Source organism: Leptosomus discolor, chromosome 1 (genome assembly GCF_034619465.1).
Source record: "Leptosomus discolor isolate bLepDis1 chromosome 1, bLepDis1.hap2, whole genome shotgun sequence".
NCBI classification, from domain to species: Eukaryota; Metazoa; Chordata; class Aves; order Leptosomiformes; family Leptosomidae; genus Leptosomus; species Leptosomus discolor.
In genome coordinates, this window is record NC_141391.1 from 144,722,445 (window position 1) to 144,982,319 (window position 259,875).

At 39.9% G+C, this 259,875-nt stretch overlaps 2 protein-coding genes across 23 annotated transcripts; both read right to left on the reverse strand.

Moving 5' to 3' along the window:
- Window positions 1-43,857: 43,857 nt before the first annotated feature.
- ST8SIA1 (ST8 alpha-N-acetyl-neuraminide alpha-2,8-sialyltransferase 1) lies at window positions 43,858-164,716 on the reverse strand. Its single transcript, XM_086466643.1, has 5 exons — window positions 164,478-164,716; window positions 129,504-129,648; window positions 94,886-94,995; window positions 88,710-88,802; window positions 43,858-44,344 (listed from the first exon to the last, which is right to left on the reverse strand). The coding sequence occupies exons 1-5, from the start codon at window positions 164,714-164,716 to the stop codon at window positions 43,858-43,860; spliced, it is 1,074 nt and encodes a 357-aa protein (XP_086322769.1).
- A 21,320-nt stretch (window positions 164,717-186,036) lies between these two features.
- Window positions 186,037-254,091, reverse strand: C2CD5 (C2 calcium dependent domain containing 5). 22 transcript variants are annotated; one of them, XM_086479261.1, is made up of 29 exons: window positions 253,983-254,087; window positions 249,822-249,908; window positions 247,801-247,972; window positions 245,438-245,533; window positions 244,697-244,852; window positions 242,116-242,314; window positions 239,332-239,483; window positions 236,224-236,418; window positions 233,750-233,835; window positions 232,776-232,808; window positions 227,928-228,036; window positions 226,022-226,087; window positions 213,186-213,300; window positions 210,545-210,733; window positions 208,686-208,877; window positions 205,700-205,886; window positions 204,512-204,676; window positions 204,030-204,170; window positions 201,097-201,160; window positions 197,649-197,710; window positions 196,543-196,641; window positions 196,036-196,125; window positions 195,181-195,268; window positions 194,054-194,140; window positions 192,529-192,579; window positions 191,413-191,514; window positions 190,383-190,573; window positions 188,230-188,376; window positions 186,037-186,603 (listed from the first exon to the last, which is right to left on the reverse strand). In XM_086479261.1, the coding sequence occupies exons 1-29, from the start codon at window positions 254,070-254,072 to the stop codon at window positions 186,475-186,477; spliced, it is 3,540 nt and encodes a 1,179-aa protein (XP_086335387.1). In that variant the 5' UTR covers window positions 254,073-254,087; the 3' UTR covers window positions 186,037-186,474. The 22 variants fall into 22 exon arrangements, with proteins under 22 accessions (XP_086335387.1, XP_086335230.1, XP_086335370.1 ...); XM_086479104.1 differs by having other exon boundaries at window positions 210,605-210,733; window positions 253,983-254,072; XM_086479244.1 differs by lacking the exons at window positions 226,022-226,087; window positions 232,776-232,808 and adding an exon at window positions 191,701-191,754 and having other exon boundaries at window positions 253,983-254,091.
- Window positions 254,092-259,875: the final 5,784 nt, after the last annotated feature.

Genomic DNA, 259,875 nt, shown 5'->3' on the forward strand with positions numbered 1-259,875 from the left:
GACAATTGGTTTTCCAAGTCCAGACCTCATAAGGGTTAAGAAGCAATGAGCTTACATTATAACAAGGGAGATTTAAGGTAGTGACTATAAAAAAAACCTTCCTGATCATGAAAACAGTAAGCCACCAGAATAGATTTAGCAGAGGTAACTATGGAGGCTGCCTCCCTCAGCAGACTTTCTAAAGAAAAATTAATGAATAATTTTTTCATATGGTTTAGGTCAGACTTAATCTGACCTTGGCATAGCAGAAAGGACTAGATAGACTTTTCAGGTTCGCTTCCTAATACTAGCCATGTAGGCATGCTTTTTTTTTTTAAGCTTTTGAACTGTAATTCGTGCTATCAAGCACAAAGAAGATGATTTATAACCCTTGTGTATCCATCATCACACCCACAAAGGAACGAGCGAACCAACAACCAGCCCATGAACAAAACAAAGCACTGTATAAGCAACACATGCAAACACAGCAGCCCAGCTTGGCTAGCAGTGTGTTTGGAGGAAACCTACTGTTTATGCTGACCAGTGCTTCTTGAGTTACCTTGAGGATTAAGATGCACCTGTATAAGCTGTTCTCTTTGTGCTGGGTTCAAATGAGCACAGAATTGCCGAGGCAACTAGCAATAATAAGTGAACTTACACCACTGTCACTCTCAGCCACATTAGCGCATCTGTGATGATTTGTTTCCTACCTTGCACTCCTTCCTTGCTCATCTTCATTAGGGAAGTGCCTGGTGGTGAGTCATTAAAACATATTACTTTGATGCATGCTGCAAAGCAATGCCAAACGGCTGTGCTGCTCTAGCTGCATGAGTAGCCTGTTAGCTACATCCATCTTCGCTGGAGACTGCCACTCCAGCAAGGTTGGAAGACCTTCTTCAAGGTGGTAAAAGAATTATTGCAACTTTTCAAGGGGAGGGGGAGGCAATGCTGTTCCTAGCTTTGTTAGTCCGTAGTCATCACAGCCCTTGTCTCACATCCTTCTGCCTCCCTTCTGCTGCTGGCATTGCCACTTTCCCTCATCCAGCTGTTACGGCTTGTGACCCTCAGCAGGCTCCATGTGCATCCTTGTCAATGAACATCAGGGAAGCACGCTAAAAAGCCAGCAGGATAAAAGCCCATCATTAGGACTTAGGACAAAGTGTGATAACTGAAGAGGAAGCTTTATTAGCTGGAGTGTAGAAGTCAGTAAGCTGGGACTGCAGGCAGTCTGAGGAAGGTGTTGTAGCGTTTTGCCTCTTTAGTTGATGATACATCTGTAGTTCCTACTGCCTCCTGGAAAAATGGTGGAAATGGGAGTGGGTAAGGCTTGAAAGCAACACCAAGCAGAGAGTTATTGCTGGTATGGCCCTTGGGGGTCCTATAATTAGCAGAGCCAAGATCTCTGCTGTAAGAGTGTGTGGTAGTGCTTTCCCTGGGGCTGCTCCTGCTCTTGGGGAAGCACAGTGCCTTGGCTAGGAGCACACTGGAGCTCCTGGGGATTTGGAAAGAAGGAGGACACTATATGATGAATGTGTGTAATGACAGTAAAAACAGAGAGATGCTTTTACTGCTTAGTAATAGGAACTAAGGTACCCAAGTACTTCAGAGCTGATTAATATGCATGTGTGAGTAGCACCAGGTATATTATTTGAGGGTAAATAGGGCCAGCACAAGTTCAGCACAGTGACTAAACCTGGTTTTGGGTCTAGTCCAAAACATGTATGGGACAAATCTATTTTCTTCATCTGGAAGCATGTGTTTGCCATTCAGCTGTTAAAAGAATTTTTATCACAGGGGTGATACAGATGGAAGAAACGTTTTTTTTTTTTCCCAACACACCATTAATTTTCTTTTGATTTGTGATTCTCCGTCAATTTTATAGGTATAAAACCCATCTTATCTAGTGGGAAATGGGGACCACATTTTTATGGCTCTCTCCTCTTCTACAAAACCACTGTTCTTTCAGAGATAATGTAATTGACAGAACTCATAATCCCTAACATTTCTATCAATTTATTTTTTTTAATTAAAGAACTTGAGATCCAGTTTCAGAACTGCCTACAGATTTTTATACATCATATTCCTGGTAAGTGAGAGGCTGTTTCGTAATACGAAACCAACTGGATTTTCATTTTTGGTATTACATTCATATATAATGGAATTAAACCTTGAAGCAATCAGTGAATTTGTTTAGAACAGAATATTGGAAAAGGAGAGTGCTTTCTAGATATTGCGTTCATCTTTGACATTACCATATTTTTAGTCTCATTAATTCTGCTCAGAAAGGCACAATAAGAACTCATAGCTAGAAATAAGAGCCAGAAAACTTCAAATTAGAAAGAGGGAAAAACTTCACAAACATTTCCAATAAAGGTGACTACCGATTAGAAAGGAATCACTGCAGAAAGCAGGAAAGTCATTAAAACAAATAATTTCCAGAGAGTCCTGAATGCCTTGCTGCAGGGTGAAAGTTAGCTAAACATATTTTATTTAGCTCAACTTAGACCTCCACTGCACAAAATTTTGCCCTATGTTACTCATGAGATGAGATTAGGTGAAAAACATTGTAAGACCAGTATTACCATTTGCAGACCACAGCTTTTTTTCATCTAAGAAAAAGGAAAATTCAGCAACCAGAAGCTAGATCTTGGGGCTGCACTGGAGTGTGTGGTGGAGAGTGTGTATGAGTCAGACATATATGATTCCTGTTCATATTATCTGTTCCTTTGTTTGAAAAGAAACTTGCTTCTTAAATACTTACACATGCATTTGCTGTTCCTGCTTATTCCTGTGACTTTATTATTTTACCAGCTTTGTTTTGCTCTAGTTCTGACAATATCTGTCATGTCTAAATGAAATGCATCTTCTGTTTATTGTTACAATTGTCATCTGCTGAGACAGTTCCAGCAGCAGCGTGTCAAAAAACATGCCCCTTGGATATTCAATTATGTTCTCTTTCCTGGGGTCTTCAAATGCTGTATAACAAGCTGTCCAGGAAATGCCAGTGTTCATAGAAACTACTTTTTTTTTCTTTAAAAAAAAAATATTCTTTATAAATTTTGGATTAATAGTTCATGAACAAGAAGTAATAGCATTAGCATAAAGCTTCCTGTAATCGAACCAATGAGAATTATAGATCACCATTACACAGCTAAAAGATTATATTCTCCCATGCATTTAGAAAGGACTGTATTTACTACTTGTCTCTGGGCATTAAGATCCTCAGCCTTTTGACATGAAGAGGAACATCCTTGTTGATACACTCTGCTAGTTTTCTATTAATCACTTTTAATGGACACAATTTTAGTATTGATTTTATAATTCATTTAAATGGGACCGAAAATTCATACCACAGGTCTAATCCCCTGAGCTGTTAAGCTGTAAGAGACAAGGTAATGCTGAATGCTTTCCTGTTCTGGGCACAATTCTAAACTCGGGAAAAATTGCTTTTAAATGTGGGGGGTTGTCCTTTGGAAAAAGTGAAAGTTTTTGTCAAAATCACTTAGTCTGAGGGGAAAAAAATCAACGGGTGAAGACTACTGCAAGGAAAAACTGAAATGACGTTTTCTGAACTTCAATCTGATTTTCCTTATTTTGCTTTCATTCTCATTGTCTTAACTTTAAAAAATGAATTACGTAAGTAGCCATGCATAATAAAGTACTGATAAATCAAAATGGCATTGGGATGTGCTTTAACCAATTAATATCTTGGACCTGTGTAAGCACAAGAGAGACCCATCTGCCTAAATATCAGCAACCCACAGTGAAACATATGTTGAATTTTTTCCTCCCCTTCCAGAAACATAGTTTAAGGGTTAGTGTTTGCCATGCATCAGTTCAACCATTCTATTCTCATATCTTTAAACTTGTGAAGGCTGATAATTTGTGCTGACTGAAGTTTCTCTTCCTACATCAAAGCCTGCTGTTTGTATCTTAATTGAAATATTCTGCTCCTGTACAACACAGTGGTTTTGAACCATGCATCAAGTACTTTTGATTACAAAATAAAGGCAACATTTTGGTCCTCCAGGGATACGAAAGACTTTGTGCCCTGTTACATCCACATAAAACTCACTCCCGTGACAAGTTCTGTATGTACCACACGCATCTCTAGTGGCTCAGGTGTTTGAGACCTACAGAAACAAACCATTTACCCTTTGAGCTGTGAAATCATTTACAACATGATCACATTTTAAAGTAATCTGGCATAGTCAAAACACTACATTGTGTTTTAGGAAATTAAAAAACTAACAAATTTCTCACACTTCTGTGGTTTCCAATCACTGTTGCTTAAAAACTTGCATAAAATAGCATGGTATACTTATTTTTTTAGTCAAAGGAAAATAATTTAAAGTTATGATAAAGTGGAGAATGATTCATCTGCTCTGTATTTTTTTTTCTTTTAAGTAGTTTGTACTATCACTAAATTAGACTTACAGCTTACAGTCATTTGCACTTACAACTGATCTTCCAGATCTGGGCTGCTGAAAGCAAGCTTTATATGCATGATAATTGGATATCTCTCTCTCTTTCCTTGCTTTAATTTGGTTTAGTAGACAACTCATATTTTGGTGTTAGAGTAATTGAATCATTAACTGCTATTTTAGAAAAAATTGGTTGTTGCAAAGCAGCACAGTGATCACAAGGGTGGTGAAGTATCTAGGGTTTTATTTTTACTCACTAATTCAACATCACAGTGCAGTTCTGGCTTTACACCAAGGACTCTTTAGCAACACATGGATCCCACCTACTGTTATTTCATCTGTGGTTCATCATGCTTCATCTTGCCTGTTACTTCTCTTTTGCACCTTGGGCACCAGGACCAAGCAAGATGCCCAAGCAATACTGAAAATGCACAAACTCTCCTGTTACAAATGAATTTGTTGCACAGGTCATACCACTGCTCAGTTTCAGCTGTGGCCAAACAAATAAGGACATTGCCAAAAGAAAGCAATGTGGGGATATGGTGGCAATATGGAGCTGTTCCACCAGAAAAGCTTGCCAGGAAGACTCTGAATGAGGTCCATACAGATAGGAACAGAAGATGAGGGGAAATAAACCTGGCACTCTTATATTTCTAGCACAGTAAATGCCCTTCAGTTTCAAACAGAAGGAAGAAATTATCTCAGCACCTGTTGAATAACATTAATATAGAAGTACTATTGTGCTATAATTGTCTTTTACGAGCACAAAACCCCCCAGAAACAGTGATACCAAAGAGCATCAAATGTGTCGGAGGGGGAGGGAGGGGTGGTAACTTCTTGGAGGTTTTTTCCACAGGGAAGCGCTAAGGAGATGGTGCAAGATCTCACTGTGCAGAGAAAAGAGAAAAAAATGGGGAAGTGGTAGCACAAAAAATATTCAGGAGAAAAAAAACGGCACAATCACTCTATCATTATACTTTGACACTACAGCATCCTCTCAAGCCTTATTTCTGAACTAACCTAGGAATATTTTTTTTTCTTTATTACAACAGCCAAGGAAGATACCAGAAAACTCATGAATAAAAATGAGTCATGTAAATAAGCAGTGCTTAGTACAAATCATTTCAGGCTAAGGTTTTCAACTCAGTTTCAGGACATGTCTAGTTGGTGGAAAGCAGCACACCTTCTGTAATTCTCTTTTAAAACTGCAGGAAAATTAATATACTTAGTCAGAAGCAGACTTATTTTTCCTAAGTGTTTTTAATCTGAAAACATGTCACCAGACCGTGTTTCTATCCCCTGGCTTAGGTCCCCCTTCACTTGCCACTGGAAGCATCCTGGATTCCTTATGATTCCTTCACAAAATACTCAGCTACCAGAAATTTGAAGAAGACTTCTGAGAGTCAACTGTAATTTCCCACTGATTACCAGACTTCTTGTTTTGTTTTTAATTGTGAAGTCACTAGTGGTTAATTCTTTACAAACTTGTTCATGAAAACAAAAACAGATTGGCTGGAGATTGTCTTCTGAATCAGTAGAATTTCTGCACAACTACAATCATCTGAGTCAACAATTCTGTTTTTCTTCAGTCCTGTATGTGTTCCCCTGACATGTAAATTCACAAAATGTTGATGCTGTACTCTCACTAAAGGAGAGCTTTCATAAGGAACTTTCTAATTTGGAAAATTTCCTACTTCAATTAGAATTACTGCCGCAAAGATTAGATCCCATGCTTGCAACCATGATTAACAAGAAAAGGAAATTGGAAGCCTTATCATCCTACTGCCTGCTGTCATCTGTGGGGGATCAAAGCACGTTATCGTGGTTCAGGGTGGAAGCTGGAGGTTTCACCATCTGATTAGCTTGCCTTCTCTTGCAGGTCTGTTAAATGACCAGCTAATCAGAACATAAAACAATAAAAAAGCTATTATCTGGGAGAAGGCAGAAAGGTAATAACAGGATGAAGAAAATATAGCAACAATATTAAATTAGACCTAGGGCATATGCAGTAGGAATAATATTGGCATGAGGGATTTCATGCTTTGTTGAGTGGTATTAGTTAAATGTTTGATATGTTTCCCAAGTATATTTTTCACTTGAAATGACAATTAATTTGTGCCCATTGTTCCCATCTCCAAGCGTCTGCTTTTCACGACAGCGAAACATCTGCATTGCTCTAGGCCAGACTAATATGAATTACCAAAAGAATTGTAATTTACCCATTTAGACAATTGCTGTCAACTGTTTGACTGTTGAAAAAGTTTCCTATTTTTGATTATCCCAGTAGTCAGTCTTGCACAGCTGACTGCTTGCTCCATAAATGGTGAGTTTTACATGAAGGTTCACACTGCATGGAAAAGAAAGACCATTCAAGAGAGTTTGATTAGCCAAAAGTAATAGCCAAATGCCTACCATGGGAACAATCAAACAAGCCAAATCAAAATGTGTCTTTTTGCTTCCTTACTAACCCTGTATGAATATACCATGACTATGCGTGTGAATATGTGAGTTCTTGGACGGAATGTCCCGAACATACTAAAAGACTATAAAATTGCTTGTGCTGAAGCACAGGCTGCTTTCCAACCTATGATATTTGTCTATACTAGTGCATCTGCTGTGGCTGCACAGCACAAACCAAAGCGAACTTTAAATTGAAAATGAAACCTGCTCAGAGTAACTGCCAACATTTTTACTTAGTGTCTTGATCAGGTTTTGAAGTCCAGGCTTAGTCTATTGAACAATGCTGCAATCTAAACATATCCGTTACAGTTGACGTGACATATGAAATGTATAAGGATATTCAACTATCACTGTATAAAAAAAAATTATAAGCCATATGAAGAAGGAAGGAAATAAAAACTTCTTCATGAATTGATGTAATTAAAATGTAACCTTCTGTTAGGATAAAATCCAGACAATGATGGTTCATACTCTATCGAATCTGCAATTAGTACTAGTACAAATGCTTTTGGAATACTACAAGCTGCTCTGCTGCCCACATTTCAAGAAAGCTTTTGAAAAAGCAGAAGATTGAGGAAAGCAATCTGGGAGTTGTTAAAGTATTACAACACATTCTGCAGGCAGTCCTGAGGAGCTCACATTTAAATTTAGTGGGGCAGCAGCAGCATGATGATCATAGGTCCACAGATATTTCTGTGGAGGCAAATATGTGCAAATATAGCTTTCTTCAATCTAGCAGGCAGGCGTGAGAAGATCCAGTGGCCTTACCATGAAGTCAGATGACTTCAGAGTAGAAATGAGGTGCACACAGTTATCAATGAAGTTATATGTATATTGTATGAAGTATTTCCAAGAATTACTGTGGCTCTCACTGACAGATCATCTTAAAAAATAAACTTTCATGCTTCTGTGCCATCAGAGACACTAGCTGCTTGCTTTGGTTCCCTGCCAGCTTGTGAAAGTTTCCCTCTGTAACCATCCTTCACTGGGTCACTTCTGTTTAGATAGGCGCAAAGGGACTTTGCAAGCTGGACACACACAATCTCTGAGAGCAGAGCAACCACTTCTTGGCTGACAATCCCAATAGATAGCAAGGACTACATGCTGCTAGGGTAAGTGTAACTCATCTGCTGGCCAGTTAGCTGGACAAGCATAGATCTCTGTGGTTTCTTCAGAAAGTTGATCATTGAGTTGCTTCTGGTTCTGGTTTTCTTTTTTGCCTTAGGGTTTTGTACCATTTCGTGTCAGTATTCCTCTTTTGAATCCTGTAGTTGCTCATATCACTGATGCAACAAATTTTCTCCATCATTTCACTTTTCTCATCTTGCATGGCTTCAGCCCATGTGCTTTCTCACGACTCAAAACTAGTTTTCTCAGTAAAGGTGATCACGGCCACACAGCTCTGCTGAACAAAACTGGGCCTTGGCTCACCACCAGCTAGACCTCTAGGGGAGGGGTTATGGTGCTGCTGGGAGACCATCTTATTCTAGGTGGCTCCTGGGGAGGCAGGGGAAGAGTTCCACATGCTGAAGGCCATTACAGACCACGTTTAAGCAATGTGTCAAATGCAGGACCGCTCAGTGCTCATTACAAGAGTTTCCCTGGTAGAGGTCTCAGATATTCCTAGTACCTTAGGCGGGAGTCCTGGAGAGGCAGGGAACTGTCCTAGCACAGGGTGCTAAGAACATTCAAGAGGTTACAATGCAAGTGTTAAAAAAATCCTTAAACTCAGTTATCCCTTAGGTAGGCAGAAACACAAGAATTCAAGTGGGGTATAAACTGCCACTGAGGGAGCGAGAGCACTGACCTGTTCTGTAAAGCCTGCTACAAAAGCCTGGCCTGTCACTGAGAAATTTTAATTGATCTTTCCCCTCTAGCAGAGCTGCTGTGTCACCAGCAGAGCTGGGAGCACCGCTCGCAATACTTGCACACAACCTCCACCTCAGCCAACATCATTAAAAGCATTTGTCCTCTTACAATCACAGTTTCCCAAGACGAGATGTGAGGACCATTTCTGTGACCCTTGAGTAATTTTTTAGTGAAATTACTTACTGAGTCTTCCCTGCATCTACTTTACAGGGTAGCAATTTTGCATAGGAAAGTAGAAGAGTGCACGCCATAATGAGGTGATCATCTTGCTTTCAGCTGCTGAGGTCGCACAGGCTGTTTCACACTGATGAAGGTGGCATGTAAACTGATACTGAATTTTTATTCCAGCACTGACCTTGGTTCCTACAATGGCTCAGACAAATCAAGCACATAATTTTCCTGTGCTGTGTAATTGCCTCTTTAGTAGCATATTAGGAAGAGTCATCCTAATAAGGTTTATGGGGTTTAGTCAGAAGAATTCAGTCTTCTGCTTGGGAAAACTCTCGATGAGGTAGCATGGCTGACGCTGTGTTGTAGTTCCCCATGCTGTGTTTAGAGTTGCCCACCTAGTTAAGAAATGGCCATGGCTGGAGATAGAAGCACCCGTATGAAGCTCCTCTTCCATCACCTGTATGACACCAGGAGATCACTCACCCTTGCGTAAGGTATGGCATGCAGAGGACAAATAGGGGCACAACAAGCAGGGGTTGAGCACAGCATTTCTCTGTCAGGCTGCCTACACACACCATCCACCCCCAGGTGGGACTGTGGGTTAGGGTGCATGCTTGAGAGAGGGAAGGATCACGGCTGATGTAGGTGAGTGGTCAATGAGGACCATGCCAAAGACTGGTGTGGCCACCTTGTACACAAGGGCTTCTTGTGTTCCTCCTGATCTGGTTTCTCTCCTCCAGCTGCCTCCCCTCCCTCAAAGGGCTGTGGGAACCTGCCATAGTCTTGCTCTTTTCATCATGTCAGATATTGTAGGCTTTCAGGTCAGCACTTTTGGTACTTTTCTGTTAGCAATCACAAAAGGAAAATGATACAGATGATGTGTTAAATGAACACAGAGCCAGCACCCCATTGCTTTCGCGTATGGAGGAGGTGACCTCTAAAAGCAATTAGCTCAATACATTAAAATCAGTCAACCCTTTTCAAGACCTCTTAAAATACTTATTTCTCTATTATAGGGGGAGTACGGTGCCCAAATTCTTAACTTGTCAGTTGGTTCTCAAAAATGGGTTAGATTGACACACTGCTTGATTCATAGTTCTGGAGATAGAGCATCTAGAAGATTTTTTTTTTTTTTAAAGTAAACATCACTCCCAAGTCATCCTGTCACTACAGTTATAAAAGGTAAACATTTCTGCAAGCTTCTCCAATTAACCTACAGCCCCATATTTTGTACACAGGCCTCTGCTTATCAGATTTCTGATTTAATTGTAATATATTAGTTTCATCTATTTTTTGGTATTACCTGATACATACAGGCAGGATATACAACCTCAACTTCTATCATTTGAGCATTCAGAAGTCCTCAGAGAGGACAGAAATCTACTGCTTTTGCTATTTACAGCTACAGCAAAGAAACCCAAGAGATATAAATTTACCTGCTGACAGTTCAATTTCTTTGCACATTTCTGAGTCAGAAAAATTTTATACTTTACCAAATCAAAAATTACCTCTGTGCAGGGAGTGCAGAAGCAGGCAGGAAGACTGGGGGCTGGCTGGCCCTGCTTGCCTGCAAAGGGGCCTGCTGGTGTAGCCACACAGGAGCATGTAGGCTGAGAGCAAAGGTATTCAGCACCAGCGGTGGGAGAAGGGACTTGAAAATGTCACTTGACATGGCTAGAGTAACCATTTAATTGTGAATTGAGGTGAAAATCCTCTATGCCAACACCCGTATTTCAGGATGAGTGTCAGGGGACAATCTCACTTTACTTCAGACCTCTTTCCAAACAACACCCGATGAACCAGAAGATATTCAAGCACCTATGTGGGAGACTGTCTGTGTATACAAGATTAAATGTGTGTCAGCTTATTCTGGAAAGGAAACCAACAAAAACTCTCCATCTTAGGTAGGTCTTGAGACATAAAAAAAGGAGGGAGGAATGAGGCGGGAGAGGAGGGGTGGAGGGAGGCAGAAAAGACATGAAAGGCAAGACTCCAGGGAGCTGTAAAAATTTGTTCTGTTGAAAGTTCTCTCACTTGGCTACAGAACAGAGCATGTGATGGTAAGACATCTAGCCTGCAATATATATCACTGTTTGTTTGAAAGTAAGAACCAGACTCTTCTCATCCTACCGGCAATGCCTTGAAAACAATAATGACTTTCCTTTCTAAATCATTTCTACAGCCTCAAAATATTCTGTAGCCCTCAAAATACAGCATAGATGGGGTCCCACTGGGCCACCAGCCTTTCTGGAAGCAGTACTTTCTCCCACAGAGGTGCTAGTATGTATAAAGGCATGATTTTTCTGAGCAGGGGGTACCTGCAGAGGAAGAGCTAAGGGAGCATTTCAGTTTAAGACAAGATAGCTGCCTGCACTGGCAGGGGCTCATGCACAGGCAGACACAGCAAGCAGCAGCAGTTTTAGGGGTGGTTTCAGGCTGCCCTCCACAGCTCAGTGGACGCTCAGTTTTTCCTAATCCAGCCCAACTTGCTGCAAGTCACAGACAACATGGTGGTTGGCACCATCATCTTGCCTTGACCGAATCGAATATCACAGGGCTCAGCACGGTGATCGGGGCAGGGAGGGACTGTGCTGGGTTTCATGTAGGATCCAGACTGCTCCTGTGCCTCCACCCTCACTAAGGACAACTCTTGTTTGCCTGGATGTTATGCTTAGCACACATGTGCAACGTGAGGATGGCACTGAACATCTTCATGTTCAGAGAAAGCCAAGAAAACAGCCCTGGGATCCCTAATTGCCACTTTCCTCATGAGGCTGTTCTATAGCCACTTCACATATTCAGAACTACCTTTTAGAGGGGAGAGTAGAATAAGTGCTGCAGAAAGCCATTGCTGCCTGGATTCTGTTGCATTGCTCCTATGAGAGTGATAATGTTTCAGTCTCAGCAGAATAACCTTGCAACAGCCTACAGTAAAAGCAATTTGGACCTGGGGGTAGCTTTGATTTCACTAGGCTATACTGAGGTTACACCAAAATAACTTTTTTGCTACTGTTTTCTCCACTTCTCCCAGCCCAACCAAGGAAGAAAACACAAAGGTTTAATTGCCCTTTTAAAGAATGAGATCCCATCACTCACATGTCTGCATTTAAGAACTCTTTCAGAGCAGAGGCAGGTTGCGCAAATTCACCTCTTTCCACTCCTGCCACAGTCCCACGTAAGGTGCTTCTCACTGGCAGAAGATGCTGGTGTTGGCAAATGCTCCCCAGAAACCTGTGTTCTCACTGGTGAAGATGTCCACCACTCTGCATGGAAACAGAGCTCTGGCAAGGGTACGAGTGGCTGGCACACGGCAAGAGCCACAGCAGGGCTTACCAGCTTTGAACAATGTCTGGGCAGTTTTCACCAAGTCAAAGTCTGTGCTCTGAACCACTGAAAAATTATGACCTGCCTGAGCACGGCTGCTGAGTTTGGATTCAGACCAGCAAAACTCATCCCATCTGCAACACTGAAGGGCAGTGTTTCCTTGGGAGCATCACGGGGAGGAGAGAGGGTGCAAGGAAATCAAACTGCAGATAAACCAAAGGTGAGTAAATGTGCAGATATTTTATTTCTATGCTAAGAAACATTTGACTTTATTAAAGGTGGCAGCTAATTTAGGAACTGGAAGAAGGCAAATTGCAGTTCTGGTCACAAAATAAATCATTCCAGTACTACCCACAGCTGAATAGCCATGACATGCTGCAAATGGATGTTGCAAACAGGATAACAGGCTTAATGTAGATTGGGATACGTAAAACAAATATGAATGACCCCAAAAAAAATCCATACGCAAGTAAAATAAAACTGAAAAAGTACTTCATGTTGAAAAGCCTTAAATATGAGAAAACGAACCGAAACTCAGTAATAGTAAAAAGAAAGCATTCTAAAAGTGAAGTGAGAGCAACAATTGCACCAGATGCATTGGGACAAGTGTAGTATCAGAAATACCCATGAATCTGCAAATCAGACATGGTGGAAGCATTGCAGAAGGCAACCTATTAGTGTCAGAAACCATAGGATCTGCTGTTTCTAGTGCAAACCTGGATTGTGCCGATACATTGGTGGCCTCCTGCGCATCTGTGCACCTGTGGACCTTGACAGCCCCAGCTGCACACAGACATTGAGGCTGACTGCAGGGACAGCCTGCAAGACACTTCTAACCAAAAGCTATTGCTAGCAGATGGGGTTTCTGGGGAGCTGCTATGAACTGAACTGGAGGCTCCAGCAGAGTTCCCAGCAAGCAGCTGTCCACCCTGTTAAACGTCATGGGAGAAGCTGCCAACAGCACGAGTTTGCACTCTTGGCAGCAAAGCCAAGGACTGGCTGTGGTCCTGCCGAGCTAGTCAGGTTGTCAGAGCAGCGTACAGCCTCAGCTTTTCTGCTGCCTTCAGACCCGCTCTCCAGGGCTGCTGTTCTGGCATTTTTACAGAAAAGAGGGGAAAAACGGTTTCAAAATATAAGCCACACTTGGAAGTGTATTTAAAAAAAAAAAAAAAAAAAAAAAAAAAAGAAAAGAAAAAAGAGAAAAAAAGAAAATAGTAAACCAAAAATGAAAGTGACAGTATCTACATAAAAAAGAAACTGCAAAGTGTCAGACTAAATCAAAGATAGACCAAGATAGATCATCTTGGCTCCACCGGAGTGTGAACTTTGAGAGAGAAAATGAGTACAGGGAGTTTTCAGCTCCTCTTTCACTTCCTTCAAAGTTGTTTAAAATCAAGTAGAAAAAATTCTATTCCACTAATTTTCCCCTGAGCTTCTCATGAGAACAGAACATTCTGCTACACATTTTACCCTGTTTTGCAAAAAAAATATTTCAAAGGCACTCAAATTTATGTGTTGTTTTCAACAGTTCGACATTTCCAAACCATTCACTAGGAAACACTCTCTGTCATAACAATAGATCCCATGATGTCTGATACTGATAGGATGCCTTCAGTAATGCTTCCAACACACTCTCCCTTTGAGCCAGCCCCAAACTTCAGGTAGTGACCGAAACTCAAAGCTTGATCTGAGGTCCCAGCTAGCCACAGAGCGGGAAGTGGGAAAACGCTAAAGGTGAGTCCCTGCATTATTGCTTTGCTCCAGCTAGGATATCTTTGAACCTTTGCCCAAAGGCTTACCCTCCTGAGATTTCCAATCTGTTTTTCATTAAAATAATAATGCCGCTAATTAGCAAAAAAACCCCATGCCTTATTCCAAATCAACACAGCATGCTCATTCATTGCTCTTACTTCATAAATTTCACTAATGCTCTTCCTCCCCTTAGTCTAGTACACATCTGCCCCGGATAGAACAGGATTTACTGGTGGTGGTGTTCCTTTTAGACTTTTACCCATGTGCTTTCTCAGACATCTCTGACTGTAATTTCCATGTCTGCAAATACATGCATCGTAGGAGCTGCTTCCTGGCTGCTACTGTGAGCGTGAACAGCACGACTGCTGTAGGAAACCCACGGTATCCCCACTACATCAAAATAGACTACCAGTTGTAGTAACAACTACATGCTGCAAGAGATTGCCTTCATCTATCAGGATGCGTTAGGTGAATGCCTATGCAATCCTTGCATATCTAATTGCTCTGCGGAGGTCCTATTAATTGCTGCAGAAAGAACTTCCCTCTTGTGACAGCTCCTTTTTTAATGACTTGTTTACACACTAGAGTCAGTGACTAATGTGCATTTTGCAAATAGCTTTATGTCCTATGCTCTACTCTTGAACCCCCTTGGCAGGGTTGAGCAGGAAACTTAAAAGATGCTAAAATCTCTCATTCGCTAGCACAGGTAAGGCAGGGGGACGTAGATAAGCTCTGCACTGACCCAGTTCAAACCAGGAGAATAGGGGGCTGTGCTTCATGCCCCATCTTTTTGTCCACACGTCTGCCTGAGAGAGTAAGTATAGGAAGCACTTCCACCCCACGCTGGTGGATCTCATCACCTTGTCTCTAACTCCCCTAGATGTGCATGGGCAGGCAAAAGGGCTGTGCTTGCTGAAGTGCACCCAGGACTTAGAAAGGCACCTTTCTGCATTTTGTCAGCTCTAATATAGCTATCGTGATACCTGCCAATATATAGCAGAGACTATAGTGACAATGGGTTTTTAACTTGTGGTAGAAGGTATAACCATAGTTAGATACAGTATATATGGCTGCACAGCCTAATCTGCTCTCAAACTCCCAGCACTACCTGACTGTGTCTTAGGTCCATAAATAGAAAGCCCATGAGCCGTGAGAACACTGTGTTTCAGAGCCTGGGCTTCAGGCCTATGCAGATACCGAGTCAGCCCTCATGGCTGATATTGTAGCACTCCACATCGTATCATAAGGATGTCAAAATCAGGCTTAGAAACTGAAAATAAGCAAACCCAAATCAGTCTACAGCTCTTTCCTCCCACACAGACCCCAAACTACTTCACCTCATTTTATAAATGACCCAGTTCCCAAATCCAGATCCAGAAGAGTATGAGAGCTTTGCAGAAGCTTTTGGTTCACTTTTGTCTACCATAACTACTAGCAACAATTTTCTTCACACTTGCAAAGTAGAAACTAAAGGCATTATCCATTTCCAAAACCTTCTTTCAACAGATGGACTCAGAGACTACATCTATGCCAATGAATTATGCCCAGTAGTTTCCTTGGGCCCTGTGCCAATCTTGCCCACATTTGTAATTAATAAACTCCTGTATAAAACAAGAGACTGGCATACAAAGTGCTTTTGGGAATGATCTCTGGATTGTCCTAATTCCTACACTGTGCCTGGCAAACATTTGGGAGACCCCCCAGGTGGCAAAGGGGATCATGATGACAGCTTACTAGTATAAACGATTGTGCTCCTGTGCCTGGGAGCCAGCCAAGGCACCACAGAGTTTACTAGCAGAGATGCAGCCATAAAGTCTCCAGCAAAGAGAAATAGTGTATCATGACTCATCCTTATTTCTCCAGCATGGGAATCCACGGAGGACAACCAAAAACACCAGGACCCACTCTGTTATACTACGTTTAGACCCATCTCCCACTACTGAAATGAATGCTCTTACTCTGGCATTGACTGCTACAATCTAATCATTATTCAGCCACCAAATCGCCTCGCATGTGTTTAGACAAAAAGCTTTTTGCATGACCCTCTAAGTGTTCAGATGTCAGCCAGTGTCAATAGCTGAGGATAATGGTTACGTTAATCAGTTACATGGGATTTGCCCTCCTGGACCTCTGCGTTTGTTAATATATCTAGCTCTTGAAGAATGATAGGAGTGCTTTGTAAGGGATATTTACTTCTTTCAGGAAAACAAAACGAAAAATCATGCCCACAGCCATCTGTAATTTTAGTGAGTTTGGAAAGATCAATTTTTGCAAGTTTATGTGGAAGAGCATGTCCAAAAGCAGCACCCTTCTTAAAAAAATAAAGCAGACAGCTGCTGAAAACCAGGTCCCAGTAATGCCCCAGGCTGAATTTGGAAACTGTCCAGAATTTAGCTAAACCACCACTGGATCCTTTTGAAAATTCAAACCTTAATCTTTTGTTGTCATAACAAAAAGTTAAGATGAGGTATTTAGCATTCAGATACTCACATCTAAAAAAGGACATGGCGAGAGAATAATAATAACTTTGAATTCTAAACTGTCCTAATGATTTGTTTCATATGTGCTTCTCCAACGCTGCTCAGGTAACACTTGAGTACAGTTTAATCTTCCTCTGGAAATCTGTCTTTAATGAGTAAATATATATTAACCCTTTACAAAAAATAAACTGAGCCCGACAGCCATATTAAAGGCTTACAGGGTTGTTGATAATTCCCAACAATTTTAACAGAAATGTAAATTACTAGCAAGTTTTTCAATATATGTTTCTGAGGAGTTTCATTTCTGCTCTTTTCAAATCCATCTGAAGTAGAGTTTCTAATTCTTTTGCCTTCAGATTTTTGGTGAACTGAGCTTGAACTCAGCTTACATTTTTATTAATCCTGTGTAATTTTTCCAGAAATCCCACTACTCTTCTCTGCAAATCCAAAACATCTGTTCACAAGTTTCTTTAACACAGAAGTGAACTTTGCCCTTTAAGCATCAGATTTATATGGTTAACAATCAATCTGAAATCAGAAAAGTCTGGTTCATGTTCTGTTTCATTAATTGCATGGCAAAAGGCTTACAAACTATTGGAAATGGATTAAAATATGAACACATTCCTTCTAATTGCATTATATCTTGAAACAGACTTCAACAATCATATTTCTTAATCAGAAGCAGAAGCGAAGAAGAAAACATTGCTCTGGCAAGTTATGAAATAGTAAAGTCCCTGCTCTATTAGCAAGCTACAAAAAGAGGTCCACCTATTCATCCATGTGAGGAACATTTCCACTTTTTCCTCCAGAAGCTTTCTTTGCTGAAACTTTTATCTTTAACTAGACTCATACTCAACATTTTCAAGACAGAGACACATCTGGGAAGGTACACAAAAGGCATCTTGGGGACAGGAGTCAAGTGGGAGCCTTGAAAACCCAGTCCTTTCAACACAGTAGTGAGACTGAGGCAGAATGTCGTTCATCTTGTATTAGTCCATTAGTAAGGGTAAATAATGCACACACCCACACACAGATAGAGCAAATTGATAATCTATATATTAAAAAAAAAAAAAAAACCAAAACCACACAACTAAAAGAAACATCTAAAAATTTTGCCTGAATTGTTTCCATACTGCCAGAGCATTGCTGATGCAGTGTCAACTCTTGCTGTGTGGAGCGGGCCAGTGATGGGAAACTGCCCAAGCAATTGTCATCAGTTGGTGGTTACTCAGTATTTCAACAGCTGAAATAGAAATTATTATCTGGTTTGAACTTGAACCAAGTAAAGAGTATTTTAGGACAGCAAATCAGCTAGTTGAAACAAAGAATGGACACAAAAGTCAACCAATTTTAGTTACTGGACTTGCAGAACTCTTTTTATCTACATCCCCTCTGACTCAACTCTCTGCAGTGCAGATACCTTCCCAAACTTTGCCTGCTAATCAAATCTATTCCACTACTGATTTCATGCTGGAGATGATTGTTTATTTAACACCCTCCATAAACTTCATCTTCATTAGTCTCCAGGCATTGCCCTGCTGGCTCCAGAGACTATGAATTATTTCTGCTTTTTTGGAGAATGCCCTGTTACCCGAGGGCTTTGCAGCTTATTTAGCTAGATGGTGATCAAAATTATGAGGCTCTTCTTGCGGTACACAGGAAAAAAAGGAAGAGATCTAGTCTACTTCTTTTCAGGTGTCCAGCCTGTAACCCTGACCACTGAAGTTTTCCCAGTGTATTAAGACATATATGATTACTACATGCTCACACAGGACAATCCTGTGGCCAGGAAATCCCATCTCCCATGGGATTCCCCTTTTTCTTGACCCTTTCCAGCCCTTATGGACCTGCTGTCTCCTTGCTGGAGCAGTAGCAGTAGCACTAGTGAGAGTCAATAGCAACCTCCAATAGCAAAGACAAAACAGAGATCAATCATTCGAAGACTAATAAAAATATTACTGGTTCAACAAGGCCGGACTAAAAAACACACATTGAGACTGCTGGGTCTTATCCAAGGTGGCTTCCAAAACTATCCTTATGTATATAGCATCTACTTGAAATGCTAAGAGCACTGGCCTTGAAATGGGGAGAACAGCAAAGAAAGATCTTTAGCTTAGTGAAGGCAGCACTGTAACTCCTGTGCATACCACCTGCTATTAAAGCAATTTGCATTCATTCTCCAGGCTTCATACTGCAAACCTTGTGCCGTGTTTTGCTCTGCACAGCCTGGTCTGATCACATTACATATCTCCACTGGTCCCACCATGCCCTTGACCTTCCATCCCTCCTGGGTCTGCAGCAAAGCATTTGCAGAACTACGTGGTGAGCAAAGCTCAGGGCTGGGATATATCCTCGTTTTTCTCTCTACAGTTTATGGCACTCTTCCCTGTTAAGCCCAGAGAACTCCCTACTCATAAAAGGAAATTTTAATACCCTATCTGTATTAGGTTACTGCTGTGCCTTGTACTGCAGCACGGAGGGGCATGCCAATGGGACCCGCAAACCACTCCCTGAATTTTGACATGATTCCTAGAGCAGCTAGGCAGTGGCAAACAGTGCAGCTGTGCCAGCAAGGGCGCCTGTGACATCTCCGTCAGATACATTGCTTTAGGGGTGTCTGGCAGAGGACACACACCAGTTCACAGACATCACTTGTGATACCAAATAATAACAATTTTTATTTACAAGACTTCCTTCTGCTGCTTTGCATAGAGTATTTTAGATCAGCTAACCCACCCTGTTCAATGGGTTTGTGTTGCTGTCAGTAAATACTGGAGCTGGCCAGCCCATGCCAGGCATTTGTGAAAAAGGTTGCATAATATTTGTTTCCACTTTCTAAATACATCTGTTCTGAGCTCTGCCTGGTGCCAGCAGGATTTGCAGAATTAAGCCCAGGGGATCTGTGAACTCAGAATTGCACACGCTTTTATAAATGTTAAGTTTCATAACAGGCTTATGCAGTAGATAATACCCATCTGGATTATGGATGGGTACCAGTATTTGTCATAAGTGCAACATTGGCATCATCTACAAAAGCATCCTTTTAACAGTATTGGTTTTCTGTACTCCTTTTTCTCTCCCCACTGCACAGTACAGCGGTGTACATGACATATCCCTGACTTACTCAGGGCTGCTGATATTTGAAGATACAGAGGGCTAGGATAAAGTGGAGCAACACACAGTGCAGTATAGACATAGGGCCGTGGTAAACCAGAAATTGTACTGCTTTTCTTTTTTATGATGATTTCCTGCATACCTTATATGGAGGCATTAATTTGAAAGTATTTTGGCAGTTTTGCAATGAGGCATACAAATGCAGAAGAGCTCCACAAAGTCATCAAGGATCAGTACTTCTATGTCTGAATGTCTGGTTTGGCCATGCGTGAGAAAGAAGACACCTGAATCTTTGTGCAGGAGGCAAGGGATGGAGATCAGGTGCCAAGGTTTGAGAACACCAGGCCTCAAGCAGCAGCAGCTGCTTTTCCTCCCCATCTTCACACTGCTGAGAGGATTGAAGAAAAAGAGCAGCTTAAACACAAAGCTGCCTGGAGCAACACATGGGGAGTTTTCTGAGGATGAAACTGTTGGCTGAGGTTGTTTCCACTGTATTCAGAGAGGCAGGATTTCAGGCTCAGCCATTTAAAATAAGGAAGGTGACACTAAGAAAACAAAGTCCGCCCATTTTGTCATGATTTTGTCCTCCCAGGAAAATGGGGAGACATCTATCAGTTTCCTAAGGAAGCCCTATCTCCAGAAAGATAAAGGATGGACTAGCTGTTGTGTGGCAGGGGAGTACAGACTTGCCAATTCCTTTGACATGCACAGGACCCAATGTCACCCTACAAACATGCAATGCCACAGGGCTCAGTTTCCAAAAGTCTGTCTGGCACATCCATCAAAAGCTCAGAACAATAGTTCTCAGTATGCTAGGCCTCAGATGCCTAGGAAAGCATCACTAATAGAGAGAATAGACAAAGAAGATGGTTTTAGACATCCATTTGTCTTCAGTCACAAAGATCCGAACATGCCATTGGGGACCTACTCCACCCCAAAGTGTTTCGCAGTGTGATATAAGACTCTTGCCTTGGAAAGCAATAGAGTTTGTGACCAACAGTGGGAGAGTCCCTAGAACAGCAGGAGAACGGCGTTAGAAAAGATACTATCTTAGAAAGGCAACAAAACCCAAATCAAGAAGATGAAGTTGTGACGTGACTCCCAACCAAATGAATCTTACTACAAATGCTCAGGTGCAGCCTCCAGACGAGATCACACGCATATGCTCTCCTGTGCTCTAATAGTGACAGCCATGGACCCTCGGAGAGCTCCATCGGAAATCTCCAGACCCCCTGAGAAGTACAGCACGCTGACAAGGCAAATGGAGACAGCACCCTCACGTGACTTTCCATCCCACAGCTTGATAGCCTCAAAGTAGTCTACTCTAACGACTGTGATCAATAACACAACCTGTCAAATTAAAGTCAGTTCAACCAAGGGTTGGCTATCTGCTAACTTCACATTGGGGATAGCATCACAACAGCTAGCAGTGACACTTCCTGATCACTAATACTTCAATATATTTCATTTCTGCCAATAGAAATTGATTAGAAGAGATACAGCAGGACAGCAAAAATCAGATGGAATGCTGTTAGTCCCAGTTACATGCTATTAAGCCTAAACAATCACATTCCTGTGAATTAAATTCTGATTTTAAGCTCAGAATATACAGTGTCAGCCATTGTTACAGGGTAAAACTTAGAGCAATATATTCTGAAATATACAATACATAGATTTGGTTTCTTTTGGTGGCTAGATTTTATTTGGAGGAAGAAGAAAGCAGATTGACTCCCAAGATGTCATATTCAGTTTCTGCAATTTCTGGCAATTCCAGTGCTGCTTTTGATTGGACAAGCACTCATTTTGAATCATACAAATATGAGTCAAGTATTAGAAGATATGGCACTACTCTGTGCAACGGGAGCACCCTGAATGTTGATTTTGATGCACTATACTGTACAATGCTGAAAATTATTTCTATACTTTAAATGGATAAACTGCTTTAAGAAGCAGTGGAAGTGCGAAAGGAAGAAAATTAAAGGGACAAGATCAACAATTCTGTTATATTATGATCATGTCATGTTTGCATTATTACACAATGTTATCTGTATTGTGGTTTCACCTAAAAAATTCTGTTGTAACAGTCAGGCTAAATCTAAGGGAAGGGAAAAATTTTACAGGTAGGAAACAGAGGCACAAAGGGACCTCTTCAGTGCCAGAGGTAAGAATTCAGCATGGACCTCCTGAAGCCCAAAGAGATGCTCTGGTAATAAAGAAAGGAATAAGCAAGGGTGTAGTTCATCTGATCTAGTTTAGGACATTCACTGCACCCAAGAGTTGTCCATTTCTCCTCACTGACTCCAACTGGGCAATCTCAGGTATGAAGACCTGAATACAAACTGTGTCAGAGCAGAGCACATCCTGACAAAATGCTGTTAAGTTTTGATATTAACGCTTAGATTAGATTCAGGACCTGCCTACAGGTGAGTACCTGTAGAATTACCTGTGAAACTTTGTCTAGATACAGTCAGTGGATTACAGTAAGCTAAGGTTATGCATTTACTCCAGCTTTTTAGTTATTCTTCCCCCTTTGACAATAAGTATTCAAAATTACTAAACTAAATCTCTGAGGAGATATACATAAAATTGTATCCAAAAGAATTATATTCAAATCACAGTGAATCATGAGGTCAAACACTTCAGAATTAGAAAATACAAGAATTAAGTTTGTGCAATGTTCAGCTCCCAGCTCCTTCTACTTCCCTTGTGCACCTGCACTGAGTTACATACTTTCAAATTATTTTTTTTCCAAACAGGAATCTCCTCTTTGTACACTGAATAAACAGCTATTTATGCTTCTTTTTAATTCAGTGCAATTGCCTTGAGCTTTCTAGAGTTCATACCATCAAAATATGCACTGATGAAAAAGTATTTGTTTTCCCCAGGCTACTTTTGTGGCATTTTTCCCTACAGCATCTGCCTCAGTCTTTCAAATATCTTTAATGCAGAGCAGCAGTTTTAGCAATGCCTGTAGGGATCTGAGTGGAAACAAGTGGGGAGCTGAGAGGACATGAAGCCTGTGATCAGCGCAGGGGGAGCAGGCAGGGAGCACCGCAAACAGCAGGGCCCAGAAGGCAGGTGGAAGGTTGGAGGCCAGAAAGAAGTGGGAAGGAGCAAGAGGTAGGAGATGAAATGGAGAAAAAGAAGGTGAAACATGGCATACATCCAAAGATGAAAGGTCTGAGAAGGGTTGGCCAGAGCAGATGGGAGCAGGAAGAGATCTGGAAGGCAAAGGGAAAACCAGCCCTCAGCCACCAGGGCCCAAACTCCACAGAAATCTGAAGGGAAAAGCTCTAGCCCCATAGTCCCAGCCACCCTGACACTGTCCTGCCAGCCAGTACCATCTGCTGCCTGCAGAGGAAATGCACGCCTGTACACCGTGCAGTTGTCCTTCTCCATGTCAGGCTTGGGCAAAATAAAATTTGGACTTGCAAAAGGAAACAGTGAGATTCCTTAGGCTGTTGAATAGCCTCATTGAAGAAACAGCAGCAGTCTCATCAGGTAAATTTGTTTCCAAGTAGGTGGACCAATGATATCAAAGGAAGTGCTCTTACACTAAGCCATCCGGAATGGAAAAGATTTAGGAAGACATTCTGCCCTTTCTTGTAGTGCTACTGGTACGATGCTCTAGTCTCCTACAGCTCATGGAAAAGGAAATACAAGCTCTTCTCTTGGCAGTCCCATGTCACAGGGGTAAAGGAACAGAGCTTCACATCTTGTGGTAGCATCCTACATCCAGACAAGTTTTAGGATTGACCCTTTGGGACCACTTTGTCACACGGCGGTATTTTTGACATCCCTACTACTTACAGTATAATTCAGGTTGGAAGGGATGTCTGGAGGTCAGAGCTAACTGCAATGTTCAGGCAGATTGCTCTGGCCTTGTCCAGTCTCATTCTGGGTGGAGATCTCCAAGGCTGGAGACACCACAGCCTGCCTCTGTGCCTGGTCTAGCATCCGAGGACACTCAGAGCAAAATTTTTTTCCTTATACCTAACAGGAGGTTCCCTTTCTGCAACCTGTGGCTGTCGCCTCTCATCTTTTCACTGTTTAGCTTTGAGAGGAGCACAGCTCTGCTGTCTCTCACCCTCCCAGGAGGAAGACAAAGAGCACCATGAGCTGCCCCTACAGACTTCCTTTGTTCAAGTTGAAAAAAGGGGCAGCTTCCTCCATTCTCTTTGGGTGTCCTGTGCTCCCACCCCATGGGCATACCACCAGTCTCTGGAGCCACTCCAATTTTTCAGTATCTCTGTTGTACCAGGGCATCCAATGTCAGATGTAGTACTCCAGATGAAAACTCACAATTACCTCACATGGGAAAAATCCCCTACCTCAGCTTCCTGGCGACACTATGTTGGTGATTATCATTGCAAGTGCATGCTGTTGACTTAATGCTCAACTTGCTGTTCAGTGGAGCCAGGCCCTCCCGCTACAAAGACTGTACCCTAGCCTGCTGGAGTCTGACCCACATGAAAAACTTTGCACTTGTCTTTTTCTATCAGCCATGAACTTTGCTGACGGCTGATATCCCTAACAATTATTCATCCAGACAGTTAATAATTCCAAGAGCTAAACCACATTTGACAGGCCACATGCAATCTAAGACAAAAGTGCCACGTCACTCAATGAACCTAAGGCCATGCTCTGTCACTCACCATTTCCTTTCGTTGTCATGTTTTTACCACTCTTTCCCTGTCCTCAGACATATCTGGTATGTTGCCAAAGGTGGTTTCTTTCATTGAGCATTTGTCAGTAGCCAGCAAGTGTTCGAAATGGCAATGAATGGTAGAACAGAGACGCGGAGTTGTAAAAGTCGGCATTGTCGCAACCTTGTCATCAGGGATACGGAAGTAAGGTACCCCGAAAGTTAGGCTAACAATTTGACATGAGTCTGCAGCGGCCTGCCTGAGACGCAGTTGCTGATCCTGAGAATGGAATGCTAGGCTTGTAAGGTCATTGTGCCCTGGACAGAGCAAGGACAAGAGCTGAGCAACTTGTTCATCTGGCAGAAAACAGCAAAAGGATAAGAGTGCTGATATCTGCTTCTCACTTCTAGAAATCTTGTGAGGGGAGATAACAGCCAAAAGAGGGAGCCTTGCGGAGGCAAGATGGCTCTGTTTTGGCTAGAGAGTGCCGTACCGTTCTCCAGTACCAGGATGAGCCTGAGAACTGTTGTCAAGGAAGATCGATCAGCATCGATGGAGCCAAGAAGAGGTGGAGATATAGAGGAGGAGTAAGGTGTGTTACTTGGCACCTTACTTGATGGCTCCTCAGCAACCAAATTTTGGAAGCTTTCCCCACCAAGGATCACAACAATTGTTAGGACTGGCAGGACCCTGCCTGGACCTGGGACCATAGGAATGCCTTGGACCCGTGGTGGTAGCTATCAATTTCTTTCCTCATTTCACTTTACTTTTCCCTTTCCTTTCACCCTCTTTACCTATCGCACGCCTTTACAGGCAAACAACAACGTTTCACTGTTTGATTGAAGCAAACACCTTTGGCATGGTTGCCTTAATTTTGCATTTCAGGATCACAGCAAACAAACTATCACGAGTCCACTGAGTCGACCATGACAGGAGTGTGAGGAAAGCAAGTAGTTAACATTGAATAGTAAAGCGCCTGATCTATCACAGATGGGTTATCAGATTTTTTAAATTGCTTTTGCTAACAATACATGTTCAAACTATTGAAGCCTTCAAATTAAACCTTATTTTTAATAACTTGAATGAAACAATTTTTGAGAGATCTAGATTCTAAAAGGGACTCTGAAAAACACATTAACCCAAGATAAAAATGCTCCGTTATGGCATAGGGCTGTAAAAGAGAATGTGATAGAACTATTTTGAACTTCGTGTTGTCTCTCCCATGCATATTCTCACTCTCATCTCCTTACTGGAAAATGTTGCACTCACTTGATTTTCAAGTACTTTATTTTATTTTAAAATACTTCTTTTTAAATTCAAACACCACACACAGTCTGATGGTGATTTGGCATACACAGTTGTATTTTATTTTTAGTATCATGACAGATAATTTCTAAAACAGGGATTCTGAATAGCTACTCCTCATCATCTATAATGTTTTTCTTGTAGTAAGCCTGCATAACACAGTAAAAGAATGTTCCATTTCTTGGGAAAGTACTCTATGTCTTATGAAACATTTTTGTATAATAACATTGCTATATATTAATTTCAGCAAGTACATCTGTAAATATGACCAGGTTTAATTCCAAATAGTGAATACAAAGCTCCAAGAAATCTGTGTATATATCCTGCCTGAAATTATCTGAATCTTTTTTGCGGTACTGAATTTTTCTTTGACAGTACATACATGTGCTTGACTATTTTTAACCATTTTGCAAGTTGTCTGCATTGCTGGTACTGATTAAGAAAACCCTAGCTTTTCGCTCATTTATGGGTACATAATAAAGGGAACGTACAAAATGGATGAACTGACAGATCAAAATATTGAAAGTACTACCGTGATCTTTTCGAGAATTGGATCAAATTGGGTAGACAGGGACTAAACCACATTACAGTCTTATTCCTGTTAAATGCCTACAAAATAAAAGAAGTCTGTAGCAGAGTGGATCAGAGCCAATGATTCCATCTCACAGTATCTTTCAAGGTAATTAAATTAATTCTTTTTCTTCTTTAGAAAAGAAGCCCATGCAGATGTTTTCACAGAAAGCAATTATGTCTTAATATTCTTCCTAAAAAATATCCAAATGGATAGAGTTTCCATTTAAATCTCTCTTTAGTCAGAAGTCTACTTTAGGCATCTTAAGTCTTCTCATCAAAACTCAGGATGTATACAGAAATTAAACACAACATTTATATTAAAGAAAACACAAAGACAAAAATGTTCTAATTCTAAATTTTAGCTTCAGTTGCTAACTCCACCAGACTGGGATTAGCAGATCTTGAGGTTGTCAAGGAAGAGGTCAAAAGCTGGAGACAAGTAAGGTCTGATTTGACAACCACTGGAAATAGTGAAAAGAAATCTCACAATTTAACACTTATAGGATTCCAAACATCACCATCCCTGGAGGTGTTCAAAAGACATATAAATGTGGTGCTTAGGGACATGGTTTAGTGGTAGGCTTGGCAGTGTTAGGATAATGGTTGGACTTGATGATCTTAAAGCTCTTTCCCAACAAAATGATTCTATGATTCTATCTTAAAAAGAAAGAAGTAGGACCAGAAAGACTGCAGGGAAGAGCAACAGGGATAAACACAGTTACTGGATAGCTTTCATTAAAAACAATAACTAAATAGGGTAGGGAGTTGGTCTGGAGGAGAGAAGATTCAAGGACTTTAGTTTGATAGAGAAAAAGCTACACTACATGGGAAGTTAATTACCGCACTGAATGGGCAACATAGAAAGAAGCTTTATGAAGCATCATTTTAATCAAGATGGACATAATGCAACCTCTCATGGTTGTGGTACACTTAAAATATTCTCTAACCAGCTATGGCAAAGCAAAATGTCATGGTGACCTACGACTTGAATTCAAGTGGATTAACACCTATAGGCAAGGCAGCTCATTTCTTTCAAGACTCCAATCCTCTCTGCTAGCATTTTTCAAAAGACATTTAAAATATTTTATCTTAACATCTGTGAGACTGGGAAGGATTAGTCCTTGTTGACAGATAGCAGCAATTTGAAAGTAGTTAATCAGTTTGAGGGGCTAAGCAGGCAACCTGTAGCAAAAATCACAAGTGAACCCTTTTCTCCTAAGCCCTATGTGTCTTCTGAAAACCTCTACTTGAAGTTGGTACTCATGTACACATAAACCACTTTCGTAGTCATTAGGAAGACAGTGCATGCTGTACATCATCTGCTACTCAATGAAGGCTAAAATCTCTTTGCTGTCAAACAGGCTTAAGCAAACATGCCACAGCCAACCGGTAGATCCCTATGCAAAAGCTTAATGCAACAACTTTATAAATCTTCTGAACAGAGTTAGACACAATTGCACCAGACAGGAACATTTCCGTTAAACCATACTCATTAACACCACAATACTTACACTGCAGTTCTCACTGACAGCTGGTCTTTTCATTTAGGAGGGTATTTTCTACCAGACATCCAGATCAAACAATAGAGGGTGTCTAACACTTCTGCTAAAATGCCATGAAGAGGTGAACTGGGAAAGCATGTAAAGGAAAGATATACTCAGAAGCCAAAGTACTTAAGTAACACCCTCACCAAGCTGTCCAAGCTGAGTCTGTGACAGTGGGCTGGAAATCTGGGTAGAAGAGGATTTAAAGTGAGACACCAAGAGAGTTTCCTTAATTGGGTAGGTTTCTCTCGTCCCAGCAACGACCTTCCCTATGATATTCAAGCATCTTCTGTCAAAGCCAGATGGAGGGAGTCTGAGGCACTAATACTGTTGACATTTTGCCTTTCCACAGAACATTTTCATACAAGGTATTAATATTAGCTTATCAAGGTTAAAGGGCTAGGAAGAAGAGGCACAGGGCTAAAAAAAAATACCTGGGGTCCGTGGTATAGCTAAGGTGTGATTCCATTCTGGAGGGAAAAACCTAATAGTAGCTACAAGACATAGCTTTCAAGTAGCAGTTCACCAACTGAAAGGGAAATGTAGCTTTAAGGACTTGGGAGATTTGACCTAGGTTTCCCACTGTCCAAGGCAGTATTGCCAGTGTGCAGTATACAAGCAAGCACACAACAGAGAGACCCTGAGCAGAAGCTTCCACCCATTGACAACTCACCTGGCAGAAGTCCTAGAAGGCAGGCAGCTCTCATTTTGTGAGCCCCCATTGACATTTGTCCCTCCTTGCAACAGCAAGAAACCTACTGAGTGCCCTAGATGGAGATGGTATATTCTGAAAAATAAGAAATATTAAATGGGAAGAACAAGGGACTCTCATTTATTCACTGGGTAGGAAAATGCGTTTAGAGAAAGGAAATAAACATGCTAGAGAGCCAAGGAAAGTTAAGGCATCATCTAGGATTTCGAGCACAAACATAATCACTGGGACTTCATCCTCAGCTGGCTTCAGCAATTTGTACCTGCCCACACCTGAGTAAACTGGAAGTTAAATGGTCTCTCATTCATCTTCAATTGTCAGTTTTTTGAGAAAGAACAATCACGGCCAAAGGAAAGGGAGCTTCTCTCTTCCCCTCTTCCCTTACCAAAGATCATCTCTGCTATGGATAATTCTTGCAATAAAATTAAGATTGTCAGAGATGCTTGCTTTTTTGTATCTACCAGGCTGAGGAACCCTACTCCAACTGTCCCTGGAATGGCCAGGACCATTTCATCCTGTATCTTCCAGTGCTTTTAGAGGGGGTATGGGGAGGTTTAAAGTGAGAGAGGATGTTGTCATAATCTCAGAAGGAACTCAGTGTCAAACTCCAGCTGTCTTGAAGAGACTTCTGCACAGAAAATCTGCTCTTGGAAAATCTGGCTTGAAAATCTAAAGACATCTAAACTAGGTCAATCAGATGTTCAGACACTAGAATCATCATTTGCTTTAGAAAATGTATTCAAGGCCTCTCATGTACGTATTAGCCTGAGCACTGGAACCTCCAGTCCAAGCAAGTAGGATTCAGTTGCACTGATTCGAGCGCAGAATGGGAACCTCTGACAAAATGCCTGCGTCTCCTTGGGTTTCCTACATGCACCCAAAGTTGTGTTTCTGCGTTGTTCTGGGAAGGCAAAAATGTACAGGTTCAGCCCCAGGTTAATTCTCAGACTAACACTGTAGACAAATTTGTCTCACTGACCAAGCTACAAAGAAAAGCAGCTGAGTAAGCAGAATAACCAGAAATATCAGATGACAACGGATATAAATCTTGACATGACAACAGACTATACAGGACAACATAAAGAAGAGGAAATTACCTTGATTGTTTGGACATACTGAGTTAGAGAATGGGGAAAAGAGAAGAAAAAGGAGCCCCACAAATACTATTTTCATTTCTTAAAATGGAGAAATTTATTTGTTAAGATAATTAAATCCAAATTATAAATAACACAATTATTACCTTTGAAAAATTCCATCAAAATTAAACAAAACAATGAGCCTGTCTCTTCTGATCATGCTTATTAAGACTCTGCAGCTATGAAAAAAGGCATGAACTACTATAAAATTGAGATTTGTTTCCGTCCACTTGCACGAATATTATAAATAAGACTTTCCTTATAAAAAATCACATGAGATGCTTGAGGCGTGTTTTGTAAAATGCGACTAGAAAAAGACAACGAGATACTGTTAATAAATAATACATTCAATAACAAAGCAATTTTTGCTATTGAGAGACATCTAGACATTTTGGGGTACAGTCACCATGAAACCACCTGAAAAAGAGACATTCTTCAAAGGAGCACTGCACACTACTTGCAAATGAACAAATTCTACTGACATAATAGAAAATACATTCTTGCCGGGCAAAGAAAGATAAACCCTTAGTCCTTGTAACAGTGTTAGCTGACAGCAAACATTTGCTACATTGGAGAGAATTAGATCGAAGCCCTAATCACAAGACTCTAAACAACAACACGCTTTGTGATGCTTAACACACTCCACACAAGTACCTTTGCCCCTGAGCATGCCAAAATGATAGTGATTCAAGGAGATGTTTACCCAAGTGCTCACGTCATTTTGACACAACATCCAGCCTGTAAAGCTTACATACATCATAAATGATACAATAAATATTACATGCCAGTCACTGGAGGTAAGACAAATCCATGGAATTATGCAACCTCAGAGGCATAATGGTTTGCTTATCTACTTTAAAACCATCTCAAGACATTGAACTACCACATTACCATCACATTTTTCAATAAACTGGGCAAGATAAGAAGTAATGCAAATCAAAGTACTAGAATTACGCAAGGGCAAAATTCACCAGCTAACACTGACGTCCCACATCACATTGCTCCTTTGGAAATATCGTGTGAGAGAGCAAAAATGGCAACTATGCCCAGTACCTAGAGACAGGAGGCACCTTGCACCTGTCTTGCCTGGGCTGTTGTATACCAGCATTACTACAAACCACAAACTGTTCCCAAGTCAGTTTGTTTTAACCAAACACTGAGCTCCTTCCAAACTTACGTTTACAGTACGGTATGTTTCACCACTGATTCAAGCATCACCTGCTTGAACACTCCACCAGGAGGAAGGCTTGCCCTCTCTCATAGCCAGCCTTGCAGATAGGGTCAGCTACAAAGCAGGAGGTCTGAGATGGTGCAGATGGTATGACTGGGAAGGTGAGAGCAGGGGCCTTGCAGCTACACATGGAGGCAAGCAGAAGCCAACCATGGTCCTTAAAGTAACGCTTCCTGGGCTGCTTGCTTTCAAATAGCCTATTTTACTCTCAAAGCAAAACCACCAGGGAGTTGGTATAACCCCAGTAATGAGCCAGCTGTGGGTTCCCTGGGCTTCTGTGGCTGGGCAGGTATTCCAGGATCACTGCAACTCAGGGATAAGGGAACAAATGTCAGTCCCTCCTGAAATCACTGACTTCTCATGAATACTTCAGTCAGGTCAATGCAAAATTAATAATTTTGAAAAACCTTTGCCTGGCCCATTTCTGTTCCAGTCAAACTCAACTCTTTCCTTGAGTTGTGCGCATGTCTGTGCCTACAGAAGGGAGCTCACAGCATTTTAGTTTGCACTTTAGCTTCCAGCCTTCCAGAAGCAAGCAGAAAACCATACCAAATCACAGTCCCTTATTTCCTGGCACAGGAACAGACTATTGAGTTCCATGGGCAGTAAACACACAATGTGGCATCATCAGTGAGCCCAACTGATCTCCCAGCCAGTGCAGCCCTATAGGCCCACACCTGGCAAGAAGTCTGATCTGCAGGAAATGCAAATAGATTTTCCCTTACAAGGCTGGAAGGAAGCCTATTTAACTTTAGGAAGGGAGCAGCTTATTACCATCCTAATGGCAAAGCTCACGTTGCTGGAATCTGAGTCTGGTTGTGAAAAGGGAGAGACAAGAAAGAGGATGTGGTTCACTGCAAAAACTGCTAGAAATCTCTTCTTTCCATTTTGTTTCTCTTTGCTTTTCAGTGTTTTTACACTACAGAGCTCATACTAATAATTCAGTTCATGGACACGACATTCAAATAAAAACACATGCAGTCTTTCACATTCGTCATTATCCACATGCTACGTTTCATTATCAAAGTTCATTATCAAAGCAACCTACCACTCTATAAAAATATCACAGCGAGGCACCTTTAATTTCCTTCATATCTTTGTTTGTTTGCTTTTTCTCTTGAGTTTTCAGAAACAGCCAGATGGAACCAACACTGACACAGATTAAAGCACGGTGTCTGGTATGTGTAAAAACCAGAAAGGTTTAGAGGTCCTTAAAGGACTTCCACCATGAAGTCAGGATTGCTGTGTCACCTTGAACTGACAGAGCTGGAGAGGATGAAAACGATTCTACAAGATTTCAGTTGCTAACTTACGATACTCATAATTGTCCTTAAATACATCTTAAAAAAAAAAAAAAAAAAAATCCAAGTTTCTAAATAACAATAGGAGATATTTCTATCCTATGCTTGGGGTGAAAAATCAGAATTTACAGCAAACTACATATTCAAACTTCTTGCTCTTGACCTATAAGTGGCTAAAGCATGGCATGAAAATGCTTTACACTGTCTTCCCTTCCACAACAAAGGAGAAAGAGCCTTGTTGCTATTTGTTTGCTACAGCTTTTGCACTTGAAGCTTTCTCTGCTTTCAAGAGGGCCCAGACACTTGCTGGCTCATCCTCAGCAGGTGTCTCAGCTCCGCTGAGGCACTGGGAGGCTGCAGTGTGGAGCTACTCAGCCAAGGGGAGCTTCCAGCACCCAGCTCTGGTGATGAGCTGCTCGGGACCAAGAAAGGCGAGGCAGGGGATGTCATAACCATATTCCACGAGCTTCCAGCTGGGAGACTACTTCTCAGATTCAAAACTATCCTTCCCAGCAAGGGCGGTGAGCCTGGCTGTGTCCAAGCACCAGGCACCCCATGCCACATCCCAGGGAGGGAGCAGGCAGCAGGAAGCAGGTGGCAGCGGCTCCTGCTCAGCCTCCACCAAGCGAGAGCTGGGACCACGCAGCGCGTTTCATCCTGGGTCTCATATCGCCTTCCACTGCCCCACTGGCTCTTCTCTTGCCCAGTCGGACTGTGAGCAGCCATCAGCTCCGACTACCCCAAAGCCCTGTGCCAGCCTGGCCCCACCGCACAGCACAAGGTACAGCCCCGGCAGCACCTCTAAGCATCTCCCTAAGTCCCAAGAGGTTCAGGAGTCAGGGGCTGCCCTCCGCCCCCAGCACGGGTATTCAGCACATGCAAGACAAGACCCAGGCAGTGTATTTTACTGCCTTGCTTTCTCACCCAAACAGTTCTCCCTCAAGAAGAGGATAAAACCCCCTTCATTTAAAATGCAGACTGCTAGCAAACTCACCAGTGGAACAGAAACCTTAATAAGTGCAATTTTTGTCATTACACATAGTAATAATTTAGGTATTGGACAAGAATCTGAGAGGTGTTCAGTGAGATGCAACCAAAAGAAAAAAATGATAACTAACAAGGTCAACGGAAAGAATATATGTACCAAAACCAAGAGGACAACTAGACTCATACTGATTAGAGTTGTTTATATCCTTGTCTGAGCCTTTAACTTCCATGAGATAAAAATATTTTTTATTTTCATTTTGTATCACCATGGTATTTACAGGTCATTACTAAGAAGGTTTATTAAAGAATCCTTGTTTTTCACTGAGGTTGAAAGCAATTTCGGAAATGAATTTGTATTTTATCAATGCCTGATTGACTATGAGTACACTAAGATATTAAAAAATTCAACATTTGACTGCGTGCAATTTAGGCTAAAACCCAAAGACACTTACAGCCAGACTGGTTTTTATGAAAGCCAGAAGAATCTTCAGTTCTCAAAGACTTTTAATGGTTAAGACAAAGATAATTTGTTGAGACTGTTGTAGGTCATCATACGTAGTGAATATGAAAAGAAGATCCTATGCACAATACAGGAAAAAAGCGTAAGACCAATATTTTTCAGACAACCAGCACCTGAGACTAGAATGGAGCCTTAGATACAAATTGCCACTAAAAAAAAAAAAAATAGAACAAAGACAGATTTCTTCCCTGCAAAAACTATCAGAAAAGAAAAATTGCAGTTGAATAGTAGGGGGAAAAGATCATATCATTACATCAATAAAGTCTAACAAAATTATTTGACAATGAGTGGAATCATTAGCAGGCATCAGATCCATCATGGACAATAAATTATCTGAGGATGTCTAATTCCTAGATACAGCCAGTCAATGGTGAGGCTTCACACTGTAGAAAAATTCTTTTTTCTTTTTCACTTGGCTCATACAACACACTTGACAGATAGAGCAGCACATGGATCACTCTATGCCACTTGCTGAAACAAGGACATGACTTAGACCATGATTTGATTTCAGACTGTGACACCTTAGCACAGCAGATGTTTGAAATGCAGTAAGATATCCTGCCTTACAAAAACAACCAACAAATAGCATAAACTACTCATGACCTACACTTGTTGAAAAAAAATCAGTAGCTTACAGAAAAGGACCCTTTAACTAGGTAGTATAATGCGGCATTGCTTTAAAATACCTTAATTTAAAATTTTGATAGGATGAATTTCTTCAGGTTTGAGAACAGACAGCTAGTTAAAATCTAGGCAATCCTATCCATTTGACAGGAATCAGAACAGTAAAAGAGAGCAGAGAATTTGGCTTACAAATTGAATGGCAGGGCAGAGAGGAGAAAACCTTATTTTCTCATTAAAATGCATGGCTTTTCACTTTCCTACAATCTATGCGCTATTTGAAGGTAATGTCCTTATTGTACTTGCTAACAATGAGGGTGGATTTTAACACAGAAGCATAAATTCAGTCAGATAAAAAGGTTTGCTTGCTTGCTTGTTTTCACTGTTCAAAACAGATAAACCTTTATAAAATTTCTGGGTTTTCACTTTATTCCCCAAGCATGAGTTAACTAACTCTCAAAACATCTAAACTAAATATAATCTCCATTCACCTGACAGAGAAATCACTGCAGGAAGAAAAATTTCAAACATTCTGGGGTAAGTTGTATCAGGAATAAGAAAGCCTTCATTTTAATTCTGAGTTACTACAGTAATTAGTACCAGGAGGACATGAAATACTGCATACAAGCTCGCTTGCACTCAGTATTAATAAACGTAAAGTGGTTTATGTCTCTCTGTTATAAGGTTTAGAGGCCAGAAGAAACTTCAGAGAGTAGTGCAGAGAGATTTTAAACGACTTGTGAACGCAGCAGGTTTTACCCCAGTACAAGAAGTACTAAAGGGAAGAGAAGCGAAAGAATAAAGACCCAACATGTGTTAAGAACTTTAGGTCCTGATTCAGCCAAGCATTTAAATACATGCTTGCATCCCTTTATCTTTATGAGAAAGACTGTATCAGCTTGCATATTTATCTCCTTTCCGATCTTTGTCTAATTCTTTAGACACCACAACTACATGGCAGTACATAAACAGTATCAGACTTCAGAAGATCTGAACCTCTGTCCTGAGTTTGTTTTTCTTTCTCTTTTGACTACATTTGGAGTATAACTTTTAATTTTTTATCTAAAACCACCACACAGAGTAGTCTAAAATTGGAAGCTTTGCAGAAGTATGGATTTGAATACAACACTAGAAGTGCAGTATAACTTGAAAACTAGCAGAAACACTCACAGATCTCTAACATAGAGTTTGTTCAGTTATTAGTGTATTTTAGAAGAAAAAAAAAGAGATCTTTTTTCACATGCAAAATTTGTGCAATTTCTTTTTAAAGTAAATCAAGATACTAATCAGTGTTTAAGATATAAACTTCAGGCTAACAGCTACTTTGTTTAAATTTATATAATTGTGTGCCCATATATTATTTAGGTAGTCTACAGAGACCTCTAAGATGGGTAAATAAAGAGCTCTGATGGACACTTCATTCCATATTCAATGCAAGGTGAAGGGCACGAACAAAAGAAATATCTGCTGTTTCTGCCTGTGCATGGAACAATTCATGGAAATGCTTATGGGGTAGGAGTTTCAAGAGCACTGAATGCTGACCTAATCCATTACTGGCTCAATGGGGATTTCATTCTTGATATAAATAAAAACACAGTGTTTTTTGGAAGTCCTTGCCCTATGCAGCGTCAGGCATTCACCTTCCAGTGACCTCCTCATGTATGCAAGTCTCATACTCAGACAATGGCTTTCAGATATGAACAGGTCTGCTTTGTAACAGGCCAAACCATGCCGTGTGACCAAATGATACACTAAAGGACTTATTTCCAGTCATTTCAATGCTCATTTCAGTTTTCAGTACATTCAAATTCCAGTCCTTTAAAATTAGTCAACGTATGATCTTCAGGATCAAAGTTCACGCTTGAAGAGCCCTCGCAGAACTAAGAAATACCACTCAGCATATAGAAGACATCAAGCTGGCAGAGCTGTGGCTAAAATATCTTTTTCTATTGTCAGTGCAGCACACTCTGTATCATCTGCTGAAACTCTACAGCTCAAGAGGCAGCAATCAACTCACGTGTTTGCAGGAGCCCTGACAGGCTACTCCGAAAACAGCGGTCTCCTGAAAATTGGATGTCTTCTGTTAGTTTTGCTCCACGTACTAAAAGCTATGGGTATCCGAAAAGAAAACTTGTGCTCTTGAAAAAAGGGGTGTTTATTTTCAGTGCAGGTAGGGATTATAAAAAAAAATGTTCAAGCATTTTCTACAAAAATTAATATACAGAGAAGAAAAAGAAGTTGTGCTTATGGCACTCTCGCAGCACACAAAGATCCTGGTCAAAGCCATCCAAACAAGGACCCAAATTCAGGTCTCAGTGCTCCAGATTATTCCGTTCCAATTAAAATCTCTTTTCCTCTGTGCATCTATTTTCAGTGCAAATGTCTCCTTTACTACCAAGGTAATCACAAAGCTTCTCGCCAAATATGTAGATTCCCTAACTCCTTGGTAAGAATTTAGCTTAAAATACATTATGCATCTCTAATTGCTCCCTTCCAATAAACAGAAAACAATGCAACTCATCTTTGCTATGGGCCCCATCTGAGCAAAACAATTAATTGAATATACAATTAGAAATCAACAGGAACTATTCAAAAGGTATTTTCGTGTTTTATTGAACACCAGGTTATTCATACACCCAGAGAACAATTACTTGTGGTCTGGCTTTCTTATGCTCACTTGGTATTCACTCACAATAGCTAAATCCAGTCTAAAAGAAAATAGGGTTTAACTTGGAAGGTTGAGACAGCAAATAACACAGTAAATTCCAGCTGGTCTGAGTGCTAAAGGTTCACTTGCCTTAGAGGGACCCAAACAGGATAAATATTCAGCTCAACAGAAAGCTGACCAACTCAGTAGCAGCAGGGAGCACACGTAGATTATTTTAAGATGCAGTTTTAATAGGTCCTTCTGAGACTTGCCAGGGATCAAGTGTTTCAGGGCAAGAAGCAGGCTGGTCTCTGAAGGGATGAGCTGTCATCATTTCCAGTAAGCCCAGCACTTCTGCCTGTTAAGCAGGAGAGGGCTAAACTTGACACTGGTAATTATCTAGGGCCTGGTTTGCAACAGCACCCGTTGAATTGTACCCAAGGCAGATCTCAATAAAGCCACTCTGGTAACTGCCAAGTCCCAGCAGCAGTCAACAGCCTTATCCTTACATGCTACTGCCCTGAACGTGCCTGCTACCTTGACACAGGTGAGGACTACTTGCTGTCACCAAGTGCAAGCGGTACACCAGGGTTGGCTGAACTCAACACACAGCTGAACTCCTCAGACCAGGCTGGCATCATCCGCCTGGACTATTTGGGAGTAGGTCATTGAGCCGCATTCCCTGCCCCACGCAATGCCTGAGCACCGGTTAGGGAAGCATCAGTGGGCGCCTGGCAAAGCCACAGCAGTATGCTCATGAGCAAACTATACACCACTAGGGAAAATGCTTAAGGTTGCACTCTGCTATGCACAGCTTCACCTCACAGACACAGCTGGGGTGCTTCCACAGTCCTGCGGAGATCTCTGAATGCAGCCCATGCTCAGAAAAAGCATGAATCACCATCTGGAGGTGCCTGTCTCTCCTGATTGTAGAGAGAACCTACACAACCATTTTCAATTAACAACTTTTTCTTTTTTTTTACAGCTGAAAAGACAGAGTGAGAGTCATTTTTAAGTATATGCATTAAGCTAAGTACACTAGGGCTCAACCTGCTGTAATAAAAACTGAAGAAAATGAATAATCAGGGAGGAATAACTAGCTGTTTAAGTTCTCATTGCTGCCAAAGAAACACCAGCTAGGGAGAATAGGTTAAGCCTCCTGTTGGGTATTTGTGTTACACTTAGGAAAATCAGTTTGCTAATACTTAACAAAAAGGCCAGTAAGTTTTTCACTAATTGTTCTGTGCAAAAACTACCAAAAAGTCGAACATGTGATACATTCCAAGTGACAAAATCTGGGAATCCAAGGAAAGAGAAGTTATTTTATGACAATCGCTTTGAAAATCACAGCCTTAGAATCATAGAATCATAAGGTTGGAATAGACCTCTGAGATCATGAAGTCCAACTGCTGACCTAATACCACCACGCCCACTAAACCATGTCCCGAAAAGCCATATTACACATTTTTTTTAACACCTCCAGGCATGGTGATTCCACCACTTCCCTGGGCAGCCTGTTCCAATGTTTGACCACTCTTTCAGTAAATAATTTTTTCCTAATGTCCAATCTAAACCTCCCCTGGCGCAACTTGAGGCCATTTCCTCTTGTGCTGTGACTTGTTACTTGGGAGAAAAGACTGACCCCCACTCTTTCCATTCTTCAGTGATGGAATTATGAATACCTAACTGAGGTCGTATTTTCAATTTGGAGCTAACTCTTGTTGGATTTTTCAACACTTTAGAAAAAAAGATGGTTCAAAATGACATGTATTAGCTACCTTATGGCTGAGTTTTTAAATCACAACTCTAACATTGAGGAGAAGGGTAATCAGGAAGGAGAGAGCAGAGAGATCCTTTAGGATGAATTATTGGGGCACAAATACAAGTCCAGATGATCCTAGAGAGAGATTTGATGGAACCTCATGACATTAGAAGAAGGTCCCATTAGGGAGATCACAGCACACTGGGACAGCCACAGCCCCCAGAACATCCATCAAACAGCCATGGAGCCAGGGAACAGGCATTTTTGGACAAGGTCTGGTGAATTTTGTTTATTAGGAAGTATCGGCTAATGGAAATCCCACCATAGCATTTCCCAAAGCATATGGTGCTTCAGGATAATAGCTGGTTAGTCCATTCCATATATGTGTTTCGGGGTGGAGTGGGGTGGGGGTGGTGGCAGAAGAGAAGGGAAAGACATATTTTTCATCATCATTCTTTGTTCCATTGTATTTCCCCTTCTGTTTAATCAGTTTCCTCTCCTCACAGCATTTTGCTTTGCTGCCATCCTGCAGAAAACCATCTACAGGTCATAGGTAGACCATTTTTCACAGTCATTACCAAATGAAAATGTCCTACAGTTGCTTAGAGCTGGGGATCTTTATCAAGAATTGCTACACTCCAATTTTTCACACCACTGATGTGATCTTCCTTTCTTCCAGCATCATCCAACTCTTCAAGAACTGCCTGTCCTTCATATAACCTGGACTTCTTCCAGTACTTACTACTCTATTGAGCCAAAGAAAAGAATCAAAGAAGGCAGCAAAAGGTGAGACAGCATTCATCTCCATCAACCTCACTTCTAGGTCAAAAGTTTCCTCACTAGTGTTCTCCTTATTAATTACAGGCAAGGATAAGCCAGATATTAAACCAGTTCCCATGAAGATGTACAGAGGGTTTTACATAACTATCATAGTTCAGACATTCAGTTTAAAAAAGCAGATGCTTTGCTTAGTTTCAGCTCGCACAGAGGTGCAAACTCAGCAGTGTATGTTATGACACCATTTTGATGAAGCTAACAAAAAGGTGAAAGTCATCAAGTCAACAAAGTGGCCAATATTTCTATATTCTACAAAAGTTAAGCTGTGACAGAGGCTTGGACCTTTGACTTTTGTAGCTAGTTCACTCCAAACTTGGTATATTCACCGCAGCAAAATATAAATAACAACATTCATGAATAATAGTCCTTAGTATTATAGCAAGGTCTGTGCCAAAATCATAAATGCTTTTATTCTCATAAGCACAAGCACCCCTTCTCTATGATTTTAGTTGGCTGGCTTCTCTTCTGCTTGTCTGTTTTAGAAGAAGCTCCAAAGGCTTTGTTAACAACAGGAAGGAGAAGTTTTACACAGTTTTGGCACAAGTTCAAAAACTAGTCTTGATTTACTCAAAAGCATATACAACCCCCAAAAGATTATATCTAGAGTTATTTCAGTACTTCCATGAACAACTCTTGTAAAGGAATTTAGTTTCTTCTACTTACAAACATGGAGTAATGCTTCCTATGCAGGGCAATGATTCCAGTGCCTCTTTACTTTGTCACCTCTATGATAACTTGATGCGTACAATAATAGGAACATTAACAAATCATTCGGGCAGTCTGATCTATTTTTTATTGAAGACAAATTGCAGTAGCTTTCAACCTGGCAAAGACTTGTGCTACATTATCAGAGAAATTCAGGGACTGGCAGTGGAAATAGAGAAGCTAGAGTAGGGCATCTCACTAACAAAAGAAACATCAAAATTTCAATTCATTTCAAGGAAAATATAGCAACACAAGTAATGAGATTTGATTAAGGGCAGTGCAATCAACGGACTGGAATCAATCAATAGGTAAATGCTGGATGGATATAATCACCCTGACCAAGGTTTACCATGACCGCAAGATGCTGATTTTTCATGGTTAACACTTACAATTAGCCTCCTGGATTTGCTTGTGACTGTCTTTAAGCAGAAGTATGGTCCTATCCCACGGTGTGACCTCCCTCCTGAAGAAGGATACAACTTCAGTCCCTTGCATGCAATGCCATATTTCACATCAGTGATCCTATACATGGACATGCCCTCCCTCCCAGATTTAGACAAGGCAAGCCTCATGCTGAGCAGCAGCACGGATGGAGCATATTTTCTCCAACATTTCTGTCAGGCAGCTGCCACTCTCATGTTCCCAGCTGCTTTTCTTTTTCTTTTTTATTTTTTTGTGACTGCTTTTGCCACAAAACACTTGCAGTACTCTACTGTGTCCCTTTTTTACTTGCTGGGCAAAAGGCTGATCACTGGCCAGTGTTTGCATGGACTGACAAGTCAGCCAGCTAAAACAGATTTTTGCTCTCTCAAAAGGGGCATTTGTTTTCATTTCTTTGCTTTCCTCAGCTGCCAGTTTTCTGGAAGTTACAGAAAATTATTCATCCTTGAAGCCTTTACTTCCCCATCAAATGTAGTTGTCTTTGTAAGATAGTTATGTTCACTATACATAAATGTGAATAGAGCCAGAATAAACAATTTCTCCAACATCAGTCACACATCACACACAGCCTGAGTCCCTCCTACCCCCATAGTTTTTTGGAAGCTATCTCTTTGCAAACGTTAGGACGGCAGAAATAAGAAGGGACTCACAAAGACTACAGGCTACAGGTTCAGCCTGCCTCAGTCTTGCAGAGGTGGGGAATACAACATCTCCAGACACCCAGGTCACCAGTCTAACATGAACAAGCTAGACATTATGAAACACTGCAGACTTTTCCTACAAAAATACATGTTCTTCTGTTGTTCTTCTAATCCAAATTATTCTCCCAAAACATGGAAAAAAAGGATTACCAAAGGGCTGGAGAGCCATCAGAGAGGTTCAAAACTAAATTCCCAAGTGTTGGTAAAAATACAAAAAAATTACCAGCAAAGAGGCAGTTCCCGCCTACTCTCCTCGTTCCCTCTCACCCCCGAGAAAATGCTGGAATCCTGCTGAAGTGCCATTTTAGCACACCGTATTTTGACTGTTGTTCTCACAGATAATGTAATCTTTAAAGCACTAAAAAGTGCAAAACTTGATGAATACAATAAAAACCATACAGGCACCTCTTCTTCTCCAAGAAAGGCAGTAAAATTCTGCCATAACAAGCAGTAACGAAAACATTTTAGTTTCAAATCCTTCCTCACCAAGTACCCACATCATAGATAAAACAAACACAATGAAAGGGAACGAATTATTAAGTGATGTTCCATCAGTGTGTTGACCGTAATTTTAACAAAAATATGGACAAAGATAAAATGGATTACAGAAGCACATTTGGAGTTTATCAGAACAATCTCTAGAACGCTATTTAATCCAAATCTCCATGTTACAGTTTAGCACTGCCTTGTAATTCTATGAAACAGTGCCCATTTTATGCTTGGAATATCCATATTTAGAAAGAAGATTTTATTACGAAACATAGGTTTAAAAAGTAAAACATTATTTTTTTTCCCAGTGTCCTACACAGACAGTTGAATTAATCATATTTAAAGAAGAGCCACAGATTTTGCTTTTTTTTTTTTTTAATTATATCTATATAACTTGCAGCTGGTATTCTACAAAGAGAGATGTTGTCAACATATAATAGGACACATCTCCCAAAATACTAGCACTTTGGAGCTAAAACAGGTAGCACACAAAATTGTTGTGGAAACCTGACGACAGTTCTGTTTTAATACTTTGACTAGAATTTCACTACTAATGATGGAAGGATAACAAAGAACACTGATCTGGACTTTTAAAGTTAACGGTGGTTAACATCTTGCAGTTGAAATTGCACTGTGGACTGACCTGCTGTTGTCTTCTTGTCCTACAGTGCTAAACCAAAGCAAACAAACAAAAAGATTTCTCATTTACATGGCGTTAGGACCATCTGCTGCCCAAGTAATAACCCAAAATAAAACAATCCTTCGGGCGTTGTGCTGGCCGGAGCAGTGCATGCAATGCGCACGCTGACATAATTCACCCACTGAGAGGGAGAGGCTGCCTTACGTAAGGACCTGCCATTTTCTTTTTTTTTCTTTTTTCTTGCTGGCTATGCAGCTTTTCAGTGCTCCCAAAGGCTGTCTTATTTTTCAGACTATCTTTAACCAGAGACAATCTTGCGAGAAAAGTACAAGTCTTTAAGGCTAACGTTACAATCCAAGCAGAAGAGCTAGTCACACAAAGAGAAAGGATTTTCGAAGCTTCAACTCATTTTAAATGACACTTACATTCATTTCTGCAGTTTTTCTGCTATAAGCAAATGAAGAACCTCATTCTGCATTCCACTGAACACCTCAAATTCCCTTGACAGTCAATGGAACATCTGGAGTCCAAATGAATACAGAATTAATCCCTAAGGCTGGACAGCAAAACAGGTCATCCCTACTACAAAAGTCGCTGTGGAAACCAGGCTGCACTTCACTACTGGTTTTGTAACACACATTTTATTTTCAGACCAATTTCCCTTAACCAGCTCTTGCCCACGGTATAGCATCACCATACCTATAAGTGCAAAGACCTAAATATCCTGATAAAATCTACAACAGGTAGGTCCATCCATACTTAGTAGCAGGGCATTCCTAGGACATTCTTCTAACCAGATTCTTAGCACCCTTCACTCTCCCAAGAGTCTTCAGTGAAGTTGATGGTACTCAGCTCCTGGGGCTTTTAAGCCTTTCCTTTTCCTTCCATTGAGAAAAAAAAAAAAAAAAAAAAAAAAAGAGTAAAAGAAAAAAAAAAGGAAAAAAAAAGAAAAAGGAAAGAAGCAAAGAAAGTCAACAATGCACACTTGCTCTCTTACACACACACACACACACCCACACACACACCCCCGCCTCAAACAGAGAGGGGGAAAAAAAAAAAAAAAAAGGAAAAAGGAAAGTTGTATGAGGTGCCAATCTGGAATGAAATGGAGTTTTGAACAGACAGTCATATTTGGCACTGTCAGCAAAAGCTTGTGGGTGGCCCTGTGTACCTCCGAGCCTTAATGCCCTTTTTACATCAGTCATTTAAAAATGTCCCCCGGAAAGTTCAGCTGTGCTGCTTCTGCCATTGTTATCACAATGCTGCTGAATGGACTTGATGGAGAGATTTGCTTCCCCCACCCCAGTTCCATAAAGCACTATACATTAAGGACATATTCCATTTGTAGCTTCAGGTAGCATTTTTATGGTCCATGCAGATCCATGATTATCTTCCCTTTAAAAAGAATCAACAGAAAACAGAACTCTCTGTTGGAGAATATGGAAATTAAAAACTACTGGATCTCCCAAACCAACTCCTACAATCCTCAGGCAGAAGACTGGATTAAAGGGTCCTCACATGGTTCTAGCTGCATTCTCAGTACACCACTTTTATGAAGAAACCAGAGCTGCAGAAATTCCTCTGGCATGGCGTGGAATCCAGAATCGGGCAAGACATTGTCATAGTAATGATGGCTAATAAACTTCCCGTGCAGGTCCACCGAGAATGGCCAGAAGCCATAAATTGTTACTTCTTCACACAGACCAAGGGCGGCACTGACTAGGAAAAGTCCCGTGGAAAGCCGTTTGGCATGGATACCTTTGCTCTTCCAGAACTTGCCAATGTCACGCAGGAAATTGGGGTTGGCAAAAAGGACTGCCTGCTTGGCACCAAAGTCCTCCAGGGTGTAATAGACACGCAGAGAGGGTCCCGTCCCTGTCTTCATTGAGAAGGCTGGCATGTAGATGTAGCTCTGGTTGTACACCTTAACACTGTCCACAAATGCTTTTCGAGACCACAGCAGATTCTGGAACCTGTAAAACAACAGAGAAAAACAAGTTGGTCACACACAGGTTTTCCCAGTCATTTCAAAACCCAGCTAAAAGCTGCTCTTCATACACATATTTACAATTACCTGCACACCTTTCTTGAGCCCAGAGAAAGTCCAGACAAACTTCTGACTGTCTGACACTGCCTCTCTTCTAAAAACATAAACCTGAATAGACAGTTGAAAACTATCTGGTATGCTGCTAACTCCAAAACCCCAAACGTTTCTGATTTCATCTTTTCAAATGAACACTGACAGTTTTCCTGAAAATCAACAATTTTTAGCGACATTTTTCTTTCTGTCCAAAAACCAACATATATTTTCAGGCACAGGGATCTTTAAAAGGAATTTTAAAGCCCATGTTGTTCTTGTTTCTTAAAGGCATACAGAAAGGAATCCAAGTTACATGCTGAACATGCAATACCAAGAAATATTTAAATATAAACTTTGGACTTATAAAACTTGAAAGACTTGTAACAATTGTTTTTGTTATGCTTGTATAGTGGTTTAGGTTGCGCTACCATAGTAGTTAATTCTCATTCTGGAACTGAGAGAAATCTCAAAGAATATACTTTGTTACAAACAAGTAAAACACAAATCGATGAATTGTTTAGGATAAGTGGCACCACAAAAATTTAGCAACAGGCACCAAACAATATTCAGAGCTGGTGTTGAAGATGGCATGTTTTACACACTGAGTAGGTTTAAAAGCAACTGATATTTGGAGCATGCAAATTAAAGACTAGTTGGCAACTATGAAGAGGGCAATGTATACAGATTATTTCTCTAATACAGTCTTCTCATCTCTTGATATAAAAACTACATCAGGTTACAGGTTGTTAAATTGCCAATAGCTATTTGCTGATGTCTATTTTATCCCTGATATTAGACTTACATACTACTCCAAAACCAGTATTCTGTCAAGAGTATAACGTTTCCTTGCCATATGCTTCTGGATATGCCAAGATTAATGAGACATCTGGCAGAAAATCCTAGGCCGTTCACTCACACCAAAACCTGCACTGATGTTTGACCTGTCTTGATGTCCGACACTAAACAAATCACATCTCAGTAAAATATTAAAGTATCCCAAATACGTATCACTGGATCTAACTGATACGGAGGTCAGCCAGAGTCATGGTAAAATAAAATACCTAAAACACAAACTTGCTAAGTAACAGGAAGACTTGCTGTCCTGGGGTGTTGACTGCATTGGAGGGTACCTTTGCATGAGAAAGTCACTATGATTTACTCTCAATAATCTTCTTTCTTTGCAGAGTCCACGCAATCTTCAGAGCAAGCACTGTAAGCCCTCCCTGCCTTTACCACATAACATTATCTACAGCCTTCAGCATGCGGGCAAAGTTTACTACATTAAAAGCCCACTTCTGCACATGCCTCACACACCCTTCTTTCATTGCAGCTGGGTTGCTCTCCTGCATGCGATCCCTGATTTTCTTCTCAGCTCCTGAATGCCCGTCTTGCCCTTGTTGCTGCCCCCTCTTTCTCAGTTTCCTGCAGCTGAGGCAAATGTGTCATGACTGATTTCACAGTCACACAGCAGAGCAGTCAGAACAAGAAAGTTGAGACAGCAGCACTGGATTTTTTTTCCCTTCTCTGGTGCAGGCAGAGAGATAAGTATAAGAATATCTTTCTAAAGGGTTATGAAGAGATCAATTTTGCGTAGGGACCTCTGTGAAACAAGAGCAAGAATCACACACACAGCAAGATATACAGGTTTAAGCAGGATGCCAGGTGACCTCAAGAAGCATCAGAAAAAATTTCATCTGAAACAATTGCCAACAAAAAATACAGCTTCAACAGCACTGAAATGTCTCATGAACACATGCCAGGTTTTTTGAAGTCTTTGTTTTGGCAGAAAACTTGACATATTCCTAATAAGTTGAAAGGTTTTGTTGACATCTTCAACATGCAATATTTGGTCTCCTGATTTGCTCAAGTTTCTTTCAAAATTTCCTTCAAGTGGAATTAGAATAAAGCTGTTTTCAAGCAAACCCCTTGAAATTTGCCTGGGTCTTCATTACTATTTGTTCCGCAGATCTCCTCCTACTGCATGGTGCTATTTGCTAATGCAGACAAAGCTGCTGTCTTCCAAGCAAGACATAAATTCAACCTGAACATACAAAACAAAACAATAAAAACAATTTTGTAACTTCTTGCATTTAGCATAGCCAAGACACAGCTCAATATAGGAGGCCAGCCAAGACCAAGATGCCCTGGCAGAAATTCATTGTCTGGCTGTACTTTCTCATATGGGCCCTCTCATTCTGTTACTATTAGACCTTTAACTAAGTGTTCCCCCAAAGAGGCTTTACCATCCTCTCTTCCAAAGGAGTAGCAGGAAAACCTGTCAGATTATCAGGTGCAGGAGTCAGGTACATCCTATCAAACTTGTTCCATTTCCACTAGGACGCAGTCATTGAGGGTAAAAAAAAAAAAAAAAAACAAACAAACACCCTAGCTTAATACTTTTAAAAGTATTCACCTAGGTGCTCAGAGCCTTAGTATCCAAACCCTGTTCTAAGAACCCTAATTGCTCTTAAAAGGTAGAATAAGACCAGCAGCTTGCTTTCGGACTATTGGTCCCCCCATAATTTGGGACATTCACTGGGAGGTGGGTGATGCAGGTTCAAACTTCCTTTCACAGTAAAGGGAACTTGAGCACACAGCCTGATGTGATGGTGTCCTTGCACCTTGGCTGAGGGGAAGGCAGAGACGGGTCCTCTGTCACTCCTGGAAGACAGTTTCACCATGTCCTTTCCTCTTACAGCTATCTAACAAATTTCATTTCAGATGGCAAATAGATGTGGTTATTCTAAAACTGCATTTTTCTAAGAAATTTACCATTCACAGAAAAGCACTGTGCAGCTCAAAGATTAATACATTAAAATTGCTCAGATACAGTCACAGAGGGCCAGGGACTGTCTCTGAATATTCGTTATCATTGCCACACCATGTTCACATTTCTTCTACATGAATCTCCCCAAATGCCTTAAAGTAACAAGAAGTGAACGGCACTGCCCTAAGAGCGGTGCATGGGAAAGACTTCACACAGAAGGGACAGCATTTGTCATGCTACTGCAAACTGTCCTTCAGGAACATCATCACCTCCTGGAAATCCGTGCCTCGTTCAAATGATCTGGATTGCAATGTTGGTAGGCATCAGGCCCGATGCAACAGATGGACATTATACAGGTGGCCAGGAGCCCATGTAGAAACATAAAACATGCTGATTACGGCTGGTCTGATGGCCTAACACAGCCAAAAAGCTGCTGCCCATCTTGTGCTCCTCATGAGGGGAGATATTAGAAGCAAATTAAATTTTCTGTTCCCCATTTGTAAAATAGGAGCGCTGTCCAATTTTCTGACATTTCACAGGCTGGTTAGAAGCTGAGAAATCTGGGGACAAATGGTGTGTGTCAGCAAGTTTCTAGAAATGGTACTGGAAGCTCAAGCGTCTTTTCTTTTAACTCCCAAGACAGACAGGGAGTCCTGCAGGCAACCCCATTCCAGTGGTGGCTTTGGGTGTACCATACCACATTCATCCCTGCAGACAGCAAGGACGTTACTCCATGCCTGACAAAGAGACCAGGAGGGCTTTTCCTCCGCAGCTGACGTGTGAGCGTGACAATATGGGTTTTTCCCATTTGTCCTGGCATGGACACCACCAGCCTGGTGCAGTCCTCACATCCAGATGAGCACAAACCCCTTCCCTCATGCTGATCCTCACTCACACTTCTTTGAATGAGGAGCTGCTGGTTCCTAGCTCATGCTCACCTCTACCTGACGTGCTTTGAACATTCCATACTCTCAGTGGCACAGCCCAGAAGCTGTGCAGCTCCTCCCCATTCACCAGGCTTCAAAAGAAATGCATCAAATGATCCAGCTGCTCATGCAAGAGTGTATCTCAGGTGACATTATTCCCTCAGCTCAGGTCTGAGCAAGGAACAGCTAAACTGCTTCCAGGGTCATCCTCTGACCTTCTGCAGCCAAGCTCAAGCAAACACATGCAGGGTTGCCATCATTTAGGTAAAACTGGATCTGGAATCTCCTGAGCCCCGAGCAGCACCTACACGAGTTGCTCCGTAATTTGCAGTAATGCGTGCCGGCAGCTTGACGGCAGCCCAGAGAGGCGCCAGTGACTGTGAACGCTGGTGAAAGCAGATCACAGCACATTCAGCCCAGGCGCTTCACTTCCGCTATTCTCATTAATGGACAGTGAGCAAATAAAATCACAAGCAACACATTTTTGCTGCCAGGTCAATATGACAGATCAGCTTAAAAAGCACAGCTTTCAAGAGGCACGTGTAGGCACAGCTGCACAGATATCAGAGAAATAATTTCCCTGATACCAGCTGTAGAGTTCCCTCAAATGCTCTGCTCTTTTCCAGAGAGATGCATCCAAGAGAAAACTGCCACAGTACACTGTCATGACAGTACAATCAAAGACTTAAGAGCATTATGTGTTTTGGGGTTTGTTTTTAATCTGGTTTTAATGTTCTTATTGATATTCTTTAGCAGATATTCAGGGACAGGACTGCTCTCTGGTACTAAGAGATGACTTCCAGTAACCGCAAAGAATTTGCTGCAGTGACATTGAGCTAACCCACTTGCAGATAATAATGGCAGCATTTTCTTGCATCTTAGTTTCTTCTTGATCTCCCCAGAGAGTCCTTATCTCATGCCTGTGATGATATCCCAGTCACTTACTGTGTTGGCATCTGCAAAGTCAAAACAAGTTCAGCATTCTGGATTAATTGCAGGTTGACTTATCGGGGGGAAAAAAAAAAAATGAGTAATGAGGGGAACAGATCAGCTGCCAAAGAAATAGTATATTATTTTAAAATTAAGACAAATAGAGCTCAAGGGAATAGAGCAGAAGGCGTACAAAGACTTATCTATTTGTCCCTATGGCAAAGGACAACCTTACAAAAATTATTTAGATAATTTGATGTCAGCATTGGCCAAGAATGATTTAGCAATTTGCTGCAGCTGTTGGAATATGCTTACAGCTGTGGTCACAAGTCAGCTTGCAACCACACATCTGAACCTCCACTGTTGTGACAGAGGAGTTTTACTGCAGTCATTTCTCAGAGTGCTTTTATGCTTTCAAATACTGATGCCCTCCTTAATGCCCTGTGTTCCCATTCATACCATGCACTTCTTGATTATCTGCCCCTTTGGGCTTGTGTAGACAATCTTACTAAAACACAGACTGCATCTCAATTAACAGCACACTAGTTTCCGTGTGCTTATTCTCCACATAGGCTCTTTTAGCATGCATTAGGTGCAAGGTAGACTATTCTACTTGTCCTCACAAGGAGCCAGAAACGAGCACTTAAACTACTATAAATTGACCCCCTTTCTTGTTTTATTCCAGCTTCCCCAACTACATAAACTTCCTCACTGTTTATTTAGCCTCAGGATAGCTACCTGACTTTAAGATTCAATTATAATCCCATTAAAGTCAATAGCAAAACCAACTCTGATATCACTGGAAGTATGCTCAGAACGTCAGGCAAAAAAATTCAGGCCCACAACAAACTTGAGAGGGATTAGAAAAGGTATGAAGTAACACGATCAGTCATAAAGACTGATCATTAAACCAAAAAAATTACAGATGTTAAACATTCTCCATCAACGCAGGGGGATTTTATTTCTGTGGTAGATCCCCAGTGCTCTGCCTAATCTCATTTCAAACAGCTTCAGCACAAGGGATTCTCCCCTGTTCTCACTGCAGGTCCCTCCACAGGCACCATGGTCACCCACTCAAGACCTTGTGGCACAGATGGGGTGATGCTATTCCCATCTTTTCCTTCCCCTTTGCCCTCCTCCCTTCCCACCTGACTGCCCTTTATGGACCCAAAGACTCTCAGCAGAGATGCTAGCTCCTCTCAGGGTATGACTAAATCCCAAACTCACTTCAGCTCATCCCTTACGCACAGCCTGCTGAGACCTCATGCTGCCTCCTCTTTCTTATGGACACGGGATTCCAACCTTGAAGACCCTTTGCTTTCCTCTCATCTCTGGTCCCAAAGATTAAAGATAAATTAGCCTCGTGTTCCTTTTTATACACCTTTTCAACAGCTTTTTCCAGGTCAGGGATTCTGGTTACTCCCACCATCAGCTCCAAAGACCCAAAAGCAAGGAAACACACTCTTTCCACAGTGACTGCAGACTACATCTTTCTCCACCAGCCTTTCTTACTAACACTCTGTCCTTAGCACATGACCTTCAGAATAATCTGATGCACTCAGAAAGCCCAGTGAGACATTGCAGAGGGAGGCTCTAATCCCCATGAAGAGGTAGGCTCCTTTCATGACTGAATTCAGTATTAATTAGGGGTTTTTTTAAACCTCCACCCATTACTGCTCTTACACTGTCGCCCTGGGAATACTATATATAGTGCTGAGGGAAAGCTGACTCTCTGTTTTTCAATGGAACACAGAGCTATCCTATACACCAAAGTAATGAAACATTAAAATCAGTGTTCACTGGTATTTTGGGACTGTGTGTGATCCTTATTCTGCCAACTCAAATTAGAATGTGCTTTTAATAGCTACTCTTTCCAAAACCAGCAGAGCTAAACATCAATCCTTTCTGTTATCTGACAGCTTGAATCTTAGCTTTCGAAAGATGAGCTGTTCATCTTAGTTTGCTTCTTTGAAGACTGTGGCTGCTAAAGTCACACACAAGTGGAAATAATATGAAAGAATAGGCAGATCAGCATGGCTGTAAACTACTTGTATTGCCAAAATGAATTCGCTGAGTAGTATTTCTAAATCTTCTGAATACTTCACAGCTCTTACAGCTGAAAAGTCTGGAGGATGAGAAAACAGAGAACCAATGAAATCAGCTAGGGAAAAAAAAAAAAACAAAACAACAAACCAAGACGGAGCTAAGTCTGATACCTTTGGCATTTAATTTCACTGGACTGCATGCCAGAGCAAGCCTGTGAGAAGAAACATAACCAGATCACACATTTTCTCAGGTTTTAATGGGAAAAAGAACTGCAACAAAGCTCAGATATAGTCTTCAGGAGATTTACTTTTGATTAACACGGGCTCCCTAAGACAGTCTGCTGTGACTTTGGGACAGTAACCAAACAGAAACTGAACAGAACAGTGCAGTATTTCCTGCACATCTAGGTCTTTTACCCAACTGCTTTCCAGAAACAGGTCTCTAGATCACTGTCTGCAGTAGCACATAAAGCTAATAACATTATGCTTTCCTCTCTGTTCATGTTGGCCTTATATGCTTTGTAATTCAAATATAAAACATACCAAATTATTACAGCCATGAAAGACCTATTCGTGACTGAGAACACTTTTGCTAAGTCTTTTGAGTTTTCTGTTTAACATCATGACATCCTTCGCATTTTATTAATTTGCAAATGTCAGTGAAGATGACATTCAACTATATCCTGTCTTTGAGCTCTTTCCAAAGAGAACTCGATAGAGAGAGAAAACAGCAATGTTTGATTTCAATGTGTTTTCTTTTTAAAGATGCTCTGGACTGAAGAGAAATTATTTAAAGCAGTAGACACTTCAACGTGCATTACGGCAACAACTGTAACTAGGATAGGCTCTTTTTTTACATATATGAGCACCTTTTTAAAACTATAGTACATGTGGCACTGGTGATCTCTGAGATCATGCCACCTGGCGTGCAGCTGGAGTGCAGATCCCTACTAAACACCACTGTCAACTAAAAGCTTGATAATGAAAACAATTGTTCAGAGACGACAGGAATATGTGGTGAAGCTAAATATTTTAAATGGGGTAAAACAAATTCACACAACTATAAAATATGCAAAGGAAGATCTCTGTATTTCTTCTATTAGCCGCTTCCTCTGGGCAACCTCATCTGTTTTGCATCCCTAGGGCAATGAGCGTTGCAATTGAGCAATGAACTAGTGGCCACCTGAGTATAAGCAGAAGAGGTGATAAATTGCTCTAGAGCAGTTAGATTAGCAGAAGCCAAACACGAGGCTAAAAAGATAGAAAAGAGAGAGAAACAAACAGCAGTTCAACAGACAAGGAAGTCCCTCCAGCCCTTGGCACAAGAGCTCATGCCATTAGTAAAATCCCTGGAAATGAGCCAGGAGAATTCAAGGCAGCCCAAGGACTGCAGTTATAGACCTTGAAGTTACTACCTTCAGTTAGCTTTCAAAATGTCCCTTCTGAAGAAGTCTTTACTTTCATCTAATTCATCAATTTACCGCAATATTTCTCAGCAATTCTGGTGGTGTTCAGTTATGCCTAGAAGCATTCGTAGATGCTTCTCAAGGCTTCCAACAGTGTTTGAGATGTGTTGATTTGCTGCATATCAGATCTTTGAAAGAGCCCACCCTTCACTCTGCAACTTGTATGCAGACACCTAGGGAAAAGTAAGAACATGACCAGTGTGTTTTAAACTGAACATACAAGTATTTTCACCTCAGAAGATTTCCTGAGACTGGTGTAGTTTGTCAGTAACCCCAGTGAATCTTACTTCCAGATACTTGCCCAATCTCTTTTTCTCTGCATCCTTCTAACCAGTTATTTTACGAATGCCTTCCCTCTCACATCATGATTGCCCTGATCCCTTTGTCAAAAGCCTTTTAAAAATTCAAATAGACTTATCTACTGGATATAGATTACCTTTACCCACAAGCCACATAGATTTATCCAGGTGTTCACTAACATTATCTTATAATACAGTTTCTACCAGTTCAGCTAGTAGAGATGCCAGGCTTACAAATCTGCTTGAACTATTTTTAAACAGTGATCCTATTTTTAACACCTTCTAGTCTTCAAGTACCAAGGCAGTTTTAAGTGAGGAAGTACACACTACTGTTCTTCAGCACTCATGGGTGAGTCCAGTCCTGCCAATATGTTCACATCCATCCTGTACCTATATCATAAGTTCTCTAACAATTACCTGTTTCAGCCTGCTGAGTCTCCGCATGAACACAGGGAATGTCCTCAGTTTCTACCACAGTGAATGCAAATGCAAATAATTCATACAGCCTCCCTGTGTCTTCTCTGAGCACTTCTTTTATACCTGGTCATCAATTGACCATACACACACAGCAGGTGTGTGTGTCGGGGGTGAGTTTTGCTCTTTTTTGCTGGAAGGAGGATGAAGCACTAGGTTTTCATTCCTCCAGTTAGTTCTTTTTGGAAAATTTTTCTGCCTGCCACATAGATAAAATATTTAATCAGCCAGAGCTTATAACTAATTCTGTTTCCTTTGGAAACAACTTCAGCTTTTGGTAGGATGTTTCTCTGTTTCCATTAATCTCCCTTTTCTTTGCCCTTTAGTGATGTCAACTTCCTTTTACCTTTTCTTAAGGCTTGATAGATGCTCCTAGCACTGTCCTTCCAGTATGGTACCCTTAGGAGAGTTCACTGGCTTGAGCAGACCATCCAGATATATTTTCCAAGATGTATGGTGTTTAATGCTGGAGTATGCCACTTAAACTTCTTTTCAACGTGATTAAAACTGCCAAAGTTTCTCTTCAGCTGTTAGTACAGCCCGTACTCAATTTAAATCGCAAGAGCTAGAACACCCTTGGCAAAAAAAAAAAAAAAAAAAAAAAAATCGAAGTATGGATAGCTGAAACATGTTGGAGCTTCTGCTAATCTCTTCAACTCTTCTGTGAAAGTGCTAGAGTTCCTTCCACATTTTCTCCTCATTAAGCTCATTCAAAGCAGACATAGCGTAAGAGAAGCAAAAAAACAATACTTTATTTTTTTTCTTTTAAGGTAGCAGGAAATAAATTATATTTGCTAGGACAAAGTAATACTTTTGAAAGGCAGTGCATGTCACTGAGTACTTTACAGACCTTTATGCTGTAAAGATATGGAACAGTGAGGGTGAGTGTCCTCAGATGCTGACTGGAAGAAGCCTAAGAGTAAGAGATGCATATCTCTATGTCTTTAACTAGGCAGCTTTATTTGTGTTAAATTTTACAAAGATGTGAGATGACGAGAGGTTCCCATCTGATGGGAAGTGGAGCAAAACACTCAATTCCTTATTTCTCTTAGTTTCCAAGTGCCAGAGGAGGGTCAGTGGCATTGATACTATGTTATATAGGAGCAGCTTTGCAACTGTAGCTGGTGTTCTTCCCCTGTCACACATCTAGAGGTGCTATGCCTCTTGTTTTATATAACACACATTACCTCAGATGTGGTCCCACCTTCTCACATTCTGAAACACCAGGCAAGAAACCCTCTCTCTCTTTTGCTCCCTATCTCAGGGAACGGTCAATATCACTGAACCGGACGAAGCTTGACTCCAGAAGACAGTATCAGCAGGTTATTCACATGGGCGATGCAATCTCAGATATCAGTAATGCGTAAAGAAGTGTCTTTCAATCCCTCTTGTTAAAGCTAATTTTATTGGACATACAATACTCATTAAATCGGAGAGCAAGACAAGAAGACGGTGACCAACTAAACTGGTGGTGGAGTCACCCAGCCTTCAGGCCCTCCGTGTTTAGTCACACAAACTGGAACAATACCACCAGATGACACTGATGGCACCAGCCTAGCAAGACCCTTTGCTGATGGTTAGTTAGCACTGCCCCCTACTAGACGAAAGACAGCGGTTTAAGTCCACACACACAGAAAAGAAAACTGAACTTGGGCCTACCACACCCTCAGTGACCAAGGAGGCTATTCACCTCCCATAAAATATGGCATCTGGCTCAGCCAGTTTTCTGAACCAAGGTCTATGTTGTTCAGCTGAAACTACTCAGTCTGGTTTTGTAAATTTAAACTTAAACTATATTATCTGGAAGTTTTAGTCAGAAAAAAAAAAAAAATACATCTAGCCCTAGCTTAATTTCTTTTTATTTGACTTAGGTTTTTGCACCAATTCCCTTCATGAATGTGGCAAAACATTACTCCAACAGGAGTTAGACTGAGGTGACCCACTGATATCACATGGGTTGTGGAGGAGAAGGTAAGCACCTTACCAACAAGTGCTGTATGTGAAACTATGGTCAAACTATAAAGTCCTGGATGTGTGCCTTTTCTCATAGAAACTCAAAGAACATCAGCTCTTACAAATGTTTACATTCAGCTGATTAAGAAAGTTGCCATCTCCTGCAGAATCAAGAAGACTTCTTTCAGATTCAGGCAGCACAATAAAATAGTCTCCTTTTCTTTAATGCTCAGAGTAATTAATACTGAATTACAGTAGAAATTCTATCAAAGAACTTCTGACAATCACATTAATACAAATAACTTCCACATGCTTTATATGATTACAATAAATACCAAAGATGTGAACACAGACTAAGCCATTATTTTAAAGTATTACTGAATAATCAAATAGGAACAAAAGCTACCATTAGTGGCTTGTCTCCCAAAAGCAGCAGTAACACATTACCTGAAAAAAAACCTAGACTTGGACCTAACAACCAGGCTAAAGGGTATTTTGGAGTGAGGGGGAAGGTATGGTCTGGGGTCTACCGCACAACTTAGAAACAAGAAAACAGAATACCTTAAGGGCATCCATTTGATAAGGCCAAGGTATTTTTCAGATAAGGCCAAATTGTAGGTTTGAAAGTAGCTGTAAATGTCAAGTCTGTCAGCAGCTCTGAAGAACCTGAGGTTGGTCACGAATCACACAGGAAAAACAACAGCCACAGCCATAAACTCCCCCTTAAGGAAGTAGTTACACTCCCAGAAGGTTTCCAAATGCCAGGAGGATCATTCAGTGATCAGTTGCTTTGGCTGATAGACATTTACATCCCTAGCAGCTCAGTACACATATTTCCAAAGCAGCTAAACAGCACAAGCGGTGAAATTCAGCCTCTTGTTTTACAGACAGGGGCCAGAATGGTTTGTATGTTGATGTGCAACACTTGGGAGCTATTGCTGAGGTTTTTATCAAGGGGCTTTATCCAGATAATGATTTGAAAAACAAATACACTTTTTAACGAGCAACATATTTTTATCTGAATTTGCCTGAAGGCCAAAATTTCCCCTCCCTAATCTGCCACTCTAGTAAGCCACAGTGCACAGTGCTGCTTTGCTTTACCAAGCTAGACATAAGGAATTTACGTATTCCAGCAAATCTAGCACTTTGCTTGTAGTATCAAGTCCTCTTCAGACCAGTCCTGCTTGTAATAAAAATTAGACCACTTCTTCTACTTCCCACCATGTTTGCATGTTTTATGTTAAAAAGAACAACCTAAGGAATGTTGCATTTTAACAGATTCCTCTATTTTCAACACACCTTGAAATATGTAGTAGAAATATGACCATTAAGGTCCTGTCTTGATGCTTTAAATTGACAAAATTCCCCTGATCTCAATGGATTTACACTAACTTTCATCAAATCAGTATGTAGGTCAGTCTTTATGAGATCATATGCCATATAGTTAAAGTTTCAGAAACCACCAGTACACTGCATTATTCAAGAAGCACACTGTGAACATACAACTGAAGACAATGATATTATCTGGATGCACAAGGCTATGCAGATGATTCAGTCAGCATAATCATTTGCATTCCTGAACCTTGGATGTTTAATGCACCAGGAGAAATGAGGGATGTCAGCAACTGTGCTGCAGCATGAAGTGAGAAAAAAAAAAAAAAAACAACTAAGCACACTTCACCGATGCTCTGGCTGAAAACTCCTGTTGTGTTCTGTTCCAGCAGCCATTCCCAGCTTAATGGACCTAGGATTGTGGAGTCAAAAAGCATAAACAATTTGCATGAGGGCATACCAGTGTGCCCAATGAATTTCCTTTCAGAAAGCTAGTTGTCAAAAAAGTTCAACCAATACATGCCACCTACTTCTCTGGTTTATTTTTCTCAATGCCATTCTCTGCAGTCCAAAGTGCTAGAGCATTAGGCACACACAGGGCAGATGCATGACCCAGTTCAGCTACAGTTTACCAGCCACCAAGTCTCTTGGGATAGCCCAGCAGCAGGATCTTTTTCAGCACAATCTAACTTCAATTGTTCATGAACAACTCATTTGCATGTAGCAACACGTACAAATTTCCCCAATAGAAAGGGGAACAAAGGCGCAGGAACAAAGAACCAGAGGGATCACCTGGGTTTACAGTTTCTGCTGTGGCTGGGTCAGGGACACACTGCAGACATTCTGACAGAGCTGAGATGGCAGAAGGGAACCCAAGGAGGAATGGAGAAGATGCAGAAGAAAAAGCTTGTTGGAAATCCTGCAATGTCAGCACTGTAAGAGATGCCAGCTTCAGAAGGTTCTTTAGGAGCTTCCAGCAGCCCTGAAATGCTTTGTAATGTCCTGTAACTAACATAAAACCTGTGATAAAGAAAAGCTACAACTGTCAGAAGCTGAGGAAAAAAAAAAAAAAGGCAGAAGAAATCAGGGACATCACTAGCGTCCTCCTGCCTCTAAACTACAATGATATTTTCTATAAAAAAAGCTCATAAATTATCTTTAAAAGCCATCTGTGGCTTATATAGCAAAATCTATGAGCACACCCATAGTTCACGAGTGACATGGAGAAAACACCTCTTGCTCAGCCCAGCTGCAGAGATCGGTTTTCTCCCAACACTTTCTTAAAAATTATTTCTCCTTTCCAGCTCAGGATGCTCAAGCTCCAGCTCTCAAGCCCCACCCAACAAGGATCCAAACTCAGTGGTCTCAGTTGGTAAGACTGGATGGTTCAGACCTGCACAAATTGAGACATAGAAAGTCAAATGTACAGGCAAGTGAGTGCAGCTATACCATCCCCACTGTCTAAGCCTTGTTCTAAAAATTCTCCTACCCGAGATAACAGCAAGAACTTATGCAAGCATCCCTTTTCAGGACAACAGTTTTGTACAGGCATACCTTATAACTGCTGGGGACAAAGTGCTGTAATAGTGATGAGAAATTTATTGTTGCCATTAAATTAAAAAGGACCTCAAAGCCAGCAGAAGTGCTGGATTCCTGATTGCTCACATAGCTTAATGATGCTAGCTCACTCTTTGGCTCTCTTCCAGGTGCTCCAGCTAGTTCTCTCCAAGACAAATATGCTACAGGGACTCAATCAATGTCCTTGTAAGCCAGTCCATGCTGCTCGGCATTGGAGCCACGGATAGGTCCCTAGCCCTCTCTGTTTACCAGTGTAGCTACACCTCCACTGTACATCAGATAAGGCAAGTGCACCAGTGCAGTGCAAGAGAGATGAGAAACAAGCCCCACGTTGCCATTGTCACAAGCTGCCTCTGGGTCTACAACTGGGGCAGCACAGGAAGGCAGCCAGCAGACCTGTCTTTAGGCTGTGTAGTTTTTACTAGCCAGGAACAACCAATGTGGATCTTAGTGGTGACTGTACAAGTCAGTCTGGGATCCTACAAGGGAATAAAAGCAAAGCCCTGAACACTTTGCTGCTGCGAGTCCCCACACTGGTAAAAGGTTCATGATCATGCATGGGTACAGCACACACACAAGCTTACTGAGCTGAGCTGACCAAAGGCAGTGCTTTGCTTTCCTGCCAGGTTCACATCTGAAACTGGGAGTAAACTTCGTGCTTCAGATATTGCGTGCAGGAAAAAAAAACAGGGCAAGGGCACCAAAGGGTGGGGAAGGGGCAGAGCACTGGTCTCGTTTGGGCTGTACCAAGCTGTGATCTCAGGGAGGAAGGACTCGAGGAAGGACAGTAAGTAATTGGCTCCTTTTGAAGGATCACGGTGATGTATTCCCCAGTCTCACAGGAGGGGACGGAGTATTGTATAATAGCCATTACAGCACAATCTGTGCACTGTCAACAGTTTTTTATTTTATTTTTACATTTATGCTGAGTATGGTGCTATATGCTTTCAGATGCTTTCAACTTCCATATGCGTACAATCTCCCACTTAAAATACCCTACTTGTCAACTTCCCGAACTTAATTTCCTTTTGGAAAGTTCCTGCAAGATTCAAGTAGCCACCTTCTGATTTGCTGTCCTGAGTCATGAAAAAAACCCTCGACTTTCTCCCACAACAACATTCTGAAACTTCACAGCAAGATACATTTTCCAATATAAATATGATAGATTAGCAGCCCATACCTTCCACACAAAAACCTAATTAAAAAACCACCACACTCATAGCTGTTATTTTTAAATTTCTACTAAAATAAAATGCCCAGATTCAAATTCTACTATTAATTCATTCTGGGGCAATTGGGAAAACGATTGATGATAAAGAATAAAATTCTAGGATCACAATAATCAAACACAAACTCACAATTTAAAAAGTTATGTTACCAGTTTTACACTTCTAAATATACAACAGTATTTTAAATAAAGCTCAAAAATAACTTAATCTAATTTGTATTAGAAAGCTCCTTATATACATTTCTCTAACATTAGCCTTGAGCATTCACAGCTAAATCATAACTTCGCAAGAAATCTAGTACATAAGAATAGCTTATTACAACCATAATAGAAGTTACTTTCTCATTTTCCTTCCACAAGTCCTCATATTTCAGTGGCATAAAACTTTGAAGCATCTGCACTGCTATTTGTGTGTTTGATGGAAGATTAGTGACTGTCATTAGTGAAGCACACATTAGCTAAGAAATCAATTAAAGCTGAAAACAGAATTTTGCTAAGGAGTTTTCAGCTAGTATACTAGGAAAATTCTCTCTGTGACCTACATGCCAGGAATGGGCTACAGAGGAAGATAAAAAACTGTTCAGTCTATTTTTCCACTTCCCTCTATTCTCAAGGTCACTTGAAATTGCTATTACTTTTTTAATTGCTACTAAAATAAAATGCCTAGACTCAAATTCTACTTTTAATTCATTCTGGGGTAATTTTTCCTTCATGAGAACCTGCCCTGTTAAATTGCACTATGCATACTGACAGCTTGACTTTCTCCATCCTGCTTTATCTTTCAGAAGTACCATTTGGTTCCCTCTCAGCACAATGACAGCCTTTGGCAGGTTTCCGTTTCCTTTTCCAACAAACCAGCCATTGTGGAAAAATGGTGAAACAGAGATGAAAAATTCCAGCGGATCAGCTTTAACCTACCAAAGTGCTCCATGCATCTTGAAAATCACCATGCTTTCACTATTTACTCTTTCAAATCAGAAATTAAAAAAGCATCACTGCTAGAGGAACAAAAAACAGGAGGCAGGAATAGAAATGAAGTATTAGGGTGGCATATCTTTCATTTAACTAATTCTGTAGAAGTTCGTGCCTGTAACACATTCCAGACCAGATGGCAGAAAACTGCCATGAAAAGCTGATTAAAACAAACTTCCTCAAAAAGAGAGTGACCAAACTTAGTACAAAAGCAGTCTGTGCCATTTGCTATGTTATCCAAATAAGACAGTTGGAACTCATTGCAATCATTCAGCTTTTCTCCAAAAGCTACATATGATACAGAAACTCAATCTTTAAGTTTGAATGTGTCTAACTTAGCTGGGGAGATTCATGTGGGAAGGAATACTATTCCTTTCCTTTTACAGACAAGTGCGTTTGCTGGTATAAAATGTAAAGACAAAAATCCAGAGAGAATCTATCATCTTAAAAATAAAATTTTACCCAAAAAGCATGTTTAGAAATCACAATTTATTATTTTTGTAGTATAAGTATTCTCTTTAAGAATAAAAAAGCAACTTTTTCCTGCTTTTTCTTCCTGTTACTTTTGAGAAAGACAGGGAATAAGCTGACTCTTCTTATGTCTTACACATCAGCAGCTCAGTTTCTTAGTAAGGATTGCGCCCACCTCCCTTTTGGCTGTTTCTGGGCAATAGATCTGAGCTCAGATGAAATCTATGATACTTCTTGCAGAGTACCAGAAGAGGATAAAAACAAGATTGCCAACATTTTTAATCACTCTCCATGTGCTGGAGATTTCAGTATGCTTTCCTCAAAGGATTTTTCAATTTCCTACTGTGATGAAGCAGTGAAAGTACCTAACAGGCAAAGACAGGAGACATGATCTGAAAGACAGGATTAAGCACATATGAATGCCACCTGCACTTGGTAATAAATCTGGGTGAGCTCATCAAGGCAGAGAAAAAACTGAGCATCCTGGAGGCTAGCTTGAGTGGCAAATACAAAAGAAACAAGCCACCATGAGCTTTGTGTTTAGAGGTATGAAAAGGGATTTTCGTTCTTGGTAGAAAACACTGATTTCCGGCACATGCTTCCCCTAACATTCTTTCCCCTCGTGTCAGTCTTTAGGATGTTTCTGCCAGGACCTTTGGTTATCTTAGTCAGCATAAAATATTATTTCCTCTTTCTACTCCAATCTACTGTTTTCAGCTGCTATCTCTTTTTTTCCCTGGTTTGTCTGGAACAATTGCATAAATCTTTCTACCCTGCCCGTACTCCTCTCTCCCTTAACACATCTGGTTCTTACATACTCCTTCACTAAATACTTCAACAACTGATTTTATAAAAGCTTTTCCTTCTTTAATGTTTTTTAAATAAAAAATACTACACGGTTTTATTTCTTTTTAAAATAGTTTTTTAGTTCCTAGACAAATCAGGAGGAAAGTAGGAAATGTGAAGGTATGAGGAACGAGACTGTCTGCTTCCTTAAGGGTATGCAGTCAAGGACCTCTTCAATAAATAAAAAACAGTAATAATTTTTTTTTTTAAATAGTAAAATAAGAGGATAGGAAGAAAAGGAGAAATCCAAAAACAAGAGCATAAAAGGACACAACCCTGACCAACAAATGATAAGGGAGGCAGTGAGGGGAACCAAACCTGGTCAGTCAGACTAATTGATGAGGGTATGAGGGAGTGTGAGAACCTACAATTGCAAAAGCAGCAGCCATGTCCCTTCAGCCCAGGCAGAGACCCGGGACCCCTGGTGCCCAGGGCACTGGGCTGGGCTCCAGCAGCCAAGGCAGGAAGGCCCTGGCCGGGGCTGTGAGAGGAGGTGGTACTCCTAGCACCCTTTAACAGGAAAAATATTTTTCTTGCCTTGGAAAGATAATAATATAATGTTTCATTTCACTCTTTTATTTTTACTCAAGCCAATAGAAAACACTCTGTTTGCATTTGTTACCCTGCATGTCATGCTTATCTACAGATGTATCTTCAATACATCCCAGAGAGGGATCTTAGCACATTTTGCAATACAAAATCATTTCCTGACTGCCATCCTTTTTTGTGCTTATACCTGGACCTTTTTTTATGTTTGCTTCTGGACCTCTGGTTATCCTTATTGCAGACCATTTAGAAAATGTCAAAATGAACTATTTTTTTTCTTGAACAAACTACTACTGTCTTGAGAAGAACTTGTAAACAGCTTTGGAAGGCGCAAAAATGTAGTAAATTGTACTTCTCAATTAATAAATTATTCTTCCGGAAAATGTACCCCAGAGCTATCCAGAAGTTGCAGCCCCACCATCAAGGCATGGGATGGGTACTGTTTATAAGCAAAAAAGTCAGTTACGGATCCCAACACTACCTCCTGTACTGCGAAAGGCAGTAATAATCCAGGTTCTGGAAATCCTTTCAAGACAGCTACGTTCAAAATTATGCTCATGATATATTAATGCTTTATAACCACAAGCATCATAAAGACACAGATTCACACCTGAACGATGAACACAGCTTCAGAGCTCAGATCAAAAATCAAAACTGCATCTTTTGTCCTTTCCCACCCACCCTCTCCAAATCGCAAACATTATTTTAAAAGAAAACACAAAGAAAACATGTGGCTTAAATTCCAAGGACACTGGGCAGAGACAGCCCCCCCCAGAAGAGGACTGGGCTAAAAAAATCAGAGCAAGAAGGAGTCAAGACTGGTTAGTGAGCAGGGCACAGCTGTCCTACTCCATGCACAGACACACCAGGAGGAAAGCACGCTCTGAAACAAAACACTGCTGCCCTAAATAACAGACTGTGATAGCCAGGGACTCAGCATATGCATGGTGGCCGTTGCTGACAAAGGGTAATGACAAGGATGGTCAGCAAGACATGCTCAGATACTTTAGAGGTAACCGGGTTCCTTGCAGATTCTTGCAGTTCTCTGCGAACCAGAGGCAGAAACTGCGTCCAAACTTAAAACACCTTTAAAAGTGGATTCTGACAGACTAAGGCTCTCACTGGTGCAAATCATATGCACATTTTCTGATGAACAGGGCATAAACAGGGAATGTTGGTGAGCAAGAAGTCCTTGTAATCCTTGAATTGCTGATCTCAGATGCAAGTTCACCCATGCTGGCTGTATAGTGGGAAGCAGTCATCCTAAGTATGTTGCATCTTGTGACTGAGTGAAAAAGCACTGCATAAACCCCATGTCTCATCAGCTCAACGGGAAACAGAGAAAGCTATCATGAGACCAAAGGACAATGGCCAGAAGCAATAATTAAAATGTATGTAGAACTAAACAGCTCAGAGATGGTGAAATATGGAACCCCCACTGTCACGGTATAGAAACAGATGCCATCAAAGAAAAGAGACAACAACTTCTTTCAAACAAAAGGGTCTGATCCCACTCCTAGAGATCCCAAAAATAAACTGTTCCCTTCAGCATACAGGAATACACTGCATAAATCAAATGTGGTAAGAATTGTCTGGAAAGTGAAGCTGTCATCATTTGATGAAAGTGGACTTATTATCCAGCTGCATCATTGTCACACCACGAAATTCACTGGCATGAAGTTATTGAAACCTAACAAAGATTAATTCAATATCACCCTGATACATATCCCAAGTGAATGTACTTTTAAGATGATATATATCAGCTTAGCTTGAGAGATTACATTTATCCTTGTAAATTTAGGGGATGATGGATCGGTATATGATGCACCAGCAGTGCGCCCTGAATGTGTTATGACAAGTAATCTGCTTGCCAGCAAAGAATAATGCCTTATCTGACGCAGGGATCTTACATTGAATGCACTGGTTAGACAACAGAATTATTGAAAATGGCAAAAAGTCTGCCAGTGCAAACAGTGACCACATCCAAATCCCCGTCCTGTGCCTAAAGTGCTGAGGCTGCACCTACTATTGAAAGATGTTATGTATTTGACGTAGTTACACTGCCCTGATTTGGGACTACGGAAGTGTGCTGTGGGACAGGAACAATGGACCAAACGCCTGCTGCCTGAGCAACGCTGCTGATGTCATGTCTGACTTCAGTGGAGTCGCTCCAGGATTCTTCTCAATTAGGGCACAATTAGTCCAGCAGCGGCATTCTGAAACATGCACGCTTGCCAGAGGAAGGAGTAGAGGAAGGAGTAAAGGAAGAGAAGAGGAATCTCTGGGACCTTATCCAAGCCTTTTGGAGTCAACAACACTCTGTCAGCCTCACTAGACCCCGTGTAAAAAATGAGCCACAAACCCTGAAGGATGACCAGTTGAAAAACCTCCTTTGCCTTTAACTACTTAGACCCATAATTAAATATTGAAAGGACATGTGCAGAGATGCCTATCACACAAAAAACAACAGGAATGATGAAAACAAACAATTTCACCAGGAGCACAGCGAAAACACTGCAGCTGCAATCATGAATAAAAACAAAGCCCCATCAGCACAGCCTGAAAGCCTGCCCATACAGCACAAATGCAGGTGGTCAAAGATCAGGTATAATAGCATCATACTGGTTTTTAACTCCCCAAGGCAATGTCTTGCCCAGTAGATGGCCCATCCTCTGGCTTTTTCTTTGTTAACATGTTTCTTGGTCTCTTTAACACGCCGTCCTCACTCTGCAAAAAAATTGCACTGTGCAAAATTATCTCTGCCTTGAAGCATTTTGAGCATGTTATGAAAAGACGTAGCTACACAGACTAACACCAGTTAGCAGATGCAGACTAAGAGGCTAATCATGCCTTTGTTGCAAAGCTGGGGTTGTAATATAATGAAGCAAGCAAAAGGCAGAGACAAAAAAGATGCAAAGGTTACATAGACCACCAAGGAACAGGCCAAGGTCAGAGCCAGAGAAAAGATGCTTTGAGAGATGCAGCATAAAAGCAGAGCAAGTGAATTCCCAGTAAAACATCAAAAAAGCAGATGTGGAAATAAATTTTTAAAACTAGCAACGTGCAAACCACAAGGGAGTCACAGGTAGAGTCCAGCTTATGAAAGGTTGAGAAAGACCTAAAATGACACAGGTTTATATGTAAATATAAACACCTTTCAAAAATCTCTCCATTGCATTCCCTGGGCTATGGTTCATTTCCAAAGGCTCCAAACGTGATAGGGTTTCTCTGAACCTTTTCAAACTTTGGTAACATCTGTTAGCAAAATCTTTTCTCTCTCTTCTAGCACCAGTGAACATTAATCTAGCCCCCACCACCATCCCTACAAACTACATGCTGACCCACCACTGAACAGTTACAGTTTCATCATCCAGCTGCCTCCTATTTCATTGAGCAGAATCATAGGGCTAGTCAGATGACAGCTTAATTAAGAAAAGGATGTGCTGGTGCCTATAATTCTATAAATGTTCTTCATGATGAACTACGACATTTTCCCTCCTTTTTTTTTCTAGTTTTATCACTATTCTCATGCTCAGTAAGTGGTGTCTGAAATGCTTAGTACAGCATGTCCCCAACACAGGCTCTGCAATGAAAAGGTTACAGTTCAGGAAGGAAAACAAAGCAGACTTATAGACACTGTTGAGACACCAAATGATACAGAAGAAACATATCTCTCATGGCTATAACTAAAGCCTCAGAGAATATGAGGCACATTGGGTATTTTTATGCTCTTTTACAGACACTAAGCAAAAACAAAAGACAAAGCAGTGGCTACAGAAAGGAATTAAACCCTCCAATAGAGAGACGCATGAAAAATATGATTTTTAGGAGACTTTGCCAAGAGTTCTTCATACCAGAGTTTCTCCAGCAGCTCAAGTGTGCAGCATGACAATTTTACTCAGCTGTGGATCTGCTGTTTGTGCATGCATGTGTTTGTGTGCTGTGATAATGTGGCTTAATGATTACAAATGGGGACCTGGCCCAGCCTGTGTTGTTGCATGTTCTCTACTCCCATTAATCTCTTTGAAATTGTTGGGGGGATGGTGGGGAAAAGACAGATGAGGAGGAAGGAAATCTATGGCACGTTTCAGGATGTGCTCAGCTCCTCAGAGGAGAGGCCCATACGGTCACAAGGAAGAGAAGCCAAGAAAAATGCACTCAGGGAACAAACCCTCTCAAAGAAGGGCAGTGTATTTTAAACACTGCACAATAGGTGGAAAAGGGTAACCAGGCAAATTCCTCTGACAAGCTACTTAAAAATAGGAAGCCACGAGTGATTGACAGGTAATCACCAAAGACAAGGACAAGGCTAGTGGAATGGTAAACCAAAGCAGAAGGAGAGCTGACGGGCTTGTTGCATTGTTTTTAAATACTGATTTAAAGGGCAGAAACAAGGAAAAAAAGTAAAAAAAGTCAGACAGCATCCAACTGCTTCTGATGTGAAATGAATGGGACTCATTTGCAATTTTTAATTCATTCTGTCACCCAAGGAAAGCTGCTGTTTAGTGGAACCAGGTGATTCCTGCTAAAGGCAGAGTTTAGCAAGACGTAAAAACATGCATTGCAGCTGCTCCTGAAGATCCAGAAAGTCCCTTTGCCACGCCTGTAAGAGAAGCCACAGCTGCAAGTGCGAGGAGTGTTCTGCCTGACCTGTCTCTCACACCAGAGGGAAACCAATCAAACCAAAAACCAGAGAGAGAGAGAGAGAATCTGCCTCCTGGTCAGTACCACGGAGCTTTTCTGAACACGGTTTTAACTGCATAGTAACAATTAATAACCCCTTTGATCTAGACACTATTTCTCTATATCACAAAACCTCTCAATATCTTCATCATGACTGACTGTGAGGGCTTTTCCTCATCAAAGGCCAGGCAGACCAAGGACATCCTCTATCGTTAGGCTGATGATGAGATATCTATGCAAATTATTTTGTAGCTAGGCTGATGAGGACGGACTGATTTTTGGTGGTTTGTTAGAGGCTTCAGGTTTTGATGAGCAAACAGCAGTGAATCAGCTAGGGCTTTTCCTATTTCCCATTTCAAACCTACAAACAATCTTCTTCAGGGTTTCAGGTTAACCAGTGGGATCATGTCACGCGTAGTGCTGGAACTCACACCTGCATCTATTTTCAAACAAGTGCTCATGGAAGTTTAAGACTCTGGAATAACCATTTTTGACCGCTGCAAAGGGGAACTCTGGGGAAGAAAAAGCAAACCTAACTATCACCTCACATGCCTAATTCTGCAGGAATTTGATTTATAAATACATATATAAATACTCCAATTTTATTTCATTCAGTCAGAAATGGGAGTTGTAATTGCGACAGTAAAAGCATTTATTTTACTTATGGGAACACTAGCAAAGTAATAATTAAACTGAGACAGTTCAGTAACATTCTCCCTACCCCACAAACCTCTCTGGAGGACCCTTGTCAGTTGACTTATAGCACAAAGTAAAATTTCATAATGTTTCCTGACAAATTATTATGTAGCAAGTACCTACACTGCACAATATTTCTTGCTACCTCCCTCTCTCTTTCTCTCCTAAATCAGCCTTTCTTCCTTGCCTTCCAACAGCATCTCATGAACACTCAGATGTCACCACGAGCCCGTTTCCCAGTGCTTCCTCTTCCTATCCCTGTTCCTCATTTATGTTTGGACATCCTCCACAGTACAATAATGCACAGGTGGCTCTCACCACAAAAATAATACACAGCGCTTGTATTGACTGATTGTGTTGATTGCCTTGAAACAAGGTCTCCAAGAACAAGGAACTGCCTTATTAGCTGTGGATCAAGGGTATTTTTTGCCTCTGCTTCCCAGGAAGCGATGTCCAATAGGAACCAAAGCCTAATGTTGTAATTGAGTCAAAGATCAGTAAGGAAATAAGCTTCAATCATCTTAGGGATTTCAAACAACAGCTTTCACTCTCAGATCTCTTGAGCACACATTTACAGAACTTCTTTCATTTAATTTGTAGTGAGATGAAGGAGAAGTGAGTGCAGAACAACATGTGAAGGCCAAGTAGTTTTACCGCTTTCACCTTCATTATTGAACCGTTGGACAAAATATTTCTTTCCTGGGGGTAGATCTACCGCCAGAAGCAAGGCAGACACACCATCCCTTTCTCTGTGACTCTGCTAAAGGTGCCAGACATATTATGCTGGCCTAGGGCTGGGAGAAGAAAGGGCTGCTTGTAATAGAGAAGGAAATAATCAAGGACCTCTGCTCCTCTTTCAGTCCTGAAGCACTCTGGATCATGTGTTTGTCTCAGTTTATCAGTGCAACAACCAAAAAATATTTTCATTTTTGTGAAGAGAACATTTTTGGTTATCTGGGGAGAAAACCCTTGATATTGAAAACACCTGTTTCCTATCTATTTTTAGCTAGCACGGCTGTTGTGTAATTCAGGGATCAACTTCTCACTTTTGCTGATTTAAGAAAGCTTTACTGTAAGCTCCCCCTCTCATTCTGCGACAGGGAACTCTTAGCAAGAGCATCTAAGCTTTTGCAGTGCTGAGGCAAACAGGATGATGCCACTCACTGAAAAACAGATGCTCTCTGTGAAGCATTCAAAACTGTGGACTAAAATGTTCCCTCCAGATATCACAGCATGGCTTACTCCAACTGTCCTTCTATTATACACTGAACAACTATAAATTCCCTGTACCTCTCGTTTTTTTCCTAAGCAGTGTATACCCATCACAAATCACTTCTTATTTCTCACTTTTAAATGCACTTCGGGGGTGATTTTTCTTTAAATTATGTGGGTTAAGTTACAACATTAAGAGACACCGATGCTGGCAGATGTAAATGATTTGCAGCCACACAACAGCAATGCTCCCAGGTCTGATGTCTTATAGCAAGAACAAGAAAAAAAAGGATGCCTGTTTAAAAGGGGTTACAATACACAGTCGAAAGCTAAACAGAAACAGAAACAGTTGGATGAATTTGCAGAATTGCTTCAGGCTTTGACTCACATTCATTGTGATGATTTATAATGTAATGACCTGTTCTCCCAACTGTTCGTTCCTGCCTCCTGCTAGGGGCTATACCTCCAAGGAAAGTCAGTAGAAGGAAACTTGTGAGGGCTGCTTCAATGCAAAGCTCTGCAACTTTGCTAATGCTACACTCAGAGGTGAGTTGAGGTACAGCCACGGAACATGCAGTAAATTCCACAAATTCAGCCTCAAATCAGTAGCAAGCAGCTAAGGATGGGGCACAGGTAGCACTTAAATCCACCTTCAGTGTTGGCTAAGTAAATACACACCTAAGGCATAAGACCCTTGTGTCTAAGCCTATAAGTATACGGAAAGGGGCCAGAAATTTAAAGCTTACCTGAAGAATAACCTCTCTCAGGGATTTCACCAACTGATGCTTTTATCTGAAGGAATGATTCATCATACATAAATTAGTTGATTATCTTTTAATTGTCATTTTTTTGAAACATCAAAAGTTAAAGATATAACAGTTTACACTCATTAGGTTATTTTTAACTCATTAGAATAGTAAGTAAGCAGGGGAAAACTAATTTTCTTAGCTCACAGCAGAACTCAATAATCAGCTGGTGAAGATGAGGATATCCTAATCTCCTATGGGGAGGATAAAAGTTCATGTTTCACTTCTGCTAAAACTGGGTGAAGCAGCAGGCACTGCTGCCACATATAAACTGTCTGTCCCGCTCAGCCACCAGCTCTAGGGCTTCAGACACGTGCTTGGTCTGAGCCTATGATTGCCAAGTGTCACCTCCTGTTCTCCACGCTCAGCTAAAAGATTTGTATATTTTCCCTCACTTTATAATCCGTTAAATTTCTCACTACCAGTGAAGCTGTGAAACTACACCCATTCTGGCCATTTAAATACAAGGAAAGGTAAAGGAGCTTTTCCTCACGCTCAAGCTGCTCAAAGTGTTCCCTGGAAAAACCAAAATCAAGCAGTAGAACTGCACAAAAACACAGAGAAACCAGTCATGGAGCTGAGCTGCAGTGAGGTGCAGAAGAGATGGTACCTGTATCTATGCCAGAGACTAGCTTTGAAGGTAACAAATACATTAGCAATTAACTTCAGCTGCAGGAGAAATTCATAAACCATAATGGGCAACACCAACTATATTGTCACTAGAGTCACAGGGCAAGCATTTTTAGCGGTCCAACATTGTAACTGCCATGTGTACAACACTTAAAAATACTGGCCCAAAACAGGAGACACTCCTCTCTCTGGAAGACTGCAAAGTCATACCTAAAAACAAAGACTACTTTACTAGAGTCTGTCTCCTTAGTCATAGCATTAATCCATTAGAAGAATGTACACTGTGACTTAAGAGTTTTTATGGAAGTCTGTACATGCATTACAGTAAATTAAAAATGGGATAACATAGCCTTTTTTAACAAATAATACACTAGTGTTGCCACATGTATTACAGGCTGTCTGATTCCTAGAAAAATGAATGTTACTGTTCTGGTGGCCAAAAGCAGACTGCTGTTTTATGGGTAGTCATCAAAATGTCATTTTTCAAAATATTAGACAGCCTTCCCTGCTACACACAATAAAAATATCCAATTACACTTTCTAAAGAAATCATAGGAATTTAAAGTATCAGCACAAGAAAATATATAGGAACTAAGAGTGACAGCATTTTGGAAACAGTAAGACTTCTATCAATATTAATCATGGCTAGAAGGGCTCTTTTAGTCATTTTGTAGTTCATCATTGAATAAAAACAATGTGAAATTACAATTTCAGCTAACAATCAGTAACTTCTGGTTCTTAATCACTTTAAGCTTCCTAAACAACAAACACAAATTCTGCTTTTAATTATGTAATTCAATATCCAGAGTAACTGATTTAGGAGATAAAATGCTACTATGAGAACAAAGGGCTATTAGGAGTTTGATTCAGAATTTTTCTGCTTGCTGACCTTAACTGATCGGAATTAGGCAGCGTTTTTGACGGAGCCTTCTATCCAAAATGCTTAGATGCAAATAATCTCATAGTAAAGAGCTGGAGGGGAAAGCATCAAGACATTTCAATATATTCTAAGCAAAATACAGTCAGGTCTGGCTTTAAATTGTATTTCACATTTTGTTTTTCTCAAATACAAGTACTTTTAATGCTTCAAAACAAAATTAAATACTACAGTCTGATCCCTTGAAAACGTTTCCTACAACTCAAAATAATTATTTTACTTTCTTTAGACCTTCCAGCTAACAAAATAACTAGCTATTTGCACAGCTCTAAGATTCGACTGTCAGACTCTTGATATTTTATATATATATACATATATATATATATACACACACATGTATATGTACGTATGTAAGAGAGGGAGAGAGAGCTGGGTATATTTTACTGTTTCCTCAAATGGTATGTGCAGCCTGTTCCAGTCTCTTTGCAGTTAACACTCATTAGCAAACAAATTTTAGTTTGTGTGGTGTTAGCAAACAGATACATTTGCTATGTCAAGTCTACTGCACAATGTTAACAAATCAAAATTTGTTATGTGGAACAACCTTCTAAATCAAAAGTTATCAAAGATGTTTTTTAAAGCATGACCCAGCAGCTGCAAACATGGCTTACCAGGCAAGGTGGCCTCTCCTCTCTTTGAGAGACTGGAAAGGATTGGCTTTGGAGGAGGACTAAGACACATTTCAATCTAAGCAGCTCATTGTAATCACCCCTATCGCCAGCTCAGAGCAGTAAGCACCTTCAGAGGGCAGTTCATCTTCACAAGGCACTCCTCGCTCTCTCTCTTTCCATTAACTGCAAAAGCCTAGAGGAAACCCTGGACTTTGTGACACCCACAGCTAGGTGAGACGATTTGCAGTGTGGTTGGATCTGAAGCTGTCCCAACTGCACAACTGCACTTACAATAGCAAGTTCTGTATTTTGTCACATGGAAGTGCAACGTTATTAAATTTCATCCAAACCAGTGCTCCATTTGCCCACATTATTCCAATCCTACTCTTTTTAGTATATTTGGCCAAAAACACAAACAATGCTGGAGTGTTGTTTTCTGTATTGAAAATTTTCCCAAGGGCTAGCGAAAAACACCGTTCGAAAAATATTCAGAAATTATTGGCCTGTGTCTTTAAGAACTATAGACTTCTTTGTTACAGATTTCTGTAATAATTTGTATTTGTTTGTGTTTCATTGTGGACATCTGGAAAGTAGATAAGTAAGTGTAAATAATTAAAATGGTAAAGGAAATGGGGAATTTGCCTCTGATTAATTAAAGGTTACAATATGAAATGGTCCTACGAATTGCTAATTTAAATAACGAGCCTTAGTTCAGTGATACCTTCATTACAAATGAAAAGTATAGTAAAAATCACAAGCACCTCACAACTGACCTAGATCTAGTCCTCCAGAAATGCTGCATACACCTCAATTTCGAGGAAAGGCAAAAAGCACCTCCCAGCATTAGCATTCAGTCATTCACAAGAAAATCTATTGTTTACAGGCACTCTGGCCTATACAAGCACAAGGGATATCATTAAGTTCTGTTGGAGAAGCACAAAGGCCCAAACATAAGCTTTGGCAGCTGAGAGAAAGAGAGCAATTGCAGGAACTATAGCTGTTCAGATGGTGAGAATTAGTGTAGCTCCTTGGCACACTAGAATTAGACAGATATAATACACCAGCTGAGGATGTTATCCATTATCTGTAACTCCAGCTGTGCCTGCGTTGCTAATCCAGCCAGATCTTTGAGTCAAGACTTAAATGGCATGAAGCAGACTGCTTAATATAATTTAAAGACAAAGAAGAGACTCATAGATAATTTCTGCTTCAACTCACAGTGACTCAGAGCTAAGTGAATATGGCAGAGCAAATAAACCAACCCCACAATTTTTGAGAGGGCTACTAAACAGTCCACTAAGTGTTCCATGCACACACACACACAAAAGTAATTGAAAATTGTTTATTTGTTGAAATGACTTGTGTCGAGCAGTTTGTTGTGAGCACTCAACACTCCATATTCAAGCTGTTCTCACTTGGCATAAAGTCCAAAGTTGCTGCAAGATGGAAGATAGCCAAAGGTTTCCTACCTTATAAGCAGTTTGCTCTTAAAATTCTTTATTTAACCCCCTCTTTTTTCCCTACCCATAATAATCCTACAGAATTCAGGGCAAATTTATAGATTCAGCAAACATTTTAAGAAGCATGCTTATCTGCTGTGAGCAAACACAAACAGAGAAGAAAAAAAATCCAGGTTTGAGCAAATTTTCTCAGCAAGTTACAGGATATGCACAGAAAAATAGTGACAACATATGCCTGGCTCTATTAGCGAGCCACTATCCTGAAAGCAGTCAGTTCATCACATACTAGGGTGTCCTCTTTCTTCAGGCTGCTGCTGTCAGGGCTGCCTGAACAGCTTGCACTTCATGATTACAGCCTATGCACGCAACCGCTCAGTCACTTTGCACAACTCAAAACTTCTGGCAAACCGTGTAAAAGGAAGTTGCAAAGAACCTTCTAAGAAATTCACAGTGGAGTCCTCGCCAGGCAACCACTGAAGGACGTTCATGACTAGTCACCATGCAGTAAGAGGGAGCACATGCCTTGATAGGGACACATGTGGCACCTCCATTAACCAAATACACTATCATTGCCAATTCTCCTATGGCACTGACATAGTTTTGCTTCCAACCACACAGAGCTGGTGTCACGTGTTGAGTGCATTACATGTTTAGTGAGGAAAGGGGAATAACGTAAGAAAGATGAGAAGCTGACCTAGGGTTCAGATCCTTGTATCTGCCAGCCAACACCACACCACTCTCTTCCTCCACCTTGTCTGTACCATGTAGTAGCTGCCGTTCCCCCCCCCCAAACCTCCCTGGTTTCAGCAGCAGCAGAAATTTCCAGTTTGTCAGGCTGTGAGGAGGCTCTGAAGGAGTCACTTGGCTAGTCAGACTATGTTTGCTGCTTGATCAGCTATTACTCATCTCCTCCACAGAAACAGACTGGACAGAAACTTTCCAAAGGCCTAGATTCAGCCCACACAGACACAGTCAGACAACGCTGCTTTACATACAAAGACAGATCAAAGAGCAGAATAAAGCACAAAATAGAAATTGGGAATGAGATTACCTAATATCACAGCTCAGCTCACTTAAGAACTTCACCCTGCTACAAAGACAAAAGCAGTCTCACTCCAGTTTTAAGCAGAGGATGTTATTTGAGTTCTAACCAAGGTCACCAAACTCCACAAATATCTACTCTAAAAATCAACCCCTTCTTTGCCAGTATCATTATAGCCATTTTTTCAAACAAGTGATCTGAAGCGAAAAGGATCTTTCCTGACATCAGAAAGATAGCACAAAACAGAAATTTTGCTTCCCAGTTCCTGCCCTGACCACTGCAGTGTCCCTGCCACTATGAACAGTACGTGTCCTTCAGGGAATAAGAAGCCTTTCTGAATAGCGCAAAAGAAGCAAAATTCATACTAAAAACTCTGGGTCAGGGCTTCAGCTGCCATACCTCTGTTGTCTTAACATAGCCAGCAGATCCTTAGGAGAGCCACCTGAAGACAATGAAAAACAGTTTGAAGGCTGTCATGCATGCATGCCTTTCTCCATGTGAAGACGGAATCAGTCCCTTAAAGATAGTTCGCTCTATAGGACAGAATTAGCCCTTGCAACTAGTAAGCACACAAAGGAACCAAAAAAAAAAAAAGCATTAATATCTCACACTCACTTTATTTCAAGCAAGTAAATAACAGTCACCACCACCCAGGTTTTTTTTCCCTTGGGTTTCCAGAACCATTGCTAGTGGTGGTTATTTAAAGCTTCATTTCACAGAGACACGTTTTCAGGCATGGTTGCAAAGGGCAAAATGAGAGGAAGGGGAAATAGTACTGCAAAACTGAGCTGACCCAGCAACATCCAGGAACACTAACAAAAATAAGAGGAGGAAGTGGAAGGTCTTTCTGTGCTGTGGCTGCTCAGTGACAGTGAAAAACTAACAGGAAACAACACATCCCTGAACGACTGACAGATAGGATCCACTCTGTAGGAAAGCGGGATGCTCAGGGTCCTGCCAGTCTGTGCCAGATGAAAATTCCTTGGACAGTAAGTTTGCCATTTGATGAACACCTCTGTATCTGAGGAACAAGCATCACAGATGAAAACCAAACCCTGCAATATTCTGACAGTGTGTGAACAGCAATTAGCAACTCTGTAGATAGAACAGGTTCTCTGGCAAGTCCCATTAATCTCTTTATGCAGATTTAATACTCATTAAAGAGACTGCGTGAGCAGCCAAGAATGTAAATCTGCTCTTCACACCAGGTACCTCAACAAACACCTATGACTGAAGACTGGGCAAAGAGCCAGGAATACGCTGCTCTGGACTTCACTCTGACTCAGTGCTGGCCTGTGATGACTCCCTTGTGTTTCTGTTACCCTATCTGAAAATGAGGGACAATGATATTTCATGCTTCAGCTCCACAACAGTCTGTAAACAGCAGCTTGACTTAAACTTGTTCCTTTTATAATAAAACACCTTCTGAAGTGGGATGGCGATCAAATCTTTTATATCACGCCCCACAAACAAGCCTTTTGGTTCCTGCTCTCCATTACAGTTCACTATCAACAGTCAGAAACCCTTCTTCCTAAAGGCCAACTGTAAACCTTGCAGCTGGCTGTCAAACATGCTTTAGTACCACCCACACTCTGCAGCTTTTCTGAAGGCTCCTTCCTGCCTGGCACAGAATGACAAGAACAACTTAAGTCGTCATTCACTGGGAGACTGACTGGGACAAGGCATGAGAGAACTCCAGCCAACAGACAACCCGTGAAGGAACTGCAGTTCTGAACTGCCTCCCATTTTACTTGTTAGCAGTATCCAGACACCTTCGTGCCAATACAGACACTCATTTTTATTTTTGTTCTACCTCCAAGCAGCTTGCACTTGGTGATCCAAGCCTGTTCTGTACTTAGATTAACTTCTACCAGCCTACACCAGAGCACAGTGAAAATCAACACTACCAAGTGATGTACAGCTGGGCAGACCATGGAGCATGACCTGAGGACAGAGCATGACCAGGACTCCTGGGATATCCACCCATTAGGCACACCCCTGCTAAAGCCCCAGCCGGGTCACCTAAGAGCAAAGTGAACTTACCTGACCCTTTTAGGGCTGATGGGAAAGAGCACGAGCAGATGACAAGCTGCCCACCTCCATGAATCATTTAGAGAGTAGCGAGGTTTCCTGGCTCACACAGCTGTGGTTTACATCCATGGAAAGGCCTGGATCTGTACATGCAGTGTGACCATTTTCTGATCAGTAAACAAGCTCGGTATTACCCCGCTTTAGCCCCTAACCTGATTCAGATTTACAAGGCTATCCCCCAGCTATTCACCCTTCCACAAATAACAGGAGACTACAACAAAGCTGGCACTGATGCAGGTCTTCACTGTATTTTAGTTGGCAACCTCTGATGTATGTCTGACTAAATTTGTATCTTCTGTTTTAAGGCTCAGGTCTCATAAAATTGAACACTACAGCTTATATTAATGGTAGATTTGGTTGTGGGGTTTTTTTCCTTTTGTTTTGTAACTCATTTGCTTTCTTAAAAATGAGGCTTAACTCTCACTCTTCTTGCCCTGACTACTGCTCAAGCACTCTGCTGTCAGGATACAAATCTGGCTACTTCTTGGAGTGTTGTTTCCCCCAAAGATTACTCTGGCATAAACATAATGGAAGGTAGGATGTAGATTGGTCAGAAATAGCTGAAAAGCAGCTCTTCACCATATCAAGTGCAAGCCAAATAGTCTAATTAGTCTAATGAACCTAAGAAACATCCCCTTTTACCTTGTATAGTGTAAGTAGATCTTCCAGTTACTGACCTAACCTTTATAAAAAGAAAAAATAACTAAGTCATGTTGCATCTTTTTATTATGCTTATTACATTCTGTCTTTCACGCATTTTGGCAGTTTTTCTTTCTAGTTCGTTTTGATTTACCTCCAGTTAGGACACAGCAAAGAAGTGCCACTCAACTCACTGCTTCATGGGCCAGCTAGCTCAGTTCGGTCTTTAATAGTCATTGAGAGTGAGTGGAAGAAGTGCTATGAGTATTTCTACATGCTTTGACTAGATTTCCATTTAAAAAAAAAAAAAATATCTTTAAAAGAGTACATGACCTAAGGTATCAGTAACAAGGAGAACAACACCTTACTATGTGTTGGCATGTAAAATGGAAGAGCAAGTACAAAGAAAAAGCTGCTAAATAGGAATGGAGGAAGAGAAAAAAAAATAAGACTAAAATCTCATTATATCTGGTTATATCACAGAGCTTCAGCTGAGGCTTTAGGAACTACTGATAGCATTCTCAGCTACGCTAATCTAAGCAGATCTACCAGACACCCCAAGTGACACTAGTGTGTCAGGGACACCAAGTGACACCAGTGAAACCAGGAAATGCTGTTTAAACACAGGGAAAATCTTTTTTTCTGTCGGGGTAGTCAAACACTGGAACAGGTGGCCTGGAGAGACGGTGGTGTCTCCATTCTTGGAGATAATCAAAACCCAACTTGGACATGGTCCTGGGCCACCAGCTTTAGGTGGCCCTGCTTGAGCAGAGGGCTGGAGCAGATGACCTCCAGGGGTCCCTTGCAACCTGAACCATTCTGTGAATCTTGATCAAGCTTAGCTGTAAAAAACATTTCAGGTCAATCCTGCCAAGATGGTGGTTGTTTTGATTGTATATTTGCAGCATTGTAAAGACTTAAGCAAGTAACCTTAGCTATGAAAATCTGCATCCATTCAGTCTCTCAAGAGAGTAAGCAGAGTTTTACAAATTAGACTTGGGTATGTAAAAATCTACCCACAGGATTTAGCCAAGTCTCTGTCTGAAGTAAGGTTGGAAAAGTTAATATTGGATTAGTGTCTCTCTTAGCTCGATAGTAAATACAACCATCTGGTCTAAGTCTACATTACTGTATTACAGTACCACATACAGTACTTCATTACTAGACAGTGCAAGATAGCAGAGACTGAAGCTGATAGAGTTTGACTAGAATCAGGAGGGAAATTTTGATTTAAGTTATAAATGAGCCACAATCTTTTAAGCTGCAGGATGAACTTTTGCCATAGAAACAGTGACGCACACAGCTCCCTATTCTACACTGTGCTTCATATCAGTGTTACTCATGAATGCCAACCTGCTGTATGAAACAGGCATGGCACTGAAAAAGTGAGCCAAGAGTATTTCTGAGAACATCCCATATTCACCACTGGTATTGATTTGAAACATTGCTCTGGGCATAAACCCAGGCAGAAACACTGTCTTATTTGTAAGTCAACCCTGCCAACAGTTGCAGAACTAATAATTATCATACAAGAATCAACACAAGTCCCAGCATGTAATGAAATAAATGAATTAGAAGTTCAAGAATACATGTATTTTGCACATTGTTTGCTATCCTTATAGACTGAGTAAAGCCAAAAAGGTAGGAAAGTCACAGTGGAACATTCTACTCTGAAAAATGCATCTCCTTTTTGTTTTAAAGCACAAAGAATCCATACCCCTGTAAATAAGCCAATTAGAAGGGCTGGCACAGATGAAGTTAGAAAGAGTAAGATTTAATGTACAAAATTTCATAAAGTGGCTAAAATTTCTTCTTCCAAGACAGTTGAGAAACCTCTTGCATATTGTTTCAAAACTCATGTGAAATGAACAATTTTAGACTGTAATTTGCCTCAAACAGTCAGAACCTTAAGGGTCTGATTTTAGCAGCCTGCCTGCTTCAGTGAGAAGTATACAAGTTATTCAAATGCATTAACAGCATGCCAAAATCAGCAATGCCAAATCTTACAATTGTATATTCACATACTCAAAGGAGAGCATTAAAATTACTCTACTGGAGTTCTTTCACACTCACACTTTACAGCTCCATCTTTTATTAGGTGTTAATAATGCAGTTCAACTTTACAAGCTGTCTACACACTCTGATCTAGCCTTCTATTCTAATTGATCAAATTTAAACTCATGCAAGCCTGAGCTTTTTTATGATTACTCCCCAGGTATTCAAGCCCTAATTTTTTACTATGATGTCACAGACTTTTCTTTGGAGATCTCAGTGTAACTGGATGTTTGCTATTTAAGTGCAACCTCAAACAAGAAAAAAGTGAATGCAGCATGCAGACCAGCCAGATTGCAAGAAACCACGGTATCAATGGACTTTGGTGGCAGTTGCTCTGAAGCACTAAAGACAAGGCTTCTATTAATGTAAATACAGGCTTCTTGCTTTAGAAATGGCATCACATTCAAAGAGGCCTCTCTCATTTCTTGCCTTATGTCCAAAGAGAAGCAGGTTTTGTTCGTAATAACAAAATTTCCACTCTCTTTCCATGTACTAAACTAAGTCAGAATAACTAATTCCTTCTATCCTTCATTTTTTTCCCCCTCTTTTAATACAGGTACTACTCTTCCTTTTTTACCATTCGCTGAGAACATGTGAAAAAGTAGTCCCAAATATCCTTCCTTAGTGGTTCTGATACTGCTCTGACTGTTTACTTATAAACTCCTAAAAAAAATTTGTCCAGATCCCTCTAACTTCTGGTTTACTTAAAAATCCTTTAACCTGTTTGTTCTCCATTCTCACTTCTGTTCTGAACCCTTTGTTAAGACTAAATGTTTATATTTGCTGTATTGACTCCTTCACTATCATGCACTAGACTTGCTCTAGCCTATGTCCTCCTCTATCTTTCAGCGTGTTGCAGTCTCTCAAATGCTAGTTTCCTCAATGATATCAGAGTATTGCCCTGCAGGTGTTCTGACTCAAGCCAATTGTCCTTTTAACCAGCTCAGTTTTTTCTTATAAAAAACATTTCATAAGTCACAACGTCACACTCCTAGATTGTTAAACTGCACATCAAGTTTTAGGGGGAGCATAATAGTTTGAAAAACAACAAATATCAATAAATCTTTATATTTCCCAGAGATATAACAGTATTTTCTTTATGTGTGACTGTTTAGGAGTAATTCAGGGTTTCTGTGAGGCCATCTTCATGACTAGTGAAGTGCACTTTGGCCACTCGCTAAGTCTACACAGCAAATGTCAGTAAGTTGATGGTGCTGACATACCTACACATGCTGGTACTAACCCAGTTAGAGAAATAACCAATTTTGGGTCAAAAAGGTGTTCTTATTTCCACACTGGCTAGCATCTAGGGTACCAGCTGGCTAGAACAGAACTAGCACTGATATCTGGAACTGAAAACTCTCCAGTTAAAAACTACACCAAATGGCTTAGCTACGAAGCATCAGCTGCTGCCTTGGCTATACTAGCAGCCTCTCAGTAATGTGTGTAAAGTACTGCAGTGGGAGCTACAGTGATTTGCACCAGGAGAGAATCTGGATCCCTAAAGGACTCCACATTGGTGTTTCTCTCTCCATTTGTCGTTTCCTTCAGCACCTATTCTAAGTCCCACCAATTTAGTCTTCTCACTCAAATTCACATTGAGATATTGTTCTAAAATTTTTACTGAGAAAAACATTGCTTTTGGTAACAAACAAGCAAATCTGTCCAGACATTGTATCAGTGGAAATAGTGTCTATGAAAATCACAATGTGAGCAGAAGAACATTTCAAGTACTTATGCATTCATTATGACAAATCCTGTCTGAAAATGATTGGCCAGATCTTGTCCTCCCCAGTTAAGAATGCAAAAATAAAAACAGGGAGGAGGCTTCTAAGGTACATGCTCTTGCTGACCAACCTAACAACGGTTTCCCAACCTACTTTGCTGCCCAAACTCAAGACTGCTGAATAACCTACCACACAGCCCATCAGCCTCTGCCCAAGATCAGCAGCACTGGGATCTTGCAAGTCTGCATAAATCAGCAGAGATTAGCAGAGGAATAAGACCTACGAGTCTTCTCAGTTTATCTCATTGCCAGCAATAATCTCCACTGTTTAATGAGAAAATAGATACTAATTAACCTCTCTGCCTCTTTGACACCTATGCTTAACCTAAAGCTTTTGGCCTGTGGCTAAGCCCATAAGTATAATTCTTAACACTCCTGTGACAGTCTCCTGAATTTGGAGGCTTTCTTTGAAGTTTACAGCATCACAAGGCTGCAGATGCTGCTAACAGTGAAAGTTATTTTTTAGAGACTGGAGCAAAAGAAAAAGCAAGAATGTCACTGGCAGACTGCAGAGAAGTAGCAGTTCTCTGTGTTCTCACTATTTGCAGTTTTTCAGATTGCAGGATGACTTGTATCTTCATTTAAAAAAAAAAAAAAAAAAAAAAAAAAGATACATTTGCTTTCCAATCAGCATCTGAAAAAGTCCAGGAGGTGGGATAGTGGTAGAAAAACCTGGGTTAAAGCCAAAGACTGCAAAGAAAGATTAGTTACCTAAACTTTAAAATCTTTGGGGATGTCACCCTGAAAAAACTTGGGTTGCTCATACAAGACACTAAATTGCTTGCTCCAGCAAAACACATGTAAGTTATTCCACTGACTTTGAAGATATTACTCACATACTTAAACATGAGGTACTTGGCTATGGTATTCCACATACTGGCAGTAGGATTTAGAAGTCTCATATCAAGTCCTACTGCAGCAATATAAGGATGAAAAAAAATCACCTTAATTAAAAGCATTATTTGCTCAAGGACATATATAGCTTTCCCATTTCACAAACCTAATAATGGAAAATCAGACAGATGGTTGTCTTTCTGTTTGGTACTGCTGGCAGACTCTTCAATACAGTGGTCTTAAGAAGATACCAGGAGGTGGGGGGAGGGGGTCGGAAACAAACAAACAAAAAAACCAAACCAAAAAGCAAGAGACTTCCTGCAATGGCTTGCCAAGAAAACGAAAATGTGTGAGACAACGTGTTAATGAATATCAGCACGTATGGGCAAGCACTGGCAATCTTGGTAAGGCAAAGATTTGCAATTAAAATGCCATTCACAACAGAGATAATTGTGATTATCATCAAAATCCCAGTTTAAGGTAGGAGACATACAAATTCATGTGTAAGATGACACATCCTAATCCTCTCCAATTCTGCAATAAACACACATTAGAAGTGAAATTTGAAGACATTTCAAACAGAAATCCAAATGGATTATTTTAATCATAGTACCTTCTATCTCTGCTTTATGATAATTACTAATAAAACATTTATTTTTGTTTAAGAGAAAGCATCAAACTATGATCTCATGACATTTCATTTATAATTTCCCATTTCATCCCCTTAGCAATTAGCCCTTTAAATTACTGTAACATGGAGTCCCTTCTTCTCTGGGAAGTTCTTCCTAATATCTAGCAACTGCTTTTGCGGATGAGGTATTGTCCTCACATCCATCACTTTAGCTAACCGTACCCTTGGGAAACTGTTACAGCTCTCCTCAGTCTTTCCTTCTCCCTTCTTCTCTCCTACCAGATTAAACAACGTTTCCTCTCAGTTCTCATTTTCATAACCCAAAATTTCAGCCCATTGTTTCTCATCTCATCAACAGCAACTGACATTTCTCTTTGAAGCTGTCGGTATATTTTGAGACACTTCTAGATCCAACAGCCCTTTCCTTGGGGCTTAGGCTTCATAGATCTCTTTCCTCCTGCTCTCCTGCATTTTGCCGTTGACACTTGATGTTTGGGTTTTGGGACTTGTTTGAACACATGGTGCCAAAACAGAGTACAGTACCCCCGCTGAGCCCATAGTTGAGCTTAAATATATCTCTTCATGCATCACACTTATCTAGATAACCCAGTACAGCATTTGCTGCTATTTAAACAGTAGGACATTGCCTATTCATGCTCAGTTACTGACCTAAAGCCACATTCTTTTCAGCAGAAATGCCATCTAGCCAGTAACTCCCCCAATTTTTTACATATTCCTTCCCACGTGGACTCTACATTTGCTCTTTCTGAGTAGCATTCTGTTTAATTTAAATTTTCATTATACTTTTGAATTCTAACTCTAATGCTTGCAGTGCCACTTTAGTTCATATTGGATCTACATCTGTAGTGGGAAGATAGATGCTTTTCAGTGTGACTGATCTACTGCTACGGTTTCAAAAGCTGACTTTAAAATTGGAGCTGTACATATGGGGTTTAACTCAAATTAATTAAATTACTTGTGAATATTTGATTCGACTGCAAAAGACTGTTCCACATAATCTCCCTACATAGGTTAGGATTTCTAGATCACTGAAAAGTATGACTTTGCAGCCAAACTCTGCAAGATTTCAAAGGAAAACTCACCTAAATCTCATCTGTAAAAAGCAGAGGAAAGTACAAAATAGACTAGCATTTTTGACAAGTGTTCTATATACTTTCTTACTTTAAAATAGATTATATTCCTGTCCACATTGGAAATTAAGGAGAGAAGGGGGCAGATAAGAGAATAAAAGCCATTGATTTAAACGGGGTCAAAGTACGACTGTAAGAGCATCAAACTGTCCTAATCATGGCATGGCTTTGTTGCAACACCACATACTTCTGTTTATCAGCTAATAAATCACAAAAGCCAATCAGAAATTCTGGACTTTTTTGCAGGCTCTGCCTTTGGCCTGGTGGTGACACTGGCCAGTCCTCTCCATCACTGCATTTTCGCTTCCTTTTCTGTTCAAATGAGGACAAAAATAGGTGCTCCTCACACAGAAAAACTAAGGGTTCAGTTGTTAATAAATTTAAAGCTTTTAAAAGGAATTTTGTATTAGAGGAGAGAAAAGACTGATTACAAACAAATGGGGCTCCAAGCAACCTCCATATACAGAAAGGTTTATTATAGTCTTGCCTCTAAATAAGTGCTTCCCAGAAATTTTATCCCCTTGCTGTTGGCGTACACGTTCATCGACTATTGCAGAAGAACATAAAATGGCAGTTTTGCAATGTGAATGAAAACAATAATTCTTATCACTTTGGAGTACTTCTCAATTAAATAATCTGAGATATATTCAGATACCAGGAATGAAAGAAGAACCTCTATGTGAAATATTTCAAATCTGGTGAGTAAATGACTTTACGAGGAAACAGCTCATCACCTGACTCCTAAACAAAGGACAAGATGAGCAAGAGGGGTTTTCCTTCAATAATTATTTTATGGATAGATTTTTTCTTTCTTTTTCTGATCTTTTGCAATTACCAAATTAAAATGTAACTACCTAGGAATAGAATATATAGTTTTTACATGGAGACATAGTCAAGAGGAATTCTCATGTACCACTTTCATGAGTGTCAGCAACAGGCTGAATACTGTACACTTGTTTAATCAAAGATGAAGGAAGCTTTTATCAAATTAAATAATTGCCTCAGTTCCATCTTTTTATTCTTAACAGCTTAAGTCAATTGGATTCAAAGATGTGCTCAGGACTGAATCCAGGAAAGATTATTAGTTGGCTGTAAGATGCAGGGAGAACTGGAAAGCAAATTTAATCCCACTCAAATTTTGTGGGAACCTAATAAACACCAGCGATATTTAACTGACATTTCAAAGCTCAGAGGCAGAACCATTGCATTTATTAGCCTTTAGTCTCATCCCTTCATCTTGCTTTAGTGCAGGAAACTGGATGCAGCAAAAACGTGTCAAACATTGCAGAGACACAAAAAAGTGAATCAATTTACTGAAAAAAAACGTTCACATTCAGTGATGGAAGTTCATACTGAGCCGCAAAGTGTAATGGCTGATCCTAAATCTGGTTATCCAAGTTTCAATCAGACTATTTCCATTGGCAATGTTATACAGCTGTCAAGAGACTCCACTATAAAGACTTAAATAAAAATACCCACATTTTGAAGAATGAAGACTGATACCACCTCAACTAACCCTTTACTTATTTCTGTATTCAAAGCAACAAGGCATGCTCTAGTAGAAACTCCGTAGTAGCAGAAACACGGATAACCTACATCCTCAACCTGTCTCTCATAAACCAAGTATTTCACAGAAATTTTCATAATGAATCTAATTATGGTAACCTCCAAAGCCCTAAATGCATACAGGAGTGACCTGGTCCTCATCCAAGTGGATTTATCTGATGAGGAAGAGGATATCAAACAAGGTAGCAGAGCTCTGCCTCAGAGCCCGGCTCTGCAGCCTCTGTGCACACAAAGCTCCCACTGTCAGGGACCTGTGTGGCACCAAAGAGGAGGCAGAGGAGACCTCTTTCCTTGCAGGGACTTATAGTAGCTAGTCATGGAAAGAAAATAAAAACCAGGACAAATATAGAATAAACTTCTCCCTACAAAGTGGTTCCGTACAGATAAGGCCAAGCTGACTTGGGTGGTAGCGGAATGAATGGGAAACATCAGAGTTACCAAACTTTTTGCAGTCCCTCAACAGTACTGGGGGGCAGAGGGTGCGACAGGTCTCAGTGGCCCCAGGAGCAGCTTAATGCAGCATTTCAATCCCATTGCAACCTCAAACCAGGGTTTGACAGAGAAGTAAGTTTTGAATACAAAGTGGAAAAAGAAGTTTTACACAGGCTGGAAGGACTGCGAGTTCCAATATTAACTGAAGGGAGATCCCCATGAAATATTTTAGATATAAAAAGGAAACTGGGGCAGTCATCATGCGTCCTCTTAGTCAGCCAGGGAAATTTCTCTCATAATACGTCTATTGTCAGTACTCTCGTATTGTATGAAGCAAAGTTAGGGTAGGAAATTCCTCAACATTTTTCAAACCCAAATGAGAACTGAGCACAATATTTTAAAAGTGAAAACTGTACTACTGCACAGTCACATTTCCTGATCATAACAGAGTAGGAACTTGATCTCTAAGTTTCACAAAAGACAATGTTTAGAAGGTATCTCTAAAGTCAGTGTACTCCCAGATTAAAATCTTGACTCTCCCATCCTAAGGCTAAGTCTAGAGAGAACCAGTGATAGCTCAGATATCACTCTTCAATAATTACTGACAAAAATTTAATTTTCTAAAGGCGATAATTCTGTTTTTAGAACAACACAAGAAATTGCCTCCACATCCCTGGTATGAAAATTTTGCCTTATCCAGCATGCCTTATCATAAATTATCTTCTAAGGATAAACCTTTTAGAAGCCATGAATAGTGTTGCAGGAGCGATTCACTTAATCTGCCATAACACACTTGAGAGACAATTGAGATGTGAAGCCTCATCAGTATCAACTTACTTAAAGTAAGGACAAGAGGAGAAGGTAAGAATGATAATGAATAGTATCACTATGTGAAGCTAATCAACTTATAGCTTAGAAACAGATACATATCAGTCACCAAGCCGAACATCCTTAAACTTCATGAAAGTTTGGACTTATAAACAGTCTTAATTCCTTAAAAATCTTCTTTCCATATAAATTATTTGTTGACAGGAGGGTTTTTTTCTATTTTAACTTCCAAGATTTAACCTTTTTTTCCAACTCTAACTTAACACACTAGAGACAAAATAATAAGTTTGGACAGCATACAGGAAACATCAGTAAAATATTACTTTAAAAAAAAAATCTCTTCCTGAACAGGCAGAGGAAGCAAAGTGTCAGATCTCTCAGGAGTTCCAAGCCTCAGAGGAGATTTCTGCCAATTTTCAGCACTACGAATTTGTTCTTGGTGTCATTCTCAGTTACTGGCTGCATATCTCCTCCTAATCAATACACATGCATACATATCCTACATTACTTTCTCATCAAAGGTCTCATCGCAGTTATTGTCCACTCACTTTGAAAGCTGACATGGAACACAATCCTGTTTCCTGTTCCCCATCTATTCCTTCCTCCCATTTCCCTCCCCCTCCACTCCTCCTTGTGATATCCCCCTCTCACAAAGTAGTGTCTCACTCTCTCCATCTGCTTCTTCAACCATCTGCTCATTCCTTCCCTTCCTTCTTGCTGGATAACTTCACAGTCTCTCTAGTGTAGCTCTGTAGTCTTCCTGTTGCATCACTAAACTGTTTTTCCTTTTCCTCTTCTGTTCAAAAATATTAAGTACAGCGAGCTTTCCACTCTAGACCTTGATGGAGGGCAGGATGCAAAATAAATATCCACGAGTTTAATAATCCTCTGCCTTGACAACTGTAAAATCCTTTATAAGCTTCACGTTTCACACTGTTCTTCTTCATTTTAGCCAAAATGCCATGGTCAAACTGACCTTCTTTCCTTGAAGGGATGTTCTCGCCGTTTCATCCCACGTCTTAAATCAACCTCATTAGCCATCTATATCCCACAGGATTTTCACATTCTCTGTCTTCAGGTCCACTGCCCTGAGCAGCTCTCTCTTCTCGCCTGGCACCTGGTGCCATCCTCTGCCAATTCTGCTTGGTTTGCTTTGATCTCATCCCACAAGCACTTCTGTGCCATCTATTCAGACATTCTCTGCCTGGAATCAGCTCTTGAAGCTGATTACTACTCCATTTCTCTCTCACTCGCCCTCTCTTTTCTACTTTGTCAAAGAAAGACTGTCATCATTTCCGCACACAATGCTAAAGAACCCTTCAATTCCTGATAGAGAGGAAAAATATTACATTTAAATACCTTCAAACATCCATTTCCAAGTCTGTGCCTTTCTTCTTTCTAAAACACCTGGCTTTCTATTGTTCATTTATTTCCCTGCTTTGCTTCCTTTCACTATCCTTCACCTGCCAGTACCCACATTATACATTTCTTTATGCCTAATCATTTCCTGTTCTTCCCCTTAGTTTATGCCTCTTCTCTATGTTTTTCAGTGAACATGGCAGGTTACTACCAGATCTTGTTCTGCCTGAGAACAGCCTACCTCATTCTGGATGATAAACAAATAACATAGTAATTAAAATTCAGGAAGGCAAATTCAGAGAGATGGTGTTGACTTTTTCCCCCCTCCTTCCACTTCCCCTCTCTCATCAGCTACTGACATTTGGAAAATTTCAACCAACTCTAATAAACAACAAAAATTTGTCTCAGTTTCCTATGAAAGCGAGGCTTTTAGGGTCACAACCTGCCAATCAGTTCCATCCTAAGCACTTTCATACTTCATACCCATAAGTCAGTATCAAACAAACAATATGAAGACAGTAAGGACCCAGAGGTTATAAGTGGTAAAGAAAGAGAAACTCAAATTAGCATCTTCATTAACTGTGGGATGCAGCAGCCAGCTGGCCTGACCAGCAGAGTAGTCTGGGCCACTCATCAGTACATCCCTGGCTTGGCGGCAGCCAAAGCACCTCTGGCACGTACCTAGCGCATGGTAAAGGGAGGGAGCTGGAAGCACTGAGGGGAGTATGGTAGAAGAAATAACTCTGTAAAAGCCAGACTCCCTTAGTTTTCCTGCTTACAGTGAAAGGATTAGGGGTTTAGTCTTGAATTATTTCACCAAATACCAAACCATTGCCTATCTTGTCTTTTCCAGATTCTTCTCCAGGATTAGAAGATCATTAAGAACACAACTCTGATGCATTAATATCTATAACATGGATGAAGCATTTTTCTTTTTGTTACCCCCAGACTAGAGAAGGAACAATATGCTCTCTACCTTTTCTGAATTATACTGGGATTTGCAGTCACCAGCTGGGTTTTTGATCCAACATCCTTGCTGTATTCACTGGATAGAGGAGGAAGGTTGCACCTGTGCATAGAAAGACAGTAAAGATTTTAAATGACATTCAGGATTGACAGGCTTCAGCCTCAGTCTTTTTTAATCTGCGAGTTTGCAGGGTTTTAAAAAACAAAAAAAAAGCAAGCTGCAGAAAATGTAAGAGTGCTGCATAAATACCAGACCAATCTACAAACGTTCCCTACTGTACCACAACTGTAAGCACAATAGGACATTTTTGTACCAGATTGTGGGGAAATGTAAAAATAAAACCTTTTACAGAGATGATCTTATGTAACTACTAAGCAAAAACAAAGACACAGGTTTGGCATTTCTGACAGGCTGAAAGGCTGTGGAAAAGGCCATTATTATCTATAGCAAAGACATTTTTTTCCAAATTCTTTTAAAGTTCTGTTTTTCACTTTGTTCTGTCTTGTTTACCAGTATCAGGCTCCAGACTGTTACCACTCTGTGGTATTACAAGCATTACACATCTTGCAAACAATGGGCGACTGGCATTTGTAATATTACACTGCAGGGCATCTTCAGCATACAGAATTCGCCAAGAAAACAGAGAGAAAAATTTTATGTAGCTATTTAAATATGTGCATCTCAATTCTGCTCACAGTCTTGTTCTGGTGGACAGGGCGATAACATAATAAAAAGAGAAAGCAACTAAGCAAATTTACTTTGGAAAGCAGAGAGCCAAGACTCCAAAAAACAGAAGTAGAGAGAAACTTCCAGACAATGAACAGTCCTAAATGCTCCGTAGTAAAGACCAAGAGAAGAAGGAAGGCACAGTAGATAAAGATGAAAATACATTCACACAGTATCCAAGCCCATGCACTGCTCCAAAAATTAAAGTCATAAGAAATCTACCCAAAACAGAAATGACACAAAAATGGGTGTCAAAACATTTTTAATTTCAAATTTGTCCAACTTTTAAAATCAAAGACATGAACAGTATTTTTAATGCAAAAATGAAACCAGGATTCTCAGAGACAAGTGGAAGTTGGAATTTTTTCCAAAAAATACTTTTAGTTTTTTATGGTTTTTGAGGTTTTGTCAGGGTTTGAAAAAAGAAAAAAGAAGAAAAAAGAAGAAAGAAGAAAAAAGAAAAAATAAAATTTTGGGCTTTACCATAACCAAATTTGCCCTCCAGTTTTTAAGTTCAACCATCGAATCAAGACATCCCCATTTGCCCATGTTGGTTTCATTGTTTTTCTGTAGCACACTGGAAAAGCGCAGCACTGAGAAGGAGCACACAAGGTAAGGAAAGGTGAGGGGCACAGCTGAGTGCCAGCTCCTGCCTCCTCCTGCTCCCACCAAGAGTGCATGTGGAGCAAACACTGACCCTAAAGAAGGCAATCAAGTAGTCCCTGCTTGCTTTAAGCTCTGCAGGCACCCACCCCCATGGAAGATGAGGCCCCAGCACTGGAAGAGGGCAGGCAGTGGAGCAGAGAGGCATTGTTTCATGTTCATGACTTCTCCTCTCGGTACCAGGGAGACACATGTTCCTTTGCTGCAACATCTTACGTCTGTGAAGAGCTACGTAATTTTTTTCACCATCTTTTCCATCAAACTCTCTGTAGCACTCCACTTCTTCTGCTTGCATCCTCCAGGCAGCTGGCATCAGTCATGAAACCCTCGAGTCCAACAACAATGAGTTGCTTATCCAGATTTTTACTCTTAATAATTCAGAGGCCCATTTCCTACACTAGTGAGAGACGGGAGCTGAGGAAGTGAGCTCCGGCTCAGTTTTTACGGCAGTTTCCAGGGCCTACTGCAGAAACTCTTGGGCTGTTGCATTACAGGTTGCCATACGCTTCCGCCGCACTGGGAAAATCAGTCTCGTCACAAAAAAAGCCCTTGCTTCCACAGCAGTCGCTGCCTCCGTTAGCATTTTCACTGACCTCTGCAGTGTTTGGAGAAGGGATCCAGGCACTTGTGACAGCAGAGTGCAGCAAACAAGGCTGTACGAATTCCCAGCTGCACCTCCACGTGTTATGGTTTTCCGCAATGTCAGTGCCCGGAGAGGGCACTAGTGTGCACATTGTACATTCTACAATTTTCATTAATGTAAAACGTCCCCCATGCCCTAAGAAATAAACACAGTAGTGCTATATTTGCATGTGTTTGCACACAAATACCAGCTCTCAAACCCATGTTTTTAAACTCACATCATCAGGAAATGCCAAGGAGAAGGACAGCAAAGTCCCACCTATATGGAACACAGATTAATCCAACCATGTTCACCAAAAAAAAAAAAAAATTTTCCAGAAACCTTTCCTCCTTTTCATGACTACATTTGTTAAGATGCGCACAATGTATTGAGATTTCAGTTAGGAAACAGCTTCTAGTTTGGTCTACCACAATTTAAGAGACGACAAACAACTTAAAAAGAAGCCAGAAAAGAGGAATCAAAATCAGTGGTTTCACAAAATGCCATCACCGCCAAAAAAAAAAAAAAAAAAAAGATAGCCTAGAAGCATAGGGGAAGTTTAATTCCCAGACATAAAGAATGATAAAACCTTAAAAATCGAGAAAGATTTACATAAAATACAATTCAATACAATAAACTAATAGATAGATAGATAAATAGATAAATGTGACAATAAGTTGCTTCCTGCACCTGGGAAGGTAGGATACAAATTAATCAGATTAATACTATTTGGAGAGGTTGTAGAAACCCTCTCAGTAGCAGTTTTCAATGGCAGGTCATATAAATATTTGTGAAGGAAGACACAAAGGTGATTTGCCTCAGAGCAGAGAGATGGCATAAATGACCTCTGGCAGATTAGTTTAATGCTTTCTGATTTGAATAAACACAAACTCATAGAGCAAGCTTTTAAGAACGCATTTTTGGTTGAAGTTTATTTAGAAGCACTATGAAGGACGAAGATCTCTCCCTGGTTTTTATCATCTTAACATCTCAATAGTGACACTTCTTTCACAAGCCAGTCCCAGATGCATTATTTAAACATATCTAATTCTTTTTATCAGTAAGTCTCATTCCCACCTTGTTCTGCACAAAATACTAAGAAATGGCCTGTGTATTCAGAGGAAACTCTGCAAGAAATCAGTTGGTTGGCAGAAGCTTCTTCTCCTTATCAGATTGTTTTCTCGAACAGGTCAGCAAAGTACCTAGTGTTGTGCAGGTGAGGAACACACCAAGAAACAAAAGACTCATCCTAAGAAACTTCTTTTTAATTACCTTGCTCTTGCTCCTGGTACTGAGGAGTAAGTACGTGAATGTGCAGGAAAGAAGGAAATACCAGGACAGTGTTTCAGGCCAGCACTTTTAACATGAGCCTAACTAAAAGAGTAGAACATACTGGTCTTCCATATAGAACACCAATATGACTTAGACCCAGCCTTTAGGTGGGAAAAAACCCCATCAACAGGCACAGCAGTCCACGTGTGCCTTTCTCACATCTGAGACATTCCAATTCAATTGGTAGAAACAGCTGCAAGGGTAAAATGAGAGGGATCCTTCAACCCTCACCAGGCAGAAATCGGTCTTTGGGCTTTGGCCCAGACAGAAATTCATGTCTTGCAGATGCAGAGAATCCAGGCAACTTGACTGATGCATGTGCATTTGGTAGATGCTATGTGACTAGCTATTTTAGAATGTTATATATGCACATATACTAAACACTAAGGACTAAGATGAATTTAATAAGTAATTGCAAACATCCATATTATCCATCCAATGTCAAGACAATAATTGCATAAGGCAGATTAAAACCATGTTTCTCTGGACTTGTCTACAAACTCCAAAGGGCAACCATATTTAACCTCCTCAGCTCCACCTGGGCTGGTATGGCTAGATGGCACAGCACAGCGTGATTAAAAGATAACAGCTTGGCCTCCCGAAACCAGGACAGCCACTAGTCAACTTGAAATAGTGACAAGTTGCTTCACCAGCAAACAGCTTGGAGAAGTCCCTGAAATCCCTTGCTATTTTACAGAGAAAAACCCTCTCTCTGGGAGATGTACAAACCACAGCAGAGCCATGGAAAGTGGTTGGGGGAAAGGAAGAATTGTGAGACGTAGAAATATTTTTTTCAAAATCTAATGCCGAAAAAATGTGACTCCTGTTAAAACACTGACAAAAACATCGCTTAGGGTTTAGTACCCAACAATTCTCTCTTAAAATAAGTCTTAGTAGGAAGGGAGGGGGGCAAACCAAAATTTTTTTCTTAGAAATAAGGATTACAAACTTGAAAATCAGCCAGATATCAGAAGAACAGCCTATTATAACCACAGTACCTAAACATGTAGACCATATGCCATGCACCTTTCTCATTGTGGATGCAGTGTGCTACGCCTTAGGGGCTGAAAACTGCTGCTTTTTTAATTTCTGCATTGGTACAACTGTGTTTGTAGAAGGTGCTCAGCAACGAGATGAGTTTAAACACATTAATTAGTGATTACAATATATCAGAGCCACAGTCATATGACAGAGCTTATGGAAATACACATAATCAAAAACGACGTGAATGGAAGAAAAGAACAAGGGCAAAACCCGGCATGACATTTCACACTGCAGAAATACTTAAGATATCACACAAATGTCTTTTTAAAAAAATGAAAAATTATATGCAAGTCACTATTGTGCTCTTTCTCTCTCAGCTCTCAGATTATAGAAATCAGATTTACAAAAGAACAACTAAATCCTGTCTTCCACCTGCTACAAAAATATTTTCTCCCACTGGTGTATTAGTTTCTAACCCAAAAGAACTGAAACATTTTCCATAAATATGACCGCACATCACTAATACAATACAGCCTGTAAGTAGCTACTGAGATTTTTGCAGGATTCTCCCTATTACTTATTTTCAATTCGAAGTAAGTTCTGTACAGATAATGGTTGCTTTACCCTCCTCCCTGGAGAGAACAGGATTTTTCTGATCAAGCTACAACTGCTGGGTTTTTTTTTAAAAAAAGTTTCTATTGTTTTTGTAACTGATTGCTCCTACAGCATTTCAATTTCACATTGCATCTAGATAATATTACCACAGTATATACCATGCAGTTTCTTATATTTAGTCTGTGGAACACCTAAGGAGTTCTGCAGTAATGGCAGTCAGCACACTGCCTCTCTCCCCCTGTGCCTTACATCTTCTCTTCAGTGAATGCTCTAAGTATGCGTTTCCTTTTGCCCTTAGTTTGTTGTATTTCTTCGCTTTAACACTGAAGATATTTCTGGTCTTTGAGATGAAAACCAGAAATTGCAGTAATACTGTTTTGTTTACAGCAAATTTGTATGGCTTCATAATAAGCCATCAGGATCTAATAAGGAGACTTGCTAAAGTGGGTGTTCATTATGCATTCATCTCAAAACCCAAAGAAACTTAATTTCTCATCTCTTTGGGAGCATTCCTCCAGTTTCTCCCCCACAACATTCTTCTTGTTCGTGTTTAACAGGGAGGAACTAATTTCTGTCTTTCTTCCTTAAAGAATGCAGACCTAGAAAGTGCCAAATTCAATCATGAAAGCAGTAGCTGGTTCAACATCCCTCCTGACAGGTTCTTATAACTTCAGAAAGGCTGGAGGGAAAGGAAATGTGAGGAATCCCAAAAAACCTGCATCGAGGAAAGCAGTTTGGCCTTTCCTCAGACAGTCAGCCAGAAATTAATCTTGAGGGAAGGAAAACACAGGAACATTTTAGCTTGTTCCAACTTACTTCTTAAGCCTTGCCCCATAAATAAATACCTACTCGAGTTCAATGGGTTGCATATGACAGCATTTAGATTTGCAGAGAACTGAGCACATCGCAGGATGAGACCCTGCCTAAGACTGCGTAATTAAGGAGAAAAACAGCTCTTCTGTCCCTCTCTGTGACACTGCACAATCTGTCACAACCTTAACCCATCCAACTGCAGACTGCGCCCACACTACGCACCCATTTGCAGAAGCCAGTCAAAACTCTCTTTTTTGCCTCTTCTCACACATTTACGCAAATCACTTGTGTAAAGCATTCTGCAAAGGAGTGGGAGGTAGGGGGAATCAGGGCAAATTATAATTGATTCATGACCACTGAATAGCTTCGAGAAGTCCGAGACCTAGCAGGGGGAAGGGGAGACAATGTGTCATTGAGGCTTCTGTCTTACCGCATGACAAAATCTGCTTGATCTATTTGTTTGCCGCAGCCGCTCTTTTTCAGGATCCCACCGTTTCCCACCACGGAGCATTTCTTCAGTGGCAGCTGGAAGGGAGTAGCCTAGCAACACAAAACAAGGACCGGTTTTACAGAGGAGAACACACACATCTTTGTAGCAGCCGCTCCTGGAGAACTCGGGGAGCTGGCAGGGCTCAAAGTGATGAAAGAAAAGGGAGAATTAGGAGCTAGGGAAAAAAAAGCACAGAAATTAGCTGGTAAGTAGATGTAGGACAGGTCTCATCCCCAGTCCCCAAACCAGGACATAACAAAGGTGATACAGAAGATGATAATATTTCTGATGCAGATACTGACCAAGCCAGGCAGTCAGAGTGAGCCTTCTAGCCCAGCAAGGACACAACGGAAAAAGACAACCAGGGAAAAAAAAAAAAAAAAAATCCAGAAAGTGACCGTCCTGAGCTGATACACAAAAGACAACTCTGGGGAAGAAAGGAAGGAAGGAAGGAAGGAAGGAGGTGATGACAGAAGGGCACTGGGAATCAGGAGTCACCCTGGCTCCCTCCATGACTGTGTCGCTGGAACAGGTCACTCCGAAGCCTTAGGCAAAGATATTTAGAGCTTGACAGCAGCTCCTTAAACACTCAGCTGCCCAGACACAGCATAAATTAAAATTAGAAAGGAACCATTTTAACTAAGGAGCTCTTGTAGACACTTAGCAGGGCATTAAAGCACAAGGTCAAATTGTCATGCTACTCTATGCACCAAACACAGTAATTAATTAGATCTGTATAGTCTTCTTTGTTCCAGAGGATCTCAAAACCATGGGTGAGACATCTTCCTGTCAGCCCCAAGTCATTCACCTTTAGTGAGGTCGGGACAGTCATTTAAACAGCACACTGCATCATGTCAGCCCAGAAAATTAAAAGTTAGTGAAAAGGCATGTGAATTTAAAGCAGTGTGATTTAGTTATAGAACGGAATTTGCCTGCAATACAAGAGTTAATATTGTCCTCATGCCAAAAATTGTGCAGGGATTTTTTATTTATCAAACCTGTCAAAACCTGACTTTGCAGCAGAGACAGAAGTTGCTGCATGAGCCTCCAAGAATGCAAATGCCACGGCGACAGGATGCAGCATCACAAAACAATTCTCCTCTCCAGGAGGACAAGGCAGAAGGGCGGCAGCACTTGTCTCACCTACATGTACAGACCAATGTCTAACATTGCGTCATGTATTCACCAGCCATTGCGATGTTGTACATGGTCCAGGAAACAGACCCAGCATTACAGCACAAACTCTGTATTTGTTAGGACTTATTTCTAATGTCTTATTTCTTTACTTCCTGAGATTTATTGGCTTTATCTTCTTTTCTCAGCAAACTAGATTCCATTCAGCTAGGATAAAGCCACAACCTGCTTTCTAATCAAAAACATTAAAGCATTTTGCTTATCCTAGCGCTGGATTAAGATATGCTAATGCAGAAAAATAAATTTTAGTTTCTGGAGGCCTGGCCACCGTTAGGAACCAGCACAGCGGAGCAATACTAAGTATGCAACTGCATTCTTGTCCTGCATCTGCCTTCTCAAGAACATTTTTTAATTTACACAGTTATTGAACTAGGAGCATATCTTGAAATTCAAAGGACATCTCATCTCTGAGGTGACCCTGACCAAATGAGAGCTCACATACTCAGTAAAGGAGGAGTGGGGGGATGGGAATCAGAGGAAATGTAGAAGAGATACGTTTTATAAATAGCAGTACCTTTCTTATTCAAGATATACCACAGCTCCCTCCAAGACAGCAAGTTATACTATAAGGCAAAGCTGACAAATCACAGACAAAGGCAGCAGCCATTAACTCTTGTTTTTCCAGGTTGTGGACACTCTGTCATATAAATTCTGGGGCTTTAGCACATGTTGAGTGGCTTCAGACCCCCAAAATAAACATTTAGGAGCTACTAAATGCTTCAAAATTCTGTGAGTTGCAAACAGCCTTTGATATTACTTGAGATGACTTGCTGTCCTTCAAGGGAGGCTTATATCCTGTTACACTCAAAGACGATAATATTAGTTGTCATTTGCATACATGCTTTTGTTTCCAAAAAGCATGTGAAGCTTTGAAACTCTTGTCCTTCCGAGAGTCAAAGAAACAAAAGAACAAGATCAGGGCTGCCAGGGTGATTTGAAGGAGCCAAAGGAAAGTATAAAATCACCACCGTGTTGTCCCTCTGCCTAACCGGCGAAGAAATCCATTCACTCTATGGACATAGGAGGAAAACCAGGCTGAACACAGCTCTCTGTGAAAAGCCACCAGAAGAGCCCACAGAACCTTCTGCCTCCCCCATCAAACTACCAAAAATGCAGGACATGGCACAGATATCAGACAGAGTTTACATTCTACCATTTAGCTTAAAATGTTCAATGGATGCATTTTCCAGAAGACCATGTACAAACTCACTACAGACATTTTGCAAAAGACCTAGTTCCAGTACCGTAACGGGGTGGGGCAGGCGGTGGGGTGGGGGCAGTGTAAAGGCCTAAGGATTAAGTGTCCCTGCTGCTTAGCGAGATTTCAGCTGCTTTGAGCTTAATGAAGAGTGATTGCGTAGGATGACCTGGGAGAAACCTGCATTTGTTATCTTGCACATGACTTTTCTTCAGACATTTAAATCACTGATCTGTATTATCGCTGAGACTGCAGGGTCATTCCAGGAACTCTGCCCTGAGCTTCTTTGTCCAAACAAACTGCCTGGTCATACACAAATCATACAAGTCTTAATCACAAGTGTTGCCCATAAGCGACTATGAAACATATGGCTCCTTTTTCTCTCCACAGAAGGCATTTCTCTTTTCCCTCTTTCAAAGGAACAGGCTCCTGAGCTTTGAAGTTTGTTAGGAATTCACCGTCCTGTAATCTAGGCAGCAGCAGCACACCCAACCCGCTGCAGGACATTAGTGTGATGGCATCGTTAGTGGGATGGCTGAGGGATGTTCCCCTCCACATCCAAAGGATGCTCATGGGACAGGTAGCATGGATAAAGGCACTTAGAGGCTCTTCAAAGCTAAAATGCTGCAGGCTTCATTCTGTGACTCCCCATAAGCATTCACCTTACTCCTTCCTTTGGGATGACCAAAATAGGAGGCGCAAAAAGCTTAAGCAAAATTGCAACCCAATTAACCAAAAGGTAGTTCCAGCCCTAGCATGTAGCAGAATTACTTGGCTTGTTACTAGCTTTCCACGTAACTACTGGGCTTTCAAGACGTTTCCCTGCATCCTCTCTAGCTGTTCCTACTGCTAGCTTGTCAGGGTATGCACTGTGGATTTAAGGTGGAATTTAATATTTAATTAATTATCAAAACCTGGAGTTATTTTTTTCCTCTTAAGTGTAAAAAACTTTGAAGATGGAGTCCCAAAATGACTTGTTTCCTCATGCCAAGTGATCTTATGTGATCTTCATGGTGTGGGTGATCTGTTTCCATATTTTTCAAATGTTACATTGAGGTTGAAGGGTTAGAAGATCGCTACAACTTGCTCCAGAATTAAACCGGTTTTACTGTTTTTGTAAAATAGACTCAGGCATTACTTTTAACTTCAGTGAGAGGCAATTTTCAACCAAGAGTGTTATATTTTTGAGATGATGGTGCTATTTGGAGATAATACTATATAGTAAACCCAAGTTTGCTTCTAGGTTTCTATTACCAGCAAAATATGTTTCACAGGACTTACAAAAACCTTCTCATGCTTTCCTTCTCTACCTCCCACAGCATCATTCTTTGCTAGGCAAATTGTCAGTTCATAGTTAACAGCATTTAAATTCTCACATTGTGGGGACCCAGCTGTCATTTATGCTCAATGCTCACAACAAGCTCAGTTGGTTCTCTCCTTAGCATTGTAAGCTGGCCTAACAAATGCTGCTTTGGACTGTAAAGTTGTAATAAAAGCATTTCCATTAATATTAGCTTCCTGAAACCCTGTTATTTTCATTGTCAACAAATTTGTTATTTTCTTCATTCATAAAATTTTAATGAACAGCCGGAGTCTTGTGGGTGGACTAGAAAAAACAGTGCAGCATCAATTCATCTAGTGTAATAAAGTAAAAATAAATGACCAACTCATCCCCATTTTTAAGCAACCATTACCACAGAATTTGCAAATACTGTTAACTAAAAATGCCTTGCATACTGGAAATAAGTGGGATGAATTCCCTTTAAAAGCAAGTTTGAAATAATTTTTTAAAGTATTTTATAAGGTGGTTTTTAAAAGGCATCTCCAAACAAAACCAAAGATGGAAAGACTCCATTGTCTCATTTTCCCTGGTTTAAAACAATGAAACGCCACTGATAATCAGTGATGTTCTAGTTCACATTCATGTAAACGAAAGAAGAACCTGCACATCCCCCTGCGATTTCAATGACAAATAAGCACACAAAGCAATAAAGACTCCCAATTGAATATGGGACTAATTTAACAAAGCATCCATCCAGCAATTCACTGATTAGTTTCATCATTTATCTAAGTAGAAATAAATCATTGTCATCAGTTAAAAGAACATTATACAGTACTAACAAAATATAATTTATTTTAGATAATGCTACTCTAATTCACTTTGATTTCATTGTTAGGTTGTTAATGCATTAATTTTTGCCCACTCCCTGCCAAATACTTTAATCAGCAACCAAGTTCTTACTGGGAAAACAGGAAAAATTACAGTATTCAGCCTCTGATTTAATGCTGAAGGTGTCAAAAACATTGAAAACCCTGAGAACATAAATTAGAATAAAATAAAAATAGTTTTTTTAATCAGCATTTTGAATTCGCAAGAGATGCTGTGATTTTACTGTCCCTTTTGAGAAGGAAGCATCCTGACAAGAAGGGCGTTGTTCTACTGAATGTCCTAAGGAGCCAGCAAAACCCTGAGAGTTAACGAGAAGCCAAATCCAGCTCTCAATAAAACATTTTCTTGCACCTTTGCATAAAGATACAGCTGACACTTTAAAGGATAGCTGTGTGTCAACCACAGGAAACGTGGCCTTGGTTTTTTACACTGTCAGACATGGCAGGGTGGCAAATGCTCCTTCTTCATTGTTTACAAATCATCTTTGGTCTGATGGGCCTTTTGTTCCTCCTACAGAGCTGTCAAGACATGACAGCTTGATGGCAACAACCGGCTCCAAAAAATATCAATGTCAGGGATGGCATATTCTCTACAGGGAAATGTGGAGGGTGGCTGTGGTTCCCTGCATTTCACTCACTCTTCTCCACCAAACTGCTCCAATCCTGCCCTGAGCTGGTTACAGGAGCCCAGAGAAAGGACTAACTATTGCCAGCAAGGTAATGAACATCACAGAAGTCACGAGGAGCTGCTCCTCCTGAAAGAGAGAGGACTTTTCAGCCCACCTCCTACTCTATCCCACCCACTCTCCACAGGGAGACAACTGGCACTCTACTTTCTATCCTTTAGAAGTAATTGTTCTTTTCTTGGGAAAATAACTGTTTTTTCCAAAAAAATGCTTAGAGTTAGGGTTGGGGTTTTTTTAGTGACACTGAAAATTTTGAAAAATAAAAGATTGACTTCTTTTTCAGGAAGATTTCCTTTAAAATTAGGTGCACTGTTATCTAAAAGGTCTTGCATGTAGTAATTCATAACGTCAGACATTTTATGTTATATATCTATTTTCAGCCTGGCCTTTCTGTTTGTAGTTACTGATTGAAATAACTGTACAAAGTTTGAAATGCATCTAAAATTGTAACAATGACTTAGAACTCACTTTTGTACAAAGAAACAGAAGAAACATGGATTAGAATGAAAGTGTCTGAGACCTGGAAAGGGAGAAAATCTTTTCGGTATCATAAATCTTGAGCTAATGTGGTGGGCGGGAAGATCCATGCATTTTAACATATCAAGAAACCACCCTGATACTTTACTGGCAGATTTACTGAATGCCACGTAATGCCTAAATTGTTTTGTGTCCACGCAGAGCTGTATTACAGAAGCACATTAGTGCAACTGTTGAAAGCTATATTTCTCATGTGCAAAATCTGTCCGAATCACAATGTATGTTCCACTGAGACTTGCTAAATGTGTTAGCTCTAACTCATACAAAATTCTCTATATTCCACTAATATGTGAAATAATGTGTGAACTGTTAAGTAAAAAGCAAGGCAAAAACCTTGCCTCTATGGTAATGCCATCACAAAGCAGAAGCATGGGATAGGTATAAGCATACTTACAGTCATTTTATGGAACATCTCAGAACAGAGCCCCTGCCAGACTGATCCCACGTACACAGCGCGCCGCTTCTTTGTGTATGCTAATTATGAATATCAACAAATAAGCTGAGCATAGTTTTTCAAATTCTGGACTCAGGTACTACCTAACCCAAATATGTGATTACAAAGCAATTATTACAGGAAGAAGCAGTGACAATGACTGACTCTGAAATCCCTCTAGGAGACCTGAAAGGGTTCTTAAAATGAACCTCCAGCTACCTTCTTCAGTCTCTTTTTTTTTTTTTTTTTAATAGTTTCCTTGCTCCACAGAGGCACTGCCAGCTAACAAATTTTGACACCTGAAGCTCACTTCTTGCACAAAGAAGTGGCCCAAGTGGGGCAAGCTTCTCTGTAGTACCACACAAGCATGTCTCAGTCATGACAGCAGTGTCTTTATCAAGGACTGAAGTGGAATTAAACATTTATGCTCATGTAAATTTTGTGCTCTTCATAAATACGGACTTCAGGCAATATTGTTTTTCATGAGATTAATATCTCATGAAATATTTATGCAGGGTCACAGGACTGCAAAAGACCACTTAGGAGACTGAACGCATTGCTTTGCAGCTGCAGGAAGCCCTTTTCTATCCAAAAGGGTACATGGGATACCAACTGCAGAGCAACCACACACAAAAGAGAGAACACTTTCCAACGTACCTGCATATTCACAAAAAACATGGAGTTCCAGTAACCAGCTGGCAGTCACTTTTAGTTCAAGCTGTACTTTTAGTGGGAACTTCAAAACAGTGTGCTCTCTAATAGCTTTCCACCCAGCATGAAGCCACTGCAAGTGAGTACTTGCCGTGAATTAAAAGAACATTTCAAATTGCTACTGTGGCACTTAATATAATGGAATCAGCCTTCATACAGCCAGGACAACACAGTGTAGGGATTATAGAGGAGGGAATCACATTTGGAGATTGTAACAGTTTATTTCAGAAAACAGACTATGGATGGTATATCATAAACAGTATTTTAAACAATGAATGATCTGGGAATGTGAAGCGAATTCTCCTTTGTAAGACAAAGAGACATTAATGGGTGGCAAATGCCGAAGTTCTGAAAGATTTCTGGATCCAAATTTTATGACCTGCAATGCACTAGGACCCCAAACTTTGGATTAAAAATTGTAAAAATGAAATTTTTTTTCATGATTAATCAAAAAAAAAGAACTTGGCCTACTGGGGTTGGGGAGGGCATCTCTTATTCTGGAAGATGTTAAAGCTTCCAACATTTCCACAACTGGAAGGCCTCAAGAAGGACTTCTGCGTCCTTACAAGTAGCTGCATTTAGATGTTCCATGGAGCAACGCAGTCCCAGGTAAACTATACAAAATGGAAAAACAACGTACACGTTCCTTGATAAAGAGCTTGACCAGAATTTGTAAATAACCAACCTAACCACCTTCTCATATACCTGAATAACCCACTTGATTTTTTCTTTTTTAATCCTGTGTCATAAGAAGGATAAACTTTGATTCACAGATTAAATCACTGAACTTTGCCAACAAGCACAGAAACACTCAGCAAATCCTTCCTTTTACCTGACCACCTGACATCACTAGATGCCATGACGAGCTTAGAGGAAAACACCATCCATTGTGTGGGATTCTCAGCCCTGCTCTGCTTTGCCAGCACCTCCAGAGGTAGGTACACAACACCCTCCCATTTAGATTTCAACGGACTCAGACTTAAATGCTCCCATTGTACAGCATTACACACCAGGCAGCATTTCACCTCCCAGTTCACTGGCCCTTTACAGCAGACAGACAGGCAGACACACCAGGTACTCATTCCAGTGGTTATTTAATACTGCACTGCACTGAATGTTTAGCAGCAATCCTTACCTTTTAGGCTTAAAGTTCTAATTTTCAGATGCTGCTTTTGAACAGTTTGCCCATCCTCCACTTTTTCCGTGTTCCTTTCTTAATCTGCTCCAAGTCTGAGCAGAAGAGCTAAGTCTATCAAACCGTATACACCAGGGTTGCATTGATACAATGCTCTAAGTTTCAGCCAAAAAAGTGCATCAAAAGATTTTTGAGTTTTAACTAGATGTTTCATGGAAACAAGGGTAAACACAAATCATCATTTCAGGGGGAAAAACTAGGTTTTTAATGTCATGCATGTCCATTAAACAACAAGAGTAGTTACTATGTTATGAGTTTAATGAGTTATTCTGCAGGCCTGGGAATATAAAATTATCAATTCATCTCCTGCGTTGCAGTATACAATGTCCTAGCTGAGGAAGTTACTGTATGTAGGCAAACATTTTAACTTTCACGCACAAAAGTTTAAAGTAAAAAACTATTATATTCCAGTTACAGACAGAAAACAAATAATATGATTGCCCAGTGACAAAGTCCTCCAACTCTGACTGTACTTTCTCCTTCAGTGAATTCAGGATGGAAGAACAGCAACAAGCTGCAACCAAAATGAACAGTGAAAAATTGCAGGGTATCTGTTTACTTATGCCTGGTACAGGAATAAGTAGACAATGTAGGCTCATGTTCAATTATTCTCTTGGGACAACACAAAGTCAGCAAAGATAGGAAAATATTTGGAAATTTTGCAAAACAAACTATTGTTCAGTAAGGGGTACTACTCATTTTTCCAGCTTTACAAATGATTTCTTAACACAGTTTCATATATGTGCAAGGTTATTGCCATGACCAATCCACAATCGAACACACAGTTCCTAAGCATTTTAAGATCAATCCTAGTCCTGCAGAACTGATGCAGGATGGATGTTTCTACAATCACATGAGAAGAATACAAATAATTGTGAAATGCAACAAAAGCCTGCATTGATTGCGGGGGGGGGGGGGGGGGGGGGGGGCGGTGCAGGGACAGGGTAGGAAAGACAGCATGCAGGAGGACTCTGAAGAAAGTGTCAGGTCACCTATCTGCATCTATGTGGTTGATTTACTAAAAAGCTCATCCAGCTATAGAAACACAAAGTTCTCTAAAATCTTATTAGTAGCACACAGTATATGCAATAAATAAGGTTAGTTTCAGCTCATAAAAAACATAAAGGGCTTCCAGTTCTACTTGTATAACAGACAATAGCTCTTAAACAAAGGAATGGCTGTCTGAATTCCTGAGAGCCCTCTGACCCCACTGATACGAATAAGGAGCTGCAGCAAAGTAAATCAATCAACTCATACAGGCACCAGAACATGGATTTAGTTATTGTGTGATAGATACGGAAGTTTAAAGCTTTGGCTTTTTTAGTCTGTCTTAAAAACAACTTAACTAGTACATTAAACAATGAGCTTCTACAAGGAAAAGATCCACTAATCAAAAAAATGGTTCTTGCCTTCGCTTTACTTCTAAACGGTTCAGAGGAATCAATGACAACTATTGAAATTCACTAGTTAAAAAGACATCAAAGACAACTAGCAAGGATTGATCTCTCTAGGAAATTTGCAATTAGAGTTTGAGTGGAGCTTAAACACTGAGATTGGTTTCTGGCAGCATGGAAGCACTGTTGACTTTCTTTAATACTTGCAGATATATTTGTTTTCTTCTCTATTAATGAGAAAAATTAAGCCTCTTATTCAAGCTTTGTTTATAGATAAGGAGGAAATATCTAAGTATTTTAGGACAAATTTTAGACTTTGAAAATTCCAAATTTTACAATACAGATGCAGATTTATTTACTGATGTTGCTTATGGCAAAACCCAAACAATTCCCTCTGATTCAAATTAGGTCAACGTAGATAAACAGGAAAGGGTACCATAACAGAGAAGTGTTAGCTAAGAAACATTTTAGGGGCTCTGGTGTTTCTAGGCATTTAGTTTACCAGTAGTGTTTGGATGAAAAAGCCTTACAATATTGAGCTGCTCAGAAACATTTTTAAAAATCCAACATGTAATACCATCATGTGGTGGTTCATTTAAATGCACTACTGAATCAGATGAAACAATGGCATGAATCCAGAGAAGTGAGCAACCATTTTTTTCCCTTCCCATAGCACACAGTCAAACCAAATACATAAAATACAGTAAGAAACAAGAAACTGTTTGAGAAATCAATAAATGCACCCAGCTCCAAAGAGCCACTAAATGCAGGCAAGGTCAGAAGCCTGCACCAATCTATATCTTACGTCTTCAGCCTATCTTTCATCCACAAACCTAGACAGCACATGAGTTTGCTCATGTAACTAACACCACAAGAAATGTTGACCTATAGGAGTTGAAAATCAACTAATAGTATGCAAAGAAAACAATACAAAGAATTTTAAGGACTGCATGTGAAGGAAGGATATAGGTCTTCAATTAAAGTACCATCTTCCTTCAGGGCAGTCTTTCTGCAGAAGTGTAGAGTCAGCAAGACCTTGCTGAAAAGTAGAAAAGGTGGTTAGCAGCCAAACAGGATTTACATATAATGACTGACTATCAAATTATTTTAAAAGGAACGTTTACCAAACAAGGAAGCAATTAAGAGGAAAGTGCAGTGCCATGTAATGTCATGTCTAAAGGTTATGAAAACAGAAGTGTACAAGTCCAGGGCAGCAGAGGGGAAAAGCTATCACAATTACAGAATCAATGAAGTTTCCATATGCTATTTATTTTTTCTAGTAATGAAAACAAAACTCCTTAAAATGTATTTTCACATAGAGGCATGACAGTAATTCATGAACTTGTTTGAATAACTCAGCATAAACTGATTTGAATAAACAATGATTGTTTCTATATCAATAATAAAACAGTAATAGAAGATTAAAATGGGGGAAAGCATCACTTCATTATATAAGGGTGTATGTTCCCCAAAAAGCAAACAGAAAGTGGCATGTGTTGCAAGCCTACACAAAAATTTGCTTGGGGCTAGCTCCCCTACTGAGAGCACAGCGAAACAGGGAGGCTAGGCTTCAGGGACCAAATGCAGCCTATGACTGAAGTCTCAGTAGTGCAGTTGACACATCAGAATCTGAAAATTGGAAGTCCAGTTAAATCGTGCCGACAGAGGCAACTGCAAACCTACTGAAAGGCAATACAGAACACAATTAATTTCACATAAAGGCACGCCTTTTTTCACTGGGTTTTGGCATCATATAATTCAGGTAATTCAGTCCAAATTCCTGCTCCAGGTGGGCTCACCCGTGAAAATTACGTGAAATTACGTGAAATTACGTGAATTTACGTGAAATTACGTGCTTCTGTGTACCCGCACCGGTCAGGCGGTCTCTGCCTGTAACTGGCGGGACTGTTTCGCCACCCGCACCCGCAGCGCCGCAGCTGGGGGCCCGTCAGGGCAGGGACGGGCCCGCACCCGCCGCGGCCGCTCAGCACCCTGGTCAGCTCCGCGCCGCACCGATCAGAACCACGGCCAGCTCCGCGCCACCGCGCCTCCGGCCCCGGCCCCCCCCCGGCCCCCGCCACCCCGCAGGGCCGGCCCAAGGACTCGGGGGGTGTGTTTCGGTTTACCTAACGGGAAGCGCTAGCCTTTGGGTCCGGTATTCACGTGAAGAGTTAGAGTAATGACGAACTGCGCGCCTCTATGAGGCAGCACTGTGTACTTCTTCATACCTGGATGATCCTGTTGCTCTGAGCAAATACAACCCCTGTATTCTTGATGGCCCATTTTTGGCACCTCTTGTTCATGTCATTCACTTTGCATTTTGATCAGGAAAAAAAAAAAAAATCTTACTGGTATAATTACATTCACTGAGTTGAAGAGGTTAAAAAAATGATGTGTTGTCCTCTGTTAGAGGTTGCAATTTGGAGAACACAATGTCAAAAGTTTTAATAAACTGCAACTCTCTTCTGCCAGCTGAACAAAACATCATGGAAATCAGAGTTGCAACTAAGACATCATACTATTCCTTTTTTCCTTTTTTTTTTTTTTTTTTTTTTTTTTTTAAGATACTGTCAGACCCGACAAATAGTTTTTCAGCTTTCTATTAAACTGAAACTAATTTTATTTTTCACTAAAAGCTATTCCCACACCAAAAGCAAATCCAGCGCAAACTAATGAATGCCAAGATGACCCATTCAGCAGGAAGCTATCAACATAACAGGAATGCACTGGATTGATTACTCCCCAAGTGCTAAGCACTACAGACCAGCAAGCTACTCGAGGTGTGGAGAGCTTTCCCTCCACTCAGTTTTTGGGGGTGCTTCAGCCCCTTTCAAAGGCTAGGCTGGGGAGATAAGTTTCTTAACAGTAAACATTTGAGCCTTGTGACTTGGAAGAGGACAGCAGTAAAAGAGCAAAGGACTTGGAGTTTATCAGTGGAGAGCATCTAAGTCCCCAACAGGGATGACAGGTCATTAATTAGCCTCATGCTGAACTCACTCTCAGCACGTGCTAGCATGTAACATTAATGTTCACACATGACAGAGGACCGTAGCTTCCATACAGCATTTTTAAACACATATCCTTGCCAGACTTGTTTCTCTGGCTAAGAAAACTGCTCCATTCTGGCTCTTACACTCGTTGTACTGCTTTAGTTTTCATCCTTTTACAAAGACAGAAGCCACACAAGAACTGCCATGCTCTTCCACCCTTTGAAAACTGACTTGTCCAATTTCAATACTCCCCAAACTTAACCTTCCAACTTTTCCTTTAGCCTTCTTTATCCACAAGAGGAATCTCATGGAAAAAGACAGCATGGGTTCATTGTTGGCTTTTGATAACACATGTAACTGTGTCCTCTAGTTTCATCTTCCCACAGTATCTCTAAGTATATTTTTAGAGCTCTCTCAGACAGTCAATTAAAGAGAGATATTCAAGTGGTGTTGCCCTCCACTCATGTCTGGACAGCCTTTAAAGGGCAGACTTAGAAAAAAATAATTGTAAAAAGACATTGTGAATGTTGTACATTATATTCCTTCTCAATTATATGCAGCTAAAAAATATCACACTTACAATAAAAAAGATGTTTTTCCCCTAGGGATAGAATCTCTCAAAATATGACCTGTGATTAGAAAGTTAGATTAGTTTATTTTCTCTTTTTGGATTTGTACCATCACTAGTAAAGATTATGCACAAGTGGACCACTTAGATCTTCCACTTCTGTGCTGGTCTCCTGACAATGCGATTCATGACACCTGGAAACAAATGACTATCAGACCATTTCACTGTAACAACCAAGTTAACAACAATACTGTGCTTTTTCCAGTAAATAAGAGTGTAATGACTTCAGAATAAGCAGAGAACAAGTAGATTAAATAGATTCTTTTTAACAGCATCTCTCTTCTACTCCTAATTACATTTTCATGCCCCTCAACATAGATCTGTCCTCTTTTTGCCAGAAACAAAGGTGACTGTCTTGGATTGCCATAGCCTACATTTTCTCATCTTTTTTACTCAGCTTCTCCTCTGCTTTATCAAGGCATGGCACATTTGCTTCTACCAACACAGACAAGTTGGCCTCGTATACGTAAAACACCCATAATAAAGCGTATCCACCTGGCACATCTCCAAGGTACGCAGTCGAAAGCTACGGCTGGTTTAACTGTACCAGGAGTCCTTTGCATACCCACCTGCAGAAGGAAGCTGTTTGCCAAAACATAACAGACCAAAGCAGAAGAGCACCTGGGCATAGAAGCCATGGCATATGTGGTGGCACAAGCATCCTGCGACCACATACGGAACGATAGTTGTGATGGGCATAACCCAGTCCATAAGCCAGAGCTGGAAGCCACATTTCTGACCTGTCTCACACTGTTATACTGAGAAGAATACTTTCTGAGAAGTAGCTTTACCAAAGACAAATTGCACTTGTTTTGAGGGCAGGAGGCTAAGAGCAAGCAAAAGAGTAAGTGAAGAGAAGAGTTCCTGCACTATATCCTGTCAAAAACATCAGAGATACAAACAAACTTTACCTCTGTTATCAACTGTGCTTGTCCCTCAGATTAACACCAATTGTTTAGTGCAAAATAAGATCAGTCGGTCTGTCATCTTTGTTAAAGGCTAGGGTAGAGATAGCCTGGATGCCCGTAGTAAGTTTACTAAATCAGAGGTAATGGTCTTCCTTGAGCTGGTGTGAAAGGTGTGAGGGCTTTGATGACAGAAAAGGCAACCTGGAAATAAAAATAAGGGTCCAGCAGAAGATTGGTACTCCCTCAGCCCCTTACATGTCTAGCAGAGTAACAGCACTACATAAAACTGTCTAAATAATCTGATAATAGGGATCAGTCTTACTGTATAGAAGTTCATACCTGCAATAATCTTTTCCTTCCCTTCAAAATCACATTGGTTCATTGAGTTAAATCCCAAAGTGAAACCTTACCAGAGGTACTGAGTTTCATTGACTTCTCATATGAAAAACTTGGAAGCCTGTGACATTCATAATCTTTCATAAACTAAATCAAGATTCAGCAGAAAAGTTTATGGATATTAATGAATTAATGGCCTGCATTTTTTGTTCGCAACAAAGTCTAGTTGCAAAGCTTCCACTTAAGCAGTGAAAATTTTCACCAAGGTTTCATTAAGCCTGAAGAGGACACTTCTAGATAAAACTGTCTGGCAGACACTGCACTCCAAATATTGCAGTGAAGTGAAGAGGAGGTTGTTTTACAACACCGTGCTAAAGATAAATTAGCAATGATTCTACATCAGAATTCAAAATGGGCAAGTCTTTCACATGGAGTTTGGCAAAGCAGTGGGTCACAGGCTACAGTATTTTGTTTAAATCACTTCTCCCACTCCTACTTAAAATTCAGACATCCAGATTCACTACATCAAAGAAATGCTACAGCTTCACTGAACTCACAGTAATGGATACGTATTGGGACTCTACACAGAGGCACGAGCTCGCTATCTACCCAGGGATCTCATCCCACAACAGAACAAGAACAAAACCCACACACTTCAGGGTAGGAGCCATACTCTGTCAGATCATCCACAGGTTGAGATGAAACACTTCCCCGGACCTCTCAAGCCTCAGCTATTATGAATAAGACTGATCCCCATCATCACATTGCCCCACCACAGTGCCATCAATATACAAGTCAGTCATTTTCTCCTGCTTTATGACTTTTTATGCCAAGTGCACTTGCTTGATAAGCACACCAGTTGTTAAAGAGAGAGACAGAAGCTGCGGTGTGACTCCCACCATAGTCTCATGCCCAGAGAAACCCCATGAAATGCCATTCCACCCAGGGCTGCAGCCTCACCTCCCAGAAACCCCTCATGAATATCACACACAGTCACATCCACTATCTCACAGTACAGTTGATTCTCCACAAGCACCTCTCTGCTTCTTCCAACTGAGTGGCTCAGGGAATACCTCCATGGAGTTTCATGTATTAGGTCAGGAAAAGGTGAAGAGATACCCTTTCCAAGAGCATCACATAGCAGGATGCAAGATTTCAGGCAATCAGCATTTCTCCCTTTCTCTCTGCTGCCATGCACAAGAAAGAATTCCGAAATGAAGATGCACAGGCAGACAGACAGACAGAAAGGTTTTAGCTGAGGCCTGTAGATCTGGTCGATATGAAGGACAGACCTCTAATACAAAAGCTTGCACCTTAGTCAGATAAAAAAAATCTGTAATTTCTAACCAGAAGCACGTGTACACATGGAGAAATATCAAGCCGTAACATGGAGAGCTGTCAACAGAGATTTCACTTGTAGATACAATATTGTCAGTTACTTCCAAAGTGCTGAATGATGTAATTTTATATTCATATATATCACACACAGATACCTATAAAGTGAGAGTATAATGACAAAAATGCAATTATGGACTGTAATGGCTGGGAATAAGCATTAAATAGGGAAAATTACAACGAATCAAGCTGAAACAACGAGCTCCATAAATGAACAACAACAAAAAAATATTGCAATGATTTTTCAAGAAACATAACAGAAGAGCAAGTTCTCATTGTTGACCCAGCATATGAGGTAATATCCTACACCACTGATTGTACACCCAAGAGATCCCGACTTGCATTGTCTCTAAATGCCGATGTAATTTGTATCCATTTCCACAGCCAGAGTTTGCTTTAAAGAACCTAAAGAACAAAATTAAAGCTCAATCATTCAATTAACAGCCCAAGCAGCCATGGGGATAGAAATTAAAACATTTTCTCCATAAAAATCTGTATTTTCTACAGTGAATTTTAAATTTAGGATGACTAGCATTTCTCAGTATTCTGATTGCAATCAGGTTGTGTGTTATATTTAATTTCTGTTTTGATTGTTCATGTGTTTCAACGATTTGGTAAGGTAATATATTTTATGTCTTGTCTGCATTGTAGACCTAGGCAGCAAATTTTCTGAAAATCAACGTTTTAAGCTATAGTGATGTGTTTTGGTATTGCACAGTTTGATGGGCGAAGTCAGTGGTTCTATTCCCACATTCATACTTCTGGGGATGCTGGAAGTGGGATATATTTTGGATGCAACAATGAGTTACTGGAATTCATTACTGAAGTGTGATAAGTGCTCCATCATAAGGAGTCTTTTGCATCCAGAAGCAATAACTGTGCTGTAGCACAGTAACTGCAGCTTTGTAGCTCTAACATGCTGCAGCTGAAGCACCACTAGTGTACTAGACAGAGAAACCATCAGATGAAACCCTACAGCTTCAGTTACTCGGGAGGTCAGGTCGGGTCATAAGGGTTCCTGATGTCTTTAAGCCTACTGCACTGGAGATAATGACGCAGAGCACTTTGCACCTGCAGGTGTGAAACTATCTGAAGAAAGATTTAAAGTAAGTGTGGCTGACAGAATAGTAATCATCATCACATATACGCTTGGGATCTGATCTGCAAGCACTCTTTCCACGGCACTCCAAGCTCAGGCAAAGGGGATTCCAAACCCCAGAGAATCTATAGGCCACAATACAGCCTCTACCGTAACTGATTTACTTTCTGTTCCCTTCCTCAAATTAAAGTTCCTCTCCCCCATTCAAATGAAACTATCGAAAATGATTCCCAACAAGTCCCATAGGAGTGGGAAGAATATCAATGCACAGCGTAAATTGCTCTTAACACACCGCCAAAGTAAAAAATCATTTTTACTGAGCTCATCATTTTTGCAGAGACAGCTTTTTTCTCCCTTGGCTAAGTAGCTAGACATCTGTTGAAGGCAAAACATAAAGATATGGCAATCAAAAGACAAATTTTAAAGTACAAAACCATGTTTTTAAAATTTATTCCTTCTGACAGAAATTTGGAGTGCACCGCCAGTAAATGGTAGTTAGGCATATGTTAGTGAAATGAAAAAGACCCTGAAAGCATGATTTCAAAGAAAATGCTTTTTGAAAGAGAACTTCCATGAATTCCGGCAGAAAGGCTACTTATCAAAGCCACACACATACTTGTCACATTTTTGCAAGTTATACTGTATTTAGCTTCCTTGAAAGCACAACAGTAAATGGGTTGTCGACCTATTTGCCAGAAGATTGAAGAAACTTCTTAAATTTACAGGCAAAAGGGCTGTTAAGTGACTGATTTGGATTGCTGTCTAATTAGGAATGCTGTACATCTTCTATTTTCTATATTTACTCAAGTTTTAAGGAGATTTCAAAAATAAGCCATACCTGGCCTGCTAATGAGATATTTAACAAAATAATTTTATAGTTTCCAAAAATCTGATTTGTAGAGCATTAAAATAATACCAAATTCACTTTAAAATGCCACAGATAAATGTCATAACATGTTAATTGAGAACGGAATCAGAGTAGTTTTGTGATCTAAAAAGATCAAAAAAACACATAGAAACAAATGGAGAGAGCAAAAGAAAGAAATTGATAATGTGCCTATACTCTTAAATAATGGGTTGGGGACATGGCTAAAAAGAGGTGATACTGCATGTTCAGATATGCAAGAAAAACATTGTTACAAAGCCAGTGCAATGTCATAATGGAGAACTTCCCACTGCAGGAAAATTCAGAAAATAAGTAGGAGCAACAAGATTCTAATTATGGAGGAATAAAGAAAAGAAAAACATAATTCAGCTGAAGTTAGGTAAAACCCAACTAATCAAAACTGCTGACTGCATGTGTAGTCCTTCTGCAGAATCACCATTTCGCCTTACATTGCCTGTGATTAGTAAGCACCCTGCCTGTTTGACTTTACGTTTCCTGATGAAATTTAGCAACTAGCCAGTTAAATTTCAGAAGTTAGTGCATCAAGCATGGGATATGAGCTTAAAGTCCACCAATCTGAAAAGGAAAAAAAAAAAGACCTTTCCAGGCCAGTGAACCTTCTTAATTCCCCTCTCACCACTGAGTTATACTGGACAAGACTGGAAGCTCATTGGCTTAGATCAGGCAAATACAGAATGTACCAAAACCTCATATGAGCATTAGAAACCTCTAAGAATCGTGTACTGTTTCCTTTGGGCATTGCTAAGCAAAAATACAACCTATATCGTATCTGTTCATGCAACTGGAGTTCGGCCCTAGGTTCTGCTACTCACCTAATCGCCTTAGGTAACTGCTTATTTCCCCATCCATAGAACAGAGAACAACAGTAAAATCTGTACTGTGGGATCTGCAAAGAAAGAGCACCCTACGAGAACAAAGCTTATCTCATTTTAATCAAAAAATTACTGCTCCTTACAAAGTTTGTTTTATCTGTGGTCTTCTACCTTCAAAGCCACAACGAGGCTATCAGAATAAACAGGAGAACATTATTACACAGTATTACTACAGGGAAAAAAAGACGTCTAGACAGCAAAGGAATAGGCAACAGCAAAGCAACTGCAACTCCTATCTGACACCAATCATGAGCAAATCATTTTACAGTCGAAAAATTGACCATGAAAACCTGTAATTCATTTCTAGAACACTTTGAATTTCACTCCAGGTGTGCAAATTACCCCAGTATCAGACTAATAGAGTAGCACTTACATGGAAGGGGGCTGTCTCATCTTTATGCAGGATTCAAATCCCCACAGCAGGATAAAGCAGAGAAGCCAGAAGAGTTACACTGCTGGGAAACAGGTGCAAAATGAGATTCATGCTCCTCGTCTTTATCGCTGCAATGATTCTCAGTCTCTAAGGTCTACAAAAAGCTGCATGAACTCCATGCAACATGACAGGCAGCCCAGAAAGCATTAATGGGGGAGTCAATTGACCCCCTAACTGTGATTAAAAGGCCAACTAGAGACACAATAAAGCTTGAAGAATAGCAGCAGCAGGTGCAGAGGGCTAGAGACTATCTAGGAGAGATCTCAGAGCCACAGACAAAAATGTGGTGAGGAAAGCAGAATAAAGAACTGAAGCAGCAGACCGTGGAGCTGTCAGCGATGGCTTGGTAGAGGGTGCTTGGGCTGGAACCCAGGAGAAAGACAGGCTGAGCTACTCGGACATTAGGAAGTCATGAACTATGCTCCCTCTGATCAGAGTCAAACCTAAGGTTCAGGTATTAGGTGGTAAATTTCTGTGCTGTGCAGCAGGAAAGAAGACAAAGGTCTTCTCTATCAGAGAAAGGGACACTGATCCAAAGGGATGCTGTAGATAGCAGATGTCTTTGACGAGAGCCAACACAAAAGTACACTGGAATAAGTGAGTTTTGAAAAACGTTGATTTAGTCTCACCCTCTAACCTGTAACATAATTAACCAGAAATACATCTACAGTGTAGCGTACATACTAGTTCACCTTCTATATTATCAAAATTTCTGCTGCTATCAGACAAAAGGCATATTTACTGTGGTTTTACCCCTCTCAGTCAGACACCAGCTCGTATTTCAGCTTAGGCATGGAAAGATCCTGTCTTAGCTGACAAGCCAGAGTTTTGCTCTTACAGACTTAAAGTGAGTATTATAGGAATATATAATTTCTGAAATCAAGACCTCCGTTAGGTATCTTAGTAGATCAGGTTTGATTTTGATCTGCCTTGTACGTTGTCAGCTCCATGGAGAAGCAAGGGTAACAGAGTCATGTAAAATTTTAGCACTTGACAAACGTATGATAAAAACCCTGGCAATGCCAGTTAGGAGCAAGGCAACATACAATCTGACTTGCTTTCCTGTAGTTGAATGCGCTCTGAAGGAATGACAAGGATGAAAACTTGCTTTTGTCAGTGGGAAGATAAACCTTGGGGATATGAAAGAAGTGGCTCTGTTCAGTAAAAAGGTGCCATTTCTACAATCTCACAGTTCTGTAAATATGTGTGAGTTAAATGACTTGATAGAGCTACACTCACTGAGAGCCTGCTAGCTAAGTTCCCTTCACTCCAGCTCCCCTCAGCACTTCCACCAAACCTGAGTCGGTAACAGCCATTGCATTAAGGCCCCTGCCAGGTCAAGTTGGTCTTTCAGGTTACCTTACCCTAGACAAATATTACCCTCAACTAAAGCTGGCAAAGAGAATAAAGTGCAAAGTTATATAAAGTACAGACCCAGCAGTACTCACAAGTAGGGGAAAGAAAAGAGGAAGGATAACAGGGACATAGTTATTAGTGTGCATTTTACAAATCAAATCAGTGTGAAAATCAAGTTTACATGGTTAGCAAGAGTAATATTGGATGGAGGTAATTGGCATATCGGAGTGCCTGGAAAAATGGAAAGAAGGGCTGAAAGCTATATTTAAAAGAATAAAACCAAAGATTATCTCTTGTATACCTAATTACTGTGAATGAGGAGTTCTACAGCTATGCTCCTTGCAGGATCAAAACGCTAGCAATGAAGCTAGCAGGAAGAATCTGATTTACTTTGGAGCAGAACCACCCCAAACACTTTCTAACTTTGCCTCACATTTTTCATCTCTGATGAAAGAAGACTCTTTGAAATCACAAAAAACAAGTTTCTGATCTTCATTGGAAAAGTTATTTATTTTGTAGGCGTCACGCAACAGCAGCTTTGAGAAAAGTACTCAGCCTTACAAGTGTCCAGTGGGACCAGATATCGAACTTTAAAGAGAAACCACCGTCGCTAATTATCACTACATAGGTTTTCTCTACAACTTCCTCATCTCTCAGACTGTCTATTCTTGAGTAACCAGATACTCAGTTTGAAAATCCCAAAACATAGGGACTATCCAGGCATCCTGATGACAATTCAGGATAAATTCATACCTGAAGAGGATATTATCTGATCCTCTCTCAAGAAAAAGCTGCAGAAAATAACATTCTCAGTAAATTCTGCCAAGACCAGAGCCAGAAAAGCAGTGCTGGTGAGCTGAAAGGAGGTAATCCTACATCTCAAAGACCTTGCTTAATGCCACAGGGTGAAGAAGAGCTCCTGTCTGCTATATTTGTATACTGCCCAGAATATCACAGGGGCTCTCTAGGTCTCGTACAATGTTTTGACTGCAAAGCAAAAGGAATAGTGGTTTAGCATCTATATCTGTTTATTGTACAGAGGTTTTGCAGTATTTCTTCCCCACAGAGTCCCCACGCAGAAACCCTCATTTTAATTGTCTCCAGAGATTTCTAGGCATAGATTTAGCTGTGCAGTAACACCATAAATTGAATTTGAATGACTATAAAGTGCTTGAGGGAATTATTATAAAGAGCATTAGATTCATACCAAGGATTATTTATCTTTGGCTTTCTCATTTCTTCTTCTGGCACAATTGTGGATCACAGAATAGATCTGTGTGGCCTTTGCATTTATTGTCTCCTTTCACCTAAACCATCTCCTATTGAGCCTAGTCCCGTCACTGAAATTTGCAGCATTGCTCCTGAATAACAAGCTACACAGTGCAAATGCCAAGCCCTGCTGCAAGGGAAGGGAAGTGAGACAAGCCAGTGGGTTTTAGACTGGGGAAAAAGACGGAGATGGTCTGGATGGAGGAATGTCTGTTAATGAATTAGCTTACAAATAAGCCTAAAAAACACAATACAGTACACATTCCCATTCTACAATCTTGTCATACTCACAACCTTGTTAAAAATCATCAACAGAGAGGAAGTGTTGCTTGGTATTATTTCATGCCCGCAGGCAGGTCTAATTCAGCCTGGCTCTACACACTGAGAAATAAAGACACACAATAGTAGCTCCATGAGGTCTTCACTGTGCCCTCTGGAGAGGGGGCTGACTGCTGGCAACTGTCCGTCTGTCTGTCTCCAGCTACATAAAGTACTTTCAGTTCACTGAGGCAGGGAGATGGGTGAGATTAGCTGAAGCAGACTGTCAGAGCTCTGATTGCAGCACACAGAGATCGTACTCCAGAAAGGAGAATATACCTGAGCTCCATTCCCTGCTCAGTCTTCGGTGCACATTATCAGGGAGAAAAGATGAGCACATATGTTGGGACGCTAGGTTTGCCTCATTAGTGGCAACACCCAGTGATCTCTTGGCTACAGGAATAATCAGCAACGCTAAACACGAGCTTGTTCAAACAGAAAGGTGTCATTAAGCTCTGACTTTCAGAGGATATGGCATTGAAGTTTTGTACCGTCTCCAAAGGGAAAGCCTGAGGATACATTTCTGAGGGCACCACACGGTTAATTGTCACATATCTTCCTTACAGACTATGAGAAAAACAAAAAAATTCAGAGGTTTAGAAAAAACAATCTGCTCAAAAGAGTTGTGGTTGTTCAGCCTAGAGAAAAAGACTGTGGGGAGACTTGATAGCAGTCATATGTGGAAAAGATAAGAAAAAAAATTTCTTGAATTATAGCCAAGGGGAAAATTTAAGTTAGTCATCAGGGAATACATCCTGCACATAAGGACAGCAAAGTACTAGAAAGGACTGCCTAGTGGGCTGTGGAATTTCCACTACTGGAAGCTGTAAACAACTATTAGATAAATATGTCAGGTGCAGCCCAGGTAGAGAGTGTGCCATGGGGCAGAGGCAAGTAGAGAGTGACATCTGAGTATCCCCTCCAGACAATGACTTTACACAGATTTCACTATGATATCATCAGAATGAACTGATGATGCCCCTGTATTTTGGTGTAGCACTGCCTAGTGAATCCTCATGTGAAGGTACAAGGCTTCTTCCCCTATAAGCCTGGCTTTGTAAAAGTAAAATCATAAACAGTGGTGTACCTCTGGATTATGTGGTGTGGTTGAATGCATTTCTTTGTGCAGTCTTCTGAGTGCAAAGGGAACTGTGTGAAAATAGGTGTTGATTTTGTTAGCTATTGAGGGGCTACAACTGAAGCCCTTGTTCTCTTATAACTGGTGCCTCTTGCCCAAGTACAGCAGGTAGAGGATGGAGCTAACAAGCATACTCTCAACCACTGCATGTGGCTGCCAAGCATTCCCCAGCATACATTTGCAGCTAGCTATGTCATATACTTAGCTAGATACAACGAAGCCAGTAAGATGATACAGTAAAGGTGAGTAAGGAGGGATCTCCGAGGGAGCCACCTGCCTGTGCATACCACCACCAAAGACTGCAGTAATATTAGTATCACCGTTATAACCTTCACCACACTGACTTCTTTCCATCGGTCACTGTAGGAAAGCCTCATTACCATGGGTCTTAATAGGTTGCAAACACTTTGGTCACACCCCATAAAACTGTAAGTAAGGAGATGTTATGCATACACTTGAGAAATCAGTCTACCAGCATTACATAGTACCTTTATCCCTTTCTGACTGAATAGCTCACTACACAGCTCCATCAGCATGAGACAGCAACACACACGCATTTCAGTGTAATACATCTGTGCTTAAATTGTTCTATAAATCTAGACCTTGTCTTAAAACCCTAAGCCCACACCTTTCGAGCACAGAATGTGAGGAATTATACTCTTCATTCATTTACACTTAGTCATACAGCTCTTGTCCTAGGAAGACTAATTAGGGCAGCAGCAAGTGGACAAGGGTGCTACACTATTACTAAAACACAGTTGACTTCCAAGAGCTGTTCACATCAGGCTTTACTCCTTCACACTAAGACGGATAATTTACTCATAAAGAAAACTTCCCTGTCCCCCCCCTAATAAAGGCTTGTTTCCTGGGCAAAAGGAAAAGCCAGGTCCCCTCCTCATGCATAATTTTTATTCTTTGCCTATCATGCAATTCCCACGCCAAAGAATGAAGGTACCCAAATGCATCTGCGTGACTTGGGAGTTTCTAGGAAACATTTCAGATCTCACAGAGCTAGTATTTGGGATGTAATTCAGGTAATTTCCTCCTGATTCAATTAACTTCTGGAACCCAGTGTCTTTCATCTGAACCTTCTGAAATTGGAGACCATTAGTCCAGTACATTTTACACCAAGAAAAATACAGCTATTGCAGACTGAGATTCCATAAGGCAATGTCAAGCTAGCTCTACTGCAGCCACCATGCTGGCATGCAGGAACCTCAAACCTCCACCCTAACCCCACTCATAGGATTTTATAACTGGCTTTCAGCTTATTGACCAAGGGCTCACCTAGGAAAGTGTGCAGAATCACGCTGGCAATAATGTACCCTTCATGAAAATATCCTGCAAATGCCTGCAGCAGTGTTCCTGGGATCGATGGACTGGACTGAAGCCAGAGAGCCTAAGCCGTCGTTTTGGGCTTAAGTATTCCTCCTTCAAATCATCTGCAAAGCCAGGTATGCATATATACAAGTTGCTCATCTCCACAACATACCTAGACTAGCACTGCCAACTGTCACCAGCCCCAAATCCCCATGGTTCACAGAAGTGTCTACGTCTTTAAAAAAATAAATTAAAAAAGAAGAAGGAAAGAAAAAGACAGCAACCCCACACTGGGAAGAACTATTTCTTTCTGCATTTGGGATTCACAGTTATATTACACAAGTCCAAATTCACAAAGCTGTTAAATGTCATAGCCTGACTCATTTCAGCTGGAAAGACACCAGTGCTTTCAGTTACCTTGCCTTTGCCTGCCACTACGGTCTACCCCTTTAGCCACCACACACCAAACAGTCACCTCAGTTTGGTAGCTATTGGCCAGTAGACAATCTGCAATACAGATTTAATTGTCAAATTTCTCCTCAAAGACTGAAAAAGCATAAGCTCTGTTATTAAGAAGGAAAAAATGGCCCAGATTCTTGATCTGAGCAACAGCAAGGTAAACTATACTTCACCTGCACGTCCAACATCACAGGATTCATCCAGTGCATCTTGATACAAGAAAACCACTACCACTACTGTCTTATTTTTCCAATGTCCAAAACATCATTTGGAAGCCAATGCCTGCCTCATGGGAGCCGTTCAAATGACAAAAGTTGTTCCAGAAGAGAACCACAGCCCCTAACACCCATGCCATATCAGGTTATAAGGACTCTACATCAACCATGCCTGGCTACCTAAGTCAATTCCTGAACTGTAATGCAGCAGATTTCTCATTAAATGTAAAGCTGGGCTTACACTCCCCCCTAAGCAAGAACACATAAAGGATCTATTGAAAGTCACTATATAATCCTCCTACAAGATTTGTAACCTTCTTAATAGCTTCTGCAGTGGTGTAACCTTCCCTGACTTTCTTCCAGCCTGCAGACTCTGCTAAACCATGCTTCCACCTGTATTTAGGAATACCTGGGGAAAAAGGGGGTCTACATCTTTGCTGCAGGTGAAATACTTTCTGAATGTAATCAGATATCCTGCCACACTCCAGTAAAATTTACATGAGCCATAACAAAAAACCCCAAACAACTGTATGAAAAATAGAAGCATGTAATATTTCATCAATTCCTACTCATTATTCTGCCAGGTGGTAAGTACCAGGCATGAAATGGAACCAAGCCTAAGCCTCAAATAAGCCAGTATTGGTGTTAACCCTATTTTAGAAGTATCTCAACAAAAAAGCTAACTATTGACTACAGCAAATTAATGTAATGTAATCTGATCAGTGAATAACTCAAATATATAGTCACATATACAGTAAAAACTCTATAAACTGAACAAGATTGCTTTTAATAATAAAATTAATAAATAATAAGTAAGGCTAACAGGTGGCCAGGATATAACGGATAAGGCTTAGTTCAAGATTTAGACACTGACTTCCAAAGAAGCAAAGGTCTCATTGCACCTGTAGGTGGAAGTCTTAGTATATAAACGAGTTCACTGCCAGAAAACCCCTGCATAGAGAAAGAACCTCCTTTTAGCATCTTATCGGTTATATAAAGCTACAACAAAACAAACAAAACAAATCTGTGTTGCCTTTGAGCAGACTAGAACCCACTCTTCTCTTTTTATACCCTCAGCCAGGCAGGTCATATGCCCTGTAGTTACCTGTACCCATCAGAAGTTTGCTGTTCTTACAGCTTCTCAGCTGTGACCACTTCCTTTAACTATTCTGCTTACAACATTTCTTGCTGACAAAGCACCAAGTTTACATCCCCATAAAGCAGATGAACATTGACTAAAAAGCCCATAAAATTCCCAGGGCAGTAGTACAGCCTCTCTGGCTGTCTTTGCCCACACTGCCCACTTACTTCCTCTTCGGATTCAGCCTTTTTGATTTGTACTTTACAATCCCACAGCATAACATCTGTGGTTGTGACTTCAAGGTACCGTCAAAAATGTTACTTGAGGTAGAAAATTTAGATTGTGCAGCTAATAAGTAGAAACGTGCGCAAGCATGCAGTGCTTCGAGACACCCCCTCCACCTCTGTCAGCAGATGCCCTTACACCGTGTCCCCTCACTCCCTGGGACAGCACACCACTGCCATCACTCAGCCTTACCCCTGTTTCCAGCCCTGCCATGACCTCTTAATGCTCAGTGGCTGCTCCATTAGCAGGCTTGCATTTTACCAGTTAATAACTGTACAGCCCTGGGTACCAACCAAAATGAATAAATGTGCTCTTTGAAGCATTTCCCAAATATAAAATCACTCCAAGTTGCAACACCTTCATGGCTGAATTATTGTCTTGAAAATACCCCATGCTCCTTCTGTCTTAGGTGGCTCCACAACAATCCCACAGGGGTTTATACTACTTTTAGCACTGTTCAGTATCCATAACAATGCAGAGGCTGGACCACATTTGTTCTTCCACATCCTCCTGTCCCCAAAATCCCAAACAGAGGTGGGATTTGTCCATGCGGTTTTTTGAATGCCCAAAGGCATGAGGGTCTGTCCAGCAAAGGCACCGGTGTGTGTTTGGATCAGCCCCTCTGTTACCTAGAAAAGAGAATGACTGACGCTCAAGTCACTTTAGATTTGAAATAGAAAGGTTGAGTTAGGGCAGCCATTCCTCTTTCTCTGCCTGCGGGCCAAACTGACACTTTGCAGCCAGATCTAGTCCTTCCCTTCCTCTCTGTTACATTTGGAAAGGTCAGCATCTATTTATGTATTTGCACTGACTGAGATAAAGCCAATTTGGCATGTGCATTATTGCAGATAAACTCCAGAAAATCAGGCTCACTGAAGACAGCCTGGCTAAGCAGCTCTGCTGACAGAGGCGACCAAAACACATATCCAATGATCAACAGCGAAGAAAGCCACTCCTTGGTCTGTTTTAACACACTTCAACAAGAGCATGTTGCCCATCCTCTAGTTAACTACTTCAAACTAGACATACTGCATCTCAGTCTTTTTAGCATAAATTTGATTGTCACCATCAGGCATATTTGCATCTTGTTTACATGGAGTAGTTTCAGATGGACTATGGCTTTTGCTTAACTGACCAGACAGAACAGATGATGCCCTATTCCAGCTTTGTTAACAGGCTACACAAAATGGTCCAATTACACAGTCCTTAATTAGTCAGTAAGGAATCAAAGTGAGAGTAGGGGTTTCACTTAATTAAATATTAAGCCATATTTTTTATCTCAGTCACCCTGATGACAATAGCTAGAGATTATCCAGGGCCAAAGGGAAGACTCATGCTCCAAAAGAGCACAATTTGTCAGGTCTCTACAGATAGTATTTCATATCCCAGTTTATAAAAGGCACCATATGACACAATTACTTGAATAATTCAAAAGATCTCTTTTTAACTGCATTCCTAACATGAAGAGGTCATACCTCTTCACCTTTTAGTGTACAATGTTTTCCATGTTTGCAATAATTAACGTTTATCACATTTTCATTTTGAATAAATATATGTAGCCCCGTCCTGGTTTTGGCTGGGACAGTTAATTTTCTTCTTACTAGCTGGTACAGTGCTGTATTTTGGATTTGGTGTGAGAATAATGTTGATAACACACTGATGTTTTACTTGTTGCTAAGGAGTGCTTATCCTAAGTTAAGGATTTTTCAGTTTCCCATGTTCTGCCAGTGAGGAGGTGCACAAGAAGCTGGGAGGGAGTATGGCCAGGACAGCCAACCCGAAGTGGCCAAAGGAGTATTCCATACAATAGGACGTCATGTCCACCGGGAGGAGTTGGCTGGGAGGGGCCAATTGCTGCTCGGGGACTGGCTGGGCACCGTCAGTGGGTGGTGAGCAATTGCATTCTGCATCACTTGTCTTCTTGGGTTTTATTTCTCTCTCTCTTTGTTATCTTCCTTTTCATTACAATCATTGTTATTGTTACTATTATTATTATATTTCATTTTATTTCAATTATTAAATTGTTTTACCTCAACCCACAAGTGTGGGTTTTTTTCCCCGATTCTCCTCCTCATCTCACCAGGGTGGGGGCAGGAGGAGTGAGTGAGTGGCTGCGTAGTGCTTAGTTGCTAGCTGGAGTTAAACCACCACAAGCCCCAATCAAGAACATAGTTTGCATTACAGTATGCTTGGGGAGAGGGGAAAAAAAAAAAAAAAAGAGAGAGAGAGAAAAAAAGAAGGAGGAAAAGAAAAGGGACAGCTCCAAGAAATTCCCCCAAATCTTAATTAAGTATCACTCAAAAGAAGTCAGAGAGGTACTATTTAGACAGTAGAATTAATGGAAGTAAATATAAGAGTTGCTCAATAAATGTTAGGTTTGCAGGCACTTCATGCCTGAACCCAAGACATCAAGAAAAAAAATCACGACACATATGACATGCAATATTTCAACGTATTTCTCCAAGCAGCTATTAATTACAGAGCTCTACTGAGAACAGAGTACTTGGGTAACCTGGCAACACCGCAGTCCATCAAATACTAACCCCCTTCACTTCAGGTGCTTTCCCATTTTGTACACAATTTTTGGGTCACCTGGGTCTAAAAATCAGTCCAAACAATACATAGTGTTTGCCCTAAGCAAGTTAACATTGTCCTCTTAACGGGGCTCACACTCCTCATACAGCTGTAGCTCCACATTCCACCCCACCTCTGCACAGCAGCCATGCTCCCACCTAAACCCCTCCCAGTACTTGCTGTTCCTAGATCTCACCTTTTACTGGAATCAAACTACCATTTTCTTCCTCAGCATGAGTATGATTTCCTGTAATACTCATCATGCAAAAAATGAGAAAACCCTGCAGACTGTACACCAAACTCCCTTTCCAAATCTGAATTATTTCCCTGAGATAATTACGAATTATTCTACTAGCTGCAGGCTGTAGCAGTAAGACCAGGGAATTTGCTTTGACACAGCACAAGTACCAGCATCAGAGAAGGACATGATAAAATCTCTGGCCAAATAAGGAATATTGTGAGCAACCAAGAAAAATTAAATGAGCTCCCAGAATCTAACAGGTACCCTGAATAAAACCACAAAACACAGAGCACAAGCATAAAATCATTCACTGTTACCCAATACAATGTTCATCCCGACAACCCAGAAAATGTCAGATAACATCTCCATCTTATGCTTAGAAGTACAGTGATTAACTTTTCCCCTGCCTTTATATTAAGGGCAATAATATAAACTGTAATCAATAATTTGAAAAATATTGTCTTTCTCCTGATCACAAGGTACCCAGAAACAGCTGCCAGCTTTCCCAAATTTGTTTGTTGCTTGAAGCTATTTCCTTCGGATTTCACAAACATCATTTGTGATGACAATTCACGAGAAGCTCATTGCAAGTAGCCATTCTTCGAGCTGACAGCACTTTGTAGGTGAAAATTTAGAAGGGATTTGATCAGCTGGGGAATCATTTTATATGAAATCATTTACTGGTACCACATGTGTCTAACTGCTTCAGGTAAAATACAATAAAACCAGCAAATTTTTAAATGAGTTATATTATTTTGTCAAATTAAAAAGTTGAAGCTTAATATCTGAAACTTATTTTGAAATGTATTCACTCCTCTACCATCCAAAATAATACTTTACATGGCAGAGTGAAAGTTTCATTTATTTAACTATTTCTTTAACCTTTTGGGACAAGGGGAAAGGAGACCTCAGAAATTCACCTCAGCTCTTCCTTGCTATAAGCTTTTGCCAACAAGCAACCAAAATAAATTATTTGCATAAACAGCCAAATAGTGGGGTGAGGGGGTCTTTTCCTCTGATGCTAAAGATAGTCTGAATTTTGTTTCTGAAACTCTAAGGAAGAAAAAGACAGGAAGGAGTGCAAAATTATTTCAGAAAATGTTTGAAACTGGGTCTTGTTGTATTCTCTAACTCAAAAGCAGATGAGTGTTAGTTCACATTTCTCTCACATGGTTTTGAGTTACATACCAGCTGCTCCTGTGGTTATATCACATTTACTCATAGCATCTAAAAATTACTGCAGGAATATATGGAAGCCTGGTTTCTTCCATTCTAGTCAGACAGTAAAGGGTGGAAAATGCTAGCCATGGCTTCTGTCATGCCTCAATACAACACAACAGGACCAGAGTTGCATGGCTAAACTTCCAGGCTGAAGAGCAAGGAGGGTGTATGTCTCTGTCCTGTCAGGGACAGGACTCCTGAACACGCACCAACATATGGTTCCATTTTCTGTATAGCAGTTGGACTACAATGGGGATGAAATATGTTTACATGGCCTTTAGCAGCCAACCCAAGACATGGCAGCCTGGCTATTCAGAGGTTTATCCAACCATGCCACTGATCTCAACTGTAGCAGGGTCACCTGCATCTCTGAACTCTCAGTGCCCCCAGATACGTATCAAAATCACTGGCTAATATTGAAACTTCAAGTCTACATAAAAAGCTTTAGAAACATGGTAGAAACATGGTAGGTATGCAGTAGCAATAACCTCTCATTGCTAATATTATACTATACCTACAGTAATATATGCAGACTCTACACTTTCTGTCTCCTAAGAGTGGGAAATAATGCTGTAGATCACAGCAAGTAATACAACAAGAAACATCTGATTTTAATTGCAGTGAAACTCCACTATCCAACAGCTCCAGGCACTGCCACAGTAGCACATGTTGGGAGATGAGATGCAGGTGGGATGTCTGCCCTCGCTGCACACTAGGCCATCTTCTGTGATAAGCCACGTCCTGCCTCATGTCTTCTCCTGACTGTTAGGTACTGACAATAAGACATTAGCAGTTTCTGCCCAGGATGGCAAAGACAGTGCAGTCTGTGTAATATTTCATTTCTGTTTCAAAAAAATTTAATTCTAGAAATCAGGGGGGAAATGACCCTGAGAGAGAGGGAGAGTAAGAGGAGCCACTTCCAACAGCTGGAATTGTTGGTTCATGCAAAACTCTGCAATGTGAAATTTTGGTCTCATAAACTGAAATGAAACACCGAATGACTCTTTCCACATAAAAGCTTTTTTCTTTCGTGAATTTCTCCCTTGGCCAATCAAAAATTTAAGAAAAATAAAAGGAGGAGGAATATAATCCAGCAAAGTCTGAGGGAAAAAAAAAAGCTAGCAATGCAGCTAATAAAAAAAAAAAAAGTTGAACTATTACATTCGAAAAATGGTAAAATGAAATGTCATAACACCACCAAAACCTTTTAACCTTTTCACTTCAAAGAAAAATTGAAAACCCAATGAACTGATACTAAATCTATATTTTAATGAAACAGGATTTTTACTGGAAAAGCACTCCATCAGAAAATGTCGAACCAGCTGTAAGAACTTTATCTACTGACTACTCAGAAGAAAAATCATTCTATTTTGTATTGTTCACATTCAAAAATAAATGATACTTTTCATATTAAGTTCTGACATACATTGATGCATAGCCAGCTTATTCTATGCCATAAAATATAGCAAGTTTCCTATTTAGTTTTGAGTTACTTTATCCTATAAGTTAATAACTGGTTCAGGAACTGAGGTATCTTCTGCAAGCACAAAACGGCTTAAACCCAGCAGATTGATGTAGACGGCGCCTTTTTTATTTACTCCAGAGGAAATATTTTTTCGATTATATCAACATAGCTGCGGCCCTTTACATTCCTGTTACATCCTCTGAGCATTTCAGAGTATTACCCGTATTTTATGAGCAGTGTTAAGCTTCTGGATACTTTTGAAAGGAATATTCATCTTCACAAAAATTGCTTGCCGGTTGCTAGCAAACTAATAGACACCATTCTTCAAAGTAGAAGCCTGAAAAATTTAGGCGAGTATTTTTCTTGAAACAAAGAGAGAGGTAGAAAAATACTTTGTTTAAGAATTTACTTCAAATAAATCTCCTAAGCTTTTAAGCCTAGCACAATTTCATCTGATAAAGGTCTACAAAATTCCTCTGGGCAAAATACATAGGAACAACACATCAAGTTAGAGGCAGTGGTGCTTGCTAGAAGAGGGAGTAGTAGTGAGTAGCACTTGTCAGAAAGGAACTGCCCAACAATTCATTAAAGGAACTGCATTTCTGGCACCATTCCTAGAGCTGCTTTCCAGCATTGTTCTAGGGTTGGAACATTTTAAAAATTCACCTTTTCCACCACCACCCCTACAATATCATCTAGCCATCCTCTTCACAGCCTGCTTGGCAAGCCTAAGAAACACTAAAGCCCCAACTCCTTAGCTCATATTGTCTCTCAGCAGTTTGTCTCTCCAGGGCTTCCCAGATCCTCACTCTTGATCTGGCCAACTGATAAACTGATAGGGCTTGGGAACCTGGGAACCACTGGAGTTCCCAAGACTGTGATTCCTCTCTAACCAGCATTTACCTCTGTGAAGGAACCTGCCCAGTACTCTGCTCTTTTCTGTGAGAGGAGGTAGGATGCCACTGAGGCCAGGCAGAATGCTAGGTTTTAATCTAAAGAAAACCACATCTGAAATCCCAAATCCATCACAAAATAGTGACCTCCCTGTGTCAGCCCAGGTGGGGCTCTTCCAAAATGTTGGAAAGGATGTACACATTTTGAACAGCCGCTGCCAATATCTTTGTGTGGTACGAAGTTCACAGCTCTGCCAAGGATTTCATTTTTCTCCAATAAAGGGTGCAATGTTGTAGCAACAAATCATACTAATCGTCATAAAAAAGATTTACAGCTGCTACTCCGCGACACACCATAAACTTTCTACCAGTCTCAAAGACAGGGAGAGAAATTCACTCCAGCCAGGCAGCTCCTTTCCAGCTGTACTGCAGGAAAAAAACACTCGCCATACACATTTCAGCATCTACTTCGTTGAGCTTGCAGGGACACAGCAGCTGGGGAGCAGCTTGAGAGAGACAGAGGTCCATTAACCGGTTCATTGCAACAGGCACAGCCGAGTGACAAGACAGCAGACTGGCAGCCTAAACAAGACACATCTGTAACACTGCTCCTCCAGATGATGTCTTAACACAGAAAGTGGCTGTTCCCATCTCCTTTTCCCTACACTGCAGTTTCCCCTCACTCTTTCTCCACTAAAAGAAACACATTCAAAATTTAACTCTTGTTGAGTTCTGGAAAGTACTTTTTTAAAAAAATAAATAACCTTTTTGATGTTTTATTTGCAGGATGAGTTTAACAGGTGAGAACTCTGCTACATGTTTAACTGAAACTGCAACAAATGAAAAGCTCAGTGTGAATGACTCAACACTGACTGGGAGGCTTAATAAATACCTATGCCTTTAATTTGAGAAATTAAAGTAACATGTAAATCAATTAATACATCCAGATGTTTGGCTTTCTTTAAATGTGTAGCCACATAAAACACCTCTCCTTCCACATACAAGATTAAATATAATAAACACATTATTTAACATCAGTTCATGTATTAATTAAAAATACAAGAAGCCTAGATCAGTATTACAGATTCCTAGCGCTCAAAAACCCTGCACTTAACCCAAAACACCTTTGCTGGACAACAACAAACCACTTCTAATACTTGAAACACAGCAAGAATCAACAAAGTCATGTTGTCAGCTTCTGTTATTGGGCTCACGTTGCTTGCCATCAATAAACTTCATTAACTTGGACACCTTCACGCAAAGCACTGTCACATATTAGCTAAACGGATCTGAACTGAAGCGATTGTGCTCCCAGTGAGCACGATCACCAACTGAAATGCAGAAATAACCTTCTTAAAATAGCCAGATCTTAGCATTTTAAAAATTAAGACAGGTGGCCCAATCTCATCCCTTCTGTACACCTGCACACCTGAAAAGTGGCCAGGGAAATATTAACATGCATACAGACATTTTATAATTTTCAGAATATAAAAGTAAAAAAAGCAGAGGAGACTGTTTTGTATTAAGAAATTAAGATACAATTTTTTGACGAGCGTTTACCCTATTTACACTCATTTGTACCACATTACCATTTAGTATATTAATACTTAAAGTGAAAAGAAAAATAAGGTTACTAACCTGTGGGAAGAGAGAGTAAGTTGCATTGTCAATAGTGACAGAATATAAAAATTCCCCATCAAACCAGAGGTTCTTTCCCATCGGGGAGTTCAGCTTTGTCATAGCAAAGAGCTGCCCAGGGTCGCAGCATTCTTGCAGCAGCTTCCTAGTGAAGGCAACAAAAAGAGAAAGAGCCGTATTAATCAGAGCCTTGGCATGCCTTCTCTAACAACCACCCCTCACACCTGACATCCTGCCACTCGGAGACGCTCCAGAGCAAGCCATTCATCTTCTCAGCCAGTGGATGAACCATGAGTGACTTTTTTTTACTTACAGAAGGGCCAGAAAATCTGATTTTTTTTCAGGAAATCTTAGAAATAGATTAGAGAGAAAAAAAATTTAAACCTCCATTCACATTTGCGTGGCATAGAAATAGAACCAGCAGAAGAAACTCCATCCTTTACAGCCCATTCTAACGAACAAAAAACTGGTCTCCAACACATACAGAAATCAGAGAAGCTTCTTTGAAAATTAAATCCAAGGTATACGAAAATTCAGTACCAAATCTTATTCATTATAAGAGCAGGCCTCCTAAAAATCCCAGTTACGTAACCTAAGTATGGAACAATTTGGCATCTCTCTCCGGTTACTAAATAACCTTGTGCTACATTGACAGCAGCATTAGAGCCTGCCTTCTGACTGAAGTCCAATTTTGAGTCATCTCAGCATGATTTAGAGAGAGAGGGATATATATAGCACATATATTACACTTCTTGTTTCCTTGCCGAAACCGCATATCCTCTTACACATTCATTTCCGCAAAATACTTATTACTTAGTTTGAGTAGAAATTTGAGAGCTGGTGAGGTGTTTGAAGGTTGTATTGAGCAAAAATTCTGTATCACAGCAAACTCAGCAATTAATATCCTGAAATACAGAATAATGAAAAGCTCTAGACATCTGCAGGGCAGGAATATCATATCTTTCCAAAGCCTGCACGGGAGTAGCTCTCTGTAGGAAGAGTGACAGTCATACTTGTTTTTAGATGTAATAGATGTATCTAAAATATACATTGCAGAACTAGGCCACTACAGTATATTAATATATTATTATATATATTTCTTATTTGTTTTAAAGGGAATCCTAAAGAACTGATCCCATTTCCAGTGGCTGCACAAGAGCTGCAAGTGGCAGGCAGAAAAACATGGGTTATTAGTGACCACTAAAATGCTTGATATAGCTGTTCTCCTCTGTGAAAGAGATTTTATTCAAACCGTGAAGTCATTCAGAGAAATATTTAAATCTTTTTAGCATTTTTTAAAGTTTTACAGCTACCTTTCTTCTCTAGAAGTTGATATATGTTTTTAAAAACCACTATTTTTCCCTATCAAAAATTGATTTTGCCATAAGTTAATATTTCTCTGCAACCATGTGAATGCTATTTTCCGTACATACTTCAACTGAAAATTTGACGAAAACTGCAGAGTGGATTTGTTGTAATCTTAGGAGAAGAGGAAACAGCTTGAAAATGTTGCATGGCAAAACAGAAAACCTAGGACTGTGAATGCTATTCGTTAGCTTTCCCTGCTGGGGAAGTTCAGCGATTTGCTCTGGTTCAGCTCCAGGGCAGCACTGCCCCCACCGATAACCCAGGGCCCCTGGGACACTTCATTGCGTGGAGGAAGGTTCTCAAGTGACAGCAAGGATGCAAGCGTGGGGAAGCTGGATTGAGAGCAAGAGGTCCACTCCTCTTCTAAAACAAGTACCAGAGAGCAGCCTTTGCACATGACATGCAGACAGATTAAACTATTAAAAGGAAGAAAATTTTACCAGGTAACTGGACATCACATTTTGTGGTAAGTCAAGAGCCAGTTTCTACGAAGAGCCACAAGGTAAACTCTCTCCCTGTAACAGGCTGAGCAGCCTCTCTGTCCCCACAGGCAGTCAAAGAGGTGAGTGATTTTTACAAAGACTCAATCAGAAGCTTATGACTGGGTGCTTCATGGCTCAAAATTTCAGTATTTTGTCCATTTGACTCCACAGCGCTGCACTGCAGAGCATGAGGCTCCACCACACACCCAGACCTTAGGTTGTGAGGGTACAGGGCTCATGACCACAGAGCATGCTGCTGCTCAGACTGGAGTGCTATGAGCACTAACTTGTTTCCATGTGTTTTCTCCATATGCACCTGAACTCCTTCATCTGTACAAAGAAGTATTTAAGAAAAGATGTAAGTCACTGTGCTCAGGTGCATAAGTCAACCCCAAATTAATGAAGTCTAGGACAAAACTGTGTCTAGTTCTAGACCCCACAATTCAAGAAAGATGCAGACAGACTGGAGAGGGTCCAAAGGAGGGCCACGATGATGATCAAAGGGCTGGAAAACCTGACCTATGAGGAAGAACTTAAGGAGTTATGTCTTTTCTCCCTGGAGAAGATAAGACTCAGGGGGAACCTCATCACAGTTTTCCAGTACTTGAAGGGCAGTTACAAAGAAGATGGAGGCTCTCTCTTCACAAGGAGCCACACAGAGCAAACAAGCAGCAATAGGTACAAATTGCACTGGGAGAGGTTTCATCTTGCTACAAGAAAGAAATTTTTTACAGTGAGAACAATCATTCCTTGGATTAACTTCCCCAGGGATGTGGTGGAGTCCCCATCACTGGAAGTTTTCAAGACAGAATTGGACAAGGTGTGGGTAATCTCATCTCGGCTCCATTTCCCATGAAAGTTAAGACCAGGTGATCATTCGAGGTTCCTTCCCACCTTGGTGGTTTTGTGATTCTGGAACTGTTTTCCCTTACACTGCCCATCGCAGAGCTGGTATGTCTCCCTCTGAGCAGAACAGAGCAATGTGTTAGCCAGAGCAGCAATTTCCATTCCTAGAAACACCAATGGGTCTACCTATACCCACCACAGAAAGGCTTCACACCATCCTCCTGCTGATGCCTTCATCACAGAACAGTGAAAATCAAACTAGAGGAAATTTGAAATCTCTCACCAAATCACCTCTGCAAAACAGTTTAAGACAGACATGGTATACTGTTCCAAATAAAAGATTTGAGAGTGGAGATTCTTCTTGTTGCCAAAAACTCCAGTTTGAAGGCTTTGGAAAATTATTTCTGTCTCTCAAGTGGAAAGAAAATAATTTTTGCCTATCTTTCCCCTCCTTTTCTCTGAATTTTCTATCCCCACAACAACTTTTTCAAGAAAGCATAATGTAAACCAAGATCAGCTGGACCCTCAACTCTACATATAGTTGTTTGTTATACAACTGTATAACAAAATAAAAATTTGCAAGCAAAACCCTGCAACTCATACCTTCTCTAGAAGTCTGGTCTGCGCAAGAAGCACAAAAATAACAGGTAACTCAGTAGAAAAGTATCTAGGGAATGTTTTATATTAATGAATCTTTCCTTAGCCAGGGTAAACTGATGAGCTAAGGAACTGCTCTTTGCACCATTCCCCCCCTCCGCTCCCCATCTATTAGACTAGAGATATACGTAACTACTCTTTCACCTCCCAAAAAATGCATTCTTCGAGTTCTCATTGAAGCCTTCATTAATAAACCTATTATGCAAGTAGGTGCCTCCTGGAAGGTCCAGGGATAGGCAGGTCACTAGTTCAAGTGTGCATCTGTACATATCAGCACAAAAATCTTGTGCACTCACATGTGTTTTCTGTCAGAAAAGAATAATTATTCTCACATTATTGAGTCTCTCTTTCTGATCCAAATCCCAAAATCACAAGGTGAGAAAAGCTCCATAGAAAAACATGCATTAAAAAGCAGAACAGATTCAAAGGCAAACCTAAAGCAGAGTCCTTTGCAGGATCAGGGAGTCTGAACTGATTCGCTGAGCTTGATTAAAACGTACTTCTAAAACGTTATGATAGAATTTGCAAAACTGAAGCAGCTTTTAGTCAAGGATTTCAATTCACTGCAAGCATTCCTTCACTTGCAGGACATAATAAATATACCTTTTACTCAAAGTTATCTTCAAGTCAGAGGAGACCTGTGTCCTCTGAGGATGAGGAAATGAGAGGAATTAAACCACATAAATATTGGTATTGAAAAGGCACTGGGGGCTCTCAGATCTCAGAGCACTTAAGGGACATATCCCTACATGTGAAAGAAGCAGCAGCAAAGTTTCTTTGAGAACCTCACTTCAGGCCTCTCAGATTTCAGACAGAATTGGGCACCAAGCAGGTCATTAACTACAAGGCAGCATTAGCACTGAAGTGGCTCTGCACATCAACACAAGCAGCAACCTGTGCACAAGGCAGGAGCTGAGCAGCAGTTTTATGATGTTAGCTGTATCCCTGCAGTATACTTTGCTGAGGTTATACCAGCAGACACTGAACATCTAAAGAAGCAGAGTGAAATAGCTGGTGCCAAGGATCCTACATCCACATTACCTTATTTTCATGGGATTTACTGCAGACCAACTCTGGTCTGATTCCACAAAGAGCCTGTGAGTGGTTGTAGCACATTGAGTGTGTTACTGAAGTGCAATACCTAGGAACAATTGGAAGATTTGCCTCAAAAGCCCACTTCTGACCAAAGGGTTAATACAGGTGCACCCTCCTCCACCTAAAAGCAGAGAGGAGGCCAGATCTCCTTGCAAAGTCTAAACCTAAATTCATACATAAAGTCAGAGAAAGAGCTTGTAGGAAAATCCCAAACTACTTATTCTTCATCTTAAATTAATGAACTTTTCAGTTTGATTTCAGTTTGCAGCCAGTTAACACTCAATCTCACCCTGGTTTGACGCAAGTCCCAGCCAATAATGACCCAGTAGCTAGTTCAATTTATCACAAATGGCTTAAAACTGGCAAATATAACATCTAAAAGCAGAAATGGGTAATTCCATAGGTTGTCAGCAAGGAAGTTACAGCCCTTTAGCTATCTCTTCTCTACAAGTGGAGCAGGTCCTGCCTCCCCAGCACACCACCACTTCTCCAGCTCTCTGCCATGCCTGCCTTGTGAAGCTGTGCTACATGAAGCACGTAAGTGCTGCCAGCAATGTACAACTGAGGGGGAGCAAAATCCTTCCTCTCAAATTTTTCCTTTTAAACCCACGCAAGGGGGATTGTAGTACATCAGTAAGGAAAAGATTGAGTTGATGGGGGGACACTTGACAGGCAGCAGCAACAGGAGGGCAGCTTCATGAAGTAGGACTGAAGGCTTAAGCCTGATTTTAAATGGAGCAATGGGCAGAGGTTGTGTGGTGTAGCACGGCATATGGGGTGCAGGTGTAAGGCTCCCAGGTGAGGCTTGTCAGGGCTATTAAGGCCTACTGATGCCCTGACACTGATAACAGTACCAACTCCCCTTTTTCTGCCCCAAGGTGAGCACTTTTATAGCAAATCCCACATACACACTTGCTGAACGTTGCACTGAACAGGACCCTATCCAGGCTGCAGAGCAGTGACCCATGAAGGATGATGCTGCACGCGTGGGAGGGGGAGAGGACAGAAGAGGCTACAGCTTGATGCTGCTCTGCAGGTCTCACCAAGTGTCAGCAGTCCCCAAGGGCATTGATTCAACCATTGCTCAAAAATGGTAAGCTGAAACTTACTGTTTCATTACAGTTTGGCTTTAATGGCAGCGTTACAACAATGACTGAGGTTCAGGTTCAAGCTTGAAATAAAAATAATTGGTCAAACCAATTGCTTTAGTCTGACTCTGCTCAGCTGCCTGGATTTAGCAGGTATCACGTTAGCCTGTGTCCAGTGACTACAAAATGGAGCCAGGAGCTGACAGCACAAGACTGCAGCACTTGGTCTGACATAAACCTCCTTTTCTTTCCTTTGCAGCTCACATTCGCTTCAACTTCCCATGTTTTGCTTTGGGATCAAATGAATCTGAACACCCATAGAAAAAAATGAATCTGCCTTTGGATTTTCAGCTGGTGTCAAGCCAAAACCATCAGGCCTTTGCTCACAACCAGGGATTTGTGGTGCTGCTGAAATCCAGAGTACAGGTGGTCACTTGGATTCATTAGGGAAGATTTGCATAGCTCCATTTCAGTGCAATTGCTTAATTGCTTTCATCTACTTATCCCCCAGTAGAGGCAGGAAGACCTACCCACAGCCTCATAGACTCCTCAACTAAATCAACATCTATTTCCCAGCACATGCACACTTAAGAGATCCTGGGCTAATGTCCCTATTGGAAATACTTTAGGGATTAATATCAATAGTGGCTCTGAAACACAACTGGTCTGACCACCTCCAAAGCTATGAGTCTCAAAATCTAATCCTGAAATTCTCTAAATGAGGTCTTCAGCATAATGTTTCCCTAAGAATAATACATACACATGTTCTTGCAAGAAGTTTTGGTTGCAGGGGAGAAAGCACAATTGTTGCTTAATGGTTAAAATCTTGCCTTTGACAAAGTTGTACCCAGTTTAGAGTGTAAATTTTTGGTGCTTCAGGTTTTTGGACGATTTTCTATAATCATTCCCCCCCCCCCCCCCCGCCCCCCTCCCTTAAGCGATACCTTGCTTCTCAAATTTCAACCTCCCCTCTGACAAGTGGAAAAGCCAGAGATTCCTGAACTTCTTTCTTTGAACAAGGTTTTTTACTCCTTCCATCATTCCTGTGGCTATTCTCTTTTTCAAAATCCACCTATAAATATTCCAAGCCTGGAAATAATATTTCTAGGGTAGTCATCCCCTGTCAGCTACAGCGACAAAATGACCTCTCTGTTCTTACCCATGCATCCCATGTCCAAGGCCAAAGCACATTTAACTGTTAACTATTTAGCACTCTTTTCACTGCCAATGCTTCCCAGGATGGGGACATCCATCTGTAACTGCAACCTGCGCTCCAGTTTGCTGAATGTGAGATTTCACATATGGCTCTATTGAAAATTAGGAAGCTTAGCAGGAAACCCAGGCTGCTCTGCCTCCTGGGCCTGTCCCATGGATCAGTTGCTGCCCTGCTCCTTTTCCAGTCTGTTGTCTTGCAGATCACTGATTAAAAGAAGTGCAGAGGGTCAAGAATTAATCTGAGCAAGTTCACACCTGGACACATCCTACATTCATCTATCCAATGACCATCCCCATCCAAGAACATAATAACAATCTAGTCCCATATCCCATCTCCAACAGTAGGCAGTAGCTAATGCTTACAGCTATAAAAGAGTCCTCTCATACAGCCACATAATGGCTATATTTGTGGCCATTTTTTTGCTCCAAGCTGGCAGCCTGAGAATTTTATGACTCCACAGAAGGCTACAGAAGCCGTTCAGTAACAGTAAAATCACTGATTCAATTACAATCAGTGTGGTCGTATGAGCTTGTAGCTGCAGTTGGCATTTGGATTCTGAATAATCTGTGAAAACATCGTTAGTTGGATTTGGTCACACACGTTGAATTGCTCTTTCCCAAAGAGCTCAATATAATACTTGTCACTGGGGGTTCACTTGTAGAAGTCACTGAGGCTTTGAGGGTTTCACGGTGTTTCAAGGGGTTCAAGGCATGCTAGCCTGCACCTTAGGCAGGGCAGAAGACAGCAAGTACAAGGAAATTGAAAGTGGAATGTCATGTTCTTCTCTTATCAGACACAGATATCACACATCAAATTTGCTTCAAACACCTAACTGCCCCTGTACCAAGGCTGTGGGTAGAACACGAGTAACTGCTATGAACTTACTACAGAGAAGGAGGGAAGAGGCTGTCACCTTTCTGCTACCGCTAGATGCTAAGGAACGCACAGAATGAACTCCAAGTCACACAACACAGAACCACGTGGTCTTTCTCCCTCCCATCAAAAACAAAACTGGCTTCAGCCTTGCCAAGAACTTTGGCACCACTCCTCTCTATAGCAGACTCCACCCCACCTGAGATCAAATTTAAAACTACCCTCAGCACAACTATTCAGGAATATGATCTTAAAATTGCCCTCCTAAGAACATCATGGACAAGTACCAAAGGAATAAGAGAACAGCCAATGCAAATGCTCTTGATATTCACAAAAGCATAGCAAATTGTTTTTTTGGGAAAGCAGTACTAGTTTAAACTCTAACTAAAATTAAGACCTTTGCCAAAACCAACATCTAAATCAAGAATACATTGCTCTGCACAGGTTCATTTCTGAAAATCCCCAGTTACCTAAGCTTGAAGAATATGTCTAAACGCAATGAAAAAGAAATATGAAAAAGAGTGGACACCACAGAGCAGAACTGAGAGATAATCTGATCTACTTCCCAGCCCAAGGTTTCTGCAATATGATAAGATTTTATGAAGACTAAAGTCATGACAGTATTTCTCCTCACATTTATTATTATATTGTTTCTTGTTATGAAACTTTCAGCCTATTTCAATGCCCACTGCAGCAATTCCTGGTGTCTGGACTTTACAACGTAAAGTAATCATGTAATATTTCCCCTATGTTCCTCAAGAGAGGAAAGATATCAGGACAATAAAAAGGTCACAGGCAGAAGCAAATCATATACTGAACTGCCTGGCACAGCAACCTGCATGAAAGGAAAGATGTTGCAGAGACCATAGATACTTCTCAGAATAAGGACAGTTCATGAAAACCACCTCCATTAGCTTGGCAGTAGAGCTGTATGTGACTTTTTAAAGTGAGTAAGAAATTTTAACTACAAATCATTGGATAATTTGCTACATTGATAAATTGCCAGATTAATACGGGGGGGGGGGGGGGGTGGAAATTATGAAATAAAGCACTCCCATTTTTTCTGCATCCTCTGTATCTTTTCCTTTAGAACTTTCTTCCAGGTCTCTTTGAGTAGCCCAAAAGGGAAATAAAGTATTTTTAACCTAAGAATATTGTATCTTTGGATTTTCAGTATTTATTTTAAAATCACTGAACAAAACATTTGGTGCCACCCACATAGTATAGTTAGCAGTTCTGTTTTCCAGACTGCATAACAAATAGAAAACTGTTTTTTTTCTCCTGCATGTTGGGCTACCCTACCCTTGCTACCCTGGCCCAGTACAAGTAAACCCTGCTGCCTTGTGAAATCTGAGCAGTCAGTCATTGCAGCATATCATCCTAATCTGTGACTGATTTTGTCCAACTCGGGTTTTGGTTTGTTTTTTTTTTTTTTAAATGTACAAGTCTTATCTTTTTCCAGAGATGTTCAGAGTATCAGGGAGAGTGTGTTTTTTTCCTCTTCCAAACAAACAAAGATAGTGCTTAAGGATCTTAAGTCTTTTACCCATTTTCAGAAAACAGCAGTAGCAACAGTATTAGACGGCGCACCTTGGAATTCTCCAAACCAGCCTAAATACTGTTCTCTCAAAATTGAACTGTGGTTCAGCTCAGTCTCTGAACCTTCAGATGATTTTGGATTATTCAATCTCTATCAGATTCTCCCTTGAATTTAAACTCAAATTTCAAACTGTGTGATACAGATAGAGTTACTTTAGTTGATTATGCATTCTCCTTTGATCAAACCCCTGCATTTTAAGAAAAGTAATTGAAAGGATATGCTTTCCTACTGCTATAAACAGATATGATTCTTTTAATAGCATCACATCAATTTATCCCATAACTTCATTAATATTGCAAGTGCAAAGGAGGACTGAACTGTGCAACATTTAGATTGCAGAAGTACAGATGAATCCAAAATTTGCCAGGGATTACCTCTGTTATTGAACAATGTTCATGAACTAGAAGAAACCAGGGTATTTCTCAGTGAATAGAAGTCTACCTGAACATCTGACAAGCATTACATTTACCTTTCCTCCTGCCAATTCTTTTACTTACAAACTGAACAAATTTGACCTGGAATGCTATTGAAACACAGAATTGTTAGCCTCTTTTCAGAGAAAATAGATTTGATTCATGCAAACTTACCTCAAACTGCCATGCACAAAGCCTGCTCATAAGCTTTGAAACACAAATTATACTGTATGAATTATAATGTATGAATTATAGAGTATGAATTGTAGTATTCAGTCAGATGAAGTTTTTCTAAGACTCTCATACCAGATGTGTAAAGAGCTATATATAAGGAAACCACCACAAGTTGTGACTTGCAATAACAAAAACAGCACTGTAGCACTGATTTATTACTCATGAAGTAAAATCTATGGGAATGTAGCATGCCTTCGAGTTGTCTGTATTGTTCCCAATGAAACCCCAACCACATCCAAGACAGACAGCAGCAGTGACTTGTCATCTCACCTAGGAACTGCAATGAACAGCCATATTCCCTTGAGAAGTGATGAATTTGAGCATCAGCTGACAGTTCCTGGGCAGTGGCCAGCAAGCTCAAGAAAAATGACCTCGCATGATGCTGGAATTCACTGGCACTGCACCAGATCTCCTTTGCTTTGCTAATGCCACCACCACCAGCCCCTAAATAAAATAACTGTGTTTGAGGGCACATCCCAGAGAAGATACAGGGTTCACCTCGCTTCATTTACAGTCTTTGAAATGTAAACACCACTATCCAAGTCACTCCAAGGCCTCTTCATAGCAGAGACAGCTTCTTTTAGGGTGTGATCCATCTCAAACTAGACAGACACCTATTTCCTCTCCAATGACCATAAAGAGACCTACTACCTTAGATGGAGACATCTACGTTTGGTAGTTTAATTACAACCCACAAAGCCAGACCTGCCGCTCCAGAACCTAGAAAGCCTATCAAGGCTTCTGCAGTTAACATGAGCTGGAAGGGAGGGAATGTAAGTCTTCTGCCTGTCTACAGTATCTCACAGAAGGATGCTATGTGCCAGCAGCCTCATCTGATGGTCTTCCAGCTCTGTTCATACAGCCCTCACAGTGGGCTGTCAGAAAGATGAGACGACACAACTGCATAAACTGGTAGTTTTGTCAAAGCGAATTCAGAGGCAAAGGGGAGTGGGGCAGGGGGAATAGATTAATTGCTTCAGGCGCTGGTCTTTTTTTTTTAATCTTATAAACCTGGCAGGAGGAGAGTAGCTTTCACAGAGATGAGGTGAAATTAATGAATCACTGTCTTGCAAAATAGCAGAACCATCAGCTGAGATAGAAAGTTACAATACATGACAGCGCTGCTGCAGGGGGGAAGAATGAGTTGTTCTCACCACTTCCCTTGTTCCTTTCAGCAAAATTGCTGCTTGCTTTGCACCGCTACAAGCACAAAGAAATATTCGGCTTCAACAAGGGCACAGGATGGCTATATTCTTCCAGGAGGAGGTTCACTAAAAATAAATCGAGCAGCTCTAAACTTACATTTGAGCTTGTAATATTTAGAGTGATGATGCATACCACCTAGATCTAAGCAGTCAATTATCACACTAGAGTGACTTCTCCACCTGCTTCTGCAACCCAGATAAAAGCCGTGCAAGTATTATATAAGACTCCTTACAAAAGTGCCCCCACGCTCCAATCCAAGAAAGTCCATAGGGAGCTTTTTACTGATTTGATCAGTCATGCCCCTCCATAGAAGGTGAGCTGGCCAGAAAAAAAAATTAAAAAAAATAAAAATAAATTCCTCCATTATGTAGATTTAAACACCTTGAAATGCCTGAAAACTGAGACCACAGAAATGAAGAGGAGAGGAATAATCCTCCATTGGTCAGTCTGAGTGCTTTTTCAGGCAAAAACTTTAAGTAACCAGGCAGCCTGCCATTGCCTGTACATGTGCTAGAGACAACAACATGTAAAAGTATCATATGAACAGGCATGAAAGAGCAATGTATTTTCAAAGCCATATGAAGCTGCACATTTAGGAGGAAGCTTTAACCCATCAAAGACATATGAATAGATCTACAACTGAAGGAAGCCCTGTTTTGAAGAGAAACTTGTCCCTCTCACTTTGAAGAAACTGCTTCCCACATCTCATAACTATCAATTGTTTAGGAGACAGAGCGAGTTTTCCCTTGTTGAGAAGTACCCATCTGATGCCCTGCCAGCTAGCAGGAGGAGCTGATCGGCCAAACAGGAGGCCAAACAAAACAGGAAACCTTGGTTTTGATCTCTCTTCTATCCAGCTGCTGTTTTTCATGAAACTTGTAGGAACTGACTACCTTTAATGCCTCTATTATTCTGTCTAATTTGGATTAAATTAGCCAGGGAGAAAAATTTCATAAAGAAAGTGGATTATCATTGAGATTCCAGTCATATCTATCACATTTTCTACTGGCTGAGACGGGAAAAAAATAAATCCAATAAATGCCAAATAATGCCTTGGTTTAGCTTTCTTGAAAAGGACATTGACAAAACTGTGTGTTCTTTGTTGCCCCTGTATACTCAGAATTATACACCAGCTAAGATGTAATAGCCCAATTTTGAATGAAAGCCATGATTTAATGCACCGTCAAGCACTGACACTGAACTTACAGCCCAAGTTGCTGCAACCATCAACATCATTTTTGAAAACAGCTGATGATCACTTGGCCAAGTACCCAGAGATATTTCTGAACTGAGTTCACTGACCCTTCTGTGTGCTGACAGATGGCTTCTAACAGATATAAATGAATGGTAAAATTATCACAGATTAAACCAGAGCCATTTACCTGAAACATACCTTGAACTTGCATTTCCACTGTTTGCAGTTACAAGCTCCATTTTTGAAGCAGTTTTGCTAATGTGTTTTAAATCTTGCCTGAGTATTAGGTGCTATAAAGTCAGTTTCATTGATGCAAATACTTTGCTAAATGCAGTAAGTGGACTAAAAGAAAAGCAATAATAAGGCACATCCAATGTCTTTTCATTAGAAGCTCCAATTCCAAACCTTTTAAGTCTCTTTTCATCTGGTGAAGCCACAGAAAAAAGTTAAATGGCAATCATCTTGCACTCATCTTTAACTCCATCATATCCGAATTCTGGTTTTTGCCTGTTTTACAGACTTACTGAAACCAGAAAGGATCTCACCAGCTCTCAGTTAAAATAAGTCTGTTCTTACAGGGAAGGTCAGGTGAGGATGCTTCCACTAGTCATCTCCAAACACCTGTCCCAAGAACAAGAGGCAACATACCCTCTCTGTCTTCGCAGCTTGCGCTCCTGTAGGCCCACCAAAAAAGAATCAATTTTATTGATGATCATCGGGGTATACTGAAGAACTGGGACTCCGGTATGATAAAGCAAAAGCAGAAGCAAATGTTAAGCCTCTTGCTGGACCACAGGATTTGTTTTTGCAACTCTCCTTCTTCCATTCTCGGTGGATGACTGACAGCTATGTGTTCTATTAACTGATTCACGATGCAGGAGCACTTAATGGTTGAAGCCCCATTCTGCGCTCATGTAACAGTCTATTGGCATGCTTCAAGTCTCAGTGTTCTTCCTAAGATGTCAAGGGCACCAAAGCCCAGCCACCACACAGTTAGGCATCTATTTTATGCTGGTCATCTAGACTTTCCGCAGTCAACAGAAGGGCGCTTACCCTACGCTAAAACAGGTATCTAAGGCAGAAAAGAGCTGTCTGCAAGTACCTTTGCATGTTCATTACTTAAAGCAGGAGGAAAGTATAGTAGGAGTCCTAACAGAGAATTTTAACTTTTAGATAGTTGAGGTAAGCATGATGAACCTCAACCTGCTATAGGTCATCCATAGATGACTATACATCATTAAAATCTGTTGCTTATACCCTGGCCTAGTTAATAAAAACACAACCACAGGGAAGAGGGTTAGTTTTTCTTTCTGAATATATCCCAGTAACAAAACCTGCCATATACTTACTCCCTCTGGCACCTCATTAGAAAGGATAAAACGCCGATGCAGAAGTATAGTTTTGCCATTTGCTCTCAACAGTGCTGCCAACTTACTGACAACTCTACGTAAAACATCTCTTGCAATTACTTAAAATGTGCTCAGACCTCCACTCTCACCAATGCTTACTACTGCAAACTAGCCTAGCTAGTACCTAACAGGAGGTATGGAAGAGTCCAACAGACATCTTCTCACCTTCCACCCACATCATCTCATTTCTGAATCATGCCACTCCTTCACTGGCAACCTAACCTGAGCCAAGTCCCTTTGGCAAGAGTCACAGCACCAATTCACTACTCACCACCGCAACTATACACTTTGATTCCAGGGTGTGTAAAACATTGGGAATTCCCTGGGTCAAACTTAAGTAGCTGGGACCTAAGCACTCCATGTTTCCTCTAAACATGCATTCTGCATTGCTATTAGTCAGCTGCTGCTTTCAAAGGACATGCACAGGCTTATCATCTGAGCTATTCCAGACCGTAAGAGGAGCTGGCAGGATTCCCCTGAACACTTTCCCCAACCAGCGAGAAAGAATTTGCCAGTGTAATCAGGGAACATAAACCTGGCCTTTCACAACAAATATTCACATGGTGCTGAAAGCACGGTTTCCAAAACTCACATTTCCAAAGCTCTCAGAATTTCACATGCACATCACTAAATCTTGTCAGGGCTCTGAAACAGTCCTTAGTACAATCCAAAAATCTTTTGCCATCAAGGTCATCCCATATTTACAACTCTAGCTTCCAACTCCTTGCACGCTATTTCACCATTACCATTAAACAACCGATATTTGGCAGCACTCACTGCAAACATGGAGTTTCACAACACACCACAATGTTTAGTGGTTTGGTTTGGGGGCTTGCGGGTGGGGAGGTTGCCTGAACAGGCACAGAAGCAGCAGCAGAAGTAGAAACCAGGCAGTTGCTTCGCAGTCCATTCTAATCTAACTAGTTTGCTGTGCTATGCTCTGTGCTGCTGGGAATAAGTCAGGAATGCACAAACCCTATTACCTGGAGCAATCAAACAGCTTCCCTGGAGATAAACATGATTTATGTACTAAGCTCTTTTAGGCCTGAAGCCCTGACAAAAAAAGCAACGTATCCAACCTCACCCCTCTGTCTAATCTGGTGGCCCTTAACAAGTTAACACTAAACGCAAGAGAAGAATTCCTAAAAGCCTGTCAAAACACAAAACCACAGAGATTACTACATGCTATGACTCGTTCCTAACTTTGCCAAGATGTTTATTTTCCATGTACCTCTCCTGCCTCTGCCATCTGCTGGACCTGCCCCCAGCTATACAATCACACCTCCTCTGCACAGGCACGCACACAGGGCGGTCGGTTTTGGGAAACCCTAGGGTTCTAGTGCTGCAAAATAGCTTCCCTACAGCTACAGGAAGTGTTCCTGTCAGAATTCAAGCCTGGGAGTTTATTTTCCCTCCCCTTTCTGCTCCGCTGGTTGAGAGTTTTCCATCTTTCTTAGACTTCTTTATTCCCAAAAACCCAGTTACAGGATTCATTAGAGTTAAGGTAGTAAATAGGTGAACTGTTGCTGTTTAGACAGCTGTCTGGCCTACTACAGCAATGCAAAACATGCTACCTTGTAATGCCTGCAAGAATTACACATAGTGCAACATTATGAAATTCCAAATAAAAGCAAAACCTGAAGTGTTTGTACATAGCCACACATACCACAGAAAACTATTTTTGCTTGAAGGACTGTTGAAATCCTACATTTAATTAGCTGCCACACTCTAGTTTTCACAGACTACCCATAATCCAAAGAAATCTAAATAATAAAAAATACTGGAATCAGGTTCTGAAGAGAGCTGACAGGGGAATTTATAACCCAACAAACTGTTTATAAAACTGTTTATAAAACTCTCAGCCATGCAAAGTCTCTCAGGCTAGCACACCCAAGTGAATCCACTGAACAGGAAAAGGGATTAGGAGCTGTCCTGCTCCTAAAGCATTATGCAAACCCTGCACAGCTGGAGCTCCAACAACCAGGGCCAGGGCCATTCTCCATAGCGAACAGGCGGAAAGCTGAAGTGTAGTGCATCTGCTCAGACCTTCTACCTTCATCTCATGCTAATCAATCACCGTGAGGAATAAACTATCTCAAGACAGCAGAGACATCTTTTAACCACTGTCAAGTAGCACTCTTCTGCCCAAGGGAGGAACCAACTTCTTGTTTCCCATCCACCTTGTGCCTCTCATATTCTATTGCTTCACCCCCAGCTCCAATTGGTCTTGTACAACTCCCTGTCTCTTCTACAACAGATCGGTAACCTGAGTTTACTTTTACCCAGGCATCCACATGGTCAGTTCCAGAAGAGTGAGGCATAGGGCTGATAACAGAAACCTCCTTTAAACACTCAAATAAGTCTCCGCATCCCAAACCCTGGGTCCACTAGGAGACCTGCATCTCCCTGATATCTATAAGAATCACAGAATGGTAGGAGTTGGAAGGGACCTCTGGAGATCACCTAGTCCAACTCCCCTGCCAAAGCAGGTTCTCCTACAGCAGGTTGCACAGGATCATGTCCAGGCGGGTTTTGAAGATCTCCAGGGAAGGGAGACTCCACAACCTCCCTGGGCAGCCCGTTCCAGTGCTCTGTCACCCTTAATGTAAAGAAGTTCCTCCTTATGTTGAGGCGGAACTTCCTGTGCTTCACTTTGTGCCCATTGCCCCTTGTCCCGTCACTGGGCACCACTGAAAAGAGTCTGGCTCCATCCTCTTGACACCCACCCTTTAGATATTGATAAGTGTTGATAAGGTCCCCTCCATCTTCTATTCTCCAGGCTAAACAGCCCCAGGTCTCTCAGCCTTTCCTCATAGGAGAGATGCTCCAGCCCCCTAATCATCTTAGTAGCCCTCCGCTAGGCTCTCTCCAGTAGTTCCCTGTCCCTCTCGAACTGGGGGGCCCAGAACTGGACACAGTACTCTAGATGCGGCCTCAAAGTGCAACACAGAGCCATGCAAGCAACCTGGGATAATTTTTCATAGAGGTATTGATGGGTCAACTTACAACCAGATCAACTGTTCACTAACAAGGAAGCACTGTTTGGGGGTGTGATAATCGATAGAAACCTCAGCCCATGAAACAGTGGCATTCCAGATACTGAGGGGAGTGAGGAAGGAAAGTAGCAGATTCTGTAATTTGTTGATTGATCTTGAACTCATCAGCTTGGACTGGAAGTATCTCATAATCATTTATGAGTATTATGGAAACTACATATCAAGTACAAAGGTCCCATAGCAAAGACACAGAGTAGGGGCAGTCCCTGGCCCAAAGAGATGGTCACCCAGGATGCTCTCTCTTTCTGACCCCTTCCTCCTCAGCTTGCCAGGGCAGCACCAGACTGATGTCATGATGAACTGACAACAGACTCCAATAAGGCTGCTGGGTTTGGTTTTTTTCTTCCTGCTACTGAGTGAACATGAGAAATGTGTCCTGTCAGGCAGACAAATATTAGTCTCTGTGGCCAGCGTGAGAAGACTTTCACGTTCACGCCCACAGGATGTGTACTGCACAAAAGTTAATCCAGCATTTGCTTTCTAGGAACGCTTTTGACTGAGCCTTTCATTACATTCGGAGCTCCCAGGCCTGTAACTAGCTGCTGAAAATTCACGCAGCATTTGAGAGCATCCAGCAACTGGGCAGTCCAATTGACAGCTTTTTTAGGTCTCAAACTCATCTTGAAAATTCACGTTGCAGATCAAGAATGCAGGACAAGTTCTAGAGCTATATTTAATCATGGGAATGTTCTTCAGTTGGTCTATGCTATTAATCTCAAGAAATTCAAGCAGTTAATTATTTAGAAAGAATCATATTTCAGAAGTAGTAACTGAACAATTTTAAATTCTGTTTCCACAGTAATTAAACTGTTTACTAGAGGGCTGAAGATGAGTTATTTAGTTTCCAACAGCAAGATGACATTTTGTTTTCTGGTACAATGTTACAGTCTAAAAATAAATCAGATAAATAAGCAAATTAGTACAAAAAGAGTATACCAGCCAAAGAGGAAATCTATTTTTTAACGTGATTAAGCAGCAATCTAAGAATGAGACATATATATTTAAGAACTAACCATTCTGAGAACACCTGCATTTCCTAAATTAAACATAATGAAGGTTAAGAAGTGATTGATTGTTTATGTATGCACTAAGAATATGAAAGGTTGTTATAATTAACAACAGTAATTTTGAATGAGGTATTAAACTAAGTTACTGAAGGGTAAGCCTCAAAACTATAAGAATCTGAGAAATTGATTTATTTGGGAGATTATACTACATATCCCTACCTGTTGCATGACTTTCTCTACCACATTTGATGCCAGCCCTTGACAGAGACAGGAAGCTAAATTAAATGGACCTGATCTAGTAATCTGTCCTACTAAAGACATTTCTGTGTTCTTATGCACTGTAATAAAAGTCTGTTATCAATTGATTAATGCTGCACACTTGTCACAAATCTGCCTGCAGATCCCCAAAGGGTCTATTTTCACAGCCATTGGAAAGCAGGTATATTTGGGGCAGAAGCTAGATGATGAATATATTGCAAAACAAGAAAGAGAGAGAGCAAGAGAGAGAGAACCTGAGACACCAGGAAAGAATTTCACTGCTTTCCACTCTGCCTCCTGCCCTGTGAGATCAGCCTGGAGAAGGTGCTGGCATTTGACAACCAGAAGTGTAGAAGCTCCATGTCTGCCCCAACAAATCCCCCACCTTCCCAGAGCTGTTCCACAGTTTGGAACCAAAACTAGCCAAGTGCAGGTGGGCAAAGGAATTCTGGAGTAGCTAAATAGCCTCAGCACAGTGCAGTTTGGAGTCCCTTTTCTAAGTACTCATTATCTATGCATCAATTTAATGCCAACCATATGTACGACCCTACTAGAACACCAAGTGAGAAGTCATCTCAGCAGAAATGCTACGGACGGCATCCAGAGAGAACAAAGAGTCCCTTTGTTTTAAAGTCTCACCCCAAACCCATGGTAACCAACCCCAGTTTTAGATACTTTAGATCAAAAGAATTGTCCATTATAATTCATCATCCCTAAGTATGAGCTGCTAGTGTCCCAGAGGACAGTCTAAACCTCAGCAAACATAAAGTTCACTAGATGCCAAGTCTGTGGACTGTCTAGTTGGCAACATGCAATCACAGAATGGAAAAAAAACAGAGCAACAAATGTTGTTTTCCTGTCTTATTGCTAACCATATGGACATTTTCCCTACCACAGCTCTTAAGTAGGACAGGTACCAGAGATAGCTGCAGTGAGTGGGCTGTACTCCACATATTTCATCACTCTACTTCCAAATCTCACCACTTTAACAGTCATCTCTAGAGCAAAATTATTCCCATTCCTCCTATCTTGTGACATGAAAATGTCCTCTCCCATTACAGTTTCACAGCCTCTCATACCTCACATAGGCTATTGAAACTGGACCCTCAATTTACTCAAGTGATCTGCTTCCATCTGATACTTGATCTTCTTAACTGACATAATTTAACCCATGTTGTTTTAATTAATTGTTATATCCTTGGGTTATCTTGCCTAACTAACCCAGCTGTTCTTAAATTGTCCACTTCACTGAACATTTCATTTTTCATTGATTGCCCTTCTGATTTATCCACATATTTGTTCTCTAATTTCCTAACTACAGTCTTTCTTTCTCTGCTATACTGATTCACATAAATGTTTCTTTACTTTATTCTATGCTTTTAATGTTTCTTCTTCTTCTTCAGCGCCCCTAGCAATACAAACTACTCATCTCTGTTGTGTTAAACCCTACCAATCTTCCACCTCCCTTCCAACCTCCCAAGCCCCCTCCATCTCACCACCTTATGATCACCTCCTTCCACCCTGCCCTCCAAGCACATGTTTTATTTCCTTCTGGAGTACCCCACTCCTCTCATGCAACAAGAGGGTTCTGACACAAACTCAGTTTTTAAGTAAGAATAACAATATATGAAGGAAGACACCCTGTCCCCGAGGACAGCCATCAAACAGGACAAGACTAATGCAGAGAAGAGAGAAGGAATATTGTATGCGGTTTGTCACAGGCAGGAAAGAGCATGCTCTTGTCCTTGAGACTATGTGAATTTGTCTGCTGCTGGCTTGGTGGCTCGCGGTGCTGTATGGTTTAGTCTGAGCTGGACTCCCAGCAGGGGAGGCCTGCTGGGAGGAGGACAAAGGTCTAGCAGCTGCGGGAAGCTGCCTGCCCTTAGTCACAAAGTGGAGGCTGTTCCCTGCTGAGCAGGGGCTGGGCTGGCCCAGCCCGGCCCAGAAAGGCTGAAGAAGCCAGCCAGGCAGCGATCCAGCAGCCAGCAAGCAATTCTGAGGGCACCTGGGAGAAAACGATGTATTTTAAATAGGCATGGCAAACAAAGATTAAGTGAGGGCACTGGCTGACGTACCCATCCTGTCCACCCCACAGACTTCTGAATTTGTTGGTTAACTTCAGCAACATTCGAAGAGGGCAAGTACCAAATACAATTAAGATCCTACAAGTTTTGTGAAAACTTGGGTAAAGGGGAGACTCGAATTTATGAGCCCCGTGCTGGCAGAGATGTGCACCCCACCCAAGCACAGCCGGCTGCTTGGCCAGCACCCTCTGCCCCTCACTCCACAGTTACGTCACAGGGGACAAAAGGAGTTGAGGGAACTGGGACACAAATGAAGCCTAATTAGCACTGCTATTTATAGAACAACTTACTCTTTAAAGTGGGAAGAGATGCTGGTGACAACTGAGGTAGTTTTGGAGTTGAGCCAAAGCATTAAGGTAATCCGTTTCAAAAAACACCAGGTCATAAGTTATTCCTGAGCCAACGCGCCTGCAATGTCACCTGTGAGTAAGCTCTCAAGGGACAGCATCCACAGCCGTCACCTGGCCTCCAGGCAGGGAGGGGTGCAAGGGCCTGACAGGTAAAGGAATTAAGAAACCCTAAGGGTACCTCCCCACTCGCACACTTGTAACTTTTCCGTTTCTTTCTAATACTGTGAGGGTCCAGATGTTATGGCATAAGACAGCAACGGATCCCTCCAGCAAAGAGCTGCTAAAACAGCAAAAGACATCGGTGTTCAGAGGAGGCTCTGGTAAGCAGAAAGGACATGACAGCAATGCTAGCTGAATATCTTTGAGTAGAGTCACTAAATGCCGCTACAAAGAGCAAGGAAAAATCCTAAACAAACCTTCAAGCCATTAATGCAGGAAATCTACTAAGTATGAGGTGAAAAGTAAAAATTCATTAAGTCATTCATTCAGCCTACTTAGTCCTTCAACTAGGCATAAGATTGCCTGAAAGTTGGTTTAAATATACTTTTAAATCACATTCGTGTGCTGGAGGCCTAGTCCACAGCCAGTGTGTTTTGGGAGATTTTCCTCCCTGATCCATTCAGCCCACTTACTTTACACACAAAAAGGTGGTGAAGAAATGACCAAGCCTAGCTATTTATTCATTAAACTTGTTGAAAGTTAATCTGTTCTTAGCAGTTACCAAACTGTCTATTTAAGTAGCACCTGTAGATACACGGCATTTCATGTGTGGAAACAACTTCTCAGGACTTTTAGGATTTCTTTTTAATTTCTCTAAGGCAAAATAAGTTATCGATCTTAAATGGAAAGGAGTAAGAGTCTCACAGGACAGACTGTAGAGCCACACAAGACACCACCTGAAACCAAATGATTAGGTCAAATTTGGGAAAGAACTTACTAAGCTCTACAGTCCTGAGCAAGCTCATATTCATCTAGGCTGACCCATAATTTCACGTGAAAGCGGACTACACACATGCTCCTGGTTATGCTGCAGAGAGCCTGCAACCCACTGGAAACCCCACCAGCCCATTTGCCCCCAAGCCAGCAGAGGTAACTTTGTTTTTCTCCATGATGTAGATCTGCTGTGGAATAGCAGAAGAGAAAGCAGAATTTGTACTAAACTTATAAAACCAACTGACAGTATAACTACCCAGGCCAGCCAATACATTTTTCTACAGATTAAGTGGGGAAGAAAACAAACTCAACTGTCTTAGCACAAGACTTTCACTAGCAATGGCCTGTTTGACAAGTGAAGCACAAAACAGATTTTTTACAACAAAATGAGAGAAAGCACTGTGTTCACCCATCAAAGACCCAAGGCAAAAATAAACATGTTATCACACGCTGGACCCATTAGCATTTACTGAACTACACTAGATAAGTGTTTTCACTTGTTCTGTTGTCTAAACAGAACTATCAAAACACATGATTTCTCTAATGATAGGTTTACTTTTTTGTTGTTGTTACCATTTTTGGATCAGCTAGCTGAAGTTCCACACTCTGCCATTCCCTTCTGGATATGCTTAAACATTTAAAGGCAACGACTGGAGTGGGATAGAAAGAATAAATATCTTATGTGCATTTTTACTGCTTCATCCAACTGGGCATACTAAACCCTGGAGATGTTCAGCATTTGTCCATAAGGCTCAGCAAGTGTGTTTGTGCTAGATGCTTGCTGGGTGCCAAGACAAAATGTTCAATTAATATTATGACCTATAAAGGAATGCCCAGATTGGTTTTATTTCTCCTGTTCCCTTCACTGTTGCAGTTTCCTTAGTTAAAAAAAAAAAAAAAATGCATCTAATTATAGGCTGATATGTAATTCTCACTATGGCAATCCCTAGCATTTAAAAATCATGAGTCAGGCCCCCAAAGTTATGATTAAGGCACAGAAATTAGGCATCTGAAAAACAACAACCCACAATGGATTTTTATTTGCCTTTCGGGGCACAACCCACCATTCATGTTTTCAAGCCCTTCATTTTAGCTATGAAGACTAAAAAAAATCCTTCTTCATTTTTATTCCCTGAAATCAAGACTATTACACATTCACTTGATTGCAGGAGCTGGTACAACTACAAGGGTGGGCAATAGCAGACTTTGTAGCTCTCCCCAAGTCACATTAACTGCCCCTAACCACAAGCATACATAGTTCAGCATCTGTTCCTGCTTTGCTCTGGGAGAGGAGTAACCATCACCAAGCCAGGTGAAATTTCACAGGTGGACATCCCCTGGACTGCTGAGCCTCAGAGCTCTGGAGCCTGAAAACAGTTGGGGTCATGGTCCTTGGCAAAAGTCTCCTAATACTCCTGAATTAAGACTCTCACAGTGACAAATTTTAACCTCCTCTCCACACAACCAAGGAATAGTTACGTATAAACTTTCTAAGAACTTACAGGTGAGCAATTTGCTTTACCGATAACTCTTCAGAAGTGCAGGACAGACAGATGTAGACAGACTTAAGTTCCTCATCCCAAGAGTAGTTCTTAATTAATGTAACGAAAATTACAGAAGTCTAGCAAAAAGCAAATAAAAATTAAATCCAGCACGTCTTTCTTTCAAAGGTATTTTTCACTCAACCTGGGTTGCAATCAACTGCTAGAGCGTGGCCCATGATCTTTCTGTGCACCTTCCACAGAGTTTTTCCCCCTCCTTGCTAGAAAAGTACCTTTCCCCTCTTTTTCCTGCCCAAGACACGACTCGCTTTCATTTCCCTATTCTTTTAAAACTTTCTTTGTTCTGACTTTTCTGGAAATCTTGCTGCTCTACAGAAACATCTGGGCTACACAGAAACATACAGCTTTCCACTGACACAAGCTCTTTAGCTCTGTATTTCCCCACGCAGTCTTATTCAAGCATTAGCATGAAATCCAGTCATCTTGATAGTTCACTGACATCCTCTAGAAATCGCTATCCTCATTATACCCATCAAACTATGCAGATACTAACTCAGACTCCACACTTGCTGCAAACATTTGGAAAAAAAATTGGGAAGTCTTAACCCATGTCAGGCAGTAGCATACATCGCAAAGAATCCTACATAATATAATGCAGAAGCATCTTCTGTGCTTTAGAACTGCACCACCTCACTGCTCTCACAGCACTGCTCTTACCCGTTCCTGTGCTTAAAGGCTGTGGGAAGAAACAAGCCATCTCTTTCCTTGCTTCACAGCCCTTTGTGTCTGCTCCCTGCTTGCTCGCACAAGTTACTCTGTCGCTATTTGCCCCCCTAGAGCAGCAATCTGAGGGAGGCCAGGAAAAGCAAGGAGCCCTGCACATGGTTGTGCAAGCACTTCTACAATCTATCTTCAAGCAAGCTGTAGTAAGAGACTTCTCCCCATCATTCCCATTCTCATCTGATCCAACAGCACTCCTCCACTACTGCCTCAAGAATACTGCGTTTCCTTTCTATCAGATATTATGGCCATACCCTATATGGATTTATTCTCGTGCCTTTTAAATTGCCATTAAGCAGTAAATGGCACAATGCAGGAGACTGCAAAGAGTCTGAACCTTGCCCAGACAAATAAGAACCTAATGTTGCCTGAGTGGATGGACAGTAAAATCACCCATAAACAAGCAAGGGTAATCTAAAGATTACAACCTAAACATTACACCTCCAACTACTTAGGGATGTCTACCTCAGCACTCACTGCTGCAGTCTAGTGACAGAGCCCACAGGTCTTGCAGCTCCCACCCTTCTTTGGGCTCCCCAGCTTTCTCACTCCCACCAAACTTTCACGTGACCAAGCAACTGAACACATTCAGTCGATGACTCCCACAGATCAGGTTCACCATCAGAGAACATGAAGACCAACTGAAAAGATACTTGAAGAAGAAAAAGTAGCAAATACTCATGCTCAACTACCCAACTAGCCTGGTACCTCCTTTCTCCGCCTTTATTCAGCTCCTAATTTTCCCCCATTCCACACAAGCAGCTCCCACTGTGCTCCAAGTTGCTACTCATCAAATACCATTTCACCCTCTGACTCCCACAACTGCAGAAGAAGTCTTGAGGAGAACCTGAGGATGACATCGAGGTGCTACCATTGGGCCAGTGTGTAGGGGACTGTGGTGGTGCAGACACCCCCCTCTTTGGGCCACATTGCGATGTCGGCATCAGCCGTTATGTTCTTGTCTGATTACAAAAAAAAAAAAATGCAGCAGGCTGGGGCAGCTTGGTACTTTCTGACCTTGCCTTCAGAGAAGGGAGCTGGAACATTCCAGTGCCTTCCCGTCCTGGGTGTGAGTACAGCGAGCTGGGGTGGTTAGGCACTCCCTAACTATACCTGGAGCTCCTTTTGCCTGGAAAACATACCCCAGCCTCTCCTGCCTGGATCATTGCCCACTTTGAAGAATGCCAAGATTGCTTGACAAGAAAAATGGCTACAATGAAATAGTACTGACCAAAGCCAATCATCTTGCGACCCTATAAATACCAATCCTAAGTGAGGCCCCTTGGAGCTCTCCCAGATCGCAGCGGGCTGTGTCTTGGCATCTCCCCCTAAGCTGGGGTGAGTCTCAGGCCAGACTCTGATCGTCCACTGGTAAAGGCAACCAGGAAGAAAAAACACCCATCTGCAAAGACCTACAAAGTGGAGAACCATCTGTCTGTAAAGATTGACGAGGAAGAAAAGCATCCGTCTACAAAGACTGACAAAGAGAAGTACCATCTGCTTGTAAGAGTTGATGAAGGGAGACATGAGGAATTCTATTAGATTCCATAAAATCCTAAAATCATTGTGTACCTAATTTTTATTCTAACCTGCAGAAACGAAACATCTCAATAATAGGCTAACCTCTATAAATATGTATATACATATATATATGTCTGTGTGTGTATATGTGATTTATTTAGAAACTTCGTTGAATCCTTATCTAAATCACTGCATTGAGTACAATCAATTGTTAATTATTAATTGTTCATTATTAGTGTGATTGTGTTAAGGAATCTTGTACTGCTACTATCTTTACCATATATATATAGGACTCTCAATGTTATGTTAAAAGCATTACACTGAATCCCCATACCCAAGTCCTCTTAGTCATAAACCATTGACCAAGCCTGGGACTAGGGGTGGATCCAGCCATACTATCTAAAGGAGTTTAGAGAACAAGGGGGTCCATTCCGAACCTCGTGACTCAAAGGAAGGCTCTCCTTTATTCTCTATACCTTTAGTCACAAACCATTGTCCAGAACTAAGGGTGGATCTAGAGACACGTAGACTCCTCTCTGAGAAGGAGTTTAGAGAACGAGGGAGTCCACTCTAAATCTCATGGCTCAATGGAACGGCTTCCTTTACCCCTTCTATTCCCAGGCCCTGTGTAAAATCATTCCAGCCCAACTCCAAGTTGATTCTCCCCAACGTATTTCTCTTATAATCATTTTATTCCAACTCCAAATCAATTTACCTTTATATATAGTTCCCTACATAATAGGATTGAACCTTGCCACTGAACTTTACTAAGTCGCACTCTATAAGTTCATATTAAAATCACTTTTCTTGATACTGATAAATTTTGTTAAATTCGATTAATTTCATTAAAGTTCACCAAATTATCATTATACCTCAATAAAACATATTGCTACTTTCCTATTCTGAATGAAGTGCATTCCACTCATTCTGCAACATCCTAAACCAGGATCCTGTGAGAAGTGATTTAAGTAACTAAAGTAAAAATAACAGCTTTACACTCTCTCTCTCCCCCTCCCTTTCCTTTCTTGTCCGTGACAGGGACCAAAAGACCCCTGTGCTGTGGGTCGAGTGGGTCTGTGACACAGGGCAATGCTGTAGGGCCCAAAGCACAACGCAACATGAGGCACCAGACGAGGCATCATGGAACAGCGCTGCTTGGGGGCTGCCAACAAATGCAGCGTGACGGCATGAAGCTGAAGGGCACACTGCTGACCGGCAGCATTGCTCAGTAAGTGAGGGAGGACAGAGACCAAATACTCAAGACAGATGAGACTTTGATATAAGATAAGATAAATGAAAAGAACTAAGAACAAATAAGAACAGCTAAAGGAGAAGGACAATGCTTAAAGCAAACAGTCACTTAGCCCAAAGAATAAAAAGTGTGGTCAAAAGTAAATAATCTGAATTTCATCAGTGGCTGAAGATTCATTCTTTGGCTTCTTTATTAACCTTAGGCTCTGGTTAATCCTTTCCTGCGTTTGTCCCCACAAAGGCATGTCTCTGATTCCACACGCATGCTTTTAAATACTGAGCCAGACAGATCATACAACATGTTGCAAATGGTAACATACCATCATTTAAATACTGGTGAGGACTTGTGACAAATGTAAGAATGTGAAACGTAATGAAAGTACTTATCCATTGGTAATTAAAAGGTTATCGACATTTAGAAAAAAGAAGACCATGCAAGCATTGCTAACATTGCAACTAATTAGGGAAAATGAATGTAAATTACTATCCAGGAACAGGGATTCATTTCTCAAGTGAATACCATATATGGAATAAAGACCCATTCTATACCCTTTTAAATATTAATGCTTCAGTGGAAGCCACAGAAAGAAGACAAAAATTTACACAAAGGCATTAAGCACTTTAAAAGTAGTACCAGGCACCAGCAGCAAGAAGGACCAATACCCACCAAACCCTCGGCACAAGTATTTGGATCATTCTTCCAGTGAACATTCAGGTGGCCTCTCAGTAGCAAATAACCCAAGTATTTCTTCGCATTAAAGGTTGTGCTAACAGAAGGAAAACCCACTCATTAATCAAAATTCCTAACCTACATACCTGGGATAAATCTCACTACACATGTTCTTGGACTGAAAATCCTTCAGAGCATGGAATGTCTCTCTGCAAGCTTATGGCACTATATAAATTATAATTTCTGTACAGACTGGTAATTCTTCACAGGACTCCCTACTGACTTCAGTGGTGATCTAGACCTGCAGTTCAGTTACAAGAGATAACCATGTCATGGAGACACCATTTCCTTAACTTCCTTTACAACTCTATTTTCTTCACTGTATAAAAGTACCTGGGGAACCAGAATCAAGTCTCCCTTGACAGTCAGAAGTAGAAAGATTCAAGCATAGCTGAGTAACTTGAGTCTTCATCCCATTTTCCATTAAGCCTAAATCTTACTGACTTTCACTGAGACAGACAGGCACCGGTGAGCCCTGGATTGAGCACCACCCCCTCATTGCATATTTGAGTGCTTTTTGGGCTGGTTCTCTCGACTCCTGTGGCACTTCTGAGTACCACCTATAGCAGTAGATACTTCACCATCCTGTGCTGGGACATAATGCACTGCATAACAGCACAAGTAGAACATCGTATGCGATTGGAAACTCCAAACAGAGGCAGACAAAATAGCACTACCAGAGTTGACATTTGGCCAAGACAGAGCACATAGGAAAACATTAAAATATTTTTACTGGGAAAAAAAAAATTACAATAATGCTTTGTTTGTTTGTCTTTCATCTTTGACAGGAAATACAAAGCCGTTACTCCTCTATTACAGCGATGGACAGCCCAGGCATTCCAGAAATAGGCAGAGCAAGTTTTTCCCACAAGAAAGCAAGCAAAATAGCTGATCTGTTTTCCTAGCCTTCCTTAAAATATGGGCAAGCTATATAGCAGCTTTTAAATTAAAGTTAGCTCTGCATCCTCAGAGTAGAAGCAACCTGATAAATAGAGACTTCATCTTGCTACTACACTGAGTCAAAGTCCGCAGTTTACCTGGAAAGACTAAGAGCCAACAATTGGCATGTCAAGGATGGAAAACAACAGATGCCCTGAGCATCAGTGGGAGCTGCAGGACTCTGAAGAAGGCGACTGGCAACTCAGTAGGGGAGGGAGATAAAGGAGTAAATAATTTCACACCAGTTCTCTACATCACTGATATGAATTCTGATTGGATAATCCTAAAAGGAGCCATCCAAAGAGTCTGGGGCTCCCCTGAAAGCTAAGGAGGACATCAAGCAGCTTAAGAAAGTGAATAGACTGAAGAAGAGGTGGATTAAAAAAAAAAAGAAAGAAAGAAAAAAAAAAGATAAACAAAATGGTTCTTCAGGAAATTAAATGATGCTTACAGCAAACATGGAAGACAAAAAAGTCAACCACTTCTATTCAGCTGTTCCCAGAAGTTTTAAAAGCCTCATTGTAGCCACATCTCCACTTGAAAAGAGAATCTCTAAACCAAGAACATCAGGAGGATATTTTCCAGGAGATGGAATAAGAGAAGTCAAAATAATTCAATGTGTTGATTTAATACAACAACAACAATAACAAAAAACCACCACTCTGCTGGCCAGAAAATGTTTTATAACAATCTAATTTCACAGCCTTCACCTTTGTCCTGAACGGAGCAGTAGGAAAATGACCTCCAGAATCCTGGTTAAAGCCAAGATGTTGTTCTCCACAGTGTAATTTACGTTGTTAAAAATGTCAAATACCGCTAAGGTCAAGAAAATAGACACAGCTTTTTCATGAAGCTCAGAGCTTCTGTAATAATTACTTCACAGACAAAGACTTCGCTAGGGTTATGTGACTTATCAGTGCCATGTCCCACCCCACCCTCTGTTGGGGGTTTATCTAATCAGTTTAGATTCCAAGACATGGGAGAAGAACTCTGGTCTTCTATAATAAAAATTGTGACATGACAAAACCTGAATCTCCATTGAGGTTTGCAAATACTACGTAATATGGATTAACATGCTTCAGTATTTATTTAACTGCATGCAGCTATGTTAAAATGATTTAATATTAGGAGCAATTTTCTTGCATTTTGGGAACTATGTGCAGCATATAGAAAACGATTAATATATATCTAAAGATATAAAATTAATTTTTTTTTGGTGCTTAGAAAACTGGAACCACAGAAGACTGCGGTCCAAACAGCCTCCTCAGTTCAGTGAGGTTCATCTTGCTGTGGAAGGATAAATTCTAAAGTGGGAAAAACAATTCATTTTCCATGCATTTACCTAGTAGCAACTAGCCTCAAAAATAAGTCTTTTTATATATGTCATTGAACATACATCAAATGGGAGCAAGACTCTTGGCTGCTCTGAAGGTGAAAATTACAAGCAGAGGAATAAATCACCAGTTACTATACTGCATGGATGATTCACTGCCCATTCCATTCACTATAAGGCTGAAAAAGGGAAAGTGAAAATACATACATCCAGCAGTGTCTGTGTATGTACATACCAGACTTTTGGGGCCCTAGTCGGGTAACCTAAATTCCAGTAAAGTTTCTGTTCCTCGTGTTCCCCAGTGCCTGGTTCTGGGCCTTCTGATGCTCCCAGCTAACAGGGAAAAAGCCTCAGGGAGTTGGCTACACCCTCCCATAAATACTGGCAGAGCTGCAGTTTTCACAAATTCAAAGCAAAGCAGCAAACCAAAACTTTGCAAAAGCAGATACTAGAAATAAGGATCTCAACTGTCTGTTTCATGAGGAAGGAAGAATCAAAGTCTGTAAGAAAATGCTACTTAGGGGCAAGGAAGGAGGGTACCATGAGCTGGAACTCAGGAATTTAAGTCAATTCCTATCTTGCCACCACAACCTTCATCTGCAAAAACACCATGAGCTAACCCAGATAACTAGTTCTCATTGTTTTCATGTAATTCAGTTATCCAAAGACACCTAAAAACCTTGAAGATATGGAGCCAGATCTCTCTTCAGCTTGCTTTCTTCATCACAGCCTCCAAATCACAAAACGGAGTAAGAACATTTCCTTGCTCTCACCTTTAACCTGCTCTTCAAATTGTACGTCTTCATCAAAACAACTTCCCATCTCAGCTGGAGACACCAAGACACTACAAATTACAAATACCCAGTTATCACCAATGTAGCAAATACAACCAAAAAAAAATCATTCAAAATGTTAACAACTGAGTTAAAAACACAGCCAGGCAGTAGTGACACCTACTCAGGGGAGCAAAATGAGCTGGATTTGGTCACTGCCAACACACAACTTTTGAGCATATTTGATGGTTTTAGGGTAGCGTTTCATGAGCCACAGAGGTAAATTAATCTAATCCAGCATCCCCCAGCTCTAATCTCAAATCTATTCTTCACTTGTCTCAGTGAAAAAAACAGGAATTCGGTATCTGAAAAAGCTGTTTAAGCAGGGCAAAACCTATCTAGTCGACGTGATCAATATGAAGTTTCATCTCAGATTTGCCTTGAAATATCCCAGTAAGGATCGCAACACTCATGTAATTTGCAATGCTCACATCAAAAGAGTAGAAAAAAGCCATCTAAAGAAACTCTCGCTGACTTGGCAACAGCATTTGTCTTACCCAGACAGGAAAGTGACCTGGAATTCCAGTTCTGCATTAATACAACCTAAAATGAAAAATTATTTGCACAAGGAGATATACTCCAGCTCCTGTTGTGATTGCACTCTAGGTACAGAGAGCAGCTGGCAGAGAAGGTTACAGCAGGAAGACCCCCTCCGGCATGGCACATAGCAGCGACACAGCATTATTTTTGCAAGGCACGTGAAAGCTAACAGTCGAAGAGGCTTCACACACTCTGTCCACATCCACCCTGCAAGCACCAGAGTCCACCACATCTGGATATTCTATCCAGTTCAGCCACTGACCCCATTGTGTGATTTCAGGACAGTAGCTTCTCCTCTCTCCCTGGAAAATGGACAAAAGGCCAAACCTGACAAAAAAGGAGTGGAGAAGCCACCTACTAAGATAAGCATGGCCAGTGTGGCTCTAGGGACAGAGGGGACAGCACTGGGGAGCTAAGCCAAGTTGTAGCAGATGCTTTGGACCAGAGGCAGTTCACAAACAGTGAGTTCACGGGAGACATCTGCCACCAGCTCAACCAAACCACCCCCAGAATAAACCCAGGGTAACCTTCCAGCGTCACACAAAACTGCTGCAGCAGAAGCAAGAGCAGAATCTGATCTCAAGGGTAGCCTCTCTGTTGCCTTGCAGACAAGATTGTCCCATCTCTACCTGAAGAACCTCTAATCTCTAAGTCACTAATCGCCACCCAACCCTTTTGGTGGGAGTCCTGACAGTCAAAAGCCCTCTGCCCACTACAAGCACACTCACTGCCTAGAGGACGTCCGGTCTGGGCAACAAATGAAGCAGAAGTGTCAGATAAATGTACAATGCTTGGGATTTGTGGTTGTATGAACCTTGTAAGGCAGATGAAAAGATCCAGCCTTTAATCAACTGCAATCTTTTTAAATAAAATAATCCTAAAGGCATTATTGTATGTCATTTACTCCACTAATAACAAACAGCAATTAACAACATTTTTGCCTAAATAATTTAAGCAGCACTAGGCCCTTAAAAAAACTAAGCAATCTGTAAAAACAATTAGAGCGCAATAACGTTAACCACCTCAGAGGACGACAAGCCGTTATATTGTAGGCAAATTAGGCATTTTAGCCATTAGTGCCTCTAATGACAACTCCTTTATTCTGACCACTTTGTAGTTCAAGATCGAGCAGTTTACCATCTGACTGACAGCCTATTACTCAGTATTTGTCAGAGACAAGATGCTTCCACAGCAGAGAGGTTGACTACCCTCAGCCACTACTGTCTTGAAATTTAAAGGATGCTAATAGCGATAGCTTGCTAGTGGGCTGTGCTCAGCTCCAAATGCCAAGAATTTGAAGACTTTAAAGGAAGTCACGTTCAACTGAGGAAAGAATTTGGACCAAGAAGTCTTTTAATAACCTCAGTATCTTCAGGCTTTTCAGGATCTGTCCTTCCATCTAAGAAGCCAGGCAGCTGTTGCACAGACACCTACTGCACCGATGTCACCAGGACTCAGCGCACTCATCCTGCCAGGATTACTCACAGAAGTTGTGTGTGCAGAGTCAAGGCTGCAAGCGCACTTCAAACACAGCCTCACGCTGGAGTCGAAGGCTTAAACCTGCTCATTTTGTTGCTCTCACAAACTGTCCTTACTCACAGCTGCAGTAAGGCAAACACACACCTCAGAACCAGCAATCCATGGCTATTTACGCAAGTATTTATATCTGAAAAACAATTCTGCAAATCCATACTCAAACACAAAACCCTCACGTAATCATCCCACATGCACCAGGGGACTCCTGGTTCTTGCAGAAGTAAGAGTTTACGTGGGTCAGATCTTTACACGAGGTAAGGCTATTCAAACACCTGTACAGTACCACAAATGACACCATACAAAGCAGTAATGTGAAAGTTCACACTTTTAGCACAGATAAATTCAAATTTATTCTTCAAAACTGAGTAAAACCAAAATTGTTTGGTAACTAGAATGTGGCAGGAGGCTAGAGAGAATGGCAATTCATGTTGTTCTTAAAAAATAATATATAAATAATATATTAAAACCCACTTAATATTAGGCTATTATGGAAAGCCGTATTACTTCAAAGTCTGCATGCAGGATTTCTTTGAAGCTCTATACCTCCTTCTCAATTAAAACAGAGAGTCGCATTCATAGGCAGTTTCCAGTAGAAACTGAAACTTGGAGCTCTTAGAGTGCTCTTGCATAGAGACAGCAGGACCATTGCAAAGAGCAGGATGTTGTTTCTGTTACTCACCTCACAATACACAACAGTTTACCTGACACAGACCTCAATTTCATTACCACCTACCAATATTAAGAGAAGCAAATTCACACAGCAAAAATAGAGTTCTACATCACAATTATCTGAATATTATGGTATACTCAGTACATATCTCCAAGTATACATTTCCTCTTAAAAACTTTGTTTTTTGAAGCAGACTGATTTAAAGCTCGTTGCATTTAGCGCTGCACGAACTCATCAAGAGACACAGATGAGAAACAATAGCTCCTTTTATTGCAAGAGACTCTCTTCAATAGCGTCTCTGAGATAATCACTATGCTTAGGGAGTGGAAAAACATATGGGCAAGTAGTATAGTTGACGAGCCATGCAGAGTTTTTGTTTCTAAACCATGTGGTGGAAATGGTCTAAAAACTGTTTTTTAAACTGCAGCAGCATTATCAATCTCCAAATAACATTTGGTTTACAAATATGAAAAACAAGACATCAAACTCCTTCCTATATCACCTACCAGAGTAATTTAAAAAAAAAATCTGGATTCATCTGCCCCCAAAATGGGAATCTGTGGCATAACAGGCTTAAGATGAAATACTATCTGAGAAGATCAATCCAGTTTCTAGTGTTAGTTGGGAAAAAGGTCCTGTATCTGTACCTTATTGCTAGCTCTGTATTAAAGCGAGGACTTCTTCCAGGCCTACCCAATAAGATGGTATTAACACACGCCCACTTACCACCTCTCATTGCTTATATTTCCTGCAAGCTTCAGGGGCTAAAGGAAGAATATGCTTTTGAAGAACTGTGAAGTTTCTGTTACCCCAGCAGACAAGATATTAAGCGATGACATACAGGCTCTGGTTCATGACAAATGCAAGTTGAGTTGCATTCAAAAAAATATCGAACATCAAATAAAGCCGTACAGTGCTTAAAAGAGAAAAAAAAAAAAAAAAAAAAAAAAAAAAAGGAAAGTAAGTCCCCTGGAATTTGAATCTGATTCATTCCAGCATTTACTAAAGAAAGGGAGCTTTTTTGCGGGCAGTTTGATTACCACTCACTCTGATCTTTCATTTGCTACTTAGAGGACAGGGAGAAAACCCAGCTTCCCCCCAGGAAAGGGAGGGAAATCAGCCTCTCTTCCAGTTGTCTGTATTTTACCCAGACATGTGAGAAATTTTCGAGGGGATTCAAATCTCCACTGCACACGCTTTCAAGCCAGGGTGATTCAAAAAAAAAAACCCCCCTGCTGCAGGGACCTGGTTCTCCACCGCTATCCGATGTGGCACACTGACTGCAACATTCCTTCTCTCCTATGCACCTGGGGAAGGTGAAAAGGGCTCCAAGGATTATCGCCATTTCCCAGACGCGTCAAAATAAAAAAAAAAAAAAAGGAAAAAGGTGCCTTTCTCACGTGGTTTCTATAATAAACTGCAGAGAGCCAAGGAGCTGCGCGGCGCTTCCGAAGTGCTCCTCGGAGCGGGGATGCTGCCACGAATGAGCATCCACGCCAACCTGCCCTTAAGCGTCCCAGGGAGCTGCACAAGCTCAGCGGTCCCCGGCAGCCGCTGTCGGGAGGCGAAGCGAGACGCCGAGCCCCGGCTTTGTTCGCAGCCGGTGCGGCCGTTATCCAGCAAGCGAGAAGCATCCTATTGTGCAGGCAACGCCGCAAGCCTCGGAAACCTCAGCCCTCCTGGGAAAGGCACCCGAGAGGGGCTTTATTTCCCTGCGAGGAGAAATAAAGCCTCCATCCCCCCCGCGCCGAGCCCCTTCTCCTCCTCGCAACAAACGGAGCCACCCAAAAAGTTTTGCTGGGCAAGAGGGGGACCCTGCCTGCCCCTCCTCGCCCGCTGGGAAAAAAACCACAAAGGGTCGCGTGGGAAAAAATAAAGTTTGGGGCTTGGCGGGGTGGGGAGGACGCCCGGCCGCCCGCTGCCGCTCCGTGCGGCTGCCCGTCCCCCGGCTGCCCTTGGGCCGCGCTACCTGAACAGGACGACCGCAGTCTGGTTCCTCCTCCACGCCTTGCCCTGCTGCAGCAGCACCCCCTGCACGATCTCCTTCTCGTCGGGCAGCCGGTAGACGGGGAAGACGTAGAGCCAGCAGAGGACGAAGACGCCCAAGGCGCTGGCCCCCACGGGCAGGCGGGTGCGTGGCCACTTCCACGCCAGCCCCGCCATCCTCCTCCCGCAGCGCCGCCGCGGCGCCGGGCCGCGCTCCGGCATCAGGCCCGCGCCATGCGGCGCCCGCGGGCGGGGGGCCCGCCTCAGCCCCGCCGCCGCCGCCGCCCGCGCCCTAAGCCCGGCGGGCCGCCCGCCGCCCGCCGCCCGCCGCCATCGCCACCCAGCCGGCCGGGGTGGTGCCGGGCCCCGCGGGCGTCGGGTCTCCTGCCGCCGGGGCTGCTGCCGCTGCGCCGCGGCTGGCTCCTCTCTCGGCAGTGGCGGCTGCCGCCCTTCCTCACAGTCATTTGGTCCCTCGCTTTCCCCGCCAGACGATGCTCCGCCGCTCCCCGCCCTCCCTCCCTCCGCCTCCCGCCGAGCCCCCTCTCTCTCGCTCGCTCCCAGCCGCGCTGCGGACGGCCCCGGTAAATTTCCACCCCGCCCCGACCGCGGGGTGCCCCGGCCCCCGTCACCGAGGGAGGGAGGGGAACGGCGGCCGGAGAGCTGGCTGCGGCGGGGCTCCGCTCCGCCGGTGCGGCCCCGCACCCCGGCCGTCCCCCGCCTCTCCCGCTTGACCCGCGGGCACCGGCCGAGCCGGAGCGGAGGGAGAGCGGGAGGGAGGGCGGGAGGTCCCCTGCGGGCAGCACCCCTCCCCGCACCCCGCTCCCGGCGCCCCGCTTTCTGCCCCGGCAGCCGCGGGCCCCGGCGGCAGCCGCGCTGCTCTCCAGCGCGCCCTGGCGGACACCGTCCCCCCGCCCGGCGGCGGCGGCGACCCCGGCCCCCTCCCTCCCTCCCTATAGCGACCCCGCTCCGCGTCTCCGTGCGGGATGCCTGACGAGTCCCCCGCTGTCAGTGCCGGGTTCGGGTCAGGAGCCCGGGAGCATCACCCTGCCCGCCCGGCCAAAGTACAAAGATATTTTTCGGATAATTTAACAAACGAGGGGGGTAAAGCAAATCTGAAAGAAGAGCGTACTCCAGCCAGCAGCACCGTTAGCAAAACAGCAGCTCTATGTCAGCATGTACCCACTGGTGTGGTTGGGTCTTTGCAGGAAACACACTGGGGATTGTACCCTCGGGTGGGACGCAGGCAGTCGATGGGACATCCCAGCCCCACTGGGGTTGTGGCTGAAATGCCCAGTGCGTGGAAGAGTGGGCAGAGAGGCCAGCCCCAAGCCAAGAAGCAGCAGCCTGAGCCTTGCACACCTGCAGTGATGCCCAGCCCGGGCTTTTCCCCCCGGGAACCCGCTGCCTGCCCCACAGGATGAGGGTGCCACATGCATGGCCCTCAGCCCTCCTAAATCAGCAGAGAGAGTGTGATTGTTTCATGCTGACAGAGTGACTCCAGCAGTAGAAAACACCTCTCTCTGGTAATCAGGTAGGCTGACACATGGGAGACATGTTTCAACCTCTCCCCGTGAGGATCCTGGAGGCAGTCCCCAATTTCAGAGCCCAGTCTCTAGTCCCCAGCTATTGTATAAAGGGCAAATTCAGCCTGGGACGGTACCATCAGTTTGTGTTCAGCAGTTTCAGACACACCTATCAGACCCACTGAGAAATGCTGCTGACTCCTACACAACCCTCGGAAGAGTTTTATATGAGTTAGTAGGCAGCTGCTTTCCAGATTTTCAGGAGCACACAGAGACTTGGCTACTCCGGGTGTTTTCAGGGTTGAGTGGCAACTAAGGGATAGATTCAAGCACTTTAAACTTGGGAGGCTCAAGGTAGCAAGGAGACAATGGCAGCCTTGCAAGACAATGATTAGCCTCGGCCTGATTCAAGGTGTGTCAGCACAGCACATCTTGCAGAGAGGTGTCATCCACAGCGGGTGACGGTGAGGGAAGCATTACCTAGCTTATCTGCTAAAATTGTCCGAAGCGCAGTGATGAAAGGCCACCATTGGTCATCTAGCAAAGGGCGGCAAAAGGCAAAGCGGTGGGTTAAGATTCTTGCCATAGCAATTAGAGATTCAGTCAAACAACTTCTGAGTTTGAAGATAAACAACCCCAAATTCCACAGCTCTTTGTGCAAACGTTCAGAACTTCCCCTGGACTAATGATTGAAGTAAGCTTTGAAAAAGTTTGAGGTGAAGGAAGGAAAGAAAGAAGTTTGACACAGTTAGTGAAGTATGTCCTGACCATAAGGTAGCAATAAAATAATCATAAATACTAGCTGGCTGTTTATACAGCATTTTCAGCTAGAGATCCCAAACAGGTACCGCTTAGCTCTCAGTAAAAGACAAACTTGGAAATCTCAATGCACTTTCAGTGCTGGAGAGGAGGAAAAATGTTCTTTCTTTCATAGTGTGTTACTGTGTAGAAATACACATGGTCAAAAAGGATGTTAACATGATTATGTCTAATGAACACAAAAATGCCAGAAACTTATAGTTATGTAAGAAATACTGTTTTCATTCATATCTGATTTACTAGAGCTGTCTAGAGCATTAAAGCTGTTTTCTCTGGACAAAATGAGAAAAAAAAATGACCAAGGCATTTTAGTCAACCTCTGACAAAAAAAAAAAATATTGTGGGCAGGACAAATATTTTCATTTTGGTGAGGAAGCTATTTACCAACAGTAAAATAAACCAAATCCTATTCAGTCATCTCTATTAAAAACAAAAAGAACCATTCAACCTCTGGAGCCTAATTCAAAACATAGTTAGCTAGACTCATAAGAAGTTTAAAAAAAAATGAAATACGCAAAACCATATCCCAAATTAAACTCTGCCTCTTTCTCACCTGTAGCTGAGAAGAGAGACAAACCAGAGGCTCGGTGTTGCTTGGGAAACCAGAAAGTGGAAAAGAACAAGAGAAAGTAGGAATGACTGTTATTCTTTCACTGCCCAAACTGCTTGCAATGAAGTCAGTCAAAATAAAACTGATACAATTATTTTTTCATTTCTTCAGTAGCGTAATCCTTCCCAAAGTAATTTAGGGAGGGATTATTTCTTTAATAAAGGGCTTTTATTCTTGCACAATGAGACACAAGATTTTGGGTTGTCTTTTCTTTGTGAACCTGTGAGATATTCCTAAGCCCTTCCTCTTCTTTTTCTGAATATATTTCAGCATGAAGCCCCCAGGCTGTTCACTGAATTTATAACAGTCCATGGTCGGCCTAGTGCCATGGCAGTGACTCCATCACCATGTCCTGCCTGCCACCTGCAAGGAGCCGCGTGGATCAAGGCAGAGCTTGTTCTGTTGCTACTGATTTGTCATGGGGAACTGAAAATGCCCGGCCTTGTTCTGCTCTCGTAGAGGTACAAATCCAGTACACCAGGACAAGCTCAAACCCAGGTCTTTTATTTTACAGTCAAATCTGTTTCTAGGCAGCATTATCAGTCTCTGTCCTTTCCCTCCATCAGCGAGCCCTGAGGAGAAGCACATCAATATTTTCCACTGAGGATAACAGCTTCAGGAGGAGACTAAACGCAAGGTAAGAATAAACTGCCAAACGTTAATCTTGCTTACAAGCAAATAGTCTTAAGTGCTTCAGTGACAGTTTGCAACCATTGAGAATATGTGGAGATGTGGTGGTCAACAATCCATGTCTTTTAATCAAAGCAGAAAATTGAAATTCAGGCATGATTCTTCTCTGTTGTGCTCCATTTTAGTGAGAATTGAGTAGTGAGTTTTAACCTCACCTCCATTACTTCGGTTCCAATTGAGTGGGTGTCAAGAGGATGGAGCCAGGCTCCTTTCAGTGGTGCCCAGTGACAGGACAAGGGGCAATGGGCACAAACTGGAGCACAGGAAGTTCCGCCTCAACATGAGGAGGAACTTCTTTACATTAAGGGTAACAGAGCACTGGAACGGGCTGCCCAGGGAGGTTGTGGAGTCTCCTTCCCTGGAGATCTTCAAAACCCGCCTGGACATGATCCTGTGCAACCTGCTGTAGGAGAACCTGCTTTAGCAGGGGCGTTGGCCTAGGTGATCTCCAGAGGTCCCTTCCAACCCCTTGCCATTCTGTGATGCTGTGATCCCTAAGCCAGGCATTCCCCTCTGCGGGTGCTCAGCTCAGCTGCTGCATGCTGCCTCAGTGGCTGAGAAAGCCCTGCTCGGGAGAGCGGGGCGTAGACCTTTTCCAAGAGGTAAAAAGTAGGACCTCCTCTTTCCCTTACCCCCAACACAGAACACACACAAAGACCTGAACTGCATCCTTTCAAAAATCCAGGTTTTGCCTGCTTTAGTTTCGAGAATCCTGTACTCCCACACACATCCTTCAGCACCTTGTTTTGCTCCCTTTCAAGCCCTCTCACTTCCAAAATAAAGGGACTTTCCCCTCCACTTCAGCATCCCGCTCACTTTCCAGCATGGAGAATTTAGCAGAGGAGTTCCATTAGAGTCAGCTTTCAGGCTACAGCATCATTTCCATTGATGAAAATGTTATCATGCCCTATACCTACAAGGTAAATCTGTTATCTTCTGAATGCACTCAGTTCCCACCTTCCTTTACACTGTGCCTTCCATTCTGCAGGTATTTCATGCTCCATTAGTAGAGTCTATGTGAAGGTTGGATTTGTTTTCTAAGGCAGAAGGGAGCTAAAAAAACCCCAATTGGTGTTTAGTGTCAAAAGACAACCCTTATTCCCCTCTACTATAAATACTCAATGCTCCTTTGGTATGTGTTTTGACCAAATGTACAACAGCAAAATGTTCAGAAATCATCGACTGCCTGAGATATTATTGTAGGTCAGCTTTTGTGTGGTGTTGTCTTTGAACAGGCTGATTTCTCTGCATTCCTCCTATTGATACAGTTTGAAACACTGGCGTCTGAATCTCACTCCCTAAGAATAACACAAACAGTGTGAATGCCTTTATGAATGGATGCACGGTTGCCCATACAAAGACCTGTTGGCAAATTCCCATAATGCTTCTCCCTATCAGGATTTACTCTGCAGCCCAGTTAAAACCACCAACAAATGTGTATTCCCACTGATAAAGCATTTTAAGCCCCTGATATGACAGACACTTTTATATAATCCTATTGGAGGGGGAGAATTATAACTATAATATCAAATTAATATTCCTGTAAAGGCATGCTGTCCAAAAGCTAATCTATTTTTACCTGGCTGTATCAGTTAGCCTTCAAAAAAAAAATTACAGATTTTGTCACAGTTTTTTCCCTTGGCTGTCACACTGTAATAGTATCATTACTGTGACAACATCTACAGTCATCCTTCCAGCTGCAGAGAGGAGTCAGAACACAGAAGGAAGAAGCACAAAACGGGAAAAAAAGGATCTTACTGATGAAAGACAGAGTTCATTCACTAAAACAGGGAACCTCTTTTACAAGCAGTGTTGAAAGGACTTTCAAAACATCCTTTTACGTGACCAGTGATGTTAGCTGGTAACAAGGTGGTACAAGAACGAGTGAAAATGTGCAGGAGTAAGTAACATGGAATGTATCAAGCCATTAGCCACAGGCACTTTGCTTTTAGGTTTTGCATGGAAAGAAGTTTTTCTCATGAAACAGAGGAGCACAGGCAATTTTTGACAACTTTGCCTTCACTGCTATACCTCATTACAGTATCTCTAGGAAAGCCATAAAGATCAGATTTCTGTTCTACAGCACTGTGGCTTCAGGATACATCTTCAGCATGTTTTAATATATATGTAAAAGTGCCTATGAAAGCCTCAGATGGACAGGAGTACCATTAAGGTGAAGATAAGGAAGTACAGTGAAATTCTACGTGAAATTCCTGCCACGTGCACTATAAGAAGCTCCCTTTCAAAGTCAATACATATCTATTCATGGTGCACGTCCAAATCTTCCTCTCATACCCGTAATACAGATACTCAGACAGCTGGCATAGTTTTATCCAGTAGAAGCAGATGCATCCATAAAACACAGTAAGTTTATTACAGTCCTTAGAAGGTTTGACCTTCAGCACAACTGGGTCCTGTAGGTCTGGTCTGTTGCTCACAAAGGGAAAGAAATCAGTTTCCAGCCCAGACCACTGCAACATTTATTACTGGAAAGCATCAGAGCCTAGAAGAAGCTCTGATTATAAAGCATCCTTCCTCCAAACTGAGAAATCAATTACGAAGAATAGCTGTAAGGCTGTAGAGAAAAAAAATTTACAATGCACACATGAACATACATTACTGGACATAGGTGGACTCGTCAGCCTCTGAATTCTCCCACAGGGAAAACCACCTGTGAACAAGCAGCAGTGAACTTGAACGTCTGTGCAGCAATATGAGTTGCCCTTACTAACAGGAGCAAGCTGTGCTGAAGTTAAGGGGTTTACCCACAAAGAGAAGCATTACTCAGAACAGTAAGGGACTTCTAGTATCATTTACATATTAGAACTGCAACACCAAAAGTACTGCGGCTGGAGGAGTCCTGTTTTACTATACACCATTTACAATGGAAATAAACTGTATATAAAAGTAACAATGGAACACGCGTGTACACATGCACACAGACTTCAAGCAAATCTCTTAAGCAAGCAGGCACTTCACTTGTTAGCAGAGTTCCTTTTCCTTGGGGACTCAGACAGATTTTGACCTCATGTCCAACATTTGCTGAAATTTCGATCTGAGCTGTTGCTGTCAGGAAGCCATCATTCATAATTTAGCATTGTTTAAGGATGCCTGTTCATGAGAAGGTCACGTCTGACATAGAGAGGGACATAATAAATTTGGTCTCACAAGAAGTAATCCGTCTAGACGACGATGAAGTGTGCGGAAGAAAAGCAGAGACGAAAAAAGCTTGTTGACATTGTTGCTGTATCTTTTCTTCCCATAACAACAAATGATCCTTTGCTATCATTAGGGAGAAACATGAATTTGTGTAAGGCATCGGAAGTCCTCCTCTACTTCTGAGACTAGCTGAGAAGTAACAGTAGGTCTAGTTTATGCGATATGTTCAGTTGTCCACCTCTAACGAGAAAACTGGTGACGCAGAAATGTGTTTCAAGAGAAGTTTCAGCAAGGCTGGCACCAACCCTCAAAGCCCAGACAGGAACATCTAAGAGGAAGCCTCACAGACACTCTCGCTGTCCGTGGCCTCCTCCAGCAAGCACTTGGACCCTGAGCATGACCTGTTGCTCTGATGGCTGCAGGATCGTGGGTAAAACCAGATCCAGCATGCACAAAAGAAATGGAAAACTGACTTAAAACAGAGCAAAAGGCAAGGCTTTATTGACGGGAAACGAAGCAGCCTGGCTGGGTATGACTTCAGGTGCAGAAACTGTGCAGAAATTGAGTTCTGTGCAGAGTTAGGGTTGTGCATCAAATTTCTATTAGTTGAGTCTTCCATTAGCCCATTTATTTAGGGCAAATTTTACATGCTGGCCTCAGAACAGTTTTTCCAAGTGTATTAATTGAAACATTCCTGTGTACAGTAATGCTATGCATACAGTAACATTTATATACAGGAACCGGAATCCCTCTTAACTAAGTCTCTGAAGTGGGTTTTTTCCCCAGAGAATGTTATCGCTACCCTTAACCCCATTTAACAGGGGAAATAGACACAGAGACCTGAAAAGATTTGACTGATGCCTGAGCTCGATTTATAACAGAGGCTTCCTCAAGCCTAGTGCAGTGTTGTAAGACACAAATTACAGAAAAATTCAAAATTGAAATTCAAACTCTTGGGTGCGCCAACAGCTAATATTGGTTATGTGCTTCAAGATTATTATGGATATTTTTTTAAGGCCTCTAAAGTTATGCAGCATCACTTCATTGGGACCCAGAGAGACAATTTGTAGTTTGGTTAATGGACAAAAAACAATGAAAATTTGTTTCTTCACAAATATAATGAAGATAAGAGCAAAGCTTGGCACAAAGATTGTCCACCAATGGACAGAGATGAAGCTAGAAAAAAATTAAGGTCTTATTCTCTGTGCTGGGTGACAGTACAAAGTGCCAGTGAAGCGGGACAGAAGTATCCTGTGACTTAATAAGGTGTCTGAGGGAAGTCAGCCTCATACAGAAATCTGCAGTGTTGCCCAAAGAGGGTGTCAACATATCCCTTAAAAGCTCAAGTGATCAAGGACTTGGGAACCATTGCTAGTGCAACCTGCACATTCCTCTGCTGAACTTCAGTTGTACTTTGCATCCCAGATCGCAGCAGTTCTTTCACGGTTGTCAGTTAATAATGTGATCCTGCCAGCGCTACCCAGGTTACATGGACTTTGGCCACACAGACATCTTCAGTTCCGGAGCTTCACCGTATTTCTTTTTCTCAAGAGGCTTACTGAAATGTGATTTCCTCTAAAAACATTTGAAGGGCCACACTTTCACTTTGTTTTGAGGTTAGTTCTGCAGAACATTTGAAAGTCAAGGTAATAACAGTTTCCTCTCTTGAGAAGAAACAAAGGAGATGGGTTACCTCGTCTTACAAAATGTCACACTGCAATGTCTGTCATCTAGAAAGCAAGTTTCACAAGTCATTAATTCAACCAGATGGTCGTGTGGAGTCTAAAAGATAACGTAAGCTGGCTGGGAACAGAAATATCAACAAAGCATTTTTATTTTTTTTTCCCCAGACACAATGTGGTTTTGAACCTACCTATTCACTTTGTGGGAAATGCAAGATCAAACAGTTTAACTTGTATTATAACATTATTGCACAAAGAATCAGAGAGGGTAACAGACAATTGCCCATACATCAGAAACGAAGCAAAGAACAAAATCTTTGACATGCAATCAAGCAGTCATTTGCTCATGTGTCCCCTTACACCAAGATGACAAGTGCAGTTGCACCATCATTAACATGATCTCTGCTGAATGTGAAGGACCAAAATGTAGACAGGCATATAAAAAATGTCCGAATACCGAACAATTCAGATAACACATTCAATCACACATTGGTCGTTCGAAAACCAATTATTAAAATAAACTAAGTTCTTACTTGCACAGTACAATGTCTTTTGTGGACTTGAAGATTCAAACAGACCTGGTATTTGTGAAAAGTGTTTGAAAAAAATATATTATGAAGTGCCACATAAAGTCTGTTCCACAAATGAATACAGAGGAGCTCTTTCCTCTGGCTCCTATGTCAGCCTAAGGTACGAAAAGGAAGGGAAGTGACTAGCCAAAAAGGCCTGTGTATTAGTGCCCATCACAAATAGCTTAGAAAAATACAACAGAAAGATAAAGTTGACTGACAAAATTAAGTAACTGAAGTTCCATTTTCCCTCTTCTCCAGGTCCATCAGTTGCAGCTGGGCAGACGCAATTGCTCAACCACCACGGGAAGCCTGTGTTTATGAGATTTCCAACCCAGCAGTGTTTGGAAAAGCTTTGAAATGTAGGCCACTTAACCAAACTGCATGAAGGCACCAAGCTTTTTGATGTCAGGACACCAGGAAGCTCTAAATTGCAGTGAAAGTTACTGTGTACAGTTACTGTAACCACAAACTGAGAGAAAGAAAGAAGATGGATCTCACTTTCTAGATTTGTGCCTTTACAGAGAAGGAAACAGGAATTAAAACATTACCTATAAATCCTTAAAGAGTAGATGCCTGTACTCTGAAGAGTATTAAAATGAAAGAGCCTGTGACTCCAAGTAAACAAAGGATCAAAACAAAGAAACTTCCATGGTGGATTTTTCTAAGCTGATACTGAACTCTCTGGCTGCTTGCCTCAGACTTCTTCCAAGCTTGAACTGGGTTTAGATTTGATTTCTCTTTCTAGGTCATGAGTGTAAACAGGAGCTCTCACAACTCCTATAGTGGTTATGTAGGGGTGATTTTGATGGTGTCTGTGCTGGATGTGAGCAAAATCATCGCCTACTTTCTATTCCCAAGGAAGAGAGGAAAGGTATGTCAAAGAGATTTTATTACAATCTTATCAGTTGCTGGGGTGCTCTCCCCCTTCCCACGGTCACGATTTATAGCGGCCAATGCCAGAAATGGATGAAACTGGTCCTTGGGAAGGCCTGAGACAAGCTCAAGGCCTAAGCTGCTAGCTCCAAAGGGGCCTGAGCGATTGAACGGGTGTGCAGGCCGTGCACAGGCTCGAGGCTTAGAGGGGAGTTCTATCTTACCATCCCAGCTGCCACAGCTTTGCGACAGCAAGCCGTATTTGACATCGAGGTGTCACACTAATAGCGGAGGAAGCAATTCCAGAGGGTGATACTACTGAGTACAAATCTGGATATCAACCACCTCCGCCTCTGAAGGGAAGGAGAGCTTAAGAAAGGAATTTTAGTAGGGAAATGCGCTCATACACCCGAGATTTGTGGCAAACCTGAAAGCCTCTCTTCAGCAGCAAAAAGAAAACACAACTCTGCCCACATGTAGTTACATACTGTGGATCCAACTGTCAAAATACTTCCCACAGCTGAAACCTGGAGGAGAGGCATACGTTTTATTGCTGCTGAGACCTATTATTGGAACAAATAATGTGCTGTGTTTTGCAGTTACAATAATTATAAATGTCAAACATCTTGCAAAGTCTGCATTTTTTTCTTCTGCAGATTTTCAAAATCTCTAAGCGCTGAATAAGCAGATAATTCCTCAGATGGAAAGTTGGGAGTTTTGTTTGTATATGTTTGTAGCTTTACAAAGATAAGTTAGTTGTTGGTGGCTGAAAAGGAGATGGATGCATATGCACAGCTAAGTACATCTGCAAGCAACACTTCAGCACAGAACTGATGTAACAAAGAATGTTCTAGTCTTTGGGGTAAGAGGCTTTATGATTGCCAAGTTTGGAGCATGGATAAGGGCTACAGTTTGGCAAAATTTCAGTCCTAGGATTTAACTATAACCTTTGCTATTCCGCCTCGAGTGCCATCTAGATTAATTCAAATAGTGTTTATTTTCCTGCATGACAGAGATCACAGGAGCAGATACACTTGGGTTTTGAGTCCTTAGCTCAAACAGTGACTCCAAATTTTCAGGTGATCAACTCAAATATTCCCAATATGTCTATTTTCAGTGACTCATTTTATGATTATTCAACATGAGACATCCTTAGGAGTCAGATTTCCAGAGGGGTTAATTACTCACAACTCAAATGATTCATAGTAGCTCTAAAATATTATAAAACCATAGGAAGAGTACCTTAAACCCAGAAAAACTCAGCAAGACATTTCTGAACTGACTACCCATCAACCCCCCTAATGAAACAAAAATCTTGTAGACCAAATTCTACCAAGCATATTACCTAATTTCATGAGGAACTGAAACTTAGCTTACAGTGTGGGGGAAAAACAAACAAACAAACAAACAAACTGAGGAGCTTACAGAGTTTAACTTGATTCTCAATGTATCTGCTAAGGTTTTCTTTCTCCTGACTGCCAACTTAGGAGCAGTCAAGCACTGCAAAACCATATATTAACCTATTCACTTAACTCAATTTTCTAATATGATAGGAATTAACCCAAGCATAAGTAACTATCATATCTGTGACTCACTATTTTATTGTCTCCTGTGTTATCTCCTTATCAGACTAGTGTTTAATTTGCTATGTCTTCCTTAAATTTTGTCACTTGGTTTTCATGAGCAGCATGTTTTGTCCCAGTTGCTCTGCAAGCCATCCAGTTGTGTCTCGTGACATTATTGCTGCATAACCTTCAGATGTTAGCTAGATTTTCTTAACAGTTAAAAATCAGTGAAGATGGATGTGTTTGCATCTTTAGGTAAGAATTCCCACAGGAACAATATGTTTTCATATGCTCAGTTATGTTTGTACACGCTACAATTACGTGCATCTAGAAATAATATATATACAGATTTGATAGCCATTGATAAAGTGGAAAGCTAAGGAAAAAAATAGATTTTATGAATATTTCACTGCCTCATTCATTTAAGACTAAGAATGACATTTTCAGAAGCTTCCTCAATCCCACAAATGCTAATTCTCCAATCTTTTGTGTCCTTGGACGTCTGAAAAATTACGACTAAGATCTCGTTACTTTTAGAAGCTCTATCAGCTCTTGGGTATTTTCCCCCTTTATTCCAACCATACACATTTCTATCGAACCTCTGTGTGACTACCTTCTTGTCACTAGTTCACTGGTCTTAAGACAGTTCTGAGCCTTCAGATGTCTTCAGCTGTCACTTAGCTACAACAGCAGGGTTTTTTAGCAACTGAAGAATTATTTGGACATTATGCCAGAGAATGGTCAGAAATATTTGAATTCCCTGTTATTAAGGGAGTCAGGGCTAATGTAATAGGAGATTTTCTTGGGTGCAAAGTGAGCATAGCTGATAAAATGTAATAGAAGGGAAATTTGTATTTAATTTGATTTCCTATCCTCTTCATAGATTATATTTTCCTTTTCTCTTGGTGCTTTACTCCCCCTCATTCTCATAATCTGTAAATTACTTTAGTCTGAAATATTTCCTGTGCGTTAACTGTATTTCATTGGCTGCCAAGTCAGTCTTCTGTTTCTGGCACTTGCATTTGTATTTAGGCAACATGATGAAAATTAATATCATAATTATACCATTCAAGCAAATCACATGAATTAAATCTGTGCCTAGCCAGCCAAAAATATCTTTGGTTGTCATTGGAGTGTGCAGGGTTTTTTTTTTCCCCTCAAGTAGCATCACAAGACAGTAGAAAAATTGCTCCCGTGTGGTTATGTTCCACGGACAATTACTCACAGAGGAAGAGCAACACTCAAACTGTTCTCCTTTTTAAACACCTACTTTTAACTTTCCTGTTATGTTATTTCTCATGAAATACTTACTCTCATTCCTTTGAAGATCCTACAGAAAAATGCGACATTGCTCATTTTGGACAAACTTCTAAGCAAAATAAGCTAGCAAACCCACACACCCCACTCTTGACTGCTGAGACACCTGCGGTGAAGCCCCACCATCTAGCACAGGGCTAAGGAAATGCTACAGTGAAACATGCAGTCTTGTACTGGAACCAAGGAAAGTAGGAACCAGGTACTTCCTTGCGCATGGCTGCACTAGCAATACTACATACAACTTCTTTTGTATTTGCCCAGTTGCGATATCTGTTTTGTCCAAATCTCAACGTTCTCGTGTTCCACCACCAGATGAAGGTCTCCCATATTTCCTTAAAAGGTCTACATTGTGTTATGTTTTTTATACTGATGTTTCATTGACTGGGCTTGAGCTTTGCTGTTAAATGTTGTCAAAAAAACTTCGCCTGAGGTCTTCGAAGAAAGCAAACTGGTCACGATAGCAACTGATCGTTACCGTTTAAAAAAACCCCACACGTTCTGCACTGGACTTACTTTACTGCAGGTATTTGAGAACAGTTGGCCGTGCAAGTTCTTAATAGAACGAGCTGCAGAGAAATTAATGACACACCGTTAGTGTTTTTCACCGACTGACTGTTTGATATCAAACGAATCTATGGTTAACCCACTGAAGTCATTAATCACTTGAAGCCTCTAATGTCAGACTTAATGGCTTGGGCAACTGCTTTGAAAAGTCTGACATCGTTTCCTGTCAAAGAAATTTCTCTTGTAAGTACAGCCAGAGTGCATGAGAGATCAGCTGCTTGTCCCATACACCTTTTTAATTGCAAGAAGTAACGACGTTGTGGTTCATTAAATTAAATGAGACAATGTAATTGTTTTACTGCAGAATATCAGGATAAATTTATGCCCATGTATTTGAAACGGCATTATCACCAAGATCTGAGCAAACTTCCATCCAAGCTATTTCCACATTCCAATTTAACATAAGTGATTTGGACGCTGATTTAATTGCTGTAGTACACAACCCTTTTATTTCAGAGGGGCCTAGCGTTTGGTTTTTTTTTTTAAGTCTAAACTCTATAATGAGTTCAGACAAATCATAATAAACCTTTCTTCCTATGAAAACGCAACAACTACATTTGGCTTTATACCATTCTAATTACATTATTAAAATAATGTCAGTTTATTTATAGGCAAGGCAACTGTAAAAAGTCATGTCTGTTTCTCCTCATATACAATTAAGTTTATTATTTCCTGCCAGAAAGTTACCCGAACACAGGTTAGGAGTAGCAGCTCAGGCTAGAGCTGAGTACTTAGGAAGAAGGATCTTTTTCTCAATTCAAAACTGAATCCAGGTAAATCTACAGAGCGTGAAGTCCTAGGAGTAAGAAGGATCTCAGGAGGTCATCCAATTCACCTCCTGCTTAGGGGCACACACGCAAGTCCTGAAAGACGCTCACCTAACCAGCTAAGGCATTTGGTGGACAGTAAAGCTAAACTCCCCAGGCAATGAGTCAGTTCTTCTTGCACCTCACAACTGCAAAGCTGTGCCTGAGTGTGTAGCCTGAACCTCTCCTGTTCCAGTTCAAGCACACTCCTCCCTCTGCTATCTGCTGCAGATGTAGGAAACAGCCCTTGAAGATGACTAGCCAGTTCACTATTTCACTCACTCCAGTTGAGTCAGCCTTTCTTTGCAGATGTTTTCTGAACTTCTGAGTGCTCCTCTCTGTTGGGCCCACATCTTTCTTGAAAAGCAGCAATCAAAAACAGGCACAGTGCTCCTGCTGAGTTATGAGCAAAGCAGCAGCAGTATTTCAGATGTTTTTTTCCTTCTACCTTCCCCTGTGGCATTTTAATTCTCATCAACAGCATAACATTGTCAACTCACATTCTGTCTGTAATTTCTGGATTATTTTCCATAGATCTGCGTACTACCTAAATCTACTTGTGTCATGCCTCTAATAGAGATTTCTTGCTGGAAACAATGCTGTGGTCACATCCTGTCAGAATACTTCTTGTATCTTGCAGGAAAATAGGCGCTTTCCTACCTGGACCCTACATACATGAAGAACAGTTGCCTAACCACACTGCACCTTTTGTAGGCAGAGGCTGGAACTGTCATGGCAGGTAGAGCCAATGAGCAGTGTGTACAGAGGTGTGAAAAGCTGAGTAAACAACATTCTGCCTTTAAGGCAGAAATGTGTATATGTACACAGAGAGAATATGTGCATGTCAAACACACACTGAAGGATCTGTTCACTGACTTCCAGAAACAAAGCCTACAAACAATGGCTAGATTTATGTCAGATAAAGGACTTTCTTCAGACATAGCTGTCCAGCTGGGTACAAAAATATGACTATTCTCCTTCAAGTTATTTCGATTATATTTGACAGTGACCCCCTCCAAGACAAAAAAGCAAAGAACTAGACACTGCTCCGTGATATTTAACTCATCAAGACCATGAATCCCAGGCGCAGATGTGCAGTTGGGACACCTCAGACCATCAGGTATTACTGTGGTAAAACATAGTAACTCTAGAAGTAGGATTCAAGAGTTAAGAGTCAGGCTTGTTGCCCCTCACTGTAAATGTGGACAACAATCCAGATCTTTGCAGAGAGACACAAGTCCTCTCATGTGAAAATTTTCATCATCAGCAAGACATTATTGTAGTGATTGCTGAAACATTATCATACTTTATTTTCAGTATTTCTTGTTTATTTTGGTGGGGGAAGAATTATTCATCTCGCTCTCCCATCAGCTATTTTCCTTCCTGTCATTTTTTGTTAGTAGACACTCAACTTCATTTTGTGCTCTTTCCTTGTTTCTCTCGCCTGCATTACCTTCTTTTATGCACCCCATCTCTTGCCTTTCCTTTCTTTATCTCAGCCCCTCTTCTTCTGCAGTGGCAGTAGGGAAATAGTCTGGAGCCATCAAACTCTTCCTGGGCTCTTGGCTGGCCCACAGATGGGCTCTGCCGCTAATTGTGGAGACAGGCAAAACCAGTAGTGGTGTCAGAAACACAAGAGCATTTCACCTTCAACAAATAGTGCTCTGACACTGTCAACAGAAACAACTGTGTGAAGACATTATTGCCAAGTTTCATTCTCTTCACGTGGCCTCTGGGTAAGTTTGACAGTTGATATATGTAAAATTAAAGTGACAATTTAAAAGCCTGTTTGCAGGTTTCTAGCATGAACAAGAGATCCCTCCAGACCAGTGTACTCTGATCACCCTGCACACAGAACTTAATTGACAGAGTAAATTGGTAACAAAGCATGCGGTATGCAGCGCAAGGACAGGATTGGAGCATTGGGGAAGACGGAGGTGGAAGATTATGACAATTTAATAACAAGCAACTCTTCCATTTCACCTTCTCTCAGCCGTTTCCACTCATGCAAATGGCACCAACCCTTGGACTGAGGCCAAAGCATAAACAGATCATCAATTTCAGTAAAAGCCTGAAAATTGAATTACAGCTCTGCAATGCAGATAGCTCTGCTGTCCTGCAAGAAGTGTGAACAGAATCTGCAATTTCCAAACTCAAACACAGCAGCGTCCTCTCCTCCGTGCAGAGGAATGCCCGTGCTGTTGCTGACCTGTGGTTAACCAAACCCTCCAGAGACAGGGCAGGGGGAGAAGCAAGAGGGAAGCACAGCCCAGGGCAGGATCCCAGGAATGGAAGGTGCCAGCTACACAGCGAGGGCACAGACATCGTGTGCAGATAAGGGAAGCAAGAAGAGGAAATGTTGCTGTCTGCAAGTGCTTTTACTTGCTTTAGAGTGCACACCAGGAAGTAACGGCATAATAAAACCAAAATTGGAATCACCCTAGCTCCTCTCCTCACTACAGTTTAAGGAAATATTTCTGCACACAGGGATGGAAATGCTTTTGCAACAAAAATAAATGTGCATCATTTATTGTGAATGTGTGTGTTTATGCTAAAATCTAGAAGTCAATTGAAATGTGACTCGTTTCCAAAAATGAAATCAACGGTTTCAGACTCCAGCTTCTACTCAGCAATTTGCTCATTGATATACACAGTAAATTCTTAGATAAGATCATTAACTCCAGCTATATTGGTGCAGATGAAGGTCTGTTTTTCAGGCAATGAATTCATCATGTGGCTACAATGACAACAGATCCAGTACCACACAGATCTGCCTTCAGCCCATTCTTATTTGTCGCACCATACTCACAAACGTGGCATTTTGATGCCTGGAGCAAGACCTGCTTCTCCCACCATGACCTTGGCACATTGCTTCACACCTCTCCATCTCAGCTACTTCAACTGTGAAGTGGAGAAATGATACCAAACTGATTTTGTGAAACACCTGAGGTACACCAATGAAAAGTGCTACCGACTGGGTCATTTGTACCGATGAGGAGCAGCAGCCCAGCTTGTCCTCATACCAGGCAGGGTTTATACAGCTGACTTCCCAAAAACCTGGGGAGAAAGCTAGCCTGTGCACGGAAGAAAGAGCCCCAGAAAGATGGAGTCCTTTCCTGCCACTGGAAACCTTCAGTGTGTCAGACTTGTCATGACTAATGTAAGTTATGCAAGTTTAAAAATGAACGATGTTTCAATATTTAAGCTACTGTGTCACCCTACATCTTGAAACCCAGTTGTTACCCCTGCATCACACTGCTGCCCAGGCCCCCAGGTGTGACGGGGGCTCCCTGGGGCAGCAGGGCAGGGAGCAGGGCAGCGGGGGGGCACCAGGGTCAGCCCCAGCTCAGCCGTGCCCATGGCCGCGCAGGGCAGGGCTGCGGGGAGCTGGAGACCGGCTCGGCTGCAGCACCGCTGGGGCAGCGGCTGGCAGCCCCGGTGGCTAAAATGGGGCCCTGGGCAGGGTGGGATGAGGCCAGGCAGGGACTGTAAAGACCTGTTGGTGCTCCCAGGGCATGGGTCTCTTCTGCACACAGGGCAAGTCACTTCACCCCTTTTTGCTTTGTTTCTGCTTTGCAGAGTAGCCAAAACTGAGCTTTCCCCTCTCTACCAAAACTACAAACACTGCATAGCAAGAAAACTTTTCTTGCCGCACAGCCCAAGGCTCGACAGAAGATCCGCAGATGCCGCAGCAGCAGTTGTTCGTAACGTGCTTGCCAAGAACACTCTGTTACTCATTCAGATCAGTCATCAAAGCTTCCATCTATCCTTATCTGAACACCAAAAGGGAACTGAAAGCTCTCCAAAAACTTCAGTCACTGACATCTCACTCTTCACAACTGTTTGTAATTCCCTGCATCTGTCTTGCTTCTATTTTCATGTATCCGCCTCTCAGTAAGCTCTTAGCAAGATAGGTGCAGGGCTGTCTTTCAGGCTGACAAAAGTGAACCAGACCCTCAAGTTTCATTTCCAAGGAAATTCTAATTTCAACTAAACACTAAGAAAAAAACATTTGATTCCACCTGGGGGAGAGGGGAGCCACAATTAACTTCATGCCATTCACTAGAAGACATGTGCTGTCACTTAGTACCTTTCACACGTGCATAACAGTTCACAAACTAGAAGGTTAACAAAGGAAAAAAATGCAAGCTGAGGACATTTCAACCAGCTCTGAAAACAAGCTTCTAATTGAAAAAAGAAAGGAAAAAGAAAAAAAGAAAAATAGAAGTGGGATGTTATTTCAGAAGCTCCATTCCTAAAGCACTGAGCTGGTTGGGACTCCAACATGAAGCCAACATCTCCCTCCAATTCCTGCCCACCTTCGAGCTTGAGTTGGCCGTCTTAGCGACCATTATACATCTCAAAACAGTGTTGGCTAAAGCAAGCTGTGGAAAGAACCAGCAAGCACCAGAATCACCTGCAGGTGCTCTTCCTCAGCCTGCTGCTGTTCTCCAGAGAAGGGGACAGCTACTGAGGACAGTTGAGGACTGAACATTGCCCAGTCACCTAAAGGCCTGACACAGGCCTTCACTGCTGCAAGCAAAGCAAGTACCTGGAGAAGTGGTCTCCTTTCTTATGAAGGGTGGTAACACCCAATTTGGTCACAATATTGATGTGAAGGTTTTAAATGCAAGCTTAGCGTCTGTTCCGAGGGCTGTAGGCAGGAGCAGGGCTGCTTTCACTCTACCCTCTCTCATTTGGATTCCTCAAGTCAGGAGAAAGCAGCAATGCTGTGGGTTAACTCTGGTAGGCAGCCAAACACCACAGCTGCTCGCTTGCTCCTTCCCTCCCAGAAGGATGCAGAAGAGAATCGGAAGGGTGAAAGCAAGAAAACTCCTGTGTTGAGATAGACAGCTTAATAACAGAAAAAAAGAGGACAAAATTAAGAAAAACAAGTGATGCAAAAAGCAACTGCTCACCACCAGCCAACCAATGCCAGCCCCTGAGCAGCCGCAAGCCCTGGCGAACCACCCTCTAGGCTCAGCGCTGAGCAGGGTGGTGCGTGGCACAGGATAACCTGTCCCAGCTGCCTTCCTTCCCAGCCTCTTGCCCACCTCAGCGTACTTGCTGGGGCGGTGGCAGCATGATAAAAGAGAAAGCCTTGATTCTGTGCAAGCACTTCTCAGTAAGGGCTACAACATCCCTCTGTTAACCTTGTTTTGGTCACAAATCCAGCACAGCACCATACCGGCTGCTATGAAGAAAATTAACTCTATCCCAGCCAAACCCAGTACAAGCAGCTGCATTAGCTGCTACCCTCAAACAGCCAGAGTAAACTCCCGGCAAAGCAATGTTTGAGCCACAAGCATCTCAAATGGTACCAATTGTCTCCCCACATTCGAAGTCCCACTCAAGCAAGGAGCAGGGTATCTTGCATTAACTGCTCCCATTTCAGCTGAAACACCAACGATTCTCCTACAAGCAAAACTGTATGTTATTATGTCATGACTAAAGGGGTACAAGTCGTGAACTAACAAGGCACCTTTGTACGATTTTCAGCCATGCTGAACCCAGCAGGGAACAAAGATCAACTTCAGTTGTAGGCACACAGCTCCTCGAAGGGGTTTTGTGCGCTAGTGACTGAAATACTTAACTCGTGTTTCAGTCTTCCTTTTAATTACACACTCTTAATTTCCCTGAAGTTTGTCTTATGTTTATATGATCCTTTTTTTTCCTCTGAGAAATGTATGAGGTCTAATGTTCCAAATGACAATGGATTTGCACACACTTATCCCCTTTTTTACACTGGAAAGACAAAAATAACAATCAAAGCAATGTAAGTGTACAATTTCCTACAGGCTACTTTTATCCAGCTGGACCAATGAGGAAAAGCTGAATCCCAGGAACAGTTAAAAACATGTTTTGTCATTTCTGGAATAATAACTAGAGAAGAATTAAAATTTCTAGATGAGAAAGCTCCTCCTCTATGTCTGATCAAACACACTAGAAGAAATTGTGACCTTTTAGACAGCTAGAAATGAGAAGATGGCATTAATACTTCCACAGAAGCTACCAAAAAACCCCGAAGCTACCAAAAAAACCCCAACCCAAACCAAAAAAAAAAAAAAAAATCAGGAACAGCTACTTAAATGTGCTACTTCAGAGAATATTTCCATGCTGAACACTTATACTGAAAACAACTTCTTGTGCTAGATCCAAGACCTTCTGGAGTTATTAATATTCTGCCATCAGCTTCAAAGGGAACAAGATCCGCCTTGCAAAATAATCAAGAGCTGCAACTACTTACAGGCGACTTAATTTATGGCAGCTTTGACTGCAACAGCTACAGAATTTAGAAAGACAATTAACTGTAGGAGTAAAGTGTACTGGTGAGCACCTAATTCGAACACTTTAAATATAATTAACTCTCAAAATTTTAAATAATCAGGTTGTAACATTCTACACAAAAATGTTCCTCTGAGGAGAATGGGGGTGGGACATCTTTAATATGCATCCGGCATACACATTTAACTATCACACATATAAAAATCAAATAACTTTTATAAAGAAATTTATTGTGCAAGAATGATTTCCATGCTCATTTACAATGAAATAATTAGTTTTAACAAATAATCATGCCATTGCTTAATTTCAACACTAAGCAGAGTATTTACATTCAAGTTTACATGTTTCTTCAAGTTCCATGTATGGTATTGTCAGAATTAAGTAAGAATGCATCTTCAAATCAAAGTTTGCATTTTTTTTTACATTTACTGGAAATTACAAATTTCCTTTCTTTGCAGTACCCTCATTTCCCAGCTACTGTACTGGAAAAACAAACAAACAAACAACAAACTACAACCCCAACACCCAAACAAAACCAACTTATAGAAATCAGCATCACAAACATACATCAATCTCCAATTAGCCAGGTATTTCCAATCTGTTAAATGGAAAGCAGGCTGGAGTATACCTCTGTATAACTGACTTTCGGACTGTTTATGTGATCCTTGCAAGAGATCATGCCTGAAGAAAATGAGCCTCAGGACAATTCTTTCACAGAATCTTATATATAAAAAAAAAAAAAATACCTGTTTTGTCAATATTGAAGTGAACAGCACCAAACACACTTTGGAACTTTTTTTTTTAACCATAGGGATGACGAGGCACCTTTTTAAGAACAGACAACAAAAAAACTCTGAAACACCCACCCAAAACATAGTAATAGTTTAAAAAAAAAAGTTCATAAGCAGTTGCAAAGTTATTTTTAGCCTGCAAAAATTCAAACTGACTTTTTGGTGCTGCTTCTTCCTCTTCACACTCTATGATCGAAGGTAAGTTCAGACTTCAGCCCATATTTTTCTAGCCTGCGCACAAATCTCTTGCTCCTCCAGCAAAGTCTGCCAATACAGGCTTCTCCATTACCTCCCACCCACCCTGACCCTTCTTTTGTTTTTTAAACTGAGCTGAGAATCAGCTAATACAATATGCAAACTCAGAAATGGTTCTGAATTACAACTTATCGTGGTCCTGCTGAACAGCTGAAAAATGCAACAGAATTTTTGTTTACTTTCACAGTTCCATGTGACACCTGCTATTTTAATCCATACTCTCCCATCAGTGCTTCACCTACTGTCTAGGTTTCACAGGGCCCTGTAATTGTAACAAAAGAATCAGAACATACCTGCCAATATGTTGCCCTGACTATGACATAAAGTTAAAGGACAAAGTACAGCGATTGTCTTGAATTTTGGCTGTTAATGTTATGGGGAGATACTGATTTTGAAGATGCAAACCTAAACGTTCCCACATTTTAAATAATCTTTATATTTGGCAGAGACTATTTCACTTTTTCTGTCTTCATGTTGTGACCTCTCCTCCAGAACTTGTGGGTTGAGAAACAACTGTGGGTTGTACTGGTAACATTTCTAACTCGGACTCACGTACAAAGATGACTGCATCGCCACTGACATTTATTAAACATTGAGCCTGGAGAAAAAAAAAAAAAAAAAAAAAAAGACAATACTCAGTTACCAAACATTAAATAACAGAATATTTTGCTTACTTACACCTGCTAGATATAACTACACAGATAGTAGAAAAATCAGAGATCAGAAGGACCAATTATTTGAATTTATCAGTGAGGCAATCTCTGCTGTATTTTCTTTTGTATCCACTCACTTATGTACTACCAAACATGTAGACAGATTCCGATAAGAGCGCCACAAATGAAGTGTCTGGGTAGCCGTACTCGCTTTCGCTATTGTTTTGAACATATTTTGTGTACCAAACCAACCATATTCTGTTGCTGTATTTACTAACTAAGTTTGGTCCCTTTATGCCCAAAATGGAGCATTTTATATCAGCAACTCCAGGTATTTTTACATGGAGCTAGGATGAAAATCCTAACACTGCAACATCAGAAAAGCAAAGGAAGTTCAGCACTACTGTTCCACTATTTACTGCAATTTACTTCATTCTAGTAAACAGCATTTTTACCCATTTGGGTATTTATGAAGCATATTTTTAATTTTGTGTTAACTCAAATGTGCAAGAACACTTTTGGCTTCTTTAAGCAAACATTATAATGAGAGATCCAGAAGTGTTATGCAGACACGGTATGTGTGAAGGACACTGATATTTTTGCCTTAAACAACCTGTTTTGCAGATTTTATGTATGTGTCTTGAACAAACCTGTTTTACGGTGCAAGTTGTATGTATTAGCCCTAAAAACAGCCGGCTTTGCAGTACAGCCTGCTCCAGGGAGGGAACAGGCCGTGAGAAGGTGGAGTGGTGCTCCGTCCTTGGAGACAAAAGGGTGGAGCAGTGTTCCCCTCTTCAGAAACTTTAGCTGGGGTGACAGTTAAGGGGACTTCAGTGGAGCAGCTACCCAACCTCCCCTATCCAAATAGACAAACCCTGCAGAAGAGGGGTGTTTCTGGACGTGGGGAGGCCCACTCCCTTATCTACACGTAGACACTGGGCTTGGGGAGGCCCACTCTCTTATCTATAGTGGACAAAACCCCCCTGGAGCCCCCAAAATGCTGTATACTGCACCTGCGTCCCAATTAGTATGAAAAGCAAGAAGAGGACAGGATAACATGAACAGGACTCATGAATATTAATAGAAAGTGACAATAAAAATACCAATAATCAAGACACAGGGGTGCACCCACCACCAGAGAACCAAAGATCAAATCAGACCTGCAAGACATTGCTGGACCGACCACAGGAGTAGTGATATTTCTTTCTCTCTTTCTTTCTTTCTTTCTCTTTTTCACTCTTTTTTTTTTCCTCTCTCCATATTATTAGATAAAATTAGGGAAAGCCATATCTTTATCTAGTCTGTGAAATATTACTAATAAAGTGTGTTATTGCTGCCAATCTACTGACCAAAGAAGGTTATTGACTCGCTACCTTTGCCAAGCAAAGGGTCTCTGCTGTGCAGAGGAAAATCCCTTTTAAAAAGGGAGCACACAAAAGATTCACCTACCCTGAAACCCACCAAGTGGGATGGGACACATGGCTCTATAGGTTTGCAGGTTTTTAAAATATAAAATGTGTATTTGTGTCATGCTAATCACAATAGCACTGTTATTTCATATCATAATTTACCTGATTTTTGTTTGGATTCTCCATGAAAACACACTGCTTCATTATGTACGAGACAACTGCATTCCCCCCTAAAGCTGCAACATGAGCTCTCACCATTGCAAACACTTCAGCAATAAAAGCATGGAGAAAACCACTGACACCACCTTCCTAAAATGGAAAAAAAAAATAATTACATTTTACGTTAGGTATAGCTACAAGATGCTGAATACTTTTCCTACATTTTTATCAGCTGAATATTTCAGTGAATCCTAAACTGTGTATTATATAGAACTTAAAAGCTATTCACTGTTTAATGGGTCACAGTTAAAAATCAGATGAACGGAACTGACTGTTTGAGGAAAAGAATCACAAAGTAGATTATTCATTTGTGACTGGTATTCTTTGCACTCAGTATATTACATATACTCATACTTTTCAGATGTTCCTACACCTCTGCAGGAACATTTTAATATTCCAATGACAGTTGAATAATTACTTTTTTCTTTTGTCAGGAAGGATGCTGCCCGGGTTGTTTTTTTTTTTTTTGTAACTAGGAAGCAGATAAAGAATCATTTCCACTGAGGGTTAAGAGAGATTTAGACTTCTTGGAAATTAGTGGTAAGGAGCAGCCATTACCTTTGGTCACTGCAACTTCATGTATGCTAATGACTCTTTAGTTCTCAACATTCACTAAAGAAATGATACCTCAAAATACAAAGTAAGCAAGGGACAGAGCAGACGTGACAAGCGAGCTATCCAAGCCTTTTTTTCCCCCCCCTTGAAGCCCAAGAGAACTTCTAGACATCCTGTTGCATTAAGCTTTTTGACTTGATGGTGCTTGTGGGCGATTTTTTACTTCTTTGATGCCCAGCTGAATGATCTAAATTGCTGTGAAAAGGCAGAGAAGGAAAACAATGAAGCATGGCTTTTTCCTAGATAATCCTTGTGAAAGAACGTGAGCAACTACATTGAGTTATGGGGAAAAACCGAGTACACAAAATCAGGCAACCAACCAAAAAAAACCAAAATGCACAAGAAAAAAAACGAGGAAAGAAACTGATGAAGCGGAGCTCACTATTGGTTCAAAATATCTGTAAAATTTCAAAATGAAAGTGAAAGGCAAGACCACTAGACTTCCCACGTGTGTGTGTGCATGCGCCATTGGAGAAAATGAAAGAGGCAGGCAGAAGAGGAAGCTAGCGAAGCTGAACTGCAACAAATACAGGCTGCGCTCATATCTACTGGAAGAAGTATAATCTACCCGGAACAGACTCGTAAAGCCATAAGAAAACGTATCTTGGATGAAAACTAACGAACAAAAAGGCAAGCATAATTTCACCAATAAAAGCATGAAGGTTGATAATTTTTATTAACATCTGCACCATAATTTTATACATGTGCAATTAGCAAGAAACTCTTCATCACTGACAAAACAGGCAAGAGGTACATCCTATTTCTGTGGCTGGAAATTGTAGCAGAAAGATGCAGCTACTTCCCAAAAGGATATGAAAACTATAAGGAACATGTCTTGCTTTCTGGCATGCTCAGAGGACTATCTGTTGTCCAGATCCAGACTGGAGATCATGGAGTATCACTAGCTACACCCTCTAAGCTGGTTGTGTGGTTATATAGTCTACGGCATGTTTTTTTATTCATTCGTCACACAGAGCTACATTACTGAGAATGCACGGAATGCAGTATTCAAAATCAGCATAACAGTTATACATGATATGGGAAACCTTGTATTAACCAAAGAATTCTAAAATCCAAACACACTGTGGAAGTTCTTTCTCAGTGATGAAGTGATGGACTATTATTTCTTTTTAGCATTTAAATTAATCTCAGTTTGGGGTTCAAATGATCCCAACTACCACTGTTTGTCAAAGATCCATCTTTTCGATATAGTTCTGTTTAAGAACTCACTGGTTTAGCATTACATCCAAATTGAACAGCAATGGCAATGGTTCAATAACCCCTTCCTAACATTGTCAAACACAAAGCAGGATTATGTGCTCTATGACGAGCAGTGCAATGCAACTTGCTCCCCATTCAGCACCTACCCTCCAGTGACAAAGACTATTCTCTTGCCATGCCACACCTCAGCTCAAACCCCTTCAGATATTTACCTCCGATTATTATCATTAACAAGAAGTGCTAATCCCTGATACGCTCACCTCACGCAAAGAAGTGGTTTCTCGTATAAAAAACATGTTGATTATCCCAAGGTATTTGGTTATTTTTGCCCCAGGCAGAAAAGAAAGAGGTGTCATCTTAACAACCGAGACGGTAGAATTGGTGCATGATGGAACAGAGCGGTGCCGTAAGTATCCCTCAGCCAATGGACTTGCTTTATCAAGTGAAGCAGCTAAAAAGATGGGAAAAAAGAAGAAAAAGTAACTATCAAGTAAGATCGATTACTGTTTCTCAAAACACAAAAACTCTTCTTTATGGTTTCCAAATAGCTTGGTGACAACATTCAGCTGCCTGTGATGCTCAGCCATACCATGTGAGAAAGGAAATTATCATGCAACGCATGCAAAAGGAGACAAAAAGCTGAAATGGAATTTATTTGGAAGAGTGGCATTCCTGCAAAGGAAAATATTGAGGCGAGTAGCTGCACATACAACGATCAGTTATAAAGTGAAGGTAAAGAAAAAAGTGCCAACATTTTGAAATACGTATTCTGCTGGAGGAACAAACTATAGGAAGTGTGAAAGTTGTTGTGTTTCCCCAGTGCAGCATTTTCCATTAAAACAGGTATTAATCTCTGCTAATTTAAGCAAGATAGTCAGACCTGTGGCCAAAGAACTACTGAAAAATAACTCACCACTTGCTAATTTAGTGACCATTGCCTTGACTGTCACCTTGGTGATTGCTTCCTGTTTCTCACCAAAAATTTTCCAAGATCATACATACACCTACATCCATGCAGTGTATGTTATATAATTAGTAGGCGTACACATTTATTGATAACTAATTTTTACTACGTGAACAGAAATACTCTACTTTGCTTTTTATGACACTGGCTCATAAACCCTATATTAGCTTACAGAGATATTAACAATGTCGGCAGTTTTCACACTCAAGTATTCATTCTACATGTGATCTGCAATACTATTGCTGGGCAGGGAACTCCCCTATTCACCACTGGGAAATCAGAGATATGTCTCAGATTATCATAACGTGGTAGAAACAGCCGCCTACTTGTCTTAATTGATCCGCGCCTTATGGTCTGAGCTTTCAGTTTAATGAGCTCTATCCAGCTGTTGCATCTGTCTGCAAAGGAACTGTAATCAATTGACGTTGCTGAAAACACAGACAGAAAAACAAAAGAAAAAACAAAGAAAAAAATATGGATGATGTCTCTTGCTCATCTCAATGCTCCTTTTAAGGAAGCAATTATCTGTATCTGAGAGAGAACAAACATCCCTTTCCAGGTCCGTTTAAAGGAAAAGTTACAATATAGGTTTGGACTCGTCCAAACCAGTGTACCGATTTCTGGTGATGTCCCAGCTGTGAACCAACTGCCTGACTGGGACTTCATCACTGAAAAAACATGCAAATACAGTCATTAATGACTTAGGCTAGATTATTTTTTTTTTAATCTCATTTAGGTATTAAGTTCTGGCTTCTTTAAGTTTATTTAAGCCTTGTTTAATTTTAATTTTCATTGCTATTCTTTTCCTCATGAAGAGCTGCTGATCATGGTTTACACTTCCTAATGTCTTTATCAATATCTAACCTACAGACTGAAAAAAAGCTTTGGTGATGAGGATAAGAGTCACAAGCTGAAACAACACCTCATTTTTAAACACGAATGAATTTTCCTTACAAAACGCTGTCCTCCTTCCCCCAACACCCCCTCTCCAATACCCCACACCCCCATTATCATTACGAGAAGTAGAGTTGTTTCTGCTATGACTTTTGGTATTAGTTGCAGGGGTGTTTGCGTATCTTTAAAAAAAAAAAAAAAGTTCTGCAAACACCGTTTCTTCATTACCCTGAAGAAACGGAAGGAACACATGCTAACTTCAAATTAAGACAAGCAAAAAAGCTCTCTCTCTGCGAACTAATTTTCTGTCAGATAAAGTTGTATCAACGTATCTGACAGAGAGAGAGATACTTGTTATCAACAAATCTGACTTTTGTAACTAAAAAAAACCACATCAAAATATTATGGTATCATTAAGCCACACCAGAGCATGCATTCTCAGTTAACTAGTAAACACTTCCTGGATTAAGACACATCCAAAAAGAGTATACCAATATCCCAAGAATGCTCATTCTGTTCTGGCATATGGCTAAATTAAATAAACTCACCTCTCTGAGCAGCAGGAATACCTGTGTGGGAACTTGCACCCTCCAGGACTTCTGATAAGAAAAAATGATTTCCATTCAGATAATATATGAACAGAGTCATGCTGTACCGGACAACAGCTCTCGTCTTGTAAGAAAATATTTTACAGTAAAATACGATTTTAAAAATCTTCTATATATAGTATACCATGTTCTTGATAGCACCTAATAAATCGGTGTAAATAATTAACTTTACTAAATCTGCCTTGCAAATTATCATATGATCATTTACTAAAGGTCATTACTGTACAAGGCTGTATACAAACATTTTTAGAATAACAACCTTACAGAAAAGTACGTAAAAAAGGTATCAATGTATTACATAAACTGCTAAGTAAATGTAACTACAATGAAACCTCAAGTCTACATAAAACCTCAAGTCTAAATAATTATCTGATTGAAAGCCTCTGAAGCGATGTACAGTAGAATATAGAATGTGAAGAACATCAGGAAAAGTGATACACGTGAACAGGCTACCCTCTACTGGTCAGTGCCCATTATACAAGTAGCACAGTCTAGTAACAGTGAAAAAGCAGTCAGAAATTTCTGGATAGCTCCTCTTTTTGAAAATGAAAGGTTAATAGTATTATAATTTGACAAATTAAAAGTTAAGCACACAAGAATGCATAAAAATAAAAAATAAGCCCAAAAAATATTATTGCTGAAATTAATCTGACCTCTGAAAATACCAATAAATGTGGCAGGCAGTCTCCTTTACAGAACTTATGTAATGGGCAAAAAAGGGAGCGCTCTAACATTTTATTAAAAGAACACTGACAATAATTCACAGATACTAGATTTCCTACCACTGGCCATTTTGGTGGGCAAATAATCCAACAATGGAGAAAGAAGTAAGACAGCTGATTTCAATGAATGATAACCTTATTTTTAAGACAACCATCTAAGAATTCCAACAACCATCCTTTAAATGCAGTTCTAGCTCAGGTAAAATAAAGCAGCTGCATTATTCAAATTGTTTACTATGCAAGTTTAGGTTCCTTTTACTTAAAAAAAAAATGCATGCAATTTCGCTCAGCTGAACAACCAGTAATTGCTAAATAAAGTATCTCCCGCCATGAAAACTATGAGATTAATCACTTGAGGCTGACAATACATGGAGTTATTTTATATGGGCCATTTACAGAAGCAAAGCAGTAGAAGACAAGACTAATTATTGAGTTATTTATAATTCTTTAAGCTAAACAGCACACAACACCCAGTGGTTTGCAGTATTTTCAATACTCTAAATGCAAAGACAGAAGAACCACAGGAAATCTACAAAATAATACATACAGAAGGATTGACCAATTCGTCTTATGTGGTTGTCAAAAAATCTGACTTTAGGAGTGAACATATCCATTAAGCTTAGGTAGTAAATAATATTTCAAGTATGTCAAAGTACAGATATTTTAAAGCTATTGCAACAATGAAAAAGCAGAACTCCAAATCAGTAAAAACCAATAGTTCAGCATTCTTCCATTTAACTGACCTTTAGCTGGTGAGAATGGTTGAGAAGCGAGGGGATCAGAGCAAAGTTCCAACGGAAATTGTAGCTGTTCTTCATTGTCTGTAGATGCTTCAACAAAGAAAGCATATACAATTGATAATTAACCCCTGAAATAAGATTTGCCAGTAATAATAAGCACTACAGATTCGATCTACTCAGGTCTGAATGGAACCGTTTTTTTTCAGCATGTGCATATAGCGGTGCAGTTCTGTATAAACAGTTAGGTGTCTGACAACAAATCCAGCTGCAAAACTGAACAGAACCAGTGTTCCATTGAACAGAATTTGATTCAGTATTTCCAGGAAAAAATATTAAGTCAATTCATGCATTTTAATTTGATTCCGCAGTTGGATCCGAGTTAGCCATACATTACAGTAAAAAGTAACATTTGATTTAATTCACATAAAACTGTTACTACTGAAGAAGTAAGGTATAACTAATGTTTTATAAACATATGGCTCTGTTCTACTACTTAATTCCATTCTTCAGAATGGAGTATCTTCTACAGTTCTATCTAAATTTCCACATCCACATTGCAAACATACACTTCTATCTTAAGATGGTGGTGCTCCATTAGCAAGATGACATACGCAGATTGCAGTAGTCTCTTCTATTCCCTGCATAATGCTATATGCTTCACTGATCTCCAAAAATATTATTGACCTACTTAAGGGTTTTGGGGAGGGTTTTTTTTAAGTATTATGAATAATTTATTTTCTGCCTTCTTTGCTACTTACAAGAACAAGCATTCTCTAATGATTTACACCATATGTTTCAAGATGTAACAGAAGTGTCATCATTTGTTACACTAATTCTTTAGATAAAAATATTTAAAGAAAGATGGTACATGTAATAAGGAAATACCAAACATTTTTTTCATGTTACTATAAGTTTGTTGATTACAGAAAGCAAATACCTAATATTTAATAAGTCATCTTGCTGGAGGTCACATCCATGAACTCCAAAAACCTCTATGTTACAACCGTACGATTTTACAGAACCTCCCTGTAAATCATGTATAGGTAACTGAAATTAAAACGCAGATTCATCAGGTACTGGGGAAAAAAGAAAGAAAGATATTATCTCTTTACATGCCTCACAACATTTACCTCTTTGCTGTGATTTTTCTGTAGGGGCTTTGTTGGCTTGTAATGCTTGGTTTTTGTCAAATGTAATTGCAACAGCTGTGACTGCAATCTGCAAATCAGAAATATATGGCATGTTAGGTAACTTGATCTTTCATGCAATCTGCAAAAATAATTTTGCAAACAAGCCAGCTTTTACCATAGAAAAATAACGGGAGGGGGGGGATCATCTAATCAGACATTAAAAACCCTTCACAGAAGAGCATAAAAGGTAATACACTAAGGTGCATTGTTAGAACATACACCTGACAGTGGTTTATGATTTTGTTTATCAGTTCTTTCCTTCTTTCTTGGTGAACTGACATAAAAAAAAAATGATAAAAACTCATTATCATTATATTTGTAAGAGAAAGAGATGTTTAACTGAACACAAGAATGATGCTACACTTCTAAAGAAAACATTTTCTTTAAAAATAATGAAGTGTATTGCATCATCTTCAAATGGCAAGAAAAAAATTAGACAATTATAATGACAGTATACTTAGAAAACTAGTGTGCTGTATTCTTGTAGTGTATGCGGCAACATCTTTTAATGGATATCTAGTCAGGACTTTCAATCTCCTTTGTAACTAAAGAGGTACATGCTATTAAGATGCACTGTGATCATGAAATGGCACGTAGTCCCTTGATTCTCAAAACTGTAACACTCAATAGGTCATCTATTTTTCTTCACCGAATGTTAAGGCCCTAAGTTTTACTTCAGAATTCACCAGACATACTGGCAAATCAAATCCAAGCCTAGTTTACTCCGAGCAACAATGTTAAAGGCCAAAACTGTCATACCTACATGCTGAAAGTCAAAACAAGCAGTTTAGTTACCTGAACTAATTCATCCTCTGGCAGAGCAACTGTAAAATTTACATGACAAAGGCAGCAGGGAACCATAGACCGTAGTTTAAAATACAAGCTCTGTTGAAGACAAGACATTATTTGTGTTACTTTAAAAAATGTATGGTTTATTTCAGAGAAATTAAAGATCAAAATTATTTTTCATAGTAGAAATCATCTAATCATATCTTTTTTCTTGAGGAGTCACAGGTGTGAAAAGTCAGGATAGAATGCAATCTACTGTGCAGCAATCTTTATATTTCTGTTTCCAGAGTACACTACCAGTGAAACGACTCATAGATTCAAAGAGCTCTGGAAATCCTTAACATTCTAAGAAGGCTGAATCTATCTTTAGAGCAGCTTACAAACTAATTACAGACAATTTGTAGTCCAATTCAAAAAAGTAATTATGAAGAAAGCGTTATTTTCAGTATAGCCTGATTTTACTTTGCTTCCATTTGAACAACTCAAAAAAAATGTTTGAAATAAGATTCTTACCTTCAACAGATTCTCACAGAGATCATTGAAGTTCTTATTCAGTGTTTGATTTGTTAGGTTAACGTTGCTTAATCTGGATACTCTTACCGCAGTGAACATCTGAATTAGAAACAGACATGCTTATTTTTCTTTCCAGTATAGGCCTCTATGTTATATTAAAACCAAAACAAATGCATAAAGAAAGCAAATAACGCGTAACATGGTAAGTGGGGGGCGGGGAGGGGGGGAGAGGGATGGAAAGGAAAGAACTGTAGCTACAATAAGTCAAGTAAAGTGCCTATTGCTCATGAAATTTTACAAACAAAAGGCAAGTTTTCTGTGAACTGATGTACATGAATATATGAAACAACCGATTAAGCAAGATATGAAATACTCTGTTCTTTTTACTTGCTTCATAAAAGGAATCATTCTACCTGCTACACATTTTGTTAACTGCTGTTGAAAATTATGTTAATTGTGTACAACAATATAGACAATAATGGAATGTCATATACAGATACACAGGCAATCCCAGCAACCTGAGAGTATGCTGCTGGTGCAGTCATACTGTTTTCAGGTTTGAGCTGTGCCTCTGCAAAGAACAGTCTTGCATTGTGACAATTAGGTGTAAAAGCTCACTTAGATAGATCTGTTTTAACTCTCTCTACATGAGACTAAATTGCATGTACAAACACGAGCAAAATGTTTAACCTTAATTATAAATGGAATTTTTCTCTACTCACCAGACTGGCTTTATCTAATTCTTATTTATCTTAAGCTGTTAATGTTATTGTAGTCAGTATCTCACACTAAGTAACATAGTCAACAATTTCTGTCTTTTAAGAGCCTTAAAAATCTAGCCAAGCTCTTAAAAATGCCCCAAGCCTTAAAGTTCATATTTACCATAATTATTTTCTAATTTTTGTACCAGGTTCTCTGTTACATAACAGTGTTGACAAAAACCACAAAGAAACAGGTTCTCATACGCTATTTTCCCTACCAAAATACTACTTTTATTTCTAAGACCAGTATCCTAAAACTAGTGATCTCTAATATTTAATAATTTACTACAGGATATTTCAACACAATTTGGAAAAAAAGTTTTAATTTTCTTTGATTAACCTTACTTGAATTTCCGGTGTCCAGTTATTTATACCAGGCATAATTTCTGTGTTGCAACTGTAAAAACCTGTGAAGAAAATATTTGGGGAAATCTATGTTGCATACCGAAATATAAAAAATACTTTTAAAGACACACATGTGACCTTACTTGATGTTTTGCAAGTATCTTCCATCATGTGTTTTTGAATACTGAATAATATACCAGAAATAAGACAACATCCAAAAACCAAACAAAGCGTCTGAAGAACACAACATAACATTTGTTTTCTATTATTCGTAGTGCAGTGAAAAAAATTGATAGGAAAGATGGAACTCACTACTCCTAAAACACTAATTCACTACAGAATTCTTATTCTGAGTATTCCTTCACCCAGCAAAAAGCAAGGCCAGAAATGTCATCACATTGAGGAACACGAGAGAGGCTACAATAGAGTGAAGGGCAACAGTGACAGTTGCTCCTCATGGGAGCTGAGTAACTCATGTCATCTGATGCTGAGACTAAATGGTGAGACAAGCTCCCCGACTGCTTGACGGAACTGCTCCTTGTGGAACCCACAAAACTAGAAACCTGACTCAAGGTCCTGAGCAGGGAGAAGCGTTCAAAGTTTTTTAGCTCTGATCAAGATACACTTAATCATTCTTGTAAGAAGGGCAAACATCCAAAATCCACTACTGCTCTACCTAGTTTCTAATAGACAAACTATGTACAAATGAGGAAACCTATTAAAAAGGTGTGACAGGAACAGCTAAAAAGCTAACCTGTGACAGACAGCATAGAGATGCTTTAAAGGTATTATCTAGAGACAATGCAAACACGTAGCACTTACTAACAGAGACTGGAAAAGAAAAGAAGAAAAAAAAAGTATAATGACTTAAATAGCAGGGTAAGAAAAGTTATAAACAGCAAATAAGCAATGCTGAAAATCTAAAGATATAGCTAAATGAACATAAAAGAGAAAAATCTGGTAGAGCCTATGTAAATGCAGAAAATAAGCTAGAAAAGAAATTGTGTAGCAGCTTGCGGAAGGTATAAATATTAATAGATTTTCTTTCAGAACATCAAAAGCAGGAATCTCGTTGAAGAGTCAAGTAAGATACAGAAAGAATATGCCGAGATGATAACACAATAGCAGAAAACATGCCTTTTTTTTTTTTTTTTTTTTTTCCCCCACATCAGTCTTCACCATGGTAGTGGAGCTTTCCACAATAGTGGGAAACTAGTTCCTTGGTTATTTTCCACCAGAGAACCTGCCTCAAAGAAGCGTCTGAAGGAGATATTTAACAAACAGGTAAATGAAAAATAAGGATTCACAGAAACATGAAAGGCAAAAGATTAAAAAGCTGACTAATTGGCGTTGAACTCTAAATTACCCCACTACCAGAGGAGAGGATTCTTTAGTCTTCAGGTAGTGAGGTGTTTTTAGTGACTGGCACCTACTACTTTGCCTAGTACAGCTATCTGTATTACTGACCCGTAGAAGCTATTTTAGAAAATGGAGTTCATGGGCAGATGAAAAAAGACACTGCAGAGGAGCTGATACCACTAAGTAACAACCATGGCTCACAAGCTGACAACAAGCATGCAGACAAAAGGCATCTGACTGACACAGTCTACTTCGGACATCAAAAAGCATTTGGCAAGATTATTCACCAAGGACTCTTGTAAGAAACTAATATGCTGAAGGGTAGAATGGAGTACCATTGAAGGAAATGCAATTATTTTAAGACTGGAAAGAGAGCGTCAAAATAAATGCTCAATTTTCGCAGTGGAGACATCTGCAACTCAAGATTGTATGCTTGAAACATACTCATAACCTATCTGCGAAAGAGGATAAAACAAGGTGACTGCTGATGGTAGGTACTATTTTAGGGTAGTAAAAGCAACTGCAGCAGGACCTAACAATGGATAACTGATCAGGAATAAAAGATTTGGTGACAATAATAGATAACTATGACAAGGACAGTTCTGAGCTCAACAATGCTCAAAATGATAAACACTGATACCAATTATTAGGAAGGGAACAGACAGGTGCTCAGAAGAAACATGGGGAAACTCACAAATATAAGAGAGGGAGGACAAGGACAACTAAATGTATAGAGAAACTTCCATATAATCGATAAGTACATTAGCCTCTTATCCAGATCCAGGAGTTCCATCGAGGAGGATATGACAGATATCTATACAATCACAAATTGTATAAAGCAAGACCGATACAAAGCAATGACTCACTTCTCAATATAAGAAAAAGGAAAAAGTGGCTGATACAAACCAAGCATAAGAAGTTGGCTCTTATATGGGTACAGAACCTGATGCAAAATTCTATAAACACTGAAGGTGCACACGGGCTCAAAATGCAAACAGCCAACTGCACAGAAAGAAGTTTGTCAAAGGATATTGTTTACAAGACAGTAACTGCCTTTCAGGATGCTTCTGAAATATGAACTGTTAGCATGCTATTCTGTGGGATTCTCCCTGCCCCAGCTCTTACATTAATGCAATACACATTCTTGCCAGGTCCCTATCAGCAAGCAGACATTGAGTGACTCAGAAAACCTCCCCCTACATGAGGTACTTAAATAATTTTTAAATGCAGACAACTAAACGGACACCTCACAAAGTTCTATTGCACCAATGCAGCCTCAACATTCGTATTTGTACTGTAAAGAGACATTGATTTCAAGTCTCATGATTGAATTTTGAAAATTACTCACTTTAATCACTTATGTTCTCAAGTTGCAACACTTCTTAAAAATAGATCTACAACACTGAAGAAATTAGAAACTACTCTATTATTTGACCTTACTGCCTTCTACAGAAGACGACCAATACTGACTTGGATAAAAATGCTGTGAGTGATTTAAGAATTCCAAATCATTTCAGACTTCACTTTTTTAACAGTGAATACAAAGACTTAAATTGACAGTATGGCACAATCACAAAGTAAGGAAAACACAAATACCCTTTGTGAATTTTCTGCACGAGAGTGCTGGAAGGGCAAACTGCTCACTTTAAATAACATTCTCGGAATACAACACCAGTATGTGACATTATATAGCTACAGATACTTAAAGACCATTCTGTTCTCTCTACTTCTACTTTCATTGACCCTGAAACCTACAAGCTAGCCTTTCAGTCTAAACATCTTCAGAAACTGGCATACTAGTAGAAAAGATCCAATTGTTATATCCGTACGAAATAACCACAAATTTGCAACAGTACCTAAGTGAACTACAAAATGCCACACAATCAGGGTGTTTACTTCAGTTTTCAATAAGCAACAAACCCCATAAAAGGCTTAATGACTTGTTTTTCACAGGAGTATCTCACAAGCTAAAAACTTCAAGAATATTTTCACTGTTACTCCTGAACTTTTTTTTTTTTAATAAACCCAGTTTTATTTTGTCATTTTGCAGTCTACAGCATAGATTAGAAAAACATGTTTTTAACTGTACCCGAAGGTGGTGGAACATCTGTCAGTAAAGAATGTACGTCTTCCATTGCATCTGTATCATCAATCTGGAGAAAGGAATAATTGATACAAATCACATTGTTGTTCCAATCAGAAGTCTCAGAAAGATGTAAAAACTTTGTTATCAAGAGATCTATATCTGGCAGCTGAGTTGAGATTTTTAAAAAAGGATTCCTCGACCAGACCCCTGAATCTTAACTAGCAGGCTATGATATGCTTAACACCTGAGAACTAGTTCCCTTAATTAACACACAATAACTGCAGCAGATGAGACAAGAATGATAAAAAGATAATTTTTAAAACAATGCTGAACAAGAGTCCACAGAACAACTTACAACTTTTTCCAGCTAAGAAACTTTGGCTACTCTCATGTTACACTGATGTGACCAATGCCTGCCTATTCCAATGACACATAAAAATCCTTCCAGGACTTGAAAAACCTTGCTTAGTATGAACAGCAGAAAATCAAATATGAAAAAGTAAATTTGGGGATTATTAGTTTTTTCTATCCAAATAACTTCGACTTCATGCAATCTTTAAAGACTTTTGTTACTTTAGATCAGACTGAGAGCGCATCTACCCTACAGCCTTCTGTAAATATTTCTGTGTTGTGTGTCTTTAGGTTCATTTGCTTACTGATCTGCAAGAGATCCAAGTTTACCTCTAACTTATCAAGTATTTCAAAAATTGTTTGTATTTTAACTCCAGTATTAAAGGGTTGTCTGTCAGGTATTGTTTCTCCTTCTCCTGCTCAAAGTAAGAGAGTCTTCCCCCCTCCACCCCCCTTCTAAAATAGCAGTACAGACAGCCTTTCCTCTCGTAACTGCTTCCTGTCATCTCTTACCATTTCCTCGTAACAGTGAATTTTTTACCACTTCTTCTTACGTATTTCCAGCAAACAACAATTACACTCTTGAAAGATCAGTCAGGAGCTTCACTAAAGCTCCTGGAATATTTCTTAACAAAGACAGTAATAAGTGGTTCCACAGATGAAAAGGCCTTTTTTCTATAAAGATTGAACTACCAAAACACAGGGACACTTATTCGAGGACCAACACACTCACATAATGTAAACCAGTAAACGATGGTCCTTAAACATCCGATCTTGTTTTTCTTGCTAACTTTAGTACCATTCATAGAGTACTCTATAGGGCACTACAGTGTACTTACATTTTTCCCCTCCACATGGAGATCTCCTCCTATCCCCCCCAAGCGCATATACTACAGTTAATAAATAAGGTACAAGGAAGAAAACTGTAAAAAGAGCTGAACTCTTCTTGCAGTATGTAATGCAGTCCTTAACCAGCTGATCTTTGCTTATAATGTATCATGCTTCTTTCTGAGGCAACTGGACAGAAGTAGCATGCCTTTTATTATTTGCTTCCCCCCCCCCCCCCCCTCTCTTTTATTTGACAGCCTTTAAAAGTGAAATGGAGTCTGGGCTTATGTTTTTCTGGTATTTTTCATGACTTGTCCAAAGGGTCTCTTGCAATGTAACAGTCTTTGGTTTTTTTAATGCCTTACACAGTCCTCTGTTTTTCACGAAGGCATTTCACCCTTTTTGAATTTATCAAAGTATTTTCTGATTGGCTCATCCATCTCAATACAGCGCCTCAGAGAGCTTCTATCATAACTTTTGTTTTGACGATACAATTACACTCCTGTCAATCTACACAGATACTAAAACAAAACCAAAAACCTGTTAAGACCACCTGCAAAAAATACTTGATGAAAACTGTCCTCAGTTCTTTTTAATATGAGAGCTAACTAGTTTCAAATTTACTTTTAGGGACTTCCCAATATACTTACTTCAATCTTAGTATACCTGTAACGGACTGGAGAGCAAAAATTCACTCAAAGAGCAGAAAAGCCAGTCAATCTCAATTTATTATTATACCAACCTCTCCCAACCTGTTATTTTTTCACTCTCCTTTCTTACCTCTGTCTTTAAATGAACTGTTGTTACAGTGCTCTCTCATTCTCCCTATCTGCAAGTTTTCGTCCAGATTATTTTCTATGAAGATAGTGCTTTGTGAAGATTAACATAAAGGAGTCTTGAATGTACTTTAGGCTGCAACTACAGGCTGTAATTTAATTCAATTGTTTTCTTTTTCTTAGTCCAGTACAGGTATTTGTAATACCTGTTATCTACAAGATGATCAAAACTCTAGCCTTCTTTAGTACTTGGCTCCTTTCCTTCAAAATTGTACAATGTTAAAATAACATCTTAGAATTTTAGTAAACAGAGAGGTAAAAGAAATGTATGTTCTTTATCTATAGGTAGTGTTCTTGTTTCTAGTTGTAGCTGTAGAAAGAACTGGAAGATACTATCTGAAGTTGTAAATTCTTGAACTCTGAAAAGCATCAGTTGAAATTTAGAGAAACATGTCTTATGTGCTCTCTTGACACATGCATTTTTTTGAATACTACCAGTTCTGTAAACTAACAATTCTGAATATCCAACTATAACAATAAAAGGTTTGAAATGAGAAGAATATACAAGCTTCTTCTTTGCTAAATATGAAGTGTGACAACACAGAACCTCCATGTTTGTAAAAATATGTATCTAAATTTTGGATCAGTCATGACTGCTGCTTGAAGTAGGCAGAAAGGCATTTCTTAACAGCTCTTAGTTACTATTCTAAATTATGCTACACGTTCATGAATAGCAGGGCAATCTTTTTTCCAGATACTGTCCCTGGGCATAATATAGCTATGATTTAAGCAAACAGAATAAGAAAAAGAGAGACAATGCAAAATCCAATACTTAACATTGTCGTCTGATAGAAAATGGAAAAAAATTGTATACAATTTAAGAATTGTCTTTGGAGACGAGTAAGAAAACTTTTCTCTGTTGTTTTACATGTATTTCAGGAAAACAGCAGTATGAGAATGAGTACTGAAAACATTTATCACCTCCAAGACAAAAGCGTCCTTTTTTCCATGTGAAAGGTCTAGCTCTGTAACTTCATCAGAGCTTTCTGACTGAGATCTTAACAACCTGGAACGTTGTCTTGGCTCTGGAATGGGAGACCCAATGATTTCTTCAGGTAGCTCCTAAAAAGGGTATAAAAATTAACAGCTGTTCTATGTAGCTTAGAAATAATTTCAATTATAAGCAATTTATTAACAGTTCTAAGAATGAGAACATTGTGAAAATAATTTTACCGAGGGAAAAAAAAAAAATCATCTAAGAAAGTACAAACTGATTTGGATATGTGGCTTAAGGGATCAGAAAATTCCAGTAGGTTCCCAAAATATAGTGAAAAGAATCTCTATCTCTATTAAAAAAAACAACTTATGTTCTGAATGACTCTGTAAGAATTCACGGACACACATGGTATATCTCTGTTTGACTCAGAACGCTTTATTTTTAAGACTGTAAAAGCTTTACTTACTGGAGGATTAATCTCATAAAGTTCCTTGTTTTTTGCTATCGTATCATTTATTTTCTTTTGCATGTGAGATATATGCTGTTCATAGGTGCCATCATTTGGAGTCTTCCCAGCAATCTGGATACCACCAGGTGTTGGCAAAGCTGCTAGATACACACCTGTTGCAGACTTTTAAAAAGTCATTAAGAAAAATGACCATTACATAAGCATGTACTTCTTATATCTTCCTACAAAGTTTTCCATAATGCTTACACTATAATACGTCAGCATTGTGACATGCACATTACAGCATGATCTATTCCCATTAAAAATGGATCTCCTGTTCGCTTTTGAAAAAACTATTATTATTTTAATAAATTCTCTGCTTCCCATGGGTCTTTTCCACAGTGGAGCTTACCTAAAGGTTCCAAACAAAGTATGAATTAAAACCTCTGCCCTAGTACATTTTGCATAGGCAAGTGATGGTTTCAAGGATTTAAAACTTGGCCAAACCATTTACAGTATCACTAAAGTTGTGACAATCCCATTTCTATCTACATAAAACAGATCATCAGTTCACACAAAAGAACACACAAGCCAGTCGATATTACCCAAGCATCCTCTTACACTGATGCAGGAAGAAGCAGCATACTTCGCTATTCTAACCCCACATGACAGAATGAGGTTAGAAAATATTGTTAATGAACATTTCTTGACTATCTTTAAGACATTTTCAATCTATCATTTATTTCTTCAGTGCCACCAAAGAGGAGGCAACAGACCTTTCTCTTGTTGGCAACTAACCAAAAGATTTATTGAGAGACTCAATTGACCTCACTTGTCATAGAACTGTAATGCAACTTGAGGAATAGGGACCTCTTTGACTGGACCTTTAAAGAACACAATCATTTTTCTATAATTTATGCCTTTAAACCATTTAAAGTTTCTTTTGCTTTCATCCCCATTCTAATAATCTTGTCCTCTAACAGAGTTTCAAGAGCTTCAAATTTTCTTTTTCTGGTACTGAAAGACGGTCTGTCCTGATTTGTCAACAATTAGACACCTCATTCCATTCTATCACTTCATTTATTCTTAAAATGACATTTTAATATCTCTAGTTAATCTGAATTCCACAATACTTGTACGGCTTTGTGTCAAAAAAAAAAATACTGTAATAAAACAAAACAGCCCCAAGATTAAAACTGTACTTACTGCCAAGCCCATTAGCATATTTTCACCCACAGTGATCTGAATTCTCAGCCCAAACAGAGCATTCATTCCTCTCAGCTTAAGTTTATTCATCAGTTGGGTGTGCACTTCATATTCCATAAAAGGCAAGAGATTACTGATAGAGGTTGCATTTGCTTCAGCTTGAGCTTTCTTCTTTAGACGGCATAACCTGACAATATGAAACAGTACAGGACATCAGCAGATAAACAGCTTTAATGGAATGTTGACGATTGAAAGTGATCATAGAGAATTTTGATTTTCTTTTTCCTCATTGTATAACGTAATACAATCAGTTTCTTTTTAATGTATTTTAAAATCCTGTGAAATATTAAATCCTTATCAAGATCAAGGCAGACTGAGGCACCAAGTCTCAATAAGTAAGATTTGATTTTCATTTTTAATAGGAAACTGTGTATTTATATTAACAATAAAAGTGGGTAACATAAAGTAAACTTACAAAACAGAACAACACATCACCTTCAGCAACATTCAAAAATACTCTCTAACAAAGCAGAACATAAAAATTACAACTACTGTATCTTTGTAAATCACTGAATGAAGTCATGTCTCCTTTTTTAAAAACACACTTAAGGACTGTTATCAGACAGAAACAACATGCATCACACAGGGTTTTTGTCGTAACAACTTGACAGCACCAAGAAACTATGCAATGTAAAGAAGTTTTCTACAGATTCCAGACAACCATCTACTAGGTGTTTAGCTAAATATATTAACACTGCTATCATACAGCAGCAACTGTTACAAATTCGCCCTGCTCAATTTGTCAAAGCAAATACTGAAGATAAACACAGTCTTTTGATATTGCAAGTTATCTGGTATTTGTTAAACACCACCCCACAAAAACAGGTTATTTCAAAGGGCAGTTACTGCAGCCCTTTTCAATTGAGCCCCAGAACGGATGAGGTGTATTATTCTAGATTGCTGCAACTGTAAAACAAAATGTCAGTTCTTTGCAAGAACTCTTTGCAACTGTCTTACTGAAAATTCGTGTTTTCAGCTTTTCCTCTAGTAAGATCCCAAATGCAAACATCTATTTCTGTTGCTGCAAACCCCTTAAAAGCTTCAGGTACAAGCACAGGAAATTACATCTATTGGTAGAACTTTTAAAATTCCTATTAATACAGTTATTCAAAGCTCACTTCAGAATAAAGAAAAAACTGAGTGCCCTCACAGCTCAAGCATTAACCAGACTAAAAATACTTTATCTTAAAAGAATAAAAGAGCAAGCACAGAAATCTCATCTCTGACTATATAATGTCAGTCATATTCCACTCTCTGGGTTTAGTCCCATAAGCTGAAATTCAAACTCCACAGACTGCCTGCTTTCAGTGACAGATTTTTGTTCAGAAAGAGCAAGTGACAACTGTACATTTTAGTGATATAAACAGACAACACTTTCTTCTAAGGACCACATTTATTACATGATCAGGAAAACATAGTAATTCACCCAACTGTTAACAAGTTCACCTCAAAATCTTTCTAAGTATAGCTTCAAGTCTTTTTCTTTTTTTTTTGGGGGGGGGGGCATATCTAAGGAAACATTCTAGAGAAAATGGGACATCTGCAAGTGCTCCAGAGACAGATCGGGGACCACTGTGAAACAGTAAAAGTCAGTTTCTGCAATGGTGCTGAACTGAGTTTAATATCAAAGGAGGAGCATAGAACACATCTCTACACAGTAGCTCCAGTAATTCTGCTCTAGCGGGTGTCAGAGAATGACGATCATAGGATCATAAAAAAAACTCAGGTGAGAAGGGACTTCAGGAGGTCTCCAGTCCAACCTCCTGTACAGACAAAGCAGGGTCAACTCCGAGCTCGGACCAGGATGCTCCAAGATTTATCCAGTCAGGTCTTCAAAACTCCCCAAAGATGGACACTGCACAACCTCCTAGGCAATCTGCTCCACTGCCTGACTGTCCTCATGGCTAAGCAGTTTTTCCTTATATCCACCCTGAGTCTCTCTTGCTTCAACTTAGGCCCACTGTCTCTCAGACTCCCAGTGTGCAGACCCTGGCTACATATGCTCCATAACCTCCTCATAGGTACTTGCAGGCTGCTATTAGGTACCCCTAAATCCCTCCTCTCTCCAGACTGAACAAGTGCAGCACCTGCAGCTTCTTTTCATAAGGCAGGTGCTCCTTACTCCCTTAGTGGCCCTCCACTGAACTCGCTCTAGTTTTCTGATGTCTGTCTTACTCTCAGAGGGGGACAAAACTGGACAGGTATCATATTGTCTGGTCCCGCTCATTGTAGTGAAGAGAATGCAGTCCATCATCCCCTCTACATCATTAATATGTTCAACAGGACAGGTCCCACTACAGACTGTATTATACTTGTCACGGCCATCCAAGTAGGTTACAAACCATGAACCACTACACTCTGAGCCCAACCATCCAAACAGTTATTTATCCATGTAGCTGGCCAGCCATACAGACTGCACACAGCTAATCCTTCCTTCTTTCCCACTGTAAACCACTTTATGCCCTTTCCCAAATTCAAATTCAAAGACTACAGCATAAACTGGACACAGCCAACAATTCTATAGAAATCATGTTCAGTTATGGACATCAGCACAGAATTAACACAATTGACTTAAACAGTTCATTGAACTTCCAGTGCAATAACTATATCTGACCACGTTAGCCATCCCAAACAGCATGAAAACTCTTACATCCACACAGCCAAAATACAGCAGTTTCCATAGGCATTAGGAAAAAAGGCATAACCACACGTCCATCAACATGGATAAGTTACCAGATGTCCATCAACAGCCATGGCATGTAACACACGGGGAGAAGGCGGCTGTCCTCCTCCTCCAGCACCCTAATACATTGTCTTTAACTCCTAGCAATTCAACATAAAAATTTAAGGTTTGATGACATATTAGAAACAGGAATTCTTTCAAAGATCTCCAAAACCTTTACTAAGAAAATGTTTTGATAGATACCTGGCTTGAATAAGACATCCCTTCCCAATAACTACTGCCTCTACAGGAAGATCAATTGTGGTGAAGAGGACATCAGGAACTTTTTGCTTCCTGCAGTTGTAACAATAAGTGAGGTGAGCAGGGAATGGCATGTTCAATTCATCGTATGGTATATGGCAAAATCCACAACCTGGTGGTGAAGCTTCTTCAATCCTAAAAATACATTATGGAGAACATACTTAAAACATCTGCATCTTATTAACAACAATCAATACATGCACATGTGTATAAACACCTACAGATACCTACTTCAATCATACACTGCAGCTACACTCTGCTCCATTATACCAGTTTGATAACTACTGCACTTTATTAATTAGGAGAATAAAATCAGGCTGCACACTACTAGCTAAAATGCAATAAATAAAACTTGCATTGAAACTTTTTATGCAGGGATCAAGAAAAAGCACATCCAATGATCAACAATTTATATAAACCTAAAACATACTGAGCTAGCTTTAAGCATTATGATTTCTAAATGTAGTCCATGGTACAACAGTTTTAGAGAGAACTGGCTGTACCAAATAAAATGAGAAGACTCTTTTACATGGATTGTGTCCAAAAACCTACACAAACCTAAGGAGAACATAAACCACAAACCAACCATCCTACTGAGAAGCAGCACAATCTATATTAACATTGTAAGAAGAGTAGCAAGGTTATTTTCTAAGATAAGGTATTAGGTAAAACTTGTTATTCACTTAGAATACTTAGTTCCACTCCCCCATAAGAAATATCCAAAAATGACCACTATGAAAATATGAACAAGGAAAGCATAAACTAACTGCATCACTGCAAATTCATTCTTTCACATAAACAATTCTCAGGGAATTCTGGGGAGATGCTTAAGCAACTGACTTAGAACACCAGTTATCACAGCCTTTGGCAAATATATTTTGGTCTCAGACATGGGTTTTGTCCATTTAGTTGTTTTACCTTCCTCTGGCATTTCTAATCTATGCTAAGACTCTTAGTAGCACCAAAATGCATATTTTGATAAAAATGCAATTTTCTTCATGTTATGAACATGCCATTTCTTCTTCTCCATCATACAGTGAATACTTAAAAGAAATATTTTTTTTCTGGCTACAGTTTTCAAAAGTCTATCTACACAAGAAGATAATGGCCTCCTGCTAACAAAGTAAAAGAGTAATAAATAATACTATGTTGGCAGGGTTATTAAGGAAAAAGTAATGCAAGTGCTAAGGTGTAATAGCCTTACTTACAAGTTAAATAATCCCTTGAAATATTTGATGACTGTCCTGATGAACACATAATAAATTACCAACGTGCATTAGTTAATCTAATTATTTTTCCCAAAAATAACTGTCTGCCAATACTCATTCTTCAAATTTTATTTGCAAGACGAGAAACAAAGAGAAACTTCCTGGTTTTCTTCAGTTTCATGATTTTGTCCATGATCTTGAACTAAAACAAACATCTTTTGTAAAAATCTAGCACCATCTCTGTTTTACAACCAAGCTATTTTATGTCCCATACAGCTCTTAAAGAGTATATAGAGAGCATATATACACATACTACAACCACGGCAGTTTTTGGCTTATGTAATTGACTATAAAAAAAATGACAGATGTATGATGTGATATAAAGTTGAGAAAGATACCTGAAGAGCAGCAAAGAAAAAAACTGAGTTATGATTTGTGGTTAGTAGTCGAATGTGTTACCTTATTCAGACTGTTAGAAATAAAAACAGAGTATCTAATTTGGTGCAGAGTTCCATTACTTCTGTTGTTGTTGTTGTTAGTGAAAAGCAGTAAAGTGGTTGGTCCCGCATCCTGCACTGTAACACTGTAACCTACCCTAATAGAGAAGAACTATCTTGGCTCTGAGGAAAAAAATCAACCTCTCCCTTCTCTGACCCTATGGAAAAGAAGCCAGGCTGCCGTGACAACCTTTGTTCCAAACAGCCTTCCATGGTGCCATCCTGAAGAAACCTAGGGTTCAGTACAGCTGCTGTGCCAGACGCGGACAAAATACAGACCTCTTCACTATAAGAGAAAAAAATTACAACAAAGTGAATTCCTACTATTTAGTGCTAATTCTATTTCAAATTGTTATGATTAAAAGGCTGGTACAAACATTTCAATGAATTCAACAGAACTACTAATTTTGTGCATTTGTGCAATTTTATCCATTAAACCTCACAAAAAATTCTTCTTCTAGTATTTAAACCATTGTATAAGTAAGTGATGTGGAAGAACTGAACAGAAAGACAAGAGAGTTTTGCCCTATGTCACAATAATATGCTGTAAAATCACAAAGGCTAACCAGGTTTAAGTATGGTTTTCAATACTATGGTTGACAAGGCAAATAATTCCAGCCAACCAACAAGAGCAAAGAAACATTAAAAAACCCAAAGTGTAATTGTTTACCAAAGTAAAATGGAAGCCGAGAGCCTCATCATCTTATAAACTTTCACTCTCAAAATGAAGTTACAACACAACACTACAAGCATGCTTCTTGGAGGATAAAAAGTAGCAAACCAGTAAAATTTTACTATGAACTACTACAATAACAATACATATAGCATATGTACCAACCGTATTCATGATTTTGCAGAGTTAAAGCTCTCAGAAGTACAAACTACAACCACAGAGCTTTTAATAGTTCTGAAACTGTTAAATAAGAAACAAATCTCTAACATTCAGTACTTAACATACTATATTGGAAAAAATTTCCCACATTTTCTAGAATTACAGATGTGCCTTTTTTATTTGTTCTTTCTCTTTCTAGAATAATTTTTCATACATAACATGTCTGGCAGACCAGTACTTACAGACAGAGCCTTGTTCTTTAAGCACGGAATACAGTTGAACTGGTAAGTAAGCATGGAAACTCCAATAAACTGTTGTATCAATGATCAAATACTACCACATTAAATTCCTTAAGAAAAATGAAAGTGTGAAATAACCCAATAACTGACTGCCTATTTATATTCTTTCCCCATAGGTAAGGTGGAAAAAAAGTTTAAAAATATTCATGCTCTTTACAAGGAGACTGACAGCCAAAGGAATAAATTTTCCACTTGTAGTGCAAGTTCATCTGTCAGAGATGGAAACTTGCACATTGCAATCCTGAAGTAAATATGGTCTTTAATACACCAAGCAAGACAGGACATAACCAGACAAGACAGCATATGGAATACAATCCATGTCTTGTCTGTAAATTCTCCTGTTCTCCTACTCCGCTAGCACAAGCACTTGACTTCCAAAAATTGTTTTCAAATTTCATGAAAATCAATATATTTGGTGTTTGTTTGTTTTTAACCTGCAGTGAAGCAACAAACGTGAAGGAGCAATAGATGTGAAGCAATCCATCCTGTGGCTTTCAGACCGATCATTTCTGGTTATCTCACTACTTTACCAACAGATGGTGGGCACTCATGAAAGCACTGCATAACTCTTTATTTCCTTCTTCAACTTATCAGTTGCAAAGTAAAATTAAACTTTTTCCTACTTCTTTCTCTCTTTGAAAAAGCAAACCTTTTTCTTTAAAATATTTAGGCAAAATTAACTTGACAGAAAATAAATTCAGGTATCTGAATTTGCTTCAGTTACTTTCCTAAAGCATTTCAAAACAACTAGTGAGCCAGAGTACTTTTCTGCTTGACACCAGCCAGACACTGTTGGCCCTAGGAGGAGCTCTTCATAGGTTACTTTCCAGAGCTAGAAAGGCACAACCTTTCCTGGGCCATAGAGAAGGACAAATAATTAGATAAATTTAACATTATTTCTCAATCTCCAAGTCTCTTACAAAGTTTGTTATTAAGTCACCAAAATACACAAGACTGGTATTTTCTTAGCCAAAGAGAATACAGTAAGACACTGCAGCTTGGCCTGAACAGGATGCAGGGCTCTGGAACTCAGCCTCAGAAAAACTACTGCAGAGCTGCAGCTTAACATGTTAAACACTACTGTAGTACTGAAAGGTAATGACATGCATTTTCCCAAAAGAAATACAGAGTGGTTACACCTGAAGTATTCCAGATCTATCAGGCAGCATGTTCTCCTTTAACTTACAATTAATACGTTGTGCCATAAGTTTGAAGTTTACCATCTAAGTACTGGTCTGCCAGTTGTTACCCAATAATGAAACTGCAATACATACACTTTCAGGAACAGTCTTAACTATTTAGGTAGGTTAGATTTAGAAAACTTCAGAGATAAATTAGTACAAAAGCACATATGTGGGCTGGAATTTTTTTTTAAATAAGAATTGTAATGTTCATTAGCAAAACCTTAAAACCCAATAAAAACCCAACCCAAAACATATTAAAAGAAAAAAAGAAGCAGCACAATACTGAAATCTCAGGAAGTTACTTTAACAAACTCTCCAAAGGAGGTATACTGCACAGTACCAATAACTGTGTTCATCACTTTTAATCCACTAAGAGGAAATTCTCTGTCGTAGTTTGAAAATCAAATCATGATCATGATTTACCAAATGCTAGTTGATTCACTGTAGCCCACTACAGCATGACACCCCAATGCCTTGGCATGGGATTTTATTTCTTGTCTGATTTCTGCCCACCATGCATCTCGTGTCTCTGGTTCATCTGAAAGACAAAGTATAAATCAGTTCACTATTCTGCACTATATCAGCATAAAGATTCATGCAATTAATATGAAAAGTTGAATTTTTCATATCCTTATGTTTTGTTGTACCTGGACACTTTTTTTTTCCTAGCTATCACACTTCAAGCAAACACTAACAGGGCTTTTCCATCAAATTTTCTTGTTTATCACCCATGTGAACAGGTTCTGACAAATTACTGCATTCTTGTTGTTTTCCATATGACATTTAACACCAAAATACTGTAGATACTGTTCCAATCTCTACCCACTTGAAGACCATACTGTCAGTTTCCAACAAGATGAGAGCAGCGTGTAACTTGCAAAGCATTACAGGTACTCTGTAATATTGAAAAGCTAGTAGTAGTAGTAATGAAACAGTATTTGTAGTAATAAAGTAGTATTTTACTTCGATATACATTTGACATCTTTGAAATAACCTCAATAATTTTTTGTACTGCAAGCAGTTCTCTGTTAACCAGATTTTAAAAACATGTTCAAGACTGTCTCACCAATCAAACACACAGGTCTGTGGTCCTTATTTCAGCACTTCTAACTTTGAGAAGCCATAGGTATTTGAAGCTACTTCTACATTAACAACATTAAGAAGTACAAGATGTATGTTGACTATGTATTTGTCAATGCTTTTTTGCTTCAGTATCCTGGCATCCACACCTTCCCACACCTTTCCCCCACCTCCCAATAGACTCTAATTACCTTTATTGTCTTTGAGGTTGTATGTTAAAACGTAACCTTTTCTTGAATACTACATTAAAAATGCAAAAAACAGTACTACCAGAATAAGTTTATGCAATCCATTGATTTTAACTGTTCAGCAATTAGTTTCCCAGAACTAAAGCTCTTGTCTTGCAAGCCTTTTACATAAGTCGTCAGTAAGTATTGTCATTTACAATTAGAGTTTGTCAATCACCTGTTTCTTCTTTCGAAAATGGCTTACCTGTACCAATGAACTTAGTTGAAAACTATGTTAATTGTTGATAAGGGGGAAAGACAATAACAAGCAATAGGCACTCAGATGGTACAAAGGGTTCTGAGTAGACAGATTCTTACACAAATTTCCCTGAAATCAACTGAACTTTGTACATACACAAAACTTCTAGCCATTGAAATCTCCCTGCTGAATCATAATTTAAAATAGTAATGTCAAAACCTGAGAGTCATTCGGAACCAATTTTGCACTACCAGGAATATTTATAAATATAGTGTATGATAACCATATATCATACACTAGGTTCTCTGACAACATGACAAAAATGAAAGATGTAGATATACACATATTTTGAAATTTACCAAAACAAAAACATTGTACCAGCAAGATGTATTCATTCATGAATTTACCTCAATTTTTCACTTAAAACTAGTCTTTCAGCTTTCTAAAATAAACTAATGATCACTTGTTAAATTTTTTTTAAAAAGCACAGAAGTATGTATATTCAGCTACACCTATCTTTAGATGTCAATGCTTGTGTTAACTCCTAGCATTGTGTGGACTAACAGCAGCCTTGGGTGTTCAGACTGAAGTTTATCCAGCCTTTGCTTTAGTAAATGAGTACTGAACAGAAAAAAAACCTTTAGTGATAATTCTTAGGAAGGTTCTCCACAATCAAGACAAAAATATACACATTAAGACACAAAACAGACTAAGGATTTCATTAACTGCATCAATCATGTTCCATTATATGCGAATTCACCTTCAGAAAGTTTCAATGCATTACTAGTAGAATTTTAAGGCACTGTAGTTTGCTGTCTCTCAACTTGAAAACACTGTTTAAATACTTCCACTGACCGGGAAAAATCAAATCCTCAACATGATACACATTAATCCAGACTCAGATGGTTGTAGTCCCTGCTAGCAAGGTCTCACACTGTACAGCTTGCAAAAAGCTGACAATCATGCAGAAATAAACCATCAATCCCAGGGCTGGAGTTCCCAAGTTCAGCTATGAGAACCATTTGTGGTACATATAAAGGAAAGGGGGAGGCGAGATGTCTTCTGTTTTGTGTGTGCACCTCTGTCTGAACAGAGGCTGTGGTTACTGCCACCAGTTAATGGCAGCAGGGGTAGGTGAATGGAGCCACTTTGGAAATCCATTTTAAGGCAAAGGCTGCAACATTTGACAAAATAGAGAGCTGTATGGGAGATGTGAGACCACAAGCACGTTCTGTAAATGTTATCACTAACTCTTTATGGTGGAATGGACCTTATAGCAGCCTCCCAGTACTTCAGAGGGGCCTACAGGAAAGGTGGAGAGGGACTCTTGATCAGGGAGGGTAGTGATAGTACAAGAGGGGAGATTTACATTAGATACTAGAAAGAAGTTATTTACTGTGAGGGTGGTGAGACACTGGCACAGGTTGCCCAGAGAAGCTGTCGCTGCCCCCTCCCTGGCAGTGTTCAAGGCCAGGCTGGATGGGGCTTGGAGCAACCTGGTCTGGTGGGAGGTGTCCCCACCTATGGCAGGGGGGTTGGAACTAGATGGTCTTTAAGATCCCTTCCAACCCAAACCATTCTATGGTTCTATGATGACACGGATCTTGGAAGCAATTCCTCCTTCCCCATCCAGTAACAGACAAGAAGACTGCTCATCGATGTGTGTTTCTCTCTATAACAGAAAAGTCTCAAGTAGTGGGAAAAGTGGTTCACTGACTATGCAGAACAATTCTTACTCAACTAGACTTGATCACAGGCAGCTGGCTATAAACATTGATCGAACAGCCACACAAATTTTTGTATTTCACAGAAAAATGACCTGTAAAGGAGAAGTAACCTTTTACTAGTCATAAACAAAGACAAAAAAAGCCAAATTTACAAAATCATCACTTTTTGGTACCATTTGGCAAAAACTGCTACTACCTGTCACCAATGAACTTTCTATGACAAGAAGTGCAAGAAAATGTGAAGTCATGACAAAGGAGCTGAAAATGAGCAACAGGTGAAGTGACTGGAGATGAACAGAGAAAGTGCTGTGGAATGAAGAATAAGATTACAAACAAGAACATGACACTGAAAAGATATGTAGCCAAAGCAAAAACTGAAACAGAATGAAATGCTAAAAGGGAACAGATATGCTTAAGGGGGACAGAAAAGGTAGAAATAGTGACGGGTCCCAAATTCTATGCAAACATTTAACTTTCCTCCACAAAAATTTATAGTTTAAATTAAACTTTAGGAACAAATTCCTATCAGAGTTAACACACTTTTCTCACCTAACTTATCTACAAGAACACTTCATCATAATGGAAAGCACATATTGTTGTGAAGTTGCTCAACACTATGCCTTGCTAAAAAAACATTTAACCCTTTACTCTGAGAATCTATTCAACAACAGAATTAACAAAACTATTAACTACAGTAATATAATAGATTATTTTCATTCTTATTAAGAGATGAGAACACCTTTCCAGCCATTGTCTTCAGTGTTAACAGGATCAGGCCCAATATCTTTCAAAAAAATCCAACAAATTCTTATTGCACAAGTTCAAAAATTTCTATACAAGTCATGCATTAACAAGTGTTTGTAAAGAAGACTAGGTTCTCTGCTTAAGACATTTAATTGAGGGTTTTTTTCTTCCAGAAAGAGGCCAAAAATATGAACCAGTATGTTTATATATAAATACTGTACATTCACAGTTTACATGAACTTACCTTTGCATATTAAAACACAAAATGATTGTCTACAATTAAAATCAAACACCATGACATTGCAATAATAAATTGATACAAAACACTGAATGCAGTGCAATGTGTAGCATTCATATTCTTCTGACAAATATTTTCACAAGCAGCCTTTTTTGACACATGAGCCACACAATTTCACATGGGGATGCCATTGTAGCATTTACAAGTTTAGTAAAGCTAAGGATTTACACAAACAATTAGAGGAGTTAGGGAAGCAGGATGGCATGTGTCCAGTACACTCCATAAGAGTGTCTGTTGTTGTTCTTTGCTAAGGCAAAAGCTTAAGAACTAAGGGTTTGCAAAGCAGATTCAGCAGACAGTAGCCAGAAACGGTGGGTAGTTTGGCGCATGCTTGGATCAGGTGACAGTACAGACTGAAAACTATGGCAGCTCACTGAAATGGTTACAGAAAGTAATGGCCCTGGATTCTAGGTGGAAGCAAAAAGGCAAGCATACATAGCACTCAATCACAAGCTTTTCTAGCAAATCTACTGAGTAGTTATAGCAAGGTTTATCTACAACTTTAAGCAAAAAAGTTTTCAAAAATCATACTGCTATTATGCGCCCTTTATTGGAAACAAACATCTGAATATTAAATCTACTTTTATAATGTTTCAAAATTGGCATGATATTTATAAAGTGGAAACAAAGCACTGTTTCTGGAGTTGAAGACTTGAGAAACAATGCTGTCAACAGTACAGTATTCTATAAAAATCATGCCAACTCAAACCTCCTCCAACTGAAACTTTCCAAACTTATTTTATTAAACATCTATCTTCTAAAAAGCACTGTATTTATTTTGCGCCCTAAATATTCTTTGAGTCCATTCTGTTCACCACCAATTAACCTCTTTTCCTTCAAAATATAAGGTTGACTTCTATTGAGGCTGTCAATAGGACTACATCCTGTCCAAATTCTTTACCTGGAGATAACACACTATCAATACTTTCTGATTCGTAGAAAGCAACACCTTTCCAAAGTTATTTGCTAGAGGTTTACTTGTACAGGGCCTTTCAAGATTTAGCCAGAATCCACATTATTCTAGGTCCACACATATTTTTAAAAATGGAAGAAAAATTAAGAAGAATGGTCTCTTGATTACACAGATCAAACTCAACAGTTATTGTATTAAATAAAACTGAATCCCTAGACAGATTGAGACAACTACTCTGAAGCAGGAACTGTATGACTAATTTCAAACTATTTTAATATTGTGTACTTTACTAAAAATTATTACATTTATAATATAACATTCCAAATTGAGGAGAATAATCATATCATGAAAGTTTTCACAATCTACAAACAACCCATTGTTCTGTTGTCTCAAAAACGGCAATGGAGACACCAATAATATTCTTTCAAATTCAATCTTTGAGTCTTTCACTAGGCAGAGCCATTACCCACACCTTCTTTATCCCCTTATTCTTATATCTTCTTCATTAAAACCAATCAGTTAGCTTATACAGAAAAAAGTGTGGTATTTTTTTGTAGGTTTTGTTTGGCTGGGGTTTTTTTAAGAGACACCTTTGCTAGGTTTACAAGCAGCCTTCTCTGGACCTTGAAGTTTAATTTAATCCTCTCTGGATATCCCATAAACATTTAATATTTCCTGTCATCTGAAATATTTAACAATTAAATAAGTGTACAAAAAGCCAAATCCTTTTGTCTGCAAAGCTGAAAAACAAACCTCAGGTAACAAGTAACTAAACCTACATCAGACTAACCTAAAACTTTCAAAAGATTTTCAAAGTCACTCCATCCTTTTTTAAAAATTACTCCCTACATTCATCTTCAAGACCGTAAGATGTGAAAATGAAAACTGTGCTTATGATACCGAAAGATGTAGATTATTGGGATTTATCAAATGAAAACTTTATCAAACGAAAACTAAGATACACTAAACCAGCAGAAAACAGTGCAACCACACCAAAGAGAATAGGTACACTTACTTCTACAAAGCTTAAACTACAGACAAAACACCCAGCCTGAATAGTAATACTGAATCAGTGCTTTCTGCCAGATGAGGTCAGAGCATGTATCTCACTTCTCAAGCCCAAACTGCTGAATGAGCAAAAAGCAGGTTTAAGTTTGGATGTTGAAGAAATTCTTCAATTACTGAAGAAACAATTTCAAGAACATTTAGGATTAAAACTGCTTCCAGCTTTCACACGTTTACAGGATGAGACACTTCAGCTGGCTGATTGAAGACAAAACCATCCATTTGCAGGGATAGTTTTCTATCGTGTCAGTCAGGTCAAATCACTACATGACAACCAGAAGACTGCAAGAGCACATGGCAGAAATCATACAGACAAGCAGCATCATTCCTTTTAGTGGCAGCTCACTATTGAGGAGTGTTAGCTTTACCACCAAGATATACCCCAAGATCGAGAAGCAGCAAATTGTTCCTCCTAGTAACATTCCCATCAAAACTCCTCAATTCTTTTCTTATATTCTGAATTCCATGAAAAAAACCCTACATCACTGCTAGGAGGCTAGAGAATACTTTTGTTTTTAATTAAAAAAGAATAAAAGAAGTTACTTTAAGTATGAAACAGAACAAACAAGAGTCTCCATAGCTTCTGTATCTCTAATATGGGTGAATGTAATTCAGACAGAAACGCATGGGATTATACCTCTATTAAGGAATTTTAAAATTAATCAGGAGATGTTTTCATCTATTCTCACCCCTGAAAGGGAATTATAAAAATCCTACTTCAGAGTTTGGCTTTTGGAATCCTACCTTAACTTCCAATCAGCTAACTCTCTCAGACATGTAGTCCAGAACAACTTCATATTCTCAACATCCCTGACAACAAGCCTTGAGAAGTGTCCCTGCATTTGTTCCTTATCTCACGTAAATATTCCTTGGAACACTTTAAACACTCAGATACCTAAAGATTAGCATCTTGTAAGCCTTCTGACTGACATCACCAAACACAAATATTTTATACAGTCCACTGTGACATAACATTTGTGACCTAACCTAATTCAACTTTGTAAATTTGAACAGAATGTCCCAGATTAAAAAAAAAAAAAAAAAAAAGAGTAACTACTTAAGATTTTCACACTGAAAAAAGCAAACCTCCATTGTTCTACACTTCGTCTATCAGTCACACATTGCAAGTTACATGTGTCATTGATTTTAGGAATAATCATGCAAAAATCACTTGAACGGACTACAGCATAATTTAACGTTTTCCAATTATTGAAAGTAATCTCTGAGGCAATAATTTTCCATAAACTAGTTCAACAAAATCTGCTGCAAATACCACCAAGCATTAACTACATAGCCATAGCAGTAATACATCCTACAACTTTTGCTTTCAATCACAGATGAAGGTCTGATAGAAATGCAAAAGCTGCAAAAAAAGTATCATCTTTAAAAAAAAAAAAAAATCCTACAATAATACCAAAACTGCAGTAATAATCTAATTTATAGCTAAAGGAAACCACCATGTGATATAACAAATAAAATTTCAGAAAACTAGAATAAAATCAAGATACAGCATTTCAAGACAAAAAAAGAAAATATCTTCAGACTATGTATACACTAAAAATTAAACCTAAAATTAAACTATTATGAGAACTTAAAAGATTTAAATGCCACCATACTTCCTTAGAGTTAGAAAAGTTCAAAAGTACTGCCCAGTCATAACAAAATGCTAAATACTGGAAATTGATGTGTCTCGGGAAAATCACTGTGCCAGGCCTAAATATATAACTTTGTCACTCCAGCTTTTAGTTATTATTTCGATCAGACATTCATCCTACCACGGTGAAGCCCTCACAGCTGTGCATAAGGTTCCTCTAACCATAAGATGAGCAGGACACTAAAGAAGATCTAGGAATCTGTTTTAATTGAGCCCAGTACAATAACAAGGGCAAGGTCTGCCACTTCGAAGAGCTGCTAGGTAATAAAGAAACAACTTAATCTGTCTGCTATCTCTGTTGCTTTGTCATCTTGACACAATAAATAAAACCTATTTTAAAGCACGAGCAATCTTCAAAGGACATCTTCAAATGGCAGACCCAAAGTGGCTATTACCCAAAGCTGGAGACACTAGGCTGTAACAAGACAGGTCTTCTTAAACCACATTTTATCCATTATAACTAGTATCACAAAATAAACTACAAATATGATTTAAAGCTTTAAACAAGCTAAACTAGCTGGAACTTCAGAGCAAGCAACAGAAATACTAATTTATCCAACACAGTCCTTGAAAGAAACATACAGAATTTTAAACACAAAAAAAATTAATCTCTCAACAAACACAGATAGGTGTTTACAGATAAGATTGCCACTTTGTTGCAGACTGCCGTGCAGACCATCTAACTCACTGCACAACCGCAGAAAAAGGATGGCATTATTTGGCATGAGACGATACTGCCTCTGTGTTTCCTATTCATTGTTTACGTTCCTCAGGCTTTTACTTGTCACATTCACAGAACCTCTGCACTCATTACTTCTACAGAGTCACAATTGTTTATTTTGTTTTAAGACAAACTAGTCAAGAGAAGCCTCTCTAAGATTCTGGATGCAAGGAGCCTTTCCTACAGTGCCTTTTGGAGTGAGTTCAGGACCTCACTGAGACCACATTAAGACAGACCAAAAACTCAAAACTTACAAAAAACACTGAAAATATTGGAGCAAAAGAAACCCAAAGTACAAACTGAACCAGAAAAAAAAAAAAAAAAAAATCAATAACTATGGTATTTCTTTATAAGAAACATGGCATGTTGAGGAACTTCAGTAATAGCACTTAGAAGGAAAAATCTCTTGTGCCTAATTCAGCTCAGATAATGATCTCATCCATTAACATTTAACCAGTTATTTCTATAATCCTGGCACGCTTAGTTAAAACTTGTGTTATCTGCTATTTTCCTACAATACTGTCCATAGGCATTTTACAAGGACACGTTTACCTGTAATTACGTAGCAGTCAGGAAGGCACCTTTTCAACTAGAATAATTTTAGTTTTTCTTTAACAATAATACATTTTGAGCCAGGCAAGAAGTTCTACAACTATTATCTTCGCAACCATAGAGTGACACATCATAAGGCTGAAAAAACTCATTGCAATCCACTATGAAAAGTGTATCAAGACAGTATTTTAGTCAACCTCCATATTTTGAAATTAGGAAGAGTTACGTGCAAAAATAACAATTTTCTGCAAGACCAAGATTCTCTCTCCTATGTACTATCAATTCAAACCCAAACTGCAGTGGCGCAATAAGCAACAGCTTTATTGGAGCATTTGTGCAGTGAAAAGTCTATGATGGCTCTCAGAGCATTAGCCAAATTTCAGAGAGACTTTTAAATCAACATGAACAGATTAAATAGCATTACTTACTATTAGGCAAAGAATTGTAAAATAAAGATTTTAAAATGCTAATTTATTAATTTATTAATCTCTTAACAGAACATAGGAATATTATTCTATACTCACTGACAGCAACCACCCTTTTGTTCACTTAAATATCTACTCAGAACTCTTCAAAAGAAAAATAATGCACAGTCCCAAAGAAAATTATTTCATTAATAGAAGGGTGCATCTGCTTCAAAAATAATATTCAAACACCATTCACATACACCATAAAACCCATCCAAGAATAGTTGCTCCTCTGGAAAGGTTGCAGAAAAGTAGAGTAAAATATTACTGAAAAACATTGCACCCCTCACTCTGCTCAGAAAAGCCTCTGACAACTGCCTTAACCTCCCATTATCATACCAACACACACTGATGTACGAGAAGTCAACCTGGAAATTCTCCAAGAAAAGGCAAGAGGTCAAGCTTAAAATGCCATTTTTCTACTAGTTCTGAAGGATATCCACATCAGACACTAACAAAAACATTCTGACATTTTCTACTGTGATCCTAAAAGTATGCCACATTTACACACCAGGCAGCAGAATGAAATGTGATTTGCACATTCACTGTATGTTTGTATTTCTGTGAAAGAAAGGCATTCAGTTACAGAACCAAAACATATTCAAGCTTCCCTCTTGCATTTCGTCCTACACATAACTAGAGTTCTGGAGAATCCCACACTCCTACAGTGAATCTGGATATCACACAAGGAGCTCAGAAGAGCCTTAGGAATTTTATTAACAATCTTTTATCCTCTGTGTTTCTGACTACTGGAGCTGAAGAATCACAGCTGAAGCAGCTCCCTGAATGAGGAGTTTAAAAATGGAATTATGTGAGAACACTGTGTATGTTAGTGCTATGAAACAGCTGTAGGCAAACGCAGCCTCTATTCAACAAGTTCCTTGCATTTCCTGAGGAACACTTCTTTGCTGTATTTAACCTCAGGGAGAAACTTAAACAAAGATTCAGCCCTCTGCATCCAGGATTGCTTTCATGTGTTTATATTTATATACAACTTTAACATCATTTCTCAGAGACAGCACCAAAGTATGTCTTCCACTGTATTATGCGCCCTTCTTTCTATGAATTTGTGCTCTTGTGTCTCTACTTCTATTTTGCTCATTCATCTTGATGATCACTCTTTTGTAATTTTACAAACATTTAAACAATTTTGTCATGGAACTACATGCAATTCCCAGGTGTTTAAGCAGCTTCTTTTCCACTCATAAACAGAAGTCAGTCTTTACCTTCAAGCATCTTCAAATCTGACTTTTTGCCACCATCAGATGGTCCTGCTGTATCTCACACAACTAAACAAGCCTTCCTGCCACTGGCAAAAAAACCCACCATCCTTCTATGCTACACAGGTTATCAAGCAAGCTTTAACAAAGGTTACTAAGCAAGCTTTAACGAAGTCTGAACGTTTTCAAAAAGGAAAATAATTTTAGCCGACCTATGGTTGTGATGACATTCTTGCTAACATGAATGTCATGTAAAGATGTAGTACTGTTTCCCTTAAGCTGTATAAATCCCTGCTCTCCTTCAGACCAAGTATTGGCCAGCAGTTACAAAGTTGGCAATTAAGCTCTAGAAGGGGGAGATTAATAGAAATCTTCTCCTTTGGCTTCTCAAGGACACAGATCTGCACAATGTATTCCTTATTCCAGTCTAAGACAGAGTTAACTTGCATGTACTTGGTCCACTCTGCAACTCTACTATCCATCACACATCATATGTAACGACTGCCCTACTCTTCTTCCTCCTTTCATCTTCGTTGAGCAACACACCGAGCACTGCAAAAGAAACATACTTCCACGAATATGAGCATAACCTGCTCGGCCCCTAACCAGCAGGGTTAATCAAGACTTACTACAGAGCTCCTGACACATGTCAAAGCAACAGAAATATAGACAGTTCTCAGTGAGACATTAACTCTAAAATTACTGTTTGGTTTAGACCTCTCCAAAATTTTGGGGTGACAACCACCTCTGGATATAAAACGTGCATGTGTCTGTGTGTCTGTGTCTGCCTTCTTTTTCCTGTTATCTCTAAAAATTTAGGCTACTGTTTAGGATATTTTGTCAAGAAATTAATCCATAACTTCCCCTTAGCTTCCTAGGCTTACATTTCTTATCACTTTCTAGCCCAGCTCAATGTATGTTTAGTGTCTGTACATAACTGATGTATTCCATTATTCTATTAAAATTCTTCCATGGTAACATCCTACTAAACACTATCTTGAAGAAGCAACAATTAATTCAAACTTCAAGGCAGCATACAAGATGAAAAATTTCAACACATTTTTAACACCTTGGATCAGACTATGCCATAGCAGTAATACATCTGAGAATTTCATAATATGATTTTCATACGTAAAGTAAAATTCATTTTAAAAGATTATCACTTTAGAAAAAGGAAGTAAAACCAACAAACCCAGAAAACCTCATAATTATAGTATTACAGGATGCTTACTGTAGTGAGAAACAAGGATACAAAACTGAGCCAATCATTTTAGGCAAAACCTATTATTGAACTATTTGTAAAATGAAAAAATACAGAGATAATTTAAACTGAAGTTTAGAGCATGACACAGAGCTGCACTGCAACAGTGAAGTACCAAGAAGGAAAGTTTGTTTCCATGGGAAACAAACCCCCAGAGGTCAACTTTATACCTTTGTACTGTGCCAGCTTTAAAAACATCAAAGTTTGACAAGGTGTGCTGGCTTGGATATCATATGCAGAGAAGTTAGGCCTGCCTTTCTTCCAAAGCATGCTACATTTCCAGAGGAAATGTGTGGAAAAAAAGTCTTTATTTCTCCCCCTAACAGGCCAGCATATGTAACATTTAGTAGACTACATTCTCTTTGCAGATGTATAAAGAAGTTACACACTTTGATGCCTAAAACTGCATGAAAATATAATATTTGGGCTTTTTTCAAGTTAGATGTTAAAAGTGATTAAAAGTTCAAATAATTCAAGTTCAAATCGTTGTGACTCCTGCAAGCTGATTGTGTTTTACAATACAAGATTTATGAACCAACAAATCCCGGAATACATATGACCCTTATCTTTAAACAGATAGTCCTATTGGTCTATTATCCATTCTCCCAGATAATTTTTATATCTGTTATTTAGAACAAACACATTCATCAATTTCCTGAAACAAAAGTACAGCCTTCATTGAAGTAAGCGCAAGGTCATGCAAAACAAAGCTAACCAAGAGGGCCCCCCCGCAATCAAACCAACCAACAACAAAAAAGTTTATCCAAAAAAAAAAAAAAGAATTCACACCTGACACAATCCCAACTGTATAAACAAGAATCCATTCTCTTTCCTTACATTATTTGCTTCATGGACACTGAGCTGAAAGTAACTACAAAATAAACACCTGAACATTCAGCTTTCCAGATTGATATGAAATTATTCTTAGCAATACTATTTTATACTAAAACAATGTTTTTCAATTTTAAAGAAAGCCTTTAACAACATCAGAACAAGACATTTAGGCATTTGATGATTAAACAGATTTAAATTTGAAGCATTAACCTAAATATCCTACAGCATTTCTAAGAACTTCACTGAGCTGCCATAATTTCTGTCAGCATATGTAGTACTGAATGACTAGTAAAATACCTGAATTGAAACTATTCCAGTCTAGCAGTTTGTATGATCTTGTGTTACCCATAATTCCGACAAAGGCTGAGTTCAAAACAGCAAATTAGTAGATCAGTTATAGGAGCAGAATAGTGAAAAAAAAACTACCAACAAGAACACAATTGACAACACCACTCCACAGGAACTGGAAAGACACAGACAGCAGAGTTAATAAGTGGCTGAAATAGAAAGGGAAAAAAGGAACATGCTATAGCAATCTAGCACTAGGCGTGATCAAAGTGTACAGTATATAGCAATTATTGTCTTATTCGGCAAGGTCTCAATCCACCTTCAAATGTTCTTTCCTCTTCTACATTTTCCTGTTTATTCATTTGCCAGTTTGTTTCCTTTAATATTTTGAACTTATTTGACTCAATCACTTATTATGAGCATTACCATATCAGAAATTTTTATTCTACTTCTTCACCTTCCCTCCCACAATCACGTGCCTTCACTCCCCCTTTTCTTTTCATTGTTTTGCAATATACTGAGTTCAAATTATCATGCATCTTACATTCACTTGTCAGGAGCAATCTACAAGTCCCACAAAAACATTGCAAAGAGCCACTTAGCTGTGCAAATATGCATCTTTATCTTCTCTTATTTCTTCTCCTGTTTTCAGTCAGTTGGTAAAAATAAAGAAGTGCACAATGCAAGAAATTAGTTGTTAAAACTTCTGAGCAAAATTGGTTTGGGCTTTTTTTCATTTTGTCTTAAATAAATTTATCACACAGTGAATTTTGCACATAAGTGACCTGTATCAGAAATCTATTGAAAATACAGAAGCCTAAGACAACTTTGTGGCAAAGAAAGTGAGGACTCACATATGAATTATACTTTGACATTTCTCTTAATCTTCTCTCCACTGTGTAAATAAATCTTAAAAATATGGAAAAAAAAAAGGATGATACCGTGTACTCATATGCTGCTTTAAAAATCCCTTAAAGTAGGGGGTTTTAATTCAAGTTAAGCCTGAGATTTTATATCATGCTGTCAGTTTATTGAATCTTTAGATCAGCAACAATCTACCTGCTTGCAGAATTACTTGCCTTGGGCCACAGGAAGAAGAAAGAAAAGGAAAAAATTCAGGTTTTTTAAATTGCTTTTAAAGATGCATTTGCACAACCTTTGTTTTATTACTCCTGACTAGTGCATGCAAAATCACTACAGGTGATATTTTTTACTCTCTGTCTCCATTTTCTAAGTGCTCTGTCAACTCCAACTTTTTACAGAGTATTCCTCAGCTTGTCTCAGTGAATAGAACAACAAAGTTTTCACAGTCAAGAGTCACTTAATTCCGATGCCAGAACTAGGACACGCAAAATACACATGTTCCAGTACTGGCAATACCAGGTAAATATTAAATAAAAATATTAAAGTACTGTTCAGTATATGTTTTTAAGAACAAAAACAAAGCTGTAAAGGTTTTATCAAAAGAGGTTAAAAACACGTATTGAGCTAAATTGTAGTCATTAGTCCTTAAGGATTTCAAGGAGCTGAAAATTAGAAAACATTCACAGTTAAGATCAAGTATTTAATCTTATTTTCGTTTGAATGGAAAACTTGCATCAAGTTTTCATATTAAAAAGCGGTTAAAAAATATTAAACCCTCAATAATTCAAAGACCATTTTTAGTGCAAAGTTACTGCAAAGTACTTTATTATTTCATTAACTTGCTGAAAAGCTTCCCACTAAAAACATACCCTCTGAGTGATTATTAATTTTCAAGCTTAAATGATTGTCTGAAAAATACTGCTTTTAACATACATTGTTAGAACAGACTTGTATCTATTCAAATACTGCTATGTTAAAAAGTTGTAAATATTAGAATATGTGATCATTACGACTGGATTTGGGCAAGGAAGTTGTTCTTGTGTTAACATACCAGGATTGTGAATGCGATCCAGGAGCTTCACAGACCGTGCACTGACAACACCACCAACGTGGACAAGAAAGCCTGGTGGAAAGGTCGTCAAGGTAAAAAATGGAAATTCCTGTTATGATTAAAAACAAACATCAAATGACTGCTTACCAACCACTGCTGACTGCCAATAAACATGCAGTGAATTGATAATTTCCCTGAAATACAAGCAAAGCAGTTACATTAGGCCAAACCTCCTTCAGCCTTACTAAGCACTATGTAACCATACGTCTTCATATATCCATAGTGTAATAAAAGCAGAGGTATTATATAATGTAAGAATACTTTTCCCCCACAGTGTGGTGTCTCAGGACAATATTAATAAATAATGAAAACTTTACACATTTGTGTTAACAAAGCCTCTATTGGTCCACTTTTAGGATGGTAGCTAAACAACATAATTCTACTTTCATTAGCCGATACAAAATAAAGGAACTTTTTTCTCCATTTTTTAGGTCTTATTGTTACAGCTGACTGCAGTTTGATCCTCAAGCACAGGGTAAAACAAACTGCAGTCCTGCAAGAATGATGAATGTCTTTATTACAGGAAAAACAGACCTAAAAAATATCAATGGACTGTTCCGCTAGTGTTGTAAGCTCTAAACATAACAAGTAAATATCCACCATCTAGACTAAAGCTTAAGTCTTTGAAATACAACTCTAAGTTCTTAGAGTAAGGAAATCCCTTCCAATTAATTTGCATAAATTAGTTTTTACCAATTGATAATTAAAATGAAGAATTAGTAAATCTCAGCAACTACTCAGAAATGTAGTTCATATAAGAGGCAAAGTAAGTGATCATGGCAATTCTCCATGACACACATGATGAAATAAAAGTCATATTCAAAGGAGGGGAGCCCAAAACTGGAAGATTTTATTTTCTACAGAGACATTCTATGGAATGTCTAACATACATGTAATAGTACACTTATGGGGGAAAGGCAACAGATTTATGTTCAGCAACTCTAAATGCATAAAGGCAAAAAAAAAAAAATCATGCAGTCATGGATTGTATAGTCATGACGATTGGTTAAACGGAAAAAATAAATACTATAATTTCATATGAGAGAAAGTACAGCACAGATTCCTTTCTCACATACTTGAAGCACTTGCAACAGTACAGTTCAACTGAGCTTCTACCTAAACAGTGTCCATGCTGCACTTCAAATGAAGATCACAGTTCTTCCAGCAATACATGGCATGAAAAGTCTTCTTAAACTAAAGCCCAATGTAGACTCAAAGACTAGTACTTCAGAATTCTTATCACCCTCGTTATTAGAATTCTTACAACTTTCAGAAGGTCCTATAAACTTAAACTTTTCTGAATTTTCATTTGGCTTAGACTTTCGAAATTAAGAGACAGACTTTGAAATCAGCAACCATAGTATCAACAACCAGAAAAAAAAAAATCAACCCCAAAAACCACCAAAACCTGAAGTCGTGCCTTATGATGCAATTAAAAAGCAAGATGATTTCACTATAGGACTCTGCAAACCTGCTTGACTATCTGTCCTCAGGAGTGCTAATGGATCTCCAGAGAGGGCTATAGAAAAGATTCCCCCGGAAGGTTCTAACAGATTGCAAAGTGCTTTGCAGGTTACCAGAACAGTCAGAAGCTCTGACTACAACACAGTCTGAACTCCTTCCCTGTACATCTTTCACGCCGAAAACCAGAAAAAATGCAATGTATCAACACGTTGTTAGAACCCTCTTTCACTGTGTCTCTGTAATATCAACTGTTCAGTGATTCACAAGAACAGTGATAATGTGTCCCTGTATAATTCCATGACACTCATACTGCATAACTTACATTGAAATATAACATACACGTTTGCTCTGTACCTTGAATACAGTTATCCCACATTAATGATGTTAAAAATAATTAGCTTTCCCAGAACTACAGAAACCAGTGAAAAAGTCTACTGCATATGCTACCTATATGAAACCCCATTAAGCCTATACTACATTTGTATTTTATGCATACACTCATACTTACTTATATTGTGCTAAAGCTGCATGGAGCGAATGAAGCCAAAGATACTCCATGCTCTAAAGCATAAGGAAAACCAATGCTTTTTAATCTATATGGTGATTTAGAAATTACTTTTAGTTGTTGTTCATTTTCATAAGGTTGTGTACTGCAAGTCATTTTAACATGTTCAGTCTTCCAGTTTGCCTGATTCCCAACATTACACACCAGGACTAAAACTTTTAAAGTAATAACATGGTTTTATCTCAATCAACATAACGATACTTAAAAGTCTATATTATGATACATGCCAAAATAAGACCTCTGTTCTATCAGTTAATTTCAGCCACAGACAAATCTGGGTAACTGACTCACTCAACCATTCTGACATGTTCTTATTCCATTAAAAATGTCTCATTCATTCTGACACAGATGGAATTCCATCACTTTGTATGATGTCTTTTTTCCCCTCCTTTCTTATTTTTTAAGCTCAGAGTTTTGGGATTTTTTAATCATTACATTACTCAAACACATGTTCCAGCCTCAATTACATGTGGTAATCTGTAATACTTCAAAACTATAAAGCTACACTTGCTGCATGGAAAACAGACCCCATAAGAACCAGATGCAGTGTTTCCATATCACAGATCTCCTCTATTACTGCAATTTGCAAAGGACTATCTCTACACCAAGGTGATGCAAGCACAGAGAATTCCCATGTGTGAGAAGACACACTAATCTTCAAGTTTCCAAGCTACAACTGGAGATGGTCAATCATTTCACCAATACCAATTCACTATGCCACTTCACAGCCATTGACTGTAGACCCTGAAAGACCTGTCACTGGTTTAATCCTTGCAACTACAGATATTCTACAGTTGGCATTTGGGGAAGGTTTGATAAGGTTACAATGAAATCCTCATAAATATTTGTTAAATACAACATTTTAAAATGTTTGTGTATACGCATACATGTATTGCTAGTATTCTTTTTCAACTACATTTCATACAAAGACATACAAAGTAACAACAAAGCACATGGAACAAGGCTACACACACATCTCATCTGGTGTTAGTGCCAGCTGAAGCAGTTCTCAGATTCCCTTCCAGCTATTCACTTATTCCCATCATTGTACCGCTCCCTCAGATAATGCTCAGGTATGTTCATAGAGCTTTTTGGGCTGAACCAGAGTAGGGAACTGGTCCACATTAAAATACTGTTAATTTCCTGGTTGAATTATTTTTATTCTAAGTGCATTTACTGTGCCACCTCATAAGGTGGCCAAACAATCTTACAGGTTTTCCTCAACTGAACTGAGGGGATGGGCTGGACAGTAACAAGAAGTCACTGGAAAGAAAAGTTGCCCAAGTCAGTGTTTCAGCCAAAAGGTTCACACAGAGAACTGCAATCTAACACAACAGTTATCTCGCAATGCTCTTCAGAGATGAAGATCAGCTGATCTCCATTTTGAAAAGGCAGCAGCAAAGATCTCTCAAGCACTTGCAGAATGCAAACGTGTAGGAATAAACAGCATTTGTCCAAGCTGAGGTCAACAGGGATACAAAATACCATCAAGAGCAGCATTTGGCCATTTCTACAAAAACACAGGCTGATTTTTTATGAGTAAAGTAAGCTTAAATTTCCCACGATGGAAATACAGCACACGCATTTATAGATAAAAATATACACAAAGATAGCTGTGCTATAGTTACACTCGCTATCAACAGGTATCCTTTGAATTGCTAAAAATGTATTAATGTACAACATAACAAATATGTGAGTTTTCCACAGCCGGTGTATTTTCCCAAAGAAATTGAGTAATATTACCCTTCCAACAAAATGTGTTCTGGTTTTCAATTAGGGTTATTCAAGTAACACATTAAAACCACATTTGATTAAAAAAAGCTGTGGAGACATCCAGTTAAACGAACTGATTTTAATAAGCCTTAGCATTACCATACACCCAAATAAACTGAACTAAGGCTCAAAAGAATTTACTATATGTCTAATACATGTGGAAATACATTATATGTATTGAATTTATCATTCGTTTTCCCAAATAAGTGCTACCTTAACTAATCCAGACAAGCAACTAGAGTGCACTATCTGCATGTGCAATACATAAACAGACAAAATAACTTATAAGTGTTATTCTTTCTAGTTAAGTAACTCAACCGTAAGGTAACCACAAGAGGTGACCACAGCGCAAACACATCCAATATGAAATTTTCAGAAAGACAGTATGAACGTATTTTTGTATCAATTAAGAGCCCGCATGCTTTGCTACATCATCATCATCAAGAGACTCAACATGTTTCCATCCCATTTTACAGTAATGTTTTTCCACTACACAACATACAGGCCTTATCAAAACCATGTGCAAATAATTCAAGCTCTAAGAATACATTAAGTGCTCTTAATTTACATTTTTGATTTTTTTTTTGAAAGCTTCCTAAGGAAATAACAGATCAGCCATTAAATGCCTGAAACACTAGCAAAAAAAAAAGTAAACAGAGAAAAGGCTCTTTTTAAAGCATTTTTTTCAAACTAAAACATTAAAAGCAAAAAGACATGGACTACTTTTCAAAGATAAACTAAAATTTTAACTGAAATGTATCAACATGCAAAATACTAACTAAGGAAAAATGTGCTCATCTGATAAATGCTCTTAAAAATAACAAATAGAAAAAAATCCTGCATAAACAAGATTACAAAGAAATCTGCAAAATCCCACAGGAAAAAAAAAAAAAAAACAACCCAAAATATTTCAAATAATTGTTTAGAAATCCTCAATACAAGAAGAAAGGTCTACAAAAAGAGTCACACAATGTTTTGGAACATACCCGCCTTCTACAGAACCTATGAGGCGATCCTCCCTTAGCAACGGATAACACAAAAAATGAGAAGAGAATCATCCACTTACTCAAAATAGTAGCTACTCACTTACATTTCACAAATGTAGCCGATTTTGTTTTCAACAAACATATATGGTTCCATGTAAGTAGTTCAGGTGGTCAGAAATTGTAATTAAACTAGAATTTATTTCTGAATAGGAAAACATTCACATTTCTTCCTTCAAGACACCCCGCTAATGACATTTTGACAAAAGCAGTACATAATCTATAAAAAAAAAAGCTGCAAGGACTCATTCCAAAATTTAAAGAAAGAATTAAACACACTATTTTTATCATACAGTTACGCAGTATAATAACAGATGGCATTTTTAGCCCTATAGAGGTTCTTCAAAAAGCTGTATATCTATAAAGCCGTTTTACTACCTGGGAAGTGGTTTAACTTTGTTTAAGTCATCATTTTTTAAAGGCTACATGCACATCATTTCATGTACTACAGCGAAGGCTAAATTATTCAGCAATTCTTATTTTTCAAAACTGAAAGTTTTCACAATTATAAACGGGATTTTCACCTTGTTCAAAGCTATTCCAATGTTTCCGAATTTAGCTTCTTTAAAAACTTGACTAATCACATGATGGTAAAGTATTAAACTTACACACGCATCAGTAACTTACAGGGACTAAATAGCAGTAAATTTTGCTATAACTGTTTCTTTTAACACCAACTGTAATCACTTGAGTGTTGTAGACATCGCAGTTATTTGCTCCACTTAATGCTTTAGTAATATATTAAAATTTAATTAATTTGCGTATAAAAGGGCTATTAAACAGTCAACATTTGTGGTAAGTTTTCAGACCTAAAAATTACACATACTTTTAAACAGAAAGTAACAGAAAACATTTAACTTACTACAAGCTAAATTTTCACTTTAGCAGATCAGAAATGTAAGTATAAAATGCCTTACCCTTTGTTCCAGAGCTGACTGAGTCTGTTGTCTTAAAAGAGTTTTAAATGGCCCCCCTTCTTTTCCAGCACTCCCACTGCCCATTCCTGAAGAGTATCAGTACAAATGACATTCAAAGAAACAAACATTATAATATGTAATCAAATTTTGATTTAAAAATACATAAAATAGTCACTGAAAACAGTCACATTATCCCCATAATTTTAATTTTCAGAAAAAAAAATGCTGAGCATTACAGTTTCATTTGGGGGGTGGTGTTTTGGGGTTTGGTTTTCACATGACTAGCAGTGGTTTTTAAGCATTTGGACAAAAAAAACCAAAAACACAAACAAAACAAAAAAACAAACAAACAAAAAAACACCCCACCAAACCCTCATCCAAGATCTTTTTCTGCTGAGCTGAAAAACTACAAAGGCTTGAAGATCTGGGCTTACAATTCTTTCCTATGACATACAACTTCTTTTTTTCTTCTTATTATGATTTCAATATAGATCTATCTTCTCTGCTTTTCAGAGTAAGTTTCTACATGATCAGATTTTTCAGCCCTTACCAAAAAGGGCTACAAAGTCACCATTGATTTCACACTGTTGAACAATGCCTCTCTGCCAGACTATAGCATCACTCTCTACTATCATTATCAAGTTTTTTTAAAAAAAGTAATAAAATCTGGCCTTCTGAGAGTTTCAGCATAACTATATCACCTTTCCTAACCACTGGGAGGAGAATGTACACGTAACTATAGCACTACCTTTATAATGCATGACTGGGACCAAAAAGAAAACTGCAAAGGCAATGCACATCCTTTGATTCAAAATATAAACTCTGAAACAAATTACCAATTACTTTTTTCTTTAATATCCATGCAATGAAATATTCACTTATCTGATTCATTCAAATAAGCTAAGGACTACTGCTCAGCATTTAAAACTGCCACACCGCTTAATATATTTGCACACACATGACCTGCAGATTATCTGTAAATGAAAATAAATAAATTTTGCACAATATGGGTAATTCTCTCTCTCCTTTTAGATATTTTACTCCCGCCCCTGCCCCCGAGTACATGAGCCTTTCTGAAGAGATGGAAAGTTTATCAGATAAACAAATAAGTTTGCTATAGAATTATCTGTTATCAAGGAACTATACTCTTAACTGAGCGTGTCGAGATGCAATGCAGGTTATATGTATGACAGCAAGTTATTTGTTCTATGGTTAAAAATCACAGAAGTGAAAAATAAACACATACCAAGATTGTGTTTTTCCTAAAGCAAACACAATGCTGGTGAATCAGATTTTCTTTGTAATATTTCATGCCTAAAAACATACTATCATTGGTATTTCTTGTATCTAAAACCATCAGTGCTAACTTGACAAAGCAAAAATAAACACCTAAGTTGTGTAGAAAGCAGAGGATAAAGAACAAAAAAAAAAAACGTGTCAGGAGCAGGATGAAATACAAACACCACAGTGCAAACAGTTATGAATGAAGCCAAGATTTTCTTTTACACAATTTATAGCTAACTTAATGATTCCTTGCTAGTTTCCTTTTTCTTCTGATCAAACATCTAATAAACATGAATAAGATTGTACATATCAAAGTGCAGTTATTTGTTTTAACCAAAGACTGGGAGATCTGGAAATAATACCAGACTTAATGTATGTTAATTCATTCCTAACATTTTCAAAATTACTAGGCTATCATTAGCATATAATTACATATAAAAATACTATAATTGTTAACATATTTTTAGCTGTTCTTGGATAAGGAAACAAAAATATTAGTATCTGTATAGTCCCATTAAACAAGATTAAATTGCCTTTACTATTTGGCATTGGTTCTAAACATCGTTAGGGACTATACAATATTAAATACAGACAAACATACCAGACATGAAACAAACTCAAAAAATACAAACTAATCAAAACAGTTTCGACAGAAAAAAGCAGTAATACCAACTATTTAATTTAAATCTATGAAAATAATGCATGTCAGTGAAATGGAAAAGGAGGCAGTGCAAATAAAAAGTTTGTATGGGCTTTATTTAAAAGATTAATTTAAAGAGCAGAGTTGCTAGCCAACTGATAGCCAATATTTCAATAAATTATGAATGAATTAATGAAGAAGTGCTTGTTCCGTGCAAAATATAGAAACAAAGCAAAGGGAATGGGGGTTTTTTAAAAAAAAAAAAATTATTTTAGTCCAATTACCAAAGGAAACTTTGCGAGGGAGAAAGAGAAAGTTCTGTAGCAGAAACTAGATGTGTTTCAAATCCTGTAAGAAGCTCTGAAGCTGTTTCAAGCTTCTAGGGCAGAGGTGAGAGATGGTATGAATAGTCATGTAGCCAGCAGTTTTCAGAGGCTAATTGAACAAAAACATAGGGTTATAGAAGGCTGTGTGTTAAATGCCCCCATATTAAATAACAACAACATTTTCTTAAAAGTTTGTTTAAAAGGCCATAATAGATTGATCCTACCAGAAGCAGCCAGAAGCAGCTCTTCAGTGAAAGAAACACTTTTCCTCAGAACAACTGGGCTGACATGGCTAGAGTGTAGAGGGTTAAGGCTAGACCCCGAGAGGAGGAGACAGGACTTTTTAAGATGTGGGGAATCACAAGAGAGTGTAGGGGAGCTGGGAAACAGGAAAATCCTAGGTCCCTGTGGGGAAGGTGCTGTGGAGGAAAGTAATAGAGACAAAGAGATGTAGATTCAGAAAATGACTAAAGAAACAGACGGAAGAAATCAAAATGAAGCTTTTTTTTTTTTTCCTCTCCAAATGAACTGGCACTTACTGCTGAATTATATCTCAACGTACAAAGAAATGAAATGACAATACAGCTCCACAATGTGAATGAGAAGCATGTTCTCAAATATTATGACCTGGCTTTGAAACTAACTTTTTAAAAGGCATGGTAATCTAACATTTATTTTAAATTTTATACAAAATTTGGTAACAAATACTATGGAGTAAAGGCTAAATAACACAGTCTTCTCACACACTTAATCTGATTACTTTCATTATTTAGGTATAAAAGGTTATTTTCCGGAGAAGTCATTAATTTGTTTTATGATTTTTAGTCATAAATCTTGTAGAATGCTAAGTTCCCACAAAGAAAAGGAGTTCCCACCTTCTCAATTTCCTCCAAACATATACTATGTCACATCAAAACGTATTACTTGATTAAAATATGTCATGCTTTTTGTCAGCCTGATATTCTGTTAGTTTGCAGTGGCATAAAATACATCACTATTCACAAAAGCCGTCTGACTTCAAATGAAAACAAGCTTTCTCAGCACAGAATAATTTCCCCTCATATTTAGACCAGAATGGATAACACAATCACAACTGTATTTTACAAAAGACATTAAGGTAATATTCTCCTGATTTGGAGCTACTGAAAACTAGATGCTTAAGCAGATCTAAGTTTCAGCCTCCTCTGATTAGTTACTCATGTTGTGAAATTGTGGTATCTGCACTCTTTTTCCAGGTTAGTCTCCATCTCAAACACATGAACACACTAGCTACCTGACTGAGAAAGAGGAATGTACTGCAGAAACATCAGAAAATACTTCATTTCTCACATTAGCCAATCTGAGTAATAGGTATCTCAAATTTGGTAATGTTTAATGGGTCACATGAGATGTTAGCATTTTTTTCACCTTTTTTTTTTCCCTAAACACTAACATCACCAACTTTCACACTGAAATATTCCAACAATAACAGTCTTGGGAAATTAAAAGAGAAGTCTAAACATACACAGTGAATTGTTAAAAACAATACACTGAATTTAGTATATGTTATGGAAGTGTACTTTCTGCACATTCCCAAATTTTTGGCAAACAGTAAAACAAACACCTCAAAAGATACTGTCCTTTTAAGCTATTCAGATTCAAAATCTAGCATGTCACACCGGTACAGAACTTTTAAATGCATCCAGCAAATCCTCTTAAGACAAGTTTCAGTAGCAGTTAGAAGCTGCTAAAAAGACAGCACTAGTAAGCAAAAGTATGCCACTGTTAGCTTTAATATTAAAAAGATAGCTAAAAATATCTTCATATACTTGAAAAAAACCTAAAAGTAAGAGGCACCAATTACACAATCTGTTTCAGCTCTGAATGAACTGACTAAAGACAAGGGGGCACATCCACCTACATAACATTGCCAGGAATAATATAAGGTCGCTGCTTTAAAAACTTGACAAATTCCCAGGGAGTTGTGCCACCTTCAGAAATTCAGAACATCCATAAAGATGATCATCTATGCTACATTTAAGTCCTTTACACGACACCATCCTTACCGTGGAAAATCTGATCAAAAGAAACAGGTTTTCAAATATTCAGTAAACCAAACACATGAATTTGCGGTTCTCCTACATAATAAGCATTCAGTTATATCTGTAGGTCCTTTAAATAAGTGACCGCCACAGGTTACCACAAAACAGTCATCATTTACATAAAAGGACAAAAAAAAAGTGTGCTTTTGTTTGTTTGTTTTTTTGTTGTTTTTTTTTTGTTTGTTTGTTTTTTGTTTTTTGTTTTTTTTTAAATAGGACAGAGAAGACAGTACTAAGAAAGAGCATCCTAATTGGGAACATTTTAACAGGTATCTAGGGCATAAACTAGGTAAAATATTTAATATAACTGCATTTGAAGACAACATTCAACTTCACTGCCTGGAAAAATTCCTGAAAAGGATGCTATCAAGTAAAGCTGAATCAACTACTTCAATACGCTTAAAAATTGTCTAGATTAGATGGAGACAAGAACATTCTGAGCTTCAAATACCACAATTTAAAACACCATTTAAAAAGTAACCAAGCTTTTGTAAACAATTCTGCAAAATATTTTGCTTTATGGTAGCAAAACTCAGGGCATCGGTCACATAATGGAGAATAAACAGACAATAACTGTTTGAGTTGTGCTGACATTATTACTGACATGATTCTAACCACAGCCTAAAAAATAAGGAGGGAGGAAACAATAAGCTGAAGAAATTATGATAGACCAACGGAGAAACAAAAATGCTTTTTGAAGATGGCTGGATGTTTAAGTTACTTTCAAAATTTATACTGTGAATGTAAAGACATTTCCATATACCAAGGAGAAAAGAGAGACAGCAGCGGCTATTTTTCTAGTATTGCATTTGCAAAAAGTTCGAAGTCACAGAGAAATGTATACAATAATCTTACAGCACAACACATTAGGCTTGAAGACTACAGTTTTAGTAACAATGTCCTTAACATATTGTGGTGAGAAAGGTATTCCCATGATTTGTAATATGAAATGGAGGAAATAAGAAAAAGGCAATTACTTAGGACTCCCTTATTGCTTTGAGATACTTTATTTTGAGTTTAATACAGTTGTGCTACAAAAGTAATTTTAATGTCATCCAGAATAGTGGAAAAATATAGGCAGGATTTCAGTTTTCACCCTACAGAAACTCTTTTCAAGCTTGAGGTGTGCTATCTGGTCTCCAATTTCCACATCATTTTGATAACTTCAATGCCAAAAAAGCAAAAAGGGGTTGAATGAAAATATAAAAAGAGAAACACAAATTAAACAAAAAGTGGGTGGAAGCGCCTTACCAGTTTTGGGTGTCAAACTCAAATCTGTGTCAGAAGAAGAGGACTGTCGACTGTAGGACTTGGAAGGTGAAAAGGAATAGGTTTGGTTTTTCAGAGGGGTGGAGGGTCCTGATGAATGAGTATTGGGATTGGGATCTTCATTGAAGGGAATCCTGCCAGAAGAAGGTGGAAACATATTCAGTAATCCTGTGCCAAAGGACCTGGCTGACAGCAGCATGATCCAAACACCAGGATGGGATTGGGGCAGGGCCAGCAGCTATTCCTTAGGTGCGAGACTGGGGATGAGGCCAGAGGCAAAGAAATACTGTTTTACCCGTTCAGCATTCTACAGGTAGATGCTGATAATCTACAATGAAACAATTAAGCCAAATGAAAGGCATGAGATGTGACAAAAAAAAAATAAATATATATACGCAAAAGAAAAATTTGAAAACAGTTTATGGCTTAAAAATCTGGTCAAATACACAATGCTTTGAGTTAGTTTAATAAAGAAAAAATGATTTCAAATTATATTTGTGTTTATACATATTCATACATTTATGTATATACACACATATGTGTTTTAAGGAAAAAAAAAAAATGTTTCCTTATCCTATAGCATCAGCAGCATGCCACAGCTAAAAACAGAGCAAAGAGGAGAATCTTTATGGGAACAACTATATTGACAAACAGTTCACTTATGCACAGATTGACTTACCTGCTCTCTAAAACCATCTCTTCCACAAATGGCACATACTCTTTCCATAACCGTTTTAAAACCTAAATACCATATCCAAATTATGCTTGAAAGCAATTACGAACTCCAACCAAAACATGATTTCCTCCAATGATTGCAAAATTGTGAATGTTCTCCAGATAAATCAACTTATTTTTACTTAATTTCTCAGGAAGTAAGCACATTAAAAAGAAATGAAGAGTGTGGCTTTGTGGAAGAGACTCCAATGCATTTTCAAGAAACTATTGCCTTTGTTTCAGCAGCTGCACACAGAGTAGTTCTTCACTGACAATAGAAGGTGTCTCCATGAGAAAATGAGGCAGAAAAGATGGGTGGTACCTGCCTACACTGCCTGCCTGCCTGCCCTTTGCGACCACTGTGCCTGTGGCCTGCCTCTCCCCAGCTCTTGAGTCTGAGCAGTCTCGTACCAGTGTAGATGAGAGTGGGAACAGACACAGAGAAGTTCTGAGTAAGTCGTGAGCCAGTAGCAGTGTGAATTGGGCTGTTGTGAGTCGAGCGGCATCCATGGCTTGGCGGATGAACCAGCGGAGACCTGAGAGAATTTGCAGCCAAGGTGGAAGAAAAGAAAACAATACATACAAACAGGTTGCAAAGTTATGTTATAAATTAATTCAGGGAAGTTTAGCTAGAGGAGATCTCTTACTTTAAGCAGACTCTAAGAATTTAAATTCCTAGCATGCAAGAGTCCAGATGAAACAAAAAGAGAAAGGAACAGCTTAAGCACTAGCTTGTGAATGCGTGATTGATCCTTTGGCAACAGGACATCAAGTTAGTAAAGCCAAGAATAAGAAGTATTAGTTGATTTTGCTGGCTTTGAGAAACATCCCCATTTTTTGGACTCAGGAACCATGATTCTGACAATATCCACCACCAACCTGAACATGGATTATTTTGGGGGTGGAATTTGCACATTTTGCTCCAGACTGAAAGTTACTGATTGACTTATGAATGCTTTTTAAGTTGGTAGTTACCAGCTCCACCTTTTTTTTTTTCCTTTCAATCACCACTGATTTATGCTGCATTGTATTCAGAAGCTCTTTCGATGGTAAATTTTTAAAATTAAGACAAGTTACACAAGATATGATTTCAAATAGAAACCAGTAATTTTGACAAGTCAGAGCATACTGATGTCTACGCAACAAAAATGCCTAATTACTATCGTAATGACAAAACAGTTCAAGTTTAAGAAAATGGTTAATTCAATTAATGCCTCTGCAAATATAGCACAAGCAGTATACTCTTTGGTGCTGTTTTTTTCCTTCCAGAAACTAGATTACTAGATTGCTTTACCAAACAGAAAATAACTAATTCACCCAAGCAATAAAGTAATAACAATTTGAAGAAGACCTCAAGCATTCTTCTATTCACTTGTACGCACACTAAAATACTGCATTCCAACTGTGTTTGGCGCTGCAGTAGCTCTAACAAACATCAAGAAATTCTACCTCTTATCATAAAAAGTTTTCTCTGAAAGTACACTGTTTAACCCTACCTGTTTTGCAATAGCCCTGCTTGTTCTGCAACAGTAAAAAGCAAAACACACAAGAAAAGACGAGACTACTTCAGGGTTGTTCTCTAAATCACTGACAGAACTATCTGAATTCAAAATTTATCTTTTCTTACATGCTCAGCATAAATTCTCAAATCTAATTGTACTGAACTTGGAAAACCTTGAACAAAAGGTATAGCACAAGAAGCCCTCACAAAAATGTTTATTGTACAAACACAGAGTCAAAGCAGAACTAATTATTAGTCAGGAAATTGCTGGATCACAACCCAAGGATACATAATACCGTTGCTATACAAATTCAAAAAAGTCGTATTAAATAAAGATTACCACTCCAGCTTCTAAAGAAATAACATAAGTAATCCAACCTACAACATTTCAAAATTGTGGAATATCAACTGAGTTGCAGACAAATAAAACTACAAAAGAAAAACAAATTCTGGGTAAAAAAAAGGAATCACACCAGTTATGTAAAACTGAATGAGTATGAAAAGAAGAGAGATGAAACTTGTTTCCCTACAAACTATTAATTCATACTTACTCCTTCATTTCTTTGGATGGGGAGTTACATGCAGGTAAAAATGCTGATGTGTTACTTAATTTATCCAACGTGCAGGCTGTTCCTATGGCTCGCACTACTAGTCCAGACTCTCCCTCCAAATCAAAACACTGCAAATAACCAACAACAGCATTTCCTCTCATTTCAAGCACCTTCAAGCCAATCTTCCTTTGCAATTCACCTACAAAACAAAAGGTGAAGAGCTCATAATTGCACTGAACTTTCTCTATTCTCTTTTGTGGTCTTTGGCCTCTGCTTTTGTAATTGCCAACCAAGTAAGTCAAGCAGCCAATAAGCTGGTCACAATCTCTGCCTCCTGTAACGTAGCGTGATATTCACGATTTGCACAGGTTTCCTTTTTTCTCCACATCTTTTCTGACTGCCAAAACAACATGTTATTTCAGAAACGTTTTTCTTTGCTCCTTATTTTCATTAGTTTTTCCCTTTTTTACTTATTTAGAGAGCTAAAGAAAGAGATGGTCAAGACGTGCTGGAACTCACAGAAGTTTCTAGACAGCCCTTCTTACAGTTCAGAACAATGCAACATCTTTGAAATCCATGTGGACAGGCATCTACAATTTTTTTATTTACAAACTTATTTAAGCATATTTCAACCTAATTTGTAATTTTTCTCTTTTTAAATTAATATCATTTAGTATGGCAGTCTCATTTAGAAAATGTAACACCAAATAAACAAAACACAATACAAATACACCACCCTCTCACTGTGAAAAAAGGACTGCCACTTCTCAATTAGATGCACACAAAGACTGTAAGATAATGATCGGCCACAGATACTTACTTAGCAGGATTTTTTAAAAAAAAAAAGTTCATTGATTTATGCAGCTAGATAGCCTTGGCAATACTAGGTGGAAAATTTCATCTCTCTTCTGATGAAAATCAAAGACTTCCAAAATGCTCTATCAGCAAACTGAAAATGCCTTACTGTCACAGAGGATAGCCTACCAGTCCCAAAGTCAATGGTGTCTTGTAAGAAATCAAGTGGAATAAAACGACCACTACTGTTTTCTAGAAGCTTGGTTTTAAAATTACGAGAACAAGTTCCTATTATAAACTTCTTCACAGAGGCTGAAATCATGCCTGTACTGGTCTTGAAAAAATCTCTAAGATTGAGGTAGAGCATCGAAGCTTCTAGCTGAGCTAAAATTGGTATGGATTCCATTCAAGCCAAGGTTGAGACTGAATTCTTTCTTACATATACAACACATGACAGTGATCTATGACACGAACTGGGTCTTTCTCAGAAGTTACAGATTTCTTTGGGATTCTTTAGCTGCGGTCATGAGTAACGACTGCAATGTGAATGACATGAAACAGTATTGCTATGAGGTCTTTTCAGTTTTTCCTCTTAACCACTGCCATGAAAAAAAAGATTAAGAAAATGTATACGTCCATGTGCTACTTTATACACTTTCATTATGAATGCAAGGCAAAAGATATGCAAATGTTAATCCCATAAATTGACATACCAGGAGAGCTATGTTAAAAACCTCATAAAAAGTGAATACGTCAGTTATGACAATATTGGGGTTTCACATTTTTCCTCAAAACGTGCTCGCTTTCCTAATGAAGACATTGAGTAGTATCTCCACAATCTCGTCTATGTTGCCCCACTTACTAAAGATCTCCATATACACCTGCAAAACCCAACTCACTTTTTGTTTTAGTATCTTCCTTAAAACACAGCTGTAGCTACAAGAAACCTGACAACACTAAGAGCCCATTAGAGAACTGAAACCACTGCCTATCATTCTAGCAGCTGTTTTTCATCATTTCTTTGTATTCCTTACACCTTCAGTATCGTCCACCTCCATCAATTGATAGTTTCTTGTCTTAGTGTGCAAGTACTGTACAGTAGGGGTGTTTTGTTCTATTCTATTGGCACTGAAACAGGAGGATCTTGGTTCACAACTGCTGTTTGTAAGCATCAGTAATAAACAAAAGAAAAAATAATCTGTGAGGATACTTGAACCGACTCTAATCACTGGTCTCTCCAGGAACTGCAGGTATGTCCTGTAGAATTGATGCAAGGCAATAGAGAAGTATGCTTGAGAAACAATGAACCGATCTTAACTTCGAAAAGGTGAGTAAGATAAGTATTAACACGCTCTGTATCTGAGATGGTGTATATTTGTTCATACACTTTAACATCGTTCCAAGAGGGTTGAGTAGTTTCTTATTTTAATCATTTAAGTCAAAATTCTAGTAAGACTCCTCGTATGTGTTAAGAACATCTTCAAGAAAGTTCCACAGGTTTCTTTGACCTTGCTAAAAACAACAAACACATTAGACAGCCGCACGGCCTCAGCAAGAAGGAAAAAAATAAGAAGGGGGCGGGGGGGGGGGGGGGGCGGGAAGTCAAGTCAGCCATACAGGACATCCGTTAGGACAACAGAACCTTCAGAAACCCAAGACACTGTGAACTGAAAAAAGAAACACAATACCAAAAGTCATATACAATCTTGTCTTAAGCAAGTGACTTGTTTCAATGGTGAATATTTATAAAAGCAGCAATAACCATTACAACCTACATGTTTAATACCTGACATGAGTGAAATAAGTCTTTGTCTGGCCTCATTTGATGCCCTTGGTGTACGAATTCGGTCTATCCACTGGTATTCTGGGTCTTCATTAACTACAAGTTCTTCCACAAATCCATGAATTATTACTGCTCTGTAACACTTAGGAATAGATGTAGCTGTTAAAAAAAAAAAAAAAAATATATATATATATAAAAGATGTAAGGCATGAATCTATGAGCCAAGAATTCCAACAACAACATAAATTTACATGTAAAAAGTGATGGTGAACACTTTCAGAAAGTAATCCACATGTTTTTCTGTTAAAATGTGGACATACCAAAGCAGTTTTTCCTGGGAGATCCTGGAACACCAATAAGATAACTGTCCAGTGTATCAGTTACAAAATGTACCATTATAAAATCTTTTCACTTTGTGCCTCTTTAACAGGATATGCACCCAAAGTAAGACATTGTGCGCATGCACATTCACTGAAACGCAACGTAAGAAAGATATGGGGGGAGAAAAAAAAAGAAAAAATCAGTTATTTACATTGTCTTGATATAAAAGCAGTAAAAACTTATTAAAACTAAAAAAAGAAAAGCAAACTAAACCATTTTCTGCATTTCCTACTGCCCTCAATGAAATTTCCACTGGGCTTATGCAATGAGCTGGTGAAAGAAGGGAAACTGAGAGAATAGGTAAAGAAAGAAAAGAAGGGGGGGATTTTTTTTTGTTCAAATAAACTTTTTTCTTCTACTTACTGCAAAAAAACTTGACTCCACAGGATGACTGCCTGAATCTGTTTAAATCATTGAAGAGATCTACTTTCACCACGACATTGATCTCCCCACGTATACCTATCAATAAAAAAAAAGTTAAAAATTAGAAGCTGTATCAGAAACAAACACAAAACTAACCTTATTAATTATTCCCTATTATTAGTAATTAATGCACTTGCTATTACCAGTGAGTTCATTTTTCTGCAAAGAATGCACATAACCCTGCTAGAACCACTCAGTTCAACTGGCAGTTCAGGTGTGAATTCTAGCCTGGGCCAGAGGAGCAGGAAGACATAACCTTGCCCCTCAGGTCTGCTGCGGAGACACTGTCTCAGAGGAAGTTTCTAGTTCTGTCAAGCCTTTGAGGCTGAAGCTACGCAAGCAACAGTCCTCAAATATCTGCTGCACAGAACAAGGCTTTAGAAGACAGATGGGATCGGGAAAAGAGAGGCCACCAGCCTCCTGATACTGCAGCGGCCTCTGCTGCAGTGTGCAAGCGCTCTCTCTGCTCCTTCACCCTGTACCATCAATGCAGGAAAGGTATAAAATCAGTATGTAAATACTATGACTGTACCAAGATATCCTTAGCCCAAAACGCTGTAATGAAAGTGGAGTCCTGTCCACGTCAAAACGCTCTGACCAACACCAAAAAGCTTTTACATTTTCTCCCTGAAATGGCTTCAAAATCGCAGGAAAGCTACTCTCTTAAAAGCTCAATCCAAACCAGTTCTTTCTAGAACCACAAGTGGCACAGTAAATGTTTGTAAAGTAATTTGACTATGAGAAGAAATATATAAAAAAATAAGATACTACAGACTTTTTAGATAAAGTTTAATTTTTGGCCACAATTACACCTTACTAATAAAGGAATACTTCCTCAACACACAGACATTCCTTTTTGATTTTTCTACTTCCCTACTCCGAGCTTTTTCTTCTTGAGCTTTCTTCTGAGCTGCTGCTTCTTTTTTTTCACATATTATAGGTTCTGACATATTGAGGACTAAAATTCTTGATGAGTCTGATCTCTAGTGTCTTCAGAAGCCTTCATCACGTAAGTACATGACACTCAAACAAAACCATAGGATTCATAAATTGACACTGATGTTATTGCAATAAAGTCACCTAGATCTATTTTCCAATATGCCAATAGAAAGAAGCCTTCAATTACTAGAGCAGGAAGCACCTCAGGCTCATGTACTTTCACAAATAATGATGTTGAGGTGAAAAAAAAATTAATAAAAATTTATAAACTTTGTATTTTTTTTTTTAGAAAGTGTCAATTACTGTTTGCCAATATCAAGATTATTAGAATCTACTGCTATAAGCATGAAAATATATGAATTCTAATTTTACTTAAATAGAAAAAAAAAGCTGTGAAATACTAACAGGTATGGAACACTACAGAGAAATCTAATTCTCTCAGACATACAAAGTGTACACATCCTGAGACAACCCTAATTTAACTTCCAAAAGAAAATGTACGATAGGAAAATACAAAAAGAATAAAAGTATAAGTAAGAAAAATACATGCAGTCTTTCTCAAAAAACCTCTTCAATATAACTTTTAAATGGAAAAAATACTTTGCATCAGTCATGACGATCATCTAGCAAACACCATTAATTATTTCCCAACAATAATTTGTAATTAGCTTTTAAGATCGTTAGGTCAATTAATTCACAACGGATAATGAAGAAGGGTGGTAATGACAACCACACATACATTTTGCAGTAAGGTATTCAAGCAGCAAGCTAATTGTAAACCAACCTTGACCTTCTGGGACAAAAGCTGTGTTTCCGCACAGTCAAAGGCAAAAATATCATTAACTTAATTTTCAAGAATTCAAGATATACTGATGAAATCTACCTAGCAGTGAGAGTACTTTCTGCAGGGAAAAGGAATTTCATCCTGTACTTGATGCTGAAGATGTGTCACATCCTGTCCCTTGATCTCAAGTGAAGTTTATCCAACATCCCAGGAACGCACACCTCAAGTGACTTCAAGCAGAAGTATATTGCTACGGTAAACATGTGGTAATCGGGAAAGTACGTTTGGGTCTTTTTTTTTTAATCTGAATTTTACAGTAACTATTTTAGACACCATGTGAAGATTTTTTCCACTTGCCACAAGTTCTATGGAAGGCGTTCTGCCAAGCACTAGTCTGAACTACTATGCCAGAAATTTTCTCATGCCAGAAATAGGGAAAAAACTGCCAGAAAAGTAGCTTTCTAGCTGCCAAGGCTAAAATTATTACAAATTTCTGAAGACAGCTTACAGAAATGAAGATTGTAAGAAGTAGATTACATCTCAAACAACATTGTTTTACTTTAAAATTAGCAAATCTTACCATGAATGGTATCGTAAATTGGAAACCATCCTGAAATAACTGTAGCTGCTTCACTATAGAGCAAAGGATCGATATCTATGTACACTTTGCCAATGGCATCATTAGCACTGTAGGTATCATGATCAAGAACTGTGATCTGGAGAGGCTCATCTTGTAGCTCTTCATCATCTACCTAGAAACAAATATTAACATGGAATCTGAGTATTTAAAAAAAAAATGAAGGGAAACACTGCTGAAAAACAAATGCAAGAAAGAGCAGAGTTAGTTATGTACAGTGACCTGACACAGATAACTCTGTAATTTTGATTTCCTGTATCTAAACAACACATTCACTTATTTTGAGTTTACCCTTCACAGACTGGTGAGATCCTGGAACCAGTTATCACTGGGAGAAGAACAGAAAAGCAAGATTACAGTGATTACACACTTTAAAATTCCGCATGATTTGTTCTAAGTCACATACCTATCTCCACAATACAGACTTTTCATAAAAAAATGAAAATTTAAGGTAAAGCATCTCAAAAGACTATCATACTCTGATGTTATGATTACTGGTGCTCTCACCCTTCAAAACTGGTCAGTGGCTTAAAAGACATTTTATACCACCTGCTGTAAAAATTCAGCAATTTCAGACATGTACTTTCCTGAACAAATGCAGTAAAACATACAAAGAAAGACATTGTACAATTTTGTGTGTTGAAGGTCACAAAGCAATCAGGTTTGCTACGTGCAACAGGATGACTCAGGTAAGTGTTTGCAGAATTATAACATGTAGTCTTGCAAAAAGATCAAACTACATGAACATGCACACACTTAAAACATCTTAAGCAGTTAGTGTTTTTCCACTCTTTGAAATGTGGTTTTCTTTTTTTTTTTTCCCCTCAATGTTGCTCTTTGGCTCTTTTCTTTCCCAAATCCATTTTTCCATGCAAGAAGACAGAATTTTGAGACTTGTTATTGTCAAAAAAACTCCTGCATGAACAGAGCTAACCCTCCACACAGAGGGGAGAGCTCTTTCTCTCCCCTAAAAAACGACCCCAGGAATAGAAAGATAAAAAAAGAAAACTGGTTGAATTTCAACACCACAGTACTACTTTCTTAATCAACATGGATTGCTGATTAAGAGATGCTCTTAGCCAAGCATTTTATACTCATCAATTATCTGCTAACCTTACTATTTCGTATTTGCTCTAAAATATTTCTAACATTACCAGCAATTACCTCACTCATTACATGCACATATATTTACAACTATGTTTATACTGTGATATTATCTTAGAACACTGTAAATCAACCAGTACTACATATTCAAATGTTTTAACAATTAATTTATTCTAAATACCATTACATAATTTTTTAAAAAGTAATTAAAAAAATGCAGTAACAAAAAAAAAATACATAACCACTTCTTTAGGGCATAATGTCAAAGGACATCAATGAATCAGATCCTGGAAAGCACCAAGCAATTAATGGAAAATGCTGAGTGCCCTCATGATTACATAAGGAAATAGGAAAAGGAAGGGTCTGATAATTCTTGTCCAAGCTCTTTATTTTGTAATTTTCTCATAGGAATTCTCCATTTTCTTCCTTGTCAAGTACATTATTGTTGTAACCCAAAGTAACATTCCAAATACCAATTAACTTTCCTCACTTACAATTACTCCTTTAAAAAAATACAAGCACACCCATACTGAAATCTGAAAGCCTCATCCGTAATGCTATTCTCTCCCCTACTTTCACCTCTATCTTACCTTTTTTAGTATTACCCAGAAAAACATTTGAGCTGGACCAAATCTGGCAAGCTTTTATCTTTACAAACAGTCCTAAAGAGCCAATGAGACACTTCTAGCAAACAAGGTGTAACTGTAGATTGGTTTGCTGAAAAGGCTTCATGTGTATTTAAACAGAAACACACTTCACTCCTCAAAACCCATTTTCTGCCTGAAATGAATTTATTTCATTAAGGGCATCTAAACCAGAGTGTCTACACAGATACAGGCAAACTCTTAAGAAATACTTACTTCAAATTTGAACCACTCAGAATTCCACTGAGGATTAAGTGATTTGGGATACACATCGGTCTTAAATGTTGTATTTCCAAATTTTACCTAAAAATGCAAGCATTCAATTATTAATAATAAATATTAATACATTTAGAAACTCATTAAATCTACAAATGCAAATAATTTCAAATACATATTTCAATAATATTAACAAATTCTTTTCCTTTCAGTGAGTGGCTTTTTTAATCAATCCACACTTATCAATATCTTTCCCTGTATCACCACTTCAATAAATCTCTCTCTCTCCCACTATTAAAATTGTTTCTTTTCCTCCTCAATCATTTGAGAAGTAAAAATCACTTCTATTGGCTACTTAAAATCACTTGGTATACTCTTTTTGCCTTCTGTTTAGAAATACTGTAAGCAAAAGTATTCTGTCTAAATATCGATAGTTTATGTTCTATTACTATTCTCTCTAGGGTTTCTAAATCAGCTTTATTGAAATTTATACAAGAAATATAGAAATAAAATGGTAATATTGGTAAATTTATTTCTTAAATTCAAGAAATCTCCCCAGATACACACCAGAAAATAACTGAAAACATCTCCATTAACTACAATCACGATATGCTGGACACATATTAGTAAATTCAGAGCAGCAAGGAGGGAAGCACCTTATCACTTCTTTCTTAAATTCCAGAAAATTCCAGAAAACATACAGGCAAAGCTTAGAGGGACCACATATCTACATACATACCTCTCTATATATCCCTGCAACCTCCAGTTACTGAAGATTAAATATTCTCTGTACTTCTACTGAATAATGCACCTTCAACCACATAATAGCCAGTTTCACCAATCTCCATTCGTTCTCCATAGGAGTCTATTTCAGGATGGCCCCATTTGGGTTGCTGTTTTGTTTGTTGGTTTTTTGGTTTTGTTTTTTTTTAAAAAAAAAAAAAACAGGTGAAACTGAATTTCTGTGATGATCCATGTATCACAAGCCATGCTGCACAGTGCAAGAGCCTTTATTTCACTGCAGCTTTCATTCTGAACCATTTACAAACACTTGCAGTTCCCTGAATGTTGCCTCTCAAAATAATTAGCACTACTTACAAGAACCCAAAGTCATGTTTTTGAATTCATTAAAGATTCTTAAGAAAATAATGAGCGTGTCAATATAAAAGAAATGCTGCAGTTGAAGATGGGTGTGGATTTTGAATGCAGTTTTCTTTTTTAAAGTGTAAATGGATTGTGAAGACTAAATTTAGGCTTAGGTTTTGAAAACCTTTTTTTAAACACTTTTGCTCAAAAAAGTAGTAAATATACAGTTTACACATTTCAGTAGTATGGTGATCATTTTGCATAGGTGCACATTCCAACTTTAAAGAGATTCTGCACTTGTTTAAGTACACCCAGCACTGCAGAACTGGACTATGAGTTCACTCTGAGGTCTCTGTGAACAACCGTAGGTACCTCAGTCAACGGAACCCCATTACAGCATTTATTACCAAGGAAACAAATGCAAAAACAACCCTCTGGTGGTGCTCCCTATTTGATTCAATGAACAGTAATGCTTTTCAAAAAGAAGTTACTTCGAAGTAAGCTTTAAAGTTAAAAGCCAGAGTGGGATGAAAACACAAGGGGACTAAGCAACCTTAGTGTAAAAATCCATCTAGCTATCAGAAGGTGGATGCAGCCTACATGCACACAGCAAACTAACAGCACTGCCCTGCGAATGTGTGTTCATCAAACAAAGCAGGGTAACAGAGTGATACTGACTCTAGTTTTAACTGAGCTGCCTTATACACCAGAAGCTGCCAAGACCCAACAGCCCAGAGCTCCACCCAACCTATCTATTTTTACACGTTACCTAGGGAGTAAATGAGTTCCCTTGGAGCCCCAGGCAGCTCTAACTGAACTTCTCCAGTAGTCAAGCTAGTTCATTAAAGCTAGTAGAGATAATCAAGCACTACACTGCTGTCCGCTGTACACATTTAGAAGTGCAATTACAGAAGAAATTGTGCTTATTTGCTCCAGATCACACATGCTGGCAAAGTCCAAGTTAAGCATAACCCGAGCCGAGTAAGAGCTCTAAAGTCTTTTCTCATTTCCTCCTCTAATTCTAGACATATTAGAAAGTTTAACACTGAAATTAAAGGCTAGTAATCAACTAGTACCTTGACATTATTTCAGCTTTTCATTTTTATTTAAGTGAAAATGTTTTGTAAATTTTTTCAGCAACCTTACACTGAAAAATAAACCAGTAAGTTTCAAGCTCAATTTAGGCATAAATCTCACCTGCTGCCTTGCCTACTCCACATACGGGAAGGCTAGTTCCCACAGTCTTTCTAAATAACAGTCCTAAAACCAAGGCCCCATCTACGTATTTCTTTAGCCTTATTTGTGCCAAGACGTTCATGAAACTGCACATTAACTCAGCTAAGCACATTGACCATTCTGAAAAAACTCATATTCCTTTTTTGCTAAGCTAGTCTTTACCCAGATGAATTTCCAGATCTATTTCGCTACACAGCTACTCAGACAGCAAGGTTGGCACAGATGGAGCAGGGTTGGGAACAAGTGACAAACGGTAGAGGAGAGCTGCTTCTCCTCGAGGCAGCACAAAACCAGGCCACATGGAAGTCATCAGAGAACTGTATTTCCAATTCCTGTTTTCCCTTGTCTCCTAGTAGCACACATCAAGTTGCTGTAGGCTGCCTATTAATCAAATTTAAAATTACAAGAGAAATGTTTATAAATTAAAAACCGACATCTTAAAAAAACTGAAACCAAACACTGAAATAATGTCAAAAGACTGTAATTCATGTAATAAAATAGAATTGTGTACTATTTCAGCCTCATTGAAAACCACATGAGAAATACATTTTCACTTTATTACCAATTTACTGTCCCACTAAGCAATGCGCCTAGCGTCTCATGTCAATCAAATTTTTAAGCACCAAACCAAATCAGGGCTTATACACCCAAAACCTACTTTGATATTAACAGACTTTCTGATTTACACAGTTCTAGAAAGACATTCTGTTTTCCTACCTTAATTCCAGTATTGCGCCAACCTCAATTATTATTTGTGGTACAGCCATGCATCCACACAGCATTACATTTTTAAACAGTTCTTCGCTTTTTCTGAGAGTATGATTTCTGTATCTATGGAATGTTACTGAAATGCTCTAAGTTATTCATGTTGGAAATAATGAATCATAAACCAGAGGGAACACGTCAATTTATTTTACAGTCCCTTCCTGAGAAATGCCCTATACGTTGCCTGTTAGCTATATGACTGTAAAGAAGGTTGGGGCCAGATACCTTTGGTGTAATGAAGTGATTTAAACATATAAATAATATGTACTGTTTTGCAATAAAAATACTCTTCGAAAATATTTTAATATTTCACATCCTTTAAAATAGAAAAATTAATATTGGCCTTGAAAGTAAAGCCTGTACAACCACTCTGCACTTCATATATTCAGAAATACAAACGACCTGCACACGCTTTTACTACTTCTCCATCCTGCTTACAACACATCTCTCGAACCCCGAAATGGATTCCCCTTGGCTGCCGCATCAACAAGAGCCACCCATCAGCAACCTTCGGCCAGGAGAGGCTGAAGGAGAGCGGGTGTTTTTTCCAAAACGCCACTCCGTATCTACGCGGCTGCCAGCTAACAATCACACCCAAGGGTAAACCTGCTTTAGGCACAGCCCCGCGGACGCGGGCGGAGGGTGCCCCTCGCCGCTGCCGCTGCCCCCCCGCGGGGCACGTTCGCCCCCCGGCCCCGGCCGGCGCTAGCCCACCCTCCGCGCCCAGAGCAGCCAAGGGAACGGCTCTCGGGCCGAGCCCGGGCGCACGAAGCGCGTCGCGGGGCGGGGCCGCTGCGGGGACCGCCGGCGGCCGAAGCAGCGCTCCGCGGCGGCGGACGTGACCGCGGCGGCACCGGACACCGCAGCGCGGCCGGCCAGCGGGGGGCGCCCCGCACGGACTCTGTACGTGCGTCCTCCCTTCCTGCCCCCCACCCCGCCCCGCCCGCCCGGGGGTGCCGCGGCGGGGCCGGCAGGTGCCTCAGCGGCGCGGGCCCTGCGGCCGGTGCCCTCCCCCGCCCGCCTCGGGGCACACCGCCCCTCCCCTCCCCTCTACTCCTCTCCCCTCCTGCAAACCTCCACAAAGGCGTCGGTCAGGTCACTGGCGCGGTCCATCACCGGCAAATGGCGCCCTGCCACGATTTTGACCTTCAGCTTCCCCGGCATCTTCCTCCGCCGCCTCCCCCCGGCTGCAGGGAGAAAACAACAGCGCGTGTCCCATGGAGCGGCACGGCACCGCGGGGAGGGGGGAGGCGGCGGGGAAGCGGGCGCGCATGCGCCACGGCGAACAGCGGTCTGCCGCTGCCTGCCTCTGCCCGGCGCCGCTGCCAGCACCCGGCGCCGCAACAGCCGCGGGGCACGCGCGCCGTGACGCAACCCGGCGGGGAGGGAACGGCCGCTGGGCGCATGCGCTACTTACTGGCTCACCACCGTATGCGGCCCCCAGAGCGGCCGTAGGGAGCGGGCAGCCCTCCGCCCCCTTCCGCCAGCGGCAAGGCCCCGGGGCGCCCCGCCGCGCAGCTCGCCCCTGCCGGTATTGCCCCGCCCCTACGCCAAGATGGCGCTGCGGGCACGGAGACCCCGCTGGAAGTCGAGCGCCGACTCCTCGATGAGTTCCGCGCTAGCGCTGCGGCGGCGCTTCCAAGGGAAGTCAGGGTGCTTGAGCGCCGAGTCATCGATGCCCGGGGTGGCGGGCGGCCCGGGGTGGCGGTGGGATGGGCTGGGGCCGCCTCCGGACCGCTCGCAGCCGGGCCGGGGCCGCGCTGCGCATCTTCCCCCCCCGCCCCCCCCCATACAGCTTTGTATCTGCGGGGCCCGCAGCCGGGTGTCGTGCTGGGCGCGCCCAGCCCTCGGGCAGGGCTGCTAGGCGTCCCTGGCCGCCGCGAAGGCCTTGTGGCGCGGCCCGCTGGGAAGGGCCTGCCAGCGGCTCCGAAGGCTCGGGCCTGCTCTGCCCCCGGCTTTCGCCGAGGAAGGGAGTCGGTGCAGTCTCGGGCTTGAGGGCCTATTGAAGGGGAAGTGTGGAACATGTGTGCATCTCCAGGCACTCGGTAGGAGAGCCCTTTAAAGGGTTTAGACCAAACCCCGTGGGTTTGGGTTTTTTTTCTTAATCAAAGACAAATATTTGCAGTATTTGAGGGATTATGAATAGATTAAATGGATTTTAGTTATCAGAAATAGGATTTGATACGGTTCTTGTAGCCAGGTCTTGACTTTTTGATGCCTGAAAAGCTCTTTGTTTAGGAAATAGTGCTGTGGAAGCTTGGAGCAAACCAAAGGAGCAGGGGCTGGCCAGGAATTATGTCAGGTGTGTGCCTATGGGTGGGAGTATGGCAGTATGAAACCAGGTGGTTGTGTGAGAACCTGTGGGTTGTGGTTTGTACAGCTGGCGTGGTTGTGAACAGGCATATAAAGGAACCCTTGTGTTTTGATTAAGCAGTCCCCAGATGTTGAGCCAAATACTAGATCTGGCTGGATTATTTTCTCTTCTTTCTAATCTTACAAAAAGACTAAATAATGTTTTGAACTGGAATGTGATACTGCAAACGCAAACTATATGAATGAAATGCAGTAGTGCGTGGCATAACAAATTAACGTACAGAAGATCTTTGGCTGGCTGTTCTCCAGCTAGCTGCGTTTAGTCTCAGTAATATAGCACCTCCTCTCTTTAGATTATTTTGCAGTTATCTTTGAAACAATTCATACTGTTGCTAGTATTCGTCATATCCAGGTAAATTATAAACAGGCTAGATGCGTGTTACTTCCTCATCCATCCTTGTTTGAGTGGAGTACTGGAAAGAGACTGCTCCCAAGGCAGGATAGCAGTAAAGAGCAAAGACCCAGGAAGGGAATCAAAACCAAAAAACACTCTACTAATGTTAGGGTTTTGGTTTAGACCAAAATATGTTTTTTGAATGGAATTTCCTGATGTTGTCTGCTTAAATGTTTTGGCTCACATAATTGAGCAGTTACAGAGTGTATGAACTGAGTATTTCATTTGGATAAGAAGGCTGAACTGAAAAGCATAAACTAGCAATACACCAAATACACTCTAGCTGTTTGAGGCTATTTGGGCTGCGGCAGGAAATTAAACCTAGTATGAAATTAAACCCCCTGAATTGCATATGGTGTGGGTGCTAGGTCCTCAGCACTGTTTCACCCTAAAGATGGGCCATTGGTCCACTATATTACTTGTTAACATAGCCACTCCTGTGTCTTAGCTTCCCTATTAGAGTAGAAAACTACCAGCAGAAGATGGTACTACAAAAAAACATTCTCTCTTGCCCATGTTAGATAAAGCATTGTTTGGCCTTCATTAATTGGTGGGGTACTGCTTTATAGGCCAAGATTTAGGGAGTGTAAAATAGGTGCTTGACTACAAACAAGTAAAAACAATGTAAAAGTAAACTTTGTTGTGTGCCTTTTTTTTTCTGCAAAATGCCTATTTCTTACTTCATGTGCTAGTTAAATTACAATGCAACAATTATTAGGAAGCGCTGCCTGGTTACTGCGATTTTACATGTTTTGTGATATATAGAAAAAAAAATTCAGCTTATAAGGACATGAATCCTTGAAAAAAATTAATTAATTTGGAGGAATTTCTAGTGCATTCAACAAAAGATTGAAACTGCCTCGTACATTGTAAGCAAAAGGACACAAACGTAGTTCTGTCTCTTTAGAGATGAGTAGGTAGCTCTACCAAACATTTGTGATGTCAGGATCTTCCTAAATCCCCTCTTTAGTCACTGAACACACTGAACAAAACTCTGGAGCTCTTTACTGTTCACTGAAGGTTGTCCAGTTTGCCTGGCTAATGTCCAGGGAATACCTGGATAAAGGTACTGCCTTGTTACATGCCATAGCTACAGTTTGGGACAATCCTTAAACAATTAAAGCTTTATTGTACCAGATGCTTACTGAAAGGGAAGCATTTAAGAGAACATCTAACACAGTAAGCTCTTCCAGGCAGGTTCTTGTAAACCTGCAGCACTCGTGACTCTTAAAGATCTCCCTAATCTTCGCAGACAATCCACCTCAATGCTTCTTATTCTCAAACTTCTAGAAAAGATTTTTCTAAAGTTAAAACTGGAGGCTTTTTTTTTTTTTTTTTGGTGATGAAACGCAAATCTGTTCTTGTCTTATCCACTAAACCTAGAGAACAGATGATCCCTTTAGAAATATTAGAAGACTCTTATTGGATTAGACTGGTAACAACTGGTACATACTATTTTAGGTAATTTTTTTATTGTTTAATTTATAGCATTTGGGCTGATAGGATCCACAGGTTTTAGCCATCTGCTTTGGGAAAATTTATCTCCTTTTTATTTTGAACTTATAAACTGATTTCACTTGTGGACTCCTATCTCTCACATTATGAGAAAGACAAGTCGTTCTCTTTATTCATGCAAAGGTTTTTATGGATTTTTTTAATGGACTTAACATCTAACTTTTTTTTTAAATTGATTTGTTTGAAATAAGTAACTAACTTTTCCATTCTTTCTTCATAGGTCTTTTTTGATGCCTCTGAACGCTCTAATTTTCCCTGAAGAGTCCCTGGACAGGCCATGTTTTTTCTTAAAGTATAGTATCTCAAACAGGAAATCAAGTCCCAGGGAAGCTTTACCAGTATTGCCTAGTGAACGTCTCCCTCTCTCTGAGATTATGAAATGCAGGGATTAATGCAATGCATATTTCTTTCTCAAAAAATTTCTGTCTAAGGTTCCAGCTTTTCAGTGGAAGAAGTTAGTAGTCAAAGGACTAGAAACGTGAGGAACACTTGTTTTGGAGAACCAGTTCAAAGCTGTTTCTTAGCTACTTGGAAGGATCAATGAGATATGATTTAATGCATTAAGAAACCTGCTTTGTGTATTATACCTGTCAGGGCTGAGGACTTTCTATACTGGCAGAATGAGACCTGTCTTTCCATAAATTAGCGTATTACATTTCACGCCAATAGTATTCCTGTTCTCTAGGGTGGGACTTACAGGAAGAGAAAGGCAGAATGGATTCAGCTGAAAGTTTAGTCAAAGCCCTAGAATATATAAATTATTTGAAGCATCTAAAATAGCATTAGATTTTCTGCTGTCTTAGGCAAATGGTGTTCAATATAATGGATATACTTGAAACTAAAGCTGTAGCGTGTACTTTCTCAGTAATATGCATGCCAGAAGTCCACAGAAAATATTGAGGTATATTTTCATCAAAAGAAAAAAAAAAAAAAAAATGTGACAGCTGACTTTGCACTTTAGTATCCACTTTGTTTCTTGCTGTTTTCCCTTCTGCTTGCAAGCAATGTTTTAGCAGGTTGTGACAACAGAAATCATGTTTCAGCAAGATAACAAGTATGATATGCTTGAAGAACAGGGTTATCTTATTTGAGCAGGTATTGTCATGTATTAAATGGCATTGTAACCCAACTATAAAAACCCAAGAATGCTGCTAATTACAATATTAAAGAAATCCTGTGTGGAACAATGAGTGTCATAAAAATAGTAGGAGAGTTTTGTGTGAGGAAGCTGGGAGATTTTACCATCTAAATGTAAAGATCCATGTATCCTTTCTTTTCCAGTTATTGTAAGTATGATAAGATTTTGTTTTGTGTTTTATTTTCTGCTTAACTGCTAGCTCAGTGTATGCTTGGATTTCCAACAGAGAGATTTCCCCTGTGATAGACATGCTTCTTGAACCCTTAGTTTAGAAATTAATACTCCAAATAAAAGATTTTCCCCATAACTTAAATCTGCTGACCCATCACTTGAGGGTAGGTTTCAGTAATAGTGGCTTACTAGCCTTCTTCAAGATAGAGATTAGAAGGTGGCAGTCTAGGCTTTCCTCAGGATTTACAACATCACCTGAGATGTGGTGGGCTGTGTCTTAACCAGGGGGGAAAGTGCTTGTTGATTATATGGCATTGAGCTGATTTGAACAAAAGTAAATAAAGTTGTTTTTTGGTTGAAACACACCAAAGAGACTGTATCTTCTTTTGCTTATTAGCATTCACAGAAGATACTGGCTCCATTTCTACTGCAGTTACTGTGATAGGTAGTCTTTGAAAATGTCTTTGTTGACTGCTATCAACAAAGAAAACTCTGCAGTGACACTTTCTGGTTTCTGGAAAAATCCCAGTATTTCTTTGTAAAGCTACACTTTTCAAAGCATTCTGGCTGAAATCTACAGGACACCGATCCAAAAATATTTTTAATAATGCTCAAAAGGGTTCTATATCCAGAGTGAGAGATATATCTATATATATAGGTCCTTAGTAAAGGAACCCTGCATCCCAGAAAAAAAAACCTTACTTCTGCTCTGCCTATGTGTGCTATGCTGCATGCCTGCTACAAGGATTTAGACATGCAAAATCCTGATCGCTGCTCTTTATTATTGCTTGTATGTATTTGATCTGCCATTGCAACCTCTAATCCCTCTCATTAAATTCTTCATGAGAAATCCTGTCTCAGTGAAATCAGTAAGGTTTTCACATTCCTCTCACTGAAATGAAGAGTTGGGGTTTATTGTGAACTCCTGGGTGGAACAAGGTTTCATTACTGAGGTTTCTGATTTACACTGGAGGAGCTCACTGTAGTTAGCCTGTTTAAACAGAAGATTAAGAGCACTGTTAATGTCTATTGCTATCTACATGAACAAATTCCTGCTACCATAAGGGTCTCTAATGTAGCAGGCATGATAAGGAAAGGATGGAAGTCTGAGCAGGACAAATTAAAAGTCGAAATATGTAGATGTGACTGATGGAAGCATGAGTTATCATTGAGCAAGTTACCAAAGGTGGGCATTTTTTAATTGCCTGTAATCATAAGTCGTTGGGAGCACTTAGAATCTGTAGTTCTGTCACTAAGAGTGCATTTTTTGCTGACCTGTGAGTGAGAGCCATAAAGAAAAGGCCCATGGCCTTGCAAAGATGTGCACTACATGAAGCAAGAAGCTGACTGTGGGCAAGCTACAGTCCTCTGTGATT

Bases quoted from the DNA above. Each gene is read 5' to 3' on its own strand.
- ST8SIA1 (XM_086466643.1), bottom strand. From the start codon at position 164,716: ATGCCGGAGCGCGGCCCGGCGCCGCGGCGGCGCTGCGGGAGGAGGATG. The intron at 94,996-129,503 runs GTTAGTAACCTT...TTGTGTTGCTAG, and splicing joins CTTACTCTCTCTTCCCACAG to GCTACTCCCTTCCAGCTGCC. The intron at 44,345-88,709 runs GTAGAGAGCATA...GTTGTTTTACAG, and splicing joins CCCAGTATAATTCAGAAAAG to GTTCCAGAATCTGCTGTGGT.
- C2CD5 (XM_086479261.1), bottom strand. From the start codon at position 254,072: ATGCCGGGGAAGCTGAAGGTCAAAATCGTGGCAGGGCGCCATTTGCCG. The intron at 191,515-192,528 runs GTGAGTTTATTT...CTGTGTTTTCAG, and splicing joins TATTCCTGCTGCTCAGAGAG to CAACGTCAATTGATTACAGT. The intron at 190,574-191,412 runs GTAGGCGGCTGT...CCATCTTTTTAG, and splicing joins GCGCGGATCAATTAAGACAA to CTGCTTCACTTGATAAAGCA.